Source organism: Hippopotamus amphibius, chromosome 10 (genome assembly GCF_030028045.1).
Source record: "Hippopotamus amphibius kiboko isolate mHipAmp2 chromosome 10, mHipAmp2.hap2, whole genome shotgun sequence".
NCBI lineage: Eukaryota > Metazoa > Chordata > Mammalia > Artiodactyla > Hippopotamidae > Hippopotamus > Hippopotamus amphibius.
The window spans coordinates 105,304,958-105,593,315 of record NC_080195.1 but is presented as its reverse complement, the minus strand read 5'-3'; the positions used below and the strand labels follow the sequence as shown (position 1 = coordinate 105,593,315).

At 40.8% G+C, this 288,358-nt stretch overlaps 4 protein-coding genes across 12 annotated transcripts; all 4 read left to right on the top strand.

The window, feature by feature from the left end:
• Positions 1–106,869: 106,869 nt before the first annotated feature.
• C10H21orf62 (chromosome 10 C21orf62 homolog) lies at positions 106,870–123,304 on the top strand. The gene is made up of 2 exons (XM_057697752.1): positions 106,870–106,919; positions 122,423–123,304. Exon 2 carries the CDS (start codon positions 122,482–122,484, stop codon positions 123,139–123,141), a length of 660 nt encoding a protein of 219 aa, XP_057553735.1. The 5' UTR covers positions 106,870–106,919; positions 122,423–122,481; the 3' UTR covers positions 123,142–123,304.
• Positions 123,305–139,469: 16,165 nt separating this feature from the next.
• PAXBP1 (PAX3 and PAX7 binding protein 1) lies at positions 139,470–170,378 on the top strand. Its single transcript, XM_057696963.1, has 18 exons — positions 139,470–139,939; positions 141,384–141,512; positions 145,749–145,925; positions 147,214–147,435; positions 147,987–148,090; positions 148,966–149,183; positions 149,692–149,881; positions 153,529–153,652; positions 157,038–157,137; positions 157,225–157,340; positions 159,152–159,351; positions 160,447–160,591; positions 161,284–161,405; positions 162,226–162,302; positions 163,071–163,137; positions 165,423–165,569; positions 167,861–168,015; positions 170,130–170,378. Exons 1-18 carry the CDS (start codon positions 139,591–139,593, stop codon positions 170,245–170,247), a joined length of 2,760 nt encoding a protein of 919 aa, XP_057552946.1. The 5' UTR covers positions 139,470–139,590; the 3' UTR covers positions 170,248–170,378.
• Positions 170,379–178,999: 8,621 nt separating this feature from the next.
• On the top strand, positions 179,000–262,617 carry SYNJ1 (synaptojanin 1). Of its 7 annotated transcripts, none has more exons than XM_057696948.1 (31): positions 179,113–179,225; positions 180,165–180,310; positions 180,490–180,567; positions 200,616–200,702; positions 202,205–202,472; positions 205,804–206,029; positions 206,809–206,892; positions 212,105–212,166; positions 213,311–213,407; positions 214,579–214,748; positions 215,506–215,587; positions 217,979–218,131; positions 220,683–220,848; positions 225,371–225,562; positions 227,471–227,555; positions 231,584–231,724; positions 232,843–233,035; positions 233,286–233,444; positions 234,023–234,179; positions 234,953–235,070; positions 235,170–235,385; positions 238,302–238,380; positions 242,039–242,201; positions 245,744–245,953; positions 246,875–247,018; positions 249,333–249,380; positions 250,657–250,695; positions 250,824–250,894; positions 252,565–252,673; positions 252,929–253,146; positions 259,605–262,617. In XM_057696948.1, the coding sequence occupies exons 2-31, from the start codon at positions 180,187–180,189 to the stop codon at positions 260,400–260,402; spliced, it is 4,737 nt and encodes a 1,578-aa protein (XP_057552931.1). In that variant the 5' UTR covers positions 179,113–179,225; positions 180,165–180,186; the 3' UTR covers positions 260,403–262,617. The 7 variants fall into 7 exon arrangements, with proteins under 7 accessions (XP_057552927.1, XP_057552929.1, XP_057552933.1 ...); XM_057696947.1 differs by having other exon boundaries at positions 179,121–179,250; XM_057696949.1 differs by lacking the exon at positions 179,113–179,225 and adding an exon at positions 179,876–179,949.
• Positions 262,618–266,403: 3,786 nt separating this feature from the next.
• On the top strand, positions 266,404–279,755 carry CFAP298 (cilia and flagella associated protein 298). Of its 3 annotated transcripts, none has more exons than XM_057697460.1 (7): positions 266,404–266,850; positions 268,798–268,965; positions 270,472–270,539; positions 275,351–275,509; positions 276,877–277,008; positions 277,743–277,838; positions 278,819–279,755. In XM_057697460.1, the coding sequence occupies exons 1-7, from the start codon at positions 266,712–266,714 to the stop codon at positions 278,822–278,824; spliced, it is 768 nt and encodes a 255-aa protein (XP_057553443.1). In that variant the 5' UTR covers positions 266,404–266,711; the 3' UTR covers positions 278,825–279,755. The 3 variants fall into 3 exon arrangements, with proteins under 3 accessions (XP_057553443.1, XP_057553442.1, XP_057553444.1); XM_057697459.1 differs by lacking the exon at positions 278,819–279,755 and adding an exon at positions 278,134–278,351 and having other exon boundaries at positions 266,422–266,850; XM_057697461.1 differs by lacking the exons at positions 270,472–270,539; positions 278,819–279,755 and adding an exon at positions 278,134–278,351 and having other exon boundaries at positions 266,712–266,850.
• The last annotated feature ends 8,603 nt before the right edge of the window (positions 279,756–288,358 follow it).

Sequence of the window (288,358 nt, the reverse complement as noted above, 5' to 3'; positions counted from 1 at the left end):
AGGGCTGATTACACATCACCCCCACACGCTTTACACACACACATTCACACACACAGACATACGTGCACTCACGTGCAGCCTCCATGCTTGTTCTTTGACATTCTTTCCCCTGTCTCCAAATTAGGGTGTGTGCATCCCCAGGAGGTGCCCAATGTGATCTTCTGACATGTAGAGGGAATATGTTTGGACTTCCGGGTTTTTTTAATCTCATCATTTAAAATTGTCTTGTTCTGCTCTATGTTTTAATATGTTAATAATATATTACTATACTAATAGATGCTTATTTATAAATTAAATACACATATTTGGGCTATACTCTAACTTATTTTTTGTGATGAGAACTCTTAGAATTTACTCTCTTAACAATTTACATATAGACCATACAGCAGTGTTAATTATATTATCACATTGTGCATTATACCCTAGTGCTTATTCATCTTTTTTTTTTCAGACTTCCCTGTGCTATACAGCAGGTTCTCATTAGCTATCTATTTTATATATAGTAGTGTATATGTGTCAATCCCAATCTCCCAATTCATCCCACCCCTCCTTCCTCCCCTTGGTGTCCATACATTTGTTCTCTACATCTGTATCTCTATTTCTGCTTTGCAAATAAGTTCATCTGCACCATTTTCGTTAAAAAACTAAAAATAGAACTACCATATGACCCAGCTACCATATGACCCAGCAATACTACTACTGGGAATGTGCCCTGAGAAAACCATAATTCAAAAAGACAGATGCACCCCAATGTTCATTGCAGCACTATTTACAATAGCCAGGACATGGAAGCAACCTAACATTTTTATTGATAGGAGTGTGTGTGAAAAAAGGCATTGCCTTGGAATACCTCCCGCCCTTCCGCTTTCTGGTCCTGCTCGTGTCTGAAGAGTTAGTGGAACTCCTGCCTCCTGCATCCTCTCGGTTTACTCAGGACCAGCTGATTTGGGGGTAATTGTCATAGAGCCTTACAAACCGCTGGTGTCTTCCATTTTTGAATTCTTCGTGTACCTCCAGGTAACACACTGTACTTTGTTCTTGAATTTGGATTATTTTCAGTTACTAGTTTTGTCTTTCCAAACAAATGGCCAACTCCATGAGCATCTTACAGTTATTTTGTACTGAAGACCCTCTTAGAACAGAAAGGCAGAGAGAACACCCAGTCTAATCCTGTTTCATAAATAAGGGAGATAAATCGAGTCAGGGAGGTAAAGCGATCTGCTTGAGCGACACGCAGGTGAGAGCCTTGCTGGCCCCCATCGTAGACTGGGATCACAGATTTGGGCAGAGGAAATTCAACAAACGCGGAAAGGACTACGTTTCAAGGATCCCTGCTCCGGCTCACACAAGCAAACCTGACAGCTGTGGCTAGGAGTTTCCAGCCTGCCTCAGCTCACCGTCCTTGTCCCCGAGAGGAGCAGCACCTCGTGAGGCCTGAAGAAAGTCTACTCGCAGAGGAGGTGTCAGCTGCTAACTTGACAAAGATAAGAGCCAAGGTCATGACCTTCTAATGGTGAACCAGCCTATTAGTTTAGCAATACGTGTCTCCGGCGTCAGAGTCATGCCTGGCGGAGATTTGATTTTTTATGATTCAGGAAGCCCCTTACTTGAAAATGAGAGAAACCTCTAGCAACCTCTGGAAATCTCTTCTTTTCAAATAATAAGTAGAACCTTCACCTAAGAAACTTGGCTCCATGCTCCTTTACATTCCGCTGTGCCCTTATGCTGGCCGAGGAGAAGAACAGGCAAATGATTCGAACCTGTGGGCTTTAAAAAAAATAAAAAGATGCCAATCAAATGTAAATGATGATCCCATTAAATAATGATTTTCATTCAAACTCGACAATACAAATTTCTCAGACTTTGTGATTAGCTCCGTGTCAAACTTTTGCTCTTTTAAATTTTTTTTTAGCAGCTAATTTGGGATATTCTGCGATAATTTTCAGTTGGGGGGTTGGATTTTTTTTTTTTAAGTACTGACCAAAAAAATCTTGCTGCATTCAGTCTCCTGAGAATGTTGGGTCGAGTTTTTTGATCCCTGTGGCTCATTGATTTGCGGGCTGATGTAGTGCGAGGGGTCCTTATTAGTGGCGTCTGTCCCTGCTGTAATGTTTTTGTTATTTTTCCTCATTTGTTCACTCTGACATCATGTCATTACAGAATGGTGCTGTTCAGGCCCTGCCTGGGCTGTTCGTTAGCCTGTGTTTAATGAGCAGCTTAATTGAGCTGTCTAGTAGGCCACCTGTCGCCCTCCGGACTTATTAACATACTAATGGCCTGACATTGTATTCTCTGACAGGCAACAGGGCTTACTGATTTGATGTCTGGACATGAGGATTTTATGCAGGAATGAGAGCGGGCATTGGGAAGGAGGTTTAAAAAACGCAAATTAACTCTTTGGTATCTCTGTGTTTATGGGTCTCTTGTGAAAAAAAAAAAAAAAAAAGTTTAACCCATCTCAGGCCAGGAAAGCATGTTCTGGGGAGGAAGGCTTGTTCTCTCCTTATAACCCCAGTTGTGGTTCTCCAGGAGAAAATATGTCCCGCCTAAGAAGACCAGGCTTTGTTTCGATGACAGTATTATTGTTGGGAACAACTTCAAAGGAGAAATCTTCCGCAGCCTGGGGGGAACGGTTTGTGACGAGACTTTTCTCGACTGTGGCTAAACAGATGAGAAGCGGCAGTGCTCCACTGGAGGGATTCGAGTGTGGTCTGCTGTCCCCGCCTCTCGAATCCGGCCGAGGACAGGCCTGGGGATGCCGGGCTCCCCGGGAAGGCTCGAAGGGATGGGCAGAGCGCTCATATGCACGTTGGCAAGGGGACACTGGCTTTGTCTGTGGTTTTTGTCTGGGCGTGTGTGGTTGGGTCTTTCCCCCTGGCCTCCCTTGCAGAGGCGGGAGGAAGAACTTCTGGGAAATTGCAGGGGACTGAGTCTGGAGAGTGGGCACAGCGCTCCTGCAGGGGGACTAGACCCTGCTCTTCCGTCCCCTTGGCTTTTCTCCCTAGCTGTCTCCTCCTTCTATGGCTGCACACAAAACTTGCACATAGAGGATCATAAAGAAAAGGCTTCTTGAAGATTTCAGGAACGTGTCGCAGCTAAAGGCTGCACAGCGTGCGCCAGTGCAGCTTGGCGGTGGGTGGGAGCCGTTGGAGAAGAGGACCAGCTGGGGTCTGGGGTGAGCTGCAGCATCCTGCCTGGCCCGAGGTTCCCTCTAGGTCAGCCGAGGAGCTGCAGGAGGCTGGGGGTCTGCAGAGAGACCCAGAAAGCATTCCCGATGCGGCTGCCCGGAAGCGGCATTCCAGAACTTGGCACACAGAACCTGCAGCCGGCAGGCTTTCTTCATGGGAGGTCGCAAGTGGGTGCTGAGCTGGGGGGATGCTGCTGGCCGAGCAGACACACTTCCTCTCCTTGCTAGTGCCCAGCCGTGGGAAAGGCAGGGGGAGGGATGGGAAGAAGAGCCCACCCACCGTCTATCTGCTCACTTCGTGTGAGGATGATAGCCTTCATTTTCATTTCTTAAGTCAAGCCTTTTATAAAGATGATCTCGCTTCAGCTTTCTCTCTTAGGGCTTTTCAACTTCAGCACAACGGACATCTGGCGCCAGGTGACTCTTGGCGGTGGGGGGCTGCCCTGAGCACTGCAGGGTACTGAGCCACATGTCTAGGCTCCACCCACGAGACACCAGTAGCAACCCCAACCCAACTGTGATGGTCAAAAGTGTCTCCAGACATTGCCAAATATCTCCTAGGGGGAAAGCGGTCCCCAGTTCAGAAACACTGCTCTAGAGAGAGATGTGCACCTTCAGTTTGTAGATGAGAAGCAAACACTGAGAGGGTAAAGGGGGAACTCAAACTCTTGCAGCGAGCACTCAGGAGGCAGAGCAGGATTTAGACGCAAGCCCATCAGATCTCATGTCCTGGCTCGTTCCTTGGCATAATCCTCCCTGGTCACGATGAGGGTGGATCTGGCCGCGACCAGATGTGGGTCTGCTGTCCACATCCCCAGTGCTGACCATTGCAGAGCTATTGTAGATTGAGTGTCTTACTAAGGATTTTACATATCACCTTTTAAAATCTTCTCGATACCCCTTTGAGTTAGGTACTATTATTGCTCTCTTGTAAGAGATGAGGAAACTGAGGTTCAGAAGAATTAAGTAACATGCCCAAGGTCACACAGCTAGTGGAGGGAGAGTCTCACCCAGGTCTCTCTAGTTTCAAAGTACATGTGTTTTCTAAAATAGCACCCAGAATCCCAAACATCTGTACCCAGAGATCCCCAATGTTACGGTCCATTCACCTCTCTTTCCAAAAAGAAGGGGCAGTTCCTCCCTTTGTCTCTGGCAGACCAGGGTGCTGTGCCTGGTAAGTTTCCCAAAGGTACATGTGATGGTTCATTTTATAGGTAAACGTGACTGGGCAACAGAATTTTATAGGTGACTGGGCAACAGAATGCCTAGATATTTCATCAAACATTATTCTGGGGGGAAAGAAGTCAGCATTAGAGGAGGAAAAGATGGCAGCGAAGTAGAGAGACGTGGAGTGCATCCCTCCCCACAGATGCATTGGGAATGCATGGAAGGACGCAGTAATTCTCACAGAGAACCAGCTGAACACCAGCAGACGGCCTCGGACACCGGATGGGACTGCGGGGAGCCCGACATAGCCGGTAGGGAGGCATCTACGAGGGCTCAAAGAGGGTGAAGCGGCGGAGCTGTGGCAGACGGGAGGGAGTGAGAAACATTCGGAGGGTCCGCAGCGCAGCTCAGCGTTCCCGGACCAAGACATCGATCCGCGGCTGAACGGAGGGTCCAGGAGCGGGAGTGGGGGAGCAGGAGAGCTGGTTCAGTGTGGGAAACATTGTTGCCGGTAGGGTGATGGACCGAGAGGACAGGAGGGAGGAGGCCCGCGGAGAGGAGTGCCCGTTCCTGAGAGCTGCCCGGCCATGATGGCGGCCGGAGGCTGCAGGCTCACTGGCGGCTGGGAGGAGCCACGCACATAGCCTCTCTCTCTCTTTCGGCGCCTCTGCAACAGGCAGTGGAGAGACGCCCTGCGGGCCACCTAAGGCGCTCAGGGATAACAAGTACCCTCAGGCACTCGGGTGGGGCTAGATTAAAACCCCTTGCAACGCCAGCAGCAGGGAGGCTGCCCAGAGAAAAAAAAAAAAAAAAAGAAAAGAAAAAAAACCCCGAGAGAGGCCCAACTCTAAGACTTTCTGTTTACGCCTGAGCCACCGGCGCCCTCTGCAACAGGCACCTCCAAGCCTGACTGAGACATCAGTGCGCCACTGCTCACTCCCTCCCAGGAGAAGGAGCCACTGTTGTACCCTCTCCCTCCCCACACACCGAGGCTTACAGACGAACAATAAAGGAACCTCTGCTGGTCACAGAATAACGCAAAAAAACCCAAGGACAAGCAACCCCAAAAGTTTGGACAACCATGAGGAAACAAAGAAACACCATGCAGGCAAAGGAGCAAGAAAAAAACCCACAAGACCAAAAAAATGAGGAGGAAATAGGAAAAATGCCTGAAAAGGAATTTAGAGTAATGATAGTAAAAATGATACAAAATCTCGATAACAAAATAGAGAAAGTACAAGAAACAGTTCATAAGAACTCAGAAAAACAAACAGCAATGGATAACAAAATAACTGAAATTAAAAATACTCTAGATGCTATAACCAGCAGAATGACTGAGGCAGAAGAACGAATAAGTGAGTTGGAAGATAGAATGGGGGAAATAACTGCCACAGAGCAGGAAAAAGAAAAAATAATAAAAAGATTAGAAGACAGTCTCAGAGACCTAACTGATAACATTAAGCGTACCAACATTCGAATTATAGGCATCCCAGAAGAAGAAGAAAACAAGAAAGGGTCTGAGAAAATATTTGAAGAGGTTATAGTGGAAAACTTCCCCAACATGGGAAAGGAAATAATGAACCAAGTCCAAGAAGCACAGAGAGTCCCATACAGAATAAACCCAAGGAGAAATACACCGAGACACATATTAATCAAACTAACGACAACTAAACACAAAGAAAAAATATTAAAAGCAGCAAGAGAAAAGCAACAAACAACATATAAGGGAAAACCCATCAGGATAACAGCTGACCTTTCCACAGAAACTCTGCAGGCCAGAAGGGAATGGCAGGATATCCTGAAAGTCCTGAAAGAGAGAAACCTACAGCCAAGAATACTCTACCCAGCAAGAATCTCATTCAGATTTGAGGGAGAAATCAAAAGCTTTCCAGACAAGCAAAAGTGAAGAGAATTCAGCACCACCAAACCAGCCTTACAACAAGTGCTAAAGGAACTTCTCTAAGTAGGAAACACAAGAAAAGGAAAACACCTACAAATACAAACTCAAAACAATTAAGAAAATGGTAATTGGAACACACATGTCAATAATCACCTTAAATGTAAATGGATTAAATGCTCCAACCAAAAGACACAGACTGGCTGAATGCATACAAAAACAAGACCCTTCTATATGCTGCCTACAAGAAACCCACTTCAGACCAAGGGATACATATAGACTGAAAGTAAAGGGATGGGAAAAGATATTCCATGCAAATGGAAGTCAAAAGAAAGCTGGAGTAGCAATACTCATATCAGACAAATTAGACTTGAAAGTAAAGACTATTAAAAGAGACAAGGAAGGACACTACATAATGATCAAGGGATCCATCCAAGAAGAACATATCACAATGGTAAATATCTATGCCCCCAATATAGGAGCACCTCAATACATAAGGCAAATGCTAACAGCTATAAAAGGGGACATCGACAGGAACACAATAATAGTGGGAGACTTGAACACCCCACTTACATCAATGGACAGATCATCCAAACAGAAAATAAATAAAGACACACAAGCTTTAAATGACACATTAGACCATCTCGACTTAATTGATATTTATAGGACATTCCATCCAAAAACGACAGAATACACGTTCTTCTCAAGTGCACACAGAACATTTTCCAGGATAGATAACATCTTGGGTCACAAATCAAACCTCAGCGAATTCAAGAAAATTGAAATCATATCAAGCATCTTCTCAGACCACAACGCCATGAGACTAGATATCAATTACAGGAAAAAAACTGCAAAAAATACAAACACATGGAGGCTAAACAATTCACTCTTAAACAACCAAGGAATCACTACAGAAATCAAAGAGGAAATCAAAAAATATCTAGAAACAAATGACAACGAAAACACAACAACCCAAAACCTATGGGATGCAGCAAAAGCAGTTCTAAGGGGGAAGTTTATAGCAATACAGTCCTACCTTAAGAAACAAGAAAATGATCAAATAAACAACCTAACCTTACACCTAAAACAACTAGAGAAAGAAGAACAAAGAAACCCTAAAGTGAGCAGAAGAAAAGAAATCATAAAGATCAGAGCAGAAATAAATGAAAAAGAAAGGAAAGAAACCATAAGAAAAATAAATAAAACTAAAAGCTGGTTCTTTGAGAAGATTAACAAAATTGATAAACCATTAGCCAGACTCATCAAGAAAAAAAGGGAGAAGATGCAAATCAACAGAATTAGAAATGAAAAAGGAGAAGTAACAACGGACACCTCAGAAATACAAAAGATCATGAGAGACTACTACAAGCAACTATATGCCAATCAATTGGATAACCTGGAAGAAATGGATACATTCTTAGAAAAATACAATCTTCCAAGACTGAACCAGGAAGAAATAGAAACCATGAACAGACCAATCACAAGTACAGAAATTGAGGCAGTGATTAAAAATCTCCCAACACACAAAAGCCCAGGACCAGATGGGTTCACAGGCGAATTCTATCAAACATTTCGAGAAGAGTTAACACCTATCCTTCTCAAACTCTTCCAAAATATTGCAGAAGGCGGAGCACTCCCAAACTCATTCTACGAGGCTACCATCACCCTGATACCAAAACCAGGCAAAGATGTCACAAAAAAAGAAAACTATAGACCAATATCACTGATGAATATAGATGCAAAAATCCTCAACAAAATACTAGCTAACAGACTGCAACAGCGCATTAAAAAAATCATACACCATGATCAAGTGGGGTTTATCCCTGGGATGCAAGGATTCTTCAATATACGCAAATCAATCAATGTGATACATCATATCAACAAATTGAAGGATAAAAACCATATGATCATTTCAATAGATGCAGAAAAAGCTTTTGACAAAGTTCAACACCCATTTATGATAAAAGCTCTCCAGAAAATGGGCATAGAAGGAAATTACCTCAACATAATAAAAGCCATATATGCAAAACCAAAAGCCAACATTGTTCTCAATGGAGAAAAACTGGAAGAATTCCCCCTAAAAACAGGAACAAGACAAGGGTGTCCACTCTCACCACTATTATTCAACATAGTTTTGGAAGTTTTAGCCACAGCAATCAGAGAAGAAAAAGAAATCAAAGGAATCCAAATTGGAAAAGAAGAAGTAAAATTGTCACTCTTTGCAGATGACATGATATTATATATAGAAAACCCTAAAGACTCTACCAGAAAACTGCTAGCACTAATTGATGAGTTTAGTAAAGTAGCAGGATACAAAATTAATGCACAGAAATCTCTTGCATTCCTATACACTAACAACGGAAGAGCAGAAAGAGAAATTAAGGAAACTCTCCCATTCACCATTGCAACCAAAAGAATAAAATACCTAGGAATAAACCTGCCTAAGGAGGCAAAAGATCTGTATGCAGAAAACTTTAAGACATTGATGAAAGAAATCAAAGACGACACAAACAGATGGAGGGACATACCATGTTCCTGGATTGGAAGAATCAACATCGTGAAAATGTCTGTACTACCCAAAGCAATTTACAGATTCAATGCAATCCCGATCAAATTACCAATGGCATTTTTCACAGAACTAGAGCAAGAAATCTTACGATTTGTATGGAAACGCAAAAGACCCCGAATAGCCAAAGCAATCTTGAGAAGGAAAAATGGAGTTGGTGGAATCAGGCTTCCTGACTTCAAACTATACTACAAGGCCATAGTGATCAAGACAGTATGGTACTGGCACAAAAATAGAAAGGAAGATCAATGGAATAGAATAGAGAACTCAGAAGTAAGCCCAAACACATATGGGCACCTTATCTTTGACAAAGGAGGCAAGAATATACAATGGAAAAAAGACAGCCTCTTCCATAAGTGGTGCTGGGAGAACTGGGCAGCAACATGCAAAAGAATGAAATTAGAACACTTCCTAACACCATCCACAAAAATAAACTCCAAATGGATTAAAGACCTACATGTAAGGCCAGACACTATCAAACTCCTAGAGGAAAACATAGGCAGAACACTATATGACATCCATCAAAGCGCCATCCTTTTTGACCCACCTCCTAGAATCATGGAAATAAAATCAAGAATAAATGAATGGGACCTCATGAAACTTAAAAGCTTTTGCACAGCAAAAGAAACCATAAACAAGACTAAAAGGCAACCCTCAGAGTGGGAAAAAATAATTGCCTATGAAACAACGGACAAAGGATTAACCTCCAAAATATACAAGCAGCTCATGAAGCTTAATACCAAAAAAGCAAATAACCCAATCCACAAATGGGCAGAAGACCTAAATAGACATTTCTCCAAAGAAGACATACAGATGGCCAACAAACACATGAAAAGATGCTCCACATCACTCATCATCAGAGAAATGCAAGTCAAAGCCACAATGAGGTATCACCTCACACCAGTCAGAATGGCCATCATCACAAAGTCTGGAAACAACAAATGTTGGAGAGGGTGTGGAGAAAAAGGAACTCTCCAGCACTGTTGGTGGGAATGTAAGTTGGTACAGCCACTATGGAAAACAATTTGGAGGTTCCTTAAAAAACTACACATAGAACTACCATATGATCCAGTAATCCCACTACTGGGCATATACCCAAAGAAAACCATAATCCCAAAAGAAACTTGTACCATTATGTTTATTGCAGCACTATTTACAATAGCCAGGACATGGAAGCAACCTAAATGCCCATCAACAAATGAATGGGTACAGAAGATGTGGCATATATATACAATGGAATATTACTCAGCTATAAAAAGGGATGAGATGGAGCTATATGTCATGAGGTGGATAGAACTACAGTCTGTCATACAGAGTGAAGTAAGTCAGAAAGAGAAGGACAAATATTGTATGCTAACTCACATATACGGAATCTAAAAATGGTACTGTTGGACTCAGTGACCAGAACAAGGATGCAGATACAGAGAATGGACTGGAGAACTCGAGGTATGGGAGGGGGCGGGGGGTGAAGGGGAAACTGAGATGAAGCGAGAGAGTAACACAGACATATATATACTACCAACTGTAAAATAGTCAGTGGGAAGTTGTTGTATAACAAAGGGAGTCCAACTCGAGGATGGAAGATGCCTTTGAGGACTGGGGCGGGGAGGGTGGGGGGGGCTTGGGGGGGGCATCAAGGAAGGGAGGGAAGATGGGGATATGTGTATAAAAACGGATGATTGAACCTGGTGTACCCCCCCAAAAAATAAATAAATAAATAAATAAATAAATAAATAAATAAATAAATAAATAAATAAATAAAACATTATTCTGGGTGTGTCTGCGTGGGTGTTTCTGAAGAGGTTAACATTTGAATCTGTAGACTGAGTAAAGCAGATTGCCCTCCTGAATGTGAGTGGGCCTCACCCAATCAGTTGAAGCTATGACTAAAACTAAAAGCTGAGCCTCCCCCAAGTAAGAAAGAAGTCTTGCAGCCCAATGGCCTTTGAACTGGGACATTGGCTTTTCCCTGTCTTTGGACTCAAACTGAAACATTGGCTCTTCCTGGGTCTCATTTTCAGATTGCACAAACCTTCAGATTGGAACGATGCTGCTGTGTCTCCAGCTTGCCAACCCGGTCTGCAGATCTTGAGACACATCAGCCTCCGTGATCATGTTAGCTCACTCCTTATACTAAATCGCTTTGTACATATATATCCTATTGGTTTTGTTTCTCTGGAGAACCCTGACTTATACAGCAGTTTGCTTAGCTTTTACACACGGTGACTACTTTTTATGTCTCATATTTTCAACATTTCTGCTTCATATTGTCTTAGGATGTGCAACCAATATCTAGCTATTTTTAAAAATGCAGTCTGGGAACGCTGATGTCAAATACTTGCTCGTATTGTGGTCATTTGGATAGCTTATCACTCTGTGTTACAGTCTAGATGAATTCCTCCAGAATGATCTTCCAGTTCATCAATTCTCTCTTCATCCTTCCAATTTAAACTTTAATCAATTCTATCAAGATTTGTAAACTTTAGTGACGAGTTTAGAAATTTTATCTTCATGATTTCTATGTTGTTTTTTTTCATACACATCTGTTCTTTTTTCATCTCCACCTGGTTCAGGTCCTTAGTTGTGTTGTGTTTTGTTTTGTTTTCTTAATCTTCTTTTTCATCTCTGTTACTCCTGCCTTTAACTCTTAGAAGATATTCAGCATAGTAATTTTTAAAATCTTTTTAAGATTGTACAATTATTTTCATTTTCTCTAAAGTAATTTCATCTCCTAATTGCTGCTTTTGTTGATTTGGTGTAAGCTCATCAAGAGTTAGTTTATTTTTGTTTTGTTTCATTTTGGTGTAGTTGCAGTGGCTCTATACTCACCACTCCCTTTCTTGGGGGGGTTGTTGTCTCTATCTGCCCTCTTAGAGTCTCCAGTTCAGAACCACATCTCATAGTGGGTTTCAGACTGTTCATCCTAAGGAGATAACTCAGAATATTGCAGTCCTAGTCACTGAGTCATTTGGTAAGCTGGCCAGATCTTTCTTCGCTGCAAGCATGTTGCTTGCTTTTCCTCACCTTAATCGGTATTATCTTGAGTCGAGGCAGTGGTTGATAGAAGCATTTTTATCCTCTTTATAAGAAGGGAGCTGCACCCCATCCTTGGCTCTGTTCCCTGCCTTGCATGAGCCATTTGTAGTTTCAGCCACTGTGTAGGAAACAAGCCCCCTGCTTCCTCTAACTGCTTCCAGACCCACAGTCCACCAGGCTGGTAGCCTCAATCCTGCTTTCACTTTGGGTTTTCCTGCTAATGGAGATGTTATCTTTTTTTGAGCATGGCAATTTTTTAAATCTATCATTACTCTTTGTTGATGCCGATGGAAGGCTCAAAGCCTGAATCTTGATGGAGTTTAATACTCCCTGTGGTACCCACATCTCATCACCATTCTGCAATATTTTATCAAAAATCTCCCTACAGGAAACAGTTCCTGGTTGTCACCTTGGCTTTACAAAGTGCTGTATTAGTAGTCAAAAAAGTATGGGCTGAATCAGACAACCTGAGTTCAAATCCCAGATCTACAACTTACTAGTTTTGGAAACTTGGGCCAAGCTGTTTAATGCTTTAAGCCTCTTCTGTGAAATACATCAGTAGTCTAACTTCCTAAGGACATTATGAGGATTAAATACAATAATCTGTGTGAAAGCACTTCCCACAGATTCTGGCACATAGTCAGTCCTCAATAAGTGTCTGCTGTTATTACGGTGGTTATTACTCCTTGGTGTGAATCAAATATCCAACTTTAGAGAACTATCATTTTTTGAAAGGCTCCAGTGGTCTGAAAGGCAGAGGAGCTAAACGCCAAGAAACGATTAAATCACTGGGTGTGTCAGGGTGTTTTCCTATCTATTATCCACAGTCCCACGACAAATCTGTGCTTTGTTTTTCCCATTTTATGAATGAGAAAATTGAACCATTGGATCATTGCACATTTTTGACTGAATAGGCCCGTGAATAAAAAGTTACACTCAGTTGATGCTCTGGGGCACCAGCAATGCCATCATTTCTTGAAAAGAGATTAGGAAGCAGCCCTAAGAAAACCCTGGTTCTTTCATGGAAATCATCACTGTCTGTTTCCTAGGTGCTGCAGGACTGTCAATGTAGCTATGCTATTGGTGGTCTTGGGCACCTGAGATTACCCCAGAAGCGTGTACCCCTGCTAGGAAACTGAGAGGGCTTCTGTTTCCTCCTCCAAATCATCTCCCCAGTCACCTCTACTCTGCTCTGGGCTCTGGATATCTGGGGATTACATCCACAGGCTCTCCTGCCCGCTGGGTCCCAGCTGGGTTTGGCCACTGGCAGGGTGACCAACTTTTTTGAAAATCAACCTGGGACATGGCCGTATAAGACTAAAAAAACAACCACCACCACCTCTAGTAATACAGTATGCAATAAATACTCAGATACATGTGTTATTCCTTTAACATGAAAATATGAAAAATATATATTTGTCCGAAATGATATATTATTCTATGTCACTTACTTTTCTGTTACATAAATGCTATTATTTAAACAAAGCAGCACTAGGACTAGTTAACAATGGCAATTAGTAGCACAATCATCCCTTGGTATATACAGGGGATGCCCACCCCCATACCAAAAACCTCAAATGCTCAAACCCCTTATATAAAGTGATGTCGTTTTTATATATAACCTACACGTATTCTCCCATGTACTTTATTTTTATTTTATTTATTTCCTTACTTTTTTGGCCACATCCCAAGGCTTGCAGGATTTTAGTCCCGTGAACAGGGACTGAACCCTGGCCCCAGCAGTGAAAGCACTGAGTCCTAACCACTGGGAACTCTCTCCTCCTGTGTACTTTAAATCGTCTCTAGATTACTTATTATACCTAATACAATGTAAATGCTATGTAAACAGTTGTAAACATGATGTAAATGCTATTTACATAGTTGCCTGAGTGCAGGAAATGCAGGTTGCACTTTTTGAAACTTTCTGGAATTTTTAAAAAAATACTTTCAATCACAGTTGGTTGAATCCATAGACACAGAACCCGCAGGTACGGAGGGCTGACAGTAATTAGTAGAAGCACTAATTAAACAAACGATGTATGTGAGAAAATAAAACAATATTTTGATAATGCTTCTTTCTGTCCTCTGACAGAGCAATGTATTTCAACTTTATGTTGGATATTTAAAGCTTGTAGGCTATATTTAGATATATGAATGTAAAACTTTTGCAGATGTAGAGAGTGGACTTGAAGACAAGGGGTGGGGTGGGGGGAGCAAAGTGGAAGGCGGGACGAAGTGAGAGTAGCATTGACATATATACACTACCAAATGTAAAATAATGGGAAGCTGCTGCATAACACAGGGAGATCAACTCGATGACGGGTGATGACTTAGAGGGCTGGGATAGGGAAGGTGGGAAGGAGTCTCGGGAGGGAGGGGATATGGGGATATATGTATAAATACAGCTGATGCACTTTGTTGTACGGCAGAAACTGGCACAACAATGTAAAGCAATTATATTCCAATAAAGAGCTTTAAAAAAGTAAAACTTTTACAGGAAAACAAACACAATAGGCATAATTAAGTAGCTATTGTCTATATTTAATAAAAGAAGCAGTAATACGTCTCTTCATATCCAGTGATATAATAGGATATTTTTACTCTTTCTGCTTCCTTCTCTAATAACACTTCTCTGAACTGCCTTTTTCTTACGTGTAGTGATACAACGGAACATAGCCCAAAGTAAAATTCACTTTGACTTACAGTTCTCCTCTTACGAAGCTCACGTTATATTGATGGCTGATACCAGTCCAAGGTGATGACGTTGGGCTGAATATCCTCTCAACACAAGTGTTTGAACAAGGAATACTTTTTATTGGCTCTGAAGGGTAATTTTATGTCATCTTGGCTGGGCCATGGTGACCAGTTGTCTGGTGAAACACTGTCTAGAGGTTGCTGTGAAGGTATGTTTTAGATGAGATTAACATTTCAATCAGTTGACTGAGAAAAGTGGGTCGCCTTCCATAACGTGGGTGGGCCTCATCCAATCCGTTGAAGGCCTTAAGAGCAAAGACCGAGGTTTCCTGAGGAAGAAGGAATTCTGCCTTAAGACTGCATGCAGCATAGAAATCCTGCCTAGGTTCTTAGCCAGCTGGCCTGTCCCATGAATTTCGGACTCAAGAGAAACATCAACTCTTATCTGATTCTCCAGCTTGCCCGCCCACCCTAGAAATTCTGGGTGGGCCAGCCTCCACAATCACGAGTCAGTTCCTTAAAATCTCTGTCTCTACTTCTCTGGAGAACCCTGAGTAATACTCTATCAACAGAGCATTTTTAGACTTGCAAGACTTAGTTTCCAGCTCTCCAAAAATACCTATCTGCTCTGTATCTACAGACTTGTTTGGGTTGACCAGCTGTTTCTCAAATAGGTCCTTTGCAACTAGAAATTCATCATATGGGTATCTATGTCCAAAATTAGTAAGGAAATTGCAAAAATTGTATTGCCCTTTTCTGGTGATTTTTTTTTTTTTTTTTTTTTTGGATGGTGGGTTTCATTTTTGTGTGTGTGTGGGTTTTTTGTTTTTGTTTTTCTTTTCTGGTTTTGTTTTGTTTGGTAAATTTTTAGTTTTAAAACAGTCTTACTTTTTAAGTCTTTAAAAAATGAGTTTTTGTCACAACCTCCACATAACATCAAACAACCAAGGTTCATCCTTTACTAGGCTCCTGACAGCCTCTTCAAAGATCATCAAACATCTGGATAAAGAATAGATTAATTCTGCTGTATTGTAACCCTTTTCTCCATCCTTATGCTCAGTGTTCTTTCCAGATTAGAGAAGGACAGTCTTCTTTTCCCAAACTTTGAAAATATGACTTTGTAACAGGTCAACATCCTTTCTGTGGCAGATGATAATGAGACAGCCATCTCCTAGGCACATGGCAAAGGAGGTTATCTCCTTCCATTTCTATAAACACAGAAGTCTCACTAAGTGCTTCTGCAAGTTTTGGGAAAACTATAAGGTGGCCAAAAACTTTCCTTATGAAGCATCAATATCCCAAATAAGCAAATTGCACTCCCCAAATGCAGCATCATTAACAGGTAAGGTCTTTTCATTTTCTTTGGTAAGAAGTTTCTCGTCTGAAAAGAATTTGCTAAAATTTACATTTGCACTGTCAGCCAAATGTGTGGGTAGATTAACAAAGTCTAGGGTTTATTTGGACAAGGTGTCAAGAATCTTTTGTTTTATTTTTTCTGCAAGTTCATTGAACTCTTCGTAGAAATCAAGAAAATGATCTGAAACTCTATTTTTCAAATAGAAGTACCTAAGAGCTAGGGAGAACATTTTTTTCTTGCTACGCATGATTTGATGTTCTGTAGAAATCATGATTATTGGTAATCTAGGATAAAAAATCAGCTCTACCCTGTAAGGGACCAACACATCCCTTATCAAAACGTCGCCTTTTTGTTCACTTCCCATCCCTAGTGTCTTGGACTTGGAGGGTTTGGAGCTGTTGTTAGTGCCCATAATGGTCAGTTTGATGTGTCAAGTTGCCTAGGCTTAGCCCCCAGTTATTCAGTCACACATAAGTCTAAGTGTTGCTGGAAGGTATTCTGTAGATGCGATTAACACCCACACTCAGCTCACTTTGGATAAAGGAGAGACTATCCTTGACAGTCTGGGTGGGCCTGGTCTAATCAGTTGAAAGGCCTTGCGAGCAGAACTGAGGCTTCCCTGTGGAAGAAGAAACTTCTCCTGTGAACTGCAGCTGCAGCTCCTGTCCGAGAGTTCCAGCCTGTCCTTCCTGATGGCCTGCCCTGTGGATTTCAAACTCACTTAGCCAACCTCCACAATCAGGTAAGCTAATGCTTTGCAAAAAATAGTTCATTTTTTCTGATAGAACCCTGACTGATACAGTATCCGGGAGAAAATGACTTGCCCAAGAAGGTGAGTCATGGCTGTTTTGGGGGGGAGCTTCATGTTGCCTAACCCACAGGAGAGGGAGGGATCACTGCCTTGACCAGGGTGGTTGATCACAAAAGCCAAGGGGCGGACTTCCTAGTTGGTGCAGTGGTTAAGAATCCACCTGCCAATGCAGGGGACACGGGTTTGAGCCCTGCTCTGGGAAAATTCCACATGCCACGGAGCAGCTAAGCCCGTGCACCACAACTATTGAGCCTGAGCTCTAGAGCCCATGAGCCACAACTATTGAGCCTGTGTGCTGCAACTATTGAAGCCCACGTGCCTAGAGCCCATGCTCCGCAACAAGAGAAGCCACTGCAACGAGGAGCCCGCGCACCACAATGAAGAGTAGCCCCCACTTACCGCAACTAGAGAAAGCCCGTGTGCAGCAACGAAGACCCAACACAGCTAATAAATTAAATAAAGAAAGAAAGAAATTTATTAAAAAAAGAAAAGCCAAGGGGCAAATGACATGATAAGGAAATGGAGTTCTATGTGTGGACCCAGGAGATTCACTGGGATATATTTATATATTTTTTTAAGCTCTTTATTGGAGTATAATTGCCTTACACTATTGTGCCAGTTTCTGCTGTACAACAAAGTGAATCAGCTGTATTTACACATATATCCTCATATCCCCTTCCTCATGCGGCTCCTTCCCACCCTCCCTAGCCCACCCCTCTAGGTCATCACCCGCCATTGAGTTGATCTCCCTGTATGTAGCAGCTTCCCTCTAGCTATCTATTTTACATTTGGTAGTGTATATATGTCAATGCCACTCTCTCACTTCATCCCAGCTTCCCCTTTGCCCCCCACTGCCCCGTATCCTCAAGTCTGTTCTCTGCATCTGCATCTTTATTCTTGCCGTGGCACTGGGTTCATCGGTACCATTTTTTTAGATTCCATATATATACGTTAGCATACGGTATTTGTTTTTCTCTTTCTGGCTTACTTGGCTTTGTATGATGGATTCTAGGTCCATCACTGGGATACTTCTGAATACTTCCTTGTCCAATCAGCCGGCACAATGGAAAAATGATCTCCAAGGTCTAGATCCTTCCGGAATGAAGGCTCAGGTGATCCCTCTAGGTAAAAAGCTCAGCCTAACCGAGGCTGGCATGAGATAAAGGGGGACACAGGAGGATGATAGAAGGAAGCACTGATTTTTCAGTTTTAAAGGAATTGACTGAATCAATGTCACCCCACAATGATACAGTCACTGACGGGACCTTGTGTGCTCCCCTCAACCCCCCACCCCCACGTCGGGGATGCACATTTTTCAATTGGAGAAAAGACTAGAGGGAAAACTGAGGGGTAGAGGGGTGGCCTGTGCCGGATAACTTCTATGTGCACCCCCAGCTCTGCTCCCCACCCTTCTCTGCAGCTCTGTGCCCAGGAGACTGAGCTGGGAGGATGGCGAGGAAGGGCTCGCAGGCTCCCTGACTTTCCGTGATCCTCAATCAATGGGGCCAGAGACGAGAGGACGCCCGAGATGTGAGGCCAGGCTCTGTGTTCTCCTGATCCCTCTCTGGGGGTTGCTTCAGGCTGGCCGAGTCCCTCCAAAGGCCGTCAGGGTCAGGTGTCCTCACCCCCCGGCCTTCTCTGTCTCAAGCTCCTGTGCTCTTACAGCCGAGGATGGTAACAGCATCCCCCGTGATGTGTTAGTCCAGAAATGCCACACTATTCCTTGTGGTTGCCCTTCTCCCAGCCCACACCTGTGTAAATTGTCCCTTTATTAAACTGTCCTCAGATACCACAATGTGCATGTAACACACTGTCTGCTTCTTGCTTGTGCCCTGAATAATGTAGGACCACTCGGGCTTATTTAAGCTCTCTGAGGATTAAAAAAAAAAAACTGTAGAGCAAAATGAGGAATATATAACGTAAAAAATATATACTATATGGGGAGTTCCCAGGTGGTTCAGTGGTTGGGACTCCACGTTCTCGCTGCTGAGGGCCTGGGTTCGATCCCTGGTCGGGGAACTAAAATTCCACAGGCTGTATGGCACGGCCAAAAACAAAACAAAACAAAACACTACAGGGCAAAAAGAAGAATATGTAACTTTAAATATATATAAACTCTCTGAGGATTTCTCCAGAGGTTCTCAAAGACTCACAGAACTGGGAAGCAGAGTAGATGCTGTTGAGAATTCCTTTCACAAGTGAGACAAACGGAGGCCCATCGTGGTGAAGTGATAGATCCAAGGTCCTTTGGCCAAGCAGAGGCAGGAGAGTGGCCCATCCCAGATATCCTGCCCCTCCTTCCATCTGCCTCTGTCTCTGTGCACAACCCTTGGCTGTACTGGGTGTTGGGAAAGTAACCACAAAGGTGAAATCCAATAACAAGGTGAGAAATTTGGGGGGAAGTATTTGCTTCCCAAGGACCTTCAAACCACACAGGGAATAATACTATATAAATCAGCAATCCATGTCGGGGTGAGGCGGCTTTGGGGGTCCAGTCCCTCAGGCCTACTGGGTTGCACCCCGGGTCTAGGTCAGGCCCAGCCTGGACTGTGAGGGAGCAGAGCTTGTCCATTACCTGTGGCCTCCTCAGTCCTCCTCTTGGTCCCATCCTTCCTCTGTCCCCACCAGCTGTGGCTCAGGTGCCCCATTCTTAGGAACCCTTGTCAGATATCCCTTGGTAACTGAGGAGTTAAAGGATTTTTCTAGCATATTATCACCGCAGTTTACAACGGGTAAGAGAACTCTCAAATCTGGGCTTCTAGAAGTCATTGTGTGACAACTGTGAAGAGACAGTGGCCTCCCTCTGAAACAACCTCTTCACCTTCCCTAACCCTCTGTGCAGATTATCTAAAGGTTAAAGAAGAAAACAAAATGAAGAATTAAAACAACCTCCTTCTCCTGGGCCAGCAGTGGGAAAGAACTTAACTTACAGGACATGATGCAGCTTTATTTCTGGACCCTCCTCACTCCTTTGAATGAATATTCAGTGGTAATAATCTTCCCCTGCCCTTGGCTAAAAGTTCCTGCAGTCCCCAGGAGTTGGACAGTCACCTTAAGCGACATATACTGTCCCACTTCAGACGTTGGAGTGTCCACATCACCTACCGATCACAATTCCAGCTGTGGTGTCAAACCTCGGCCTCACCCACGGCTCAGCCCTGCTTCAGGCAGGACGCCATGGTGGCCGGGTGGACTCAGCTGGTTTCTCTTTTCTTTCTCCACCTTGTGCTTTTAATCCTCTCCATCTCCATCCCCTTCTCGGTATTTAGTTTCTGTCTGGTCCAGAATAGGTGCAGCATGGGAGGGAGGAGGCCATAGGGATGGGAAATGTCTTATGTCTTATAGGCTGTAGGATGCTTGCATAGTTCAACCTATTCTTTTTTTTTTTCATATTGTTTGCTTTGAAATAATTCCAAATTTACAGAAAAGTTGAAAGAATAGTACACAAACTCCAATAGATTGACAAATTTTTAATATTTTGTCATATTCCCTTTATCATTCATTCTTTCTTCCCGCCCCTCGCTCACCTGTCACCTGAGATTCCCTTCCCCACTTTTTTTCCTAAATTATTTGAGATAGTTGCAGACTTTAACCGCTTTACCCGCAAACACTTCAGTGTATATTCCTAAGAACATGGAGATTATTTGACATAAACACAGTAACTATGAAATTTGGCAATTTTAACATTGACATAATACTATGGTCTAATATATCTAAAATGTATTCGAATTTTGCTAAGCATCCTAAAAATGTTCTTAATGTCAAGTTTCCCCCAATCCAGACTTCAATTCCGATCATGTATTGTGCCTGTTAATCTGGAAAATTTCCTCAGTCTTCCTATGGCTTTCATGACATTGATATTCTAGAAGAGTACAGGTCAGTTGCTTTGTAGAATATTCCACGATTTGGGTTTGAGCTGAGTAGGGTCAGGTTCTGCATTTCTGGCAGGAGCACATGAGTGATGTGTGTCCTCTCGGGGCATCACGTCAGGGGACACATGATGTCTGTTTCTCCCATGACTGGTGATGTCAACTTAGATCACCTGGAAGGGTGGTGTCTGCCACATTTCTCCACTGTAATTAATCTGATTCCCATTGTAATTAATAAACAATCTGTAGGGAAATACTTTCAGACTATGTAGTACTTTGTTTCTTTTCAAACTTTCATCCAATAATTTTAGCATCTATCGATAATTCTTGTCAAGCCCCAAATCTGTCATCAGGTCAGTCTTGGGGGAACTCATGTTCCCCAGTGAGGAGTTCTTATGAATTAGAGCTGCCACTCACCCCTGGGGGAAGCGGTAACTTCTCTCCCTTAACACTTGATTCAGGTATGGATACAAGACCCATCCCCTAATCACCCCTAGCAGGACTAAATTGGTACATCTGGGCATCACAGAAGAAATGTGAGATGAATATCTAATGAAGTCATCAGAAGCCACTTTCCACCCATCACCTGGACTGCCTCACCTGCACCACCCTATCTCGACCCTTCAATATTACATTCTCAAGAGGGAGAGAAAAGCTTCCTGATCTGGAAGGACTTCTACATTCCCAGTTCCCACCAGAGATCCCTGCTGTTTTGCAGTGACCCGCAGTGGAGCTTCCACCCCTCTCAGGGGGCTCCCCAGACCCATGGGGTCTGGCCCTAGTCTAGAGTTCACCCCAGGTTTGGAGAGATGGTACCCCAACCCCATGACACTCATGCAATGTGTGTGTGGTGTCCTTGCACTGTGGGTGGGTTGAGAGAGGCTAGGAGAGAAGCCATCTCATATCCAAAATTCAAAATGGGAATTTAATACAAATAGCTGTTAACTAGGAATAAAATTGTTTAAAAAGTCCCTGAAAATTCAGAGAGATGGAGGTAGCAACCACAAGAAGCAGCTGCACTCCGAGGGCTGGTGGGAACAAAGGGAAGAGGTATTTTTTAAACCTAGAATTGAGGGAAACAAGAGCAAAAACTCAGATCTCAGAGGAAGGGGCCCCCGCTCAGCTGATGCTGGTGCCTGTGGGCTTGTAAGGGGAACTTTGTGGGGCTGGAATGTAGATCTTGAAGGAGGGTGTTTCAGCCAACTGCTGCTGGTTCTCAAGGGGGAAGGTGGGGTGGGGGGGTGAAGCTGATTCTGTAACTGTTTGGGAAACTGTACTCTGGATGCAACACCTCCTGTGGGAAGGAACTGCTGCTGCTGGGGGTGCAGAAACATCTTGGGTGGTGTTCCGAGGGGCAGGAAGCGAATGGGAAGGAGCAAGTCCCTTTTATCCACTCCATCCTTTTCAAGTTTCTCTCCAGTCCACCCCATTGGCAGAACCGAACGTGGAGCCGGCAGGGAAAGTAGAAACATGGTTAGCAAAGCTCCGGTCCCCATCCTACAGCATAGAGAAGATTTTAGAAGGGTGAGTATGGAACTGGAAGACAAGAATAACTGGCACACCTCCAAATTTAAAATGATGGGGTCTGTCAAAAGTATACGGCACATGTAGATTTACAGTGGGTGCCCATGGCAAGAGAGATGATCTCTCAAGACGATAATAGTTGGGTTATCTATGCAGCTGTGCTGGACAGTGTGCCCCCTCTGCATGGAGCCCAGGACAACTTTAGACAAGTTGGGCGTGGCCAAGTGTTGCCTAAACTTCTGATTGAGCAGCTTTACAGGAGACTGAAAGGAACTGGGACTGAAGACAGTATAGGTCAGATCAAAAGATAATCACGTGGAAACACCCAAAAGACCATCAACAGATGAAATGGACAAACAAAAGGTGGTATCCATACAATGGGATGTTATCCAGACACTAAAAGGAATGGAGTTCTGATACATGCCTCAACACAGATGAAAACTGAAAACATTACACCAGGTGAGATAAGCCAGAAACAAAAGGACAAATATTGTATGAGTGCATGATTTCACTTACATGTCTAGAAGAGGCAAGTTCCTAGAGACAGAAAGTAAATTCAAGTTTTCCAGGGGCTGGAAGGAGGGGGAGTGGAAAGTTATTGGTTAATGATTACAGAGTGTCTGTTTAGGGTGATGAAAAACACTTGGAACCAGATAGTGGTGGTGGTTGCACATTGTGAATGCAATTAGTGTCACTGAATTGAACACTTAAAAAATGGTTAAAATGGAAGATGTTATGATATATAATTTTTAAAGGTTAATAATGTAATACACCAAAATTATTGTATTTACACTCTAAATGGGTGAATTGTACCATATGTGAATTATATATCAATAAAGCTGTTAAAAAAAAAACCCACAAGCACAGCCCCTCAGTAGCCTTCTCAAACACAGCACAGCCATTATCGGTTATCACAGCCCATGTGGGTCCCTAGAGAGGCTTCTTAAAGCACTTCTTGCTCTTTCTTAAAGCACTTTCATGTCTCTTGACTCAGCAAACAATTTGAGGTGAAACTCCCCCCATTAATTACACCATCTCATTTCACAGAAGAGTGAGATTGGGTGTGTGATGAGTTAGGTGCAAGTTATGGTATAGTTAGCATAGTACAGTACAGTACAGTACAGTAGAGTGTGGTATAGTGTAGTATAGTGTAGTATAGTACTGTATAGCATAGTGTAGTGTGGCATAGTATGGTATGGTACAGTATAGTATAGTACAGTATAGTATAGTGTAGCATACTATGGTATGGTATGGTGTGGTAATGGTATGGCATAGTATAGTATAGTATAGTATAGTATAGTATAGTATAGTGCAGTATAGTATAGTATAGTATGGTACGGTATAGTATAGTATGGTATAGTATAGTGTGGTATAGTATGGTATGGTATGGTATAGTATAGTATAATGTGGTATAGTATAGTATAGTATGGTATGGTATGGTATGGTATGGTACGGTACGGTACGGTACAGTACAGTACAGTACAGTATAGTATAGTATAGTGTGGTGTAGTATAGTTTGCTCTCATGAGGCCACAGAAGCCCTGAGAAGGGTTTGCCTCCAAGTGAACTGGTGATGAGAGAGAAATAGGAACATTTCCCTCTTTAATTTTTCAGACAATTAAATTAGTGTGTTTTCGTTATTTAAAATATAAAATAATGAAAGATATAGCCTCATACCCATTAGGATAGCTATTGTCAAGAAACAAAAATGACCAGTGGTGGCAAGAACATGGAGAGATCAGAAGCCTTGTGCGTTGCTAGCGGGAGTGTAAAATGGTGCAGCTGCTGTGGAAAACAGTATGGCACGTCCTCAAAAAATTAAACTTAGAATCACCATATGACCCAGCAATTGCATTTCTAGGTATATACCCAAAAGAAAGCAGGGACTTGAACAGATATTTATTCACCAATGTTCACAGTAGCACTATTCACAATAAGCAAAAGATGGAAGCAACCCAAATGTCTATCACTGCCCGAATGGATCAAAAAATGCAGTATATATATATATGATAGATAGATATTGCATCAATGCATTATTATTCAGCCTTAAAAAAGAGGAAATTCTGACACACGCTACAACATGGATGAACCTTGAAAACACAATGTGAAATGAAATAAATCAGACACAAAAGGACAAATACTGTATGGTTCCCCTTATATTAGGTACCTAGAACAGTCAAATTCATAGAGATAGAAAGTAGAATAGAGGTAAACAGAGTCTGGAGGGAGTCGAAATGGAGAATTAGTGTTTAGTGGGTACAGAGTTTTTAGTTTAGGAGATGGGTGGTGGTGATATTCTAATGACAATCTGAATGTACTTAATGTCATTGAACTTTACATTTTAAAATGGTTTAAATGGCAAATTTTTGTTATGATGAGTTTACCACAATAAAAAAAAGAAAAAAAATGTAGAAATAAGATAAACCAAAAATTAACCCAAAATTTCTCTATCCAAAGACAGCTGTAATAGCAGCAGTCAGAATCATTGCAAAATAATTCTAGGAATAAGGGTTAGATGGAGCCATGGCTGATAAGAATTGAGTCTTGGCACTTCCCACATGGTCCAGTGGTTAAGACTTCGTGCTTCCAATGCAGGGGGCGTGGGTTCAATCCCTGGCTGGGGAACTAAGATCCCGAATGCCACGCATTGCAGACAATATATAAATAAAGAAATAAAAAGCTATGGGTGGGGGGGGAAACAATTGAGTCCCAAAGGTAAAGGTGTCAAAATTGTACCTGAGGCATTGTTTCAATTTACCCTTTTATTCATTTGTTAATTCTGATTTTAGATGTTAGAGACATAGAAGGTGGATTATGAAGATAAGTGAGATATGGCTTTTGCCCTCAGGAAACTTATAGTCTAATGGAAAATATGAGACTTTAACAAATAACTTGACCACAATGGGGAAAGTAATGATCTTCGTATGCGAGAGGGGTAAAAGGCTAGAGGAAGGGAGCTCCATTATATCACAGTGTGGTGGGAGGCACCATGGAGGAGGCAACATTTGAACTGGTCCTTGGAAAATGAGAAGGGTTGGGGAGACTTCACTGGTGGTACAGTGGTTAAGAATCTGCCTGCCAATGCAGGGGACACGGGGTGCCACAACTGCTTAGCCTGTGCTCTAGAGCCCACGAGCCACAACTACTGAGCCCACAAGCTACAACTACTGAAGCCCACACCCCTAAAGCCAGTGCTCTGCAGCAAGAGAGGCCACCACAATGAGAACGCCGGGCACTGCAACGAAGAGTAGCTCCTGCTTGCCGAGAAAGCCCACATAGAGCAATGAAGACCCAATGCAGCCAAAATAAATAAATAAAATATTTTTTAAAAAAGAAAGGAAAAAAGAAAAGAAGGGGGAAGGATTCTCAGGCAGAAGTCATGTCTTGAGCAAAGGCTAGGATTTAGGAAACTGAAAGCTTGGACCAGAGGACACAGTAAGTGAATAAGAATAATTGGGGATTAAACTAGAAAGGAAGTCATGAATTTAACAGAGTCCCGGAAGAGCTGACACGTGCTTTCGTAAATTTAATCTGACTTCCAAGTATGTGTATGTACTGTGTAAGGAGGGTAGGTTTTAAAATATAGGACTGAGTCTGGATGGGAGGGGAGCATGGGGGAGAATGAATACGTGTATATGTATGGCTGAGTTGCTTTGCTGTGCACTTGAAACTACCACAACATTGTTAACTGGCAACACTCCAATATAAAATAAAATCTTAAAAAGTATGTAGGGCTGAGTAATAGTCTATAATTATTTTGTTAAAAAATTTAAACAAAATTCCTATTTTTAATTTATATTATTATTTACGGTTTAGTTTCTAAAAATCAGTTTAAAATCCATGTTTTATTTCTGAGACCATATGATCTCAGTTCAGAAGATCTGCGCGAGTAGTGTACTACTATCACCACAGGCAGCACCTCTTAACTGAAGGCAACACAAAATAAAATGTGTGTGTGTGTGCGTGCGCGCACGTGTGTGTTGACGGTTGTGTGAAGGGTGAGGAGAAACATTCCAATAGTGAAATTACAAACCAAACACATAACAATAGATTAGTACAAGGGATTTTTATTCTGACAAGAGAAATTAATTGCAATATTATCACAACTGACCTTAATTGCAATATTATCACAACTGACCTTAATTGCAATATTATCACAACTGACCATACGTGGAAACACAGCTTGAGCAGAACATATTACTCCTTAATTACAGAAAGTGTATTTTAACTTTGTGAGGAACAAGAGAGAAAGTGGCACAGGTCCCTTTGTAATGATACACATAGATTTCCCGGGCTAAGGTCACTCCAAATTATACCTGCAAATAATTGAAATAAACATTGGCAAGACACTGTCTTCCCCTGTGCTGGATATTACCTATTGGAAATTGGCACCATTTCCATCCACTATAAGAGACTACCAGCTGTCTTAAAATCCATATTTTTATTGTTTCATCTTAGTAGAGGCACCAGGCACATATTTGTCCAGCTGCACGATGTTTTCCAGCCTCCCTTGCAGGTAAGTGTGGCCACAAGACCACGCTCTTTCTAAGGGGATACAGACAGAAATGATGCTGCCACTCCCACGCCCACCCACAAAAGCCTCTCACACGTGTTCTCCCATGCTCTGTCCCTCTTCTAGCAGGCTGAGAGGATGAACACCCAGGACAGCCTTGGAAGCCCCACGTTTAAGACAGCAAAGCCGTCATAAGCCTGAGTCCCTGAATGACTGCGTGGAAGAGGGATGCCACTGCCCTAACCCCTGCCTTGGACTATTACCTGAGTAATAAACTCTTTATTCTGAAAGATGCTGAATGTGTGGAGTCTATTTTTTACCAAAGTTCAGAGTACCCTGGCTCTTACCCCCTTTTTTGTCTCCTCCTATGTTCTAGAAGCCTTAAACTCCATTTCCCAGACTCTCTCCCAGAAGAGTTCTGGACACAGTTTAGGTTCTGCCAATCGGATACACTTGTGCATCATTTGGAAGTCAGCGTAAGGCAGAGCTGTTCTTCCAGTGAGGGAGGTGTCTGATGGACAGGCTCTGGCAGATGCGAGCATCTCACAGGCCAGATTTCCTGCTCCCCTCTGGCACTGGCTTTGCCAGCCAGGGTGTTCTGATGATGATGGAGAGTTCCACCCCTCTGGACACAGTTGTTGTGATGCGCCCTCAAAGCCCATGAATGCCTTCTGCATCTGCTACTCTGGATCGTCTAACATTTATATAAGCATAATTCCCTAGATTAAATGCCTTTCTGCATGTCAGTGCCTTGCATTGATATTGCTTCCCCATTCCAGTGGGAGAGAGACTTTTCTCATCTTTTAAAATTAGTCTACAATGTTCACCAGTATTCACCTGTTCATTTTGGTTTATTTGCCCTCCTTAGAGGCACATCCCCTTCCTGTGCATCTCCCTGGTTTGAACACTTGTCTCAGCAGCGAGTCAGTATCATTCTCTGAGCCTCAGTTCCTCAACTATAAAATAGGGATAATAATCCCTGACCTGCACAGTTGTTCTGAAGATAAAATGAGACATTACTGGATGCAAAAACCATTCAAGAGATTGATATATGAGGTGTTAAATCCATGAAAAGAGGATTAAGAAGCATACTTCATGTCAGAGAGAGAAAACCAAATACCATATGCTAATGCATATATATGGGATCATAAAAAATGGTACTGATGACCCTAGTGGCAGGGCAAGAATAAAGATGCAGAGGTAGAGAACGGACTTGTGGACACAGTGGGGAAGGGGAGGCTGGGATAAAGTGAGAGAGTAGCATTGACATATATACGCTACCAAATGTAAAATGGATGGCTAGTGGGAAGCTACCGCATAGCACAGGGAGATCAGCTCGATGCTTGGTGACAACCCAGAGGGGTGCGATAGGGATAGTGGGAGGGAGGCTCAAGAGGGAAGGGTTATGGGGATATACGTATACACATAGCCGATTCATTTTGTTGTACAGCAGAAACTAACACAACATTGTAAAGCAGTTATACTCCAATGAAGATGTGGCAAAAAAAAAAAAAAAAAAAGGAAGCATACTTCAGCGAGTCCGTAGGTGAAGAAATTATAGTATTCACCTGCCTTTTGAAAGAAATGTATTTGTATACATATTGACTTAAACACCATACATTTATGTATATATTTCTAAAATGTATGTGCAGTAATACATAAGATGTAAAAATTCTGTGTGCAGGTTGATTGCTTAAATGTGAGGTATAAGTCATAACACAAGATCTACCAAGTGTGCGCATCATAATTTAAAATATCTTAAATCACTCAATACTTATTTTCAAAAAGTAATTCATTTTACCATGACCCCCAAAGTCTTTCACCAACTGAAAAACTTTTCAGATCCGAGGTAAAGTTCCAGTGTCCGAATCCACCCTCTTGATCAGAGCCATCCTCTCATTAACACTTGTGGCCCGCTGATTTTTGCTCTCATTTGCACTGTGTACAAGGCCTCTGCCAGCTTCCTTTCCTCTCTGTTCAAACAAACAATAGCTTTTGGAACAAAGAAGGAAATTTGCAGCAGGTGAAAGTTTAGTTTTAATGATGCAGAGACCAAATTGTTTTTAAACTAGAAATACGTAGAAGACTCCAAGCTCCCTTTAATTTCTCATTGCCCACAATTATCCATTATATAGTTGACCAAATCTCTTACTTTGAATCATAGAATCTTTGAAATAAATTCAGAAACTAACCTTTTGCACATACATAGCTTATTAGCAACAAGAAAAATTACTTTTCTCTTTGACTGTGAGCTTTTTCTCCCTGTGGAACATAAAATAGATACATAAACTTACAGGATGTAGAGGCAGCAACCTGTGACATTTTCGTATTTCCTTAGGAAAAGAAAATCTAGGCAAGAGGGGGTGAAAAAGCCTGAGATTGGTCATTTGTATCCACATGTAGCAAAGAAGCTATTAGGTGCTGATGAGCTGCTCAGATTAGAACAGGCAAGGCTGCTGCCCGCTCCCTTCATGCCCTGCAGTCCTTGAATCAGGACACTTAATTGGTGTATAAAAAGTCACCTTAACAAGGTTCACAGTCACCTTTCCTGAAAATCCTCCTGATGAAGGATTTGTGAAAACTTTTCTAACAAACATCTCTCATTCAGCTATTCCAGAAAAAAATATTAACTTTCACATGCAGTCATCCCTCAGTATCTTCAGGCATTGGTCTCAGGACTTCTCGCAGACACCCAAATCCAAGGATGCTGAAGTCCCTTTATAAAGAGGCATAGTACAGTCGGTTCCCCGTCCATCCACAGATTCCACTTCCACGGATGCAGAACTCACAGATATGGAGGGTCAAATGAACACGGTCATTCCCACTCTTTGAAATCTCTTTCCTGCTAAAATCCAGAGGTAGCACTGAGGATGGAGAGACCAGAGACCAGAGTCCAGATATGAGCAGGTAGGGGATGGTATTAGTCAGGCTAAGTTACACAAGCTGCTTGGCCAAAAGGACATGAATATACATTTGCTATTTTAATAGTATTGCCTGACTGCCCTCTGTAGGGGTTGTACCCACTCACATTTGCACCAGACTTTTTAAAGAATGTCTTGTCTCCCCGCAGCCTGCCTAGCAGAGTATTACCAGATTCATGGATTGTTTTGCCAACCTCCTAAATGAGGAAAGGCGGATACCAAAGTTTCTGAAAATCAAGCGTGTCACTGGGATATTTCCTCCTCCCTTTCTCCCTCTCCCCTCTCACTCCTTCCCCGTCCTCTTCTCTTCTCTCCTCCTCCTCTCCCTCCCCTCCTCCTTCTTCTTCTGGATTTTTTTTTACCGTGCTAAAACACACAACGTAAAATTTACCATTGTAACCACTTTTAAGTATACAGTTCAATAACATCAAGTACATTCACATTATTGTCCAACCGTCCCACCATCCATCTCCAGAACTATGTCATCACCTCAAACTGAAGTACCCATTAAACAGTAACTTCCATTCCTCTGTCCCCGCCGGCCCCTGGCAAGCACCGTTCTACTTCTATGTCTATGAATTTGTCTATTCTAGCTATCTCATGTAAGTGGACTCCTACAGTATTTGTCCTTTTGTGTTGGGCTTCTTTCACTTAGTATGTGTTCAAGGTTCATCCATGTGGTAGCATGTAGCCCAACTTCATTTGTTATTAAGGCTGAATAATATTCCATTGTATGGATAGAACACATTTTGCTCACCATTCATTCATTGATGGACACTGGGTTGCTTCTGCCTTTTGGCTGTTGTGAATGATGCTGCTGTGAACATGGGAGGACAAATATCTGTTCAAGTCCCTGCTTTCAATTCTTTTGAAGTGGAGTTGCTGGATCTTAAGGTTATTCTGTTTTTTTTTTTAATTTATTTATTCTTAAAGAACTTTTATTGAGATATAATTGACATACAATAAACTGCATGTATTAAAGTGTACAATTTGATTTTTTTTCTTGTTAGTAATGTATATATGGCAATCCCAATCTCCCAATTCACCCCACCCCAACCGCCCACCCCCACCCCATCCCCACCGCTTTCCCCACTTGGTGTCCAAATTCTATGTTTAAGTTTTGGAGGAGTCGCCAGGCTGCTTTCCACAGTGGCTGCAGCAATTACATCTTTTTAAATTCAATTAACTGATGTTGATACAATTACTCAGAATTTTCACAGTCATCTTTCTTTTAAAAATCTCATAAAATCCTAATGAAAATACCGCGAGGTGAACGTTACTTCAATACCCATTTGCACATGAGGACATTGCGGTAGGCAGGAAGGTAGGATCATACAGAAATTCTGATGGGGTTCTTAGCAGCAAACAACAGAACCCACTCTGGCTAGCTTAAGCATAGAAGTTGCTCGTCAAAGCGTTCCTGAGGTAGTTCAGAGTCTCTAGGAGGTCCGGAAGATCAGCCCCGGAGCTGGGAAACCCAATCATACCACCAAAAGAAGATCCTACCCCTGGTCCACTGTGCACAGACATGGAGCTTGCCGTAGTGGACACTGGACCCAGGATTGCCATCACTGCTGTGCCCACAGCCAGATGCTTTCGCCCCCCCCCCCTTGCCAGAGACAGCGTTGTCTGCGGTGCCTGTTTCCTTGTACTGCTTTCCTCCAAACTGGGGGCACCCACAAGTGCCCAAGTCCTACCAACAGGAAGGCTGTGAAGGTTGCCTTCTATCTTACGGAGAAAGAAAGTTCCAAGTCATAGCAAGAGACATGGTAAAGGGTGCTGGGAAGCTAGAAAATGTGACAGCTCTCCACAAACACAGCTAGTAAATGCAGGGCTGTGGCTCGAATCCACTTCCTTCTGACTCTGCTTCTAGTCCCTCGGAAAATTTCTGCTGTTTATAGCTACGACTGTGGACGCTGATCCTCTCACCTAAAAACAGAATAGATTGCAATATCGAGAGCTCCAAGGCCCCAATGTATGCTGAAAGAGGAATGATGTATCGGCTGAATGACTGGGGCATGAGATATCATGCAGCCTCTGTCTTTCTCATCACAACATCCCATCATCAGATGCAGACCCAGAGCACTTAATCCAGGCGTATGCACCTGTCACATGAAAATCAAAGTTCAGAATGGGTGCTGTTCCAAAGTGTTAAACAGGAGAGATTTTTCATATGCTTATTTCCACAAGCTGCCAGCAGAAGGACTTAAAGCAGGTGGGGCTCCTGCTATTTCTGAATTCTCTTTAGAGCCAGAGGCACATTGTTTTGTTTACAATCAGTGGTTCCAAATCTGTACTTTAGTTTCCTCATCTGTCAAATGGAGATAATACTCATTTCTACTGAGCATTCTCGAGAGCATTAAATGATGTAAAGTGCTGAGCACAGTGCCTGGCACGTACAAGAGCTTCATAGAAGTCAGCTATTACTATTGTGGTGGTTGAGCTTGGGAAATAAGGTAGGGATCAACCTGAGTCACATTAATTTGGGTCCAAAATGAGACATGATTTAATGAGACATTTCTTTTATAACTCATAAACAGGCTCTGAAGTTTGGGGATCTCCAAAAAAGCCTTGCATAGCAGCAGTGCCAGTGGGGTAAATGCACGTTGAGCTCCGCAGCATGATGGCGGGCAGGAGTTTTTATGTGGAGAAGGATGAGGTGGGCTTGTGCTTTACTCTCACGTATGCTAACCACCTCCTACATGAAGCATGTGAGTGACACCTCCGTCCCTAGTGCTGAGTCCTTGTATATCGTCTCTGGTTACTCCAGAGATAGAGTTTCTGCCACATGGAGGATCCATTACACACTTGCCCTTGCACAGTCAAAAGCAGCTCCCTCTCACTGACCTGCCAGATGACAGTGCCCTGGGCAGTGACCTGACCCTCGGAACAGGTGAAAAGATCATCTCAGAAAGTCCATCTAGATGCCTACTGCTGCTGCTCATCCCCGAAAATCTTTACAGGTCTGTGTGTTAACATATGTACTCTTAACTCAGCCCTTGTTCTGAAAAAGGAACTATGCTTTGCCAGGTAACTCGATGCCCCTCTTCACCCAAGGGTCAAGGCTCAGACCTGGCCAGCTCAGTGAACTCTGTCTGAGGTCATGCCCTTACCCTGCAGGAAGGCTTTCATGAGTGGTCATGATCCGGGCCCCTGGGAGGGAAGCTTTCTCCTTGGCCTCAGCATCACACAGGGGCCTGGTCCCATCTTCAGAGGGACCACTGCGCAGAACAGATGCTGTGACAGGAAGGGCAGATGTCTGATGTTGCCCTCTTATCCACTGTCATCCCATCATAGGACTCGAGATCAGAGAAGCCCACAGTTCTCTTCTACTGTCTTTTACTCTTTTACTATCTCATAGATAGATAGGTAGATATAAGATGATGATGATGATAGATAGATGATAGATAGATAGATAGATAGATAGATAGATAGATAGATAGATGATAGATAGGTGATAGATGATAGATAGATAGATAGATAGATAGATAGATAATAGATAGATAGATAGATAGATAGATAGATAGATAGATAGATAGATAGATAGATGATAGATAGATGATGATAGATAGATAGATGATAGATAGATATGATGTAGTGCAATGCAATAAGTAGTCAAATTTGTGTAATTCTTTACTTCTCTCCCAATATCTTGTAAATCTGTAAAACAATGGGGAGGTCATCAGTAAATAGCTATTATTTTACTGTCATTATCATTTTTACTGTTACATGCTTGCTAGTCTTCTTTCTTTCACCTTTAAGCAAATATTAATTGAGCGCCTAATATGTGCCCAAGGCCCTGTACAGCCTAACCCCTATCCAACCATCCAGATTTCCCTCGTGTATCCTCAGGTACATGTCAGGTACATCAAACCTCATTTCACTGAATTACTCACCAATTCCCCATCTGCTAAAGCACACGACTCTTTCTCACTTCTTGCTACACCCTTTGCCTAAAATAGCCTTTCTTCTTCTGCACCTGGCAAAGCACATTCATCCCTCAGGACCTCTGTCAAATGTCACCTCCTCTTTGAAGCCCATCCTGATTGGTTTCTTTTCTTTTAGTATCTATTCCACAATATCCTAATTATTGGCTTTTATGTGTGATTATCTCCTGAGAGTGTGAGCTCCCTTTAATCATTTTATCATTTCTACCCACCCCAGCTCCCCCTCCAAAAGTCTTTGACGTATATTAGGTCTTCAATTAACATTTGGTGAGTGAATGAGGATGCTATGTGTGTTGGGTGTTGCATTTGCCTTAGTATTACGTGGGCATAAAGGCAAATTGTTCCCTCTTCATGTGGCTATCGACTCTCTTTCACTGGCACCTAATAGCTTGGGGATGGATTGGTCTGGTTAATATTTTTTTTTTTTTTTTTTTTTTGGCACACGGGCTTAGTTGCTCTGTGGCATGTGGGATCTTCCTGGAGCAGGGATCGAACCTGTGTCCCCTGCATTGGCAGGCGGATTCTTAACCACTGCGCCACCTAGGAAGCCCATGGTTAATATTTTAGTTTTCCTCTTTACCGCAATTCCTACTCCCAAGTGGCTGCAGATAAATTTTGTGGCCCAAGTTGGACCACACTGTGTTGGGCCCATGCGTGCTTGACGTTCTTGTTTCCTGCGTGCCGTTCAACCAAGAAATTGAGGCAGCATTCCACTTCTACTGCCAAGGATGGAGAAGAAAAGTGCAGATTTAGAAAGTCTGATGAACACAAACTGCCTCACAACCCACCCTTGACCTTTTTGCTGCAGCGTGTTTGGTACGTGTGGGTTTGTTCCTCTGATCAGACTGTGAAACCCCATGCTTCCCCAGGGACTAACAAGCAAACAGGCTGGGAACAGGCACACAGACAGTTGGCTGCCTGCCCCCACTCGTCCTCCCCTGTGCTGTCACCCTTTTGGCTCATATCTGAGAGCCAGACCTCTGGATGGTTTTGGTGACCTGTCTGCTCTGATCTTGCTGAGAAGCCATTAGTTAAACTTCTGCAAAAAAGAGCAGTCACTTCCTTGTGAGAAGAGCAGGAGTTATTAAAATTTTCTCTCTGAAATGAGAGCAAATGTTGGGTACAGAGATAGAAAAAGTTTTCCTATGAAAGATGCTCATCAAATCCTGGTTCCAAACAAGAAGGAACATTTAAACTTGCAAATGAAAAATACCCGATGTCAACACACCTTCCCAGCATGCCTCAAGCAGCTTTTTTTTTCTGGGAGTGTTGTTAATCAGTCCTGTGTTACTGAACCAAACTTGGGTCTGGTTGCCCACATGTAGTAAAGTCAATCTACCGACACCAGGTCATGGCAAAGGTTCAGTCTTATTGCAAGGCCAAGCAAGGAGTATGGGCAACTCACGCTCAAAAGACCTGAACCCCGTGATGGCTTTCAGGGAAAGGTTTATAAAGACAGGGTGAAGGAGAGGGGTGTGGGGTGTGTGATCAGCTCATGAACATTCTTCTGATTGGTTGGTGGTGAGGTAATCAGGAGTCAACATTGTCAACCTTCTGGTTCCAACTGATCTGGGGTCTACGTGCTTGTGAGCAGCATACAGTTAACTCCTTCCACCTCCTTCCATCTGTAAAACAGCTCAAGGATATTGCTCAGGATATTGTCTTTGGCCCTTGAGGAGGAGTTAAAGGGTCTTGACTTTAACAGCAAAACTCTTGTTATTTTTGTCTTGCTTGACTGTTTCCCTTTGTTTCTGCATTTTCTCGCTTCTCTGGTTAAATTTGCTCTTTGGAACTCAGGGAAGGCCTGGGAGGCTAAAGTTTTTCTACAAACAAGAAGTAGGTGGAGGACAGCAGGGGTAGGGGTGGACGGTTCTGTTCTGGGATGGCCCCATAGGGTCCTGCTCAGTTACAAGTGCTTAAAAGCTGATGCATGCAATTACTGAGCCAGCACATACCCTAGAGACCCTATTAGAACACACTCTGGGAATTTGTAATAATGTATGGATGTTTTATCTCACCCACACACACACACACACCCCCACACACCCCCCCACACACACACCCTGTTTTATAAGCCATTGGGCAAGACAACTATTGCTCAGTCCACCCCAAACTCCCACTTGTCTGGGAACCGCCCTTCACATCTCTGGGAGTCCCATGGGATGTGTTATGTTCCTACCACCTGCTACCTGTCAGCTTCAGATGTCTGTTCTCGATTGGCTCTTGACCCAAGTGGACTGGTGCCTCCCTGCCACAAAATGTGTAGATCCGGGACAGCTCAGCAAGTCTCCACAGTCACAGTTATGAGACGTGAGGCTCAGAAGCCATCAGTGATAGAGTTTCCTACATGAGAGAAGAAAGAAGGAGCAATAAGAAGCAAAAGGAAGTTCTCGGGAGCTGTGGGGTCCCTGGAGGCAGTTGCTCCTGAAGCCAAGCTCTGTCTTTCCTTCCTGTATCTTGGCTGGGCAATGATTCCATAGATTATATGAGCCTTTCCAGGGCCTGCTGCCTAGTTTTGCATGGCCTGCAAGCTAAGAATTTACATCTTTTTAATGGTTGAAAAAAATCAAACAAATAAAATATTTTGTGACATGTGGGAATTATACGAAATCCAAATGAAGTTTTATTGGGACACAGACACACTCCTTTGTGTACAAATTGCTGTAGTTACTTTTGTGCTACAAAGGCAGAATTGAGTAGACAGAGCTCAAAAACTGTCAAGTATTTATTTTCTGGCTCTTTATAGGAAAAAAACGAGTCTATCCTAAAGTCAGTAACAATGGAGCATCCTTTTAAAAACCATGAAGTTAAATCAATTTTAAAAGATGTTACTCGTGGTGCAGTCACTATGGAAAACAGCATAGAAGTTCCTCAAAAAGTTAAAAAGAGAACTACCATGTGATCCAGCAATTCCCCTTCAAGATATACATACAAAGAAAATGACATAACTATCTCAAAGAGATATCTGCACCCTCTGCCCCATGTTCATTGCGGCATTATTTACAACAGCCAATGGAAACAACCTAAATGTCCACTGACAGCTGAATGGATAACGAAAATGTGGAGATAGATATAGATATAGATATAGATATAGATATAGATATAGATATAGATATATAGTTGCCAGAGGTGGGGGGGAGGTGGGGAAATGGGTGAAGGGGAGTCAAAAGGTACAAAGTTCTAGTTATCACATAAATAAATTCTGGGAATGTAATGAACAGCATGGTGACTACGGTTGACAACAGTGTATTGTACAGCTGACCCAAGAACAACGTGAATTTAAACTGTAAGGATCCACTTATATGAAGATTTGTATCAATGAATACATACAGTACTACACCATCCCTGGTTGATTGAATCCATAGATGTGGATACAGAGGGCCAGCTATCAAGTTATACATGGATTTTCGACTTGGAGTGGAGGGGTAGGTACACCTAGTCCCTGCATTGTTCAAAGGTCAACTGTATATTTGAAAGTTGCTAAGAGAGTAGCTCTTAAATGTTTTCATCACAAGAAAAAATATGTGTAAGCATGTGAGATGATAGATGTGAACTAAAAGTATTGTGGTTATTTGATACAGATATCAAATCATTATGTTGTACACCTGAAACTAATGTAATGTTTTATGTCAATTATATCTCAATAAAGCTGGAGGGAAAAAATTTCTAAATGTCACTCATTGCTGCAGAAACTCTAGCAGCTGCATATTTGAAGAGAGGTTTTAACTGCAACCATTTTCCTTTAGGAACAAAAAGAAAAGGTAAAGAAAAGAAAAAAGAAAAGGAAAGGAAAGGAAAGAAAAAGAAGCCACCTTCAGCCTTTATACACAGCCTCAGTCATCCGTATGTATCCAATGAATGAAGAAATGCACTCCCTGCAAGTGGAAGCTCCCACTGCTTGGGAAAAGTCCTGAGCCTTGGGAAGAAGCTGGCCCCACCAGCCCCTGTGTAACAGTGTGCTTGGGACCCTTAGGCATCACACACACCTAGCCTCTCATGAACAAACCCAACTGACCCTCTCACGGTTTCATCCTTCCTGAGATGAGTTCAAAAAAGACCTAAATTTGCAGCTTCCAACATCTCCTGAAAACAGATTCTAATTGAAACAATCTTTAGGACAGAGGTTGTTTATTTGGCAAAATGTCCCAGGCAAATTACCAGGAAAAGAAATAACAGCAACATTCTTTATCAGATATTCCGACTGAAGGACAAAGGAAATAATCCAAATTGAGGTGGGGTGGGTTGAATAGCATCCTCCCAAAATTCTTGTTCACCCAGAACCTCAGAATGGAGTCAAGGATTAAAGATACCATGTTGGATTTAGGTTGGTCCCCTAAATCCAATGACTGTTGTCTTTATAGAAAGGGGAGAGGACACAGAGAAGATGGTCTTGTGAAGATGAAGGGAGAGATTGGAGTTATGCCCCCACAAACTAAGGGATGTCGGGGGTGCCCAGAAGCTGAAAGAGCTGAGCAAGGATTCCCCCGTAGCCTTTGGAGGATGTGGCCCTGCCAACAACTGATCTCAGACTTTTGGCCTCCAGAACTGTAGGACAAGACATTTCTGTTATTTTTAGTCCCTTTTTTTGGCAGCCCCAGAAAACTCACACAAAGGGGGTTTAAGTTTCCATACAGAGAGAGGAATATGGTAGTGGGTTAGGTAAGTTATCCACACTGGATAGAAAAGGCCTCACAGGACACAGAGGGGGAAGGGGAGGCTGGGACGTAGTGAGAGAGTAGCATTGACATAAAAACACCACCAAATGTAAAATGGATGGCTAGTGGGAAGCTGCTGCATAGCACAGGGAGATCAGCTCGGTGCTTTGTTATGACCTAGAGGGGTGGGATAGGGAGGGTGGGAGGGAGGCTCAAGAGGGAGGGGATATGGGGATATATGTATACATATAGCTGATTCACTTTGTTATACAGTAGAAACTAACTACATTGTAAAGTAATTATACTCCAATAAAGATGTATAAAAAAGGAAAAGAAAAAAAGAAAAGGCCTCATAGACCATCTAGACCTCCCATCTAAATGCTTTCCTCCCCTCCCTCTCTGTCCAGTCAAGAAAGAATGTCACGGGGACTTACATACTTCCAGGAACAGGAAACTCACTCCACAACCCTCTTGTGATAGTTAATTAAATGTGTCACCTTGATTGGACAGTAGGATGCTCAGATGTCTGGTTACACACTATTTCTGAGTGTATCTGTGAGAGTGTTTCCAGACAAGATTAGCTTTGGAGTTGATGGACTGAGTAAAGCTGATTGCTCTCGCGTTGTGGATGGGCGTCATCCAACCCTTTGAGGGCCCAAGTAGAACAAAAAGGCTGAGGAAGGTTGAATTCTCTCTCTGCACTTGCCCTGGGACTGGAACTTACACCATCAGCCTTCCTGGTTCTCAGGCCTTTGGATGTGACTGGAATTCACACCGCCAGCTCCCCTGGGTCTCCAACTTGCAAATGGCAATTGTAGGACTTCTTGGCGGCCATAACTGCATAAGCCAACGCCTTAAAATAAGTCTCATTATATAGACAGATATAGATATAGATGATCTAGAAACAGCCTGTTGTTTCTGTTTCTCTGGGGAACCCTAGTATACTCCTTTTTTTTCTGAATACATATATTTTTCATAATTTTTATTGCAGTATAGTTGATTTACAGTGTTGTGTTAGTTTCAGGTGTACAGCAAAGTAAATCAATTATACATATATCCACTCTTTTTGAGATTCTTTTCCCATATAGGCCATTACAGAGTATTGAGTAGAGTTCCCTGTGCTATACCATAGGTCCTTATTAGCTATCTATTTTATATATAGTACTCTAGTAGTGTACTTTAAAAGTAATTTTTTTTGCTACTTCTCTGTTCAAAAGCTTGAAGTCCTCTCTAAAAAATAGGTCACCTATTATTTACATTCTTTGGAAGGTCCTAAAATAGATTTTTTTTTTATGGGGAAGAGGAATAATATTTTTTTTATTCAAGGATAGTTGATATACAATATTGCAGTAAGGAAGAAGAAGAATGTTGATAAGCTCTCCTCCCTGCAAAGTATATATTTATCAAGATTTCTGCTCTTCTTGTAGCATAAGAAGATGTCCCTGGCAGATATCTGAAATTTTCATCCCCTGTGTTCTTAAAGCAGATGAAAAACAAATATTCTCCTTTGGTTGCAAACAGGTCATTAGGCTACAGTCAATGGAGCGTTAGATTAAGGCTGAACCTTCTCTTTCAGAAACTCATTGTGTGTCCTTTGGAAAAAATCACACAACCTGTCTGGTGTTTTGTTTTGCTCTGTTTTGTTTTGTTTAAGGCAGGCTGGATTAAATCATCTCTGAGGTCAGTTTTGGCTCTAAGACTTGACCATGATCACTGTTCTTCCCCTGTTATTCTGTGATACTGTGGATATTGTGGATATTTTAATTGGAATAGGTGTCCAGACAAGGTCTGTGGGTGGAATGTAAAGGCATCATAAGGAGACGTTGAAGTGGTGACACTGGATTCTGTTCTGACCCATTTCAGCAAATGGGTATTTGGCCTCCTCCACTGCAGTATTTGTCTTCATGGTAAAAATCTAGCTCCGAGAAACAACGCTAAATTCACAGATCTCTGGGGCTCGTCAGGGGGACAAAGATGGAGTCATCCAGTACTCATTAATCCATGTGGAAATAAAAAAGATTAAGCAGCACAGACACTGTAACCACTGGGAAAATTACAGAAATAAAGATCATTACGTACATCTGGTTTTCCAAGGGGAAGACATGGAGATAAACCCTTAAGTCTTTAATAAGGCTAGAAATTAAAACTGGGATTAATGACAACAAGAAGCATTTATAAGAAGCTGTACCTGACACTCCTGCCTAAGCCTTGCTGGCCTGATTTGCAAAACATTTTCTATGTTGTTAATATTTATCACCAGCTTCTTCCCTGGTTGAAAAAAATGGTCACTGCACTGCCCACTGGTTTCAGGTCCACTGCCTTCTCTCTTGACATACTTGTCTGCTTCAGACTATACTTCTTTAAAAGCAATAATTCAGCACTGTTTCCATGAGGTTTCTGTAGAGAGGAGGGAGTATGAATCTCTGATTATCAGTGGAGCTTTGAGGTCTGGCCTTGTCCAGTGATACACAGAGAAAATTCCCATGAGAGGTGACTGAGGGATATGAACCCTGGTCTCAGGATGGGGCGGGGAGAACAGACTCCCCAGTATATAGCTCAGATCCTCCTACCACTGAAGATGCAGATGGTTTTGTTAAAATGTAATTGCACCATTCGGCTGACCAACTGTTATGGTTAAATTGTGTCCCTGCAAAAAGATATGTTGAAGTCTTAAACCCCCAGGACTTCACGATGTGACCTTATTTGGAAACAGCATCTTTATAAAGGTAATTAAGTTAAAATGGATTCATTAGGGTGGGCCCTCATCCAATATGACTGATGTCCTTATAAAAAGGGGGTATTTAGACACAAACACACACCCACTCAGAGGGAAGAGACACATGGAAAATGCTGTCTGAAGACAGAGGATTGGAGTGATGGGTCTACAAGTCTAAAAACACCAAAGACTGATGGCAAACCATCAGAATCTGCAAGAGCAGCCTGGAGCAGATCCTTCTCTCAGAGTCCTCAGAAGGAACCAACCCTGCAGACACCTTGATCTCAGACTTTCAGCCTCCAGAAATACGAAAGAATAAATTTCTGTTGTTTAAGTCACCCAGTTCATGGTACTTTGTTATGTTAGCCCTAAGAAATGAATACACCAACACTTCAACTGAGTAGAAAGTATGAGTGCTTTAGCTATTATCACCTGGCAAAGAACAGCATTTTAAAGGCATGGAAAATATGTCAGAGAGAGAAAGCTTGGAAGATCCAGAGGAGGGGGTGGTGCAGGCAAACGGCATATCAGAGGCCGTGTTGCCACAAGGGCTGTGGAAACCCAAGAGCTAACCTAAGGGCACTGAAAACCTTAGCAAGTTGAAGACAGATTCTAAACTGAAGGTCAGGAAGGTGTTGAAGACAAGCTCTCCCTACATCACAGTTTGCTGAGGCTTAAGCCACTAGGTTTTATGCATATTTGAATTTGCAATTAATTATGGAGTTTCAAAATTGATTATACCTAGTAGCACAATCTACTAGATTATCTTAGCCCTCTTTACCCATGACTGTTAACCATGAACAAGAGCCATGAGCACATTTCCTCTTACCTCCATGGTTTGTTCACAGGGCTGAAGTTATCAGGGTTGCCAGGCTGATCAGGTCAATGGATCCAACCTTAGCCGCCAGGATGCTGGGGACATCTTTGCGACAGAGTGCTGGTGGTGTATAAAACATGTGAAGAGCCTGGTAATGGACACGGGTCTGACTCCAGGACAAACCTAAGTAAGCCTGCAGAGAAAGATGAAGCCTAAATCCAGCCCCTTCTTGTTCTTAGCCCATTTCCACATAGACTTCTTATCCTCTTGCCCACAATCCACTCAGACCTGCTCTGCTCCTTGTCAAGTTCAGCACCTTCCAAAATGTAGCCCCAACCCATCACAGCAGATCTCAATAACTAGACTATTTCAGAGTGCAGAAGGTAGGTGCAAATAGTATACTGTACTAATTAGAATTAAGTTCAGCTGTAAGTAACAGAAAAAAACCATGAAATAATAGAAGACTAAACAACATAGGGTGTTTCTGTTGCAAATTGAAGGAGTTTAGGGAAGGACATTTGAAGTAGAATAATGCCTCCGTGTCAGGGACCCTTTCTTCTTTGTTGCTCCACTTTGGATGGCCCCAAAGTCATCCTATTGTTCCACGATGGCTGCCAGAGCTCCAGCCAACACAATCGTATTCCAGCCATGAGGAAGGACAAAAGGAAGGAGAAGAGCATGTTTTCTTTCTTCAAGGACGGCTCCCAGAAGTTGCTACATTAGCCTACGTCTCATTAGCCAGAACTTAGTCACATGATCACATCAAACTACAAGACAGGCTGGGAAATATAGTCTTCAGTGTTGACAATCATGTGACCTAAAAAGCAGGGATTCTGAAAAGATAGAACAGGGCTGTTCAACCTTAGCACAATCACTGGGCCTGGTGAGCCTTAGATACAAGGCTGCCCTATGCACTGTAAGGCATTTAGCAGCATCCCTGGCCTCTACCTTCTAGATGTCAGTAGCAGCCCCCTATGTGTGATGAACAAAAATATCTCTAGCCACTGCCTAATGTTCCTGGGGGCCAAAATTACTCCCAGTTAAGAATCACTGCTCTAGAAGAAGAGAAAGAGAATTAGCTATCTCTGCCACCTCCACTTCACCTTGTATCCTGACCCACTCTCATGCCTCCTCTGACACTGAAGGCCACCTTTTCACTTTATGTTATTCCTTGATTCTGGTACACTCACCCACCACTTCCAACACTCACTCTGCTTCCTAGACAATATTTGGTACAACACCCCTGAATCAATGCTGACCGAGGATCTCTCAGTTTGGGGAGCAGTCCCCTACCCATGCATAGCAGGACATGGACTCAGAATTACAGTGAGAGAAAAGCAACACAGAAAAACAACTTTGTTTGAATTCATTATGGAATATTGAACCCCCTGAAGAAGATGTCAGGGTTGTATATATGTATATATCATAGACAGTAGGGATTATATTTTTTAAAATATTGACATGATTTGTTCCTACTTACTGCATGACCATCTAGTTATTGAAGCTGAAAGAGTCACTTCTTTGTGAAGAGAATGGATACTGCTCAGGAGAGAAGTCATCAATTTGTTGGATGCTTCAAACTAAATTTTTCAAGGTCCTTGGTGAGTAGTTGGGGGAAAGGAAGGCAGGAGACTTGAAAGTCAAGTTTTCAAAAGAGAAAGAAAATGGATTTCTTAGAATTTCAAAGGTTGCATTTTATATATCAAGAACCAAAGCTTAAAAAAAAAAAAAAGAACTAAAGCTTTGAGGACTTCCCTGGCGGTCCAGTGGTTAAGACTCTGCACTTCCAATGCAGGGGGCACAGGTTCGATCCCTGGTCAGGGAAATAAGATGTCACATGCCACTCAGCATGGCCAAAAAATAAATAAAGAAAAAATAAAGGTGCAGAAAAAAAAAGACTAGTTTAAAAAAAAAAAAACAACAAAGAGCTAAAGCTTTGAGGAAAGGCCACAGACTAGGTCACAGTGTATAGGCTATGACATGAGGGGAGCCCACAGTCCATAGGAAGAAGACAGGCCCTTCCAGGGCCCTGGAGAGGAACCTGAAAAGAATTCCAAGAGAATGAGAGAAGGAGCCTCAAGAAGCACTTGGTGCCCATATCCTGCTGAAGTTCTGGGCAGCCAAGGGACAGGCAATGGCAGGATTGCCTGGGCAGACCCAGTGGAACCTGGGTACCTTGGGAGAGAGGAGAGTGTGGGGGCAATATGATTTCTGGGCAGGAGATTAGCAAAGAAGGAGGTGCAAAAGTGAGGACCTAAGCTAATCCTTCACACCCACCCTTGAGTATTGCAAGTGAGGAAGACATTCAGAAACCCCACAAACCCCCCCGGGCTTGCAAAAGTGCTGAGAGTATCTATGGGTAAAAAGAGAGTTGAGACCAGGACAGGGAGGCTTTGGATTGTGGGACTCTTGGAAGCAGGGACTGTCCCAGGGACCACAGAATTTAGCAGCAAGAGCCAACCAGCAGGCACCCACCATGGTAGTAGACACAGCTCTGTAGACTCAGCTGAAATGCCCATGAGCAGGAGGGATGCTCTGGGACTCAGAGAAAGCCAGGAGATAGAAGATGGAGAAAGAGCAGATGCCACCAGTCTTATGCCGTGAGACAGGAAGACATCTCTGACCATCAGGTACCCCTGTGGGAAAGGAGGAAGAAAAGGGAAGTAGAGAGAAATCCTGAAAAACTGATTATTTATCTGAAAGAGACCAAGTAATCAAAGGAAACTGTTTAAACCTGAAATTATCAAGTGATAATTTAAGTAGTGTATTAGCTCAAGCTGCCATAACAAATAACCAGAGACTGGATGGCTTAAATAACAGATATTTATTTCTCATGGTTCTGGAGGCTGGGAAATCCAAGGTGAAGGTACTGGAAAGGTAGGTTTCTGAGGTCTTTTCTCTCGGCTTGTAGATGGCACCATCCTGCTATGTGCTCACATGATCTCTTCTCTGTGCATTTGAGGGGAGAAAGCAGCTCTCTGGTGTCTCTTCTTATAAAGACATCAGTCCAGTCAGATCAGGGTCCCAACCTTATGACTTCACTTAAGCTTAATACTTTCTTACTCCAAATATGGCCACCTTGGAGGTCAAGGCTTTGACACATGAACCGGGGGGTGGGGGTGGGGAGTAGGAATGGGGGGACACAAATATTCAGTCCATAACAGGTAGCAAATTTAACTGTTTTTTTCTACCAAGTTAGATAAGAGGCTCAAGAGCAAGTTTATTGCCATTATAGAGAGGTGAACTAAGTTTCTCTATTCATATCTACGTGTGTGACCTGCAAAAACATGTAAATATCATGTGTATATAATTTCATATATAAACTACTTGAGGATTTATGCAAAATGGTAGCATTGTGTATCATTTTGAAATGGCCTTTTGGGTGATTTGTATTTAATTATTTTTACATATCTATATTTCCATATTTAACCTGCACTTCTTTTAAAATAAGAAAAAAATACACATAACACTAGAAAATAAAGAGTCACTATCATCCAGCTATCAAGATTTGGTACAAAAATCATAAGCATGATAATATTTAATACTGGAAAGATCTGGGGAAATGAGTACTTTCATTCCTTGCTGGTAGAAACATGAATTGTTCCAGTCTTTCTGAAGGCCATGTGTATGAAAATCCTTAAAACGTGCATCTGCTCTGACTTAGCAATTCCATCTCTAGGAATTTATTCTTTAAAGATTTCTTCTAGGGAACATAAGAACATGCATAGAGACTAATACAATGATGTTTGTGACAGCTTTATTTCTATTAGTAAAACCCTAAAAATAATTGGACCCAACTCACCAATTATATGGAACTGATGAAAAGAATTAGGATATTCTATACTGTGGAATATTATGCATCTTTTAAAACTCAAGTTGTAGAAGCATATTTGTGTTTACAGTATATTGTAACTGAAAGATTAGGTTCCAAAACTGTAGGTTTAATATTACTTCATCAGCCACAATATTACTGCAAAACAAAACATCCCACAACTCCGTGACTTACCACACACAGTTACTCTCACGCTCATGGTGGGCAGGTTGTCTGAGGTTTGGCTGATCTGGGCTGGGCTCTGCTGGGTGGCTCTTCTTCAGGCTAGGGCAGTGGGATGGGCTCCAAGCTGCAGGTTGGGTCAGGTCTATTTCCTTTGTCTCTCACTCCAGGACAGCAGCTCCCAGGGGCACATTCTCAGAGTGGGACCAGCCCCACCCACAACCACATTTAAAGCCTCTGTTCATTTACAGCCACCAGCATTCCATGATCTGAGCAAGTCCATGGCCAAGCTTTGTACCAATGAGTTGGGAAAATACTTGGTGCTGCCACAAGTGAGAGGAATGGCCAGGTGGCATAGCAAAAGGCACAGGTACATGGAGGGGGGAAGAATTGCAAACAAGTTTGCCATCTTCCACCTTTGACACTTTTTAAAAAATAAGTAATATGCAATATCTACCTCTCAATTATCTATTTATGAAAGAATCTTTTTCCATAAGAAATGGGTTTTGCATTGAGTGACAGAAATCTTGACTATGCCTTAAAAATGAAAATGTTAATTTTTCTCATGGAACAAAAAGACCAGAGGCAGGCAGACCAACAATATTATCAAAGAGGCAGGCTATTCTGTCACCCTGATCAACCAACCTCAGCATGTGGCCATCATCTTTAAGTCACAAGATGCCTGATGCCCTGCAGGTATGTGTGTGCCTGCTCCCCAACCCTTGAATTTTTCAGAAGTATCAATTTTGTTTACATGGATTAATATGGACTTCGTCTCTACCTTGGTGGGTACAAAGAGCTGCTGAGAATTGCACTTTTCTTTTTTTCCTCTTTGTAAAAGAAATACCAGACTTCCAGGATTAATAATAATAAGAACTGTTGATTGACACATATCCTAGAATCATCCAACATTTTTACCCAAATCAGATGTCAATTTCTCTGAAGAGATTACCCAACCCACATGCTTCCCCTTGTAGCTGCAGCAGCAACTGCAATTTAATACTCTTGGTTATCAGAGGGTTCAGCCATAAGCAGTCCTTCCTTAGAAACAAAACAAAACAAAAGGATACCTCCAATATGTTTGCAATTTTATTCCTTGCTGGGAAGGGCCTAGTAAAATGCCTCTTGTGGCATAGCTGGAACAGAAGAGAAAGCCATCAAAGGCGGGGAGGCCAAGGGGGCCGAGGCCAGACACAATTAACTTCAGCCATTGGGGCTTTCAAGTTAAGGAAGCTGATTGTAGCAAATGTCTCTTTGCAGAACTGCCAACTTATTAGAGACCCACCAGGGACCTGGAGCATGGGGAGGCTGTCCCAAAGGCTGAAAACTCTTGCCTTGACTTGAATTTAGAAATAAGTTCAACAAGTTTCTACCCCAATGAGAATCATTAGTACCTAGTTTACTTTTTAAAAGAAAATTGGGATTGCCATATATACATTACTAATAAGAAAAAAAATCAAATTGTACAATTTAAATATATGCAGCTTATTGTATGTCAATTTTATCTCAATAAAATTTCTTAAAAAAAAAAAAAGAAAGAAAGAAAGTTTAAGCCATCCAGGAACCAAAAGTCATAAGATAGAGACTTCACAGTTTATTTTTAATGTTTATAACCTAAGTGCAAGAAAGGGCTGTTTTCATTTTCTTTGACTTGTTTAATGTAAGAGCCAATTCTCCTGGAATATACTTCTCTCTCTTTCTCTCTTGGCCTCTCTCTCTTTCTTCTCTGCTGGCAGTACTCCTTGATAATGTCAAATGCCCACATCTTAAGTCTACTGCTCTTTGAATTTTGACAAATAAGAACCCATATAACTACCCCCAGTACAAGATAGAGAACCTTTCCATAATTCCAGAAAATTCCTCCATGCCTCTTTCCAGTCACCCAGCACTATTTTAATTTCTATCACCATAAGTTAGTTTTGCCTGTTCTTGACCTTCAGATTAATAGAATCATAAAGCACGTATTCTTTTGTGTTTGGCTTCTTGTGCTCAATATAATGTTTTTGATTCGTCCATGATGTTGCCTGCATCAAGAGTTTGTTCCTTTTGATTGATGAGTAGTGTTCCATTCTAAAAACATACCTAATTTGTCTCAGCAATATTTTATAAATTTCTGCATAGAGGCCTTGCACATCTTTCATTAAACTTAAATTTATTCCTAGTGTTTGATTCTTAGGTTATTTTAAGTAGTGTATTTTAATTTTGTTTTCCCATAACTTGTTGCCTATATAGAGAAATACAATTTAATCTTTATACATTGATCTGTTATCCTGCAACTTCACTAAATTCACTAAAAAATTCTAGTAGTTTGTAGATTCCTTTGGAGCTATATCATGTACACAGTGTTGTCAACTGTGAATAAAGATAATTTTCTTTCTTTCTTTCTTTCTTTCTTTCTTTCTTTCTTTCTTTCTTTCTTTCTTTCTTTCTTTCTTTCTTTCTTCTTTCCTTCTCTCTTTCTTCCTTCCTTTCTTTCTTTCTCATCTTTATGCCTTTGATTTCTTGTTCTTGTCTTATTGCACTGGCTTGCCCCTCTACTGCACTGTAGAATAGAATTGACGAGAGTGAACATCTTTGCTTTGATGGTAGAGGAAAAACATCCAATATTTTACCATTATGGGTGATGTCAGTTCTAAGTGTTTAATAGCTACCCCTTATTAGGGAGGAAGTTTCCTTGATTTTCGCTTTGCTGAGAGCTTTGTGTTTTTGTTGTTATTGTTGCTGTTTTTTAATACAGAATGGGTGTTGAATTTCATCAAATGTTCCCTCTGCATTTATTAGTACTGTCACAAGGTTTTTCTTCTTTACGACATTGATTTTTGAATGTTCAACAAATTTTCCACACCTTGGATAAACCTCACTTTGTCAAGATATATTCTTGTTTTTATATATTGCTGTAGTCTATTTGCTAACATTCCACTTATGATTTTGGTTAATATCATGAACTATTCTAATCTGAACAATAATCTGTCCTCATTGTGAAAAAATGAAGGTCCCCACATTTCCAACTCAATAGCTGTGTTGTTTCTAAACAAGCTTATCATGAATTACTGATTTTTTAAATCCTCTTATTTTTATTCTTCTGTGTGAAAATTTAAAAAGTAAAATTGAATGCAATTTACCATGGTACAAACACAAATGTGTAGATTGTAGATACTTCCTGTGAAATCAGAATCATATAAAAGCTATAACAAAACCCAGTTCTATTTCTGTGAACATAAGAATGCTCTAAAAAATAAATGTTATTAATTTTTAAGAAAAAGGAGAAATGTTAAAAACAAAAGGAAAAGAATTGTATTTGATGTAGAAAAGTAAGAGCAAAACCAAATCCTATAATTGCTGTAACTGAGTGAATATTAAGGAGCCTGGTGCCTTTGCCTGGTTCCATTGTCTATGCCTTGCAATGATGCTGTCTTCATCAATTTATTATCAATGCAAAAATCTTAAAATGAATATTTTAAATTCTGGGATTAAGAATTGTCCTTTTATAACCTGGGAACCAAAATTATCTATGAAATGTGTGGCATGAGTTTGAGGAAAGGAGGAAAGAAGAATCCCTGTCTCACATCACCAGCATCTCATCAACCCCAATTCCCATCTCGATTCCAGCCCCACCCAAGTCCTTTGGTCTCTGAGTTAACACAATGACTGCTGTGTGCAAAGGTAGACTCAGCTCAGGCCTTCTTTCTGCATTAAAGTGGGGTCCCACATCCCATGTCCCACGTCAGGGGACCCCAAATGCACCAGGCCCTAACAACCATCCCCTCAGAGTCTCTTTTCCCAGCATGCCCTTCCCCTAGGTTTGCATCAGGAGGAGAATTAGGTAAAGGTCTCTTCTCACTCAATCCCAAAGTAAACTGTCTCAGGAAACTAACTTTTCAAAACTAACTGTCTGAGCAGCAGATGCTGGGATAGGATGCCTTGGTTCTGCAACCAAAACATCTCCTCTCCTCTGGCCTGGCCTGGAGTGGCACCTGCTCTTAGGTAACCTATGTCCAAAGCCCATTACTCCACACCCAACCAGCCAAACCCTCTGGCGTGCTTGCCTGAAGCCTCTGTGGGTGGAGACGGTGGCCCCTGTGGCTGACCTGTCCCCACTGCTGGTTCTGACAGCCTTTCCTGACCAACGATTCTGAGATATTCCTGATTCCTTCCAATAAACCACCCCCAATGACACACACCCCTTTAATCTTCCTTACAGTCCTTGAGTTGGTTTCAGGCACTTGCAACCAAAAGAACCTTGACTGGGTCAGGGGAAGCCAACATGTATAAAAGTGGGGGAAACAGAAGTGTCACAAGAGCCCTGCATGAAACAGGGCACAGTGAAGCCACACAGGAGGACTTACCAAATTAAACATGGGATGGTGAATCAGGACCTCATGGCCAAGCGGACCCAACCAGAGGTGCAGGGGCAGGGGAAACATCTTCAGAGTGGAGAGCTGGAGAAGGGCACCCTTGAAAACACAGCTTCAAACCTTGCAGTGCAGCTGGTGAGTGCTGGTCCTCTGAATGACGCCTGAAGGGCAGCAAGAAGAGAGATGTGTTTCCAGGTGAATTGGGGCAACAGTAACCAAATAGCAAAGTCCTAGGCACAGTCCTTCCAAATGCAGAGTAAAGAGAGGTTTGTATTATTCCAGCCTGCATGGATGCAAATTCCAGTGGGACCCACCAACTACAGCTTTCACATACAATTATTACCATAGCTGCCTCCATTCATTCTCATGCCAGGAAGAGTCTTTGGTGCTGAAAACCTATCAGTGAATCAAATGAAGGTCCCAGTCCTCAGGGAGTTTGAGTTCTATTTACTGAGCATCTATGGTTGGCTAAGCACTTCACATGTACTCACTCATTCAATTCTCAGTGCAACCCTATGGGATTCCTCCTGAGCAGGAAGCCTGGCTCCAGGGTCCGAGGCCTTGACTTTCACCCAGGTAGAAGTGGCAGTCAAGGTTTCTTCCCCCCTCTCCCTCACATGCACATACTATTAAGCTGGAAGCCCTCCTAGGCACTGGGATACAATGAGAAAGGAACCCTCAGTCTGGTAAGAGATGCAGCCGTGTTTGCTCTTGACAAAGAGAGCTCTAAAGAAGGAAACATTTATGGCCAGGATGTGGGTTCAGGAACAAGCATGCTAGAGAGGAAACCTCAAAGACAGAGGTTGAGAGAGTGGAGAGAGCAGGGCGCCGGAGGGGAAGACAAGCGGTCCAGTGTGGCTCTGAGACCAGTCCCTGGAGGTGATGGAGATGGGGGAGAGGCAGGGGAAGGGGTGATGAGGGCGGTCTGTGAGAAGTGGGTGGGAGGGAGTGTCAGGATGTCCTGTGCCTGGCACCATGTCTGTGACCTCAGAGGAAGGAAGAGATAGAGGAAGGGAGGAAGGGAAGGGGGAAGAAGAGGCTGAAAAACTGAGGTGGTTCAGGTTATGAAAGACTCGCAGGGTTCTAGTAAAAAGTTCAGGCTTTTTGTTGTCAATGCAGAGTCATTAATGATTTAATCAGGGAAGCGATGAGCAGTGCTCGCCCCGAATCTGCGCTTCTGTATTAGATAGATGATAGATGATAGATGATAGATAGATAGATAGATAGATAGATAGATAGATAGATAGATAGATGATAGATAGATGATAGATAGATGATAGATAGGTAGATGTTAGATAGATAGGTAGATAGATAGATGATTGATTGATTGCTTGATAATAGATAATAGTACATAAATACATAGATACATAGATAGTTGATTGATAATAGATAATAGATATATACATTAATTGATAGATAGATAAATAGATACATAGATAGATGATTGATTGAGAATAGATAATAGATACATAAATACATAGATACATAGATGTTTAATAGATAGATATAGATGATAGATAGATTGATGATTGATTGCTTGATAATAGATAATAGTACATAGATACATAGATAGATAGTTGATTGATAATAGATAGATAATAGATATATAGATTGATTAATTGATAGATGATAGATAAATAGATACATAGATAGATGATTGATTGAGAATAGACAGTAGATAGATACATAAATACATAGATACATAGATGTTTAATAGATAGATAGATAGGTAGGTAGGTAGATGACAGGGAGAAAGGCAGAAGTAGAGAAAGATGGAGAAGGAGACTGGATGAGAATGGAGATGGGCTGAATTTGGGATAGGGATGAGAATAGGGATATACTTTTCCCCCTGGGGGCTGGGGGGTATAGAAGGCACTAGGGGTAGACAGAAAGCAGGATTATTTGTTACATTTCTCCTCCCAGTGCTCTGCACAGGCTGGAGACTGGGCGACAGAGGATGCAGGAGGCGAGCCATGGCCTGAAAGAACTGCCACTTCCCTTGACGAATACCCAACACCCAGGCTTAGATCATCGACCAGACTGGCTGAGAACTGGAGCCGCTCATCACTGCTGGGAAAGCCCCTCCCTGAAAAATTAGGGGTTTTGTTTTCGTGTTTTGCCTTCAGCAGCCTTGTCCACACTGGCCTCCGTCTCCAGCCCTCACTGTGACTGCCTGTTGGGTCTAAAGGTTATTAGGAGGGGACAAATCCGTAGGTAGCTGCCACCTTGCCCGCCAGGGCAGCCTTGCAAAACCAGGCTCCCGCTGCGAGGGGCCGAGCCACCCTGGGAGGGAAATGACCAAGGTCAATGTTGGGGACGCAGCATCTGCAGCAAAGCATTTGCCCCATTCTCCTCCTGGGGTCATTGTTACTTTCCACTGACCAGCTGCCTGCAGGCTTCGGGCAGAGACAGAATGGGTAACACAGCCGCCATTCAGTGGAGATTAATGCCTGAAATGAGCCACACCTCTGAACAATTGCTTCCTAGAAGAGGGACAGCGCTGAAAGGCCAGGGAGCCCCATTGATGACTGTTATAAAAGAGGTGAAGGCCGGCATGGGGGGAAAGAAAAGTTCACACCGCCCCTCAAACCCAGCTCCGATTCTTCCCCCTCACCCTTCTTTTCCCCTCTTACTGCCCATTTGGCCCATGTTGCCCTAATCCAGACTCTCTCTTTTATGTCCGGGGACTTGGGCAGCCAGCTGAAAATTCACGGATTTGCTACTGTAAGTCATATCACTGCGGCTGCGTGCTGGTCGCATTAGTACTATTATCTGCGCAACTTTCCGACTTGACAATTAGTTACTATCATTCACACTGTGCAATCAGCTGTTAAATCCTCATTTATGCCCATTTGAATATGAATGTGCTGTTCAGTAACATGTTAGATTGCCATGTTTACAAATATACTCCAGGTATTTAGAAATTTAGATGATGCAAAACATACTGTTTAAGCCGCGCTCCGTGCCAGTTTAAATAACTTAAGCCTATTTATTAGTCACTTAGCAATTCTTCTCACATACTCCTGTTTTCCTGGGTCCTACCCTTCTCAACCAAAACTAAAATATGCTGTCTTTTTTGTTTGTTTGCTTTGTGGCTGTATTAAACTAATAATCTTCAAGATGGGACTTAATTAGCAGTCACCTCTACATGGGTCTTCTTTTCTAATTCCCGCTGATCTAATTCCTGCCTCTTTTAGAGGCAGATGAAACAGTAAATGGGAAAAAGGAAAAAAAAAATGATCTCTACAGCTGCAATGTTAAATATCAAGTCTCCGAAAGCAAATCATTTGTATGTACACAAAGGGGAGGGAAGAGCAACTTTTTGAATGAAGGTAAAACCTAAGAGAATAGATACACCTGATCATAAACTCTTGGAAGAGAAATGGTGTATCCTCAGAGCAGGGCTTCTCAGACTTTAATGTGTATCTGAGGCACCTGGGAATTCCCTAGGACTTGCAGATCTGATTCAGGAAGCAGAGTTGGGGCTAAGATACCTAACCATCTTCCAGGTGCTGTGATGCTGCTACGAGCCCAGGTACCACAGTGGGCAGCAAAGCTCTAAAATATAAATCATATATCCACCTTCAACGATTATCCTTACAATAAAAACACACATTTCCATTAGGAGATTCAAGGACCAAGCTTGACAATTCCACTTCTGGTATATCCAAAAGAATTGAAAGCAGAGTCTTGAAGAAATATATGTACACCCATGTTCACAGTAGCACTATTCACAATAGCGAAGACGTGGAAGCAACCCCGGTGTCCGTCTGAGGATGACTTGATAAATAGAATGTGATATATAACTATAATGGAATGTTATTCAGTCTTAAAAAGGAAGGAAATTCTGGGATAGGTTACAACATGAAAGAACCTTGAGGACATTATGCTAAGTGAAATAAGTCAGACACCAAAGAACACATATTGTATGATTCCACTTATATGAAGTGTCTAGAACAGTCCAACTCATGGAAACAGAAAGAATGGTGGTTGTCAGGAGCTGGAGGGAGGAGGAAATGGGAAGTTGTTCAGTGGACACAGAGTTTCACTTCTGTAATGTGAAAAAGTTCTGGAGGTTGCTTGCATGACAATGAGAACAGACATGACACTACTGAATTACGCACTTAAAAATGATTAAGATGGTAAATTTATGTTATGTGCATTTACCACATTTTTTTAAATGTTTTTAATAAACCGGAGAAAAAAGTCTTGGTTTTAGAAACGTTGTAAAAAATTTTTTTTCTACTGAGAAAGCTGTATTTCAGCTGACTCTTATTCAATTCTTCAGTGGGCTGACCAGCTATCACCAGTCCTGATACCAGCCAGAAAAGAATTAATCAATTTTTCTTCCACACACCCATGTCCTCTGATTAAAACTCTGTTTCAGTAAGTATTGCATTCTGATCAATGTTCAAATTCTGTGTGTGTCTCCACCTCACTCCCTCGAGTGTGAGGTTTTGAAGGCAACGGTTAGCCCTACAGCTATGTGGTAGGTGCTGCTGGAAGCCTAACCCTCAGGCACTTCTCCTCTCCTCCTTCCTGACACAATCCTGATTTTACGCTGGTGTCTCCCCTTCTCCAATTTGTCCACGTGCTTCAGAGGAGGCCGGGCCCCTAGGGCGTGGCCGTGAGAAGTCCGAGCCAACCATGATGGCGCCATTCCCCTTGTCAATGACCAGCTCCAACACAGTCACGGGCCAATTCTGTGGCAAATGAGATACGAGGGGTTCTGCTGAGGAGCTTCAGGAAAAGATTGCCTTGCTTTTAAAAGGAGACACAAGGAAGTAGCATAGACATATATACATTACCAACTGTGAAATAGATAGCTAGCGGGAAGTTGCTGTATAGCAAAGGGAGATCAACTCGATAATGGGTGATGCCTTAAAGGGCCAGGACGGGGAGGGTGGGAGGGAGTCGTGGGAGGGAGGGGATATGGGGATATGTGTATAAATACAGCTGATTCACTTTGGTGTACCTCAAAAACTGGTACAAGAGTGTAAAGCAATTATATTCCAATAAAGAGCTTAAAAAAAAGAAACTACGAACTTTAACATAGCTTTAAACAATTTCCACATTAAAAAAATAAAATAAAATAAAAAATAAAAGGAGACACAAGGAAGAGATTGTTCCTCTGCTTAGGAGGGATGTTGCCTGTCCGGATGAGACACAGGAAATGAAAATCACCATCTTGACACCAGTCTGAGGGTTAAGCCAGCAGAGAAAGGGGCAGAGACAAAGGAAGCCAGAAAGACAGAAAAGGCAGGAGCCACCTGGCCTTTGGATCCCTCACCTTGTAAAATAATAGAGTGCTTCGTGGTTTATGCTGCTTGAGTAGGAGCTCTCTGTTTCTTTCAGCCAAAACAAATTCCAGTACCTTGCAGACAGGAGATACTCTGAAATTTGCTGGATGAATTAAAATAGGAAGATGGGGCTGGTTTACTGCCTTCAAAGGACCCCTCAGGCAGCGTGACTGTCCCCCATGCTAAGCAACCTCATATACGAAAAGATTTTTCCAACTGGAAAGGTACAAGGTGTTTTTGTTTATTTGCATGCTTCCTTTATTAAAGGATTCTCCATGGGCTACTTTTCCTAGAAAACATTTTAAGTGTCTTTTAATTTTACCTTTTGACAGCGTGTGTCTTACAGAGCAAAGTCCAGGAAAAGGGCATCACAATGGCAGACGTTTATTGAGTACTTTTTATATGCCAGACATTAAGCTTCGTTAAGCTACGCGACAGCCCTCGGCTTGATACTGTTATCACCCTCCTTTTTCAAATAAAGACACAGAAAATTTAATTCCCTTGCCCAAGTCTAGCAGCTGGGATTCGAACCTGAACAATTGGCTTCTACATTATGCTATATAGCTACACTTTGGCTAGGCGCACTGTGGCACTCCTTAGTTCAGACATCTGTAATCTCTTCCTTACAGAGTGGTCAGAAAAGTCTTTAAACTATTAAAATCTCCTTAAGGGATTTCCCTGGTGGTGCAGTGGTTAAGAATCCGCCTGCCAATGAAGGGGACACTACTGGTTCGATCCCTGGTCTGGGAAGATCCCACATGCCCCGGAGTAGCTAAGCCCATGCGCCACAACTACTGAGCCTGTGCGCCTAGAGCCTGCGCTCCGCCAAAGAAGTCCCTGCAATGAGAAGACTGCACACTGCAATGAAGAGTAGCCCCCGCTCACGGCAACTAGAGAAAGCCTGCATGCAGCAACGAATACTTAACGCAGCCGATAAATAAATAAATTTATTTTAAAAATAAATAACTAAAATAAAATCTCCTGAAGACTCAAATCATGTTCACCACCACTCCATGGCCTTCCGTGGATTCCCGTGGATGTTCCAGAGAGCATCCAAAATGACTGGCGGCCCACAAGGTTCTGCCTGCGCTGCTCCCCACTCCACGGTCATTTCCAGCCCTGCTCCCATCCTACTGGCCAATCTGGCCACTTTGATTCATCTTTTAGCTCCTCTAACATTCAGCCTTTTTCTTCTCAGGGTCTTTGCATCTGCTCTTCATTCAGCCGGGCTCACACCTTCCCCTCCCCCTCAGAGAGACAGATAGATATGCGGGCGCCCGGGCGCGTGCACGCACCGCCCCCCTCCCTTACTCCTAGATAACTGCAGCTCATCCTTCAAGTCTCAGTGTAAACATACATTTTATTTTCTCAGCAAGTTCTTTGCTGATCCATTCGTCTAAGTTTGTCCCACCGTCATTCCCTCCTGGTCACCTTTGTCACAGCCTTTATCAGAATGGACAATCCCATCAGCTGCGGTGACTTTCTGCCTTGTCTCTGTCCTCCTCAAGGAGAGGCTCAGCTCCACGTGTGACAGATCATGTCTGTGTTGTCACTAAGGTGTCCTCAGTAACAGGCATGTCATAGGCACTGGTGGAGAAATATTCAGGGAAAAGGGGAGAAAGGAAGCTGAGAGGGGAAGAAAAAGTTAGAAGAAAGGAAGGGAGGTGAAACTGGGAGAAGATTGGAAGGAAGGAAGGAACTGTGGGGCTCCTCTAAGTTGCCACGCATTGGAAAGCTTTCATCACCACAACATTCTCCACTCAATAAGCAATGGCCAGCTTGTTTCCTTCCTTCCGTTCTTCCTTCCTTCCTCCCTCCCTCCCTTCTTTCCTTCCTTCCCTCTTCCCTTCCTTCTTTTTATCTTCCTTCCTTCTTCTTTCTATGTCTGGGTTCCTAGTTCCTTATGCCTTTTTTTCTTAAATCGCCATAAAACAAAAGTAAACTATTAAATAGAAACAGCATCAAAACAATAAATTTCCTTAAATTTTAAAGTGAAACATCTGTGTTGGGCCCACAAGACATTTTTATCATTTTTTATGGAGAGTCACAGGGATTTTCCTTCTTCCGCCTTTCTTTTCTTCTCAAGGATGCATCTGTTTGTATTATGTGGATGGGTCTTTACGATCTCCCCTACATTTTGATGCAACATACCAACCGAGCTAATATATTGGAACTTGGCATATAACTAAGATAGGCAACCAGACAAACAGCTGGATCTTTCACTTTATCATGGGGTCAAACATTTTCCTTTAATGAATTAAGAAAGAACTAGTGAGGAAAACATACCATGGAAATATCCAAGCAAACAGAAAACATCTGAAGTTGAGAACCGTTAAAATAGAGAGTACTCCGAAAAGCAATACAATTTCTAGCACTTTAAGCCTTTTAAAACAGACAAAATAAATTCATTCTAGAACATACCCAGCTACCTATGAAATGTGATTACATTCCACATACTGCCTTAAAATTTATTTTTCAGAGCACTGCATTAATAACTTAAGTAAGGGCTTCCCTGGTGGCTCAATGGTTGAGAATCCGTCTGCCAATGCAGGGGACGTGGGTTCAATCCCTGGTCCGGGAAGATCCCACATGCCACGGAGCAACTAAGTCCATGCACCACAACTACTGAGCCTGTGCTCTAGAGCCCGTGAGCCGCAACTATTGAGCCCACGTGCCGCAACTACTGAAGCCCGTGCACCTAGAGCCAGCGCTCCACAACAAGAGAAGCCACCACAATAAGAAGCCTGTGCACCGCGACGAAGAGTAGCCCCTGCTTGCCACAATTAGAGAAAGCCTGCACACAGCAACAAACACCCAACGCAGCCAATTAATTAATTAATTAATTAAAACTATAATAATAATATAAGTAAAATGGTATTGACCAACAAAACTCTACACCATTGACACCATACATTGTTTCCCAGGGTTTGAAAACACAAAGGATCGTACTTTAAGTATGGAAAAACAGGGAAATGCCTTATTTCTTTGTTTGCATCAATTGCAAATTCATTTTATTCAGAGTATCCATCAGTTAAGAGCCTGATGTAGCCATGAGACTGATGAACGGAAAGAAGGAGGGAATCTAGGCATTCAAATTAGTATCATCATTCAAGAGTGTTACCTGGAGATTATGAATTTATTCTTCAGTAACTCCATCCCCAATTATTTTGGGAAAATTTCCATTTGATCTATCTTTTCTGTGGCAGTTCTGCTCGGCAGGAGGTACACAAGTTAGCTCACCACTGATATGTGTATTGTCTGCCATGATAAACGTTTAGGCTTGGAAGGGACTTCGCAGGTTATCAAGTCTTTATTTTATGGATGAGAAAACTGAGATTCAAAAAAATTAAGACACTTGACAAAGTCACAGAGCTTTCATTCACTTAAAAATCAATGAGAGAATGAGAAAAGGGGGTTGAATCACCACTTCATTGAATTATTCAACATATATAATTCTTTTTTATTGGATCTCCTCATTCGTTCATTCCACAAGTATTTACTGAGTGCCTAGTATATGCCTGGCATTGCTAAGGATACAGCAGTAAACAAAATAGGCAAAAAAACTGCACATCTTCATGGAGTTCACATTCCAGGGATTCAATATAATTTAAATTCCTGATTTCATTTTCCATTTGGAGGTTGCTATTTTAACAATTCTCAGGAACCATCTGATTGGAATCAAAGATGTGGATGTACACATTGCTACATTTAGAATGGTTAACCAGCAAGGACCTACTCTATAGCATAGGGAACTCTGCTCAATGCTATGTGGCAGCCTGGATGGGAGGGGAGTTTGTGGGGAGAATGGATACATGTACAAGTGTGGCTGAGTTACTTCGCTGTGCACCTGAAACTATCACAACATTGTTAATCAGCTATACACCAATATAAAATAAAAAGTTAAAAAAAAGAATCAAAGATGCTGAACAAAAGCTCTGCTGACATAATTTGATGAGTGTAGGAATTACAAAAATGAGTCAACTGTATTGAAGACAAAGAGAAAAGAAAGCAGTGTACGTTCAATTTTTTAAAGGAGAAATTAAACCTCGTGAAAAAGCAATGTTCCAACATGACATCCAGATTCACCAGCTACATCTCCTAAACCAGAGGGCAAGACCGTTAGCAATAAAAGAAAACTAAGCGTTTTTAAAGGCTTTCCATGCAGGGTAAGAAAACATGAAACTTTTGGCAAGCATCCTGGCAGCTTGCAGGATGAAACCACTCACTGCCTGCAAGTGTTTATCCCACAGCTGTTGGAAATGAAGGATGTCAAAATACGCAAAAGTAAGATTCCATGAACACACATCAAAAGAAGCAAAGCTCCAGGGCACACCCAGCATCCAAGTGGACAATGGATGGAGCTCATGAGAAGAGGCAGGAATGAGAGGTCCAGGACCACGTAGAAGACCAACCAAGCTTGATGTCATAACCAGAACCTGGCCTGTGTTCATATCTTCTTTGCCATTAAGGAAAACTACCCCAGACATTTGGAAATCCATTTTAATAAGATACAAGGCCTGTGGCTGTTCCTTCATTCTGTACAAGGGGCATTTATTCACTCAATCATGAGATCATGAAAACTTAGGCAGGGCTCCCTTTTTTCTTTTCGTGTTTTACTTTTCTTTTTAAAAGAAATCTCATGTTTACTGCACCAATAGAAATCATTGTTCTTAAAAGCCAAATGCTGATCGTATTGTATAAAGAAAAAACATTTGTATTTTGAGCAGTCAACGTTCTGAAAGTTCATACGTCCCTGTAGTTCTTTGGTTTAAGTGAAAATACCACATTCCAGTCACAGAGGAGCAGCTAAATTCACTAATGGGGCAAAGACTAAGTAACCTTCTAAGAGACAGTTTCACAATTTGGAGAAATGATGATACACTTTGCTTTTCGGTTTTTCAACCTTTATGGAATTTGACCTTAGTTTTACAATTTCAATAAATGTTTACTAAAAATAAAATAGACAGAATCTCTACTATGGCTAGGAGTAAGAGGCACAGGCTAAGGTTCCCCCTTTCACATAAAATGACAAAGGAAGGTGACAAAGTCAGAGAAAGCAATGGAGAGATTATCTGCAGGTCAACTAAGTCATAGAACACGGGATACACAAGGATTATATTTTTTCTCTAACATCACCTATTCAATTCAAATAATTCGAGACTTTTATAAGCAATAGGAAATCAGTCTCTAAAATGTCATATGCTACTTAGGTAAGAAAAAGGAAGAGGGGGAAGGCAGTTGAGCTGCGTTGTAAATCACTCTGATGAGAACCTAGAGAAGACACAGGACAAAACACAGTTCCGAGCTGCAGGCTGCATGAGGCTGAATCAGTAGAGGCAAATATGGCTTCCCCGCCACCGTGTGCTCTGCCCTGAAAAAGTCAGTTGGCAGGGCTTATATCATATAATAATTCCCAGAGGACAGCTTGACTACACATATAAAAAATGTATATCCTTCAACCCAATAAGTTCTCTGTTAAGTCTTTCAGAGCTAATCAAAGAAGTTCATAAAAATGTTTCTATGAAGATGCTAATTTCAGCTTTCTTTATAACATGAGAAAAATGGACTTGCCCTCAGCGTCCACAAAAGGGCCTCATTAGATAATTAAGGAGTATCTATATGAGGGACCCATGCTGCTTTTAAAAAGAAATGCGCAGACATAAAAACAGTGACATGAAAAAAAATTCTCGGACTTCCGTGATGGCTCAGTGATCAGGAATCCGCCTGCCAATGAAGGAGATACAGGTTTGTTCCCTGGGCTGGGAAGATCCCACATGCCATGGAGCAACTAAGCCCGTGTGCCACAACTACTGAAGCCCACATGACACAACTACTGAAGCCTGAGCACCTAGAGCCTGTGCTCCACAGCAAGAGAAGTCACTGCAATGAGAAGCCTGCGCATCGCAACGAAGAGTAGTACCCGCTTGCCGCAACTAGAGGAAGCCTGCGCACAGCAATGAAGACCCAACACAGCCTACATACATACATACATAAATGATAAATCTCACAAATATCTTTTTAAAAAAAGAAAAGAAAAAAATCTCCACAACATATTGTTGAACAAAAACAAGCAGTTTATAAAATGACATGCATGGTATGGTGTCATTTTTTTTTTCTTTTTTCTTTTTTGTGGCATGTGGGATCTTCCTGGAGCAAGGATGGAACCCATTTCCCCTGCACTGGCAGGCAGATTCTTAACCACTGTGCCACCTAGGAAGTCCCAATGGCCTCATTTTTATTTAATGAGATGTACAAATGATAGGGAGACATCATTTGGAATGGTCTCCAGTCCATTGGCAGTGGATATCTCTAGGCGGAGAATTTAGGAAAACGTTTATTTTTTTCCTTATTCTGTCCTGTGTTGCTCGAACCTTCTACAGGAGTGGGTGTGGATTTCTAGTCCTGGAAGGAGGGGGAAAGGACAGCAGCTGGAGCCTGTTGGAAGGTCCTGGGAAACCTCATGATACCAGCCAGTGGAGGCCCTGTGGATGGACTGGAGGGTGGGCAGAAAGGCTTAAATGATGTGGAAGCAAAGAGAGAGCCAAGGCAGTTGATGGCAAGAGAAAGGGTTGTGACGAAGCAGAATTTCCGGGTGAGTAGACTGAATTCTCTGTGAATCTGCACGGGATTGCGTGTCCCCATTATTATTCATAGAATTCCTGCCATCAGAGGACTCAGTGGGCCACTGGAACAGTCTGCTAACTGGAATTTCCTCCATTCGCTTAGGACCTGTACAGGGCAAAGAAATACCAAGTTAACTTTCCCAAGAAATACCACCATCTTTCGAGGTGAAGGAGAAACTGTTCCAGGGAACATACTAAAACATCAAGGTCCATGGGTAGGCTCAAAACTATCTTGAATGGCAGTTGCACTCAGCACTATGAGATCTACTAAGTTTTTCTTTCCTAAAAAAGGATGAAAAAATAGATCAAAGGATATATTTCTTGCTATAACAGGAATCCAGCAGTGATTATGGAATATCCTTGTAACTATTATATTTAGCTTTGAAATCCTCAAAAACCAAAGATGTGAGTAGTTATCTACCAGAGGGCAAAATTTTCTGAGTGGGTAAATCAGAAGCATTTTGAGCCTGGTTACTAGTTTGCCTGATTGAAGATTCCTTATACAATGGGTGGAGCTTGCAACAGAAATTTAAAATGTTCACTTTTCAAAGAATCTTCAATACTTCAATAACACATTTTCCATTACCTAAATTTGAAAAAGGTATCATAAAGATATACCCAAAATACTTTTATTTAAAAGGAAAATATCTCCAAAATTATTACCACAAAGAGTTCCAATTTAAATGTCTGGGAAAATAACATCCTAATTTTCAGAGGGCTTTCCTATTTGATCCTTTTAAAACTTAACTGCCAAAAGAAATAAAAGATAAAACCATAAAGCAAAACCAATTTGCAACAAAGAATCTTCAAACATTTGAGCCTCTTTAAACATTTTAGAACATCTCAAAGTGAAAAGCATCTCCTCTCAAACCTAATTAGAAAACATTTGATGTTACAACGCAGATTTTCTATCATGCACTTTGAGTTAACACAGAGATACGACTTAATACAAGAAGCATGGCTTCTCCCATTGGGATTTCTTAAGACATAAGAAATATAGCATGCTGGCTATTTACTTGGTTTGAATTAATAGCCATGTATTTATAAGATATTATTGAGAACAAGTTATTCCCTGGCTTAAAATTTTCCCATTTAGCAGAATCCATACATGGCTAATGTGAAAAATGAGTTTTTTTTGTAAGACCAAAAAAAAAAAAAAAAAAAGTATTTGATTGTATAATCTTCAAAGTGTTTAATTTGTATTACAGCTAAATCCAGAGGCTCTGAAACCTTAGGGGCTCTCCATGTGGATTTTTGTTCTGGTTCACACACCTTGAGACAAAGGCTCGTAGTCAAGATGTGGAGGAAAAAGACGTTTTTTTGTGTGCGAGATGCGGGGCAAATTTATTCCCGAGGCAGCCTGGAATGGGCTTCAGAAAATGGATAGAGTGTCTTCTTAAAGAAAGGAGCTCTAAGTAAACTCCACTGCCATTCAAAAGATTTGCTCTGACACTTAACAAGTGGTGCGGGAAGAAAGGAAAATCTGTTGTCAGGTTTGGGGTGTTTACCAGCCCCCCTCGAGACACTTGACCTAATGCTTTGGCCCCCCTAATCCGCTGATCTGCATGCCTGTCTCCGCGAGCCTCAGCCCCCAACTGCCGGCCAGATTGTCCGCGACACTTGTCCCAACGTACAGCTCCCTGGGCACATTGTGTGCCGCTCACCTACTCCCCCGCCTCCCCTGCCACCCCCCTCTCGCGGCTCCCCTTAAATTTAATTCTGCTCACAAATTGTGAAATAAGTTGTTTGGGCTGGATTTGTCGAGTGAATGGTCCCACGAATGAAACAGTCTGTTCATTATACAGTTGTAGGACGGAAGATTTAGCGCTCCCATACCCCGGGACCCGGGCAGGTTAAGGTTTTTAGACTGACAGTTGACAAAAGAATGAATAGCTCTCTCCTGTCAAATCAGGCTTACAAACAGCTTGGCATACAAACAGTTACTGCTTGTATGCCTGTGGATTTAGGGTCTCCGGCTGCTAATGCCCCAGATTTGTAAGTACAAATTGGTTAGTCTTCAAACTGTTTGCAAAAGGAATAAAATGACCAAAAATTAGTTTGTTTTAGCCTTTTCCCCTCCCCTCCCCGCTCCTGCAAGTGAAACATTAAAAAAAAAAAAGAGAGAGAGAAGAAAAGGATAAAATAGTGTGTAATGGTCTCATGGAATATTGGTGGGTTTTTGCTCAAGGCATCAAATTAAGCAGGACCATTGTTTGGCAGGAAACATTTTGTTCTGCCTGGGCACCCTGCTTCTCAGAAAGCAGCTGAAAATCTAATGGAATGAATTTCAGATGTGCGATTTTAAAAGATGGTGGGGAGGGGATCAAAAACTTTCACTTCTATTCACTTTAGTACCTGTTGCTTAAAAGTAGTCACAATACCTCCCTTCCTTTTAATCGCCTTGGTCTTTTAAAATGGGTCGTTTCGATTTCTGACCCTTTTTCATAGGCAATTATGTGTAGATTAGATAAAACCCATTTTATTTTTCTATGGCGGTTTCAATTGTTTTGTGAATACATTAAACTAATTTATTGAGGGAGAATGCTTTCCAGGTAATAAGGTGAATATTTTTACCATGTGATTTATCATCAGTTTCGTGATAATTTTTAGTCTGGATTGGGTTAAGTATAACTCTTTGACTTATTATAACTGCAGGAGTATAGCAGATAAAAGTAATGTCACATATTTCTGTCACTTTATAGGAGAAACAAACAAAGGTAACAGACTATGAAATTTTTTCAAATTCAAACTAATCTAACATTTTTGACTTAATAACTCTTTCCTTCTTGATCAGATACAGCACCAGGGAGGCCAAACTCCCTGTAATACTAGAAGTTAGTATTTCGTATTTTAGTAAGTTCATTAATTATCATGTTTCCGTGTACTCTAAGGACAATTTTAAAGAACCAGATCTTTTGGTAACTTTGCATGCAGCAGTTACTAGGTAATTCAAACATCCCTTTAAAACCTTTACCCTTATAAGTGTCTAAATCCTATACTGTTATTTTGCAGCAGTAAGAGTTCTAAACAATACATGTAATCTTAACTCATAAATGTGCAAGGTCAGTGACATTTGGCTGTTGGAAATCTGTAAAAGCAAAAACATTAGGCAGCTAGAGAGTAAGAGGGACAGCCTTCATCCCTGATGTGGTTGAATCATTTTTTATGACGTCAAAGTACTGAATTTACTGCACATGTGAGCTCTGATGCCAACATTGGTCCTTTAAATCTGGGGGCAGGAATAGGAGAGAAAGTTTCAGACTCAGCAACAATGCACTCTACATCATTGCTGCACAAAGACCAGCCCCGGGTGGTCTCTTTCCATCTCTCTCTGCTCCTTCCAAAACTTTGCCAACATTTCCCTGAAACGGCCATTCCTTTTCCAGCACACCTAAGATTTTTTCCTACTTCATCACTACATTTTAGGGCATTTCAAAGATGGAGGCCATGACTTGTGAAGAACTTTGAGCTACGAAAATGCATGTGTTTAGTGAAAGAATATTTTTAGGGAAATATGCTTAGAGAAATGGCATTTCCACGTGAATTTTGCAATGAAATGACTTACCGTGGAAAGCTGTGGGAAAATGCAGGGGCTTCTGTAATCAGTCACCTGTTTGGGACAGGCTTCTCTTTACAATCCACTAAGATTAACAAGAACTCAGAGGTGAGTAAGACCAAAGCTGATCCAAGTGCCAGGCAAAGATGGAAGAAAAATGAATAGATACTTGGGGCTGCCTGTTGCCTTAGCACTGATGAGCACTGATGAGAAACAAGTTACTGGCAGAAGCCGTTTTTTAATAGTAAGTGGTAGACTAAAATACAAAGCCTTTCTGCTCAAAAAAAGAGACCTAGTGCTAAAGAAAGCTGCATAATTATCAGGGTGGGGGATGCACATTGTATGCAGGTCTCTCTGGAAGGAAGTGCCATTGACCTACATGTACAGTTTTCCAGGGTGACAAAGTGACCCCTCTAAGAGCTACCCTGCCCCTGCAATATGGGAAGAATAGTATTTCGTACTGTTGTTGTGATGAATAATTTATGTGTAACACTGTGCCTGGTCACCTGGTCCAGCAATTAGAGATATATATACAGTATCTGGGACTTCCCTGGTGGCACAGTGGTTAAGAATCTGGCTGCCAATGCAGGGGACACAGGTTCGATCCCTGGTTTGGGAAGATCCCACATGCCTCGAAGCAACTAAGCCTGTGCACCACAGATACTGAGCCTGTGCTCTAAAGCCCACAAGCCACAACTACTGAGCATGTGTGCCACAACTACTGAAGTCCTCACACCTAGAGCCTGTGCTCCACGACAAGAGAAACCACCACAATGAGAAGCCCTCACACCGTAACGAAGAGTAGCCCCAGCTCACTGCAACTAGAGAAAGCCCATGCACAGCAACAAAGATCTAAAGCAACCAGCAAATAAATAAATTAATTAATTTAAAAAAATCAGTATCTGTATCTAGGTCTGTATCTACCTTTATGAGGTTTCTGAGCAATCTCAACTGGCTAAAGCAGAAAAGTACTAGTGTCTTCTGAGGCATCCAAAAATCCCAATGGAAAACACAGGGCCATGGTTGTAGCTTAATAAGCCAACCTGATTGGTAACCCCCACTCTGGTGCTGGATTACCAGGTAAGACTTAATTCATGAAATGTCATGTCTGGATGTCTGGATGTCTGCCTCCCTCATTTCACAAATGAGGAAACCGGGGTTCAAATTCACGTGGGGTTAAAACTCAGGTCCTCTAACCGCCAATCTCATAATGTCTTCAGCGCATTCATTTTAAAGGAAATACTACAAATGCTGTAACCTGGTTTATCTTTTGGGGACGTAATTCTAATTTTATTTGTATCAAAAGGGACATTTGGGTGAATTCAGTGCATTTTCTAATTGACAAGGTTTGGCCACTTTTTGCCATCTAGGTGTGTTTGTGGAGCTGTAAGGGCTATTTTTAGAAGTTAATTACAGTGTCTACTTTTTTCCAGGTAAATGCTGAGGTGGTGGTGATTGTTTTGTTACTTGTCAAGTCAAATAAATAAAACTAAACACATCTATTCTTTTTTCTTAACATCTTTTAAAAATGTGACATCGAAAATACATTTTTCGCATAAAAGATGTATTGACTTGAGAAAACGGTACCTAAACCAGAGCCCAAGGGAGAAATGAATTGCAAACAGGAATGGCAATTAAAACAGGTTTTATGAGAAATGTACTCGCTTTACCTTACACAAGTTTTCTAAGATGCCCTCAGGTCCCCTAGAAACTTCTATAAGGTTTTCATTTTCTCTTCTCCATTCCCCTTCTGGAAAGGCTGCCAGACCAGCTTCACTGCAAGCACCAATTCAACAAGAAGGGACAGAAGCTCAAACAGCTACCCCTCAGGGCTCAGCTTAGGATATCAGCAGCTCATCCCTTGGACTATACATTGCCTTGATTCAACAGACTCCTTGTAAAATTCAAGTATTATCAGCACACCAGTTAGGCAGAAATAATCTTTTAGAGAAAGGGATACAGAAAGAGAAAGCTAGAGCCCCCAAGATGAATTTCATCATTTCTTCTATCACCAGCTCACAGAAGATGCACACAACAGCCACCACTCTTTAACTAAAGATGGAGCCTGGATATTCAATCTCGTGTGAGAAGGACTATGCTGTAGGGGTTGAAAACCAAAACAAAAAACAAATAGGCCTTGCAGTCAGAGGACATGGCTTTGAATTTTATTTCAGCTACTCAAAAGCTGTGTGACCTTGGTTCTTTTTTACTGCTTGTGTAGACTTTTTTCTTTTCATTAATTTTTGGTTGAAGTAGAGTTGATTTACAATGTTGTATTAGCTTCCCGTGTACAGCATAGTGATTGAATACTTTTGCAGATAATACTCCATTGCAGGTTATTACAAGATAATGGTTATAATTCCCTGTGCTGTATAGTATATCTTTGTTGCTTATCTATTTTATACATAGTAGATCGTATCTCTTAATCCTATACCCCTAATTTGTCCCTCGCTCCCCCTTTGGTGACCACAAGTTTGTTTTCTGTCTGTGAGTCTGTTTCTATTTTGCATATACACCCATTTGTATTATTTTTTAGATTCCACATATAAGTGATATCATACAATACTTGTCTTCCTCTGTCCAATTTCACTAAACATAATTCTCTTTAGGTCCATGCACGTCGCTGCAAACGGCAAAATTTTATTTTATTTTTTTCATGGCTGAGTAACGTTCCATTGTGTATCTGTAACACATCTTCATAATCCAGTCACCTATTGATAGGTACTTGGGTTGCTTCAGTGTCTTGGCTATTGTACATAGGGCTGCTACGAACATTGGGGTGCATGAATCTTTTCAAATTAGTGTTTTTGTTTTTTCTGGTTATATACCCAGAAATGGAATTGCTGGATCATATGGTACTTCTATTTTTATTTTTTTGAGGAAACTCCATTCTGTTTTCCATAGTGGCTGTACCTTGGTTAAGTTATTTAACTAGGTTGTACATGGTTTCTTCATCTCTAAGGTGGGGGTGATATTGGGTATTCTCAAGATCCTCCACGGTCCTGCTTTTCTAAGTGAGGTCCTTGGACCAGTAGTAACCACATGACCTTGTTAGGAATGCAGGGTCTCAGGCCCCATTCCACCTGCGGAATCAGAATCCGATTTAGTAAGACACTCCAATGTTTCATACACACATTAAAGTCTGAGGAATGCTGGTTTAGAATACACTTCTCTCTACACTTTCAACTCATCCCTTGAGACTTTGGCTGGGTGGTGGATAAATGAAGGCTGGGGTTTTCGACTGGGATCCCCCATACGCTAGAACACTACCCAACAGTAGGGGTTGCCAGGCTGGTGATTTAATGAGTTTTATGATACATTAAATCTTCCAGACCTCAAGGCAATTTGACCATTAAAGAAATAACTTTTTTTAAGGTAGTCCAAAACAAGCCAACTCAAGCGAATAATGGGATTAGTGTGGTGATATTGAAATCAGAGCTGTACCACGTGAGTGTTTTCCATCAATCACCACTGCTGTCCTCACGGCTGATTATGGCACATTGTTTCATCAAATTAAACACCAAAGGGATGTTGTAAAGGCAACATATGGTCTTCTTTCAAAAGCAGTTAGCCTGGCATTGCACAAGCGGCCCCATCGTGGCTCCCCTGAAACCTTCTAAATCAATGCATTGAGGGTATTTGCTCTTGCAAAACAATGTCTCATAAAAGTAGTTGCTTCTAATTGTAGGCTTGCTGTTGTCGGAAGCGCAGCCAGGATGTGAGATGTGAAGGAAAGTAGACGGAATCCGGTTAGGAGGGGGAAATCAGTTGTGCATCTTTTCCTGGGAGACCATCACGGTGGCAGCAATCATGGGAGAAAAGATGTCTGTTCTCAGACCCGCCATGTGGGTGGATGTGGATCTGTCAGAAATCTGTTTTTTGCCCTCTCTATTAGGCATAGCAGACAGGGGCTAGGGTTTAGAATCGAGATACGAATAATAACATGCAGTTAAAAGACTTGCTGAAAGGGAGATTTTCTTTAATGATCAGAAGAGATAGAGGACAGTGTTTTGTGGAAGAGCAAGCCTCAGGGCAGCTTTGTCAGCCTCTGCTGGGTCCAGTAGAAGCTTCAGAGTTTATAAGAGGCGGTTTATATGCTGTGGAAAGGTGAGACCAGCCCAAGGCTGAATTCCAAGAGAAGAGTCATTAGGCAACATTAGAAGCGATGTTTATGAGGAGCAATGTTTGGTTGTTATTTTGCATTTACGTGGCTGGCCTTTCCTCCAAGGAGCATAAGCGCTCACCAAAGTGTAATTAGCAAACAGCAATCCTCGCAGAGCCTCTGTGAGCCCGGCGTGGGATGGTGTCAAAGCTATCTTCCTCTCTTCCAGTTGCAACTGTTTTTCCTGCTCTCCCCTCAAGACGTCCCCAAAATAAGCGGGCTTGACCAACCTGGGTGAGGGATTTAGATTGCCATGGGGTATATGTCAAGTCATTCTGCGGTACACCTTAAATTTATATGGAGCCGTATGTCAATTATATCTCAATAAAACTGGGGAAGAAAAATGATGTTGCCAAGGGGCACCTCCTAACTTCTGGTTTGTATGTAGCCCTTGGCCACATCTTATGGAACAGTTGCCGCCACCCCTAGGGGGCAGCCCTAAGTCCATAGCCCCTTCTGTGTCAACACAGAGACAAACACAGCCAAGCGGGTAGGGAATCTTTGAATCACAGCCTGAAAAAACAAACAAACTATATATATACACACACACACACACACACACACATATGTATACATATATATTGTATTATTGAAAATATATATATTATATTATTGTATATATATCGTATACATAGTATTATTGTATTATTGAAAAGTATATATGTATACATATATATATTGTATTATTGAAAAACAAGATACAACTATTTTCTAAAATTTTTGAAATATACCATAGAAGATAAAATAAAAAGTGAAAATCTTGTCAACTGACCATCCCCCTCTGACCATCTTTCTCCCTTCTGCCCTAGGGTACCACTGTTACTGGTGTGTTATGTATTCTGAAAGGGATCTTAGATGGCATCTGATCAATTTCCCATTGGTTATTGGAATCTCCTCTATGATGCTGAGAAGGAGCCAGAATGCCCCTGTGACCCCACCCTGGTGAGAATATCTCACAAACAACATAGACTTTTACACTGGAAGTTGGGAGATACTGATTTTTTGGTAGGATCTCTGGCAGGATCATAGGGATGCTATTTTACTCTTCATAAAATGGACATGATAAAACCCACCACCTTCCTACCGCAGGTCAAGAAGCAATAAATAACTAGGTATCCAGGACAATAAAGTCCAGGAGAGTGGCCATTTTAGTGACCTCAAAATTCCAAATTTTTTTCCTTAACCAAATGAAACCTTTAAAAATGTAAATAGGCAGAAGTTGAGTAAACAATCATCAAGGTCATTGTCTGCCAAAGAAGCCATTCATAAAGTAAAAGGATGATTTTAATAAGAAATAAAACTCATCTACTGGTCTGATTAAGAAAATTCAGCATGGAGAGATTTCATTATAAATGTGAGGGAAACACTGCATTCCTGCTGGAATAACAGGGGCATGTGTATCTTAGAGTGGAGCCTGGCCCCTCCATTACAAGTCTCAGAACATAACAAAAATCTATGCCCCTGACCACAACAGGGGCAGGACCTAATGACCAGCTTGCTCTTGGGGTGGGATTCATGGGGGCTGGTGTGCATGTAGAGCATTTGTCACTCAACTGAAATAATAGATAGGCTTAACCAATTTAAATGACCTTAATAAACTCGTAGCCCTGGCGTTTTGGCCACTTTGGGATCTGCTGTAGCTGAAGCGTAGCAAACAACCACCCTGCAGGGGGAAGGTGCTACTCAAAACACATCTGTAATGAGTTATTTTTTGGTATCAATTTAAAGCCCAAACACTGATGCAATTTGGCCCTCTTTAGAGCCAGGCTGCATCAGCCCTTCTCCCCATTAATTAGCATGAGCTGTAAGATGTTGCTAATAGCTACACATCTTGTAAACGTGTTGAACGGACCCTGCCCCTGAAGGCTCTCGCTGTTAAGTGATATCTCAGCTGGGGCTGGCAGAGCCGGTGTCCCCTCCAGGGAATAGCAGAAAGGTGTGCAGCCTCCGTGCGGAATCAAAACATCGTGCTCTGAGCACCCCCTTTCTGTTGTGGTTCCCGCAGAGGTGACTGCCTTTTGGTAGTAATGATAATAATGAAAAGGAGAATAAAAATAAAGAAGAGGTGGGGGATCATGAGACGAAACTTGCCTTTACACTCACTAGGGAACATTTCTGATGAGGCCTGGTGGGGTGGTGGGATTCCGGAAATACTGGCTTCTTGCCACCAAGGTAAATGGGGACATCAGCCTTGCAGAGAAGAAAGTCTCTCGGACTGGTCCTTAGCCAGCTGAGATAACTGGTCAGCTGCTTTAAAGCTACTCGCTGCCAAAACTAAAACCACGGCAGAAGATGATGAAAAACAGGATTGCAGACCAACTTTCAGCTAGGAAACTGCTAAGGGAGAAGAAAGGATGAGAGAAGAGGTGGAGAGGCCTCATGGCTGCAGCGTGGTTAGTTTGCTGACTTCACGCTTGAATTCTTTTGTAGGATAATGCTCAATTTTAGGTGTGCAGTGGAATATGGGGAAGGGTGATGGTGGAAGCCAAGGAGAGGGGAAGCCTGAATTTGGGGTGAATGCATCCCTGTTTGCAAGTCTCAGCTGAAACTCTGCCATTTTCATCACTAGAAGTCCAGTGCCCAGGGAAACCTCTCAGTCCCAGACCAGGACCAGGACCAGGTCACCCTGCCTGGAGTCACAGAATTGCATGGTGGAGAGAGACTCCCCAAAGACCATCTCATCCAACTCCCTCACATAAGAGGAAACTGAGGCCCAGTGGGGTCCATGAGCAGCACAGCATGGGGCTCAGGTCTTCTTCATAAATGATGGGTAGATCTATTGTCTTGTCACGTGGGTAAATCACCAGAGATTACTAAATGCAAACATGGCACAAGACAAAGGATTGGCTCCAGAGTGAGGTGGGTTCTAATCCTGCTTCTGCCACTAAATGGGCACCTTGGATAAGATAACTTCCACCTCTCAAGCACACTCCACTGATTATTTCATTAATCTGAATGTCAGTCCTTTGAGGGAGGATGAATCTATCCATTTACCAGATGAGAAATTGGATTCAGAGAAATCAAGTATTGGCCTAATGTCATAGTAAGAGGTGAGATTTGAAGATGGGCTCTTTTGACATCAAAGTAAATATCCTTCCCAGAATGGCGCTTAACTGGTGTGAAACTGTCGGCAAATTCCAACAGCCCATTGCTCCCACCAAATTATTCATCAAATGGGAACAACTGTTGGAAAATAATTTTTGTCTGTTTGTGCACTGCAATCAGAGCAGTAACACAACCATCGCAGAATGCCCAAATGGTTGATAACTGAGGGATAAGTACCTTGCCTTCTTCCAAGAAGGATTTAGCTTAGCAAGATACACATACTGACCTGAGCTTTCATTTCTTTTCTCTTCCTTTCTTTTATTTTATGAGAAACTCAGTATCTGATAGGCTTTAAAATTTTTTTAAGTCCTTGGTTTCTTACCTCTACCAGAATCAGAATATAAACTCAATGAGGACAAGAATTTTGTTCACTGCTATAACCCCAGGGCACATATACCTGGCACATAGTAGGTTTTCAGTACATCTTTCTTGAATGAATGAAAGACAGAAATTCAAAATTAGACACATAGAAATATTAAATAATTTTGCTATACATTTTTATTTTGTAATGTATTCCAAAGTTGATTACAAACTCAATAGAGGAGGAGGAGGTAGAAATTAGGGAAGCAAAGATACATCTGCCAGAAAAATTTTACAAAAAGACTATTGAATGCACTCTTAAATAAATGTATGCATTTTTAATTTTTATAAATTAAATATTTTAGTTATACTAGAGGAGATTGCTGTTTAAAGGAATCTGTTTTTTGTGTGTGGATCCTATAATGAAACAAAGAAATGAAACTTTATGGTAAAGTTAAGCCTCACTTCCCTTTGTTTATGTGGTGATATATACACAGGGAGCACAAAGCTGAATGGTGTTATATTTTATAATTATTTTTGGCTTTTGCGTATTTATCAAGTACCTATTGTCAAAACAATAATAAACAGAATTCTTCAAGCTGATTTTTAAAGTAAATATTTAGGTCTTTTCTAAATGATTAACATTTTTTAAATTAAAAATTTCTACAAACATATACAAGCACCTGTTTTTTCAGTATATATGTTATATATTGGACAATTTCATCCTCTGATACTACGGATGAAGCGGGTGTGCGATATTAGGGTTTGGGATTTATGAATGAAGCCTGATACCACTTACCAAGTTTTTTGGTCCCTAACCAGTTAGCATTTGAACATGATAACACATCTTTGAAATGTATATTTGACAGTGTCGAGTAAATAAGAATAAATCACATAACTTCAAAAATGTTACTAAAATAGCCTCAGCCCTTAAAACACATTGTAGAGGAAAAAATAAACTCTTCTGTAGAGTTAATCATAATAAAGCAATGTCAGGTTTGATGGCAGGAGATCAGAAAGTAAGCTTAAAAGCAGTATATGGTGTTTGGAGTTTCTGTATAAATGTAATGGTCTGAGAAATAACTTTCTGATTGGATTGCAATGCCACTCTGTATTTGATGTGCTATTAAGATACTGATGGAACATCTTCTTTCTTTGTGGCTACAAGAGGTCTAATACCATAAAGAATTGATTAAATCTGTGACCATTTCAAGGCAAACAGTGCATAAAATACCCATACTACAACAAGCAAATATGTCAAAGTCAGGTTAACAGATGCATGAAGCCATATGAACTCTGCTTCTTTTGGCTTAGTCTTTATATCTCCCTAGTACTATGACTAATCCTCTTTATTCAAACAACTTCAAAGACTCTGTTTTAACACACGTGGCACACATGTAACAGACAAACTTAGTTCCTGCCAGCAGGTAATCAGAGGCAACAAAAAGGTGTCTCTTGATGAAGAATTGCTTTGTTGTCCAAGGCACCATTTCAGTTTATCCAACAGAAATTCATCATGTCACAGCCCACTGCTCGGAGGCAGAATGAAGCCTGGTTGCTGAGGCAAAAAATAATACAGCCTATCAGACTTGAAGTGGTCAATTTCATCCCACTGCACTTACTTATAGAAAAACCTATTAATTTTTTGTATAACTGACTTTGTAACCAGGCACTTTAGTTAGTTATCTTGTTTCTAACAGCTTTTCAATTGATTTTTATGAATTTTAGAAATATATAATAATATCATCTGCAAATAATTCCTAACCCCATATGTAAGAAGTCTTTTGTTTGTTTGTTTGTTTCTCTTTTGCCTTCTCTTTTCTTATTGCATTGGCTAGTACTTCCAGAATAATATTAAATAATAGTTTCCATAGTGGTCAATATTGTCTTATCTTTGATAATGGGAAAATGTTTTCTCTCATTGTGTCCAAGATCTATTCCTAATTAAAACTTTTAAAATAAAAATGGCTGTTAAATTTTGGTAAAAAGCTCTTTTGGTCACCAAAAATATAATTATGGGGGTTTTTCCCTATGAGCTATTACTTTAGTAAATTATGATATCAGATTTCATAATGTCAAACTATGCTTGCAGTCTATGATTTTTGCATTTTAATAAACTCCTGAATTCTATATGCTAATATTTTCTTTTAGAATTTTACCTAAGGATATACAATATAAAGAAATAGTGTTCTCTCTCTCCATACTGATGTTTCTATTCTCTTTGGCACTGTAGGAAAGGAGATGTTGTGGATACACCTCTAGAATGTTTTTGCTGAAAGAAAATAATAATAATAATAATCACACTTATATAGCAGGTATTCTGTGACAGGTGCTAATCTGACAGCTTTGCATTAATACCGTCAACCCTCAGAGCAGTCCTATAAAGAAAGTACTGTCATCACCATCATCATCTTTGTTTTTCAGATGAGGAAACTGAGCTTAAGTAACTTATTCAATGTCACACAGGTAGTAAGTGATGAAGTCTAGGCAATTTGTCATGAAAGTTTATGCTTTAATTCCCTAAGTCACTCATTTATTCAATCGTAGCATGTAGTTATGGAGTGCCTCCTATTTGCAAGGCACTGCACATTTTCCTTTAAAGAAGCAAATGAATATTTAGCCCTATGCGATGAATCTAATGTTTATATCCCTTTAGTCCAGGCAGTATTTCATAAATCTTTCTCTCCAACCTTTTAATATTTCTATCCCACCTACTGAGACCCAGCATGTAGACTGAGGGAATATAAAGTTTAGCCCAAGATACTAGCTTAGTCTGATGGCATCCTGGCAGATCCTGTGTGGGTACCCATGGTGACAAGGGAGAACAAAGCACCAAATGTCATCAAATGTCAATTTGATAAAGAGGCTGCAGGTGATGCTGTCAGACACAACATGGCTTGTCTGGAAAAGGTAGAAAACCAGCTAGGCTAAGACGCGCCACAAGACACAGCGTGCTTGGTATGGAGAAGGGTAAAAAACAGGGAGAAAGTATTTCCTCTCATCCATCAGCACAAGAAAATCACTGAGTGCCAACTCCAGGCAAAGCATGAGAGTAGAGCCATGGCCCGGAGATGGCTTTCACACCATATGTTTTTCCCCCACCCCAGAGCCCCTGTGGCATTTTTGAAGTGTGGTCCTTGATACCTTCTATTACCTGGTTTTAATTAACCTCCTGAAGCCCCTTTGTCTGGGTGGCAGTGTCAGCTGTGAGGGAGATGAATAGAAGGCACCCCGTCAGTATTTTTTGGAAGGAGGCTTGTGAATGGGTCTGATGAGCCAGGGTTTGGGGGCAGAGGGGGTGGAAGGAATGCTTCCTCTCTAATCCGGCATTTAATCACTGAAGCTGAGGACAATGGGGGCTCCTCCACCTCCCAGAGCCTGATTCCATTTGGCAAGACCAGCCCTCTTTTGTCAGCCTCACAAGGAGGCCCCACCTCCCTCTGCTCCACACAAGATTCTCTTCACAAGTGTCATTGAGATGAAACAGCCAGTCCATGGGACTTGGGACTGCCAGGCCCAGCCTCTGCAACCAGCCCCAGCCCATCCTTCACAAGCCTTTGCTACTCTCTGGGTCTGTAATTCCCTGAAAAGCTTTATTTTGGTTTCCAGGCACCTTTATATTTAGAGCAAGTACAACCCAGTGGAGTTATTTTCTACATATATTATTTTTCCTACGAAAATTATGATTCCACTGAAGAGTTAAGGGTGCCAGGTGGCTCACAGCTATATGAAATTATAAACACAGTGGCACTAAAATAAAAGGAAACCTCTCAATGATTTTAATCTCTTCCTTTCCCTTCTAAGTCCTCAACTGCTATGGTTCTCTAATTCTATATGATAATCACAGCAAAGATGGGATTTTCACATTTTGGGTTTTTTTAGCCAAGTGTTTTTGAATATTGCTATGTTGCTTTCATAATGATTATTTTAGTGCCTAGGTATTTACTTTATGGTTTGTGTAGTCAATCTCTACCCTACTGCTGGACATACATATATATATATATATGAAGGGATGTTATATAGTAGATGAGACAGCTTCAGCCCTGGCCTGCGTTTTTCCGACAGTGTGACCTGTGTACCTTAACCATTCTGAACAGGAGTTTCTTCAACTGTGAAGTGAGGATAACAGCATTCTACCTCCCAGGGCCACCATAAAATCAAAGGAGATGACATGCATGAAAACCATTTCTGAGCTGCAGAGCCCCTACAAGTGGTAGTTATTATTAGCTGGTTTCCAAATGTTCGATCTTAAAAATAAAGATTATAGTGAACATTTTCAAACACACAGTGTTCAACTTCTTTTGAATTCTTTGCCTAAAAGAGATTCCAAGAAGTCTGATTATTGGATCAAAAAATACGAACATTTTTATTCATGTTGTTAGATCTTAGATCTGAATTGCTGCCTGATTTTCAAATGCTTTGAACCAATTTACATTGTAACTGGCTACGCATGGATGTAGCATTTTGCCATAGGCCTCAGGAACACAGCAGATTTTTACTTTAAAACATGTTGGCTAATTATATAAGTTGCTCCCATTCCCCTTGCTGGACTACTGGTGAAGTCTAAAGGTTTTTCATGTCTTCCTTTATGAAAACATAAGCCCTCTTGTGTGTGACTGCTTATCTGTTTGTCACTAAGTGAGTTTTTATACAGTTTTAAGACCTTTTTTAAAAGAATGCAAATTCCCCAAGGTAACGAGAGAGAGACTATAACATGTAGAGAAGCCCACTTGAGCTTTAAAACATCACTTATGTATAAACATATTTGCAGGGACTTCCCTGGTGGCACAGTGGTTAAGAATCCACCTGCCGATGCAGGGGACACGGGTTCAATTCCTGAGCCAGGAAGATCCCACATGCCTCGGAGCAACCAAGCCCATGTGCCGCGACTACTGAAGCCCCAGCGTCTAAAGCCCGTGCTCTGCAACAAGAGAAGCCACTGCAGTGAGAAGCCCGAGCACCACAACAAAGAGTAGCCCGCACTCACCACAACTAGAGAAAGCCCCCATGCAGCAATGAAGACCCAATGCAGCCAATAAATAAATAATAAAATAAAATTAATTTTTTAAAAAGAATTAAATATTACTAAAATTTTAAATGAATAAATAAATATATTTGCAGGATTCTGTAGTCAATAAGCTCTCAAAAACCAAGATCCCAAGTTTCAGCTTTTTTCTTGAAATGCATCCCTCCACGATGGTTTATCCACATCTGATGCCTGACCCTGAATCTTTGCTCCTTTTCTGCCATGTGGTGTAATTGGATGGTGTTGCCTCTATGCCTCCCAGGAGATCAGGAAACGGGGAGACCATGTAGCCTGGAGTGAACAAAAAGGTGTTGAGAGAGGAGGCAAAACTGCCCAGCCTCAGACCAATGACAACAGAGCACAGATGTGAGGAGCTGGTCCACCTAAAGCATTCAGTGCCCAGCCATGGTGCTCAGCCTGTCCTGTCCATGAGGAACTTCCATTCCATCCAGGAGATGGGTGTTCACAGAGTCAGAGCTTGGAAATAAATTGCAAATCACAAGACAAAGAGGTAACTATAAGAAAGCTCAAATGATAGTATTATAATCACAATATGTGAGTGTAAATATAATGGCATAATATTTGAGTATGGTGTTATAATTACAATATTTGAGTATTAGTATATTGGAATAACATTTGGGTATGACCTTATAATATATGAATATTGGTCCTATAGTATATTCTTTAAGTATGGTATTAATCTTATAACATCTGAATATTAGTATTTGAGTATAATATTAATAATATTTGAGTATAACATTTAAGGACAGCATTATAATTATAATATTTGGGTAGCATCCAAGCTGGATGGCTTCACTTTAACGTACTTGAGTCTCAATTTCCTCATCTGTGGGAATATATATTTTTTCTCAAGCTAATGTGAGAAAAATGTACGTGGAAACATGCATTTGTAACTTTGCTTAACACTTTGCCACTTACAAAGCACTCTCATGCCCCTGTCTTGATTGAGCCTTATGGACTCATTTTACAGATGAAAACCCTGAGGTTCAGAGAAGTCGTGTGAATTGCCTAAGGTCATAGGAGCCAGGTTAAACCCACTTGAAGTGTGGAAATCTACATCAAATGGTATTTTATTTTGTGTCTCCTAAGTATGTGCTAAGCTTATTTTTACTTACATTATCTCACACAACCCTCCAGCCCCTCCAGATGAGCAGGCAGTCCTACTTAGCCCTGGCTCACAGAATAACACTGAGGTTCAGAGAGATATAATCGCCCAGGTAGGGACGTCCCTGGTGGTCCAGTGGGAAAGAATCTGCCTTCCAACGCAGGGGAGGCGGGTTCGATGCCTGGTCAGGGAACTGGGATCCCACATGCTCCAGAGCAACTGAGCCTGCATGCCACAATTACTGAGCTCAAGCACCTCAACTAGAGAGCTTGCATGCGGCAAACTACAGAGCCCATTTGCTCTGGAACCCATACCACAACTACGGCGCCTGCGCCACAACTGGAGAAGAGAAAACCTGTATGCCACAAGTAGAGAGAAGCCCACGCACCACAGCTGAGACCTGACAAAGCCAAAACAAAAAACAAAAAACAAAAAAACCCCACCCGGGTAGTTGATGGCAGAGCAAGGTGAGATGAGGTTGGTCTGACTCCGAAAGCTGTGCTTATTCCATGACACAACCAGCCTCCGCATGAGATGATGGATCCGCATCTTGGTTGGAAGAGAAAGTCAGGAGGATGCAGGACCCACGTGAGGCGGGGCGCTGTGACTCTGCAGAATCGCCAAGTGCGCTGGGGACCGCAGAGACCAACAGCATTTAGCTATAACTTGACCAAGCAACAGTTTGGTTCTGAAATGTGTGTTCCCATCTTCATGGCACAAAAATGAGGGAAAAAAAAAAATCCCACTACTTATTATTTCCTTTGGGGCAGACAACGAACATGAAACGTGACCAAAAAATTCTTTGCCATTTGAGCTAATCGCTGGAAACATTTTTTCTTGTTCAAAGTAACGAATGTTCCTTTTCCTAAACCTTAAGACACACACAAATAAACAATGCACTATCATTATTAGCTTGTCGATAAACAGGTTTAAGGCAAGTTTCTATTTCTTTGATTTTTGCCTTCTGATTATGGTGTACTTTGTAAAACTCTAATAAAGCAAAGTAACAACTAACCAGGTAAAAAGTTTTCGAGTAAAAATGAAAATGTTCTTCTCACTTTATTTAAATAGAGAAATTTTATTCTTCAGGTTTAGGGTTCTGCTTTTTAAAACATATGTTTTTTTGGTTTGGTTTGGTTTGGTTTTTAATTAATTAATTTATTTATTGGCTGCACTAGATCTTCTTCATTGCTGTGTGTGGGCTTTCTCTGGTTGTGGCAAGCGGGGGCTACTCTTTGTTGCAGTGCTCAGGCTTCTCATTGCTGAGAAGCAATGTGGAGCATGGGCTCTAGGCACACGGGCTTCAGTAGTTGTGGCACGTGGGCTTAGTAGTTGTGGCTCTCAGGCTCTAGGACACAGGCTCAGTAGTTGCGACACATGGGCTTAGTTGCTCCGTGGCATGTGGGATCTTCCTGGACCAGGGCTCAAACCTGTGTACCCTGCATTGGCAGGCAGATTCTTAACCACTGCACCACCAGGGAAGTCCAAACGTATGTTTTATTAAGAAGGATTTTTGTAATTTCCTCACACAATTCTGTATTAATTTGCATTCCTCCCTTTTTCAGGAGATGTAACAATATTATGATTGTATTAATTGTCTGAATTAAATACGATATGCTTTGTCATTGATTTTCATTTCATTCCTTAGCATTCAGTACAAATATCAGAAAGGCCATGTTTGAGTGATGATCATTGCAAATGACTCTAGGTAAACATTCAATATTTTAAAAACTCAGAATCTTTTCAAAAGTTTTCATTTTAAAAAAATTACAATTAAACCACTAGTCCTCCCATATTGAAACAGTTGCTATTAAATTGTAATTTTTAGTTACAAAAGGAAATTCAAGTCATTAAATTAATATCATATAGTCAATTAATTTGAAATCTATTTACATGATCAGTTATCATTTTATTTACGAATTGATGGCTTTAAAAAATTACGCATTGCTATACACCTGAAACTAATACAACAATGTGAAGCGACTGTACTTCAATAAAAATTGTTTTTAAAAAATTATTCCATTTCTTCTGGTCTATTATTACCTGAATCGTATGCCAAAAAAAAAAAAAAAAAAAAAAGTCTGTTAAAACCAGAGGTGATTTTGAAATAAATTGAAACAAAAATGTGTTTCATTAATTGTTTCATTAATAGAGCAAGTTACAAAACACAGTTTAACCTTGAACTGTGGATGATTAGCATATGCTGAATGTGGTAGAGAACAACTTACAGACTTAAGTTTGCCCTGAGAATAACATTTTACAGCACGATTTTAAAACAGATTTCTTGCATTTTCAACTGCAAGCAGGAGAGGATTTGCATGAATAGTAGAGGATAGGACTGGAGTCTCTGGAGCTGCAAACTGTGGGCCTTGATAAGTTTTATTTAGCACCCTTGCAAATCCATTGAACAAGCACAGAAATATTTTAATTTTTTGAAACAATTGATTTCTTGAGTTTCAAAATATTTTCCCATATTTCCACAGCTGTGAAATTACAAAGAGAGTGATAATATTCTGCAAAGATGTGTGGTTTTGTATGAGCACATTTAAAAAAAAAAATTTTACAGTTGCAGTTAAGAGGCTGGGCTCAGTTTACGGTGTGAGTGTATGACTGATGGCCATGTTCTGAAGGGAAAATGGGCGTGAGTAATGACTTGTGATTGTTTGCCACTTGTATTCATATTGGCAGCATTGGAGCATAATGTGACAGAAATAAAATACAAGAGAGCTATGCTACCCTCTGGGGAGAAATCAGAGCCCGAGGAAGGGCAACCTGCCCGCCCCAGGTCCCGGCTCTGCTGGGCTCATTAGGACACCTCTGCCTGGAGCCCTTCACCCATCTGCCAAGGGGGACTTGGCTTTGTCCACCTTTCCTGGTTCAGCTTCAGAGCTGAAAACAGCAGGGCTGAAAAACCACATGTAACAGGCAAACAGGGGCGAGTTCCCCTGTTTATCTTGAGTGCCCGTGGCCTCCTCTTTTCTCATCCTTTGTACCCCATGTTTATGCCCTCCTGTCATTTTAAGTAGCCAGGTTGCTGCTTCTATTTAAGCCTGAAACCTTATCTCTTCAATAGATGGAGGGGGTTGAAGCTATAGTTCGTTCATGAAGGTATGAGAATACTGATAGGGCAGCAGAGCCAAGGGCCCTGGTGACCAGGACGGCTAGCTCCCTGGCCTCAAAGCTGCAGGGGCCTCCAGGGGCCATCTGGTTGGGCCTTCAGCTTTCAGCCTTGAGGCAGGTAGGGTGATGGGCCGGGAGACTGCCTACGTTTGGCAGTCCACTGGGGCAGTGGCACCAGGGGAGTAACACCAGGGCAGTGCCAGCACCAACCCCCCACCCCCAGCCCCATCCCCTGGTGGAGTGAGCTCCTTCCTGTAATGAGCTAAACAGCAATCAGTTTCCACGGGTTTTGTGATGTTTCGAACAGCAGCACTGAGAGTAAACAGTAAAATAGCAGGTGATTACACACAGACTGTAATCACACAGGCCTGGCCCACGTGGGCAAAATGAAAAGCCTGGACTAAATGGCTCCTCAGGTCCTTCTGAGCTCTCCAATTCTGAGGATCATAACAGTTAGGGCAAAGAGTGCTGTTTTTACAATTTGAAGTATAGTTGATTTACAATGTTGTGTCAATCTCTGCTGTATAGCAAAGTGACTCAGCTATACACGTATATACATTCTTTGTTTATATTCTTTTCCATTATGGTTTATCCCAGGATATTGAATATAGTTCCCTGTGCTATACAGTAGCACCTTGTTGTTTATCCATTCTAAATGTAATAGTTTGCATCTACCAACCTCAAACCACCACTCCATCCCTCTTCCTCCCATCCTCCCCCTTGGCAACCACAAGTCTGCTTTCAGCCTGCTTTCTTTTCTTTTAAATTTATTTTGGCTGTGTTGGGTCTTCATTGCTTCGCGGGGGCTTTCTCTAGCGGCGAGATCGGGGGCTACTCATCATTGCGGTGCACAGGCTTCTCGTTACGGTGGCTTCTCCTGTTGTGGCACACAGGACCTAGAACACACAGGCTTCAGTAGTTGCTGCGCATGGGCTCAGTAGTTGTGGCTCACGGGCTTAGTTGCTCCACATCATATTGGAGCCTACTGGACCACGGATTGGACCTCTGTCCTCTGCATTGGCAGGCAGATTCTTAACCACTGTGCCACCAGGGAAGTCCCACAAGTCTGCTTTTAAATCAAGAACACAATATAGCTTCCCACCCCCCACACCACCTCCATTCCAATTTCTCAGCTAGAAAATTTTCTGCTTCCCCCCACCCCCACTCCCCTCCATCCTTCATGCCCTTTGTCTCCAAGTCTTATTATTTCCTCCTTCAAATTGTTTCCCATGTCTTTAGCTTCTCCTTCCAGTTATATTCCTTCCACACACATCCTATCTCCTCCCCTACCACCTCAGGGCCACTCTTAGGTGCATTAATATAAGACGAGTTTTGGGGCTTCCCTGGTCACTCAGTGGTTAAGAATCCTCCTGCCAATGAAGGGGACACCGGTTCGACCCCTGTTCCAGGAAGATCCCACATGCCACGGAGCAACTAAGCCTGCACTTTAGAACCCCTCAGCCACAACTATTGAGCCCATGTGTCGCAACTACTGAAGCCCATGTGCCTAGAGCCAGTGTTCCGCAACAAGAGAAGCCATGGCAATGAGGAGCCTGAGCACCACAATGAAGAGGAGGCCCTGCTCACCGCAACTAGAGAAAGCCCGTGTGCAGCAATGAAGACACAACACAGCTAATAAATAAATAAATATATTTAAAAAATAAAAAAATAGAAAAAAGAATCTACCTGCAGGGGACATGGGTTCGATCCCTGAGCAGGGAAGACTCCACATGCCATAGAGCAACTAAGCCATGCGCCACAACTACTGAGCATGTGCTCTACAGCCCATGAGCCACAACTATTGGGCCCACATGCCACAACTACTTAAGCCCGTGCACCTAGAGCCCATGCACCACAGGGAAGAGTAGCTCCTGTTCATCACACCTAGAGAAAGCCCGTGCGCAGCAACAAAGACCCAATGCAGCCAATAAATAAACAAATAAATTTACTTAAAAAAAATATGAGAGGAGCTTTACCTGCCCAAAATGTCACTTCCATCACGTCACTGCTCGGCTCCACAGCCCACCGCCCCTCCCCATGCTCTGGCCCATGTCCCTGCTCACTTGTACTCCTTACTGCCTCCCCAGTGCCAACCAGCTCTCTCCTCCAGTCCGGGCAGCCAGGACTGCACCCCCTAGCTCACTACACCCTGCTCACTCTTGACCAGCTGTTTCTTCACATTGTTTCTTTTCTTGAGACATCTTTCCCCTCCCCCAACCTTTCCAAGTATTATGGGCTTAATTGTGTCCCCTCGAAATTCATGTGCTGAAGTCCTAACCTCACAACCTCAGAATCTGACTCTATTAGGAGATTTTTTTAAAGGGGTAATTAAGTTAAAATGATGTCACATGAGTGGGCCCTAATCTCATATGACTGGTGTCTTCATAGGAAGAGGAGATGAGGACACAGACATGCACAGAGGGAAGACCACGTGAGGACACAGGGAGAAGACGGCCACCTACAAGCCAAGGAGAGAGGACTCAGAAGACTTCCATTTTGCTAATATCTTAATCTTGGGGTTCTAGTCTCCAAAATTGTGAGAAAACACTGTCTGTGGTCGAAGCCCCCCAGTCTCTGGTACTTTGTTACAGCAGCCCAACCCTCACACACCAGTATCCCTCACTCACCGAAGGAACTGTTTGAGTCCCATATTCTCTGACTGCTCTCGTCTGTCCTGTTTTCCCGTTGCTCTGAATATCGTGACGGAACTATTCAAGCTGGGCAAGGACAGACGTGAGGATGTGACAGTGTTAAGAAGTAGTGACAAATTGATAGCAACAATAGGTTACAAGTCCAAGCTGGGTCAAAAATCATGGGAGTTGGCTGTTCCAAAGACAGGCGTTCGTAGTTGGAGACTGGGATGAGCAGGAACGGCAGTTATTGGTCATGACAAGGCGTCACATCCAGTGGTTTGCTCTTCAACTGGCACTTGTTAAGTTGCACTTATGATCAGTCCCTCAGAGGCTAGTTGTCGACAGTTCTCGAATTTTCCCACTTTTTCGGGCATCTCCAAGTTACCTCCTTCACTGTTCAGCACACAGACGCCTCCAGCGGGGCAAGGGAAAGGAGATTTGTCAAAGAGCTCGTCGAGGCAGGACTGCAAGCTGAGGATGAAGGCTGAAAAACAGAAGATTAGGGGGGCACAAGGGGCTAACTTATACCCTTAGACACCGGGATACAGCAGAGAAGCAAACCAATGCCCTCAGTGAGCTTACCTACGAGTGGCGGCTGGAAATGCTACAAGGGCCACTGGCAACAGCACATCCATTCCCACAGGAAAGACAAATAAGGCGTGGTACGTTCCCAGTCCAGCTCATGAAAGTCTATTTTGAAGTTAGAAATGTGTCAAATAAGCCATACATCTTTCACATATAACTCCCTTGCAGTCATAAAAAAAAAAAAAAAAAAGACTGAGGTAGCCCTTTATGTACAGACTTCATAAATGGACTTCAGAAATATTCATAAAGAATCAAGGGACACAACAGTATATATAGTGTGTTTCCATTATGTAAAAATGGGTGAACACACACATACATGCACACATGAACTTGTATCGATATATTAGAATACTTCTAGAATGTTTTACAAGAAATAGGTGGCACTGGTTGACTCTGAAGAGGGGAACTGAAAGACCAGGGTGGGAAGAGAACTTTTTTTCTTTTTGAAGTATAGTTGATTTACAATGTTGCATTAGTTTTGGGTGTAGAGCAAAGTATGTCAGTTATACATGTGTATCTATTCTTCATATTCTTTTCCATTATACTTTATTACAAGATATTGAATATAGTTCCCTGTGCTATACAGTAGGTCCTTGTTGTTTATCTATTTTATATATAAGAGTGTGTATCTGTTAATTCCAAACCCCTAATTTATCACCCACCCCGCTATCCCCTTTGGTAACCATAAGTTTGTTTTCTCTGTCTGTGAGTCCATTTCTGTTTTGCAGATAAGTTCATTTGTATCATATTTTAGACTCCACATGTAAGTGATATCATATTTGTCTTTCTCTGACTTACTTCACTTAGTATGATAATCTCCAGGTCCATCCATGTTGCCACAAATGGCATTATTTCATTCTTTTTAATGGCTGAGTAATATTCCATTGTATATATGTACCACATCTTCTTTATCCATTCCTCTGTCAATGGACATTTAGGTAGCTTCTATGTCTTGGCTCTTGTAATTAGTGCTTGAATGAACATTGGGGTACATGTACCTTTTTGAATTATGATATTCTCTGGATATATGCCCAGGAATGGGGTTGCTAGATCACATGGTAACTCTATTTTAAGATTTTTAAGGAACCTCCTTACTGTTCTCCATAGTAGCTGCACCAATTTACATTCCCAACAGGACTGTAGGAGGAGAACTTACTTTTACTGTGTTTCCTTTTTGACTGTTTGCATTTTTATCGCACACGTGTTACTTTTTTAGAACAAAAACAAAAAACCTAATTAATAAAAAGTAAATAGCCACACTTGTAAGGAATAAAGTCAGTTTAACTTTTCCTCTTCTACTGTATTCAAACCAAGGTCCAGATGGATAAAAATTGTTAAATTTTTAAGAATTACTTATATATAGCAATCATCAATGAAATAATTGATTCAGGCAAGAACTGTCAATGCATAAAAAGAGCTTTTGGATGAAAGTTTGTTAGGCGAACAGGAGAGTCACAGAGTCTCAAAGCTTCACCTCACAGATTAGTTTTTAATTGTGGAAGAAAATTTAACCTGATCTCTGTGTGAGGAAGGATGTTTTCAAGCATAAAATCAAAAGAAGAAAGCCACCCCTGACACAGACAAATTAAACAGGTCTGATTTCACACAAATTCGTCTTTTCTTTCCTTCAAGAAAATTCCATTGTAAGCCTAACAAAAAGTAAACAGCAAATTTCAAAAAATAACTACTATGACTGTGGCAATGAGTTAGTATACATATTATGTTAAAAGCTAACATAAATTGGTTAAAAAAAAATAAGACCACAATAGGAAAATGGACAAAGGGAAAAGATATTTCGCAGAACAGATGATAATATGAAAAAAAAGTCTTACTCCATCATTCATCAAAGTAATGCCAAGTGAAATGAGATTACACTTTTTACTTTTCATATTAGCCAAAATTTGAAATAGGAGAGTATTTAAAGTAACAGGCACTCTCACTGAAGCTGGAGGAAATACAAATCAGTTGAAATTTTCTAAAAAGAATGTAGCCAGAGTACATCAAGAATTAAAAAACAGTTCATGGGACTTCCCTGGTGGTCCGTGGTTAAGATTCCATACTCCCAGTGCAGGGGTCGACAGTTCATATACATCAACCTAATAATTCCAGTTCTATGGCACTAATCTAGATAAATAAGCCAAATACAAACAAAGCTTTATATCTAAAATATTTATCACATCATTGTTTATAATAGCAAAAAAATTGGAAGGCATTCAAATATCCAGCAATAGGGAAATAACTAATTACAATACTTGCATACAATAGATTATCTTGCAGCCAATAAAATCAAGATTTTTTTTGTGAGGTAATATTAAGTCAAATAGCAGCAGACAAAACCGCAGAGTAGGATCCCTATTTGGATTTTCTATTTTTTTTTAGAAAACTGTTAAAAAAGAATTAGAAGATTAACAATGATCACCTCTGTGTAGTGAGACTATACGTGATTTTTATGTTCTTATTTATACTCCTCTGACTTTTCTAAACTCTTTATCATGATTTTGTAACAGGAGAAAAGTTTATGTAATAATGGTGATAACATAAAAGCTAATGTTGGACATTTCTTACGTGCCAGGCATGTTACCTATATTATCTCATACAAAGATAATCCTGCATGGGAGGGAATCTCATTACTTCCACTTTGCAGGTAAAGAGACCAAGCTCAATGTTAGTTGCAGAAATCAAATCAGGCAGTCTCTCTTCCGGAGTCCGCATGTGTGAAGAATTTTAATTGATGAAGGGAAATACTCCTATTAACTAAAAATTATGATGATTTTTTTTGGAATGAACAGAGAAAAATATCGACAAAATGTTCACAGCGGTTATCTCTAGGGATGGAATTTGGAATGATTACAATATTTTTATTTATACATATATTTTTAAAATAATCGTAGATTGCTCTGATAATAAAGGAAAATGATAAAAATATTAAGTATTAATATTATGGGTTAATTAGGAAAACTGACAGCCATAGTAGCAACGTTTCAATTAGAAAGTATATTTTGAGTTCCAAAAATTTGAAAATACAGCCCCTTCATAGATAGGTGGCTGGTTGTGCCATTTTGACAACCCAATATGCTTATACGGCAGGCTAATAGTACTTTTTCAATACCTACCAAGTACTTCTTTGTGTATAGCAAAGTGCTAGCACAATTATTTCTTATTGCTTTCCCTTCTCTCTCTTTTTAAAAAGTATTTAATTTTTTTTATTGAAGTATAGTTGATTTATAATATTATGTTAGTTTCTGGTGTACAGCAAAGTGATTTATATATATATATACACACACACATATATATATATATATACTTTTCCATATTCTGTTCCATTGTAGTTTATTACAGGATATTAAATATAGTTCCCTGGCTAGCACAATATTTTGAACATAGAATTATATTCATAAACGTCTATTGATGAAAAGTGGCAATACTAAAAGAAACATTCTGGAAAACAAATTTTTAATTAGGAGGCACAATGACATAAAGTAAGTATCTTATAAGGTGAATTGATTCCTAGCTGAGTCATATTAAGACCTAAAGCTGCAATGTCTATTATTCAGATTCTTTCCAAGACGATCAGATAAAGAAAGCCCGTGAATATAGAACATCAAAAAGAAGGAAAGCAAGATTCATTCTCAAATCCAAAGTGAGGTCCAAAGATACTTCCTCAGGAAAGCATCTGCCTCCTGCTGTGTTTTCACTGAAGTGTTTGCCGTGATTAAGTATACCCTCTCTTCTTTCCCTCACTCTCTTCCCTTCCCTAGTTCTAACTCAGTCTCGAGCCTCAGGGCACTATCAGTATCGCTCCTTCCTCAGTAAATAGAAGCTTGTACCACTTCTAATCTGACTTCTTGAGTAAGGAAAGCTACTGAGAGAGCTTGGGCACCTCCTAGAGGAAGTTGGCCAGCTTGTCCATCCGGTTTGGTTTGCAGAAAAACATTGCCATCTAGTGCAAGAAAAAGCAATGTTTCCATTCACTTTGTTGAGCTAACAGTGGATAAAATATTTACAGAACCATCTCACTTTTAGGTTGAATCACATTTAAGCTTTCCCAGAAAAATGTTTGAACGTCTTTCTACCTTAAAACGTGTATTTCAGTGAATTGAAAAAGCATGTAATTGGGCACTTCTTTCCTATGGAGATCCCCAGAAACCTGAGCTAGACAGGAAAGGGAATGAGGAGAGAATAAAGGTATCTTTAGTTCATGGTGAATTTGCTGTTTCTCTTATTATTACTGGTACTTTCCCTTGTTTGTGTACATATTATGATTCCTTTGTTAAAAGCTTCACCGAATCCAGTCCCATGGCCTCAGATTACATATGTGTTCATGTTAGCAAAACTTCCTGACGTGACAGACAATCTTGTTTTGGAAATACACTATTAAGAAATGACTTTCCAAAGGGAGATGAACTAACACAACATTGTAAAGCAACTATACTCCAATAAAAATTAATTAAAAAAATAGAGATGAACTGATGATCCAAAACTCAGAGTAAAGACTTAAGATTTATGACAGCCAAATTGGGAATGATAAGCATTACTAGGTGCGACCTATAGGCCTTGGCAAAGCAAACCTTAGAAAGTTTAGAATAAAAATAGAGAATGTGATTGGGATAAAAAAAAAATCCATTACGGAGAAAAATAATAAAAACAAATCTAAATATAACAATAATATTAATATTAATGGTTCAAATTATCACATTAAAACAGTTTAGATTAAAAATTTAGCTATACAGGGATATGTGTATAAAAACAGATGATTGAACTTGGTGTACCCCCGCCAAAAAAAAAAAAAAAAATTTAGCTATAGGGACTTCCCTGGTGGCGCAGTGGTTAAGAATCTGCCTGCCAATGCAGGGAACTCGGGTTCAATCCCTTGTCCAGGAAGATCCCAAATGCCGTGGAGCCACTAAGACCGTGCACCACAACTAGTGAGCCTGCACTCTAGAGCCCTCAAGCCACAAATACTGAAGCCCATGTGCCTAGAGCCCATGCTGTGCAATAGGAGAAGCCACCACAATGAGAAGCCCACACACTGCAACAAAGAGTTGCCCCTGCTCACCACAACTAGAGAAAGCCCATGTGCAGCAATGAAGACCCAACACAGCCAAAAATGATAATAATAAAAATAAAATAATTAACTATATTCTATTGACAAAAGATAAATTTAAAACATTTGGTTAAGAGAATAGTGATGATAAGTAAAGATATGCCAGGCCAAAAAAATCTAAGATAGCCATGCTGATTATAGACAAAATAACAATACAGAGGATAACTAACACTTTGATATAAAATTCAATATACTAAAAGAAAAAAATAGCCAACATTTCATCCTTCTATTGACTGTTCCCCAAGTTATTGTGTCTTTATCAAAAATCACACACATAGTCTTCTTGACTTTGCAAGGGTTAAGGCATTCTCATTACAAAACAACCTCTTGACATTTTTAAATGTCAGACATGACCACCATTTTTTATTTTTCAGGTTGGCTACAAAAGCATTACAAGTAAATGATTAGGTCATAAGCCTTCTTTTTTTTCTTGTTTTTTACTATCTCAAAAGTCTCCCTACTTTACTGGGGGGAAATTCCCACCCTGATCTTATTCTCAGGTCGGGTGTGTACCATTAAAATAAAAATTTGATTTAAAAATTTTTAAAAAATTCAATTTACTAAGAAAACATAATTCTAAACTTGAAGGCATCACATAAAATAGCATCAAAATATGTAAAGCAATCGTTGGAAAACAGGAGATTCTAAAATTTAATGGGAATACAAAAGGCTAAGCAGAGCCAAATAATCTTGAAGAAGAACAAACCAGGACATATTTATAAAAGACCTATTATAAGGCTGTAGTAACTAAGACAGTATGATACTGGCACAAGAATAAACAGGTAAACTGATAGAACAGAATAATGAATCAAGAAAGAGAGCCACCTATATACAGTCATCTAATTTATGAATAGCTAACACTGGGACAGTTGAATTAAAAAAAGTCTTGATCCCTACCTCACATCCAGTATGAATATCAATTCCAGATTGACTGCAGGTTAAATGTGTTTGGTTGAACCACATGAAACTGCCAGTTTTGTAGGTTGACTATTGGTAATTTCATATAATGCAACCCAGTAAAACAATAAAGCTTTTGAAATAGAACATAGGAGAATATTTTCATGATATTGAAGCAGGTAGAGATTTAATAAACTGACACATAAAATGTGATAGTAGTAAAGAAATAAAATAGGTGAATTAGAATTACCTTTTATCTAAGAAATTTGTTTCTGAAAAGACACCATTTAGTGTGAAGAGGTGAGCCACAGAGTGGGAGAATATATTTAAAATATACACACTCAACAAAGGACTTATATGTAGATTAGTAAAGATCTCCTATGAAGCAATTTTTTAAAAGCTAGAAAACCCATTAGAAAAATGGGCAAAATTATGGGCAAGTATTCATTCACAAAGAAGATATTTATCAAATAGTTATCAAAAAAGTTCAACTAAGACCACAGTTCTCTACCACTACACACCCACCAGAATGACTAAAATAAATAAGACACTACCAAGTGTGGACAAAGATAATGAAAGGCTGGAACCTTTACATACTCCTAGTGGGAGTGTAAAATGGTCCAAGTATCTTTGGAAACTGCTTGGCAATACGTACTAAAGCTGAAGAACATGTGTACTCTATGACTTCGCAATTCCACCCCTAAACGTGTATTCAGCAGAGATGTGTACACATGTTCACCAAAAGACATTCTTAAGAATGTTCATGGCCAGGACTTCCCTGGTGGTGCAGTGGTTAAGAATCTGCCTGCCAATGCAGGGGACACAGGTTCGAGCCCTGATCCAGGAAGATCCCACATGCCGAGGAGCACCCATGCCCGTGCACCACAACTACTGAAGCCTGTGCGCCTAGAGCCCGTGCTCCACAACAAGAGAAGCCAGTGCAAGGAGAAACCTCTGTGTTACAAGGAAGAGTAGCCCCGGCTCACCACAACTAGAGAAAGCCTGTGTTGCACAGCAATAAAGACCCAACACAGCCAAAAATAAAAATTAACTAATTAATAATAAAATAAATCTTTAAAAAAAAAGAATATTTGTGACTTTAAAAAAAATGTACAGAAGAAAATATTAAGAAATATCTTTAAAATTTCAGATTAGGGAAGGGCTTTTAGGGATCCCAGCCCTAGGATTCACTAGTTGTGAGAGCCTGGGCAAGTTACCTCCTGTTCTTTAGTTTCCACATCTGAAAAGTAAGGATACTTGTAGCACCCACCACGTAGAGTTGTTGAGAGGTTTCCATAAGGAATATGTATGAAGTGTTGAAAACACTGCCTGACACTTGTTAAGTGGTATATAGGTTCTTGCTCTTATTATTATTATTATTTGTTGTTGTTGAAGTAGCTACACGCTGTTACAAGTGGCAGGCATCCTCAACTTGGCAGATCTGTGCCTAACAAAGTTGAGAAATTTTAGTAATTAAGGGAAGAAAAGGATATTCATTAGTGGAGGGTGGCAAAGAAGAAGAAAAAGCAATAGAAAAACACAATAAAGAAAGGACAAATTAAGGATTCATGATCTACCCCCATCAAGAGTCAAACATATGTAAATGAGTTGAATTACTCTATTCACCATTTCATTTAATCTTTATCTGTGCGCATCCCTGCTATTTACCCCCAAACCGCCCCCACCCAGAATAAGCTCCACGGGTGTATTTTTGTCTTCTTTCTGTCTATTTCCACATTCTGAAATGTGCAGTGCATCATGGAAATCCAATAAAAATCATTTGATCAAGGGGACAGAATCTCCAATCTTGATGGCACAAATGTGGACAGGACGATGTGTTCTTTGTCTATTTGGAGGCACATTTTCTGGTAAGTTGCTGAAGAAATCAGAAACATAGCAAAACAGAATCTTCTTGGAGGTCCAGTAGATTTTGCAGTAAGTCTCTTATGCTCGTCTGTTACAACGAGTAAATATTCATAACTACCTAGATTGTTTTAAATAGTTCTTTAATTTCACAGTATTTTCACTACATATTCATAAAACAGAAAAACTGCAATGTACAGAATTATGATTCACCTGCATATGACATTATGCAGACAAAACATTTTGTGATTTTGCCACAATAAGGGTGTGTTTTTTCCTGCAGTAATTTTACTATTATACCCTGCTTTTTATTAGAAGATTTATTACTGTCATCCTAATTTTATCAGCCAGTTGAACATATTTGCAGCATTTCCTGCTTTTGCAAGGGGCATTTAAAATACTGAAAAATTGATTTTTTAAAAATTCTGTGAACCATAACCCTAAATTTCATTTCTAACTGACCAAATAGCAACATTGCTTTGCCACCCTGCAAAGCCAGTCGGATTCCGTGAGTTTATAAAAACATTATTTGGGGAAAGTCACACAAAGAATAGTTCTATGATCTGAAATATCCAGCGTTTGCTATTTCTTCCACAATAAACTTTAAGGGTTTATAATAGACACCCAAATCACCATTTGAGGGCTGCATATTAAGAGAAACGTATCAATATTAGAATAACGTTGGATAACTAGTGCAGGAGGACTTGCTTCCCATCCTCCTGACTAGATGGCCTTCCCCCTCCTCCCGTCAGCACAAGAAGCAGATTTTTGTTTCTGGTTTCATCATATAACAAAATTCATCTCATTGTTTCACGGATAGCATCTCTAACAGACACTAAGTTTTTGTCAGTAGTTTTGATACCACACCTGGGCACAAAGCCTTTCTGTGTCTCCCATTTCTTTGATTATAGGAAACAGCCTTCATTCAGGCTTCATGACCTTCCCTGAGTTCCAGTGGGCAGATTCAGGCAGTTGTTAATTAGGGAAAGGAGGAGATGCGATACCAAAAGAGAAAGAGTCAAGAGCAGCCTTGGGGCGGGTCCTGTTTCCCCAGCAACAATGTACACACAACAATGTGTTTGAGCAATTTTGCAGATGTCGAAACCCTCTCCAGGTGGGAGAAGCTAATGACTAACGATGGTATGCTGCCCCCAAGCATGTAGACCCCAGACCAGTTGGACTTGAAGCTTGAGGATGCTGACTCCTACTTACTCACCACCAACCCATCAGAAGGATGCAGGACTGTTACTGCCTTGATCCTTATCGCCTACCCCTGACCACGAGTCCCCACTATAAGACCTCTCCCTATTCCCCAGGGAGGGCGGATACAGTTCTCGAGGCGTTAGCCACTGTGTTCCCCCTTTGCCTGGCAAAGTAATAGAGCTATTCCTTTCTACTCCTCCAAAGCTCTGTCTCCGTATTTCTATTTGGCATCGGTGAACAGAGGCTGGGTTTTTTCCAGCAACAGTTTGAAACTTCTAGAAGAAATGAGATCAAGCGTGTAAGCACACCCTTTAACATAGAGTTTGTTAAGGGAAGTGTTGCTGGTAAACCTTCGGGACAGCAGGGTTTGAGGTCTGATTCTTGGAGAATCCAGTGTCAGCAGTAGGTGGCGTACTTGGTCAGAAATCCATAGGCTGTGGGGATGTATGGAGACAGTTAACAGACTCAGCTACAAACACTGGAAGCAGAAACAGATGATATGGTCCAGATAGTTTAGCAAATATCAGGAAGTGGGTATTTAATAAGTGAGGCACAATGCTAATGGTAATTGTAGGATGAAAGTGAAGGATGGCACCACGAAGTCGGAGGAACCCTCCACTTTGAGTGCTGCGGGCACACTCCTTTGGGTGATGGAGACTCAATCTCTGGTCCCCTGGGCCAGGGCTCTCTCCGTCTATCTGTCCATGGATTCCAGCCACCTGCCCTTCAGCAGGCAGCCTGCAGATCCCCAGCTCAGCTGAAGGCACAGGCTTGATGGAAATTCAGGAATTAGGCCCAGCGAGTTCTCTCATCTGGGATACATGAACCTACCCATTCCATCACACTGGTTGTTTAAACACCTGGGCCAGTTGGTCTCCCAGGTCTCCTAAGAGTCCCCTCCCTCATGGATGTGAATTTGACTAGCTGGGCTCTCTGCCCACAGTTAATAAACAAGCTAATAGCTGTCCATTCCCTCCCCCCTACTTCCCCTGCCCCTCATCAGCTGTACCCCACCCCAGACAGTCAAATGCCCACCAGGTTTATACTTCAGTCTCCTAAGACTTTAGGTAGCCTGAGCCAGTTCCTCAGAGCATGATCAGGTCCAAGTTCATTGAAAAAATGGAATTTCTGGTGCCTCAAAATTAGACTACATCCTGAACCATGATGACCTTGTAAATGACCAGCCATCCACTTCTGTGGCATCTCTAACATATCTCTGTATTCACAGCATAAAGCATGTCCTTCCATTATCATATTCCAACTCTGAGTCTGCTTCCTGTAAAAAGAGGTGATACTGGTTTGAATGAATGAGTCTCTGCGATTGGTTCCAACAAAGATGCAACAATTGTGTGTGTGGGCTGCTGACTGTCAATTAATGGATATGCTGTTCCCTGGTTATGTTGCCTTGAAGAAAGGGAAATTCCAAACTAAACCAAATCATGAATATATCCAGAATTTTAAAATACTACAAGCAGGTTTTAAGAGAATGGATGTTGACAAAATAATTCCTGTGGACAAATCATTGAAAGGTAAGTTTCAAGTCTTTTTTAATTTGTTCAGTGGTTCAAGAAAATTTTTATGCAAGTATGAAGGAAAAGACTATGACCCTATTGTAGCTGCTAGACAAGGTCAACATACATCAGGAGGGGCTTCCCTGGTGACGCAGTGGTTAAGAATCTGCCTGCCAATGAAGGAGACATGGGTTCGATCCCTGGGCCAGGAAGATCCCACATGCCTCGGAGAAACTAAGGCTGTGCGCCAGTTACGGAGTCTGCGCTCTAGAGCCCGTGAGCCACAACTACTGAGCCCATGTGCCACAGCTACTGAAGCCCACACGCCTACAGCCCATGATCCCAACAAGAGAAGCCACTGCAATGAGAAGCCCAAGCACCACAACGAAGAAGAGCCCCCCTTGCCACTAGAGAAAGCCCACGTGTAGCAGCAAAGACCCAATGCAGCCAAAAGTAATAAAAAACAAAAAATAAAAAAATAAAATAAAAAGATACATCAGGAGCATGTTCCTTGTTGTTACACTTCAAAAAACCAGCAGTGCAGCTCCTTGGAGGCCCAGTTGGACCCAAATACTAATACAGGTTCTGGCTGGGAGAAAAGATGTTGGCTTAGGCAATGGGTATTTTGATGCAGTGGAATTAATGCCGCGGGTCAATGTATTGAAACAGCTGACAAATAAGAGAAGCAAAGGATTTCTACTTTGGAAAGTTAAGGAATGTTGAATTGGTTTGCCAGGAGAATGAGGAAGAAGGTTGCCCTGAATTGGGAGTGTGGCATCTCTGTGTGGTGGATGAAGCTTTGTGATTCCTAATGGAGGGGCCCCATGGAAAGGAGCAGCAGAGTATTAACAACCTGGACCAGCAAAGCAGCAACGTCTGAGTTCTTCACTCCAAATCACGTACTTAACTGTAAAATACTCTCCTTTCTTATTCTTAGATGGCTCACTGGTTTCTTCCCATAAGCAAAAAGTACCTCTTAAAGTGCCCTTTGCAGAAGTGTTATTTCTTTTCCAATTAGTTTGAGTTGGGATCACTTTTCCTTCCAGCACAGTATTCATATCTAGTGGGTTCACCTCAGAAATGAAGAGGTTGACCTTGGGAGCTCTCTATTGGGTTCCTGGTGAATGATGATGTCTGGGGAGGGTGGAGGCTTCATAAAGAAATGCAAAGACTGAATTGAAGTAAGCTGCGGTGAAATCTGGTTACAGAACATTTTAATGAGTTTTACCACAGTTAATGAGTGAAAAAAAGAAGTACAACGAAAAATGTTCAGTTCTTACCTCATTTGGTCTCTCTGCCCTTTTGAACACCATATACTCCTATCTCATTTGAGAAAAGACTTAGGATAAGGTTAATATTTTTGGAATGTAATAGGTTGATATTTTCTGACTTTTTCAATTACTTTTTTAACAGTTTTATTGAGATATAATTCATATACTATACAACACCCTTGTTTAAAGTGCAGAATTCAGTGGCTTTAGTATATTCGCAGAACTGTGCATCTATCACCATAGTCAATTTTAGAAACTTTTCATCACCCCCAACAGAAACCCACACCCATGAGCAATCACTCCCGACTTAACTCCAACCTCTCACCCCTAGGCAACCACCTATCTACTTTATGTCTCTATAGATTTGTCTACTCTGATATTTTATATAAATGGAATTATACCATAAGCAGTGTTTTTGACTGGCTTCTTTCACTTAGGTAATGTTTTTAAGGTTTATCCATATTGCAGCATGTGTCAGTACTTCACTGCTTTTTTATATATATAAATTTATTTATTTATTCATTTATGTATGTATGTGTGTATTGGCTGCGTTGGGTCTTCATTGCTGCACAAGGGCTTTCTCTAGCTGATGCAAGTGGGGGCTACTCTTCATTGTGGTGCACGGGCTCCTCATTGTAGTGGCTTCTCTTGTTGTGGAGCATGGGCTCTAGGCGTAAGCTTCAATAGTTGTCGCACACAGGTTCAAGAGTTGTGGCGCGCAGGCTTAGTTGCTCCATGGCATGTGGGATCTTCCCAGAGCAGGGCTCAAACCCATGTTCCCTGCAATTGGCAGGCGGATTCTTAACCACTGCACCACCTAGGAAGTCCTTCACTGCTTTTTATTGCCAAATAATATTGCATTGTATAAATATACCACATTTTATATTTCCAATTGTCAGTCGATGGATGAAGACAACGTGGGTTGTCTTCACTTTGGGGGTATTATGAATAATGCTGCTATGAACCTTTGTGTACAAGTTTTTGTGTGAATGCAGTGTTTTCACTTTTCTCGGGTATATACCTAACAGTGAAATTGTTGGGTCATATGGTAACTCTGTAGCTAATCTTTCAAGGAACTTTCAGACTGTTTCCAATGTGGCTGCATCATCAATTATTTCATACCTAAAAAGTTTCTCTGTGTTCCAGAAATTTAATCACATCATTCAATTAATTTTCTTCTTATTTTTCTATGATTTTATATTTTAAATTCACTAATTGCATGTGGACTTCATTCAGTAAGTTTGAAATTTGGATTTTCCTCCAAATTCCTCACCAGTGATTCCAGAATCATTGCTGAGTAATCTTTAATATCCTCATTGACAGGCATTTCCTTCTTTTATGTATCACATTTTTATATTTAATAAACAATCATTGTGAGTTGTTTATGCTGTTCTGTTGATCAGTCTAAGTCAGTACCACATTATTTTAACTGTAACTTTATTTTAATAATGCATATAATTAATCTCTCCTCATCACTCCTCATGTTTGGAATATTTTTTGTTTATTATCTCAGTTGAACTTCAGAAAACTTGTATTTACTCCTTTGAAAAAAAAAATCCAATGGGGTTTTATCACTGTTGCATTAGCTGTATAAGTTACTTTGAGTTATTATTTTTACAATACTTGAGTCTTCTACTTTGAAATACACAATTTCTGCAGGAGAAATTTCAAAACAAGTTTGCATACTTAATGACTTGTTTCCTCTATAAGCTAAAGGAAAAGGAAGAATCAAAAATGTTTCTGATATTTGGGGTCTGAGTGATGAAGAGGAACTTATAAGCTGACAGAGTATTGCTAAAAGCTATCAAAAAGGAGAGGGAAATTTTTTCAATGTTACTTTGGAGGACAGAAAAACAGTCAATGTCTCAAAATTACGAGGAGATAGATTTGGCCATACACAGTAAACAATTCAGTACTCTCCAAAAGTGAAAAAAATCTGCTGGGTAAGAAGATAAACCCTTCATTTCCAGAGGCACTCAAATGAGGATGGGTTGCCAAGTATCAAGATGACAGCCCTCATTTCTAATAGTCTGTGCCGACTACTTGTTCTCCTAACGTGCTTAGTATAATTTAAACTAGGGACTGGAATTCATGAAGAAGAAATGTAAAAGAAGATCAAAGTCAAAGATGGGCTTTGGGTAGTGCTCAAAGAAAGGAGAAAGAGGAGCCAAAAGAAGAGAAAGAGATGATTTGAATGATGAAGTAAACACCAGAAAAAAATCACAGATCCACAGATGATAATGGAGGACCCAGGAAAGGCTGGCTAATAGTCAAGTGGACCAGAGGGGGTAAGTAAGAGTAAAGCTTAGAAAGAGTCACTAGATTTGAAAACAAATTCATAGGATGACCTGGAGAGTGAAGATCCAGCAGATCTATTTGACAGTAGTCATAGTTGAGTGACACTATAAAGTCAAGTGAAGGTTTATTTTTTCAGGTTGTACATATCCAAAGTTCAAATTCCGGACAGTAGAGACTTAGAGATAGAAAGTACAATAGATGCTGGCATTTGTAACTTTGATATTTGTGGTTCTGACTGTTTGTCAATGACCCCACGACCCAAGGCAGGTAGTAATTTTTGAATGTTGCTAAAGCACACACTGGAATCATGGCTGCTGTGAAAGTGCTGTGCAGGAGTGAGTCACTGATTTGGAGAGCAAGCCTAGCCAGCTGCCCAACATCTGTCTCATATTGTGGCTTTGTTATTCTCTACTAATCTCTGTGGAGGCTGTAACTGTCACGAAGCGGTAGGAACTCTACGTCTTCGTAGATCCAGCCAAGCTCGTGGATAATGTTGCTATTACGGTGATGTACTGTGACAAACTACTTTCGTCCAGTTGACCCTTGAACGATGCGGGGTTTAGGGGCGCCGACCCCTCTCGAAGTAGAAAATCCTAATGTAATTTAAGTGGACCCTCGGTATCCATGGTTCCTGCATATCTGCAATTCCCCACCCACAGATTCCACCAACCATGAATCGTGTAGTGCTGTAGTATTTACTGATATTTACCGATGAAAAAAATCCACATGTAAGTGGACCCACGCGGTTCAAACCATGTTGTTTAAGGATCAACTGTACTTTACAAAACCAATGAAGTGTTGAAGACATCACCATAATGTTTTGGATATTCTCTCTGTTTTCTGGAGGTAATCAAACATGAGAGATACTCAAAACAGTGTGATTTTTGAAGCTCCCAGGACACATTTCTTAAAATTATTAAGATTCTACTTACTGGAAGAAATGAGGATATCACTATAGAAGAAGGTTCTCTCAGGAAACAGGAAGGGCCGGTTTTTAGTTCAGAGAAGGAAGAATTTGGAAAGAAGAATAAAGGATGTGTCTCAGACCAATTTCCCCAGAGAGCAGACATCAGAAAAATTGTATCTGCCTGTACTTTATTGGGAACTGTGACCTCAAGAAGAAGTAACAGAGAATGAAGCAATGAGAAGCTGCACAAGGTATGTTATTCAGTTGCTTGATCCCATGGACCCCTTGAGAAGCCACATGATGTGTGTCTCTGGACTGCCAGTCTGGGATGAGAAGGGAGGAAGCATGTACCCATCAGCTCGCATCTCCCACTTGTCAAAGACCCTCCAGGAGGCATTAACTCTCCAGCACTTCTGGGTTGTACTTATGAGGATGCCAAGGGGTGCCTGCAGGTTCCCAAGCCACAGTGAAAACAGGTAAGTCCTAGGATGGGAGGCAGGAGGTACTGGTGGAATGCCTCCATGTGCAGCTGGTTGGACCCATGGAAGAACGGGTCACCATGGTGGTGACTGGAACAATAGACAAGCTTGGCCAAAAGGGTCTGAAGTGGTGCATGAGAGGTGCCTGATACAGGATGTTTGTGGTTTAGGAAGATGTGTGTTGGTGTGAGCAGGATGATAAGAAAACTTAGACCAGGTCCTGGCTGCCCTCAGGGAAAAAAAGATGCTAGGCGCTCTTACAGAAATGAGGATGCTGCGTTAGGAATGAGTATTCGATATATGTAGACAAGAGTTGTCAAAACCACTGGGAAGAGTAGACTGAAAGGATGGTGGGATAGTGGTAGAGGTCCATCTGAAGCCAAGCATTGTGAATTTGTCATTCTTCACATTTTCTCTATGAGTGCCTTCACCCTAGGAGTAGGAACTGAGAAAGCAGACTATTTGGGTAATCCACGGGTGGGCTGGTATGGGGCATCGAGCAGAGATTGGGTGGGAAGGTCATCAGAGTGGTGGGGAGGGCAGCATGGAAGCAGCTGATCAGAGAATCAAGAGTAATAAAACAGATGAAGTAAAACCGAGGCACTGATGTATAGAGGTTTCTGTGGGAGTAGGAGCAGAGCAGGAGCATGGGAGAAAGAATAAAAAAGGAAGCAGTGACATCTTGAAGGTGGAACAGAGCCGTATACCAAAAATAAAATCTAGGGTATACTCAGCGCTACCAGGTGAAGAGATGAGTGTCTGTATCCTGCAGTGAATTGAGTAATACAGTTGTTGACATCACCAAGAAGGAGCTGAGAAGGAAAGGAGGAAACTGGCATGGCTCCTGAAGTTAGCCAGGACAGAATGGATGGTATTAGATGACATTGGTAATGATTTGGAGGTAGTTAAGCCAGTGGTAGTGGAGACTTCAGATGATAATAGATAGAGAAAGTCTGTTGGAAGCAGTGGAGTTTGAGACCTCATCGTAAAAGAGTTTAAGGAGCCAAAAGAGGGGGGAAAAAAAGAGTTTAAGCAGCCAGCATGTTAATGAACAGTCAAAGCCACTGCTGAAGTTTAAAGACAAAGCAAGATTTGCTTCAATGAAGACTTACACAAGCACTGTTTCTTCAGGATGTGTTGGAGAAGTAGGTGTAGATTTTCATTCTTACTTAATACACTGGGTGTTACTTGAATGTGCTAGGAGGAGCCTGCATAGCTCTTGTGATGAAAAAGAATGAAAGAAACAAAATTAGTCAAGGACAAAAGTAGAATTCAAGCCCACCGGGGGCAAACACTTGTTTGCCACCCCCTTGACTCTGCAGCTGAACAGAACAGGCTGTGGAATGGTTTCTTTACTCTTCCCAACACTCATCTTTGCTAAATCAACTTAAACCATGTGAACCCCATTAACACAAAGCAAATTGAAGTGAGTGTTTCAGAAAGATGCGGAGACATAGAGCCTGTGGTAAATGTTTAACATGCCACACACAGAGATCCAGCCATATTTCATGGGCAACTGCTTTCTTTCTTTTTTCTTTTTCTTTTTTTTTTTTTTTGCCTTCAAGTTACCAGGCAGGAACCCAGCCCCATACTCTCCATGCCTTGATCTCAGTCCCTCACTCATCAAGAGGTCCTGGAAGGCATCCATGTCATAGAGAAGGTGACAAAGAGTAATGATTAGAATAGCTACCATGATTGAATGCCTCCTTTGTGCATAGTTTAGGCTCAATAGTCTATGTAGTTTATCCTAGTTAGTTATTAAAATAACTGCGAGCAGGTGATATTAACTCTGTCTTGAAGACCAAGTGGTACACAGCTGCTGCAGAGATTCAGCAATGTCCTCAGGGTACCAGCCTCCTTCATGTTCCTGCTCTGGCCTCAGTGATAGGAATTACTCCCCCAATCTGTGCCTGTGTTCAAGCAGGAAGAAGTAGCAGAAAGCAAACTTTCACTTACCTTGTATTGGCCAGAACTGGTGTGCCATTCAGGGATCATGTCAATTACAGACAACAGGGTGCACTTTAGCTGGTTTAAACAGCAAGGAGTTCCTTAAGATATACAGAAAGTTCTTAAAGCATTGGGGAGGGCTGAAAAGACTTTAGCTGAATTCAGAAAGCCACCATAGAATTGGGCCATCAAGGGAGCTGCTGCCTCTTCCATAATCAGTCAGATGCTGAATTAAGAAGCCACCTTCTCCTACAGGAAGTCAGTGCCACAGTCATCAGCTACAAGGCATCTGCCACAACCAGGAAGCAAGTCAATCAGAAAACACCCCCACAGCACTGGCTCCCAGGCTAGGCCAGTTCTGCTGAGATCCAGGCCAGCAACAGAGAAGCTCACTACCCTTCTCTTGCTCCCCATTGAACTCAATTCCCAAACAAATGCTCACGGTCATCTCTCCATGCGTCTCAGTCCCAACTCAAGGATAAATGATCAATAAAACTTAAATCACGTGTGGAGCCCCAGCTGCCATGGTAGCTGAGGATTCTGCAAACTGAGTATTTTGTCTTTCCAATCTCTGTAGCGGAGGCAAGCAAGAGAGAAAAGTGTTGGCACAGATGTTGAATACACAAGCCATTGTATTAGCTTCAATTGTTCCGAAAAGTGGGGAAAGCTGGTGTTTGGACACTCATTCTTCCCTTCTTCCATACTAGGCGTCCTGGCCACATATATCATCTCATTTAATCCTCACCTCAACCTTCCTTCCTTCCTTCCTTCCTTCCTTCCTTCCTTCCTTCACTTTCTTTCTTCTTTCTTTCTTTCTTTCTTTTTCTTTCTTTCTTTCTTTCTTTCTTTCTTTCTTTCTTTCTTTCTTTCTTTCTTTCTTTCTTTCTTTCTTTTAGATCTTTATTGGAGTATATTTGCTTTACAATGCTGTGTTAGTTTCTGCTATACAACAAAGTGAATCAGCTGTATTTATACATATATCCCCACATCCCCTCCCTCTTGAGCCTCCCTCCCATCCTATCCCACCCCCCTATCCTCCTTATCCCCCCCTCTATGTCATCACCAAGCACCGAGTTGATCTCCCTGTGCTTCACCTCAAACTTTCAATGAAATATTGCTGTCCCCTCTATATAGATAAGGAAACAGAGGATCATAAAGTTTAAATAATAATGTTCAATATCCTTTCCTAACCTACAATGGAATATAATCTACAAAAAAATAATAACTGAATCACTACATCATATACCTGAAACTAATGCAATATTGTAAATCAACTAACGACAATAAATAAAAAATTTAAAAGTAATAATGTTCCAGAAGGTAGCAGAATAGAGATTTGAACCAAAGTCTGTGTTCCACTGTCCTCATGGGGTAGAATTTGTATGTTCGCTTTGCTGAAACTAAACACCAACAATAATGGCTTCTCTCTATTCTTAATTCCCTATGAATCACTGGCTTTCAAAGAGCTCTCCCAGGTGCTCTCCCATCTCGAAACCTTTGCTCCAGCAATTTTCTTAATTGCTTGTGTTGTTGCTTGATCCCGTGAACCACCTGAGAAGCTAGATGATGCGTGTGTCAGGACCGCATGAGGTGAGAAAGGAGGAAACATTTATCCATCAGCTCACATCCTCCATCAGCCAAAGAATCATCCCATGAAGCATCATTGCCCTTTTCTCTCATATCCGACTACTCACATCCAGCCATTCTTTCAGGCCCAGATCAAGCACCTCTCCAGAGACTTCTCCAGCTTCCCTGCCAAAATGTAGTCATACGTTTTCTGGATCTCCTACATATTTTCTTTGTATCTCCCTTCAAACATTTCCCACCCCTTTCATATTATAACTTCCTTGAAGACAAGAATGATGACCTTTATCTCTCTTGTTGCTTAAAGCTTCTGGCACAATGCAGGAGTGGAGAAAGGCTTCACTAGATGAATAATAAACCAATGAATACATTTTCCTAGGGAGGTGCTCTCTTTAATATATTGGATAATCTGTACCTGGGTAATTATAAATCAAATGCTCTAGCTTTCTAATGTTTTTAAGTAGCAAAACTTTTCTCCCTCACCACCATCCATCTGATTTCTCCCGTAGTGAGCCCATATCAGTTCATGTAACAGAATGTTTTTTATATATTTATTTGCTTTTAACATTTGAAAAAAAATGAACTAGGACTTCCCTGGTGGCACAGTGGTTAAAAATCTGCCTGCCAGTTGGGAGTGGGATTGTCATATATACATTACTAACAAGAAAAAAAATATCAAATTGTACACTTTAAATATATGCAGTTTATTGTATGTCAATTGTATCTCAATACAATTTCTTAAAATAAATAAATAAATAAATGCAGGCAGCAGCTTTACCTGCTTTCCTGAGTGACAAATCAAAACAAACAAAAAAAAGAATCTGCCTGCCAAAGCAGGGGACACCGGTTCAAGCCCTGGTCCAAGAGGATCCCACATGCCATGGAGCAGCTAAGCCCGTGCACCACAATTACTGAGCCCACGTGCTGCAACTACTGAAGTCTGTGCACCTAGAGCCCATGCTCCACAATGAAAGAAGCCTGTGCACCACAACGAGGAGTAGTCCCCGTTCGCCACAACCAGAGAGAAAGCCTGCGTGCATCAATGAAGACCCATCGCAGCCTAAATAAACAAATAAATAAATAAAATTTAAAGATGAACTAAAAAAGAGAAAACAGGAGTACATCTTTGGGTTTTTTTATTGACGTATAGTTGATTTACCATGTTGTGTTAGTTTCTGGTGTACAACAAAGTGATTCAGTTTTATATATATATATATACACACACACATATATACATTCTTTTTCATATTCTTTTCCCTTGTAGGTTATTACAAGATATTGAGTATAGCTCCCTGTGTTATACAGTAAGACCTTGCTGTTTATCTGTTTTGCATATAGGAGTTTATATCTGTTAATCACAACCTCCTAATTTATTTCCCCCTCCCCTTTCCCCTTTGGTAACCATACGTTTGTATGATGTTACTTGGGGGGGCGGGGGCCTGCCGCATGGCATGGGGGATCTTAGTTCCCTGACCAGGGATCGAATGCACACCCCCTGCATTGGAAGCATGGAGTCTTAATCACTGGACTGCCAGGGAAGTCCCTGGTAACCGTAAGTTTGTTTTCTATGTGTGTGAGTCTGTTTCTGTTTTGTAAATAAGTTCGTTTGTATCATATTTTAGTGCTGCCTTTGGCGGCACATATACTAAGATTGGATCATATTTTAGATTCCACAGATAAGTGGTATCATATGATCTTTGTCTTTCTCTGTCTGACTTACTTCACACAGTATAATAGTCTCTAGGCAGGACTACATCTTTGGAGTTGAAATGAGCTCACTTTCTCTTTGGAACAACCACTATAGGACAATTTTTATACTAATTCAGGCATTTGCCATAAGTAACAATTCATTGGGCCAAAATGAGTGGAACAAATCACGATAGTAAAAGCTTCAAGGAGTCTCCAAGCTCTACACTTAATCCATTCAATTTCCTGCTAAAGTAGAATTTCTTGCATTACTGTCAGCCCTTCAGGTCAGCATAGAGCAGCAGTCTCCTTCATTTCGTCTGGGAACTTTCCACTTTGGAAGCCCCAAAACAACAGCCAGCAGTCACCAAGGCAGGTTCTCTCCCGCTGTGTGGTTCATGAAATTGGTAGGCCGTCAGCTTCCTTCTGGTTACCATGGAAATGACCAGGGCCCCTGGCCCTCTGAAAACGGAAAAGAACAGCAAGTGCAAGAACAGGCATTCCACCCGTCCTGCCTTGCAGATTAAACCAGCTGTCAAGCCAGAGTGAAGGATCAGGCAGAGATCCGGGGAGTGGAGGAGCCAGCCTCGCAGTGGAACTCTGAGATGTAAGTCATTTCACTGTTCTTCTTTTTTGAAAAGCATTACACTGTCTAGCTTAACAGTATTAAAAAGTATTAAAAAGTGTCTAGCTTTTTAATACCTTTTTAATTTCTGCTACATGGCAGGAAAGTTCTGTGATGGCTGCAAGAGCCACCATCGGCGCCACCTTCTTCTTGCAGTGTTTGCGTTTCCTGAATATCACGCACACTTATGAGTCACTTTCACCGTGAAATACTCCTTTGAGCTTCCAGGCGTATGAATTGCTCTTTACTGAGATTCTGCCTTTAAAAGGAAATGTTTTCAGTCCATTAAGCAAAGAATGAAATGGTCTTCTCGTTAGTCCCTCAATAGATAAACTCACTTAGGTTAATATTATATAACAGATATCTCCGTGGAATCTGGGCTTCCTGTTTCTATTTTTAAAATCTGGCTAAAATAAAGTAAAAAAAGAAAACAAACAGAAAAATCCGGCTATATTTTCCTGTTGGTCTTTAATGTTAAATAACAACTGTTAAATGAAATGAGATGTGTGTCATATATCTTTTCCTTATCGTGAACGCAAGCAAAACTAGGAACTCTCAGAACATTGGCTTTTATTGTTTCTTCTCTCTGTTTTTATCTGATGGTATTATTTTTACTGTTTATTTGCACACGATTCATTAGAAAACATAGGCAGACAAGAAGAAACCAAATTTAGATGACCATCAACGTTTGGGTTGGTTAACTTTTTTAAAAAACTCATCCTTATATTCAAAAGTGAAACAGACACGATAAATGCTGGAGGAACAGGCAACGTGATGGGAATGTTCTGGTCAAAACCAATAATCCTTACACAGTTCTGTATATATTTCATTGTTTAATAAATATATTTTGGGGCAGTTTCTTAACAGTAAGTGTGTTGGTGTATATTGAGGAAAGGAAATGTTTCAAAAGAATTATGCATAATATTTATAAAAACCTGTCCTTAAAAACTACCAAAAATATCAGACCTCGTTCGCTTGAAATTTTTTTTAATGAAAAGGATGACCTTTTCGAAGTTTTTTACTGTTATTTTTATACCAAATAATTCAATGTAATGCATTATTTAAAAATAATGTTTGAAAGGAAAAAAGTATTTCTCATCATGTTTTTGACAGAAATTGGGCAATTTTCTGAAAATAATAGATTCAACACAGTATCTATGGAAATGAATACTTTTCGACAGTTGACTTAGAGCTCCCAATTTTCTTTTTCACATCAATATTTTTATTGCTCGAACCTAGTATATGATCCACTTTTAAAATCCAAGGTCCACAGAATTCCATGGTGGTCCAGTGGTTAGGACTCAGTGCTCTCATTGCCAAGGGCCTGGGTTCGATCCCTGGTCAGGGAACTAAGATCCCATAAGCTGTGTGGCGCGACCGAAAAAAAACTAAAAAATTCAGGGTCCAGTGGATCGGGTCTCTGTGTGAATGGAGAGAAAAGATAAACCATACAGTTCCGTGGGTATGTGATCAAGAGGCCAGACATGCTGAGATGGGGTTGGAGCACCAAAGATCTAATTGGCTGAGTATATGCCAAGCCATTCACAGGAAAGGCTTGAGGGGTTTGCAACCACTGCTTAACTAACTCTCCCAAGAACCTCTGTTGACTAGATAGGTGCAGTAGCTACACATTTTAGTTGAGACCTCCCACCAGCTTGCTCTCTGAGAGTCCTTGTCCCCCATTCCACGACTATGTTAACAGAAGCAGCATTCAACCAATGTTGTCCTTATGTAAAAATCTAATTTACAAGTATTTATTTTTAGTGTTCTGATGCTTGTGCATGACAGAACTCACTTCATCCCTTTTGTTTCCCGTTCGTCTAGCTTGAGGGTTCTATCCACACTTGAGGTTAAGGCCACAGAGTCTTGTAATAGAATCCGAGGCATGAAACGTCACGTGAGTAGGAACTTGACCCTGGGGTGGACAGTAACACTGTAATTTCCACTGTGAATCCCTAGAGTATACTTGGCTGTTTGGGTTCAAATCTCGGTTGTTTCCTTCTGGCTCTGTGACCTGACCATGCTGTTTAACCTCTCTGTGTCTCCATTTTCTGATATGAAAGGGGGACCGTGATATCTACCTTAAGATTGTTGCAGGGATTAAATGATACAAAACCTGTAAAACTCTTTGAACAGTACCTGGTACAAAAGGAGCACTTATGAAATATTATTATTAACCATTAAAAAGCACGTGTAATTCCTAATTTCAGTCATTTTTCAACACATATGTAACTCCCACATTTCCTATTTCAAAGTACATTGCCTCTCATTGATGACCATTTTCTATGTTTAGCTAGTTTAGCCCTGGGAACACAGGGCTGAGGGGCAGTAAAGGTTTGTGTAGTAAGATGTTAATACAATAACATCTGTTCTTTATCTAGTAGTATGAATTCTCTGGGGAGTCGATAGTTGAATATTCGACAAGTTAAGTTTGAGGTGTCTGTTGGATATTCAGGTAGATCTGTCAAGTAAGATGCTGGATAATATTGAAATCCAGGGCTTAGCATGCAATTCCCAAGGGAGTCAACATAGGTAGAGAAGAGAGCCAGGCTCTGAGTGAGGGGCGTGCAACACTGTCAGGGAAGAAGAGAGGATGCCAGCCAGATATTGAGAAGGACTGGCCATTGAGGTAGCAAGAAAAACAGGGGCATGTGGTGCCAAGGAAGAACAGAAAGGTCTTTGCTCAGGAAGGAGGGAGGAGGTAACCATGTCAAATGCTGGTGAGAACTCAAGCAAAATGAGATGAGGAAATTAACCATTGGCTTTGGCATGCTGGGGGACGGGAGTCATTAGGAACCTGACGACAATCGTTCAGTGGAGTAACCCAAGGGACAGCCTGATCAAAGTGGCTTAAAAATCTAACATAAACAGGCACTGGGCTCTCTGTATGATTATAGATTTGCTTGCAGAAGCTTGGGTTTTAATTTCTTTTATGGCTAGCTGATGTGGACCTATAAGAGGTTTGAGGCAGGCAAGAACTGTCATCCACGAACCTAGCTTCCTAAAGATTTGTGAAAGATGTGAAGACAGTTTAAGAGATGAGGGTGGTTTCTTAGCAGATGAGAAATAGAAGACACTCCTGACATAGCGGGCAACATACACACACGCACAAAAGAAGACAATATACATACATACACACACACCCCCACACACACACCCCCACACACCCATCAGGACTTGCTCTAACAATATTCCCTGATGCTCCTCCTTTCCAGTTTTGATCCATTTCCCATAAAAGGAGCACTTCTCATTTGCATCTCTGAATTGCCTAGTCTCCAAGGTCCTTAAGGAAGCCCGGGTCTTCTCTGTGGCCAAGAGCTTCACAGGATTCCTTTGGAGTCGTGCCTGGTCACCACTGCGTGGATACGCAGTTTAGCCCAAATCGTGTTACCCAGATTATCCACTGGAGCTCTGCTCTGTCACAGAAATAATCTTCAATGAGTCATCATGAGGTCAGAAGGCATTCTTTTCAAATAAAGTTCTTATTTTAGAATATTTTAGACTTACAAAAAATCAGTGAAGTTAGCACAGAGAGTTCCCATATACCCTGCACCCCGTCTCTAATATTATTAACATCTTACATTACTAATCTGTCACAATTAATGAACCAATATTGATACATTATTATTATTAACTAATATCCATCTTTTATTCAGATTTTCTTAGATACCTAATGTTCTTTTTTCTGTTCCAGGATCCCATATTACCTTTCATTGTAGGCATGTAAAAACCCTTAAAAATCTTCCAAGGATGTAACAAGGTTCAAATTGCCTTTGGTTCCAATATTTGTAACTAAAACCACTAAAGGAAAAATTTAACTCTTACCTTTCTAAAATCTAATCGTTGAATACAGATGAAAGGAAAAAGCTTAAGGCTTACATCTTAAGGAAATAGTTTAAGGTATTTTATGGGCTGTGATAGTGTACAACTGTAAGTGGAAAACCTGAGTCCCTTTTTATTGTTCTGGAAGCAGGTAATTAAAATATTTAAGGTCTGCCAGCATTTTTTTTTCTCATCTCCTAGCAAAGGGATTACTCTGACTTATTTTCCTTGGCAACCTCACACTCATATAATAGAGGCCCAGTAATTTGAGCAAAGCTCTCCCCAAGTTAGTTTTACAAGACTGGGTGCTTAAATGTTAGACTGTGGGAAAGTCTGCATCAGGGGTTATTACAATCCCTCAACCGAGAGCAATTAGGGCGATGGTTTCTGATGCCCACAAATATCTGTGAGATCAATATATACTAACTCTGCTCATGTTTCCCTTAAGCCTGGGGAAGTGAGGAGTGTGGAGTTAGGTTGAAGGACAGTGATCTGGGGCCCTGACTTGGGGCTCATGATCCCCATTCTAGGTGAGTGTGTTTCACCCTGTGTCCCCATCGGATTCACAGAAAAGTTCCAAGGCAACTGCAGACTTAGATGATGCTCACTGGTAAAGTCATGAGAGGTTGAGGATGCCTCATGGGACTTTTGCCAGATGTCATTTGATGACCTTCAAGGAGACTCACAGCAAGGCATAGGATATTGAGTTTAGTTGCCCACCATCTCACTAATAAAGAAAATCTCCCTTCACTTCCTCTGTCACGGCTGAGCCATATGCTGAAATTCCTGCTGAAGAAGAAAAAGATGGATTTTGCTTGCTGATCTGACCATGTGATACACTCCATAATTCTAGGAGATAGATAAAAGGTAAAAGAGGAAGTAAAGGATTAATAACACACATCTCTGACTTAGCTAATAAAGGGGTTCACTTGGATAATACAAATATTTACTGAGTGCCTGTATGTGTCAGGCACTAAGGACTGGAAAAACCACAGTCAACGAGAAGACCTGGACTTTGTCACATCAGAAACCTGACTTACACAACATACCAACAGCAATGGGTCCAGCATCCAACAGGCAAACTCGTGAGTGAAATCAACATTCAATCAAGCTCCATGGTTTCAAAACATAAAATGTCTGCTTTTCAGTTAGTTCTTAATTATCTTAGTCTAGACGCACACTTTTGAGCACTTTAGTTCATTTCTATCATTAACTACATTTAATCTGAAAGCAGTAATCCAATTGATACTTGAAGAGATCCTGGCTCCACCAACCAGTGGGCACAAATGAGGCTAAACTGACACTAATTGCTTGCATTTGGTTGGCTTGTGCTCCCACCTACCTGACACAGGTCCTTGCCTCCTTCCCACTGCAGTGTCTACACAAGAGAGTCTCCTCTAATCACTTTTTGGGGTCCCCGGGAGTGCCTTACCTGTATTCACAAATGGTCCTTTCATGTGCCTCTGTTCCCAGTTGCCACTGGATGTTGACCGCCCACCCCCATACCACTTCCATGGGGCTCCCTGTTGATGTGCTGCCCGGAGAGCAATGTCCAGGGACATCCCAGTCTGTCCTCCAGGAGGGGCTAAGTGATGCTGCCTGCCCCTCATCCCTCACTATGCCAGAGCTGGGCTGCCCCCAGTGCAGAAGTGGGGAGAATGACTCTGTCCCCGGCTCAGTGCCATATTTTCTTACCTGGGCAGGGGCCGCTGTGCCCCACATCTCAGAGTTCTTGAGAGCCACCCATGCAGTATCTGCCTACAACTCCACTGGACTCAGCTCAAGGCTCTGGGTTAAGAAGAGACAAGTGCTATTCCGTCCCTCCACTCATCCCTGCCCCCAGACTCTCACACATCATCTTTACTCTTCCTTCGTTTTTGCTCAATAATTCCACATATGCAAATAACCACCTAGATACAGGCATCCCCTGAACTCATGAGATATGTCCAGATGCATCTCTTTAGGCTGAGCTGGGTCCAATACAGGGTGACTACTCTATGACAGCTCTGAGCTTGGTACTACAGGAGAATAGAAAGGAGCTTAGCACATAGTTTCCCTAAGAGCTCACGGTCCAGTCTAGTGAGGATAATAAGACCCATGAAACAAGTAGTGAACACTGTGGGGCTGTGAATAAACAGGGGCTAGTGTGTTTGGTCCAAAAGCAGTTTAATGTGGGTGGTTTTGTTTCCCCATAATTTCTGTATTTCTTTGCTATCACTCTAACAAATTCCCACAAACACAGTGGCTGAAAACAACACAAATTTATTCTCTTGCGTTTCTGGAGGTCAGAAGTCCAAAATCAGTCTAGACTGGCCTAAATTCAATCTTTCTGGAGACTTCAGGGAAGAATCCATTCCTTGTCTCTTCCAGCTTCTGGTGACTCCAGGCATTCCTCGGCTGACGGCTGCACCACTCCAGTCTCTGCTTCTGTTGTCACTTTCTCTTCTCTGTCTCCTCCTGCGTCCCTCTTAGACGGACCTTTGTGATTACGTTGGGTCTACCCAAATAATCCCCGATAATTCCCCATCTCAAGATCTTGAACTTAATCACGCCTGTAAAATCCGCCTTGCTTTGTAAGGTAACATTCACAGGTTCTAGGGATGAGGCTGTGGACCTCTTTATTCTGCCCAGCACAATATCCAGCAAGCACAGTAGGAGACCAGAAACAAAGTGTTCTCATCATAGCCCACACTCCTGCTGTCCTGTAAACATTTTACACACACACACATTTAGATTAGTGGAAATGGGAATTGGACAGTTATTTCCTTTTTTCAGACTTGCTCACTAATAATTTCAAGGCCTCCCATTCTCCAGAATTCACAGGAGGACATTTTGTAAATGAGATTCAAGGAAAAAATGATACAAAAATGTCTTTTTGTTTTATGCTGAGCCTGTCTCCATGCAAATTTTCAGTGCAAGCAGTGCATTAAATGAACCATTACTTTAGATTTTGGGGGAGGTAGCTTTTGGGATGCCCTGATATCCCAAATATTCCTGTTATCACTATAATTCCGACATTACAAAATATCATGGTTTATGAATAGTACTATAGTACTCTCGGTATTATCATTGCTTATGAGTAGTGATAATAGTACTTATGAACAGGACTAATAGACTATATGTTACAACATGCATCTTGCTTTACTCTTATAAACCTTGTCTGGTAGGTATTATCATCCTCATGCCAGACCGAGAGAAATGACTCAGAAAAGCTCTTTGACCCAAAAATATCCAGTGAGTGTAACAATCACAAAAACTCTTCAGGTGTTCCCTGAAGACCTGAATTGCATGCTTGAAATTAATTTTGCCTAAATTCCAACTTACGGAGACAGGAACTTGTGCTTCCTCTTTTCCTAGATGAGGAAATCTATCAGACAATAGCAAATAGTTTAGGTCTTACTATATAAATCAGATCAGAAACTGATCCCATCAGAATCGCAGTGAACCCAGTCTCCTGCCTCTCACCATGAACTATGTGAACCTCCACGAGAGGGAAGTGAATTTCATCAACAGAGACTACAAAGCGGTGACTTCAGAATCACTTGGAAGGGCGTGTGAAAATTCAGCGGCTCGTACCAGGGACGGGAGTGTGACGTTGTGGAATGTGAAGAGGAGAGAAAAGACAACACTTGTCCCAGGAAGAAAACACAGGGAAGAAACACAAATTAACTTCACTTTCAACATTATAAGCTTTGAAATTTTAAACAACGACTATCATTTCTCTTCTCCGTATCATCTTACGTAATGTTTATCTCTGACCTGCCTCCCACAGTGCACTTGCGGAACAAAGCCAAGGAAAAGGAAAAAGCTAAAAATCCTTTTTTTCAAAAAATCCTTCACAAGGTCCTCTGCCTAAAGCCTTCATCCAGCATCTCCGAGAGCATCTCATCCACATAATACAGAGTAGCCAATGTTCCCTCCCTGGCCTCCACGGGAAGCGTGATTGCACAGCCACAAAACAAGTGGGAACTGGCCTGAGAACAGGTGACCGTGCAATTCTGGGTTCCAGAAAGGAGTCTCCACCCTACGCTTCTCCCTTACTTCTATTTAACCCTCGCTATCGCTCCAGCAAGGGGCAAGGTAGGGATAAGGCTTAAAGTGCAATCCCCTTGGGCAAGAATGCGTTTATTTAAATCTGTATTAAGGCTTAACCAAATGGTATTGGATCCCTATATGAGAGTGGGGGGTTGTTTTTGTTTTTATTTTTGGCTGCATTGTGTATTCGTTGCTGCCCGCGGGCTTTCTCTATTTGTGGCGAGCGGGAGCTACTCTGTTGCAGTGCAGGGGCTCGGTGGCTTCTCTTGTTGAGGAGCAGGGGCTCTAGGCACATGGGCTTCAGTAGTTGTGGCACGCAGACTGCGTATTTGTGGTGCATGGATTTAGTTGCTCTGCAGCATGTGGGATCTTCCTGGACCAGGGCTGGAACCCGTGTCCCCCCCATTGACAGGCGGATTCTTAACCACTGCACCACCAGGGAAGTCCGAGAGTGGGTTTTTAACACCGGGCATCTGGAAAGAGTGGATGAGGGGATGGTCAAGGAATTAAGGTGAAGGCACAGCAAGGGGACAGCAGGGCAGGGTCCTCGACCTCATTCCCATCTCCTCAGTCCCTCTCTCTTATCCCCTCTACCCTCTTGAGGATTCCAGATATTGAAATACATTTATGTGGAGAGCCTGGAGTTAGAAGGAGTCAGCAAATGGAGAGAGAGAAACCTTCAAAGAAAGTACCAAAGAAAAGTGTTTTGTTACTTAGAACTCATTGTCGTTTGGTCTCTGCTCCTCTCATTCAATCTCCACCCGGCACCTCCATGAACTTCCTTAAGCACAGATCTACAGGGATCTCCCCACTTACAAACCTTCAGCACCTCAATTTTGCCTCTTGCGAGGACCTCCAAAGGGAGGGTGTATGTCAAAGGGAGTACACAGTTCAGTGGGGTAGAGCTGAAAATACTCAAGCTTCCATTTTCACTTTTTGTCTGAAATATTTAACATTCTACTCTTTGTGTATTGTTTACAATGTAGATAATATGTGTGGTATTTCTAATACCTTTATCAATTAAAAATTATACCTATTGGGGAGGGGTTTTACTGATGGGATGAAGATCAGACAAGTTTGGAGACCAAAATGCTTAGCTTGGCTGGCACAGTCCCTGCCTCGTTCCCAGCCTCATGGCCCCGAGACACACCAAGTACTCTAGTCTGAGATTTTGCTCAAGTGACTCTTCTATCTGCAGCACCTCACCTTTCCTCACCCCAATCCCTCTCTTCTCAGTCCAGAGAGCACCCTCTTTGGGGGAATCTTTCCCATTCTTCCTGCCCAACACTTGATCTGTGGCTTTAATAAGCACTCACCATTCAGATCACCTTACAGTCAGCTGCCCAGCTGTTTGTTCCTAGAGTACATGCGATGTTCCTTGGGCAACCCATTAGGCCCCTGGGGTGAGCCAAGCCATCTTACTGCTGTCCGTATCATCAGGCAGTGGGCTCCCTTTTGATAAAATACATTCCAAGAGTGTGGGTACATATCTTACTTTGTGGGATGCTCCCAAGATTCCAAATTGTCTCCTTTTCTGAAATTCCTCTCATTTTCATCACCTCCAAATCTTCAAGGGTCTTTGCATGGACACACTCTGGGAATTGCCTTGCTCCCCAAGTCCTTCTTCCAAGTGTGTTTCTTGGGATGCCCAGACACTGGATGTTTTCTGCCTTTCTTCCCCATGCTGCCCTTCAGATTTATATTTCAGACTGTCTGCTTCCTGCTGGAGCATCTCATCAGTGTCTGGTCTCTTACTTCTCCAGTTTCTTCAATTGAGTCTTTTCCTTAATTGTCTTTGCACTTTAAAAAAAAATCACTTCTAATTTCAAATTAAACTTACATCTGAATTAAAATTTGAAATCACTCTTGATTTTTAGTTTCTGTGAGGATTTGGAGAGGGTCACTCTATTTTCTCACAATCATATATCTTGTCTTTTGTGTTAAGACTATAGAATTCAAAACATCATTCTTCATGACATTTCAAATCTGTTTCAGGCCAATGGTCCAAAAGCTGTCCTCCCACTGACACACTATCTCCTTACTAGTAATATCTTCTTATAAACAAAACTAGTCCAGTTTGAAACATTCCTTTTGGAGCCAAGTATAAACATTATCTAAATTTTGGGTGTAATCCTAGATTGAGAAGGAATCTGTGTGGAATTTGTTTTGAAGTAACTGATGTCTGTATCTGCTCAATTCAGAAGTCTTTGCTTTCATGCAGCTAGCTGCTAGTATTAATTGCTCTTAGGATTTCTCCAACTGCAATATAAAAATAATATTTGAACAGAGTCTGAATAGGAGCTCTGGTTTCTAAAAATGTTCAGTGATTCAACGATCAAAGATTTAATGGTGATACATTATTTTCAGCATCTTGCCTGAAAAGTGTAGGTGGACTGACACCAGCTGAGCTTTTGTCACGGTTGCATAAAGCCATTCATTGTATCTTACAACCTAAGTATGTCAGAAATTTCTAGTGTCTACCAATACCCACGTTCTCCTCTCCTCTCCTGGCACAGTGCTGGCCTTCATTTATAAGCTGCTTGCAGTCAGGTGGTACCATGTGACTGATTTCTGGCCCATGAAATGTGGGCAGAAAATACTGTGGAGGGGACTTCCCTGGTGGTCCAGTGGTTAAGACTCCACCTGCCAATGCAGGGGACACGGGTTCGGAGCAATTAAACCCGTGCACCACAACTACACCTGTGCACCACAACTACCGAGCCTGTGTGCTGCAACTACAGAAGCCCGTGTGCCTAGAGCCCATGATCCACAAGAGAAGCCACCACACTGAGAAGCCCGTGCACCACAACAAAGAGTAGCCCCCGCTCTTCACAACTAGAGAAAGCCTGTGCACAGCAATGAAGACCCAACATAGCCAAAAATAAATTTAAAAAAAAAAAAAAAGAGAAAGAGAGAGAAAAAAGACTCTCTGCTTCCACTTCAGGGGGCGCAGTTTCAATCCCTGGTCGAGAACTAAGATCCTGCATGCTGCGAGGTGGCACTAAAAAAAAAAAATTACCGTGGAGGACCTGAGAGCCTTAGAAGTTGGCATAAAAATAAATAACTAAATAAATAAAGCCTGAGTCCCTGAATGACTGTGTGGATCAGAGCACACCCTCCCTACCTCCACCCCCTTTAATGGCATTAGACTGTAATGTAAGGGAGGAATTAACATTTACCCTAGTTTCACTGTGCATTTGTTTATTTGTGGGCAGATTCCAGCATGGCATAAGGAGAAAGGGCACAAATACATCCCACGTCCCCTGCCCTTCCCTACGGCGCTGCCCCTAGGGGTGTGGAGGGGGCTCATATGAGGACACAGCAGGCAAATCTCAATGATGGAGCACACAAAAAGCTGGGCTGCTGAGGAAATAAATCAGAGCAAGTCAGAGGGTTCCAGCCCCACAGGACCCCTCCACTGCCCCTTTCCACTGCCACTCCTGCCAACTTCATATCCTGTCAGTCTCTCTATCCTACTTTTGGATTTTTAAAATTCTGGTCACTCTATGCTAATTACATAGGTAATTTTCCTTTCATTTTTCCCACTCAAGAAATAGTCCTCTAAGCAGATATTACCTCCTCTGTGAACTTAGCCACTCCCAGGCAGTCCTAGGTGCAGACTTAATATCCCATACAAATTGTTATTGTAATTTTACCACATTACTCTGTGATCGTTGGTTCCAGTGTGTTTTGACTGGGGTATAACCCCTTGATGGAGCTCCTGTTAGCTTTATTTCCTCCACCTTTAGCACAGTGCCAGCACAAAGCAAGCACTCAACAAATGTGTATTGAGTGAATGAAAAAAGCATAGTTTACCAAATGTCAAAGTACCAAGACACTTTTAACTGCTTGTTATAGAAATCCTAATTCAGATTGGCATGAGTAGGGAAAAGAACTTGGCTCATATATTTTTAAAAAATCAAGGAAGAATGGCAGGCATGGCTTGATCTGGGTGCTGGAAAAAAGATTGTTAGGAATGTCTCTCCATTTCTTGTCTCTGTTTTCCTCTGTGCTGGCTTCATTCTCAAGCTCACCCCTTCTGGACACGAGGCAGTTACCAATAGATCCATATTTCCCTTTTGCAAGCTGAGGAACCCCCAGAGAAAAAAGTCTTTTCCCAACAGTGCCACCCCTACCATGGGCAGAGGCAGATCAAGGGGCAGGGGCAAGGTGATGTATTCATTGCCCACAAATGAATAGATACGTAGTGAAAGTAGGGTGAAGGAGAGCCTTAAAAAACTAAAAATAGATCTACCATACAATCCAGCCATCCCACTCCTAGGCATACATGTGGAGAAAACCATAATTTTAAGAGATACATGCACCCCAATGTTCATTGCAGCACTATTTGCAATAGCCAAGACATGGAAGCAACCTAAATGTTCATCAACAGAGGAATGGATAAAGAAGGTGTGGTATATATATACAATGGAATATTACTCAGCCATAAAAAAGAACAAGTAATGCCATTTGCAGGAACATGGATGGACCTAGAGATTGTCATACTGAGCGAAGTATGTCAGAGAAAGACAAATATCATATGATATTGCTTATATGTGGAATCTAAAAAACAGGTACAAATGAATTTATTTATAAAACAGAAGTAGAGTCACAGATGTAGAAAACAAACTTACGGTTACCAGGGGTAAGGAGGAGGGAGGGATAAAGTGGGAGATTGGGATTGACATATACACACTACTCTATATAAAATAGATAACTAATAAGGCCCTATTGTATAGCACAAGGAACACTACTCAATACTCTGTAATGGTCTATACAGGAAAAGAATCTAAAAAAAGAGTGGATATATGTATATGTATAACTGATTCACTTTGCTGTACACCTGAAACTAACACACCACTGTAAATCAACTACACTCCAATAAAAATTAAAAAAATATAAAAAGGAGAAAAATGTTCCAACTAGCATCTCTGTGGAAACCCCATCAACTGGTTACCAGGGATACTTGTCCCACCCTGTACCCTTTCATGAGGCTTCATGCATCTGGCCTCCTTGTTCTGGCCTTCAAGGTCCTTGATGTCCAGAAGGCAGAGGCCCCCCTGAGGTCCAGCCAGGGCCTTGACTTCTGGGAAGTTGCTCACAAATTCCTTTGAGGTCTCCAGTTCCACTCCTTCCAGGAAATCCATGTCCTTTTCCATTCTAACCCCATGTCTTCTTCCATGCGTGCCTCTGAATGGTATCAGCACCTAACAGAGAGGTAGACACTTTTGTCACCAGCTTCCAGCTGATGTAGAGATGCCCTTCCTCCCTGAGATCAGGGCAGGCCATTGGTACTAGTTCTGGGATGACAGGGTTACTGGGACATGAAGTCCTAGAAACCTCCAGTGGAATCTGGGACAGGTGAACATCTAAAATTATCTTGTAATTAATAAATTATGCACTGTTTCTTACTAAGTGGGGTACTTATCACCACATTCTAACGCAATTTAAAACTCTTAAGCCTCTCATTCAAGGAGAATTCTGGCTCTCTGTGTTTCTCAAAGCTCTTCCTTTTACTGCAAAACGAACTAATGAATAAAGCCTTTGAGAAAACCCTGTGCCAACTTCAAAATAAACACAAAACGCTATCAAACGGCTTATCCAGTCTCCCGAATGGACTTTAGCCTACCTCTCTGCTATGATCCTGCACCTGTATGTACATTCAGGAGAGCCTTTCTCAGTCAGCCTTACTTCCTGCTCTTCCTCTTTTGCATATGAGCCCTGGGGCAGGGTCCAGGTCTTGTTCATTGTTGTTTCTTCAGCTTGGCCTTACCTGACTCCTGCCTTTGTCCCCTTCTCCCTCCCCACTCTCGGAGCCCCTGGTCCTCATACGCAGGCCTGACCCACCTTTGACTCTGGAAGCAGAATCAAGTCCCAATGAATATAAGCTCACTCTTATTCTGGGCTGTATCCCCCCGGGCTAGCAAAGTGCCTTCCCAACGAGTATGTGTTGAATGAATGAATAACATTATGATTGCTATGAACCAATGTCTCACCTTCTGTTCAAGTCTACTTGGCTAAGCTGATTTTTAATCTCCCAGCACTCACTCCAGCCACCTGCTGATGGACTTATGCTGCCCACCTGTGCACCCGACCCCAGCAATTTTAGCTCTGCCCCCCTTGGAGTTCACATTGACTTACTCTGCCATCTTGTAGCCTCATCTTACTCCCTAAGGGGTGCAGGTGTGCCAGGCATCTTTCCTGCTGTCACCGTCTTCTTTAAACACGTTTCACTCCCTGGACTGACCTTCCAACCATCCCTCCTCACCACTCTTCCTGCAGGGGCCATCACGAGCTCTGAACTCTTCTATCCAGAGGTCTCACTCGCAGTATCTTGCCATGCCCACCACCACTGAACTGTATCGTTTGGTCTGTCTCTTCAGTCATCAGCCGACTCAGGGGAAATTTACTTATTTTTGCAAAACTGAAATCTGGTGCTCTATTTCATAATGTGTCTCAGTCCAATCACACCGTAAAAGAAAACCACACATCTATTACACACCACGCACTATAGGGAATTTTCCCCCAGACTGGACACCAGTGTTGCTCTTTTTTATTTTCTTTAAGAACTTTTATTGAGATACAATTGACATACAATAAACTGCATATATTGAAAGTGTACAATTTGATATTTTTTTTCTTATTAGTAATGTGTATATGGCAATCCTGATCTCCCAATTCATCCCCCCCACCCCCGCTTTCCCCACTTGGTGTCCATATGTTTGTTCTCTACATCTGTGTCTCTATTTCTGCCTTGCAAACCGGTTGATTTGTACCATTTTTCTATATTCTGCATAGTGTTGCTCTTTAAGCATGCATTCCTACCTTATTTAGGTCATTTAACAGTGCTTATACATTGCTTCATTTTGGAGCCCTATAGTAAGTTATTTAATAAAATCAGATCATAAAATTTGTTCTGGGAAAGGAGATAAATCAGGATCATTGTGATTAATTGGTGTGTGATTAATCTTTTCATTATCTAGTAATACAGTTAAAATGGATTCTAATACTGGTCTAGGAGACCAGGAAAAGTATGAGTTGTCCTATACACAGATTAATATGATCGAGGGGAGCATGTTTGTCTAGTTAGAAATTGAAGTTTACCATTAATTAAATGTTTCACCAGTATTCATGCTGGGTTAACAGGTAGCACTTGGGTAGCTGATTCCAACAAGGAACTGTTTGTCTCCTGAATTCCAGGAAGTCAGATATTGAGGGGGAGGAGAGAACATGCCTGTTTAGGGGGTAGACAGGTACTCATTACCCGTAACGGGAAGCTTGGAGGATGGGATGTGCACACTAAAATCATTCCAAATCCCTGCCCACAGACAGGCTGCAGTAGGTCTCCTCTCCGGCATCTGCTCTTGCTTACTTGTTGGCGTGTTAGTCTTACTACCAGCAGACATCACCGGGAGTTTTACAGCTCAGGTGAGCAGAGTTCAGGGGGTTGGCTGCTGCCTCCCGGGAGGCTCTAAGAGCATCCCCTGCCCTTGGGCTCCTAGCGTGGTCTGCCTCTGTTAGCATTGCAGGAGAGAAAAGTTTACGAGCGGTTATTTAGGGGGCTCCTTCCGGAAGCTGCACGGTTCCAATGAGAGGCTGTGATTACAAAGCTGCATATTTTCTTTCAGGCGCGCGCCAGTGCATCGGCTCCTGAAAGGGAAACCCGCGGGTCCACGCTGAGGCGAGAATGCCACCGCCTTCTGGCCGCAGCCTCCTTCTGATCGGCGCGCTGGGCATCTTTGCGCTCGACTGCTTCACGAGAGCTCAGAAGAACAGCACGCTGATTTTCACCAAGGAAAACACCATTCGGAAGTGCAGCTGCTCTGCAGACATCCGGGACTGTGACTACAGTTTGGCCAACCTGATGTGCAGCTGTAAAACCGTCCTGCCTTTCGCAGTCGAGCAAACCAGCTACAGTGACCATCTGACTATCTGGTTCACAGACGCATCTGCACTGGGGCTCCTGTTGAACTTCACGCGGGTCCAGGACCTGAAGCTTTCTCTGTGCAGTACCAACGCTCTCCCCACCGAGTACCTGGCTATCTGCGGTCTGAAGAGGCTTCGAGTCAGCACCGAGGCCAGGCATCCCTCCCCAGAACAGAGTTTACTCATCCACGACGGTGGGGAGAGCGAACCCAGCGAGAAGCCCATGTTGTTACACCAAGGCTGGCAAACCTGTATGTACATCTCCTTCCTAGATATGGCGCTTTTCAACAGGGAGTCATCCTTAAAATCGTATAGTGTTGCGAACTCTGCCAGCGTCGCCAACAACTTCCCCTACTTTTCCTACTTTGAAACCTTCCCAATTCTAAGCGACCAAAGCTATGTCGTCACATTCATTTACTAACACTGTAGCTGCGTCCAGCCTCCGGGAACTCTGGCGCCTTATGGATCGTTTGGACAAGGAGTCTGTGAACAAGGTCATGGGTATTCCTACCCTCAACTTCGCTTCACCCCCCCGGCCCGCATTCTGCCATTCTGCCAGCCCTCTCTGCTCCGCCCTTGCCCAACCATGGGAAAACAAAATAAAAAGAATTAAAAAACCTGCTTGATTCAGTCCAGAAACATGTGTTGAGGGCCAGCTAAAGGTTAGCTAGGTCCTTGCTACTGGGGGCGGGCAGAGAAATGTCAGATCAGAAATGGAAAGAGAAGCACACCCCAGGGACTGCTTAGCAGAGCTCCTCAGAGAGGATGACCCCCAAGAAAGGCATCTTCCTTCAAAACAATGCCTTACATTTTTTTTTTCTTCATTGTGTTTGATGGGCTGGAATCCCCCTAAGTAGAGAATGATAGACTTCAGCGGTTTCAGATCTGTGAGCCCCCACAAAATGATTAGGTTCTCTTAGACTGGTTAATTTCCAAACATCTTGTTAAGAACATTCACATTGAGAAGGGGGAGTCTCGTGAGGGATACAGAAATAAGAACTGGAAGTCACAAAAACCAAGTGCCTTGGGTTTTTTGCTTACCACAAGGCCAAAACCCAGGGAAAGTTTTCCTCTTCCAGCCCTCCTTTTCACTTCCTTCTCTTGCCTTGCATCCTTCTGTCTTTCGCCCTCCTGTATCACTTCCCCATTTCTCCTCCTACTGTCTTCATCTCCCCCCTCCTCCTTCTCCTGCTCCAGAAATCGGAACTTAGATTAATGCCATTAGAACTATGTGTGACTACATTAGGGGCTAGGCTGGGAGTGTAATAATCCCTTAAAACATTACTGCCGTGAGTAAATATGCCCAGATTACTAATAGATAGTTAATGAAAGAACTTTTAGGGCTCGGTCCATTTGGAAGTTTAAGACTGGAAAGTCAAGACACTTTGTATGACAGGATTAACACAAAATGGTTTTATATGCATTGATACAAGGAACTAACACAACATATTTCTATTTTAGTTAAACTGACTTGGGAATTTCCTGGCGGTCCAGTAGTTAGGAGTCCACGCTGTCACAGCTGAGGGCCCGGGTTCAATCCCTGGCCGGGGAAGTAGGATCCCATAAGCCGTGCAGTGTGGCCAAAAAAAAATTAATTAATTTTAAAATTAATTAAATAATTAATTAAGCTGACTCATCATTGTACAAAGAAAATGTTCTCTCCCAGAGACCCAGCTTACCATTAACATGGAATATAAAGAATCTGTGGTAATTATGGTATAAAAGTCTAAATTCAGAGTGCAAAGAAGTTGAAACATTACTGAATTTATGATACCATAATAAGAAATAGTTCTATTATGAGATGACAGGCTGTCTTGGAACTGATGACTTTAGATCACATTCATCACATTTTTCTCTTAACCTGAACACTGAAATAACTTGAAATGTCTACATTTGCTTAATTGGTGGGGGATTTGGCCATTTGGGCTAATTAGCATGCATCTATAATGTCAGTGTTTAAATTAGGCCAAAACTAAGACCAAAATACGAATTTCAATAGAAAAATGTAATGACCTCATTACTGACATTGTATTTGAGAGGTAAGATTAAAGTGATAGAAAAAAAACAAAGAAGAAAAAAAGGGAGAGAAAGAATGGCAAGAAGGATATAAATGAAAAGATTAATAACAAATATATTTACTGTCATTAGTTACTGAAAAGTAACAAAATGAATTTTAATAGGTTTTTATTAATAGAGTATAAAATTAACTGATGTTAGACGTTGTTTTCCATTTGGTGGCTTTTAATAGTTTCAGAGCCCTTTCACATATGTTTTAAGTGATTCTTATAAGAAATAATTGTGGGTCAATGGGACTTAAATCAATAGAAGAGGAAAGCTAATTAAGTTATAAATCAAGCCTGAGGTTGCCAGATTTCTAGACTGAGATGCAGTTCATGTTGTGCTGACAGAGGACAAATAAGGAGCAGAGAAAAATCTACAACATATACATGGAGAAACACGGCATGCGGTGCTCAGCCACAGGGTTGGGAGGACAATAGGGAGTGGTGGGGACTGTGGCAAAACTGAGTGTGCACATCCCACCTGAAGGGTCCACAGCAGCGCAATCTGGCTGAGTGTTGTTGCCATGGGAGAATACAACCGGGCCACATCTGATCCTTCACGAGAATTAGGAACTCCGGGAAATTTGTAAACATTGTCACACTATTCTGCTTTTTTTGTTTGTTGCTTTAAATAACTTTAAATAACGAACTATGTCAGTGGTCCCCACGGAGCCTGGGACTAGCCATTTGTCACCACTGATCAGTGGTCTACCAGTAAAAGTTTAACCACCAGCTCTCCCCTAAAAAGTATATGTGTAGGTATAAATGTGCATAAGTTTACTATAAATTTTACTGATGGAACGGCTAGTAGCACACAGTTTACAGATGATAATAAAACATGTAGTGCTCTTTATTATAAACTCTGTATACAATTAATTCTCGAAGAATGCTTTAGTTGATTTTTGCCAAACTCTTGGACCTGAAGCCAACCTAGGGTGGCAGTTGATGAGCAGGTATAATTCTGGAGTAAGTATTGGTTGATATTTTCACTTACCTTAGGAGTAAGAGGAACGTTAAACAATAAAGATGTATGTGGGGATGTCACTTGTTGGTCAATGATGTAAGCAACTTCTTTGCTGAATCAGACAGTAGTTTTCAAATACTGGAGGAAATGTTCTCCGTTCGGGGGACTAGTCACAATGTAAGGGCTATAGACATGATATATTTTTAAGTTTAGGCTGCATTGTTATCATTTTTCCCATCACACGCAACAAAACAGTTAAAACCCTGATACGCAGCGTTTTAAAAGACACTTTAAAGACAGATATTTCTTAGCTTTATCCACTGAGAGGGCCAAGAAGCAATGATGCTCCTGTAGCAAAGAGCATACCAATACCTACATTCTGGTTCCTCAAAATCATTCCCCATGAAAGCAAATAAAAAACAACAACAAAGAAAATAGGGCCTCGAAGCAATGACTGATTCCATAGGGCTAGGGTAGCAAAAATTTCAGGTGAACCTGGAACATCTTAATGTGACAGAAAGTAAGAAAAGCTCAATAAATTGATGGGGACGTATGAAAAAATATAGGAGTCAGCTTAAAGGATTCCACTGGTCACAAAGGGACCATCTGAGCATCAATAGGGTCAATTACAGGAGTAGATTATAGCATATTGACTTGAAAAAAGTTCCATGAGTTGGTTCTGGACAAAGGAAGGAAGGAAGGAAGGGAGGGAGGGAGGGAGGGAGGGAGGGGTGGAATGAGGGAGGGAAGGAGGAAGCGGGAGGAAGGGAGGGAGGAAGGAAGGAAGGGAAGAGAGCGGAAGGGAGAAAAAGAAAGAAGTGGGAATGGGGAAGAGAAACTACTGCTTTACAGAAGGATGGCAACTAATACATAGAGAAGGAATAATAGAAATACAAATCACCATATTGCAAACACCGCAGTAATAATGAATTCCGAAAAGAATCATTAATGGATGCTAAAAGGACTGGATGAAATATTGTTTAAAAGTATCATCATCCTGAAGATTACTTATTAACTACAAATGGTACTTTTATGATGGAGAAAGTTCCCTAAATGAATGATTGAACTTAATGGGACAAACTGGCATCATGGACTGCCTATTGTGATACAATGAGAAGGACACAATTCCTATGTAATATTCTTGCACAAAATGTTAAACCTGCATCTAATCCAAATCCAAATTGAGGGACATCCTGCAAAAACAACAAATAAGCAAACCAAAAAAACTGGCCTGGACTTTTCACAATGTCATGAAAGTTTTAAAAAAGGGATGGGCTGTTCTAGAATGAAAGAGACTAACTAGCCATGACAACTAAACGTAATGTGCAATTTTCATTGGATCCTGAATTGGGGAAAAACCAACAGCTGTAAAAGGCAGGAGAATGGGACTTCCCTGGCGGTCTGATGGTTAAGACTCTCTTGTTTCTTCTACTGCAGGGGGCACGGGTTCCATCCCTGGTCTGGGAACTAAGATCCCACATGCTGCGCAGAGTAGACGAAAAGAAAAGTCGGGCAGAAGACAGATGTCTCAGCTCAAGCAAAGAGAGTAAATGCTCTCTTTCTCTGCCTTTTGGTTCTATTCAGGCCCTCAAAGGATTGGATGATGCCCATCTGCACTGGTGAGGGTGATCTTATCTCTACTGGAAACACCCACAGACGCACCCAAAAATAATGTTTTATCAGCTATCCAGGCACCCTTAGCCCAGTCAAGTTGATACATTAAAATCAACTGTCCCAGACAGGAAAAGGTAGATGCACAGAAAAGGCAACCATTTTATCTATGAGAACAAACTGCTGTCCTTCATGTTGGGAAGGGTCTAGCGTAACGAAACTGGCTGGTCCTCCCAGGGCATGTTCCATATTGGTGGATCAACACTGGTCTCTGCCATTGACAGGCTGGGTGATAAACAGACCAGAAGTTCATGCTGAATCCATACAGAACCTTCATCCCTGACACCACAGCTGCTGTGGCCATGAGCCCATGCTGTCAGCACTGGAATAGCTAGGGAAAGAGGTAGACTGGTATCTATAGAACGAGTCATCTCACCCACATGATTATTTGGAGCATCCTTTTTGGTGGGGGCACTTTGAAGTATTCACATAGACACAAACATCCTTTTACCTGTGCCTGATCTGAGTCTATCCATACAGCTCTTCCCCGCATCTCCCTGTCTTATTCCTTCCAAGTCCCTGAACATTCACCCCAGCCTTTCTCACTCTGGGTTTCGTGAGAGAAGTAAACCATATAGAAAATAATTTGAGTGACCAGTCTCTCAATTCTCCCAAGATGGAACACACCTAGATGCATACAAGATAATTTTTTATGTAAAATGGATACAATGGGGCATTACAGCTAATTCTCTTTAGGAATCCCAGTTGCAAAGTGATGATCCAGCCAAGCCATTTGTTACTATTTATGGGTCAGAATAATAGATCTGTATGTCTAGCCATGTTCTTCCCAGACAAAGCAGACAACCAGATGAACTGCTTGGCGTTCTGCTGCTGGGAAGGTTTCCCTTCACTGCTTCCCTCGTGCCTACTCCTGACTGGGGCTGTAACGCTACAGAGCCCACCTTAAATGATGCCAGCACATCATGCGGAACCATATGTGTTCTAGACTTGAATTTTTTTCTTCCTTAATCCATTGGTCATAGGATCAAGGGACACATAGCAATGCACCAAGAGTAAGAGCAACACAGCACAGGGAGCAGGTAGGTGCCCTTCCAACTTGCTTGTGTCTTTGAGATCACTCGCATCCAATCACACATCTACGACTTCCACTCATTTATAGAGGGCTGTTTTGCATGCCCAACACTATATATTTTTTAATTAATTAATTTATTTATTTATTTTTGGCTGCATTGGGTCTTCATTGCTGCATGTGGGCTTTCTCTAGTTGTGGCAAGCGGGGGCTACTCCTCGTTGCATTGTGCGGGCTTCTCATAGCGGTGGTTTCTCTTATTGCAGAGCACGGGCTGTAGGCTATGGGCTTCGGTATTTGTGGCACACAGGCTCAGTAATTGTGGCTCATGGGCCCAGTTGCTCCACAGTATGTGGCCCTCCCAGGCCAGGGCTTGAACCCATGTCCCCTGCACTGGCAGGTGGACTCCCAACATCTGCGCCACCAGGGAAGCCCTATATTTTTATAGAAGATCAGATAACTTCAGTTTACTTGGGGCAGCTGAGATCATACAGTCACTTGGTGTCCCATGGTTAGATATTCAGTCTCCATTAGGTCTTACATCAAGCCAGGAGCAATTTCTCAAAAGAAGACCACTTATTTGCCATTTAATTGAATTCAACTTCAGCTTTACTACCTGACCTATATTGGTCACAGGCCTAAGAGTACCCTTATTGTAAGCGTATTTAAAGCCACAGGACTTAGTTTGGTGCCCTAACAAGAGAGTGAAAAAGAGGGCCCAGGATCAAACAATAAAGCACCTGAATACGTAGGGATCCCTTAGAGGAGAGCCAGTAAAGGGTTGATAAGTTTAGTGAGAAGGAAATAACATGAGACTGGGGTGTTTTTGAAGCCATGGTGCCCTGGTAAATGTTTAATAAGCAGCTCTCCAAGAAAAAGAGAGCCAATTTGAGGCATTTGCTGCTTTCCACGTGTAAATACTTCTACCATGGCCAATTTCAAGCTACAATGTGGCATCACCGAACTTGAAGTTGAGACCGGATGTGCAGCATCAGTTCTTATAAGCCAAAGGAGCCAGCTCCAGCACACCATTGAGAAGACAGTGTTTCCAGTAGGAGAGTGGGGTCAGTTGGGCTGAAGGCCCTTGATGGGTCAGATAAGGTGAGCATAGAAGGGTCCTCTGGATTTGCAAGAGGTTAGTCGTTGGTGACCTCAATAATGGGAGTGTTAGTAACACTGTGAGGACAGAAGTCAGATTGGAGAGGTTTGAGGAATGAATGGGACACGAGGAGGGGCTGGAGTGAGTGAAGACAAATGTGTGAAGAAGTCTGGCTGTGAAGGAGACCAGAGAAAAGGAGCAGCGGTTGGAAAGAGAAGTCAAAAGAAGTTTTAGGATGGACATACTAACGTGGGCATGCATGCTGATGGGAATGACACAGTACAAAATGCTGGTGAGGCAGAAAATGGGAGGGCCAAAAGAGTGAAGTCCTTAAGGGAATAGATACTGAATTCATCTTTAATAGGAAAAGGGCCACTTTTTTCATTTTCACGGATGGAGGCGAGGAAGAGGAGTACAGATGCAAGTAGGTTCGTAGATGTTGTTCCCTCTGATAGTTCTCTCTTTTCAGTAAAGAATTATGTAGGTATTAGTTGGGGATAGCATGAAGGGTTTGAGAAGAGGTACATAATAATCTCATGGTATGGGAAAGCAAGTGTTACCAAGCGAACATTAAAAATACTAAGTAGATAAATTTGTTGAAATCCCTAAGGTGCAGATAGATGGCTCTCTCATGATCTCTTCATTGCCATATGTTTACACATTTTAAGCCGTTGCCATTGTTTCATTGGAGTGATGGGAGAAGGAAATGATAAAAACATATGGTTATCCCCACATCTTTAACTCAAAGTCGATTTACCTCTTACTTAAAAATCTTTCCTGCTTCTTCTTTGCTTACTGGCTTGTTAAGCGCTATCAGGCTCTTCTTGAGTCAGTTGTGAAATTTGTATTTTGCTAGAATCCACATTTTCTGTAGAATTTCAAATGTATTGTTACTGGGTTCCATATCACATTTTCCCATAATTAATTTGGCTCTTCCTCATGTCTGATTATATCGAAATTTGTAGGGGGTGTGTATATATGTGTGTTTTGTAGTCTTCCTTAATTAAGTTTGGGTTTTTCTTTGTAATTCCTATGCTTTGGGGTTTATTTTATTATTTTCTAATTTATTAATTACTGTTTTCTTTGAATATTCCTACTCCACATGTTCTTTGAATTGTTTTGCTTGTTTTTTCTTTATCTTTGTCATTTCAGAGGCTGAATACTTTATTTTTGTTTTCACTTCTGTAATTATAAACTTAAAGTTACCCATTAGTCTCTGTGTACCTCTTTAGCTATGTACCATATATTTTTATAGGGAAATAACATTTTTATAAATTTCTAGAGTTTTTAGATAATGTATATTTTATTTCCTCTCATTCACAGATTTAGATGACTGTTTATTAATTCCAAAGTAGTTAAGGACCTTTTTTTTTTTTTTCCTTTTTCTTTTTTAGGAAGGGTCACTCAGCTACTTGAATTTGGTTTGTCATTTAACTTTTTCTCTGGTTGGAAAACATGCCCTGTAAAAATCTGTATTTTAAAGAATTTGTTCAGTTTTGTTGTTGTTGTTGTCTATTTGTTTGTTTTAGCCAGGTTAATGATTGATATTTGTAAATGTTTCACAGATGACACAGGTGATTAAATAGTCTCTGTTTGGAGAATGCAAAATTCTATCTATCATTTTGAGCTCACTGATTATATTATTAAAATCCCACATAAACTTACACATTATTTGACTACTTCATCTGCGGGATTCAGACTGAGAAGCATATTCAAATAATGTATTACAAAGAAATACATTATTACAAAGAAAAATAATGTATTTAGTGTCCATTTGAAGTCTGTAGTTAATTTAAAAGAAAATTAGGAAAGTTAGCTAATCAGGGACAGATACAGAGAAGGCCATACTCTGGCTCAACTATGGCTAGGGTTTTGCAGGGTGAGTACAAGAAAGCAGGAGGGGGGAAGGGAGTTGAAGTTGTTGCAAGGGAGTGACTATAATCTTGTCCCCATGAAATCCAATCTGGATAAAGAGGGAAACAAAGGCAGGAGAAAGAGGACGGGCAGTGAAAAGTGATGAGTTTATTGGACTGGATGTAGAGTAAGCAAAGCAGAAGGATGGAAGTGAAGCTTTTACTGGGGAAGACTCCCAGTAACTCCCTAGTAATTTGGAGGAGGTCCAACACACAATGATTATGATAGGAGGATTAAAGTGAGGAGGTTAGAGAACTAACTCCAAGTAGATGTTGCACTGGAATGTTAAAGCTACTAAGAATGAATGAGTGAATGTTCATAAAACAATTCTGGAAAGAAATGCACCAAAAATTAACTGTTAAGATTATGTGATTCTTCCACCTGTCAATGCAGGGAACATGGGTTTGATCCCTGGTCCAGAAAGATCCCACATGCCACAGAGCAATTAAGCCCATGCGCCACAACTACTAAAGCCTGAGTGATGCAACTACTGAAGCCTGCATGCCTGGAGCCCATGCTCTGCAACAAGAAAAGCCACCACAATGAGAAGCCTGAGCACCGCAACGAAGAGTAGCCACTGCTCGCCTCAACTAGAGAAAGCCTGCTCACAGCAATGGAGACCCAATGCAGCCAAAAAAAAACCCCAAAACAAAAAACAAACAAAAAAAAGATTATAAGTGATTCTTATTTTCTTCTTTGCATTGATCCACGTCTTCTAAATTTCTAAAATGTAGTAACACAGGTAGTACTTTTATAATTAGATAAAGGTTATTTTTTTTTATAAATTTATTTATTGGCTACATTGGGTCTTCATTGCTGCACATGGGCTTTCTCTAGTTGTGGCGAGCAGGGCTACCTCTTCGTTGCAGTGAGGGCTTCTCATTGCGGTGGCTTCTCTTGTGTGGAGCATGGGCTCTAGGCATGTGGGCTTCAGTAGTTGCAGCACGTGGGCTCAATAGTTGTGGCTCATGGGCTCTAGAGCACAGGCTCAATAGTTGTGGCACATGGGCTTAGTTGCTCAGCAGTATGTGGTATCTCCCTGGGCAGAGATCAAACCGTATTCCCTGCAGTGGCAGGAGGATTCTTATCAATTGCACCACCTAGGAAGTCCGATAAAGGTTATTTTTTAAAGTCCACTTAGTTTTTTCCAAAATTCAAAGCTTGTTTCCATGCTTCCTTCTGCAATCATACTATAACATTACTGTGTATTTATTGCACAGTTTTGCTGCCCTAGAGTAAAACTAAATAACACAGAAAAAGGAAACATTCTTTTGTCTTTATACCGAGAAAAGATACTTATAACTTTGTTGTCTTTTCTTTGTTTGTTTCTTTTGTTTGTTTATTTTGGCTGTGCCAGGTCTTAGTTGGAGCATGCATTTGGAATCTAGCTCCCCTACCAGGGATCCAACCCCTGCCCCCTGCATTGGGAGCACAGACTCTTACTCACTGGACCATCAGGGAAGTCCCCAACTCTGTTGTCTTTCATCACATATCTGCTTTTGACTTTTTCCCCAAGAAGGAAAGACAATAATGTGCAAATTATACTGAGCTAATAGAGATAAGTGAGTTCTCTCAGAAAGGATGCACTGCTATTTTTGCTTTTGCATTGGTTGTATAGTTCTTAGATATATTCATAAAGTGTCCATTGTAAATGTAATATAAATATCATACGAGTGCTATGATAATGAATTATACTCTTTTACATAGTAACACTAGAAGATATAAAATACTAGACCAGATAAAATGATTTCAGCTGCTCCTCATTTTGCATGAAATATTCATAAGTTTACTAAAAGAGACAACCTGGAGCTATTAATCGTAGTCATCTTGAAGGAAAATGTGCTACACAATCCCAGAAATCTTTCCACATTCACTAATGATAAAGATATTTATTTTTTATAAATTTTTTAAAGACAATAAATATCTTTTTTTATTATACATTTATTTATTTTATTTTGGGCTGTGTTGGGTCTTCGTGGCTGTGCGTGAGTTTTTTCTCTAGTTGTGGGGAGCAGGGGCTACTCTTCGTTGCTGTGCACAGGCTTCTCATTGCGGTGGCTTCTCTCGTTGCAGAGCACAGGCTCTAGGTGTGCGGGTTTCAGTAGTTGTGGCTCGCAGACTTAGCTGCTCCACAGCATGTGGGATCTTCCTGGCCCAGGGATTGAACCCGTATTCCCTGCGTTGGCAGGCATATTCTTAACCACTGCACCAAGTCCCTGATAAAGATATTTAAATGGCCATTGGCACATAGGAAAAAAACAAATCAAACTGAAATTTATGATTTTATGTCTGTGGTTTTTGCATTATAGTATCCTATTGATTTCTTCATAATATTAACTGCAGGGCTCCCTAGGTGGCACAGTGGTTGAGAATCTGCCTGCCAATGCAGGGGACATGGGTTCAAGCCCTGCTCCAGGGAGATCCCACATGCCGCGGAGCAACTAGCCCCGTGTGCCACAGCTATTGAGCCTGCACTTTAGAGCCTGTGAGCCTCAACTGTTGAGCCCATGTGCCACAACTGCTGGGGCCCATGCACCTAGAGCCTGTGCTCCGCAACAAGAGAAGCCACCACAACAAGGAGCCTGCACACCACAGTGAGGAGTGGCCCCCACTCTCTGCAGCTAGAGAGAGCACGCATGCAGCAACGAAGACCCAACACAGCCAATAAATAAATAAATTTATAAAAAAAAATATTAACTGCAATTAGTAATTAATTTTTGGCTTTATACAAAAGCCTGACTAAAGATCTAGAAGGAGAAAGAACACACCTTTCTTGTTCATTATAAGAACACATCTGGGGGCTTTCCTGGTGGTGCAGTGGTTAAGAATCCACCTGCCAATTCAGGGGACACGGGTTTGAGCCCTGGTCCAGGAAGATCCCACATGCCTCGGAGCTACTAAGCCCATGCGCTGCAACTATTGAGCCTGCACTCTAGAGCCCTCGAGCCACAACTATTGAGCCCACGCACCTAAAGCCTGTGCTCTGCAACAAGAGAAGCCACCACACTGAGAAGCTTTTGCACCACAATGAAGAGTAGCCCGTTCTCCACAACTAGAGAAAGCCCGAGCAGCAACAAAGATCCAATGCAGACAATAAATTAATTAATTACAAAAAAACCCAAAAACCACATCTGCCTTGTTCATATTGTATTCCTATTGCCTGCACAGGGCCCAGACCATAGCAGATGCTCAATAAACTTTGTTGAGTAAATGGATAATAATAGAATTACCTGGTCTAAGTAGCAGACGTATTTTAAAAACACTGAATAAGCTCAGTATTTCCATGGAAGGAAATAAAACAGTTTACTTTTACATTACTCTAAGTTTGGATGAAGAGAAATTCCACCAACTTTCTTTTTGTTGAAGAAACTGTCATTTCAAAAAAATGTAAGGAATAGCCATTATAGTTGAATTGCCAATACATTCATAAAAGTTGAGTGACTCTCCACTGGGGACACTAATATGGCAAACAAAATAAAACAAAACAAAACAATTTAAAAAAAAATTTTTTAAAGTCTGACTCTTTTAAATCTGGATCCCATCAATAATAATGGTTTGATAGAAAAGATAACCTTACTGAATTAGATACCATGGCTAAATGCAGTTTGAGACAAAGAATTTAGAAATTTTCTACCACTTTTAAGAGGACCATTTACATACTCTGGATGGAGAGACCTGTCTGTCTTTACTTGCAATAACTATATACTTGCAAGGTAAAGAGCTTTCCTCAGTCTAACCCACAGCTTAAATGCCAGTGAGTATATAATGAATATCTTAAATAAAGAAAAAAAGGAAGAAAGAATAGCTCCTCTCTGAACAAAACCTATAACTGAAGAGTTATTATGCTGGATAAAATTACCATTACTACAAAATTAAAATAACTCTTGTTTATCTTGTTAGAACTCTTTGGTCCTAGTGTTCTTAGCTTCTAATTAAACTTGAAATCCTTTAAGCAAAAACACACGCAAACAAAACATCATAAACAACAAAACAAAAAAACCCATTTATTCTAAGGGTTTGCAGGGTATCTAAGGGGACCCACAGACAGGAGTGCAGTCTTGCTTTAAGAAGAGTCGAGAATAGGAACCAGGAAAGGCACAAGAATCCCATATGTTATTCTTTTTGTCCTCTTCTGCTTTCTAGCACATCTGAGTCACCCTCCTCTCCTGCTACACAGATTAGCTTTCTCAGCTCCTGAATTGGCATGGTAATTTATGGCTTTCCTACAGCTTCTGAGTTCACTACAACTCCAGCCACAAGCAGGGACTCATTGTCTCTGTTTCAAGTGCAAAACCTTGGGAGAACCTGATTGGCCTCCCTTGGATCAGGGCCTACCTTGCCCATTCTTTGCCTAGTCAGTACACTGTAACCAGGCTTCCAGCATTCACTGGGTGGGGTGTCTTTCTCCCAAAGGATGCGGTTCCCAAAGGCAGAGGAGGGGGGTATCTATTACTACTTTAAGAACTAATCTACCCAGTAATTTATAACAAATGTCTTGGGATCTTATTTTAAGAATAAAGGGATGTAAGCTGTAGAAAATGTTGGTTTATATCAACATAGGGTAAAACATTTGTCACTAATTAAATACACAGATAACATCCAGTACCATTCAGTCAACAGATGGTTATTGCCTGTTCTGTGCCAGGCACTGTGGTTGGTACTGTGAGCTAGCAGTGAACAAAACATAAAGTCTCCTCCCCCATGAAGCTTACATTTTACTTTAAGTCAATGCAGAGGTGTCTTCAGCAAGTCAAGGGCTAAATAATTAAATGATTTCTTCAGCTTTTTTTTTTTTCCAGAATAGAATTATTGAGTCATAGTTTTAGGAAGAAAAGAAAAAATTGTTGATCAAGAATTCCTAGACTATTAGATTTTGCCTGCCAAATAAAATTTTTAGATAAAATAAACAATTTGAGAGGACTCATAGCTTTCACTACTTTTTAGTTTGCCAGACAAGGGTGTGAAAACAAGCAAACACACTACCGTATACTATCATCATTATTTCATATAAGGAAGGAGATTTCAGTATCTTAACATGGAAAGAGAAAGACAGTCTCAGAATAAAGGACCATTCCCCCCCCCCCCTCCAAGAAAGGACATCTGGCTGCTCTACATGAACAGAGTGTTCTTTCTCTTCTCATTTGGCAGCTGATGAGGGAAAACTTCACAAGTTCATAGATCTGCATTTGGTAACCACTGTTCCAGACTAGAGTCTAACACTGAGTTAGCAAACAAAACAAACAAAAGTGGTTTGCCTATTTTGTCTGAATTTACGGGTCAGTTAATCTATGTAAAATCACAATTTGGCGGGACTTCCTTGGTGGTCCAGTGGTTAAGACTTCTCCTTCCAATGCAGGGGGTGTAGGTTCGATCCCTCGTTGGGGAGCTAAGATCCCACATGCCTCATGGCCAAAAAATCAAAACATAAAACAGAAGCAATATTGTAACAAATTAAATAAAGACTTTAAAAGTGGTCCACATCACACACACATACAAAAATAAAATAAAATCACAATTTGGTGAAAAAAAACTAATCAGAATTATTGTTTGGAAAGATAACTTTAAAAGTATGAGCTAATTGATTGATTCAAACAAAATGATGAATGTAAGCTTTCTAAGGAAGCAGTCTTTGTCTTCCCAGAATACTAAAAACACTTCAACATTCAATAGTGATGACATACTGCATTCAATAAACAAATTAGTCAGTTTAATACTCAAAGCACAGAGCATTTTATAAAATAATTAGTTTTGGATAATATACTGGCTGACAGGCAATTAAAACAGTTATTCAAATTTCCACAAGGTCTATAACCTCTACAAGGACCTTTGGCTTGCTTTGGCAGCAAGATAACTTCTGAGTGTTTAACTTTGCCCTTCAATTATCTGAATAGGTAGATTGTCAAAGTTATAAATACGTATTGTCTTTTAATTTGTTGGCTTGTTCTAAAATGACCAGTGTTCTCCGCTCTATCCATATTCAATCACCAGTTTTACAATGGCAGATTTTTTTGAAGGTTTAGGCCAACATATTAACATAGACTGCTCTGGACCTTATCTTTGTTACCTCTACCCTAATCATGTTACTGCAAATCTGTCTCTTGGCTCTGGAGTTGGTGGCTAGAGGCTGACCAGGCAAAATTTGAATCTTTTGTGATGGGAACTGGAGTTCAATTTCACCAATGAAACAGTCTGTTGGAATCAAAACTTAAATCAATGCTGAACAGCCAGAATATAAGAACTTAGAGTAATGTGAGTAGAATGGAAGCCAGATGTTATTAACCTTCCCTATTAAATGGAAGAAAATGTTACAGAGGACACTCTCAGCCTAGATCATCTTTCCAGTTTCCAAAAGTGAGTCATGGGTGGCCAGATCTCAAATTCAATCAAAGAAAACCAGAGAAAGGAGTCAGATGCGCGTGACACAGAAATTCTTGAGCTTGGGATCTTTTGCTTCAACTTGGAACTTAAATCTCAAGTGAAATTTTGACAGGATGGTGTAGGCAAGTAGGCACTCTGGTAGGAGTACAAATTGACACATCTGCTATAACAAGCAACTGAGAATTAGCAAAATTACAAATGCACATCTCTGCATCTAGCAATTCCAATGTTAGTTCATCCTACAAGTGACCATTTTTCAAAGCTTTTCATTGCAGCATTGATTATTATAGCAAGACTGGAAATAACATTAATACTAATTTTTATGGGACTGGTTAAATAAATTATGGTACTTTTTTTTTTTTTTTTCTTTTTACACCGTGAGGCATGCAGGATCTTAGTTCCCTGACCAGGGATTAAACGCTTGCCCCTTGCAGTGAAAAGGAGGCGTCCTAACTACTGGACCCCTGGAGAAGTCCCTAAATAAAGGTACATTCTAACAATGGATCACTATGCAGCTGAATAGAAGAGATAATGTTTTACAACAGATATGAACTGATCTTCAATTTATGTTAGGCTAAAAATGCACTGTTTGCACATTGCATAAGAAAGGTAATTAATAAAATATACGTCTTTGCTTTTATGCTCATAGAATATCTCTGGAAGATCATAAGAAACTTGTAACATTGTTGCTGAACTGGAAGACTTCTAGAGATGGATGCGATTTCTTCACCGTATGAATTCCCCTTGTTACCTTTTGAATTTTCAGACAAGTAAATTCGCATATATGCACATACGTGAACGTGCATATTCGCACACATGCACATACCGTGTCTCACGGGACACGATGAGAAAGCATGTGGGTTCAACTTCAAACACCAGGTTCCGCCCTTACCAGTTACGACTGCTACCTCTGTGACCCAAGTCTGAAACGTATCACAACCATCCCCACACCTCAAGTCGATTTCTCCTTCCGTTTGTTTCTGAAATCAGCCCGGTTTCGGAACTGCTAGCAAACCTGGCATTCTTTCGAAAACACCAGAAAACACTTTCTCTTTCGTCGTAAGAGAGGGAAGGGGACTAAAATCTCAGGCCAAGTAACATTTTACCCTAAATGAAATTCAGTGTTTTTGAAAGTGCTCTGTAGCCATAAAGCTGCAGAAATACAAAGTATTACTCCATAAAGTCAGTCATAATTACCATATCACACCTTAATTCACAGGCTCCAGAATAATACCCACCCTACGGATTCCACGTCCCCTCGCCAAACCTGCCTTCCTCTTCTGGCTCCTCCCCAATCCCGCCCCTCCTCCCGCCCCTCCTCCTTCCCCTCCGCCTCCTTCTCTATTTGCCCCTCCCAGCGCTTGGCGGGAGGTTTCCTCGCGTGACTACTCTACGTAAGTGCGGAAGACGCACTGCAGCACCCTTGGCTGAGGGACGACGGAGTTTACTCTTTCCTCTCGTCTCTGTGATCCTCTTTGTGACCCGTCGGAGCGCACCAGAGTCCCAGAGTTCCGTGCCAATAGTCCTCCCCGCCGACAGAGGACAGTACAAAAAGCTGACGTTCTCGCGAGAGGCGCGGAATTCTCTCCAAGTATTGAGTGCGAGAGCGCAAGCGCGCTCCGTGGTCCGCGGTAGCTGGAGGGAAGACGCGACCCGGCTGGAGCTCTGGCGAGCGCGCGTGCGCGGTCGCGAGCTCGGCGCTGCCGGGGCCGCGTTGTGGGAGCAAGTGTGAGACCACCGTGCGGGCCGCGGGAATGTTCCGAAAGGCCAGGCGAGTGAACGTGCGCAAGCGGAATGACTCGGAGGAGGAGGATCGAGAGCGCGATGAGGAGCAGGAGCCGCCGCCGTTGCTCCCGCCGCCGGGCACCGGCGACGAGCCGGGCCCCGGCGGCGGCGGCGGCGACAGGGCCCCTGGCGGGGAGTCGCTGTTGGGCCCGGGGCTGCCGCCGCCTTCCGCCCTGACCTCGGGCCCCGGGACTGAGGCCGGGGGCTGCTTCCCGGGAGGCGCGGAGCCCGGCAACGGGCTGAAGCAGCGCAAGAGGCCGCGAGAGAACAAAGAGGTACCTCGGGCCAGTCTGCTCAGCTTCCAGGACGAGGACGAAGGTAACCGCCGCGCTTCGACCCCCCCAGGCCCCGACATCCCTACCTCGGGCCCCCTCCTCGGGTCTCTCATTCCCATGACTCCCAGCCTCGGCCCCCGGGAACGGAGCCCCTTCCCGCCCGACCCGCTGCACACTTTGCCTGCCTCCGGCCTTCTGCTCTGGCAGGGGACGTGTTCCCGCGCCATCACCAGCCTTTTCTTAACTACCGCCTCCTGATCGTCCTCGCGTGCATCTCCTATTCTGAGAGGCCGGATCTCAGATCAGTCATTATGAGTTTTGCAAGTGGAAATTCAGTGTCCTCTAACCTGCCTCTTTTCCTGGCGGGTGTGTTTTAGGGAGAACTCGAGTCGGGTCCCCAGACTGCTCTTGGCACCTTCTCTGAGTCCTCTGTAGGTCACCGTGCCCAGGCCTCTTGTCATCCTCATCCTGGTCAGACATCCTTGACCAGGAAGGCCGGGTGTGCAAAGAGGAGAACTAGGTCTGGAAACAGAAGCCCGGAGTTGAAGCTCTGGTTCTGAGTCACCTTGGGCCAGTCCCTTGCGATCGCGGAGTCTCAGTTTCCCCATAGAAGTAAATAGGGGTACAGATGTGCGGTCTTCCTCGCATTGACATTTGGACAATGAAGAGAGACAATGTAATGGTATTTCAAGGCAGTTTATCCCCGTCTAGTGTGAGGGGTCAGGCTGTAGTGGATTTAGATTTCTGATCCAAAACATTTTACTTCCCGAATTGTTGAGTGTGTGTTTATATAACCCAATTAAGTTCATGTTATGAAAAAAGAAATTTAGGCTTTTGGAAATCTCACTTGCATCTTGATTCAGGTTGCTTTCTTGTTTCCAGTATAGGCAGTTACTCTTTTGCTTTCCTGTCATTTTTTATCTTAGATTTGAGAGGAGTACAGTCACATTTTTGTTTTTGATGATACAGAGACAATTTGGTGAAGTGTTTGTGTTCGACTTTTAAAGTTTTCACTTCAAAGATGATGGATATGTCATCAAAACTTAGTTTTGAAAAATGGTTAGCCCTCAGCTTAGTCTTGAAATAACAGTATGTCAGCTTGTGATGGATACAGAGTTACTCAGACTTGACAGGTCTGTAAACTAGCACCTTTTGATTTGTGGACACTTTGTTTCAGATAGTGTAATTTGATAATCAGGTGCTTTTTTTTCCCTCCTGAAATAGATGATTTAAGGAAGACAGTAGGACACAGGAAAATTTTGTGTGGTTACATGTATTATGCCTTTTAAAGTCTCAAATTAGCATTATTCCAGATTAATTTATGAAATTGACTCAGTTTTTGAGAGCCTGTGACAAGTTTGAAATAATTTAAAATTATGTAATGATTTGGAGTGTATGAGTATATATTTGGAAGAATTTGAAAGTTAGAATGGAAAATATTGTCTGGAAACCGTTACTACAGACTTCATTTAATTTCTTTTTTTAAGAAAATGAAGAAGTTTTCAAGGTGAAGAAATCAAGTTATAGTAAAAAGATAGTAAAATTGCTTAAGAAAGAATATAAAGAAGATCTTGAAAAATCGAAGATTAAGACAGAACTCAATTCATCAGCCGACAGTAAGTACCAAACTAATACAATTCTTTTGAAATGACGAAATGAAACTCTTTCTCACAGGGATTGAATGGATTTGGTGTATATAGTGAACTTGTTAAGTTGACTCTGTCATTGTCAAGGGTCCAGATTGAATAAGTATACAGTTCTTTTATTTAATTCTAACACAATTGCATTGTAAATGCATTTTTTAAAAAGACAGAACCATTGCCTCTGGAATGTTTCTGCTGCAATGATTAAATTATCTCCTAGTTTTCTTACTAGTGTTCCAATTGCTGTTGAACAGAGAAAGGTGGTTTCCCACTTAAACCTGAGACGCAGGTTTATTGCTGTGCAAATTCCCGCACTTGTGTTTTGTAGAGACAAGTTTTTGGTTCCTTTGATGATATTTACACAGTCGGTTTAATTCTTAGAGAACTTTTAGGAATGCCCTAAGTCTACTGTTGATAATAGGCCCTTTCAGCAGCCTTATCAGATACATGGATGAAGGCTTTTCGGTGTGTGGCAGCTGCCCATATTGTACGGACATCTCTTGTGTTCTCTCACAACCTAAGTTAAAATTTTTAAGCAGTTATTTGTCCTTAGGAAAGTGATTCTATTATAATATGCTATGGTCTGAGTTATTCTCATTCAAATGCTTTAGGGAAACCTTTTTATTTTATGGAATTAAAGATAGAATTATTTCCCAGTTCTCCACTATAGGCCTAATGTGGGAAAATATGTCATTATATCTCAAATTTGCAATCTGATTTTGGAGACAACATCACTTAAATGTATAACTGGACCCAGTATTTGGCAAAATGTCCAGTGAGTGATTTAAAGGTTAACTGCACGTTTCTTGTTTTTTTGTTTTTTTTAGAGGTGGGTGAAGGAATGCTTCATAGATAAAGTGGAATTTGAAGCTGGATCTTTGACAATTTAAATACCAAAGGATAGGGGAGTTATGGGGGTATTATCAAAGATTAACATGACTTAAGCTGTTTTGGAAAAGAGCAAGTACGCCTGACAGACCAAGTAGATGATTTGTGGAGGAAGCAGAGGTTTAGGGTGAAAGGTACGTTGTTGACAGATTGTGAAGGATGTTTAGTATCTAGTAAGGGGTTTAGAGTTGCTGTCTCAGTGGCCTGCCAAGATGGTGACATGATAAATGCCTTTTGAAATCTTAACCTAGTATTAGCATGCAGCATGGATTGGCACAAGAAGAGATTGGAGGCCTAAAGCAGTTTAAATGCAAGGGCGGGCTTTGATCCCATTAATAGTGGGTTTAAAAAGGTCTCAGTTGAGCAAGACTGAGGCTTTTCGTGACTCAGTGGGAAATTGTGGATGAGTTAAAAACGTTTGCTGTGGGAGTGGGAAAAGAAATAGAAAAAGATTATTTGAGAAGTATTCTAAGGGAAGAATTGGTAGACCTAATGTATGCTTCAGCTATTGGATATGAAAGAAATAGTCAGATTTGAGCTTTTGTGCCAGGTGACTGGGAGAATAATTATGTATGATATACAGAAATAGGGAATGCAGGAGGGGGGAGGAGTATTTTTAGGGAAAATGATTATTTTGGACTCTAGGAAGCTGCTTCATTTTTTCCAGATCTCTTGAGGACCAACTGTGTACAATGAAATCAAGCAAGAAGAAAGGTCAGGAAAAGTGAGAACTGAGAAAGGACCATTTACTGTTGGGTTTAGAAATTGAAGCAAGTACAAGGTTTATGAGGCCACCTTCTGTGACCTCCTCTATCTTCAACTTTCATATAATGATTTCCTGCTCACCCAGTAATTCAATTAATGTCCGCGAGGTGGAGCCTCTGTGTTGTGGGTTGTCATCCCTGAAGAGATGCTGCTCTGTAGCTCTTTTCATTAATCAACTCACAATCGCAAGTTTTTCCTACCCCAATCCTCCTTAGGTAGGCAGAGGTGCATTAATTTGAACACAAGGGTAGTGTCAACTTAGAAAACCTACTTTTGTGGTATTCCTAAAATAATGAGTTTACCTTTAAACTTGAATTTGAGTGGAAATAGCCAGTGCATGGCTGGAGATGTAGATTTAGGTATGGTGCTCACTGAGGTGATAATTAAAACCAAAAGTAAATGGAATTGACGAGGGAGCAGCATAAAGGAAAAATTCCTGAGGACCAAAGACTTCTATTGTAATAAGGATACAGACAGAGAAGAGGGTTTACTGAAGAGATAAAAAGAATCATAAAGTCCAAAGGAGAACAGATAGGAAAGTTTCCAGATGGTGATTGTCAGTTGTGTGAAATAGTATCAGAAAGGTCAGGAAAAGTAAGGGCTGAGGAAGGGCTATTGGCAGGGTTGCCATGTTTTTTTCTGGAGAAGGGCATCTGGCAAAAGAGACCAGTTTATTTGCCAAGCGCTGTGCCTGTTTGGAGGAGGGAACATCTTTTACTAAATTGCTCAATGATACTGTATGAATTAGCTATGGCTGCAGCCTTTGGGTTAGTTGGTGAGCTTGGAGTAAGAGAAATCAAAGGCTATTTGCCAGGGTTGAGGCACGAAAATTGGTGAGGAAGTGGGAGGTAGCAAGGTCCACACTGCGGCTTTGGGAAGTTTGGCGGAGAGAGAAGTAGAGCACAATAGCTAGAGAAACAGTTGGGATCAAGTAGAAGTTATTTTGCTGAAGAGAAGCCTGTGTTTCTTTGTAGACAGCAGAGAGGAGAGGGAGAGCCTGACCACATTCAAAGTGGAGAGAATATTTGTGACAGCAGGTTTCCTGAAGTAGTAGTCAAAGAAATCGAGGCACAGGAGGAGCCTAGGAAAAGGTTATCTAGCATCTCTTTCTGTGAAGCTGTCTGGAAGGTTAATACATGACCACTGACAAAAATTCAGCTGTGAGCCATGTTTTGGGCTTGTATTTGCTCAATCACAAGCAAATACTTATGAACTTATTTAAATACTGAATCTTTTAAAGTCTGCAGAAGTCATTATCTGGGCATATGTGATCTGGTAAACCTTTCTGTAGTTCTGTTTTGTCTATTAAAAGCCATTGATTTAGTGTAGATTGAGAGCAGAAGGAAATGGGTAGTTCTTGACTCCATTTATTTTATGCATCTGATAAAGTGCAAAGCCTCAGAAGGCACATCAGAGGGAGTCTGTGGCTAATGAGGTAGGATGGTAAATTTCAAAAATTAAAGAGCCTAAAAACAGAATGACCTAAGTCTTCTCAGTAAAATTGGGGTGGGGGGGGTGGTCATTATCCTCAGGACTCTTTTTTAGGGGAGTAGAATGTGATTTGAGAAGAATTAAGAAGTTTTGAAGCAGCTTTGGGGAGGGGAACATGCTAGGGAAACAACAGAAGTATATCTTTCGTGTTTTGAATGAACTTTTGTTTTACTCTTTCATTATGTTCATGGTGCCTCTTGTATGCATTGCCAGGTTCAGTGCTTCAAGATGAAAAACACTGATTTTCTGAGTTTTGCCTGGGATGGAAGGTGTAATAGGGCTATTTAGTTTTAAGTAAAGTAAACCATTTCGTGTAAAGTAAACCACTGTAACAGTGGTGCCTCCTGGAATCCTGTGGCAGGAACGTAGTCTTGAAACTGGCAGGCCTGAGAACTAGAGACCCCTCTCCTCTGTCCACATGGCAGAGTATGGCTACTGCAAAGCTCCCTTTCTGTTTTGTATGTGGTGGTTTTTAGTGCTGTGTCCCAGTTCCAGATTGCCAGAAAAATCAGGGTTAGTCACAGATGACTCTTAAACGTTTGATCATGGCAGTAGGGCCAGGAGTTTACACGGTGTAAATGTGACTTTTGGGTCTCAGCCCTTCAGATGATGGGTGACAAATGGTTGTGAACTAAGGTGATATCCTGTAAAATAGTCATTACAGAGAGATTTATCTGGTCTATAATCTTTGCTTTGATAGAAAGCTGCCTCAAGTGGGCTTAGAGTTTAATGAAATACTGATGTGTAAAGTGAAATAATGCTTCCAAGAGGTTTGAGAATTTAGAGGAAGAAAGAGTTTTGATAAACTAGTAAAATTTTGATAAAATTAACTAAAGGTGGAGATTGGGCAGGGCCTCATGCATCCCTGCATCCCCTGTATTATTTTTACCTCCCAATGATGTCTGTTGTGATCGTTCATTTTTACACATCAGTGGTTTGAGTTTTTTATAAACAATTAAAATAGTTCAAGCTTTAATGAATTGAGCCCATAATTGCATTAAAAGTGCCTCCTTAATTTATGGATCTTGTTTTAGATATATTTTATTACTTTTTTCAAAAATGTAGACGAACCACCTTTGGACAAAACAGGTCACATTAAGGATACCGGTCAAGAAGATGGAGTTATCATCAGTGAACACGGGGAGGATGAAATGGATATGGAAAGCGAGAAGGAGGAAGAAAAGCCAAAGGCTGGTGGAGCCTTTTCAAATGCTTTATCTTCCTTGAATGTTCTCCGTCCAGGTGTGTACTCGCAAATTCTCCTCAGAACTGAAGGAAGCCTCAGGAATGAGCCTTCTGTAAAGATGGTTGTTAAGGAAGGAGTTAGCTAAGTGGTGTTTCTTATGACATCCCTGTATGAAGCCAGGTTGTTTCCTTTTGTGAGTACAGAAAGTAAGAGAACTGGAAACTTCCCAACTTTCCAAGTTCATTCTCAGACAGGCAAGTTTTATTATCAAAGCAAATGTAGGGCTTTAAGTAAATGGTACTAAAGTCCTTTTCTTATGTATTTCAGATTAAGATTTTAACTTTTTTAAGAACTGCTATCAAAAGCAAAATTACTGCTTGTTTTATGTTCACACTTTTTTTTTTTTTAACTTTTTATGGAAATAATTTGCAGGTCTATTCACTAGCTAATCAGCTTTTGAACAAATAAATGCTTAGTAGCCAAATTTAAATTATGAAGAGTAGCCATTTAACTCATTATGAAATTTAAAAATGCTTACTCTGCGGGAATCCCCTAGCCCTTTCACTGCTGCGCGCCCAGGTTCCATCCCTGGTCCGGGAACTAAGACTCCACAAGCCGCGCAGCATGGCCGAAGAATGAATAATAAAATAAAATGCTTACTCCGAGTTTGTAAAGTTGTGAAAAATTATATACGTAGATCTAGTGGCATTCTAGTTGGTACAGTTTTTTTTTTATTTTTTGGGCTGCATCGGGTCTTAATTGTGGCACACAGGATCTTCATTGCTTCTTGTGGAACCTTTCATTGGGGCATGCAGGCTTCTGTCTAGTTGTGGTGTGTGGGCTCAGTAGTTGCAGCATGCAGGTTCTCTAGCTGTGGCGTGTGGGCTTACTTGCCCCGTGGCATGTGGGATCTTCATTCCCTGACCAGGGATCAAACCCGCCTCCCCTGCATTGGAAGGCGATTCTTAACCACTGGACCACCAGGGAAGTCCCAAAATGATTTTATTAATTTTGTTTATTTCTTAAAAATGAAAAAAATCTGCATCAAGATAAAACTGCTTTGGTGGATTTTCTCCTCCCTGCCTTCCTGTACATATTACCATTATATATGTATTTTTAGTTCCCTGGTGACTTTTAGTTTTCATTTAAACTTAATTAAAAATAAATCAGTTGTATTGCAGGCACAGTTTGGGAAGGGTGGCAGGGATGCCAGCAGGTAATATTAGAATATCACTAGGACAAGGCTGTCTTGGTGAGAGTCTTTTATCTTTCATATTTTCAAGAAAATAGAAACTTTACTCCCTAGTACTGGTGTAGTTTATAATCCTTGCCATTTGTTTCCAGGAGAAATTCCAGATGCAGCTTTCATACATGCTGCAAGGAAAAAGCGTCAGATGGCCCGGGAATTGGGAGATTTCACTCCTCATGATAATGAGCCAGGTAAAGGCCGCCTTGTTAGGGAAGATGAGAATGATGCCAGCGATGATGAAGATGATGATGAGAAACGCCGGATAGTTTTTTCTGTGAAAGAAAAATCACAGAGACAGAAAATTGCGGAGGAAATAGGTAACTTGACTTAATGGGACAGTAAGCCTGTTATAATGGTACTAAATATAATATGATACTACAGTCAAATAAAAAGTACCTATATTTATTTAACTAATGTTAGAGAACTGTTCTTGCTTGGGTATAAGGGTCTTATTGGAATTTTTTGAAAAGTGTCACATTATTTTATAGCTCATGTTGATTGAGCACTGTGTGACCAGTATTGTGCTAAGCACCTAACATACATAAATATATGTAATTGGCTCTTCATTCTGAGGAGGCATTAGATTTCGTTCTTCCCATTGTTGAATTGACCTCAAGCTCACAGAGGTTAGGAAATCTCTCTAAAGTTTTAATTGTTACATTGATTCTGCCTTTTGCTTAAGGGATACTGTGTATTAAACAAGCAAAAGCAGAAGTTTCAAATGTGAGCGAGATCATAATAGACATTTTAATTTTAGTAAGATTGAGTTAATGCCAGTAGTTTTGCTTGATTTTTGTGAAATATCAGGGTCACATCTCTTCCCTCACTGCTTTTTTGGAATTATTTACCTTGCTGCTTATGGCTGTAGGTATTGAGGGGAGTGATGATGATGCTTTAGTAACTGGAGAACAAGATGAAGAGCTCAGCCGATGGGAACAGGAGCAGATAAGAAAAGGAATTAATATCCCTCAGGTGAGAACCAAAGAATTAAACTTCAAAAATTAAAAATGTAAATTAAAAACTTTTAGCTTATTTTGTTGAAGTAAAAACATATTGCACACTGAATTGATCCTTTGTCATTTCATTCAAGTAGCATAATGAGGAAAACTATATAAAGTTATGTCTCCAATAAGCTATTAGAAGAAACTGTATTTTGCTTTTTACCATCAAAATGATGGAAGAATTTCTAGTTTCTTAGATAAGTGTTTATCAAAGTGATCCTCCAGCCAGCAGCATCAGCAGCACCTGGAAGCTTGTTAGAAATGCAAATTCTCACCCTCCTGAGTGAGACACTGCGGGTGCAGCCCCACCATCTGTTTAAGAAGTCCTCTGGCTGATTCTGATGCTCCTAAAGTTTGGGAACCACTGTGTAAAGTGTTTCTTTCCTGTATAGCTTATTTTTTTCTGACTTTAAAAATTATTTTGTAGAAGATGGATTTCTCAATAATGCAAAAATCCTCTTTAGATGAAAAATATCTTCCTAAATAGTTGTAACAACTTACTTTATAGAAGTAGTACAGTGGAAACATCACGTAAAATTTTTTTTGTTACTAGTGTTTTGACGTAATTTAATGTCCCTTCTAACTCTAAACTTCTTTTAATTGTTTTCCTGAAAATTATTAGAAATGAATCCAGTAATCCCAAAAGAGTTAGAAATTTCATCCAGCCCTACTTTTGTTTGATTTTGAGGAGCTCTGCAATTACTTATTTTAATTACATACTGTTTGGAAAATGGGTATAATTTTTATTGTTAGTTTTTGGGGTTTTTTTTTAACCCTAAAGGCATGGGATTATTCTTTTCATAGTTTCAGCTACTAGTTTTGATATATATTCCATTTCCTTTCTAGGTGCAAGCAAGTCAGCCCACTGAAGTGAACATGTACTACCAGAACACTTACCAGACAATGCCTTATGGTTCATCCTATGGCATTCCTTATAGCTATACAGCCTACGGATCATCCGATGCCAAATCTCAAAAAACAGATAATACAGCCCCTTTCAAAACTCCCAGTAATGAGATGACTCCCGTTACTATTGATTTGGTAAAGAAACAGCTTAAAGACAGGTAGGGCAGATCAACTTCTTAAAGACCTGTCCTCTAGCTTTCCGTTCCCTCAGGCAACACATAGTCTGGGGTAGCAGATGCAGGATGTCGGCAAAGAAGATTCACTGGCCTATCTTCAAAAGCTAAACAGAAGATGACTTCATACTTTGTTCTGCTCCCTTCTTGGATTACTTCTGTGGAAGCCTCGAAAAGTTTTTAAAAATACCACTCCATGATCTTGTTGAAGACAGTTCTGAGCTTGCACCTCTTGGACTCTGAAAAAGTGTAGTCAAGATATGGGGGGAAAAGCAAAACAGTGAGATTTTGGTTAGCCCACCAAATAACTTTATGTGACGTCTATAAACTGCCATTTTTTGAGGAAAAAAGCAGTACAGATGAAAAGATCCGCTCCAAGCACTTTTATATTATAATAGTGGAACTAAATGCATTATTATAAATATTGCAAGAGTCCTGACAGCATAGACTTTCGGATGTAAATGTGTTATATTTATCCTTTTCTGTTCTTAAGGTTGGACTCCATGAAAGAACTGCACAAAACAAATCGACAGCAGCATGAGAAACACCTGCAAAGCCGAGTGGACTCCACCAGGGCTATTGAAAGATTAGAAGGGTCTTCTGGGGGTATTGGTGAACGGTATAAATTTTTGCAAGAAATGCGAGGGTATGTCCAAGACTTGCTTGAGTGTTTCAGTGAAAAGGTAAGAATGCAAAAATATTAATCTCTTTGAATAAGGCAAAATTAGGGAGGTCTAGATTTCTATATTTCTCAGAAAATAGCCACTGAATTCAGCTTTAGAAGTGATGAAAAGTCATGCTTCATTTTCTCCACTTCATTAACAACATTCTGTCTTGGGGGGAAATCTCTAGTGCCTTGTTGAAAACAAAAAAAGATAATTCAGAGCATATTTAAATAAGACTTTGACAAGTCCTGCCTTAATTTAATGGTAGATTATTGGCCTGTCCTGAATTATTAGAAGATAAGGGACTCACCTGATGAAGTTTATTTTTTATGGTTCAGATCTAAACTTATCTTTAAACCATTTGTACAAGTAATTCCAAATATGCATAAAGTTGCAAAATTTTATTAGCTTTTATTTTTTCCCTGAGGTAAAGTTAATTGCCATTGCTGCTAATGGTTTTCATCCAAATAAGCCTGTGCTTTACCCATTTCAGAAACCATGTATTGGCCATAGTTTCTTTTAAGGTCTCATTTCTTCCGAGTTCATTGTTTTTTTAGTATGACAGTGAGTTGGCAGAATTGTTTGCATTCTGTTGTACCATTCGTTTGCCTTTTTTGTTAGCTGCATGCAGAATCCTTGTCTCAAACAACCTTTTAATTGATTTTTCTTTAAGATAAATGTATTGTTTGATGCATTGGTTTTTAGGCATTTGTGGACTTCACAGCATTTTCTTTAAAAACAATTAAAATCATGGTGCTTTTGAATATCCTGTCTCTAAACTTTCAAGTGATATAGGATTAGAAGGCACGTTTTCTCTTACTCTTGGCCATATGAATTAGCATAGAATCTGTAAGCATATAGTATTTTAAATGGGTATTTTAACTTTTTATTATCTCTGTTGATTACTTCACTATCTTAAGGCCAAAGGCTGACTAAAGAACAGTGCCAAACTGCCTTCCTAATGAGTCTTAATGGTTCTGTTCAAATCCACCAAGTCTTCTCTGAAGGATTCATGTTCTTGGCCTTATCACCTGATTTCCGGAGAAGCAGCTACATTCTGAGCTATGGTATCCCTTGTGGCAGATCTGTGGCTTAGGGTGACAAGTTTGACTCTGTGCGGAGGGACTAGAGTCAAGAGGGGAAGTGGACATAAATGTCAGAGCTGGCAGTAATGTCCTTCCTACTAATAAAGCCCTTTTGAGCCAGAGGGCATGGTGGTGGGAGCAGGTTTAATAACCTTTTGTGACTAGAGAAAGGATCTTTGTCTTAAACCATACTCTTTGTGAGATTTGTCCCTGTGGAGCTTTTCCTTGAAGTATCTGGGTCTTTGCTTTGGAACTGATTACTTGAGTAAACTTACGTGCTTGTAATTGCAAACTGAACTCTTAAAAAATATTGACAGTAATATGATTAACTAGATTGTACCATTCTTGAGTTAAAGAGACTAGTAGAATATCTAGTTCATATAGTTTTCAGTTGCTTACTATTTTAAAAACATTTAGTAGTGTCCTTTATCTCTCCTTGATTACCCTGTTCCTAGGGAAGTATCCCTCAGACTGTACAAAGTCACTTAGATAAATGTTTTTGGAGCAGATCTTAAACCATATCTATTGTGTAGTGGCCACAGTTTAATTAAAAGCAGATAATTCCCTTTTAAAGATGAGTGTTTTATTTCATTTTGACATTTTGGTGTGCATTTGATTTTATTGAGACTGCTGCTGAGTTAATGTCATAAGTTGTCATTTTGGAAATACTGAGGAATAATTGGATAGATTTGAATATTCATTTCAGTTATACTATAAAAATATTGTTTCAGGGTAAGACCATAAAAAGATAAGCATTCTTTTGTTTTTTTTTTCTCTTGTTATAAAAGTTTAAGTAGTTTTGAACTTAGCTTTTTAATTATTTTGCAGATTATTTTAACTTTCCATTGCTTTGTTTTCCTGTAGTCATCTTCCTTGTGTTCTTTGTCTTAAATTTGGTCAACAACAGTTTTGAGTTTGGAGAGGGTAAAGAAATTGTCATGGTGCACTCTTGTGCACTCTTGAGATAAATCGGTATTGTTAAGAAACATGAACGAGAGCTGAAAAAATGTGTTTTAGGGCTTTTATTCTCAGTAGAATTTTCTCTGGGCTTTGTTAAAAGACATTCTAATTACCTAAACAGAAAAATTACATTATCAGAATTTTAACTATAAGCTGAATTAAGGTTCTGTCTGATGCGACCTCAGGCGTGTGGCTCTTACGGTAGAGGAGTGCTGTTAATCTCCAGGACTAAAGGAATGCATTGGAGGTCCATAGGTTCATTTGTCTTTAGTCCTGCACGGTTTGAAAAAGGGTGGGTAGGTGTAAAATCACAATTATATGACAGTAGCTGCTTTAAAAATTGATTATAGTTAGTTTTAAAGTTAAAGTCTATGGGCTCAGCTGATACCACCAAGATAATCAGTGCAGATTTGGGGACATTGTTGCCCATGGTGTGGCATATTAAAGAATAAGATAACTCCATCAGTTTGACCTTTCTGTAAACATTTGTTGCTTTTGCAATGGAATCATGCAAGTGTATAAAATTGCTTTTATTATAGACATATTTGTATTCCACCTGCCTTTTTTTTATTTTCCGTTTACAGTCTGTTCAGTTCAGGAAGCTGCTATAACACTTGGTGCCACTGTTCCCAAACTCTAAATAATGTGTTTTTTCATTTGCACTAACCATCAGGAAACTAGAATTTCTGGTTTCCTCAGGTATGTGTAGTGGTTGTTTGTGTTTTGTGAAAGTTTCATAGCATTTGGTTATAGCATAAGGTATTTATAAAGAGAACGTTTTCTGGTTTTTCCTTTTAAGTTAGGTCTCATTCCATAAGCTTTTTGTATTCCATATGAATCAAGTGAATGCTTAGCTCTGGCTGCTAACCTGAGAATTTGTTGTCTTTGTAAACTGACAATTCATGCAAAGAATTTTATTTTATTTAAAAATTGGGAAAATTTAAATATTTGATAGGTAGGGAAGAACTGTCTAAATTTTAAATAGATTGATTATAGACAGGTTAGTAATAGCTAGAAATTTTATTCACCTTATTAATGTAAATGAATGCAGTTCACATTTTCAGTGTGTAATAAAGCCACAAAGTAGTATAACATTACTGTAAGGTACTTGGTATATATGAATGGCAGAGCAATTTAAGTGTCCAAAATTGGGCAGTTAGCAGACTTCTTACCTTCTCAGAGCCATTGCATTTTTTGGTATTACACAGCAATAATGGTTTATTTTAAACTATAAAAATTGCAAGGCAGATCATATTGCTAGAAGGTTAAAATTGTACTTTTAAAAAAGGACTTTCAAGTACTTTATTCTAAAAGAAAAGCACTAAAATTTCTGACATTTCTTTACTCACTCTCTTTACTAATGTTAAAGTGTTTAAGTTTCCTAACCAAACTTTTGCTCCAATAACTAGGCACTGGACATTATAGCTCCGTTTACGGAATAAAAGAAGAAGTGGTGTTTTCCAGACATCATAAAACTGAGTTATTATTTGTGTTTCATTGGGAATTCATGATTATTCTGTCCAGAGGGTACTTTTTCAGAAATCCGGAAATAATACGGAACCCTCAAATAAATAAGCAGCTGAAGAGTTTGGTGTTACGGAGTGTGTTGTATTTTTACAGGTGCCAGTGATTAATGAACTTGAATCAGCAATACATCAGCTGTACAAACAGCGAGCTTCCCGCCTTGTCCAAAGACGACAAGATGATATTAAAGATGAATCTTCGGAGTTTTCAAGCCATTCAAGTCAGTCCATCTTGAAGGTTTTTATTATTCATTAAACAACCTTGTTTACTTAGTGCATCCTAATTGAAAATTAGACGTCTCAGAGCATTTTTTTTTAAAGCAACGAATTTCCTTGCTCTTGTGTCAGGTAGATCTAAACTTAGCATGTGCTTGCATTGTGTTTAGGAAAATATAGCTTTGCAAAGGAGCTCAAGTCGTACTAATGTTCTATCAATCTTATTCTTCTTTGGGCATATTCTTTCATTCTTTGGAGTATAGTAAAGACATCAGTATTTTATCTTAAAACCAGTATCTCCTTGGCCCTAATTGACATTCCCCCCCCCCCCCCCCCCAATTTTAACACCGATACAAATGCTGTTGTTGATCACAAAGGTTTTGAGTTAGGGCCTGGCAAATTTTGGTTGGGAGAGGGGGCTTTATTGCATAGCAAATGCTACATTTCCAAGATTAGGGAAGTTTTGAGCTTCACCCCTTAGATAAAGCAAGATTTTTTGCATTTAAAATTTTTTTGTATTTTCTAGTTTACCTTATATACTGGGTTTTTTAGTAAGTCATTTGATACCTGTACTTTTTTAGTGTAAAAATTTGGAAATTTATATTCCTTTCATTATCATGTGTGTTATGGAAAACCAAAATTAGTTGGAAACTTCTTATTTAATAGTTTAGCTGAAATTCTTTAACCAGACTTTTTAAACATTTTAATTCCGCCTTTTCATTGCCCTCTATATTCTTGGGTGCTGTGATAGGAATTTTCCTACACTGGATTTCTCATGGCTTCTTTTGTCATCTCTTTGGTCCCTATATCAGCAGTTCTTAAATGGAAGTGTACATCAGAATTACCCGTGGTATTAATTTAAAATGCAGGTTTCTTGGTCCTGTCCCCAGAGATTCTTGCCAGATCTTGGATGGTGTCCAGTAATCTGCATGTTAAACAACCATGCCAGGTGTTCCAAGTGCAAAGGCCCTGTTGTTATTCTTTCTGGAAACAATGCTTTGTCCTGTAAGTTAGAGAGTCGTTGAATCCCTGAGAAAGCATTCTCCTGTGTGCCCATGGGTTTTGGAGCATCATAAAAAGGTTGTAACATGGCCCTCAGATGAGTCAGATTCAGATGTAAGCCATGTGAATGGCTTTGACCTTCTATTTTTGCCATACACGTTTAAATTGGATTAGTGCCATTTTGGGCACCTAAATAACTAACGCATCCCTCCCAAATCACTTTTGATCCAGACAGAACCAGATTTCTGGGGCAGATTACAGGTAATCGTTATACCTATGGCAGGAAGTAATTTTCTTTTAAGTTAAATGGTTGTGTGAGCTGTGCATTTCATCAAATACCTTTGCCTGCCTATAATCTGTTATTTATAATTTGGAGGTATTTACTTATATGGTATTCAAAGTAAGGGTTGAATGATGGATGTTAATTAGCTTGACAGTTGGAAAGAAGTAAAAGGTAATGAGAACGTGAAAAGTATTATCCTAGAGGGAGTATTCATTAATTGCCAAAGATTTGAGAAAAAAATTGCATGGGGTACTGAAGTATCAATTCTTTTTCTGATCTTTTTTTAAAGAAACAGAAATACAGCCAAGAATTCATTTGTTTAGATTTCTAAACACTTATCACAGTTACTGCATATAGTTCTTACAGAAATGAAGGAGACTTATCACTTGAGTCATCTTCTCTCTTATATCTCCCTCAATATATATTTTACAATGACTATAAATATAATAACATTTTAAATATTTACTATAGTAGGGAATTTTCTTTAAAATATTTCTTTAATGAAGGCTACTTCTTAAGAGGCAGGAATCATTTCTGTAGTTTGGGACTTTTTAGCCAATTCATCTATGGTGTGTAGTGGAGTCCCAGTTGAGGTAGAGCTGGGGCACCTTGTTTACTAATATTTTTTTTATAATTTGAACTCTGGAACCTACTTCCTAATATCCAAGCTTTTTTGAAATATGAATAAAAATTCAGTGAAAGAGTTAACTTTTAAAAGTAGTAGGATCTAGGGTAGTTAGGATACACTGAGGTAGATACCAGCTCATTTTTCGTTTTATTTTTCCTGTTGCTGCTGTTGGTGAAACATCTTTGATATCAGGAAAAAAACTATGCAGAAGCCTTAAATTGATGTCTTTCATTTTGCATATGATCTCCCCTGCTGCCACCACCCTTTGGGTTTTTTGCTTCTTGTTATTATCCCACGTAATACAGAATATCTCCGTAGTGTAGAACTTGAATTAGAAATGAGAAAGTATCACAGACAGATGTTTCCCCACTCTTCCATCTACCCTAGGCAAGAGATTCAGGGATTCTTCTCTGGAGAAAGAGAGTGGGTCCAGAGCAAAGACCACAAGACACTAACATCTGGGGGCCCCAACAGAAAGTTGACTTTTACCCAGGAGTCTGATGGAGATGCCTCTGTTAGACAGCTCCCACCTACATCCACGAAATTTCCAGTCTCATTCTTATATAGGAGGTAGTTGATGATCATCGGAGAGCAACGCAAGCAATAGAACCAAAGGGACTGAGGAAACAAAGTCAATGCATGTGGCAGGAGAAAATTTAAAACATCACTGCCATCCTCAAGGAGATGATGGAAGGGATCCTACAGCACAAGTAGAGGATGCTATAGAAAAGGAGTGTTCTGAGAAGAACAGCCATAGCTTAGAAACTAGAAATATGTAACTGAAATATAAATTTAAATAGGAAGGTTGAAAGCTAAAGCTAGAAAATTGCCCTAGAAGTTAAAAAAGAGAGATGGAAAATGGGAGAAAGGAAATAAGGGAATTGTGCTTTGAAAGTAGTGTGTAACAAAGCACAACTTGGTCCTATTCAGATGTGATTTTCAGTGTATATGTTGATTCTGCCCTTGTTCTTAAAATAGTAACAGAAAATAAATTTCTACCAAAAAAAATTAGAATGAAATAGAATAAATTATTAAACTCTTGGAACAAAGCTGTTTTTTCATCCTTCCTACTTGTCTCTTTGCTGTTATTTCATACCATTCAACATGTGATGCCTAAGTTCATCCTTAAAAAAGTAATCTATTATTTTTCCCTTCTCACAAATACTTTAGATTTTTAATTTATTTGGTCATCACGATAGCATAAACTAGTTTTGTTACTTAGACATAGAACAGGGATTAAGCCCATTTGCATTTGTGTAGTGTTGAACTCTCCATTTATTTTTCCACTCCTTTTTGCGAGAACGCAGATTGACTTTGAAATTTACTCTAAACTAGAAAACTATCTGGTTTATCAGTTACTGCAGAATCCTGCTGTTGAGATTAGAAAGCAGTCTATCATTATGGCTTATTCTGTGCAAACTCTTTCCTCAAGATTGTGGAAGGAAGGCTTCTAATTTTAACCATTGTTGTTTTACAGATAAAGCTCTGATGGCACCAAATCTTGATTCCTTTGGACGAGATCGGGCACTGTATCAAGAGCATGCAAAACGTCGGATTGCAGAACGGGAGGCCAGGAGGTAATTCTACAAACTCCTGCTGTTGGTTTGTTTGTGAAGGGAGGAGTCTTTTTTATCTGGTGTGGGAACTTGATATTTGTTATTTAGGACTCGTCGTAGACAAGCCAGAGAGCAGACCGGTAAGATGGCAGATCACCTTGAAGGCCTTTCCAGTGATGATGAGGAAACTTCTACAGATATTACCAATTTCAATCTGGAAAAAGGTTAGACATTTACTTGGAAATGAGATTCATTGTCAGCGCCCTTTTTGTTTGGCTGTGGTTTTTACCGTGAAATAATTTGAAGTTTTGTGGTCTCTGCTTTAGAACCAGGCACTTTTTGCTTAATTGTAAAAACTTGCACCCATTTTTTAATTGATGAGTTCTCAAAATTAGCAGTAACACTTTGTTGTGGGGTTCACTTAGTACTTGCATTGTAAGTGTTATTACTGTTCAGAATCATAGAATTTTAAAAGTGACAGGAAAATGTTTCAGATCCCAGGGGCAGCCCTAATGTAGCCTGGCTGGTCTAGGAAGGTAAAGGATGGTGGTAGGGCATTCAGCCCTAAGAGACTTTCCTGATTTGGGGAGTCCTGAATAATTCAGCCAAGAGGAATAGTTAGTAATGTTACGTGAAGGCATTTCCAGAAAGATCCCCAAGTCTTTTTTCCCCACCATTGGCTAGAATTATTTGGAATTATCTTTTTTTCCTCCCACTTTTTTATAGTGAGTGTTTCCAAACATAGAGAAAATTGGAAAGAATAGCACAGTGATCACCCATATACCTGCCACCCGAATGCAGCAGCTCTTGCCATCATTTAGGCAGGTTTGCTTTGGAGGTGTGTGTGTTTTGCTGAAACATTTGAAATTAACTTGCAGACATCATGGCACTTCCTGCTAAAAAACTTCAACATTTTTAATGTCTCATTAAAGAAAGGATGCTTTTCTACCTCATTGCAACACTATTATTACACCTAAGAACAGTAACTAAAAGTTTTTAGTGTCATGTCTGTATTCAGTTTTACTCAGTAACAGCCCCCACTCCCCCCCCCTCCCCCAAATTCTTAGGACTGAATTAGTTATTCTGTATTTTCCAAACCTGGATCCACACAAGGCTCCTGCATTGCATTTGGTTGTTACATCTTTAAATTAATGAATACCATGAGCACCTTATACATACACACACCCCTACTATTTATTTAAGGCATTAATTTTCTGAAGAGACCAGGCCACTTGTCTTGTAAAACGTCCTACATTCTAAATTTGTCTCTTTCTTCATGTCACTGTATTTCTTGTAAACTGGAATTTAGGTCTGAAGTATTGATTAGATTCAAGAGAAACCTTTTTTGTCAATAATACTTCATACAAGATGCTGTTTGTTATTGCGTAATACCAGATGGCAAATGTTAGGTTGCCCACTATTAGTGGTGTTAAGATGGATCTTGAGAAGTAGATTGTCACAACTAGATCTCTTCATTATGAGGAGTCCACTGTTCCAAGTCATGTGAAGCATTAAATAACCTTTCACTTAAAGATCCCAGCATCCATTGCTGATTCTTGTCTATGTCAGTTATTGCAATCACCAACAGACTTTGAAAGAAGAGATGTGATTGGTCACTGATCATGATACATATCTGTTGTTTACATGGTGATTTGTGGGCTAAAGAGGTAGATACAGAGTTTGTACTTTATGCACTTACTCACAGTTGCTACTCCACAGTACCTGAAATTTGAACTGAGTTTTGGGGGATAGGTGTTATTTAGACCATGGTGACAGATAGTGGTACATATTGGAACTATGCAAAACAGAGACTGCCTGCACTATGGTTTGCATGATAGACAGTTGGAACCTAAACTTATCTCTGGTTCCTTTCTTTTAAGTTGCAGTTAACAGTTATTCCTTTTTTAATGAGCCTATCTTATTGATACTCAAGATACAAAGAAAATGCTGAAAATATTTAACTGTTTTTCCTACTGTATATGCTAAGTTTTGATTCTCTGTGGGATGTTTTTTTTGTTGTTGTTGTTGTTTTTAGATCGAATTTCAAAAGAGTCCAGCAAGGTTTTTGAAGATGTCCTTGAAAGTTTCTATTCAATTGATTGTATTAAATCCCAGTTTGAAGCATGGCGTTCAAAATATTACACGTCCTACAAGGATGCTTACATCGGCCTTTGCTTGCCAAAGTTGTTCAATCCTCTCATAAGGCTGCAGCTTCTCACTTGGACTCCTCTTGAGGTGAGTGGCTTCTGTCACTGTTGGAAAGCAATTATATCATGATGCCTTGGGTAGTTTTAATCTCAAAGCTAGAAATGTAAGCCTGAGCAAAGTGTTTTTCAAGGGAGATAGGTCACACACAGGGCTATAATTGATATCGGTTATCGCTGGGTATAGTCTTATGATCTTTCCTTTCATACTGTGTCCCTTCTCAAGAGAACTGTCTATTGCTTTTCAATTCGTATACAGTATCTTTCTCAGTCAGCTAAAATTACATGTAGTGATACTAAGATATGACCATGAATGAATAAGAACTTGGTTCTTTGATCCCAGAAAAATGTAGAACGTCGTGGCAAAGCTCAGTGAGGAAGATGTGGAATGGGACCCTGAACTAAGTCAGTGGTGATGGAAACCAGGGGGATGAGATAAACTGACAGATTTAAGAGATGGAATCAATAGCACCTGTTTGCCTGTTACATAAGGGAGGAAACTGGAATTGTCTGTACACACCTAGTGATCATGTTTAAGATATAGTTTTGGAAGTTACCAATGTACGAATGAAGCCATGAATGTGAATGAGATGGGCTGGGTTGGATATGTAAACTATAACAGAAAGAAGGCTGAGGTTGAAGCCCTGGAAACAGGGAAAAAATGTGAGCTCTGGGAACCATCCCTGGTTGCTCTTTGCTAGACTTTGTGGAGTCCCACTCTGTGTATGTGTGTCTAGGTATCCAGCAGAGGCTCAGGGGGACACTTGTGTGCATCTGGGAGCTCTCCTTCTGTGTAGCTTCTTCCTCTGCTGCACAGCTGCCAGCATCTTAGCCTCCCTGAACTTCAGTTTCTGTCTCCTAACTCAGCAAGACTGCCCTGCTTGCAGTTGCCTACCATGCTCTGCTCTTCTGACCAGGAGCTCACCTCATTTGATCTCCTTCTTTCAGGGGTCATAGTCCTATACTGCTTGCGGTCTGTTGTCTGAAAATAGATGTTTCATATATTTTGTCCAGTTTTTAGTTTATGACTGAAGGATAAATCCAGTTTCCTGTTACCCTTTTCATGCCTAGAAGCAGAATTTGCCACTATTTTAAATGTTTGGGTAACCTTTTAAATATTTTCTAGGCAAAATGTCGTGACTTCGAGAATATGCTTTGGTTTGAATCTTTGCTGTTTTATGGTTGTGAAGAGCGAGAGCAAGAAAAAGATGATGTAGATGTTGCACTGTTACCTACCATTGTGGAAAAGGTGATTCTTCCAAAACTAACAGGTAGAGATTACTGAATTGAACATTCAAACACATTGGGCTTTTCAAATCTATTTTTAGGAGTTTTTAATCAGAGCATATTTTCTCATAGAAATTACATTATTAATAATAATAAAGTTACTACCAGACCCAGAGATGGCTAAAGGGTATCTATCTCTTAACTTGGGACTTGAAGACCACTTTTGGGGAGGTCCTGAAGTTGGGGGTAGTAATTGATCCTCAGGCACAGTTCAGGCTCTTAAGGACTGCCTAAAGCAAAACTGAATACATAATTTTGGGGGGATATGCATTTTTCTGGGGAGCAGCTTCATTACTTTCATCAATTTTTTGCAAAAGATTAGGAATCATTGACATAGAGACCTATTTAAAATATTGATATTAAAAATGAAGGTCAAGTTCAGTTAGAATTTCTTGATGCTGGGACATCTCCTCGGGTGTAGAAATCCTGCTTTCCCCAATCTTTATTTTCACCAAGAATTAGAAAATAATAGCAGTCTGTTTTCTCTCCACATTTGCCTAATCTTGAACATTTCCACAGTTAATAGGACAAAGAAGACTGAAGCTTACACTCTAGAGCAGGAGCAAACAAATCACGATTGGCATTTCTAAGTTGAGGACTGCTAGACATCAGATTTAAGTCAGTTGTAATTTACTTCTGTATCTCAGTACATTCTACTTTTTTTTTTCCTTAATAGTGATAGCTGAAAATATGTGGGACCCCTTTTCTACAACACAGACTTCAAGGATGGTTGGAATTACTCTAAAATTAATAAATGGATATCCTTCAGTAGTGAATGCAGAAAACAAAAATACGCAGGTAATTTAATTATTATCTATGAAAGGTTTTTTATATTTTTAAAAATTTATTATTTTATTTTCCCCTCTCCCTTTGAAAATGAGCAAGAGTTAAGAGGCTGAGTGGTTTATATCCTGAGCCAACGAGAAAATCTCATTCTCCCACTTGAGGCATCTGGTCCTTTATAGCCCGAAATATACAAAATTTGAGATAGTAGTCTTTAGTTTTAAAATATCTATTGGAAAGAATGATATAATTAGTCTGGATAGCCTCTCATTTGTACTGTTTTCACCCTTGTCACCACCCCACCCCCATTCTCAGTTGGACTGAAGAGCTATATTTTTTTGGGGAAAAGAAAAACTACTGGAATGGGATAATTGATAATTTAAACATTTAAATAGCATGTAAAATGACTAGGTATTGTTTTATAACTCGTTTCCAAACTTCAGATTGCTGCTGCCCCCACTGAACATTCTTACGAGTTCTTTAGACATGGGAAAATACTCTTATCATTTTACCATTGTTTATTTTCACTGACCTCATTTTGAGAAGAACCACATTATAGGTCTGATCTTAAATCTTTATATCGTAGATTAAGGGCTTGGAAGATTTCTAAGTGGCTTTTATTGCTTGGTAATTGAGGGGTAAACTAAGAGTAAGTAGTAAATATTAAAGACCTTAGGACCATCAGTGGGGAAAGTAAAAAATTTGAGATGCTGTTCACTCAAAATTGAAAACTCAATTATAACTATGATTTGGAATACGGCTTATTTTTACTTCCTAAAATTTAACTTTTATCATAACCTTTATTAAAATGCATGATCTATTTTTAACTCTTTAGGTGTACCTAAAAGCACTTCTATTGAGAATGAGGAGAACTTTGGATGATGATGTATTCATGCCATTGTATCCCAAAAAGTAAGTAACTCCTAAGAATCTTAAAGATGATAATATTTTACATTATCTTTCAGAGAAGGTTTCTTAAATTCTGGAAAACTAAGCATAGCTTGAAATACAAACTTTATCTAAGTAGTGTGTAAACCTGTAGTCCAAAGAGAGTGGCTCAGTGGGGAAATTGCCCCTTTAAGTAGAATAATACAAATAGTGCTCCCTTAGTATCTCAGAATAAATCATTATTACCTTTTTTTTTTAAGTATAGTTTTTTGGGGATTTTTTTTTTTTAAATAAATAATTTATTTATTGGTTGCGTTGGGTCTTCATTGCTGCACATGGGCTTTCTCTAGCTGTGGCGAGCAGGAACTATTCATTGTAGTGGACAGGCTCCTCATTGTGGTGGCTTCTCTTGTTACGGAGCACGGGCTTTAGGCATGCAGGCATCAGTAGTTGTGACACACGGGCTCAATAGTTGTGGCTCACGGGCTCTAGAGCACAGGCTCAATAGTTGTGGCGCACGGGCTTAATTGCTCTGCGGCATGTGGGATCTTCCTGGAGCAGGGATCAAACCCATCCCCTGCGTTGGCAGGAGGATTCTTAACCACTGCGCCACCAGGGAAGTCATGCCATTACCTTTTAAAATTACTCGTATTATCTTCTGGAATACAGTTGTTTGAAAATTTGAAAAATTAGTTACTTCTTTTCTTCACCTCTTTTACTTACAGAAATCTTCTAGGAATCAGATTGCACTTAACAGCTTTTGATCATGATGTGTTTTTCTTTTTTTCTTAGTGTCTTGGAAAATAAAAATTCTGGGCCTTACTTGTTTTTTCAACGACAGTTTTGGTCTTCAGTTAAGGTACATGTCCGCAGGCTATCTAAAAGACTGCAGATTTGACTTTCATACAAACTATTTTTATTCCAAAAGTTTATTCAGGTATTGATGTTTCCAGAGGAGAAAATGTATTCTGAGTTCCATTAAGGTCCAAATTAGCCAACAAAATGCCTTACTAAACTGCTGTTAATTTATTCAGCGAATAGAGTACCAGGTACTCTTCTAAGTTGGGGGAATATAGTGCTGAATAAGATAGAAGTAGAGCCTTCATGGCATTTACAACCCAGCACAATTGACAGTAGTGAATAAGTGATCTCAGGTGTGATGAATTTTGAAAAGAGAAATTGAGAGTTGTATGGGAGCACATGACAACGGGCACGGATACCTGATGGCTGAGTCACAGAAGATTCTCTTCCACCCCGAGGAAGTGATGTTTAGGTTATTAGTGGCCCTGAGGTAAGGGAGAGCTGGTATACTAAGGCCAGGATGGCTAGAGTTAGGGAAGAGATGAGCAGTTCAGATGATATGGGAGCTATAATTTACATGTAACCACTCCCTAAATCAAGATGTATAACACTTCCATCATTTCCCCCAAATTCCCCACGCCCCTTTGTAGTATAGGATTTGTAGTTAATTTTTATATAGGGCATGAGGCCTGGAATGAAGTTCATTTGTCCCATCACAGTTTGTTGAAAAGACTATCCTTTTTAAAATTAAATTGCTGTTGTACCTCTGTTGAAAATCAGTTGCTCTTATATGGGTCATGGAAGGGTTTTTAGTAGGGAAGTGACATGAAAAAAATTGCCATTTTTAAGATATTCTGGCTGCTGTGTGCAGATAATGGATTGAAGTAGGTAAAGATAGTAATGATGAAGATGGAAATTAGTACTTCTCTTACATATTTACTGTGTGCCAAGCACTGTACCACACCCTTCATATAGATCATCTTGTCAGGTTCTCACAGCAGCCCTATGAGCTTGACTACTGACGGGACTGTGAGGCACAGAATAACCTGCGCAGGCACGTTCCTTTGTTAGGTGGTAGAGATGGGAGCCTGACCGAGGCCAGTCTAACTCTTGAGCAGCTCTTCTCAGCTGGGGCTCTGTGGAAGAATTAATACCTGATGCCCTGAGGCCTCCATCGTGTCTATAGAATGGTACTAGCTTGTACTACCCTTGGGAATATTAAGTAAGGAGTCACTCAAGTCATTTTCTGTAGGTTTTAGTTCTCTCACAGAACCCTGCTGGAGAAAAACTCTACCAGGGCTGCTGCTCGTAGTCATTGAGTAACTGCAGGGTCTGCAAAGAGATGTTGACAGCTTCAATTAGGGGCATGGCAGCGGGGACTGAGAGAAAGGTGCAGGGTGGGTGGAGGTGGGGCTAGACCGCTTGAGGGAGAGAGGTCAAGAATGACATGCAGGCTCTGGCCTGATTGACTGGTTGGATAGTGTTGCCATTTCCTAAAATGGGAAATACTAGGAACTTAGAAATTTTTATGGTGGAATGGGCGGTGGCTTCCATTTTATATATATTGAGTTTAAGTAGCTTCCAGTGTCCAGGTTCATGAAGTCTGGTGAACATGCAGTGTGGTAATCAGAGAGAAAATTGCCATCTTTTCGCAGCGTCATAGTACTGATTTAGGCATGATTTTCAAGGGAAGACTTTTATCTAAGAATCATCACTTGCTCTCCAGTACTTTCTGTTACAGTGGAAAATGTTCTGTATCTGTACTGTCCACTATAGTAACCGCTGGCTCCATGTGGCTATTTAAATTTTAGTTAATCTCAGTTATTCTAGGAAATATTCAGACCCTTCAAAACTTCTTATTAGTGCTTTGGCAAGACATGGTCCAGAGTATTTCATAAAGTGTTTTACTGTGTAAGTAATTTACTTTGTACTTAATTGCTTTACATTGCCTCTCAATTTTTTTTTTTCCTTCTCAAAAAACCAAACTTAAGTAACAGAGATTGGATTTGTGGTTGCCACAGGTGGGGAGTTGTGGGGGGATGGGGAGATTGGGTAAAGGGGATGGAAAGGTATGAACTTCCAGTTTTAAGATAAAATAAGTTCTGGGGATGTAATGTACAACATGATGACTATAATTAACGATAGTGTGTTGTGTATTTGAAAGTTGCTAAGAGAATAGAAAAAGGATTTGTAACTGAGGGGAAGAATGTTAAAGAAACTTATGGTGATTATTTCACAATATATATTTAAATCATTACCTTGTATGCCTTAAACTTATGCAGTGTTACATGTCAATTATATCTCAGTAAAACTGGGGGAAAATAATTTTTTTCTTCTTTCTAGCTCTTAGGGAATTTTCTTCAATGGTATGGCATTTTCTCAAACAAAACTCTTCAGGAATTATCAATAGACGGTTTATTAAACAGATACATTCTCATGGCTTTTCAGAATTCAGAATATGGAGATGACAGCATCAAAAAAGCCCAAAATGTGAGTTAAATGACACATACTGTAGTTTTTAAAGCATGTAAGTTAAGATGAATTAAGTTTTCTTTGTTTGAAGAGATTTGAGAATTTTCTGAAAACACCTTTGATTATTGAACTTGGTGTAATGTTGGCAGTCAGCTTGCCTCCCAGGTAGTTCCAAATCCCCTTAGCATTTTTTACATAAAACTTTGTACTGTTATATATGTGTATATTTATCCTTCTATCCATCTGTCTATATCAATATTTACTTTTGTAGGTACTAATAAAAGTTTTAATTAGGGGATAACTTTTTAACAGTTGAGTGGATACTATTTTAAGTATTACTAAAGAAATGGTCTCTTGTTTAAGAAATAATTTTAGTTTTTTTTTTTTTTTTTACTTTATATACATGAGTTACACAGTTTTGATAATTGTTTAAGCTGTTTTTTAAACAATCACATGATTAAAGATTTGCAAGTACAGTACAGTTCTTTGACTTAAACCATGTCAAGAGTAATTATCTGACATGATACTCCCTCACCCTCAGATATTTTTGTCTATTTCCTATAAAACATGAATTTTCTTTTTTTTTAATTTTATTTATTTATTTATTTATTGGCTGTGTTGGGTCTTTGTTGCTGTACACAGGCTTTGTCTAGTTGCAGCGAGCAGTGGCTACTCTTTGTTGTGGTGAGCGGGCTCCTCATTGCCGTGGCTTCTCTTGCTGTGGAGCACGGGCTCTAAGCATGTGGGCTTCAGTAGTTGTGGCTCACGGGCTCTAAAGCACAGGCTCAATAGTTGTGGTACACGGGCTTAGTTGCTCCACGGCATGTGAGATTTTCCCGGAGCAGGGATCGAACCCGTGTCCCCTGCATTGGCAGGCAGATTCTTAACCACTACGCCACCTAGGAAGTCCCAAACGGTTTTTCTTGTACATGGTTATAATATGACCAACATCAGGATATTATCATTTGTGTATTACTGTCACCTAATCCTTAGGCCCGTTTTCACATTTTATCAGCTGTCTCAATAATATCCAAATAAATAGGCAAAAGAAATTCCTGGATCATCCTTTGCATTTAGTTGTCATATCTCTTTAGTCTTCTTTAATCTGGAAGAGTGCTTCATTCCTTGGCCTTCATACCTTGACAGTTTTGAAGATGGTAGGCCAATTATTTTGTAGAATGTCCCTCAGTTTGGGTTTGTCTGATATTCTCTCATGATTAGATTTGGATTTTTCATCTTTGGCAGGAATTGTCCTAGACTTCATTAGTGGGAGTCCCTTCAAGTTGACTTCTGTGGCCTTGTGACATGTCCTCTAATTTGGGGGGAGCACAGCCTTGCTTTCTGGCACACGATGTTCCAGGCTGATCTTGTACTTGCTTGGCCCAGCTCTGAAATCAGTTGTTTCTCAAAGCATCCCTAGACTCTTGGATGGGGAGCCTTCTCTACCCACTGGCTGCTTTCTCCCAGGTGGGAACCAGCCTCCCCTTGCTCAGGTTTTGGTACCACATGCCAGGTCGCCACCATGCCTTGTTCACCCTGCTTATTAGGCTTTTGCCCTAGGCTGCCTCTCCAGTGTGATGCTCTCTTAAATACCCCATTGTGGGCCAGCATGGCTCCCACTGCCATCAAGGAAGCCTGCTGACTGAACTGTTTGGCATGGGGAGGGGCTGCAGTTTGGTGCTTATACTATACATATTTTTTTGTCAAAAGCTGCTGATTAAAGGGCAGTTGAGTCCATTTAGTGCTTTCTGGAAGACTGGAAAATGAAGTATTTGGTTGTCAATTTTATGTCCCTAATTTACTTAAATATTGGCAAAATTTTTTATCTTTTGCTTTGAGTATCTATCTGTTGAAGTTTAAAATTAGTGTATATCCAGGTGTATTTGTATAGTTTATGTAGAATATCAGGTTTAAAAGAATATCCCTTCTAAGTAATTAGTTATATGTAGCTTTTGGTTAGATACATTGTACTCATTACCTAGACTCAGCTTTTAGATGCTTTATTTTTTTTTCCAAAAAATTATGTATTGTCAAAGATAATTATTAGTCATGTATATATAGCAATCCCAATCTCCCAATTCACCCCGCCCCCCCAGCTCCCCCTGCGTTCCCCACTTGGTGTCCATATGTTTGTTCTCTACATCTGTGTCTCTATTTCTGCCTTGCAAACCGGTTGATTTGTACCATTTTTCTATATTCTGCATATATATGTTAATATACGATATTTGTTTTTCTCTTTCTGACTCCACTCTGTATGATATAGTTGCTTTATTTTTGTTTTAACTGTTTTACATCTTTCTTCTTCATAGGTAATCAGTTGTTTCCCCAAGCAGTGGTTCACAAATCTGAAAGGAGAAAGAACTATTTCTCAGTTAGAAAATTTCTGTCGATACCTTGTACACTTAGCAGATACAATTTACAGAAACAGTATCGGATGCTCTGATGTGGAAAAAAGAAATGCAAGGTAACTGTCTGTAATTATTAAATGAAACAGTGATCTAGAGTCTTTAGATGTTAGGTTTAGTATTATTAAAATGTTTTCAGTAGACATGTTTATATTTTACTTTAAATTGTACATTGACTTAGTATTGATAAACCTACTAAAAAATACATTATGTTTTCATTTTTGCAACTTTTACCTAATCTTTTTTCAATATGTTATTTTTGAAGATGTTGAGGGAAGACTTCTGTTAAGCCCCAGCTGTAAGGGGGATGAATGAATCATTGCTTCCTCTGTCTCTTCCCCTGAAGAACTGGGGAAATCTCAGGATCTTAGAATGCCAGGGATCTTGCTGTTTGGAGGTTCATTTTACAGATAGAAACCCTTGAAAAGCTAGCCGCTGAAACCCAAAGTATATTGAGAGTTATGTCCCAGTTTGGGGATGCTTGTGCTCTCTATTGAGTTTTTCTGTATCCACATCATGGACTAAGTCATCACTCATGATTTATGTTGAGCAGTTTATACATATTTTTATCAAGGATTTCAAGGAAGGAATGAATACACAAACCATTATCCACTTTTTGGTACATTGTTTGGGATGTTCATGTAATTTGGGGATAGATCGCTAGCATAAAAAGTAATAGTAATAATAACGACTGGTGCCATTTGGAAGAATTTTTATTTCGGGGGTTTTGTTTCTGTTTTATTTTAGTTTTTGGCTTGCGGGATCTTAGTTCCCCAACCAGGGATTGAATCCAGGCCCACGGCAGTGAAAACACAGTCCTACCACTGGACCACCAGGGAGTTCCCAAAGAAGAATTTTATTTTTAAAAGTTTCATTTCATATATTCTTCTCATGTCAGAGTTTCATTTTCATTTTGGTTACACCATTAGTCATACCCTTATAACAAAATCTTTTTCTTTTCCCTGTTCCCCTCCCGTGAAAAAGAACCTTATTTTCTTGAGAGAAAATTTGCTGTCTTTTATAATCAAATTAAAAGCAAAGTAGATAGTAAATAAATACTTCAGTGGTAAAACATCTTTGTGGCAGGTGATTTTGGGTTTTTGTGTGTTTCTTTGGTTTTGTTTTGTTTTTGTTTTTTGGCCGCACTGTGTGGCTTGTAGGACTTTTAGTTCCCTGACCACCATCCCAGGCCCTTGGCAGTGAGAGCTTGGAGTCCTAACTACTGGACCACCAGGGAATTCCCTGGTTTATATTTTTATTTCATCCTTAATGTGTCATTTTGGTGTTGGTTGTTATTTATTGGCACTAATATTTATTCTTAATGTGTTTTTTTACTAGGTAAATCCTATTCACTTCACTTTTTTTAAACTTTGATTTGATTTATAAATCAAAGTTTTGTTTGGGAGTAAATATCAACAAACAGTATTTACTTTTCTATAGAAAATAATTTTTGCAGCTATTTAAGCACCTGCTGTGTCCAATGCACATAAAGCAGGGTCCACGTGGATCACAAAATCTTACAAATTATAATTCTTCCCTAAAAGGTGCTTACTACAATTTTGTAGAGAGGAGACAACTCATAATGTCCATTGTGTGTTGTTTCTCACAAGTGGTTCAAAGTAGTTCCTGGACCAGCAGCAGCATCACCTGGGAGCTTTGTTAGAAATGCAGATTCTCAGGCCCCACCCCAGACCTACTGAACAGAATTCTGAAGGTGGGGTCTGGTGATTTGTATTTCAGCCCTCCTCCAGGTACTTCTGATGTATGCTAAAATTTGAGAATTACTGAGAATGACTTCTAGCTGGGTGATAAAGGAAGCCAGGTTATACCAAATTAGTGGATTTTGGAGAAGTGGAAATTACTCTGACTCTTGATGGATCGGTAGTGAATACCCACAAATGTAATTTTTGTTCCAAGTATATTCTAGAAGAGCTAGGATTCTGGCTTGGGAAGGAATGGGAGGCAGGGCTCTGAAGTTGTTAGGCAATAGATTGTTTTCTTTCCTTTCTAGGTATTAATGAAAATCATGGATCTGAGATTTTGGGGTGTTTTTAGTTTTGAAAATGGGTCCTCTGTTTGTGGGCATTTAAACAAAAGACAAGTTTTTAATATGGATAATATTTTTTTTACATGCTGTAACCTGCTTATCTCTGTTTCCTTTTTTCTCTTTTAGGGAAAACATAAAACAGATAGTAAAACTCCTTGCAAGTGTTCGAGCTCTGGATCACGCTATGTCTGTTGCAAGTGACCACAATGTAAAAGAATTTAAGTCTTTGATTGAAGGAAAATAGATCTATGAGACTGAAGAAAAGCCTATTTGCCCTAATACCATTCCCAATGTAAAAATTTTGTATATATGTAAAGTTTCTTAAACTGTAAAATATTGACTGGTTTTAATACAAAGAACATTATTAATATTCAATACTGTGTCCTTAAATGCGATTTCTTCGGAATGAAAGGAATTCAGATTATTTCGAGGCAATCTATGAATGGTTTCCTTACTTCCTGTCATACTTTGTTTACAGAAGTATTTTATATGGTCATTTAAATTAACCCTCTCAGTTAATTGTCCTCTGTAAACGATGTGTGCAGTGTATATTGTATAATTATGCATATATATATATATTTATACTACCATGGCGTTACTTTCACACTGGAAATTTGTGGTGTTTTTCTACAGAGTAAGCCTTTTAACAGAAAAATATTCAGTAGCAAATTGTCTTAGGGAAACTGCTACACTGTTGCAACAAAAGGGCTGGCAAGTGACTAAGTATTCATCACCTTTTGGTTAGCAGTTGCTATCACTGTAGCTGTGCTGCCTTAAAATTAAGTTGAGTGTGGACTTAGTCCTCGGAGAATGGTGAGCTTTCCTTCCTTGAATTAGCATTATAGTCAACTGTACATTTAATGTGAGCTCTAAATAATATATGCAACATAGGTTTTTGAAAAGAACATAGAAGTTTCATTTTTGGAAATAATAGACCCACAACCTAATGCATGGTTTGGGGCTGACTATCCGTCTCATTCATGATTTTACTCCCTGACCAGCTTAAAAAAATACGTGCATTTGAATTTTAGTAATCTAGCATCATGTTTAAAATCCCACATATGTGAGTTATATATGCAATAAAGAACACGCCTTGCTGATTAGCCACACCCAAGCAGTTTAATATCCATGGTCTTCTATAATGTTTATACCATGTTGTAAATATTCAGAGAACTTGTTTTAAAGTTTATGCTTTCTGATTCTGTGATTTTCAAGAGGAACTTTTTGGAAATTAAGGACTATTGTTTGATAATTATGTATGTAATTAAGCTTTAGCCAAGCATTAAATTAATTTTTAACTAGAACCTTTGTTGTATTTGGTTGGCAACTAGTTTTAGTTAGAGCGTTTCCAGTAACTAATACAGTGAGGCTATTAGCATGTGTACCCTTGGTCGAGTCAAATAATATTTAGAGTAGTGTCATGCACTCGAACTGCTCTGTCGATTTTATCTTTATTGTAGGAACATTGCTTATCCCTACAGATTCGTTCTAGATGAATTTTTTACTATAACTCAGTGGTCTACTAAAATAGAATTAAAATAGAACATTTATTCTCAACTTGTGGACTAAAACATGTAAACATGTATATATATATATAATAGAAATAATAGACCCACAACCTAATGCATGGTTTTGGGCTGACCTGTCTCATTCATGATTTTATTCCCTGAACATATATATATGTGACATGCACATCATTTGTGCCTTAAATTTGTGTTTCCAAACCCATTGGACTGATTACTTTCCTATACCTGCTTTTAAGGACTCTTGAAGTAAACTCAGATTTTTCATCCTGTGAAATCCATCAGGCTGTTTTACCTTCAGGAATGAGTTTGAACACCACACTAGGCCCTTGATATAAGGTGAATTTAGCATAAAACAAGTAGTTCTCATATCGCAACCATAAGTATTTTATTCCTGAAATAGCTAAAGGACATTCTTTCTTAGGAAGGAAATTGTCAAACGATAAATTCAGAGGGTGACATTTTAATAAAGCTGAGATTTTGTCTTTTCATTTTTTTTCTTTTGGCACAGTCTTCAAAAATACTTCCAAAATAGATGAGGAAGGTTTTTAAAAAGGTGAGTTATTTTATTGAGACAATATAAACCATAGCCATAAAGACCAATAACTACTATTGTACCAGATGATGCTGGTGACCCGTATCCTTATTGATGCCATGGTGTCCAGCAAACTCCTGCAGCTCTGCCTGAGGGCTTTCTCTTGGCCTGTGCTACAGGCTGGAGTGTCCACCACCTAATGTCCCTGGGAGCAACCCTCAGCCAAAGTAAGGAGTGGGGGATAAATCCCCCAGTGTGTTAGTTCAGGTCCTCTAGGGAGCAGTCACTGAGATGGCATTAGATATACAAGAGATTTGGGGGGGGGGGGGGATGACAAATGAGAGGCAAAGGAGAAGGGAGGGGGAGGAGGCTGGGAAAGCCTTAGAGCTGAGAGGTCCTGAGGCGGGTGTGACCTCTGAAGGAGAGAAGGAAAGAATTAAAGAAGGTGTCAGACATCAGTGCAGTTCTAAGAAAGTTTCAGCAAGGCTGATGCAGTCCTCAATACAGAGTCATGATTCTGAGGCGTTTCATGTCTCCAGGAACTGGCCAGCGTTTGTATCCCCATCATGCTCAGAAATTGGTGGAGCGTTTCTTGGGGAGCATGGCATGTACAACCAGATTCTCCTTGTTGAAGATCTAAGAGGCACAATTTCACATCTACCACACCAGCTTCCTAATCTCATAGGAAAACGGGTATGTTTGACATTATCTCCCAGAGGGCTTCAGTCTATTTGAACCATAGGTGTCTGCAGGGTAACCTCATAACCCAGAACTGGCCAAGAATTTCACAAGTCTTAAAGCAAGTACCTTCCTCATGAGAATATACTAAGATGTAAAGTTCCCTAATTGTTTTAACTTTTTTTTTTTGTTCTGATTTCTTTGTGATTTCCATTTTGACCCGTTGGTGGTTTTGTTTTGTTTTGTTTCTTTTTTGCTGCATTGGGTCTTCGTTGCTGCACACAGACTTTCTCTAGTTGTGGCAAGGGGGGGCTACTCTTCGTTGCAGTGCATGGGCTTCTCATTGTGGTGGCTTCTCATGTTGCGGAGCCTGGGCTGTAGGCACTTGGGCTTCAGTAGTTGCAGTATACAGGGTCAGTAGTTGTGCCTCATGGGCTTAGTTGCTCTGTGGCATGTGGCATCTTCCGGGACCAGGGATTGAACCTGTGTCCCCTGCATTGGCAGGCAGATTCTTAACCACTGTGCCACCAGGGAAGTCCCCCTAATTGTTTTAAAGACAGGTTTACTGAGGTATGATTTATAAACTGTAAAGTTTACCCTCTATAAACATGTATAGTTCAGTGAGTGTAGATAAATGTCTAATTCTGTTTTAAATGCTAATTTCCCTTGAAATTATGAAATGCTCCTACAATGACTTCTCATTTCTAACATTGTAATATCCATATAGCAAAGGGAGTGTTGCCATTCCCTGATTATGACAACACTTTGGTCTCTTGTTTCAAGTAAATGAAAATGAGAACAAGTAAACTGTCTATGGGTGTTAGATTCACAGCTGCTAAGAGTGACTGCAGGTTGCCCAGCAAAGGCAGACAGGCGAAAAATTGTTGTATGCAGTTGGTATAAATAGGTGGTATTGTCTGGCCCCTGGCCTGCTTCTGGACCTCTGGGTCCCGATAATTTGTGCTGACTTTTCCTCCCAGCCCTGTCAGCCCTAACTCTAGCAGAGGCTCAGAGGGTAGAATCATCCAGTACAATGAGAGCGCCTAGCGCCTAGCACAGCATTTCTCAGAATGTATACTGTGTTCCACCAGTTCACAGGCTCTTACTTTAAAAGATCTCTAGGAAAATGAAACTTAAATATAAGACATGACCCCATAAAACTCCTAGAAGAGAACATAGGCAAAACATTCTCTGATATAAATCGTACCAATGTTTTCTGAGGTCAATCTCCCAAGTCAATAGAAATAAAAGCAAAAATAAACAAATGGGACCTAATCAAACTTACAAGTTTTTGTATAGCAGAGGAAACCTTAAAACGAGAAGACAACCTACAAATCGGGAGAAAATATTTGCAAATGATGTAACTGACAAGGGCTTAATTTCCAAAATATACAAACAGCTCATAGAACTCAACAACAACAAAAAACAAACAACCCAACTGAAAAATGGACAGACCTAAATGGACATTTCTCCAAAGAAGACATACAAGTGGCCAACAGGCACACGAATAGATGCTTAACATCGCTAATTATTAGAGAAATGCAAATCAAAACTACAATGAGGTGCCACCTCACACTGGTCAGAATGGCCATCGTTAAAAAAATCTACACATAACAAATTCTGGAGAAGGTGTGCAGGCAAGGGAACCCATCTACACTGTTGGTGGGAATGTAAATTGGTGCAGTCACTATGGAGAACAGTATGGAGGTTCCTCAAAAAACTAAAAATAGAGTTGACATATGATCCAGCCATCCCACTCTTGGGCATATATCTGGACAAAACTATCATTCAAAAAGATACATGCTCCCCAATGTTCATAGCAGTGAAGTCAGGAAGAGAAAGACAAACACCATGTGATATCACTTATACGTGGAGTCTAAAATACAACACAAACAAACTTATCTATGAAACAGAAACAGAGTCACAGACAGAGAACCACAGACCTGTGGTTGCCAAGGTTGGCGGGTGGGGTGGATTAGAAGTTTGAGATTAGCAAATGTAAACTATCATACATAGAATGGATCAACAGCAAGGTCCTACTCTATACCACAGGGAACTATACCCCGTATCCTGTGATAAACCATAATGGAAAAAACATGAAAAAAAAATATGTGTATAACTGAATTACTTTGTTGCACAGCAGAAATTAACACAACGTAACTCAACTATACTGCAATAAAATAAATTTTAAGAAGTATCTTTAGGAAAATGTACCTTATACTCTGTGCTTGATAATTCAAAATACATGGTAAATGATAAAAAGTTTGACAAATCCTGTAGAAACCATTTTAAGCTACTTTACAAAATCACTTTGACCATGAAAGCTTACCTTTTACATGTACCTTCAGATGTTGAAATTCCAGACGTGCCCGCTGTTAAGGGACCAAGAGCCAAGTTGAAGAGTGAACATCCTACAGCTCTGATCTCAGAAAGGCCAAGCTCTGTTATGGCTCTCATTCTTTGATTTCCACAAAAATCCTTGTGTGTCGTTAAAACAAAGCACTTGAGCTCTCTTGACTTGGTCTCTTTTTCTAAATGAAAACTATTTTTGTCACATACAAGTTCGCTGTTTGCTCCAGTTGCACTTTCCTTAACTCTGGAATGTGTGTGCGATTTTTCAGTCTTTGAAGTTTTATTCTTACAATGATTCTCCTCTCAAACTTACTATATTTTCAACTGACAAAATTTCTATTTTTCCAATTTAAAAACTTATGCTTCATTAAATACTGTGAACTTACTCAAAGCAAATAACTAATGCTATTTGTAACCTACTGTTCTGTTGCCTCTCAGGACCATCTTTTTCTCCTTAACAAGGAGGCATCCCTGCCTATATAATAGATCACTGCAGATCCTGATATGAAGGTTAGCTCTAGTTTGTGTAACCTGAAAAGAAGCTATTAAAGATAACTGAATCAGGCTGTTAACATTCCCCAAATTTACAAAATCCTTTCTAGTATTTTTGATAAGGACATCCAGGAAAAGTAGGCCCTACTACTAATTTACATGGTGAATCTGTCAAAATTCATAGCCTTGTAACATATGGTATATTTTTTGTCATTGGGATAATCATTTCTAAATTAATAAATCCCATCATTTACTGGGTACATAAGTGTTTTTGACCTCAAGAAATGGCAAATACATGTTTCAATCTGATACAGGGAATTGTCCATAGGAGAAATAATTTGGTCAAAACCCAACATTTAAAAATCATGGTGTGACTTCCCTGGTGGTGCAGTGGTTAAGAACCCACCTGCCAATGCAGGGCATGTGGGTTCAATCCCTGGTCTGGGAAAATCCCACATGCCGAGGAGCAACTAAGCCCTTGTGCCACAACTACTGAGACTGCCTGCTGCAACTAATGAAGCCTGTGCACCTAGAGCCCATGCTCTGCAACAGGAGAAGATGTGTGTGTGTGTGTGTGTGTGTGTATACACCAAAAAAAAAAAAAAAAATCATGTTTTTTTTGTTTTTTTGGCATGCAGGATCTTAGTTCCCCGACCAGGGCTGACCAGGGATCGAACTGTGCTCCCTGCAGTGTTAGCATAGAGTCTTAACCACTGGACTGCCAGGGAAGTCCCTAAAAATCATGGTGTTTGCCTTTAATTCATCGAAGCTATTGGAGCTGTTATCTGAAACACCTATCGGACTGTTTTACTGATTGTCTGTGGCTGCTGTAACAAATTATCACAAACTGGGTAGTTTAAAACAGCAGAAATTCATTTCCTCACAGTTCTGGAGTCCAGAGGTTTGAAATGAAGGTATTGGCAGAACCATGCTACCTTCTAAGGCTCTAAGGAAGAATTCTTCCTGCCGTCTTCCAGCTTCTGGTGGTTGCTGACATCCCTTGGCTAGTGGCCACATTGCTGCAGTCTCTACCTGTCTTCACACTGCCTCTGTGTGTGTGTGTGTGTGTGTGAGAGAGAGAGAGAGAGAGAGAGAGAGAGAGATCTCCCTCTGCTGTCTCCTTATAAGGATATTTGTGATTACAGTTAGGGCCTACCCAGATAATCCATCTCAAAATCTTTAACTCATATCCACAGAGACTTCTTTTCCCTGTAAATTAATATTCACATGTTCCAGGGATTAGGATGTACATATCTTTTGGAGGTGGTGTTTTTCATCCTGCCACAGGCCTCATTGCTCATTTTCAAGGGTCAAGATAGGGTCAGCCTATCTCCATAGGCCCTTAGGACCTCACTAAGAAGTCTGTGTGTGCCACTTAACCTGTATTTTAAGTCAGCCCACCCCAAAGACACTCTTCAAATTTGGTAACAATTTGTCCAGCTATTTTCCAGTGTTGTAATATAAAAAGAAGTATAAATAGGAAAGAGGGACAAGAAAAAAATAGTTTTTAAAAGTCACTAATAAAATGGCCTTTATGTTTTTAAACCCTGGGCATGTGCTTAATTCATGACTACAATGATCTGTTTTGAAAGGGGTTGGTAAATCTGTGGCCTTCCACTGACAACGCTAGGAAGAAGAATCCAGTTTAATTTGAAGAAAGAAGCAGCAATTCAGACCCAGAACCAAGAAACGTTAACCTAAATATCCTTAGTTCAAAAATCCAAAGACACCAGGAATAGGCAGAACAGCTGCTTCTAAAAGAGCCTAGTGCCGATATTTCCCACTTGGAGAAAAGAGGGGTTCCTAGAGCAGCCACACACAGACACAGGTGCACTGGAAGTCTGGCGGAGGGCAACCTTGGTTTGTGGTCCCTGAGTAATTTTTTAACAAGTTCATTTTTCTGGGTCTCAGTTGTCATAAAAAGCAACTTCCAAGCAACATAATAACATCAATACATTTTCTGGAACCAGAACCTTCGATATGTTTTTCTGGTGCCCATCTGTCTGATATTCCTTCAGGGCTATACAAGTATTATACCTGAAAAGGCAAATAAGAAAAAAATCCATTCTCATCCACTCCCATTTCATTTTTCTCTGTCCAATGCAACCTCCAATTGAAATGGATTCTTCTGGAGGCGGGGCGGGGGGGGTGAGAAAAGCAAGCATGGACGAGTAGAGTATCTTAGTGCGTTTAATTCTGCTGTTAGTAACCACTACGGAGAGCAAAACAGTTTTTCTAAGGAGATAGTACATTCTCAATGAGAGAAAGCCCCTCCAGTTCTCAGAACTAAACCTAAGTGTTTTTGCATATCTCATTCTATAAAAGAAGTGGTTTGTTTTCTAATGCACTATAGCTACTTTGGTATCCTGAAACCAGGGTGGGTCCAGCTTCTCTAAAATGGATGAAAAAATGTTAAATCAAGCCACATGGCAGGGACCGGAGGGGGAAACGATCTTGTGCAATACACTGAGTTTAAATTCTGCTTTTGCTGTTAATGAAAGCAAGAAGGGGAAGAGGTAAAGAAAGAGCAAAGGCAAGAGGAAACAGTTTCCCAGAGTGCTGAGTTCTTCAAATTTTCGATTCCTTGTGACCCTGTGGGTTTTGACTTCATTCCCTACATTTTAGGTCAAGTGGAAATGGAATGAGAAGTCCGTGGGACTCACGGATATGAACCAGGAAGCATGACTTGCTGGAAAATGAGGCTAGGATGAAAGGATAAGATGCCTTTAGTTATGAAATTACACAGTGGGCAAGAGCGATTCGCCATTCAGCTGCCTCGGCCTCAGTACGGCCGTGCTGGAGTCCTGAGATCCTGGCCTGTGACTTTCCACTCTCCACTGTACACACAACTGAGCCCCAGGACACACCCGAAGAAAAGGCAGCGAACAGAGCTGTTCCAAAGCAGACCTTAGTTTTCCTTCCTGCTGCCGACCCAGACGCTCAGAAAAAGAACTCGGCGCTGTTCGCTGTGAGACACCATGGACAGCTCTTCAGGCGCTGCCCAGCCAGCTCCGCGCGCGGACTGTCCCGAGGCCTCCCCCGAGCCCGTGAGGCCGGTGTGGGGGCGGCCGGGGCTGGTCCTGACACCCTTCCTGGGCACGTGTCAATACCCGGCCCCCAAAGCTTTTCCCCAGAGCCCCTCCCCGGCGCCCACGGGGAGGGTTGGTAAGCTCTGAAGAGCCCACGCGAGGGGGGCCGGGGAGGCCGCGTCCTCCCTCTCCCGGCATCCTCAGCGCCGGGACCTGCAGCTGCAGCCTGGGGAACACGCCACCCGAGGCGAAGGTCGCTGCGCGAGGAGGCGGCTGGCAGCTCCCGGCTACCGGGCCTGCAGGGCGCCCCGGAGTGGGCGGGCCCTCCCCCCGACGCCCCGCCCCTTCCCCGCGAGGGGCGGGCCTTCCGTCACCGGCCGCGGCGCAATGCGGAAGAGATGGGCCTGCTGGAGCGGAAGTGACGCTTCGGGCGGCTGTGGCGGCGGCGGCGGCGGCGGCTGCGGAAGAAGGAGGAGGAGGAGCCGGAGGAAGAGGTGAGCCAGCCGGCGGGGGGGGGCGGGGAGCGGCGGCGGCCAGACCCACCACCGGCTGCGGGGCGCGCTGGCCGGCGCTTCCTGAAGCAGCCTCCGCCCCCACAGCCTGGGCGGGAGCGGTGAGCGGCGACGGCGGGCAGCCGGGTACGGGAGGGCAGGCGGGGAGGCTGGGAGACCACCGGGTGTGCCGGGCGCCGCGGCGGGCAGGGAGCTGAGGTGACAGCGGCTGTCAGGCTGTCCGCGGGAAAGGCACCGAGTAGCTTCGGGCGCCGGGTCGTCTCTTCTGGCGTATGATGGAGGGGTCGCGCTGCTCCGCGCTTCCGTCCCCCTGGGAGGGAAGGAGCCGTTTTCCGGGCCGTCTGCCGCCTGGGACCCCCGAGGAGCCCCGATCCGGTCGGTGCCCCGACCCGTGACTCCTCCCGGGTGGCCATTCATCTTTACTGGCTGCCGCCTGCGGACACCTCAGCCGGCGGTGTCCTGGGGCTGTGCTGGAGGCGGCGGTAACCTGTGCCGCTTCCTCGTCCTTCACCGCCGCCCCCGGGAGAGCCTGTTGTGCTGGATAATCCTCTCCTTTCTCTCGCCCCCTAAGGAGCTTTGACTCGGCCTTGTTAACCTTCCTTCCCACCTACCTCTCCTTGCCCGCTAGAGGGTCGGCTTGAAGTTTCCGAATCCTTTCTCTTTCAACGTCGTGACAAATTCTGAAGCAGGAAGCTGATAAACAACTCTGAGCAAAACACGCTCAAAATTTTTCCTTTTGGCAAACATAAAGGGGAAACTCATCTTAACCAAACCGTTCGTGGACTTGGAGTGATAAAACCCTGTCTTGCCTTGCTGTGAGACTTGGTAGGCTTTTCCTCTTGCTTTTCGGTAATATTAAGTGACGACTTATCTTTTGGAATGAACCATTCTCTCCCCGAGCTCCTTGTTTTTTTTTTCTTCTTTTTTTTCACCCCACCCCCCATCAAAACCTGGTAGGGAGGGACTTCTGGATGTCTTGCAGTCCTTGCTGCAGAAAGAAACATTGGCTTCATTGGCTTCGCTTTGCTTGGTTTTCACAGGGCTGCCTCCGAAGAAAGGAGAATGGCGTTCAGCAAAGGATTTCGGATCTATCACAAATTGGATCCTCCACCTTTCAGCCTCATAGTGGAAACTAGGCATAAGGAAGAATGTCTCATGTTCGAGTCTGGGGCTGTAGCCGTGCTCTGTAAGTCATCTCTCACAGCCCAGCTGATCAGGGTCTGTTTTGCTTGAAATAATTACATTCAACCATTTTTAAAGGAAGACCCTGATAACCCCCTCATTGTATTTCGCCTCACACGTCATGCTTTTGTTTTCTTTTAACTAGACCTTATTTTCTTTTAAACTTTTCTTCCTCCGCTGCAGGTTTTTGTTGGGGGCAGGGAGATTTGCAGGTTTTGGTACAGATTTTTGCTTTCTTGGGTTCTTCTGCTGTTTCTAAAAGTAAGTCTTTCTTTCCAAAAAATATGGTTGCAGTGTAGAGCATATCACATAAACCTGTAAAATGGCTTGCTTGACCTTTTTGCTGTAATAAACAGAATTTCTTATAGGTCAGTTATAGTAATGGATTACAAGAGTATTTAATCTAATATTATTGGAGTATCTTATGGTGAGGCTCTTATATTTTCATTAAGAAAATTGTAAATCTTTAAAATTTCACGTAAGGTAGGTGATTGGTTTCATATTGTTTAAGAAATTATTTTGATAGTTTATTTTAAAGACAAGGACTACTGCAGCCCAAGAAAAATAATAGATTAGTAAGGTTTGGGTTATTTTGTGGGCAGATGGATGAAATTAAAAATAAAAAGATTGATTTGAATATTATATTTCTTAACATAAGATTTTGGCAGATAACTTCAGTTTGGGATTATTTCAAATGTCATTGTGTTGTTAGAGGCTTTCTAGTGATAACTACTTGCTCTACATTATGTTTTTGCCATGTAGGATCGGTTTAGTTATTGGTCATATTTTTAAAAATTAAAAATACCATTTGAAAGGCATTCTTACAACCGTAAGCCCCTAAATGTTTTAATCTGTTAAACTTTCTCCTGATTCAGTAGTGAAGAGCAGAAGACCCTAATCTCTGCACACAGAATATTAACATACAGGATATTAATATCGGTTAAACCTGATCTTAATACTCTAAAACAGTAAAATTTTATCCTGATTGGGGAAAAAGATAGTGATGTAATGAAAAGTCTTAAGCAAAGAACAGTGTATAAGCAATACCTGCTTTTTGGTACGTATAATAATGTGGTTTGAGTGAGCAGGAAGAGGCTATGTGTGTTCTGAGAAACAAGAATTTCGTAATTTGGGTTATATTCAGTCAGACTTAATTCATTTACATTGTTGTTTATACTTAAATTAACCAAAATATCACTTGCTACAATATTAATTTGCAAAACATATTTCTTCATACTACAATATCATTTTTATTTATCTAGATAGATGAATTCTACCTAGACAAAACAATCTGTGGGAAAAAGCTTTGTTTTAGTATGGGAAATATTTTTCAGCTGATTGTGTTTTTTGGTGACGTGATTTCCTAATTTGTCTGAATTCTAAATGTTTCTTTAATTGTGATTACTGGTAATTATCAGAAGTCAAAGCTTCAGCTACAAAGTATGCATTACCTATGGTTATTAGGGTTATTGCTATACTTTACTCCAAGGCCAGGAAGCCTAAGGAAGCCTAAAGCCCTCCAGCAGTCCTGTTTTATACCAAATAATGGTTTAAAAAAAACAAAAAACAAACAACTCCCCAAACTGTCCATTTTGGCATTAACATTCATTTTAAGAGAAAGAATATTAAAAACATTGTCTTAACTGTTTATTAACTCCCTTTACTTTCATTAGATTTAGACTATATAAGTAATTCTCAGGAGAAAACAACTTTGAATGTTGCCTCTCTCCATAAAGCTAGCCTAAATGGATATGTAACCTCTTGGGTATGTTGTTAGCTTTTCTGCTATAAACTTTAATATTTAAAATATTAATATCTAAGAGCTAGTAGACCTTTTTATAAATCATTTGACTCATAAAATTAATTTGACATTCAGGTCAGAATGATACCAAGGTGTGTATTGTGCTATAGAATGTTCATTTTCAAAACCTTCACGTTTTTTCAGTGCCTGTTGAATTCAGGGAACTGTGCTTAGAAAATACTGAGGTGTTCTGTTTACTTTCACCAATCTCAGCCCTTTGAATTTCAGTGCATCTTGCATGTTAATCTACCAGAAGAATCTTCTAAAATCATTTTTGATATTAAACCAAAGTATAATCCCATTTTTCAGCAAGATTAAGTTCAAACTCCTCAGCCTGTCAGTCAAGGCCGTCCATCATTTGGTCCTACCCACCCTGTTGATTCAGTGTTGATCTCCCTTAAGGGAGACTGGTGTTTCCTCAGCACTTTCCCAAAGTACCGTGCTTTTTCCAGCCCTCATCATGCCTCCCTCTTCCTCCAAGACTACTAGAATGCTTTTTTCTGCCTTTCCAGTGGAAGCCTGTCAGTTCCAGCTCGAGTCTTCTTCCTTCATGAGAATCTGCCCCACCCACCCCCTCCAGCTCACTCTTGTCTCTTCCTTCCCTTCATTTTGTGGAACTTAGTCTCTATCACAAGATGAATGCTTTTTATATGCTACTTTTGTTGATTTCTCCATGCTTGTAAGCAGGTATTTTTCTTGAACATGGTGAAAGTGACCCTAGCAGGTCTCAGTCCTCGTGTACCCAAAGTTTATGATTTCTGCAGGCTCCATTTGCCCGGCTTTAAAGCTTAAACAATTTAAACATCGTAGGCAATGCATATCGCTCAGGCTTGGCAATCACTGAATTTTCTTGGCTTAGGCCAGAAGTGCCGTGAGACACCCAACATGAAGTGTCATCTTCCCTGTTATTAGCATATATTAAAAAATAGGGTGCAAGTGAAAATAATTTCAGCTCATGGATTCCCTTAGGGCCCGAGTATCCACTAATCAGGCCAGCCTTAGAATTCTGTTAAATCAGTCATGATGCTGTGACTTAATCAATCAATGAACCAGTGGTTTTCAGCCCTGGGTCCACATTATATAATTACCTGGGGAGGTTTTTACAAATACTGTTAGCTGGGCTCCAGTCCCCTAGAGATTCTGATGTAATTAGATTGGGATGACCATTTCTGAGCATGGCTTATATAGACCTTTCTATGAGAGATTATGGCATAACATTTTTGGCTTGCAAATTTTATCCAAAATAACCATGTTTCCAGAATTTTAATGCTATTATTGTCGACTATGGGGTCATTAGTGAGTTTTCTTGAAATCCTCAGCCTGAACCAAGTACTGATGTTCCCATTGCACTTTCAGTCTAGTGCTCTCATAGAACGTGGAACTGTGTGCTGGTTTCTGTGTCCGGATGCTGCACTCCTTGAGGAAAAGGCCGAGGTCTCAGTAATCTTTGTATCCCTAGCACTTAGTTCAGTGTCTTACTCATATTGCAGAGTGAATGATTATTAAGTAAGTGGCATGGGGGAAGGACTAACCTAAACTATGTTACAGTGTTCTATGTTTGTAGTACAGTATTCTGTGTTTGAAAGTGTGTTAGGTACCTTTTCGTAAAAAATTTATTTTCTTTTAAAAAATTGCTCTTTTGACTAAACTGCTGATATAAAACACATATATTACACATTGTTTGGATTTGTTACCGAAAAATTCTATTGGAAATAACTATTAAGCACATCATTAAGGTTTTTCTGAAATGCCAATTAAAATGTGTGTGATGAATGTTGTTTATAACTTCTATAAGTACTATTAACAATTTGTTCTAAGATTACTTTTCTTTAGATGGAAAATAATTCTATTGATTTTTCGTTGCATTTATTTATTGCATTTATTCCCTAGCGGCCCAGGGGTTAAGACTCTGTGCTTCCACTGCAGGGGGCTCAGGTTTGATCCCTGGTTGGGGAACTAAGATCCTGCCTGCTTCAAGGCATGGCCAAAAATAAAAAAAATAATAATAAAAAAATAAAATTAAAATTAAGAAACCTCTGAAACGTTCTTAGATAATAGTTAACGTTTTTCAGTTGCGTGCCCATTTTTAGTGTTACTCACTTGTAAAAATTACAAATCATCCAGAAAAATGTTCAGTTGAGCTGAAAATTTGATGTCTATGGAGCAGTGACTCAGTGTAGCAAGTGTACTCTCTGTGACTGGTCCACTGTGTCTGAAGCAGCACAAGCAGCACATGTGATGGTCAGCAAGTTGTAACACTACATATTTCTTCTTGGAAACTAATTTATTAAGAGATAAAGGAAGACATCTATCAGTTTTAAAGGAAGACATCTATCAGTTTTGTGTCGAGTTCAGTTTTCCTCTTCTTTTTACAGTTAGGCACATGAAAAGACCGTCACAAGGGAAGGACAAGTAGCCACTCATACAGATATGTGCATTAAATTCACAAGCGATCTCATTTTTTTACAGCCCACCTCATGCTTTAGTAAAGGTAAATAATTTGCTTCATAATGTGTATCCTAAATAGAAGACAAAGTAAAGACAAGGTCAACACGTGGGAAATAAAGGATGATGCTAAAAACAGAAGTTAAGGATCACCCATTTAAAAGATGGGGATGTGAGGCATTGATGTAAATTCCTAACTCTTAAAATGAGAGCTTTTGTTCTTTTTGGCATCACATGCTGGTATGGTAGGAAGGATTAAAGGCTTTTATCTGTCTAGCGGTAAGATTATTTTCAGGCTTTAACTCTGGACCTAGTTTTACCCCAGTCATCCATCTAAGTTTCTTTGTTTACCTAATTTTTTTTCTCTTATCATGGAAACCCAGGCCATAAAACTGAAGGATGGTATTCTGGAGCTCTTTGTCACAGAACGTGGAGTGTCTTGCCTTTCCTATGCGACTGCACACTGTAAAGGAGTCATAATTGTCATTTACTGGAAGTTACTCTGCTGGTCACAACATTAAGCCAGAGGTTCCTAAACTTTCTTATTTCATGGCGTCCTTGGGGTCTCATTAAGTTTTTAACAGCACCCCAAGCCACCATTCTGTTCATTAAATAGTTAGGTCCAAGCAATAAATATTTATGTCCTAACAACTTTAGTAGCTGTTTGGAAAAAAATAAGGCAAAGAAGTTGAAAATCATTTACCTCCTTCATAAATAACCACAGTTCTTTATTTACGATGCCTGTTGAGCACCGAACAGCTCATCAAACCTTGGCGCCAGATGTAACAGCACCACCCTCATTGCCTGTTCCATATTAATTTTGGAGCAGTACTTGTTTTTTGTTTTAATCACAGCAACCACTGAAAAGCCAGCTTCACAAAGATGATGTCACGAAGGAATGTACTGCAATCAAATGTTAAGACTCTGAAGTACCCCCAGCTGATAGTTTTGCAGTGTGTAGCATGTGTTGAGTATCTCCATGTTTCCTTCCATTTAAAATATCCCTCGTCTCTCCTGGGAGCTTGCTGAAGTGTCCCAGAGCATCTCAGCATACAGTTTAGACTGTGGCATTAGAGGTGCTTTATTTCATATAATTCTGTGGGTTGTACTTTTATCCCCATTTCGCAGATGTGGAAACTGAGGCTTGGAGAGATGAAATAACTTCTCCAGTGCCATAGTCTTACCATTAGCTTTTTCGCTGTAATTACTATTTGTGCTGTTGTTAGGGTGGTGGTGGTTATCTGGGGAGTTGAGAAATGAAGAGCAAAAAGAAAGGAATGCCAGTAGGCTTTAAAGTTGAGTGAAATGGGCAGCATTTTCTAATGAGGGAAGTGTTAAGCTGGCTCTGTTTTTGCCTACAAACTATTAATATCTAAAGAGAGAAACATGGTTTGATTTAGCATTAGGTCATTAAAAACATAAAGTCTTTTTGCCGGGCAAAGTTAAATGTCAGGTTTTAGACTTTTGGATGAGAAGTGTAGTAGGTGGTAATGACAAGCAGTGTGCATAGTTTTTTGTTTTTGTTTTTTTTTTAATTGCCAGATGCTACCAGTCAGCATGCTTGCCCTTTAGATAAGCTGCAGTATCTTATCTCTTTTTTAAAAAAAAATTTCAAGTCGAGGGAAGAAGTGACTTTTTTATGGTTGACTTTTTCTGCACAGAAAAATGACATGTTTAGACTTGTTATATATCACTTTATGTTAGGGTCACAAAAATTCATTTTCTTTTTGTAAATAATTTTTTGAAATGTTCATATTTAATAGAAAAGAAAGTAAATAGCAACTTAAATGTCAACACTTAAAACACAAAAAAATCAACCTTGGTCCTCTACCCTGGGCAGCAGGGTTAGCCTGCTAACGTAGGGCCAGTAGTAGTTCCTAAATGCTTTCATTTCTTTACCACTGAAGTTTGCTGTGAGGAAATAAAAGTTGAGGGCAAAATTTCTGTCTCACTGAACAGTAAAACCTTGTTATGTGACTTCTTTTTTTTTTTTTTTTTAATATTTATTTATTTGGTTGCGCTGGGTCTTAGTTGCGGCACGTAGGCTCCTTTGTTGTGGCATTCAAACTCTCAGTTGCGGGATGCATGTGGGATCTAGTTCCCTGACCAGGGATGCGACCTGGGCCCCCTCCATTGGGAGCTCAGAGTCTTAACTACTGTACCACCAGGGAAGCCCCTTGACTTATTATATGATTCAGGTCTCTCAGATGTTCTAAATTGTCCTTAAAATATAACTAGGCCAGGAATGTAACAGGATATGTGCTTCTGAGCATGATGGTGTAAGAGGATCTGTATTTGCCCTCCCACCTTAAATAACAATAACAACAACAACAAAATGAACAACAACAAAGAAAGTGAAACAATTTTCAGCCCCTGAACAATAGGCAGCACAAGACACCGATCCCTGAGAGAAGGGAAACAGATGAGGTGAGCCACGCGATCGCTGCCTTGAGAGCTTCCAGGCTACAGCAGCAGCAGGATGAACCCAGACAAAGCCTGGCAGTCTCCCTGAGTGGAGGAGACAGAGTAGGGGCTTTGGGGAAACCTGGGCATCTAGAATTCTCAGGACTGAGTACCAGAAAAGGGATAACTGCACAGAGCTCTTGAGACATCAGCTGCGTTCTGATTGGTGCCAGTGTATGAGGAAGCCACCAAGGCAGGAAAGAACCACTAAAGAGGAACAGGCAGAAAAATTCCTGGAGCCCACCCAGGGCTGGGAATAGTTCATGCTCCCAACAGCCAGAATGGAGAAAGCTGGTAATACTCGGGGGAATGGGTTGAACACTCGGAGAAGGGTATAGGAGAAGGGTATATTGCTTCAGTGGTGGGGCTGAGTAGCTCTAGACCACATGCTGCTCTGGTCCTGCCTGACAGAGTTTCAAAGCAAGACCCAAAGGGATCAAACTGTTTCCAAATAATTTCCAAATAACTCAACTGTATCCCAGAACAAAGTTTAAGACTGTTTATAGGAATACAAACTGTATATACATATATCCAGCATTCAGCCCTCTCAATTTCATGATGTCTGGCATTCAATTAAAAATTACCGTGCATAAAAAGAAGCAGGAAAATATACCCCGTAACGAGGAGAAAAGTCAATCTGTAGAAACAGACGCTCAAATTAATAAGAACATTAAAGTAGCTATTATAAATATACTCCATATGTTCAGGAACACAGGAAAGGGTGAGCATGTTAAGGAAAGATATGAAAAATGGGAAAAAATCAAAATCAGACTTCCAGAATTGAAAACAACAATGTCTGAAATGAAAAAAATACACTGATGGGGATTAATAGACTAGACTCTTCAGGGTGAATGAGTGGCGAATTTGAAGACAAAAAGAATAGAAACAACCCAAAATGAAACGCAGAAAAAAAGACCAAAGTAGATAAACAGAGCATCAAAGGACTGTGGGACAACTTCATATGGCCCCATATGTATGTATTGTTGGAATCCTAGAAGGGAGGGGGCAGAGCAGGAAAATATTTGAAGAAATAATGGCTGACAATTTTGCAGAGTTGATGAAAACTAAATCCACAGATCCAAGAAGCTAAATGAACCCCAAGCAGAAGAACCATGAAGAGAAGGAACTACACCCAAATACGTGATCAAATTGCTTAAAACCAGTAGAGAAAAATCCTAAAAACAGCCGGGGGGGGGGGGTGGGGGGGTGGGGTGGGGGGAAAGAGACGTAAGTGTAAAAGAAGACAGATATGAATCATGATAGACTTTTCTTCAGAAACAATCCAAGCCAGACGAGAAAGAGCTAGATCTTTAATGTACTGAAATGGAAAACAAACAAACCAAAACTGTCCCTCTAGAATTCTGTACCCAGTCACAAACAAAGATGATATAAAGTCTTTATCAGACATTCAAAAGCTAAAAAAATGAGCCAGTTATGTGAGTAGCAATTTAAATAGTATTTCTTTTCTTTGTACCTAGTGCCAGTACATTCAGAAATTTTGAAGTTGTAAAGTCTGAAAAAGTGACATTTTGTTACTTAGTTATGTTTAAGCTTGAAAGAGATAGAGTGAAGTGGACTAGTGCAGTTGGGGTTAGTCTTGTAAGTAGAGTGCCATAAGGAGGTATATCTTTAAAAACTGCCTGTGGGGGACTTCCTCAGTAGTGCAGTGGTTAAGAGTCCACCTGCAAATGCAGGGGATGTGGGTTCGAGCCCTGCCCCAGGAAGATCCCACCAAAAAAAAACAAAAACAAAAAACTGTGTGTGGAAATTTTACTGGTAACAGTTTAAATTTGCTTGAGTTTTTCAGTGGTTGTTAATAAGAATTTGTGTTTTATCTTTTTCCATTAAAATAGATTTTGCAAGTGTAAGCCATTTTTATTCCTCTGTAATGTTATGCAGTATAAGCAATGCATTCACACTGGAGTGAATTTCATAGCTACTGAACTAATCAAATTACTGAGAGTACATTTGGCATTTGGAGAGATGCATTAACTCTTCTTGGTCAGCTGGACACCTCTGTAATTACTCCCTCAGTTCAGGCTGAAAGAATTTATGGGCTCTTTACACTCCTGGATGATTTTGAGATAGCTAAGTCACTTAAAAGAAAAAAGAAAAAACAAAATACTTCTTATTAAATTATTGGCTAAAACATTCCAACATATTGAATGTTATTAAAGTACTCTCTTCTTCCATTTTATTATAGTCTTCTTACATAACTTTATAACATGTGTTTGCTTATATAAACTAGGTCTTAGCAATAAATATGTATTATGGGTTATGTTTCATTTTGTTCACTAATGGACCATCAGATTGCTGTGGTCTGTTGAGTACCTTACTGAAACATAGTTAAAGTCTTCTAATATCCTGTGGACCATGTTCGCAGTATAGGCAGGATGAATCTTATTTATTTATTTTTTTAATTAAAAAATATTTTTTGAATTTATTTGGCAGCTCTGGATCTTAGTTGTGGCATATGGGATCTTCTTTTCGGCACGTGGATCTTTTAGTTGCGGCATGCATGTGGGATCTAGTTCCCTGACCAGGGATTGAACCTGGGCCTCCTGCATTAGGAGCCCAGAGTCTTAACTGCTGGACTACCAGGGAAGTCCTGAATCTTATTATTAAGTAAATTCCTAGCTGGTTATACATTAGTGCTCGTCAGTGGTCTGTCTTGGTCAACAATGGGGATATGACTTTGGCCTATCTTGTCAATTTCATCATTCACTTGGAGAATGGGGTAGAAAGGTCATTATCAGATTCGTAGCTGTTGCAAAGCTGTGTGGGGTTGATACAGAGCTGGGTAGAATAATTACTTATTTTGGATGGCACAGTTGAGATCCAGTTTTTTTCAAACTGAGAAAATGGGTTAGAACCTACAAAGTGAAAATGCATTCCCCCTTGTTTGAGTTTTGTGTCCATTCCTACTACTGTGTCCTGCCAACTACTGTGGCTACAGGGATGTCAGGTGCTACTTGGGTCGGGCAGGTGGTGCTTGGCAAAAGAAGGTAGAAATGTCTGTGACTGAGTTCCCATGATACCCCTACCTGTATGTACCATGGCTACATAGTGAGGAAGGAAGGGTTGGCATAGGTGCTGGGTTGATGGTCACCTTGACCATGGTATTCCTTCAAACCTGCTCTTCCTTCGCTCTCCAGTGTTCCTAAATACACAGTTTAGATCTTATTCTCCTGTTTAATACCCTTCAGTGGTTGGTCACTGAAGTTAAAATCCAAACTCTTTAAAATGACCTGCAATAAAATCGAGTCCCTGCCTCCCTCTTCAGTCTTACACTGTATTCATGACTTATTACAGAGTGAACCTATTCATGTTACCACTACCAGGTTGAGAATAGGACATTCATTATTGCTGGCTCTCCAGAAGATTCTCTCGCGTTCCTTTCCAATTATTCTCTCCATCATGATCTGCAAAGATAATCACTGTCCTGACTACTTGCATCATAGATGAGTTGTATCTGGTTTTCAGCTTAACGTAAATGAAATCGTTCAGTATGTATTCTCTCGTACCCAGCTTCTTTCATTCAGTGTTGAATGTGGGAGCTCATGCATGCTGTAGCGCATAGCAGCAGTGTAGCCGTTTTTGTTGCCGTGTAGTATTCCATTGTATGAATATTCCAGTATTCTGTTGACATTTGCTTTATTTCCAGTTTTTCCTATTATAAATGACTCTAGTATGGACATCCTTTTACATGTCTTTTGGTGCACATACATACACATATTTCTGTTGGATATTTTCTTAGGAATGGAATTTCTGCTAGCAGAGTAGGTAGATGTTGCCTGGAACACTTTTACCTCTGCTCTTAATTTGGCTAACTTCCTGTTCACAGGTTTCAACTTAAAGGTCACTTCCAAAGGCAGGCAGGCAGGCCTATTGTAACCACCGCCTTCCCCAACGAACAATCTTAAATTAGGTCTTCCTTTTGCAGTCTGTTGGAATGCCATCATTGTACTTAGTATAATTTATAATTTTGCTGTTGTATGATTATGTAACGCCTGTCTTCCCAGCGGAAGATATTGGGGCACTGACTTGTTTATTCTTCGAACTTTGCCAGTCTCCTGGTATATGGTAGGCATTCAGTAAATACTTGTTGCACAAATGAGTGAAACATGGTTATTTTTATTTTGAAATGTTGCCAAGATTGGGATGTGTAATTTACATAGAACACTAAGTTGGATATTTGAGTATCTTTCAGCTGGAATTTTAGTTATTTAATAATACAAAGAAAACGTTTTTCCTTTAAAATCATTTTCTCTTTATGTGTGATGAAATGGAAAGAGGCTTTAGCGCCAGCTGGTTATATGATCTTGGATGAATCACTTAACCTCTAGTCTTGTTCTTCTGCACATGAGTAGCTTGGACTGCATGGTCTCGAGGATCCTCTGACTAGAGGCTCTCTGCTTCTACACTAGAGTAGTACCTGCATGCAAATAAGCCAACCACAAACTGTGGTGCATGCAACCACAGGCAAATTGTGTTTCCAGGAAGGTTGTGCTAATTTGTAATGTTGTTTTCATATTCTTACTGGCTTTCTTCAGCTCGGTCTTCTGTATCAGCTAAGGAAAGATAGTCGGTTCCCACCTGGAAGGTTTGAGCCACAGCAAAATGTTGACATTGGATGGCAGGACCTTCACTGGATATTTAGTTTGAAATATTGTTAATTCATCAGAAGTTAGAGAAAGCGACATTTAAATTTAATCTTCAAAATACCATTTAAGTTTTTAAAGAGATGACTTTTTAATTATCTGATGATCTTAGATAAGTGAATTTTATCTGTTTGCATTCAGATGGTGGCATTAGCAATGCACGTGTAACCACTGTGTCACAATTATCCTATGCTTAATAAGCCTCTATTTTAGAGTCACAACTCATGAAAATCAAGAAATAGGTATATAATTATGTTTTCATCTGAATTTCTATAGCCGGATCGTATGTTTCTTATCTTATTTGCCTGAAAATCTCATTTGAGACGGAAGAGTATCATCAGCAATGCTGAGTAATGCTAGCTACGTCATATGACACAAGCCCGTCCAGCAAAAATAGGTGTTGAATAATGTGACGGAGAACAATTGGTGTGTTAAATTTGAGTGTTTTCTGTAGTCTATAAATAGATCATCTCTATAGCTTCTATTTTCATTACTTTCTGGTAGCTTAACTAGGAAATGGAGGTTGGGCTTGCCTTCAGTCATGAATTTGTTCAGTCAAAAAATTTTGAAACATGCACAGAGCTAAAATAATGAATATGTTATCTCTATTAAGTTGTAGGATATCAGTAGCTCATGGCTTTATGCAGTTTTAAATACTTCCTTTTGTTTATTTACTTATTTAGTTAGTTTTTAGTTATTTGGCTGTGCCGGCTCTTAGTTGTGGCATGCAGGATCTAGTTCCCTGACCAGAGATGGGCCCCCTGAATTGGGAGTACAGAGTATTTTTTTTTTAAGATTTATTTATTATTTTATTTATTTATTTTAAAGTTTTTTTGGGCTGCATTGGGTCTTTGTTGCTGCGCGTGGGCTTTCTCTAATGGCGGTGAGCAGGGGCTACTGTTCATTGCGGTGTGTGGGCTCTAGGCACACGAGCTTCAGTAGTTGTGGCACATGGGCTCCAGTAGTTGTGGCACATGGGCTCAGTAGTTGTAGTTCACGGGCTCTAGAACGCAGGCTCAGTAGTTGTGGCTTAGTTGCTCCACAGCATGTGGGATCTTCCCGGACCAGGGCTCGAACCTGTGTGCCCTGCATTGGCAGACGGATTCTTAACCACTGGGGAACGCAGAGTCTTAACCACTGGACCACCGGGTAAGTCCCTTAAATACTTCTTAACTACTTCTGGGATCATAGATAAAGGCAAGCTTGTGATTCTGGAACTATAACTTTGACAGAGGAGGATATTAAAGCTAATTTGTTTTGGATGACTGTAAGGAAAACATTTATGACAGAGCAATAACAATATTTACCCTTCCTGCGATCTCCATTCTGTAATTGCTGAGTCGCCTTCTTTCCCAATTTGTTATATATTTATAATTTGATGAATAGATGATAACCTTGGGAACAGCAGACCATGGGGCCATTCTCAAGGTTGTAGAACTTATTGCCCTCTTTCAAGTTTATGAAAGTCCTAGTGCCTATTGAACTTTTGATTAATTGGAGGAAAATACCTCTTGGATCACTTAGAATCCCAATAGCCTGTCCTCTCCCACTGACTGGCCAGGGTTATCTTGTCTTCTCTCCTCTCTGAATTTATCCAGAATACCAAAGATTGTTGTCAGAATAAATTTTATCTGGGGAAGTATCAAACATACTTCAGAGAAGAGAGAACAGTGTCATTGATTCCCATGTATCTGCCAGCCAACCTCAGAGATTATCACAGGCACTTGTGTTTATCTGTTGAGTTGGCCAGAAAGCTCATTCGTGTTTTTCTGTAACATCTTATGGAAAAACCCAAATGAACTTTTTGACGAACCCAATATATCCCTTATCCACTATCTCCCCCCTCCGCCATCCTCGTTTATTTTGAAATAAACCCTGGACATCATTTAATTTCATCCATATATATTTTCATGAGAATAAATATTTATGGTGCATATTTTATTTTGCTTTAAATTCTTTTCTGTGACCTGATTCATATTCATATATTCACTAGAGTAGAATCAGAGGGCCTTTGGATGATCAGTTCTAAAGATATGAGGGTATGTTTACAAATATAGCTATAATTATATATTTATGCTTAAAATAGCTCTGTGTTCTCAGGAAATGCACATTTGCACTAGACTGAAGACTAAGATTTAAAGCATAAATGAAAGGTAGTGTTGAATGTGACATGGGAAGAAAAGTTTTTCCTTTTTAAATAAGGAAAATAAGGAGGGAGTTAGGTACTGTTGATGCCTGAGGTGTCACAGCAGTTAACTTCAGAAGCCAGGCTCTTCTGTGCTTAACACGTGAGCTGAAGAGGTGTGGCCCGCTTTGCCTCAGCCGAACTGCTCAAGATCTTGATGGGCTCAGAGTGACTCCTAAAACAATGGGTTTCTTGGCCATTCCTACATACTGGTGGTTAGAAATCAGTCACTTATAAAAAGAAAGGTTTATTTGTCCTAGCACTTTGTTTAATAACAACATGAAAAGGAGGGGGAAAATAACACCTCTCTTACAGAAAGCAAAAAAAACTCCTCTTAGGAAAGCAGTCTGTTTCCCTCATGGAAAGCACAGATGGCACTAGCAAGAGAGTGAGTGGCCTGAACTTCGTATCACCAGATTTCCTGAACTTTCATTTCTGCTCATTCTTTCACTTTGTTTCCTCTGAGCTCTCAACACCCTCTGCCACTTTATACACGTCACCAGCTTAAACCCTGGGTAGCAGTCATCTAACAATGCCCAGCTTTCCCACCCTCACCTTCACGCCCCACCAGAGACATCACATTTGAAAATTTCCCGACATCACTATGAGGAATTGTTAAACTTCAATAGTGAAGGCATTCAAATACTATATCAATGGGAGGATAAAATGTTTATCTTTTTATGTATTATTTTTTAAAAGTTTTTTTATTTAAAAAAATTATTATTTTTTTTGGCCATGCTGCATGGCTTGTGGGATCCTAGTTCCCGGACCAGAGATTGAATCCTAGCCCTTGGCAGTGAAAGCACTGAGTCCTAACCGCTGGACTGCCAGGGAATTCCCTTTGTGTATTATTTTAAAACCAGCAAAACGTTCCCTTTTGTGTCAAAACCTGTCCATTTATTTTTTTCTATTAGATGAATACTTAACAGCTGCAGTATTTAGAGTCTGTGTGTTAGGTGGGTATCGTGTTGAGATATAAAGAAATAAGAGGTGTTTAGAGTCTCTGTGTTAGGTGGGTATCGTGTTGAGATATAAAGAAATAAGACCTAGTTTCTATTGCTATTAGTAGACAATTGTCTGTAGTATAGAGAAGAAAGAGATTTCCTTCCAGCCAGAGTAATCAGAGAAAACTTCAGGAAGAAAGTGACATTTTTTTGTTAGGTATTGAAAGGTAGGTAATATTTGGAAGCACAAAGATGGCTTACAAGTATTCAGAATGGAAAGAACGCTGTGAACAACGAAAGAGAGAAGGGAGGAAAGAACATGGAGACTGTAGGGGGAGAACACATTACACGTTTTGGCTGAAGCCTGGGATGTGAGGGGAGAGTAATAAGGGAAAAAGAAAGATGGGGATGGATTGAGTAAAGTTGTTACAAATGCTGTGTTTTACCTAAATGTTATACACATTTTTAAAAAAATTTTTTTTAAATTTTTGGTTGCGTTGGATCTTCGTTTCTGTGTGCAGGCTTTCTCTAGTTGTGGCAAGGGGAGTTACTCTTGCTTTCAATGCACGGGCTTCTCAGTGCAGTGGCTTCTCTTGTTGCAGAGCACAGGCTCCAGAGCACAGGCTCAGTAGTTGTGGTGCACGGGCTTAGTTGCTCCTAGGCGTATGGAATCTTCCCTGACCAGGGCTGGAACCCATGTCCCCTGCATTGGCAGGCGGATTTTTAACCACTGCGCCACCTGGGAAGTCCTGTCACATGATTTTAAAGTATTATGGCTTCCTTACTTTAAGTAATCTCTTTATAGTGGAGAGTCTCAAATTATTTTCTAAAATTAAATTACCAGAGAAGTGGGACAATAATTTAATTAGGTCCATTCTAGTCATGTTTCTCGTATTTCATGGAGTTTCATAAAATAAGGGAATCTTTTTTCCCCCAATTAAAAAAAATATACATATGGGGAGGGAATAACATAGTATTATAAGAGTTTATCTTAATGTCATTTAGAGATAAAAGCTTCTTAATTTAGGAATATGCATGTGTATTTTTAAAAGTCATTTTTGCTGGTTACATTAAAAATTTTCATTTTTAAATAATTTCAAATGTATAGAAATGTTGAAGTTCAGTACAAAGAACTTTTTTTCTAAACTATCTGAGACTGCTAAGTTGCTGACAGGTTACCCTGTCACCCCCAGATACGTCATTACATATTTCCTAGAAAGGTATTCACCTGCACAACCACAATATAACCATCAATAGAGTCTAATCCTCAGACTGCATTTAAGTTCATCAGTTGTCCCAAGAATGTCTTTCATAGCAAAAAAGATCCAGTTGAATTTTGTACGTTTTATTTAGTTATCATGTCTCTTTAGTCTCCTTAAATTGGAAAAGTTTCTCAGTCTTTGATGTTTATGACTGTAAAACTTTTGAAGATGAAGGCCAGTTGTTTTGTAGAAAGTCCCTCACTCTGAGTTTGTCTGATGGTTCTTTATGCTCAGATTGAGATTATCATGGCAGGAATATTACAGAAGTGCTGCTGTGTCCTTTTCATTGTATCCTGTCAGTTGACACAGTTTTAACTTGTCTCATGACTGTTGGTGTTCACTTTGATTCCTTGGGTTAGGTGGTGTCTGCCAGGTGTCTCTAGCCGGCTCTTTTTTCCTTTGTAATTAATACGTGTTTGGAGGTGAGGTACTTTGAGACTATGTACGATCCGATTGCTCTCCGAACTGTCCATTTATGGGTTTATTCAGTGGGTTATAATCTGTTACTCTTACATAATTTATTTTGATGCTCAAATTGTCCCAGATGTAGCCAGTAGAAGAAGCCCCTTTAAGCCAGCTTCTGCATTCTTGTGACGTGCCTCCATATTTCTTTGAACACTCCCTTACTTTCTGGCACAGAAACATGTTATAGGCTCATCTTGTCCCTGCCCTTCTCCTGGAATCAGCCATTTCTTCGAGGAGTCCTAGTTCCTTTTAGTGAAGAATGGTATTAAAAGGCAAGGTCCGGGTGCTAGGAGTGCAGTTTGTTATTGGAGTGTTGCTGGTCACAGGTCCTGTCAATGGCCAGAACTAAGGAGAATACATAAGTGTGTATGTCTATGCATACATAGCTGTACCCACCCATTTATATCTCTGTCTGTCTTGTCTCTCTAGAAAACCGCGAGTTCATTATTGGTAACTCCAGTTTCGAACAACACTGCAGTGTCCTTTCTAGTTTTCTCTCTTTCCATGTTTGCAGTTCCCTTCTCTGACAGTGAGAAACTTGCTTCTGTGGTCTTTGATCATTCCCCTTTGTGTAACCACTCTCCTGTTGACCCTTTGCAGCCTCCTCCACCACGTGGGTGCCTTCTTCACCCCACCGGGGCTCCAGCACCCTGCCTGGGGCTCCCTCCAGTGCACCCTGCCCTCTCCACCCCTCTCAAGCTCCAATATCCCGTGCCAGGCCACTCCTACCATCCCTGGATGGACACCATCCTCCTCACTCCATTCAGACTTCAGCATCTCCTGCCGTGCTGCCCCTCCCCCCAAGTGGATGTTTCTTTTCCCCACCTCTGGCTTCAACTGCATGAACAGGGCCACCCTTCTTACTCTACCTGGCCTCCCACAGCCTTCAAAAGACCTCCTTCCATTCCACCCCAAACCTTTGATGCATAAATGGAAAAATAGGTAATCATCTGCAGTCCTTTAGATTAAAAATATTTAAGAAGAAAACACTTGGTTTTCTTTTATGAAATTGGAAGTGTCTAGAGTTAAAAATTCGTATGGCTCTAAAATCGCATTCACCAGTGCATCGAACATAAGTTACTGAACTCCTCCTGGGTGCCTGGCGCTGAGCTAGGCCACTGGGGCTAGGGTGGTGAACTAAACAAAGCCCCATCCCTCATGAAGCTGTGTTTTCTGACTCTGTTTAAGCTTAGACGGGTTAGTAGCAAATTAGTAACTTCTCTAAGCCTGTTTCCTCTTGTCAAATGGAAATAGTCGTAATTCTGCTCATGCGGTGCTTGTGAAAATGGAATAACGCGTGAAAAATACCTAGCCTCGTAACTAGTTAGCTACTGTCATAATCATCACAGAAACAACATACAAGTATCTCAGCTAAAACAATATTCGTCACTCTAAAAAATCATTTAAAATTTTCATTTAATATTTTTAGGGGAAGTCAAAATAATTCCTGGCAGGGATAATGGCATCTCATCTATTCTTTGAGTCATTTTTCTTTCTTTTATCATACTTTCATCTAAGAATATGCACTTTGATTTAAATTGTGTGTGTATGTGTACTGTTTCTTGAGTCTCAGAATATAATACAAAAGCACAAATAACTAAGCAGCATGGCATTTGTTTGCATGTTTGAATCAGGTGACAGTCTAATAGACGGGTCTTCTTTGGGCCTGAAAGACATGGTAGATTCATATATTTGGAGCACAGTTAATGAAAATGTAATTATTATGCATTATTAGAGGAAACATTTTGTTGCATGGTAACATTATAAAATGACTTTCTCTTTTCTAAGAGAAGGTGATGCCTTAATATTAAAAACGTATTTTCTTTTTAACCCTTAGTAGCTGTTGGTATGTGAACCCAAATAGTTGCTGCTAAAACTGATAGATACATCTAATAATTTCTATATTACTGTACTGGTGATAGTATCTGAAATGCATAGAGCATGTAACCTGTAAAACTCTAGAATAGTATTTGCCCTGGAAGCCATGCCTTCTATCATCAGAGATATAACAAGCTTCTCTAAGGTTTGTTTTTGTACATGTGGTACTCTTAACAAGGCAGTATTTAGGGGAAGGAGTTCCTGTTTTACTTTATAAAACGTTAAAATGTATGTTGTGATGTTTTCTAGCTGTGTTTCTTGTCATTGAATGTTAGGAGTAACTGTTCTCTCTATATATAGTATAATAACAGGAACTCTAGGAATATGCAGAATCAAAATCAAATCCCCATAACTTTAGTGACTTGGGGAAATCTTCCTCACTCCCTAACTGCGTACTGGTGGTTTCATAAAGATAAACCCCTAATAATGAACACCCACCCTTAATAACGAACATACTAGAGAATTGTGACAGTATCAGCTGATTGAGTGATAGAGTCATTCAGTCTTAGCCTGTGCTGCCAGCTAGCAGAGTGCAGCTCATTCAAAGGCAGAAGTGGGATAAGTAGGAGGAAGTATAAGAGTGGATGGTCTGAAAAGAGGTGAGGTAGGCAGGGAAAGTGAGCTGGTCTGGAGAACCCCAGAGAAGAGCTTCGAGACAGAGGAAAAAAGCTCTATTGCAGAGTGCTGTGGGATATTAGGAAAGCAGTGGACTGAGAAGACAGCCATTTTTTGGGCAGTAAAGATAGAGAAGGCCGTGAGACTCTGCTTACATGCTTTCTAAGGTGGAACACACAAGTATTGTCAAAATGTACTATAATGCTGTATCAGAATGCAATTTATTAGAATATTTATTAGAATTTATAACATACTGTATAGTTCATGTACAGATCTAGAGGAATGAGGAAAGGGAAAAGGGGTTACTGCAAGAGATAAGAGGTAAACAAGGAGCAGACCAGTCAGCTAAGAGGTGACTCGAGGGGTGCAGGGTGGAGAATAGAGAAGGGAGAGCAGTGACGTAGGAAAAAACCAGAAGGGAAAGGACAGAATGAGAAAGAGGCTCATACCTTTTCCAGATTTGTAGACCTTAGAGTGTAGTATTTGTTCGTTGAGATACTAGCTGTGGTTTATGTTTCTTTGGTTCTGTGTCCAGTTTTTAGTAAGTGTATTTGCTAACCTTTGAAGCTTCAGGATTTGTTTTTGTTTTTTGTTTTTTTCTCAGTAGAACAACCACAGCAGCCCGTCCTAGGGAAATTATCCTGTGGGTTGTATTCATTAGCAGATAACATTAACTTTACAGCAGAAGAAATAAATCCAGACAAAGGCCAGACTGACGATTTCCCCATCCCCATGCTAGACTCTGTGGTCAAGTATTGCCATCAGCTTTCATTATTTAAATGTTAGTAGTCTTCTGTGTGTCAGCACTGTTCTAAGTGTCGGGGATGAAAGGATGAATAGGACAGAGCTCCTGTCTTCAAGGAGCAGGCTAGCTAATGAGAAAGACATGTGATGAGTATATTTTGGCAATGTGAAGAGGGAGCTCTTTGAAAGACCTGTGCCTGGAGGAGTAAAGAAAGGTTTCTGGAAAGTGACTTTGTGCCTGTGTTTCTATAAGGTTTTTATAGAATTTTGCCAAGAAGCAAAGTTTGGGTAGATTCTTGTGAGCAGAAAGCCAGGTCGCTGTGCGAAGGTACAGAAATGTAAAAGACCGTGTTTGGGCAATAGTAAGAGTTTAATGTGATGGGAGCATAAGATGCAGGAGGTAGAAAGGAGAGGAGAGTAATGAAAAATGAAACAGAAGGGTCTTTTGAGGCTAGGTTCTGGAAGATTCTTTGTTAAGGAGTTAGGTGGTGTCCTATAGGAGGTATACCACACTGCATTCCTGGTATTAACAGTAGGTGAACAGATCAGTGGGACAGAGAAGAAAATTCAAAAGCAGCCTCCAAAACATGAATATTGTTAAAGGCAGTACGTTAGACCTTTAGGGGAGGATGGATTAGTGAAGAGATGGGGCTGGAGCAACTTGTTAATTCTTTGGGAAAAACTGTTAAGTTACTGGTTTGAAAAAATATTTTATGCAGTGCATTTATGTTCAGAATATCAGATTTAGATTTAGACACTTTTGGTTGAAACTCTGGCTTTATAGCTAAATAGAATCTGATGTTTCAGGTCCTTTTTCTCACCCTAAAACTTTTTTTTTTTTAATAGCATCAGCAGAAAAAGAGGCAATCAAGAGTACATACTCCAAAGTTCTAGATGCCTATGGACTTTTAGGTGTCTTACGATTAAATCTTGGTAAGTAGTCAATATAATTAATCTGTTTTTTCATTTCTGTTTTTATAATTCTAAGGATTTGAGAGAAACTATTTCAGACTCTATATTTGAGCTATAACTGTGGTAGCATCTCTTGAACCTTAATTAAGCTAATCTTGAGATAATGCTGATTGCCTGAAAAGGCATGCTATATGCTCTTGTGACTTTAAGTTCCAGAGACAGCATCCTATTTGAACACTTTAAGAGATTGATATCAGTTGTCAAAAGAGAAAATCAGGGCATTGCCCTTTTTCTTTGCTTCAGTGCATTTAGGAAAAGATGTCTTAGTGGGAACCACACTCTGATTTCCCTGGTTTATAGTGGAAAAGACATCTGCTTTGTCTTCAGAACGTCTCAGCTTGAGCCTGTCTCTGCTACTTGGTGTCATGACGGGCTGCAAAGTAACCTTTGTGATTCTGTAGTGTGACTTGGAGTGTGGCCCAAGGACTGGTTACATTCCATGAACTGTTTTGTTATCTGTCTGGATGATATAAAGAGGCCAGCACCATCATGCAAATCAACATGTGGCTTCCTTCATTGAGAAAGTCTTACTATGGAGAAAAAAAGAAGTGAGCTAGACCTAATGGTGAACTTAGTGATGTCGTTTTCTGTTCTGGAACAGGCTCCTTTTCTCACCGTGAACTGGTAACTGTGCACTGGTCCACGGACCATACTTTGAGGAGCTCCTGTCTATCAAATGGAGATGTGCCATTTGTTGTGAATCTATCACATGTAAAGCACTGTGCCTAGCGCTTAACTAATACTGTCTTGGGTCATCCTCAGAGTCCAATGAGATTCGTTTCCATCTTATTTTCTAAGGGCAGGTATCTCAGGTTGGTTATGTTAACTCAGTGAAGTTGGTCTAGAGAATAAAGAGTGGAGGAGCCAAGATGCAGGGCACACATTCAAAGTACACCACTGCTTCATTCCGCCTTCTTACTCATTGCACAGGATTTTTGTCAAAATTAGATGAAAAAATCTCTATGAGTTTTTGTAAGCCAAATTGCTTTATATATTGTGACCAAGGACTTTTTTTCTGCATATCAGCAGCGGCAGCAGCTCATGTTTATGTTCCATTTTTTCAACCTTACTGTTTACAAAGAACTCGCACATTCATTGTCTTGTCTGAACTTCCTAACAATCATAAAGGAAAGGTAGGGAAGATAACACGTATATTTTTTAAATTTGATAAATCTTGCATATTCTTAGATTAAGTAGAGGAACAATCTCATAAAGATTATGAGATTATTCTTAGGGTTTAAATGCTTCATTTTACTAAATGTATTTAAACAAGGATTTTTCCCCAAGTTTTTTTTTTTCCCCCAACTTCTTAGTTATGGACTTAAACATGTCTATGATAAATTTAAAATAACCACAATGTCAGATTTTAAAAGGTGGAGACAAGAGAAGAAAGTTGGAAGAAACTTTGAGTAGTTTGGAAAACATTGGGACTTTTCATCCAATTAAGTCTTTGGTTTTTGCAGGTGATATTATGTTACATTATCTGGTCCTAGTCACTGGATGTATGTCCGTTGGAAAAATTCAAGAATCTGAAGTTTTCCGAGTTACTTCCACTGAATTTATATCGCTACGAATTGATTCTTCAGATGAGGATCGTATTTCAGAAGTGCGAAAAGTTTTAAATTCAGGAAACTTTTATTTTGCATGGTCTGCATCTGGAGTCAGTTTGGATCTGAGTCTTAATGCCCATCGTAGCATGCAGGAACAGACAACCGATAATAGATTTTTCTGGTGAGTTCGTATTACATTTTCCCCTTGATAGCCACGTGCTGTGCAGCAGCTTGGTGTTCTGGGGCCTAGCAGATCCAGAGAGAACGGCAGTGGGCATTACCAGTTGAGCACACCACCCTTTCCTGCTGCAGGATCCCTACCGTCACTTTAGTAAAGTTGTCATGTGGTGTGAAACCCATGGACTCTCCCTGATCTAGACTGACCTTCCATTTCAGACATATATTTAAAATATTACTTTGAAATTTGGAATGAATTAATTGTAACAGAATCGTGTTACTCATATTTACTATTCTTAGTTTGAGATCTTTTCTCTGGCAGCATTGCTTCCTTCCCTCCCTCCCTCTCTCCCTCCCTCTTTCCTTCCTTCCTTTTCATTGCCTTTCTAGACCCACATTCCCTTATTGTTTTTAATTTTAAGGTTGTAAGTAGATGATCTTGATTTAAGAGCACCCGACTATGAGGAAATAGTACACTGGAATAAAGTTTAGTACTGTAATAAAAAGGACTTAATAAAACTTAACTGTAATAAAATATGTAACTGTGACATATTTCACGATTATGCATAAATGTGCTGTATTGTAAATATGCACTAATGAGGAGCAGAGTCCACATGACTGTAATTAGTATCGCTTTATTGGAGCAGATCAGATTTCTAGTATAGCTGTTCTCTTGTCCACAGTCTGCATCAGTGTTGACTTTTTTCGTTAACACAATGGACAAATTGTATTTCATTTGTTTACTTATAAGGCCAAAGTCCCCGGAGTCTGCTCTGGGCCTCCCTCAGTAGTTCAGACTCAAGGTGTTCCCTCCACTGCATACTTTCCCTCCCACTTTCACCATCTGCCTGTAGGGTCCTAGGGAAGGCTCTGGGTGTCAAAACAGTCAAAGTCAACGACATGGAACTTCCCTTGTGGTGCAGTGGTTAAGAATCTGCCTGCCAATGCAGGGGACACGGGTTTGAGCCCTGGTCCGGGAAGATCCAACATGCCGTGGAGCAGCTAAGCCTGTGCACCACAACTACTGAGCCTGTGCTGTGGAGCCTGTGAGCCACAGCTACTGAGCCTGAGTGCCACAACTTCTGAAGCCCACGTGCCTAGAGCCCATGCTCTGCAACAAAAGAAACCACTGCACTGAGAAGCCCGCACACCGCAACGAAGAGTAGCCCCCGCTCACCACAGCTAGAAAAAGCCCACGTGCAGCACCAAAAACCCAACACAGCCAATAATTAATTAATTAATTAATTAATTAATTTAAAAAGAAGTCAACAACGTTAGGATAGGAACCTAACCTTAGAGCAACAGCTTGGTCACGTTGTAGCTCACGTGGAGGTGTCTTGGCCCAGAGGAGTGGCACAGAGAGGGCAGAGTGAACAGGAGCTCTGGAGGACTATAGTCAGAGACTTGGAGCCTAGCAGAGGAGGAGACGATGGGGGTGGTGGGAGGGGGGGTCATTAGGACAGATGAATGGACGGAGTCCTGTCTGCTCAGGTGGCCCTACACTTTTCCGATGGGAGAGACATTGAAGTTTCTGAAAAAGGTATCGGTGTTGCAGCTGAGGTAAGGGCAGCTGTCCTTACCTTTTTGCCTCCTGCTCATTCTTACCCCAGATTTCTTAGATTGAGAGAGAAGAGTTTTCCTGCCATGATTAGAAGTCCAGGAAGGCGCGTATGCATTGGCTAAATGGTCAGCAATTTTGCTGCTGAGTTTTGCTCATTTTCTACAGTTTTGCTAAGGACTGGAGCTTTGAACTTCACTTAGCACAGAAAAATAAAAGCTTTTAGAATTCATGGTACAATACCCTTGCAGCTTCATAGAACTGTTTTCCAGGATACGACCAAGTAAGTTTTGTAGCCAGAGAGTAGTGAATACGTATCACAAAAACCCAGGTGGTGTTACCCCATTGGAGATTTGAGGCTGCTGCTAGTTGAGAGTTGGCTGTAAATTTAAATAGAATTAACACAGCAAGGCATTGACTGCAAAGAAAAATGAAACCTGATGGCAGAGGGAGAAACTCTACCTAAACAAATGCATTGATCCCGCTTCTAGTTAAATGGGGGACAGTAAGTCTCTCATGCCTCTGCTAGGACATGGGCCTCAGCTGTGGCGTCTGGACAAACTGGGTCACAGTCAGTTTGAGCTTCACCTCAGATCAATGTAGATAATAGTAATTCGTGGAAGCTTAAGTCGTATTTTTAAGTTAATAGTGGTCATCAGATTTAACGTTATCCCAGGAGTAATCCTACTACTCACTGACACTCCAGTATGCTTTCCCGAGTGGATGAGAGGGGCTGGGGTTGTATCTGGTTTACCAGGACCGCACGTGGCCACCACCTGTTTTCTGTCTCCTGCACCTGTAGCCTGAGGGGGAGGGAGCTGGGGACTACTGCTCCAGCAGCATTCCTGTTTATTCTTGGCATTAGTGACCCTAAGGCTTCAAGAAGATGCTGTTACATTGTTTTTTTTTTACCTGCAAGTCAACAAGATAGTGCAAAGCACTTAAGAAAGATTTCCACTTAAATTGGTAGTTTTAAAACTTAGAGAACCAAGCTCCAGTGTTCTAGAAAATTCACTTTCATAAGGCACCTTTTTATCTAAAAGTACCAGATAGAAAGTTTTTCTGCACAACGGTGCCTTTTCCTTGGTGGTAGGCTGGTGACGCGCTTCATTCACACGTGTGCTTTGGAGGACTAAGGTTCGGCAGAGCCCCTGCGACGATGAGCAGGGTGAGAACATGGCCAGTGTGGCAGGACCCCAGCCCCCCAGCCCTGCTTTAGCCATAGCAACTCTGCTTGTATGTTTCCTAATCTTCAGGCTTTTACGTTTCCTTTGAACAAAGCTCATTGCCCTGAAAAAGTTTGGAATCGAGGCCCCATCTATTATCTGGGGTGTAAAAGTATTTAGAGCAATGGAAAACTCTAGACATGCATTAATACTGTAACCACTAGCCCATCTGGCTATTTAAATTTAAGTTAATTAAGATGGAGCCTTATAAAAGTCAGGTCTTAAGTAGAGCCTTCTAAAGTAGGGTGGGGATGTGTGTATGAAACCTTTTTTGGAACACGTGATAAATAGATTATGAATAAAGACATAACAGAAATGGGGTCCAGATTCTCAAAACGTAAAATGATTACTTCTTTTCTGTGGACTACAGATCACATGTCCAAGGATCTCCTTTTACAGCTCTCTCGTCCAGTCCCTGGCATAGTAAATGTAAATGAATTGATTTATTTTTGGTGCCTTTTAATGTGAATGTTCCGGGAGCACCATTTTAAAATGAATGCTGTGTTGTCCAATGCTCATTGCGCTAATGCAGTTATTTCTATTTCTGTTAGGAATCAGTCTTTGCACTTGCATCTCAAGCACTATGGTGTGAATTGTGATGACTGGTTATTACGCCTCATGTGTGGGGGAGTAGAAATCAGAACCATTTATGCTGCTCACAAACAGGCAAAGGCTTGCCTCATTTCCAGACTAAGCTGTGAACGAGCTGGGACCAGGTTTAATGTCCGGGGAACAAATGATGACGGTCATGTCGCCAATTTTGTAGAAACAGAACAGGTATACAGTGTTTATATTGCTTGATTCATGTATTGGGGAGAGGCACAGAGAATAATCAAATAACAGATTTTTATTTGATTCTGAACTCACTTTGACATCTGTAATGTTGTTTTATGGTTGTTCTTGGCTGCTTATTAACTTTAAGAAAGAATTCCAAAAACAAACTTATTTAGGCATGGCTCTTCAAGTCAGTAACAAAATTTTTTACTAATCAGCATGGCATTGCAAGTGCCGTATGTTTTAGTATTGAATTTAAAATCCTCAATTATAGAGCGAGACAACTTAAGAAAAGTGGGTTGTGATGAAATTAAGTCAAACCCAACTCTTAAAGCTAGGTATAGTACCATCTAGAATTAAAAGTTATAATATTTTTGGCTATGAAACTATGTAATTGTAAATTCAGGCCATGCCCCCAGTCCAATTCAGATCTTCAAATCAGTTTTTGAAAAATAGAAAAAGCTAAAGAAAAAAAATTAAATGAATTATAAAGATATATGTATGAAATATTGAAATTCAGAAGGAATTCCTTTTTTAAAGTTATAATTCTTATGCTTATATGTTCACTTTATTCTTGGTTAATGTATATAGAACTATCACTAGTTGAGAAAAAAATCCAACTTATTTAGTGGCCTGTTTGGATATTTTGTTAGGATAATTTATATATGAGGGATTGGTCATAAGATGTAACTGGTGTTGTGCACTAGATGTTAGTAAATTTGTCTTTTGATGTAGAGGTAACTACTTTGTGGAAATATTTTACCCATTACTTTTCTCTGTAGGTTGTGTATTTAGATGACTCTGTTTCTTCCTTCATACAAATCCGGGGATCTGTCCCATTGTTCTGGGAGCAACCAGGGTTGCAGGTATGTGTTTTGACATTCAGTTTTTTTTTCTCTTGAGAACTTTCCATATTTTCTAAACACTCAGGATAGTGTATTAGTTCATAGGATAGTTCTGTTACTTAGTCTAATAATAATAGTTAGATTCATAAATGAGAATCCAAGTATAGAGGTCCTGGAATTGTTCTAGTTATTTTTTCCTTTAATGTTCTTTTCAATACCTATAGAAATTCAGCTCCCATATTTAATATTAAAATTTTGATGTTTTCATGGCACATTGATTTTTCAGAGTGTTTCTATATTTACTATCTCAGTATCTTAGTGTATAACAATTTAGTCTCTGTAGGCAGAAAAATGTAGTAGTTAAAGCTTCTGAAACCAGACTTCTCAATTTGCATCCTTCCTCACCACTACTAGCTCTGTGATCTTGGGCAAGTGATTTAACCCCTTTGTGTCTCAGTTTTCTTATCTGTAACATGGAAATAATATTAGTAGTTCCTATTTCTTAGGGTTCTTGTAAGGGTGAAATGAGACGTGCTTAGAGTAGTAACTGGCACGCAGCACTAGGTGAGGGTTAGCTGTTGTTAATGTTAAGAATATATCTGTTACTGAAATTTTACTTGGCAATTTGTAAATTGTGACTTGTCATCTTGAATATGTTGTCTGTTTTACATTCTAATCTATTTTTTCTAAACTTTCCTTTGTTGATTAAATGTCTAATCTTTAAAACGTAAGATTTTTTTTCACCTAAGATAATATTGGATTGCCCATAATACTGTGATTTTGCATTTTATTTTTATTCAAACATGTTTAGTCCCTAAGGTATGTTATATTCATTTTAGGCTTCTGGTATATACTGTCTAGTAAATTTTGTGCCTCGGTCTGTAGTATCAAGAAAATGGACAGGAAGAAATCTTGCCTTCATTTAGTTTACAGCTGGATCTCTCTTACATTCTAGGATGGTTATTGTGGAGAAAAATTGCAGACCACTTGACCCTTTTCAATAAGGTAGTTTATTCTAAAAACAGGCTAGGAATGAATAAGGATTAATACTTGTACTGCTTTGCTAAAATTCTTTAGTTCTTATCAAGGCCAGTTTGACTTATAGGGGGTTTCTCTCTGGCATGTAGGCATGACTTAAATAGATGCATTTCGTCCCAGTCTCTCTTGGGAAAGAATACCAACCCTACCCTACTTCTCCTAAGTTTTTGTGACCAGAGAACGGTGTTTGGAATATTTGCTTTAAGAAATTTCTAAAACGCTGCTTTGATGCAAGGTAAATGCTTTTGCTTTAGAGACAGGCTGGTGTAAGAGATTGTAACAGCCTATTTATAGGCCCTCTGTTTTACTGCTTTCTGTGTTATCTTCTTAAGAAGTTCAGAATTATAGTGTTTGGTTATGTAGTAAGATTGGATCCTGAGTAGTTGCATTGAGCGATCCTCCTTGGGTGGGACTTCCTTCTGACTTCCTTCTGTGTTCTATGGCCTGTCCACACAGCTTGGCTATATAACATCATTTAATTATGGGCTGAAAACTACAGATTTTAAAATTGTGCCTTTCTTGATATAGTAATTTTTGAGACATCAAGACTGTCCAGCAGTTCCGCCAAATCGCCACCAAGCTGCCCCGTTGTCTCCGGTTGGCTTGAGGATTGGGTCAGTAGTTCCCTGTTATTTAGCTTAGTAGTTTTTAAAGCTAGCCTTTCTTTGAACAGGGATGGATTCATTTCACGAGTATCTTTTATCATTTCCCCCCCATTCTAACAGAGGAATGAAAATAATAGATACTGATTTTAAAAAACAAAAAGCCCAAGGCCCCAAGTTCATTTTTTTCATAGAAGACAAACAAGGACTTTTGACTTGATTTAGAGTGGCTGTAAATGGTCGTTAAGTGTCCTGTGTGTTCTCCAGACTGGAATTTTATTTTCGGGGATCCTTGAAGTTAGTGTTGCTTAGTGAGAGGTCCCACTTCAGAGGTCACAGACAGGCAGCTGTCCTTTGTTCTACCTCTTTTCCTCTATGAATAATTTATCTCAGGTTCTTTAAATATTTTAAAGGAATCTGTGGAAGTGATTTTATTTTGTTTTGTTTTATTTTATTTTTATTGAGTAAAATTGAATTGTTAACAATCTAGTACGCTGACAAAATGTGTACAATTTTCTTATTAGTTATCTATTTTATACATATTAGTGTATATATGTCAATCCCAATCCCCCAATTCACCACCACCCCACCTCCACCCCTGCTTTCCCCACCTTGGTGTCCATACATTTGTTTTCTACATCTGTGTGTCTGTTTCTGCCTTGCAAGCTGGTTCATCTGTACCATTTTGGAAGTGATTTTAAAATGCAGATTCATGGCCTCAACTTCACATCAACTGGAATAGAATCTCTTGGAATGGGGCCAGGAATCTGCGTTTTAAGCAAGTTCCCTTGCTTAAACGGTACAACACATTAGAGAACTCGTACCGGATGCTACTCTGCTGCCCTTGCAACATATCCAGCCCCGCCTGCTCCAGTGGCCAGTGTTGAGCCAGCAGAGGCAGCCCTGTGACCCCTCGCCCCAGCTTTCTCCTAGGTCTTAGGATTTTCTCTTTGTTCTCATTCCCACTCCTGTCATCTCAGTTAAGGTCTTCATAATTTCTTCTCGCCTGAAAGATTCTCCAGTTTTCTAACGGGTCACCTCCCAGCTTTCTGGCCGTTCTTACCACTTTTGATCTATTACGTTCATCAGATCTAGGCACCCGTTTCTTCATGTTCTGGCTTCCTCTGCCTATCCAACGTCATGCCTGGCTGTTTCCTTCCTTCCTTCCTTCCTTCCTTTCTTTCTTTCTTTTAAAAATAAATTTATTATTTATTTATTCATTGGCTGTGTTGGGTCTTTGTTGCTGTGCATGGGCTTTCTCTAGTTGTGGAGAGCAGGGCTACTCTTCGTTGCAGTGCGCAGGCTTCTTATTGTGGTGGCTTCTCTTGTTGTGGAACATGGGCTCTAGGTGTGCATGCTTCTGTAGTTGTGGCACTCAGGCTCAGTAGTTGTGGCTCGTGGGCTATTGAGCGCAATGCCTGGTTATTTTCTAACAGGAATCCTCTGCTCCCCAAATGAAGGTTTGTTGTCCTTCAGTAGCCGACTCAGATCTCATGGAATGGGTGCCAGTCACCCTTCCACACTGATTTGTTCATTAAATCCTTGGGTTCTTCTAAATGTGTATGATTCTGTACACATTAGATGTATATAGTTTTGTATCCGATGAGAAATTCAAAGACTATAGTGATGCTTCAGAGAGAGCTTGCAGTCTGTTTGGGGAGACAGGCCTTTTATGGAAAAGGTAAATATCAGTATCAATTACTTTGAGGCATCGTAAGAGTTATTGTAAGGTGCTACGCAGGTAAGGGTGATATATCAAGTGCTGGCAACTCTTTCATTTTACTTATGATTTCCTTTTTTGGAAGTTATTTAGCATTTATAGTTTGTGATGTTCCTCTGATACTATATCATTGCATTACATTATAGGTTATATTAGTCTTAAAAGATGGTCAGCATCACGAGATTTATGCCTGGCCATGGTGTGGCACATTGAATTTTTGGTTGAGTTGAAGGTTCCGAAAAAGGTGAACACAAAGCAGTAATATTGTCAGAAGATGTTGTTCCATACCACTCAGTGAAATGGTTTTCTAAAAAAATTATAGATTTTTTAAAAAATTGGGTAAATTTATGGTTATTGAAAGCCTTAAAACTTTTATTACCATTGACATAACTTTTTATTACAGAATTTTTTTTTAACGTTAAGTAATAAAACCTAGTCTAGTCTAACCAACACGTTGCTATAAGGGTTAAGATATGTAGCTAATTGTGTGTATGTGTTGGGGAGCAGATAGTAGGGAACAACCACAGCCATTACCTAAAAACATGAGAAAAATTGTATTTTTTTCACCTTCTTGACAGTTGAGAGTTAAATGTTAATCAATAAACCAAATGGTAAGTCTTGAACTTTTATAGAGTTCGAGGCAATTACCTGAGATGAGTCCAAAGATAAAGTACTGACTTCTGCTGTTTTCTGCTGCCTAAAATGCTTAAAATCCTGGAGCACACATCTTTCAGAGTTTAAGATTTTATACAGCCTATTAAGCACTAGAAAATGAAATGGAACATAGATGTGACATTTGGCTAATCAATTTCTTATTAAGAAGAAAAAGCCCTGAAGAGAGAATCCACTGATTTCTCAGGACAGTCATTCAGTTGTCTCGTCAGATCAGGAGGGGGACTGCTGAGTGAACGATAATACTGTTAGTTTTGAACTTGGATGAGCGTGTTAGTGCTTATCTTCCAGTTTTATTTGTCCGACTGCATGGCAGCCTTCTCCCACACCCCCTTTAAAGTCGCCTTGTTCACAGATTAGCAAGAGTGAGTTCTGGGGAACTTTGATCCCAAAGTCTCAGGGAAATGTTTAAAAGTCAGGGAAAGAATCTGGTGGTTCTCAATTCTGCCTCATCTCTCTGTCACTTTCCTATATGAGAAAAGAAAAACTGTAACAAAACACAATAGGTGGTTATTTTCCATTTTGTTTAATTCTCTTAACCCAGATTTTCTGATTCTGCGAAATGTGCTGTTACTGTAGTTGTGTGCCTGAGAGATTTCCTTGGAAAGTCTGTTTTTCCAGGAACAGTATTTTTAATTTGTGGGATCTTTGGATGAAGGAGGAGTGAATAGAGTATTCAACATAACAGAGAAAAAAAATGTGTAGACATTGTACTTGTCTACAAGTACAGCCTGGAAGAGTAGGAATTTTGGTCAGGAGGCCTGCATTGTCATGTGAATCTTTTTTGGAGTGAATGCTGTTGCCTTAAGAGGACAGCTTTATTTGTTTGGCTGTATTTGGTTTTTTATTGCTCAAATGGCAATGTCGGTTGACTTACAAAGGGCATGTAGTTTGAGCTTAAAACAAGGTAATGTATATGGAAGCACTCTTAAAAATATCTTACGTAAATAAAAATTCTTGTTAGTTTACAAGTGTTTCATAATGAACTTGTAGTTCTTTTTTTTATGAGGTTGTATTTTAAAAAATAAAAGGGAGGAGAACCTCTTAGAACTTTTTTTTTTTTAAGAATATCACGAATGGCAGTCACTCAACTTACTGTTGTGTGTTTAGCAACTGAATTGTTACATGCTGTAAACAGTGGTATTTCTTTTGTCCACATGCTGGTTTTTGCTATGATTAAGCACATTTTTTCTTATCTTAGGTGGGATCTCATCGTGTTCGTATGTCAAGGGGGTTTGAAGCCAACGCACCTGCTTTTGACAGGTAAGACTGATTATTTTTACATAGTGCTGTAGGGTTTGATATTGCTAAGCAGTGAGACTAGTTGCAGTTGTATTTACTGATTCATTTCAGTTTTTTTGGCTCTAAGGAAAATTTCTTCTTGACTCCTAATTTAACTGGAAGACAGTGACGTTTACTGTTATGAATTCTAGGGGTGGTAGCACTAAGCATGTTGGTCTCGTTGTCTGGGCCTTAAAACTGTCTCTAACCAGCGCGCTGTCCAGTACGGTAGCTACTAGCCGCATGTAGCTCTTGAGCATTTGAAATTGGCTAGTCCAGATTGAGATGTGTTGTAAGTATATAATATATACTGGATCTGAGACTTAGTGCAAAAAAATGCAAAATGTGTTATTAATATTTGTTTTATATATCTGCTACATGTAGAAATGATATTTTAGCTGTATTGGGTTAAATAAAATATACGTAAATTAATTTCATGTTTTGATTTTTACTTTTTTCATGTGCCTTCTAGAAAATTTTAAATTATATCTGTGGCTCATATTATATTTCCTTTGGACAGCGTTGCTCTGTAGCCTCTGGAATGGTTAGAAGCTGGCGCAAAAAAAGCTTATATTTGGGGTCTATTTTTCTTAAGGCTAACGCTATTAAGGAGGTCTCTCTGAATTCTCATGGAGTGTGGGATGTCCGCACGTGTAAGGTGCAGCCTTGCGCCCTCTGCGCTCGCTGCCTTCCCAGCCAAGCTGGGTGGCTCGTGTTTTCCATGCCTGTCTAGCTTCAGCCTCAGAATGCCAGGGAGCTGGATGATTCCAACAGCTCTAGCGTAGGTGGGAGTTTAAGTCAGAGAGGAAATTGCATCAACTGAGTTTTTATAAATTCAGAGTTTTGAGACCATGTGGAATGGATTTCTATCCAGTTTTGCCAATTCTACGAGTTTAGGGACTTCCCTGGCTGTCCAGTGGTTAAGACTTGTCGCTTCCAAAGCAGGGGGCGTGAGTTCCATCCCTGATCAGGGAACTAAGATCCCACATGCCACAAGGTGTGGCTGAAAAAGAAAAAAAAAGAATAAAATACTGTCATGTGGGTCCTATTTAATAATGGGTGCCTAATTTATTGCAAAAATTCTTGACTTATCATTTGACATATGTTTATTTCCTTTCTTTAATAGACATTTTAGAACACTTAAGAATTTATATGGTAAACAAATAATAGTAAATTTGCTTGGATCTAAGGAAGGTGAACATATGCTAAGTAAGGCTTTTCAGGTAAGTATGATCCTTTTTCTCTTCTGTTCTGCCCCATGGACACGTAAAATGGTATTTTTAAAATAATGTAATGTAATAATCAAATTCTTCCAGGAAGTAAAATACTTCCTAGAAAAAGATTGGGTACTTGTTGGAACCATTAACTCTTTGGGGCAATTAGGCAACAGTTTAGGGTAATCTTGCTGAAATTGGGATTATGGAAAGCTTTCAAGGCAATTGACCCTGTTTTCTAATCTGCTTATTTATGTGTAGAGAAGAAAAGAATACTCTCCCCCTAAAAAATTTTCATCTGTCGCTGGCAGAAAGATACCAGGCAGTTTCCTCCTTCATCTGTTCATTGCCTTGCCTACCTCCTAGAAACCATAGTCACTGTTTTAAACCGGTGAAATGTTGAATAATGCATTTGTATACACGCAAGACTTCCTGTACTGATGAGAGAAAATTTGAGAATTTTAATTAGTTAAGAACCTAAAGAAATGTCTGACTTCTAAAGAAAAAATATTTTTCATAAATGTTTATTGGATCAATAACAAATTGATATAAATTATAGTGTTACATAACATTATAAGCTTAAGTTAAACAAAATGATTAGAAGACATTTTCTAAAGTTTAAGCTAATGAAGTCCAAAATTAACTTATTTATTTGGCTATTTTGTTTTTAATATTGTTAATAAACAATATTAAATACTTTAGAGAATATTATACTTTAGGTAATGACTTTCTATGGTAAACTTTTAAAACATTTTTATTTATTGAATGAAGGTATAAAAAATTTTTGATGGGCTTTGTCTTAAAAATAAACTTTTATTTTGAGATTCTGTAACAGACATAAACAGTCATATTTTTATGGTAAAAAATGAAAAGCTGATGGTTGGAAATCATTTTTCATTTTCTAAACCAGATGAGAATGTTATTTAAGTTCCCTGATATTAATGACATCATAACCTAATCTCTTAGGGATAATGTATGAGGTTTTAGGAAAAAGATGCCATAAGATATCAGCAAGTAATTTGCCATTTTACTGCCAGTGCAACGAAAGCTTTGTGAGATGAGTAAGATTTCAAGGACCTGCTGAGATTTTCATTTAAAATGTAAAGTTCCACTTATAACATTGTATTGATAAGATCGTTTTTAGTTAACATTTAAATGAATATTTGCATTTTATTTTCAGAGTCATTTGAAAGCTTCTGAACATGCAGCTGATATCCAGATGGTGAATTTTGACTATCATCAAATGGTTAAAGGAGGAAAGGCAGAAAAATTACATAGTGTTCTTAAACCTCAAGTACAAAAGTTTCTGGATTATGGATTTTTTTATTTCGATGGAAGTGAAGTTCAAAGGTTTGACTGCTCTGTTTCTCTTTTCTTTAAATTGGAACTTTGCTATAATTTTATTTAATTAAATAAAACATCTTCCTTTATTATACTTGATTTGAAGCTTGTTTTTCTTTCTTTCTAATAATAGCTTACATTACTGGGCACGTACTGTGGGTCAGGCAATGCACTTAGTCTTTACAAGTATTAATAACAATCGTAGGAATCGGTTCTATTATTACCTTCATTCACATTGAGGAGGTGGTAACGTAAAGCTGTCATCTGCCCCAAGTCACATAACTGGGAAGTGTTAGAGCTCGGATTTACCTGGCCCTGGATCTCATGCTGCTATCTCTGAGGCTATTCCATTTCTCTCGTAAAATTAATGTCTTAATGTTTCTTGCCTCAGTAAGGATTGTTAAATGCAGATAAAAATGAAGGACATGGGTTATTGTCTGCTCTGATACAGAACTATGGGGTTGTAAATCTGAATGTGTGTTCAGCTCCTAACTAGTGGCATAATTAAAAATAAGTAGATGTGGTTGAATAGAGAGATATGTAATAAAAAATGTGTGGCAGAATGTTAACAGTTGTGGAATCTGGGTAGTGGGTATATGGGTGTTCACTGTAGAAGTCTTTTTGTATATTTGAGAATTGTTATACTAGAAAGTTGGGGGGAGAAAGTGGATGCTACATTTTAATCAGCTTAATTTTTCTCAGTTTGTTTTAGCTTTGTTATTTTTTGTTTTAAACTACCTGTTTAATTTCACTGAATTTGCTACAGATGCCAGAGTGGTACAGTTCGAACAAACTGCTTGGATTGTCTTGATAGAACAAATAGTGTGCAGGCATTCCTTGGCTTAGAGGTAAAAAAAATAAATTAAAATATGTGTACGCAACTTGTATCAAATGCCTTCTGCAGTGCTTTTGTAATATTTATGTTTCTCATTAATTACTTTTCACGAAATGAAGTTACGCTAAAGGCATTCTTTACTTCTCTTCTAGTCTTTTTGCCAACATCGCTCTTCATTTAAATGTTTCTTTTATCTGTTCTAAATACTTTCTTTAGGTAGCTTCTGTTTCCCTTTATTGTTCCCTAAATTTCCCTTAAAAAAAAACCCTGCTCTTTACACTATTCCAGTAATTGCCTCTTCTGTCTTTTGGATAAAGAAAAAAAAAATTTGGATATATTTGGCCTTCATTCTCAGTGTTGTCTTTTAAAAGTCTTTTTGGAATTGGGGAGGGAGGATCTGTTTCCACATGTACAACCCTATAGGTTTATATTTTCAACAGAGTCTGATCCAGGGTAGTTTACGTGGCATTTTTCAAATCAGCAGCTACAAAAAACAAAGTGAGATGAAAATGTCATTGTTAGAATAAAAGCAAATGAGAGCCAAATTCTCTACCAAAGTCTCTGTTTAAAAGTTTTTTCCTTTACTGCTTATCTATCAAATTCAGTCTAATTTAGACATAATCTCAACCATTTGACAAACTGTGTAGCAGTGCTGAGATCTCTAAGTCTTGCCTGTTATGCAACAGTTAGATTCATAAAGCTATTGTGGGTCTTCAGTTAGTTCCATAGAAACTCAGCATAGTTCTCAAATACTATGAAAAACAGGAATAGGAAGTAATCGGTTCTTATTTCCTCTAACAGATGATCTTAAATTTGGCCAGAATAGTGGTGCAGTTACTCTGCAACTGAGCAGAGTCTTTCTGTCTCAAAATGAAAGTACAGTGTATAGAATTCTCTACTACAAAAAAGTATTTTTCATGTAACTATGTAAGTTTTACTGCTTTGCCTTTTTTGAAATCTGTCGTTGAGGTTTACTTAGAAAATACAACAGACAAGAAAAGTAAAAGCAGGCATTTGGTCATAGGGATGGAGTTTATCATATGGCTCAGGTTTGTTTTGAGTTCTGTTCTTAAGTGGCTAAAGCCATTCAGTTAAATTCTGAGAGTAAGCTTAGTGAAATACTTGAACATCTTCATTAAAAGTAGAACAAGTGTTAGTTTTCAGAATCTGACTTAGCTGACTACCCACTGTTTGTTATTATGTGTGAGAATACTCCCTAGTATGGCAATTGATTGACTGGTTACAAAATATACTGCTAATAAAGGCAAAACCAAACTACTTGTAGTGAAGACCAGTTTTGCCCAAGTCCTTGAAAGAGGTGCAAATGAGAAAGGAGTTGCTGGAGGCTTATTTTTATTCTCCATGCCGGCAAAGAACAGCTCTGGTATAAGTCTCTAGGTAATGAGATAAACCCAGGATAGGGTTTTTTATGTTATTTTAGTTTTTGGTCCCTCTGTAATTATTAATAATCTCCACTTATAGACAAGAGAAAAGAAAACACAAATGGGAAGGAGTTAAGTAAAAATGCAAGGCATAGACTAGATTCCAAGTAAGAGAAATAGACTGGATAAAGATTATACGCTGCTTTCACTTTGCCAGACTCTATGGCTAAGAGTCCTTCAGAGTAAAGACCAATAACCTTTCTGAACACTTCTACTGTGAAAGAACTGTGGTGGCCCAAAGATGCTATGTTCCCCCTAGTTCTCCCTTATATGCTTTGCTGATACAAATTTCATACATTGAAAGCTGTCGTGACTTTATTCAGAGATATGACTTATTTTTAAATTTTGATAACAGTTCAAGAGCAGCTCTCCTTTTCTCATAATCTCCTGACTTAATTACCCAAACATGTAGAACCAAATCCAAAAATTAAATAAACTTAGTTATTTCTATATATATTTAAATAAACTAGGTAAATGCATTTCTCTGCTCCAGTGCATGCTGTTACATATTGTTCTTTTAGGTGAATAAGATAAACTAGTCTGATTCATAGGGTCATTTTTTTCCTTCTTCTTTTGGCTGTGTGACTTGTGGGAACTTAATTTGCCAACCAGGGATTGAACCTGGGCCCTCGGCAGTGAAAGCGGGGAGTCCTAATCACTGGACTACCAGAGAATTCCCTACAGGACTTTTTAATAAGCTTAATGTCATTTAACCATAAAGAAGTTTTTATTACTACCAGGGAATACTGAGTTATTTGTAGGTTTCATTGATGTGATATTTACTTTAGAAATTGACGTGGTGGGAAATAACACAATTAGCCTAGTAAACTTGGGTTTTCAGAATCCACACTGATGAAGTCCTGTAACTGTAAATTTTTGGTTTGATTCTGGTAGTTCTTAAGAAGTCACATCGTAATGAATGTATTAGTATACTTACAAAAGTTTCTCTTTTGCTATTTTAGATGCTAACTAAACAGTTGGAAGCCCTCGGCTTAGCTGAAAAGCCTCAGTTGGTGACTCGCTTTCAGGAAGTTTTTCGATCAATGTGGTCTGTGAATGGTGATTCAATCAGTAAGATTTATGCAGGAACTGGAGCTCTTGAAGGAAAGGCTAAGGTAAATCTAAATCTATTGTAACATTATAAAAGATCCTCTTTTTCCTTCTTTAGTAAAGCTTTAAATGGACTCTTTTTAATTAATAGTTTGGTTCTTTTAAGGTATCTGTTTTAGAATTCTGTTTTACCATGCTTTTATGTCCTCTTTAACCCTTCCTTCTATAGTGGATACTAATGATTGAATGACTAGTTATTTCCTTAGGTTCGAGGGGTATGTATATGTGACACATTTAGTTGTTTAGTGATAATCCACTAGGCTTGCATATGTATTGCTTACATTTTTTTTAATGATTTTCACTTGCATATCTGTTTTACTTTTCATATTATTTTGATTAAAAATGTATTTTTTTTAAAGCTTTGCTTGTTTGTTTTTGTTTTTGTTTTTGTTTTTTGAGGCTGTGCAGCGCAGCATGCAGGATCTTAGTTCCCTGGTTCAGGTATCGAACCTGGGCCCCCTGTAGTGGAAGCGTGGAGTCCTAACCACTGGACCGCTAGGGAATTCCCCCAAATATGTTTTTCTTTAAAAAAAAAGTCAGGGACTTCCCTGGCGGTCTAGTGGTTAAGATTCAGCACTTCCAAGGCAGGGGGCACAGGTTCAACCCCTGGTTGGGGAACTGAGATACCACATGCCAATGTGGCACGGCCAAAAATTAAAAAAAAATCTTTTTTTAAAGTAAGAAACAAAAGTCCCCCCTCCTCCCAATAAAGAGCTTTATCTCATTTGACTTCGTGTCCCCAGCACTTGACATAGTGTGTATTGCTGGATGGACAAATAAATCAGTGGGCAGTTTATGCAGCACCCACTATGAACCCAGTGCTATTAGGGCTCAAGTTTTTATTCTTTTTCTTATCTTACCTTGAAAAGGAGGCTATCAAAATGTGCAAAAGAAGTGTGAAATATGGGCTTAATTATAAAGTCTGTGCCTCACCATTACTTTTTAATTGCTAGTATTATCTATAGACTGCTTTCTGCTTTAGTGTTTGGCCCTTAATGAGGGACTTTGGGTGCATACTTGAGATATTTTTCATTATTTTATGTACTTAAATATTGACCTTTTATGGCTCCTGGCCTCAGTTGAATTGATTAATATTCTAAATCCCTACAGTTTCTCAAATTATTCCAGGAGTAAAAACAGGGACATTTACCACTTTTATAGTTTCTTATTTAGCCTCTTCAATATAGCAGCTGAAGTTCATCATCTCCAAGTCTTCTTTTAATTTCGAAATCCTCCTCCTCTTCTGTGTCTTGTAAAATGTCACTTCTCTGTTCAGAGGTATTAGCCTTACCTGCAAAGTTCCTTTTGTTCAACACATAGAAATAATTTGTATTGATATTTACAAATATTTACTTCCTAAAAGGTCCCTATTTTTGAAAACCTGAGATTGTTAAACTTTCATTTATTCTTTTTAAATAAAGAACATAATTCTTACTTTTAAACCTGACTCTCTACAACTATTGCTTAAAATATTCTTTTATGCTTTGCCTTTTTGTTTCTGCAGTTGACTAAGACCATCTGTGTACAGAGGTTACATGCATTTTCAGTGGTGTTTTATTTCTAACAAAACAGATATGAAATTTTATGTATTAAATATACTAGTCTGAACTGAACTAAAATCTAACATCTGAACTGCTCTTTCTTTTCCTTTCTCTGGATTCCTTTTGATTAATTGCCTGATAATGTGAATGGTGAGTCTCTTTTCAAATAATGTCATTTGCATATGTTTTATGGAAGGAAATAACATTTTAAGCCTCAAATTCCTGTTATTTCTTTAAGGAATAAAAATTAGATGTTGCAAACTAAAGTTTTTTTTCTAAAAGACAGGAGTTTTTTTTTTTTTTAAACAATCATCAAAATCTGTAAGATTAAAATATCTTTATGGTAACTAAGGTGCCTAGGTAAAATATATGTTCATTAGAAGTTATAATCAGCTCTCTCACTATAGGAATTGGCATATGTTTATTATTTTTATTATTTATATTTACATAGGCAATAAAATAACCTAAAATATACAAACTGTAGTTTACATGTTATAGTCTAGACCTTCATTCTCATATTCAATTTTAGTTTTAACTAACATAAGTTATTTGGGAGCAATTTCAATTTTATTTTCCTGCTATTAGAGTGCTTGAAGTTTTCTGAGAACACGTAAGTTCAGGGTGGCCTCCTTTATCTCCCCGGCTTCTCCCCACCCAGCCCATCCATCCCCAAGTCTAAAAGTTACGATATAAGAATTAATTTCCTTGTCTTGAGTGAGTACATTTCAGTTTATTTTCTTTACAGTAAATTTAAGCTTTTACTGCTCTAAATATCTCTAGTGGATGGAGTTGTGGCACTGAGCTGCTTCTGTCTCTTTGTGCAGAGCTGCTATCCAAAACAGGAAAAGGAATAGTGACATCTTGAGGCATTTTAATGTGATGCTTTGATGCTCAAAATAGAGTGATTAGGTCCTTTTTATTACAGTAAGGTCTTATAAAACTTATTTAAAGTTTCAGAATACCTATTGAATGAAAACAACATAAGATGAAAGTCCGTGCTTTTTTCCCCCAACAGGCTGGAAAGTTAAAAGATGGTGCTCGTTCTGTTAGTAGAACAATTCAGAATAACTTCTTTGACAGCTCCAAGCAAGAGGCCATTGATGTTTTGCTACTGGGAAATACTCTAAATAGTGATTTAGCTGACAAAGCTCGAGCCCTTTTAACTACTGGAAGTTTGCGTGGTATGCGTTCTTACTTTATATTTTACTTTATGTTGTTTATATTCCTTCTAAAAGTCCAAGAGGTAAATGTAAACTTATTTACATAAATGCTTTTTAGATTGAGTTGATTAAAATAGTTTTGAAAGGAATTTCTATCAATGAAACTTTCTAAAATGGCATTCTCCAAAGGGAGTTTATCTCTCCTAAAATGTTTATATCATTAGTGAAATTATTAAGCTATAAACCAAGGCCCATGCATGTTTTCTTTTATAGATCATGGTTGAGGGAGGGAAATGGTTTAAGTATTGCTAACTTTATATAAGGCAGGATTTCACGAAATATTCAGCTAGTACTTTCAGTAGAGTATTCAGTAACCTAATTATGTAGAAAACATTGCTTTATTGAAAAAACCAGTACCTATGTTGGTTATTTTGTTAATCACCACCCCAAAATTTTCTATAACTTGGTCTTATCTTTTAAGTGCTATTGTTTGAATAAGCATTAAATCATATTAATAATTTTAAAATGTTGCTTATTATTGAATACTATCATTCCCAATTTTAATATTTGACATAAATATATATGGCTTTCAGAATGGCTGTTGCTCTTTTACTGTCTTTCATTAAAATCAGAAGAATTTGAGCCCATATCAGTGAGCATGTATTAAACAGTATGATGGGAAGACTCAGTATACATTGTGGAATTTAATAAATTAGCCTTCAATTTCATATTTTTTTCTATTTTATCTTTCCAGCACTCTGAACGCTTTCATTTCTTCTGTTACCTCCCAAACCAAACCTTTCAGTTTTCCCTGTGCCAGTAGGAGAAATTGTTCCTCATCAAATAATGTCCTCGTGGGTTATGACTTGGTTAAATATGTTATCATGGATTCTTTCAGCATTATGCATGGTGCTGAAGGTAGTTAATTACAGTCAGTGCCTCAGGGATCTGTGCCTAGTCTGGGGGACTGAAATCTACTAAAGCCCTGAAAACCAGAATCTGATCTTAGCTACTGCTTTTAACTTCAGGCTTTCTTCCTGGCTTCCAGCAGTAGACACTGACTGATTTCCGTCTTATCACCTGTTTCCACCTGTGCCTACTTTGATATGGAGGCATTAGTCAGCAACAGCTGAAAGTAAGCCATTGAAGGAAAGAGAAGTGAGGGAGCTGAGTAATGCCCAGACTTGATCATTAGTATTTTAGTTTCCTGCACATTTTACTATATGAAAAATGTACCCTTAAAAAAGTACAGTCAGTTTTGCTATAACACTTATGCTGAGGATGGGAATTTGTTCCAGCGTGGATGCTATATCAGAGAACACTTTGAGTATAATGCCAATTCAGCAGACGTTTATGCATGATTTCACTGGTAATAACACTAGGGAAATGCAGAAAGCTGCACCCAGCAGAACTGAGGTGGGTAGAAATATACGATATACATATACATGTGTGTGTATACCTCAGACATCTCTCTCCCTCCATTCACCAGACGTGTGGTGAGCCCCATCCGTCCATACCTAGTGTTACAACTTACCGTGCAAACCCTCTGCACCTAAGAAAAATCCTACGGGGACTCGGTGATGTTCAGAGTTTCACAGTCAGAAGGTTGTAGGCCTGCTTTCCAGGCTGTTGCTGTATGTATGTCTTACGTGTGTGCGTGTGCACATACTTGTGAGGGAGAATGTGAATCTGAAAACCTGGAGGACCTTGAAATATGGGCAATACGGCCCTAACCCACACCTCGCAGTGGTCTCTCCGGGACTCAGCAGCTGATAAGTACAGTCAGCTCACTTACAGCAAAGCATACGCACTGCGACTGTCATTTATTTTTGTCTTTGGTGTCCTATAGCCGTCAGAAAAAGATTCAGTTATCAAACTAAATCAAAAGAAAAAAGTGAGGCGGTCTGAGAATGTTTTGTTATAACACTCTAGATTTCAACTGTAACTTGCTGTTTTACTAACGTTTCTTTGTTTTCTTCTTGATGCACCCATAGTTTCTGAACAGACATTACAGTCAGGTACAGTATAGAAAATCAATCTATAAATAAAAGCAACTTTATTTTTTTTAAAGTTGATGTATATAAAACTGCAAAGAAATGGAAACTTTCCTTTATTTTGCCCTCCAAATCTAGCAGGATAAATTGATACATTGTTTTAATCCGAGAAAAAATTTTAAGTTTGAGAAAACTATTTCATTTGGAAGGAAGTATGCAATGCTCTTTGTATTCCTGTAGCAAATGCTTAATTCCAATTATAATATAGGTCATCTAGTTTCAATTTTACTTTTATATTTCATTGAACAAACACTGTTAGGGTTATATCTTACTCTTTATAGGCTCCTGGAAGAAAACAGCTGTGACTCTTCTGGATTAATGTCCAAGTACTACCTGTGATATTTACGACTACTCAACAGTGCTTCTCACACATAACACTTTAAAAGGCATTGACTCATTTTCTCATACTGTAGGTGAAATATTTTCTGTAACTGTAAGACCTGTACTAAAATACGAGCTGAAATCCTTTAAAAAGCATTAAGATTGCTAACAAACTTAGAAGAGTTAAGTGTGTAAGACCTAAAGGGCATTATTTTTCTTGCCTTTTCTATTCTTAGGAATCTCATGCCTTCATTCTCTGGACAAGATTTATGATCTTGTCTTTAAACTTGAATCCCTGGTGAAAGGAACAAAAGCTAAGCTCTTGTCAGATATTTAGCTGAAAAAGACATCTTTTCTTCCCTTCACTTAAGATTTGGTTTCGCTTGGTTATTGTTCTGAGTGTTTTGAGAAACTATGGGTGATTTTTTTTGAGGATAGAGGAGGGGATCAGTTGGATATATTTTTGAGTTACGTTGTGAAATCCATTTTCTGAAATGGTATGGTATTTAGGGGTGGACATCTGTTTGAACATAGACTCATTTCTTTCTGCACATTAAGGTGCCAACCAGTTAAGAATAAGGAATTTTTTTAAACCTTTCATTCCATTTGTAAACAGACTTCAGTAGCTCACCCAACGTGGCAACGTGTTTTTGTTCACACCATTCATTATTTGTCTTGCTGGATATTTTAAACTGTTAAATCATTATAGTACTTGCATTTTGATGTAGAAAGGACTGTAGAAGCTGTTTTCGTAGCGGTAGCAATGGCAGTGACTTCAATTAGAAAGAGCAGTGAGAATCCGTAGTAATAGAGTGATTCTTTATCCAGGTTCAGTAGGCTTTCAGTTAACCATACCAACAGGCTGGAACAAATAATCCGCGTTCATTACTCCCAGACACCTCTATGCAAGTAATCAAATCAAATAACAAGAGGGCTAGAAATGCGCACGTCTGCCCCTGGGGACAGTGGGGATGTGCTTGTCATCTAAATCATCAGTCCTTTCATGGGATTCACAGGTCAAACTATTTTCATTCCAATCCGAAAATGTTATTTGCCGTTTTCACTCATTCTCTCACAAGGCTGCTCGCTGTATGTACCTTCGTATCCAACAATAATAATGAATATCGTAATAAAATAAGGTCATGTGGTGAAAGGTGAGAATCATTTTGATTTCCCTTTCCTCTTAGTTAACCACCCATTAAGGGCATAGTTTCTGTCTTTAGATTGAAGTCCTATTAAGGTTCTAGTCACTGTAAGTACCAAGGATTTGACTTAACCTAAGTGAAATGTGGTTTAGAAGGAAGAAAGATAGGTGGAAGCCAAAAAAAAAGTAGGCAGGAAAAGGGTTGAGGATGCAAAATATATTGAATATTTATTCATATAACCATTATTTACTGAGTGCCTACTATGTACCAGGCACTCTTCTAGTCACTAGGGATTTTGGAGCAAATAAAATAGACCCACATTTCTGCCCTCATTGGAGCTTGCATTCTTGCAAGGGTCCAGTGGCTGAGCAGTGAGTGAACAGGAATGGGGTGGCAGGTGAGGGCAGAAAGGCAGGGCAAGTTGTTTGGGGCCTTGTAGAACATTGGTAAGGACTTGGTGTCTCCTCTGAGCTGGGAGGCTTCATTCTCCAGCATCTCATTATTGTCCATAATTGGTGTTTTTGTCAGGGAGCCATTATTCATCAAACCACCTGTCAGTAGCTAGAATCCTAAATGTAATCAATCGTTCTTGAATGTTTTTGTTTTGAGGAGAAATAACATATTTTTACTAGCCTCCGAATGAAAGTTATATGAAAGTCAGTTGCTGTATTCCTAAAAGTGTGCAGTCTCTGATTTTGTATATCATACAATAATGTGCCATTTCATGGAAACAGAACTGTTTGTTCTGCATGTTTTTTGTTGCTGCATTAATTTTGTAATAGTTTTTTTTTTACTTGGGTTATTGTAAATGTAGTTGATTTTTTAAAAATTGTGTTAGTTAATTGCATTGTGCTGGGCTCTGTGTTCACGGCTGATCTTTTCTGTGCCTGTGCATGTACCTGATGCTTGTTTGTGGTGATGATGGTAATTGTCCATTCCAGCCATCATTTCTCAGTTAGGAAAATCAATTTTTGTGAATGGTTTAATGCAGCCAAAATTCTGTTGTATTTTGTTTTCAATTAGCCTCTTCTAAAGTTCTAAAGAGCATGTGTGAGAATTTCTACAAGTATTCAAAGCCCAAGAAAATTCGAGTATGTGTGGGCACCTGGAACGTGAATGGTGGGAAGCAGTTTCGCAGCATAGCTTTTAAGAATCAGACCCTCACTGACTGGCTTCTCGATGCACCCAAGTTAGCTGGCATCCAGGAGTTTCAAGGTTGGCATTATTTTATAATACGAATTTAATTAATTAACCTTGACTGTGATTTATTAAACTAGAAAACAAATGTGGCACTTCACAATATGCATTACTTTAATAAAAGAAACTAGGATTTACACATTTGAAGACCAACATTCTCATAGATCAAAGCTGTTCAAATCTTAGGTCTTTTGTATTCCTAGACCTTTATCTACTACTTAATAGGAAAACATGGTAAAATAAAACATCATTTTCTTTGTTATTTGATTCTCAGAAAATGGGATCCGTACATAAATAGATATCTTTAAGGTAACCACACATTTAATAAAAACTAGTCCTGTTTTCAATTCTTTTAACTGATACAAAGCAAGCTTATTTTATGACTGATAATTTTTCAAATCTACTATGTTCCATTTTTCAAATATAATCCTTTATTTGCTAAGATAAGAAATACTGTGGATCATGAGCAGTTTTACAAAACTCGTTTTGACATTTGTTGGCCCTTTAAAGAGTCCTGATTCATCCTTGTAAAATACTTGTCATTCGGTTTGGATACTCTGCCACCAAGCTCTTGATAGCCAGAACCAAGCATTAAGCTGAGGATGCTTATATTAAGATTTTAACTAGAATCATGAATTTGAGGTCTTATTTAAGTCAACTTTAGTTCCTTTTTAAAATGGTACACATTTACCAAGTGTTATTTATGAAGGTGATGTACATAGGAAATACTGTGAGATACAGATTTTCCTTTCTTAGTTACTTTTTATCAGTCATACTTTAAACCCTGGGAATTTCCCTAAGCATTTATTAAAATGCCCCTTTTCATTTACATTGAACCTCACTTAAAATTGTAGTTGTAGTAGTAATAATAACAGTGATAAAATAACAGCTAACACTACAAGTCTAAGTGCTTTACTTCTATTTATTTAATCCTTATAACAGACCTAATGCACAGTCACTATTATTATTCCAATTTCACTGATGAGGAAACTGAGACACAATAAGAGAAGTCACCTGCCCAGGGTCATGCAGCTAGTAGTGACAAACCCAGGATTAGAACTCAGGCAGTTTGGTTCTAGAGTTGTGCGATTGCATTTTGTGAAGTTGGGCAAGTTGCTTAGGTTCTCCAAAGCCTCAGTTTCCTGTCTGTAAATAAAAGGCAAATATAATCTGTCACATAAGGTGTGTAGTAAATGAGAAGATTTGTATATAACAAATAAGCTTTGCGCATAATAGCAGTCAATAAATATTTTTATTTTTTTATTTCTAAGTATTCATCATTTGTAAGCTTTTTCTCTAACTGTTTGTCCCCATTTCTGAATGCTTGGTCCACCCACAGTACCCTGGGGTGCCTTATCTAAAGCAGCTCTGTTCTGTTTTGGTCTCATCAGCCATTAGAGAGCTAATGGCTAGAACAGAGGGGTTGGTCTGAATCCCTGACTCTTCTCATTTTCCTAGATTGCTGCCATCTAGGAATTTTCAAATTTAAGTGTAAAAATCCTTCTCAGCTGTTTTCTCTAGTTTGAGTTAGTTACTGAACCACTTTATTGTTTGTTCCCTTTCTGAAAAATTTCTTTACTTCTCCATTTTGAGGCACTTTAGCCTTTGAGAAGTGGCTTGTTTCCCTTCTGTCCATGGTACAAACTTTAGCAAGAGTTCTTGCAAAATTATTTCTGAAAGGACTTAAGGATCTTCAAGAATAACAGCCTTGAAGAAGCAAACTTAGGTCACCTAAATAGAAAGTGAATTGAAAGTAATTTTGTTCCCCTCATGGGTTTTTGCCTTTACTTTGAATTTGGTTAAACTTGAAACACAAAAATGGACTTTTATGAGATCTGATGTTGATCTTAGTTGTTTTGGGGGTAGGAGAGTTGCCATTTGACCAAGGACATATTTTAAAAGCCTTTCTTGGATGCTTAATTGTAGATAAAAGAAGTAAACCAACTGATATATTTGCAATTGGTTTTGAGGAAATGGTAGAGTTGAATGCTGGAAACATTGTAAATGCAAGGTAAGCCAGCCAGGTAACACACAGGGAAACTTTCTAGTTGACAGACTGGGGGGGGGCACAGGTAACTAAGTGCTTGTTACAAGGATAAATTGAGATAATATATGTAAAGATGCTTTTTAAATCGTAAAATTGCGGTTCTCAAACTTTTTGATTTCATGTCTTTCTACACTCTTAAAAATATTGAAAATCTTAACGAACTTATTTTTGTGAGTTTTCTCTCTTGATATGTATCACATAAGAAATTAAAAATGAAAATTTTAAAGCAGTTAATCATTTAAAAATAATAATAAATTCATTACGAGTTAACATAAGGAACACTTTTTTTCCTGAGAAGTAACAATTTTCCAAAACAAAAATTTACTGAGAAGGATGGCATTGATTGATAGTTTTGCAAATCTCTTTAGAATCTGGCTTGAGACAGCTGGATTCTCACATCTACTTCTGCATTAGTCTGTTGCAATATGTTGTTTTGATTGAAATATATGAAGAAAATCACGTAATTATGTAGTTGGAAACTGAAATATCTTAATAGCCTTTTCACATCATCTCTTCTCTGATACTGCTAAACAGTTTCTTAAAGGTTGGTTGCAGTGTGGAATCTGAAACCATAGCAATGAACTTTTTGTGCTCAATTGTATTAAAACATTGGTCTGTCTTTTACCCTTGCATGATTTTGAAACATCATGTGTTGGTTATTTGGAACATATTAGTTCACTGAATTATGTAGATCTTCCAAATTTTGACACATTTCATTATACAATACTAAACATCATATTGTTAATTTCGTCACTGATCTCATCTGCAAATTCTTCAAGTATGTGGAAGCTGTCAAGATCAGAATAGCAAGCAGATACATGTTTATCAAGATTCTCATTTTTGCTTGAAAACATCAATTTTATCATTGGAAATAAATACTATTTTTTTTTCCTTGAAAACACAGACTTGGTTGAAAAAATGTTTGCCAAATAATCTAAATCTGAATAGCCATAGTTTCTCACTAGTTCTTTCTAGTATTCTGTGAAAAAAGTGGCATTTCAGCTCTGAACTCAAACTATCAGGTGCTTTTCTCTGAAACAGCCATGGTGTAAGCCTTCAATATGCAGCGGAAGTGCTTGATGTGTCTCTCCCATTCATTACACAGAATACTAAAAAGATGGGACTCAAGGATTGAGCTTTGACAAAGTTATCAGTAATAATGTTTACTGCTTCATCAGGATATTCTTAGGTGAAATGGCATTTTTTTTTAACTGCAAGCGCTATAGTTTTAAACTAAACTATAGTCACATAGTTTAACTATATAACTTATCTTTAACTGTAAAGATTAAAAGGAGTACTAGTACAGTTTGGTGCCTGCATTCCTGCTAAGACATCAGCTCTTTTACTTACTGTTTTTGCACCATCATGTATGTCAATACAGTGATAAAGGCAAAACAATCTCTTAGCGATTTTAGGGAGACAGTTTCAACGTCATGGGTTTTAGGGACCTTCCCCCCAGGGATGTTCCCAGAGCACAGCAGAGAACAGATGTTCTGAAGTGTTATTACAAATACAGATTATTTTAGTGAACTTTACAGCTTAAGTGTTTTATTTTAAAGAATGATGCTTGCTTTAAAAGTTGAGTAGTTGCCCATCTTTTGTGACTTTTTAAAAAAGGTTTTCAGAATAAAATTATGGGCTAAAATAGTATGGTATAATCATCAGTCTTGCAAATGACAATTTTCTTCTTAGCCAAAGTGGATAACAATTTATATAGGAAAGTAGAAAAGAAACCCAACTTCATTCACTTTACTGTTTGATTCTTTCCTGAAAATACATATTCAGGGAGCTTCCTAGGTGGCACAGTGGTTAAGAATCCGCCTGCCAATGCAGGGGACACGGGTTCAATCCCTGCTCCAGGAAGATCCCACATGCCATGGAGCAACTAAGCCCGTGTGCCACAACTGTTGAGCCCATGTGCTGCAACTACTGAAGCCCATGCGCCTAGAGCCCGTGCTCCGCAACAAGAGACGCCACGGCAATGAGGAGCCCACACACCACAACGAAGAGTAGCCCCCACTCACCGCAACTAAAAGAAAGCCCGTGTACAGCAAAAAAGATCCAACACAGCCAATAAAATTAATTAATTAATTAATTTAAAAAAAAAAGAAAAAGAGAAAGAAATAACCTAATCCTATTAAAAAAAATACATATTCAGGTCTTAAAATTGAGCATAGTCTTAGGGCTTCCAGTACCAAACGCATTGTTCAGTTGTTGGTGCAAGTAGAGATTAATCAAATTATTCTTTAATAAAAGCAGTGATTATTCATTCATACATTTAACCAATATCTACTGAGCAAGCAGTGTGGCATAGTGTTAAGTAGATTAGATGGATGGATGTGAGGTCATATTCCAGCTTACCATTTATTGTTTGTATGACCTGGACTTACAAGAAGACTGTTTTTGCTCACCATTGGAGATTCTTGGGCACAAACTTATTACTCTGAAAACGTATAAAGAGAAGGACTCAAGCATTTTTGCTACCTTCTTTGTACAAACTGTGTTTCAGAATAACTGGAGTCAATAAGAGAAAAGTTGTTTATAGAAGAATTCCAACTTATTACAAATGCCCATGAAATTATGAAATCAATATGTTGTAACCCCTAATGAAATAATAGATCTAGGCAGTGATCATTGGTCAATGTTAAAACCTTAGAAGAAGGATCAGTGGAGGAACTTTTTATTATAAAGAGTCAATTGTCATGGTCTGAACAGCCTATCAGGTGTAATATCACAGAGATTACTTCCTGCTGTAATGTAAGGGTGACTATACCACCCATGAGGTTATTTTTGCCAAAACAAATCAATAAAATTGAATGTTTCTTAATCAAGATTCTGTAGTAACCAGTTTAAAACAAATCGGACAGAGGGACAAGATACCATGAAGACATATCAGACAAATCCAGACTGTTAAACATTTTACAGACAAATAGCCCAGCTTCTGCTGAGAGACTGTTAAAGATTAAGAGAGATTCAAGAGACAGCAAGCATATGCAATGTGTGGATCTTATTTGGACCCTGTTTTAAATAAACCAACTGCAAGAAGACATTTTCTTAGATAATCAGGGAAATGTAAATATGAATTGAGTATTAGATGATGTTTAGAAAGTGTTGATGTTTAAGTGTGATAATTGTGATTTCACAAAAATAAAAATCTGTTGCATTAGAGGTACATGCTAAAGTGTTTCTGGGTGAAATGAACAGTTTTTCTCAGATATGGTTTAAAATATTTCAGGCTTAAAAAAAAATGGAGGGACTTCCCTGGTGGCATAGTGGATAAGACTCCACGCTCCCAATGCAGGGGGCCTGGGTTCCATCCCTGGTCAGGGAACTAGCTCCCACGTGCATGCCGCAACTAAGGAGCTTGAGTGCCGCAACTAAGACCCAGGCGCAACCAAATAAATAATAAATATTAAAAAAAATAATAAAAACTAAAAATAAAAAAAAGGTGAGGGGAGCTACAGAAGAAGAAAGATTGGCAAAATGTTGATAATCATTGAAGCTGGGTAGCAGGTATAGGGTGGTTTATTTTATGATTATCTCTTTTTTCTGTATGTTTGAAATTTTCCCTAATAAGTTTTTTTTTAAGATTTTTTGATCCATAAAAATAACGAAAGGGGAGGAAATATATCTGGAAGCATGTTCTTCTCTGTTATCCTAACGAGTACTCAGGAAAAAATAAAGTGTGCAAGCTTGGAATTACTCACATGGTGAGCAGTCATTTAATAAGTAAGCTCATATTTTCTTTGTAAGGGAGTAATATATGAGACTTTGAAGTGTGGTGTTCTTTTGGCTAAATTTTAGGTTTTCCTTTTTAAAGGAAAAAAAAAAACCCTGCCTGCATAAAGATTTCACTGTAGGTGTGGATTTTGTGACGTTGGTGTTTTATTATATTTGGGCATATAAAGGTATAGTTGACAACTGGTCTTATAAAATAGGCTCTATTACTGTCACTGTGTTTTTGAAGATTCCCTTTTTAATACTTCTGGTAGCACGACGAATCAGAAGCTCTGGGCCGTGGAACTTCAGAAGACCATTTCCAGAGACAACAAGTACGTGCTGCTGGCCTCGGAGCAGTTGGTGGGCGTCTGTCTGTTTGTTTTTATCAGACCACAGCATGCCTCATTCATCAGGTCAGTAAACAGATCGCTCTCCTTGGGCTGCTTCCTAACATGAGATAATGAAAAGGCCTGGCATGTTTGTGGCTTCAAAGAAACTCTGGTTCATAGTTCTTGTTTTTAAGTGTGCTTTTTTTGGTTCTTTTAAATTGAAGTATAGTTGATTTACAATGTTGTGTTAGTTTCAAAGTGTATAGCAAAGTGATTCAGGTATATATTTGTATATGTATCTATTCTTTTACAGATTCTTTTCCCTAATAGGTTGTTACAAAATATGAGTATAGTTTCCTGTGCTGTACAGTAGGTCCTTGTTGGTTATCTGTTTTCTTTATTTATTTTAAAAAAATTTTTATTAGGGTATAATTTGCAATGTTGTGTTAGTTTCAGGTGTATAGCAAAGTGAATCTGTTATACATATATGTATCTCCATTCTTTTTTAGCTTCTTTTCCCATACAGGTCATTATAGAGTATTGAGTAGCACTCCCTGTGCTATATAGCAGGTCCTTATTAGTTATCTATTTTATATATACTAGGGTGTATATGTTAATCCCAAACTCTTAATTTATCCCCTCCCCGCCATGTTCTATGTCTGTGTGTCTATTTCTGTTTTGTAAATAAGTTCATTTGTATCACTTTTTAAGATATTTTTTATGTGATACGATATTTGTCTTTCTCTGACTTATTTCACTTAGTGTGATAATCTCTAGGTCCATCCATGTTGCTGCAAATGTCATTATTTCATTCCTTTTTGTGGCTGAGAAGTATTCCATTGTATATATATGTACCACATCTTCTTTATCCACTCCTCTGTCGATGGACATTTAGGTGGCTTCCATGTCTTGGCTCTTGTAAATAGTGCTGCAGTGAACATTGGGGTACATGTGTCTTTTCAAATTATTGTTTTCTCTGGATATATGCTCAGGAATGGGATCCCTGGATCATTGGTAACTCTATTTAAATGTGTTCTTAATTAAAGAATCACCAATAGTTTCACTGCACTATTTCACAGGCTTGCCCGCAAAGTGCCCCACTCTGTGTAGTGTTATAATTTTGTAATGGACATTCCTAATTTCTTATGCACACAGAACTGTTGGAATTTCTGATCTTTGATTTAGAATTCCTCCTTTTAAAGGGATGTTGCAGTTGATACGGTGAAGACTGGAATGGGGGGTGCAACTGGAAATAAGGGAGCAGTCGCAATACGGATGCTGTTCCACACCACGAGCCTCTGCTTTGTCTGCAGCCACTTTGCTGCAGGACAATCACAAGTCAGAGAACGAAATGAAGATTTCATAGAAATAGCGCGGAAGTTGAGTTTTCCAATGGTAAACTCTTGCTGCTTGTTTGTGAAGAGGAAGCTGTGAAACATATTTCAGTTTACCCCAAATTCTGTGTCAGTTTTTGAAAATTTAAGATAGTTCCTGGAAATGTGAGCAGTGTTCACCTAAATATTAGATACTTCATGCATAATTACTGTGGGGTTAAATAGATCGGGCCTGGCAGGGGTGAGGCAAAGAAAAAGTTATAAAGCACTTTTTAAATTGATTGTTTAAAATTTTGTCTCTTTGCTTCCAGGGAAGGATGCTGTTCTCTCATGACTACGTATTTTGGTGTGGTGATTTCAACTACCGAATCGATCTCCCTAATGAAGAAGTGAAAGAGCTCATAAGACAGCAAAATTGGGATTCTCTTATAGCAGGAGATCAGCTAATCAATCAGAAAAATGCTGGACAGGTAGATACATACTTAAGATACTTGCATTGGGAAGAAGGGGATCTTCGGTTATGAAAATATGTTTTCCTTAAAGTGTTGCTTTTCTTTTTTAACCTCTTGGAGTCTCTTTATACTTAGTAAATACATATGTCTGTAGTTTAACAGAAAATTGCAGGAAGGGGTGATTGAGGCCACTTGATAGGGTATCTTTCTGGTCATCAGACTTAAATTTTGATGGATACCATGTAACCTTTCTTAGACCCCAATTCCTCTTGGGAATAAGATATCAGACTCTGCGATTTCCAAAAATCCCGTACAGTTCTAAATGTCTCATATAGCTCAAAAGTCTGGTGGAATTCCATTGTTCACGTTTTTGTGCTTTGTTTACTCAAATGTCAAACAAGTGGCATGATAAAGCCCATGTCGTAGGTTATTTTTTCTTAAGCTCTGTTCCATTCAGCTAGAAGTGTTCATCAGAGGCACATAAATTTCATATGAGTCTCCAGCACATAACAGACACTTAATGCTTGGCTGTCTGAATGAAAACAGAATGTTTTTGCCTTTTCAAATAACTTTTACTTTATGCACGTTTATTTTAGATTTTTAGAGGATTTTTAGAAGGAAAAGTAACCTTTGCTCCAACGTATAAATACGATTTGTTTTCTGATGACTACGACACCAGTGAAAAGTGCCGCACCCCTGCATGGACAGACCGTGTCCTCTGGAGAAGACGGAAGTGGCCTTTTGATAGATCAGGTTGGGAAATGGACTTCTTCATTTAAATGAGTCAGTGCAAATTTTACAGGGAAGAAGGGAATGATATAAATATCAAGGCGAGGAGGACTACTTTTTTTTTTTTTTTTTAGGTTTTTTTCTTTTTTTTGGCCACGCTCTGTGGCATGTGGGCTCTTAGTTCCCCGACCAGGGATCGAACCCTCACCCACTGCATTGGAAGTGCGGAGTCTTAACCACTGGACTACCAGGGAAGTCACAGAGGACTGCCTTTTTTTTTTTTACTCAGCACAGATTATCTAGAGTAAAATAAATAAAATTTAAATATAAAACTTAAAAAAAAATTCTCAGACCTGCTTATAAATACTCTGATTTTTCGGTCTGTCTTCTTTCAGTGACATAGTGTCATAAAGAGAAGCAAGGCAACATTTTTATGGAATTGTCAAGTGAATACTAATTAAGATTTCTAACTGGAATAACTCAAGTGTTTTGCAAATATTTTGAACTGCTGCTTGTCTGTTCAGTTATTTCTGAAATACTATTTGGTCACAGGCCTTTAAGTAGTCTCAGAAGTAAAGGCTCATCTTAATTTTAACTAAGTAAAGCATAACATGATAACCTCACCAAGAAACCTTTTTAACTTAATGGTGCCTAGACTTCCTGCCTGTTAGCAAGCGTGTCTGGTGTCCCAGCCTCAGGCAACTGAAGCTAGTGAAATGAAGGAGATAGCTCCTTGCTCCACGTGATCTGTCATGCTCAGGTGGCTTCTCCTGTGTTTCTCTCTATTCTGACTGCAGCTGAAGATTTAGATCTCCTAAATGCTAGTTTTCAAGATGGAAGCAAAATCCTCTACACATGGACTCCTGGCACTTTGCTGCACTATGGAAGGGCCGAGCTGAAGACTTCTGACCACAGGTTTAAACAGTCTCCATATTTCTAATTGTGCTTGAAATTTATTTGAAGTACATCCCTTCTTAAACGTTCCTAACACATCTCCCTTCCTTTATGCCTAAGGCCTGTCGTTGCCCTGATCGATATCGATATATTTGAAGTTGAAGCTGAAGAGAGGCAAAACATTTATAAACAAGTGATTGCCATTCAGGGTCCACCAGATGGTACGGTGTTGGTCTCAATCAAAAGTTTTTTACCAGAAAATAATTTTTTTGACGATGGTTTGATTGATGAGCTTCTGCAGCAGTTTACAGATTTTGGTGAAGTTATACTCATAAGGTAAGTAAAATATTTATCATCCAAAAGCAGATCATGATTCATAAATAATATTTTCTGTGTTGGAAATCACCTTATTTAGTATTTGAATAGTGTATGAGTGTTTGTATTACCAAACTAAAGGAGAATCATACTATAGAAATATTACTCAAAGAGCTCAGGTTTTAAAACTGGACTTGCTACTTAGAAAGTTTAAAGTTGAGTAGTAAAACTTTATATGAACAATTGATGACAAAGTAGGTGCACATTTAGATATGTTCTCTCAAGATTCCGATATGAAATAACGTTAGCCCTGTATGGAAAAATGAACGTGTGATTGCTATTTTATTTTTTTTAAGGAGTGGTAGGAGTAAAGTGGAGTGACTTTTCTGCCCTAGCTTTAAGAAATTTGATGCTTTCAGTTATTTTAAGTCATGTAATTTCCATCTGATGGAGGAGCAGCACTGCCCGATTGAACAGTCAGGAGTCATTCTTCCTCATCTTGGTTTCCGTCATTAACTTAACCATCTGCCTTTTTCAGAACCAGATGCCTCTTGTGTTGTTTAAAAAAATGTTCTCTTCTAAGTGTCCAGCAGTTTTGAGCGATTGAATAACATGTGTGTGTTTGAATTCGATAGGGCAGAGGTACTATTAAATTCCTTTCTGTGCTGTTCATCTGTTTGTTTAGGGATGTTTTCTAGCTGTTTGCTGGGCAAATCCCTATGTTAGGTGCTGTGGCAGAGCGGGGGAGAAGTTGAAGACCCAATTCCTGGTTGGAATCTAGGGAAGATCAGCATGTGTGTAATAGCTTCCCTAGATGCTTAACAAAATAGTCCACAGGATGAAGATGGGATGGTTTCTTGTAGCGTGAGAAGCACGCCTGAGAAAATTTACTCTCCTTTCTGAGAGTAAATGGGCAAATAGAGAGAAAATTGTATTTAGACCTCACCTCAAATCATTTGACAAAGATCTACCCCAAAGGTTTAAAATAAAGCAAAAAGTGTCTAGAGATCCTAAGGCTGTAGCAAGTACATAGTGAAACCTCCAGATGACAGTAAGCTTCGCCAAGTACAGAAATGCCAGATCACCAGGAGCATCACATGGGCTGTGTGAGTGGGCAGCACAGTAGCAGATGTGTCCTTTTGAGCAAGTGTAAAATATTGCACTGAGCTAGAGAGAACCCAAAGTGTACGTAAGGGATGAAAGACTGATGCAGGAAAAGGACCTGTCTGCCTTTATTCTAGTCTCTAAAGAACTGGGTGTTAAATTAGAGCTGAAAACTTTCCCCCAGATGCGTGTTATCATTGGAAAAGGTATTGATAACAAAACAAGGCATTATCCTAACATTATAAAACCTCCTCACCTATTCTGGTTGTTATACCTTAAGACAACCAAATTAGAATAGAAAAAGCAGACAATGTAAGTAAACAAGGGAAGGACTCCTGTCACCAATAGGCTAACCTGATCATCGCCATAGTCTAGACTACGCCAGCCATTACAGAGTGACTGAAGTCTTTATATGTAAGTAAGCCATCCCCTGGAAATGTTGATGGGGCAAATTTAGGTACTTATGTTAATTGGGGGACACATCTAGAAGTGTTTATCCTAGTGAGTGAGAAAAGGAAGAAAATACAGCTTCTGAAAGGTCCTACATAAATCCATGGATATCAGAATCAGAATCTCTTGTTAAAGTTCAAAATGTATAGGGGGCACATTGCCGAGTGAGGATAGGACCAAGAAATTAGCCCTGCCATATGGCCACAAACGCTTTGGTATGACTGTCAACGAGCAAATAGGATTTGGGGTGAGGGGGACTGGTGCAGCATCAGTGCAGCCTTTTGATGCTGATTATAAGCGTTGGAGGACGGATCTGGTCCATTGCCAACAATTTGAAAAGATCCCCTTCACAGTCTTTAGGAAGAACGATGTCTCTGTGTTTTTCAAATGATAGCATCCTGCAGTTTAGTAACTTTATGCCAAAGAAATTGAGTCTCTTACCTGTGTTTTGTGTGTGTGTGTGTGTGTGTGTGTGTGTGTGTGTGTGTGTGTGTGTGTGTGTGTGTGTGTTGGGGGTGGTGGTGTATATGTTTTACTGTCTGTCATCTGAAAAATGTGCAGGGATTTCTGAACTTGAGTTATACAGCTGAAAGTAGTTCAACTGGTAAATTGTTTCTGTAAATAAGACTGATAATGTCATAATTTGTTGTATTCTTTTTTCTTGATAACAGTATTACATATCAGTGACCATCTCCTTCAGAGCTTTTTCTGGTGTCCTTTTTACTTTTCCTTTGAGGGGTTTCTTATTTCAAAACTATAAACTTAGAATTATAGCATAGGCCTTTGAAGTCTCAAGAGAGTAAATGGTTATCCTTGAATAAAAACAAGGATCTTAACCTGAGGTTCCTTGGGGCCAGTCTCATCAGTCAATTGATTGATAATCAATTTTTCTTTTCTTTTTCGTGACAACTCCCTGTCTTCTTTCTTGGTCACAGGAAATTTGCTTCAGGAAAATCATGGAGACAGTGAAAATACATAGTACTGGACTACAGGGTCAGGAGACTTGGGTCCTAGCTCTGTAACTTATTCTCCTTGTAGGGTCACTTTGAACAAGCCACTTCCCCTCTGCCTCTTTTTCTCCTTGTCAGTGAATTGAAGGATTGGATTAGGAAGGGATCACAATTGGAGGTCTACCAGCCCATTTCTTTTGGCAGGCTGCTTTATTAACATAGTATTTGAAAGAAATTTGGATTTGAACGCTCTTAGGGAAAGAGTGCCCTCTCCAGGTCACCGCTAGCCATGCTGCTCTCCCTCTTAGATTTTTTTTCTTCCTGGCCTCTGTAAGCCCTTGTTAACCAATAATCATTGGACTAGTCATTGGGCTAATTATACCTTAGGTAATAATTAAGTTTTCTTTATTGTTTGTTTCTCTCTTTCTTAAAGATTTGTAGAAGATAAAATGTGGGTTACATTTTTGGAGGGAAGCTCTGCCTTGAATGTTCTGAGCCTGAACGGTAAAGAGGTAAGGTAGCATTTGTTGAGTCTAAACAAATGTGATTAAGTGTCTGAAGGTTGTATTTTTAGGGACATGTAGCAAATCTAAATGTATTTCCAGTTCAGGAGGATAAAAGACCTAGTGGTGTGCTTTAATATTTGTTATTTAGACTAGGTTTCACACTATTTTAGGATTATTTTCGTCCCTCCTTAGAGATACTAATCATTGATATAGACTAAGAAGAAAACATGTTTATGAAATTTTATCTTATTATATTTTCTTATATAAAATTTTAAATTTTATTCTATTTTCTTATATAAAACTTTAAAAATTTTAATTGGAATAGATATTCTGGCTCGTCTATATAGTAGAAAAGATTTCTAGCAAATGGAAGAAAATGCTTTATTTACAAGAAAATAAGGGAGAAAGGTGCTCATTATTCTGAGGAACTTGTTTTATTGGCTTGGATTATGGTACTCAGGTCTCTTTTTCAAGCATAGATAACAAATCCATCCCACTGAGGCGTTTTAGAAATTTGTAATTAGTGGAGATGTTCCTAACCTGTGATTTGAAATGTCACTGATGGGGGAAATTTATATCAATGGCCTGAAATTGTTTTCCTTCTGTAAAGTGCTATGTGTATTAGTTTTTTCTGATGCGTTTAGACAGATCCTAAATATGTAAGTATATGTTCCCTAGATGGGATGGACTGAAATCCAGGCCTAATTTCTCCAGTGGCAGGCAACTCTGTAAGAATTTCCCTGAGCTTCCTCTTCTGTTGAATAACTTCCACTTCCTCGGAGAGAAAGATTCCCATGTGTATATTGCTTTTGAAACAGATTTTGTAGGGTTTTGTTTGTTTTTCCTGAATGAACTAGTAATACAGTCATGCAAAAGTAAATCAAGAAACACAGAAAAATATAAAGAAATAATACAGTCCATTCTCTGCATCTGCATCCAGAAAATGGACTGGAGGACATGGGGTTGGGGGGGGCGGGGGACGAAGGGGAAGCTGGGACAAAGTGAGAGAGTAGCATAGACATGTATACACTACCAACTGTAAAAGAGATAGCTAATGGGAAGTTGCTGTATAACAAAGGGAGATCAATTTGATGATGGGTGATGCCTTAGAGGGCCAGGACAGGGAGAGCGGGAGGGGGTTGCAGGAGGGAGGGGATATGGGGATATATGTATAAATACAGCTGATTCACTTTGGTGTACCTCAAAAGCTGGTACAAGAGTGTAAAGCAATTATTTTTTTTTTAAAGAAAAAAGAAAGAAATAATACAGACCAGTTGTAGTCCTACCATTACAAAATAATTTTTCTTAACCTTCATATGCATATGCATTAAACCAAATGGTATTATATATACATGTGCATATAAACATAAATGAGATACACGTATCATGGACATCTTTCTATATGAACAAATATGTCAATTTTAATGACTGCATTAATTTCATTATGTGAATAAATATATAAATTTTTTTAACCGAACGCCTATTAATAGACATATAGATTGTTTCCAACTTTTAATTATTAAAACTGACATTCCAGGGAACCCCTGTGTACACTCTAACTTTGCACGCTTATCCTATTCCTAAAGATAAATCCTTAGATGTAAATTTGCTATGACAGAATATAGGCATATTAAATTTTGGTAGTTGGCTAATTGCTCTTCAGAAAGAATGTATCTAGTTGTATTATGCCTCGAATTACTTAATATCCAACATTCTAATCAGTATTGGATGACAGTCTGAAAAACTAGAAGTAGCATGTCACTTCTGTGTTAAGATTTTGATTGCTAGTTTTTAAATTTATTGGTGATTTTGTACTTGTCTGATGAGCTGTTTATGACCTTAGCTCCTTTTTCCCCTGGGGTTTTCATCTTTTGAAGCTCCCTTGATGTTAATCCCTTTTCATAATGTGCTGCAGATATTCTTCCCAGTTTGCCTTGTGACTTTGTTGTGTCTTCACCATATGGAAATTATTGATTTTTAAATTTAATTCTACCTTTGATACCTTAAAAAGCCCTTCCCTCTCCCATGGTGCCATAAGTATTTAAGAGCAGCTCTCAACTTATCAGCTCCTCTTCCCTTTCTGAATATTTCTTTTGTCTTTCTCCTGATAATTTTCCTTGTTTGGTTTTTTTCTCCCTTCTTCTCAGTTCTGTTCCTCACCCTCAAGTTTAGTCATCTGTGTTATGCTCTTAGAAAGGACCCACCCTTAGCTCCCTTAAAAGATTTTCAAAATTCTGAAAAAATAATGCTTATGGAAAATACGTAATAATGTTTGATTTATCCTTTTGGAAAGTTAGACATTTCCAAGCCTCTAGTCTATCTTTGTTAGTACCGTTGCTTCAGCCCAAAATCTTCTAGATGCAAGTAGATCAGTAGGAACAGTTCCTTTTCAGGGGAGAATCTGGAAAAAGTCTGTAGTATAAGCAGGACAAACCTAAAGGATGAGCTTCTTGAGCATTTTCTTTTCTGTCATCTAAATTTCTTTCTTTTCGTTTGGCTTCGATCTCTGCCAAGTGGATATTCTTGATGAAGTGCATCTTAAATGACCTTTATAGTGACTGAGGCTTAAGAATACTTATTAGTATTCTTTGGTGAATATATAAAGAATGCTGTTTACTTTAAAAAGTAACAAATGGCCTATGAAGCCTGTTGTCAAGTTCTGAAATTTAATCGATTTCATCTAATAAATGAGTAAAGAATTATTCATTCTTAGGACTCTGATTTCAAAGCTCAGTGTGGACGCTAAATTTCTATTAAACATGGCTGTGCTGTTCAGGCCAGCAGCTGTCAACCTCTCCAGCCTATGCCTCCAAAGAATTCTAATGTCAATAGCACGTAAGAAAAGTTTCTTTTTTTTTTTAATACATCGATAGGACAGTGTAATTTGCTTATAATATGTTGGTTGTTTCAGATTATACTTTTGTCTAAAAGCTTCTCAAATTTATAGGAAAGGCAGGGTGAATATTTAGCTTTTGTTGAAGATTTAAAATGGTCTTAAATTCTCTCAGTATTCTTCTGACATTTGAAATGCTGAAACTACTTTGACAGCATAGCAGCTTTCAAGACCATTATACCAGCTAGGAAAGTCCAAATGAACAGGGAAGGTATTTTAAGGATTTTCTACCATCCTTTCCTTAGTTCCTAGTCTCTTGTGGGAACAGTTATTTCATCTGTGGATCAAAATCATAGGAAGTATAAAATTATGTAGCAGAGTTGTCAGTGAATTTATATCTGGCCAGGGAAAGATACTGCAGCAAAGGAAGCTTAAATCTGTGTGCACCCTAGGAAAGAAGATCTGGATTTAGCAGCACAGGCTTTTAAAAGGAGGATTGGGGACATGTGACACTAATTAAGGGAATTCCCAGGTTAGGACTTGACACTTCCATTGCAGGCGGTCCAGCTCGATCCCTGGTCAGGGAATCAAGATCCCACAAATGGCACGGTTCGGCCAAAAAAATCCCCCCAAACCAAAAACCAAAACCAAACCAAACCAAAACAAATAACTAGTTAAAAATACAGTATATGTGAAATGGTTGTGTTGAATTGAGTCTGGCTGAATTAAGCCTATCCCGTTGTTATAGTATAACTAAGGCAGGCACTTTATTCCAAGATAGTTAATTTTCATGCAATGAATTTTTATTTTATATCTCTTTTACTCAACTAGTTGTTGGGTCGAACTGTAACTATTACTCTAAAAAGTCCAGACTGGATCAAAACTTTGGAAGAAGAAATGAGTTTAGAGAAAATCAGCGTCCCCTTGCCATCCTCAACAAGCTCCACCCTGCTGGGTGAAGACGCGGAGGTCGCGGCCGACTTCGATATGGAAGGTCAGCTTGTTGAACTTGTTTACTGCTGTCCTTCACGGTGTTTCTTTCCCAACAGTGAAGGCTCAGTCTCCAAGTTTATCCTTCTCGTCCTTGTAACACTGAGAGCAATATTAATAAGATTTTGTTTTGCATAGTATTATGTGTATTTTGGTTGTACCCAGACTTAAATGTGTTTACCGTTCTGCCATGCAAAGGTCAAGACCTTTACAAATGTTAGTTTATGTCGTTGTGTGAAAAGAGCACAAAGTGGTATTTTTGGTGTGTGTTTTGGTCCCACTAACTGTAGTTAAGATAGAAAAACAGAAGCTCAGTGTGCAGAAATGAGTTAACGATAATTACTACAGAAGAAGATATATTTCTTTTTTTAAAAATTTATTGAAGTGTAGTTGACTTACAATGTTGTGTTAATTTCAACCATACAGCAAAGTGACTCAGTTATACATATATGTACATTCTTTTTCATATTCTTTTCCATTAGGGTTTATCACAATATTGAATATAGTTCCCTGTGCTTTACAGTAGGACCTTGTTGTTTATCCCTTCTACATATAATAGTTTGCATCTGCTAGTCCTAAACTCCCAATCCGTCTTTCCCTCACCCCTTCTCCCCCTTGACAACCACAAGTCTTGTTCAAAAGCGGATATATTTCAAAGTAATTCTCAAAGTGGCTAGGAACACATGCATTTGAAACTGAACCCAGCCATATAAATGTAATCATTTCAAGTGTGGAGTTTGGGAGGGATTATCTCAATATAGTAATTTCCTTAAATGTGATTAAGAAATGCATTTGCTTTTTAATGCTGTATCTGCTATATTTTATTATTTTTTTTTATATTTTCTGTTAAAATGCATACCTTAGTTTGTAAAGTGACAGTAATCATGTGGTGATACCCTGTACATCTAGATAATGCATTTAAGAGTTGAATACCGTAGAAGATCATCTCGTTTTCACATTTCTCTATTCATTTGTTTACTTGGTCCACACGTTTATGTAGTACCTTTCATGTGCCACGTACATACTAGGTGCTAGAAATTTGACAGATGTCATTCTTGCTCTCCCCAGACTCACAGCTGAGTGGGTGTTACAGACAAGTAAGCAGGCAGTTATAATCACGTGACATCAGTGCACTGGTGAACGATGCTGCAGTAGTTCTTGGGACAGCTGTCTGACCTACAGTTGGGAAGTTGGGAGAGTTTTCCCAGAGAAATTGAAATTGAGAATCTGAAGACTGGGTGAGAATTAGATTAAAGAGGATAGACATGAACCAGGAAGAAGGGATGTGCAGAGACCTAAGGGGGAGAAAAGGACCTAAGTAGATGATGCAAATATGCTTGTGTAGGAGTAAGTGAAGGAAAAAGACTGCAGGACGAGGAGTGGGTGAGGATGGAAGGTGAATTTGGTTTTGAACATGTCGAATTTGAGGTGTCTGTGGGGCCCATCAGGCCCAGATGTAGGCTGTGGGTATGTGGGCCTGGTGCTCAGCAGGGAGCTCTGGGCCCAGCAGGCAGCTCTGATGATGGTTAAGGACATGCGTTTTTATTAGCTTGGCCAGGAGGATGAGACAGAGACTGGAGAGGACTGGTCCTGGGATAGAACAGAAACGCAGACTTCAAGGAGAGGCAGAAGAAGCCTGCCTGTAAAAGGAAGATGAGAAGAAAGAACCAGAAATGTCAAAGAGCCAGGAGAATATAACGGCTTAAAAATCAAGGAAAGAAAAGACAACAAGGGAGAGCGGTCTGTGGCAAGAAGGAGAAGTGAGCACCGCAGCTTGCCCTTTGGGTTTAGTACCAGGGGAGGAAGCTGTTGGTGACATTCAGGAGAAGGATTTCAGTGGAGTGAAGAAGCCAGATGGTGGTAAATCGGGGTGTGGATGGAAGGCGAAGAAGTGCAGAGAGTGTCTGTAGAGAGCTCTTTACAGAAGTTTGGCTGAGGCGGGGGAAAGAGAGAGGAAGGCAGTTGCTCCAGGAAGTGTTATTTTGAAATGGAGACACTTGAGAATGCTTAGCGATGATGGAAAGGGCTGATGCCGTTGGGGAGGGGCAGGGCAGAGTGAGCAGAAGAGCACGGTGCCCGGGAAAATGGGGGTGGGCAGAACCCCACTCTTTCCATCCACAAACACGTGAGTGCCAACCTCATGATTAGGCTCCAGCTAGGGGCCAGTGTGTTGAAGAGAGGGGTTCCCATCTTAAAACTTTCCCTTTTCTCTGCAAAGTTTAAGGAGTGGGACAACCCAGGGTTTCAGGAGAATTGAGAATGTTCAAAGTAAAGCTCCTGAGAAGGGGTCAGAGGGAGAGCCAGCCAGGAAAGCGTGGAATTGCCAGGCAGCCGTGGGAGTCCAGATGAGGCTGAAAACCACCGAGCTGACGTGGCTGCAGTCATCGGGACCACGTGGTTGTCTCTGGCTGCAGTGCCCAGCAGCCCAGGTGCAGTTATGGAGAGATTAGACAGCGGAATTGATGCAGGTATGATGGAAGAATAGTGCAGGAGGGAAACGGACGAAGCGAGGAATCAGAGGATGTGAAGACAGACTCAGAGACGCAAGGTCGAAGGCCAGGTTCCCAGTGAGGTCAAAAGAGGAAAGAGTAACCGAGTGTGGGACTGAAAGGCTGGGAGGTGGTGGTCAGAGTGAAGTGTTCTGAGTTCCTTGTTTCCGAGGTCCTGCAGTTCCAAGGGGCCTATGTGTTTGCAACGGAGGAGAGTGTCAGCAGGGAAAAGACATCAGGGTGTTGATGCGTTGTCCACATGGACTTCGATGTCACCCGGAAAGGTGGTGGGACCCAACTTAGCATCTTGCTCTCTCCACCGTCCTCTGTGAATGGGTTCACGGGACCGGAAGGGTGGAGGCTGAGGTGATGGCAGCGAGTCGGGATGGAGGGTGTTACATAAATTCCTGACACAGCCTCAGAGAAGTAGGCCTCTTTGTTCAGGGTTGGAAGATTGACGTTCTGGAATTGGGGTTGGGTTGCAAGGAGGGCACCGTGACCCGACTTTCCAACTCCAAGGAAAGAGGAGGTGAGGAGACCTCAGGGGAGAACCAGCTCCCCCCGGTGTGCATATGTCAGGTTGGGGGAGTACAGGGGACGGAGTCATGAGGCGCCTTCTGGGGAAGGGTGTGTGGCTGCGTGAGAGCCTGTCTTCTGCAAGGGCAGGCCCCGAGCTGCAGGCACGGAGGAGTGGGCGGTGCCATGGGCGAGAAGGGAAAGTTCGCAGGGAGAGCAGCAAGCTTCCGAGTCAGCCAGCACTGAGACAGCTGCTCAGTGGAATACTGCAGCTGCGGAGTCAGCCCAGCGCCAGGTGTTAGTCACCACTGGCCTGCTGTTGCTCTGAGACAAGAGACTGTCTTCAGTTACATTTTCTATAAGAGCGTTTACACTAATTCTAGTTTTATATGTAAAAAATTGTTATATATGCCCACATGCTTCACCTGTACATGATGTCAGTGTGTTTCTTTTATGTATTTAACTCCTTAAAGCCTAGATTGGGAACAAATCTCTGAGAAAGTTAACATGGCGGTAACTTGGCGACCTTGCATTTTCTCAGGCGACGTTGATGACTATAGTGCTGAGGTGGAGGAAATCCTTCCTCAGCATCTCCAGCCATCCTCTAGTTCTGGCCTTGGCACTTCCCCAAGTTCTTCACCCCGGACCAGTCCCTGCCAGTCACCTACCATATCGGAGGGGCCGGTGCCTTCCCTTCCCGTGAGACCAAGTCGAGCTCCATCAAGAATGCCTGGGCACCCAACTTCACAAAGTGTGTATTTTACTTAAAGTTATGTATGACTTTCCCTGGCTGATACATTTGATTTTAGGTGGTTAAACCTCTGATGCCTTTGCATCTCTTTCGGAGAGCCCTTTTTGTTTAACTTTCATATCCATAGGCTAAAGTGTACCATGTTTTCTGTGCATATAGGAGCCCTAAATGGAAAGGAAACTCATCACTGTCACTGGATGAGATTTTTTTTTCTTAGTCCTTTTCCTCGGTGGCCAGCCTTGTCCATGTCTTATCATTGATGATTTTCTATCATTATGGTCAGAGCCCATAACTGTTTGGGCTTAACTGTCTACCTGTACATTACCTAAATGATAATATGAAGCAAAAAGAGACAAAACAAATTTTTTGAATTCAACTTGATAGTCATGACTCCTCCAAAGTCCAAAGATTTGTCTCTGAAAGTTGTTACATTACGTGATTCAGTCACTGTTCCATGCTAATCAGTGTCTTCCGAAAATACCTTCCATTTCGTACACTTCTCTAGCTCCCCCATGTTACTCTTAGAGGACTGGCTTCATTCAGTAAATGCAATATAAGGCAAGGTACAGAGAGAAGAGACACCCTTTTTCTCTTTCTTCTCTCTACTGGCCAGCAGACTGCAAATGACTTAACTCACACAATACCTCATGCTGTCTTAATAGGGCGGCTCGATCAGTCCCCTTCAGCACCTGCGGCCTGGGTAGTAAGTCCACAGAGAGCTAGCCTTACTGCTCCCATGGTGCCAGAGGGTAATGTAATAGCAGAAGTGCTTATGTGAGTGATACCAAAAATGTGTGTCATTACACTGTAGTACAAATTTAGAAAATTAGCAAAATAATTTATCATATGCAGTTAGGAAGTACCTTGGTGCTCATACCCACTTGGAACCTGATCCTTTTACCTGACGTACTTTTCTGGTAGGTTCTCCTGTTGACACTCTGCCAGCAACACAGCTGCAGCAGAAAGAGTCTTCCCAGCCCCTGGAACCCAAGCGGCCTCCCCCTCCCCGCCCGGTTGCGCCTCCTGCGCGTCCAGCTCCCCCACAAAGACCACCTCCGCCTTCAGGTAACAAACCATTTTATTTCCTCTTTTGTGAGATTTAAAATCCCCCTCCACTCTATTTAAAAACGTTTTGCGTGTTTTCAAGCCTCTGTCATCTACATTTTATCGTTTCCCATCACTGGTGCTACTTCCTCAGCTTTTCTCTAAAAAACGTGGTAGGTGTGACAGAACAGGGAGAAAGACTGTTTCCCAATTAGATTCCCGTAACGTTTTCAGATCTGACTTCTTACAAGTGTGCAAGAAGCATTTGTTTTGTTTTAGCTAATGTGATGTGGTTGTGCTAATTTCTGTAAAATGCATGATGAGAAACTGAAGAACATATATATACTTGTTTACATAAAGTTTTATGTATTTGTTTAAATGTTCTTTTAAAATAAGTATAATGTTTCTGTTAGGAGCATTTACATTACATAATAGCTTTTTTATAGCACCAAGATATGAATATGTAGTTTCTACATGATATTTGACGTCATGAATACTATAGTAAATGACATTTCGATTGTTCATTTACTGTCATTTCCTTTCTGCTGCACATCCCCTCCTGAACTATAAGGGGCTAGGAGTCCTGCACCTGCTAGAAAAGAACTTGGAGGTAACCACTTATATTCCTTATAACGTATGGATCCTGGTTCATTAATCTTTTTGGAGTTTGATTCCTATAACTGGGAGACATTTTAGGTTTGTTTGGTAAAAGTCAAAATGAATGACATTTTTATGTCAAGTTAAAAATAGCTCCAAAATTCCATTATACTCCTGTTAAGTAGAAGATTAGAACTTGGTTTTATGAGTGAATAGAATTAACAGGAGCTGCCATTTCCCAGATGGAGTTGAATTACTCATCAAGGCCTAATATACTTTTTCTTAATAAATACAGTCAATTTGGTTACAAAGATTTAATTCCCCAAAATCATACTATTTTGAAAAGTGATTCAGGCACAATGAATATGGAACGTTTCCCAAGTATTTGATTATATTAGATTGTATTAGTGCTCTAGTACATTCCCTTGTTCGTGGCCTGTGGATTAGCAAAATGTCCTAGGAATGCAATTTAAAGTTAAAATAATTATCTGAAATACAGCTTTCACTTTGCATGGCTTTATCACAATTTGTCATAACATTCATGCCTCATTTTTAAAATGTAAGAACAATTTTCTTTTATATAGCTCAGTAAAGAAATTCTTATTAACACTTGGGTCACTTTTTGTGCAAAGTGTAGCTTACTTGGTTTACATGAAAACTCTCACAAAGCTTAGTTGGAGGTATACGTTTGACAAGTTTATTTAATCTAATTCTCAGGAAAGGCTGAGGCAGGATATCTCAGTCCCACAGAAGAGCTTTTACAAATCCAGTTTTAATATCATTAAGTCTCACTATACACATGCAGTCAGTCTCTTTCTAGTCTAGCTGCCTAAGGACATTGGGGACTGACTCGTGTTGTCATAGATTGACTTTGCTGTGTGTAGATTTTAACGACTTTGTATAATAAGGGTAGCAAAGTTATTTCAGCACTGTGGCTTCTGCAAGATACTGCTGGAGGATAACTTTTCCATTGACTTACAGAAAACATTAATTTTTCCCATTTCATACTTGTGCTTTTATTTATAGTTTCACAATAGACTTCTATTTATTATATCCTTTAATTAGGAAAACAATCTGTAGGAAAATAAATTTTTAAATAAATTTGTGAAAAGTTATACATATTAGCAACTCAGTGGCTTACTTAGAAATCTGATTTAATTTTTTCAAATTGCTTCCCTTCACGATTTTTTTATAGGCAATGTTCACAATGTATTTTTTTAACCCTGTAAACCAATAACTGCTTGAAGGCAATAAGCTGAGAGAAAGTAATTATAGTACTTTTAGAGGTTTCTTTTTTAAAATAATGCATTGAAAACTAACTTCTAAGAGTCTCAGAGAGATTAAAAATAAAATTGGAGCTTTAAGATTTTTTTTCCTTTTTGACCAGCAACTGTTGGAGCTTTTATTACTGATTTAACTCTGAATATGAAGAATGAGATTATCATAAAGCAAAGGCTTCATTACACATATTTTTAAATTTGCAACTGCCAGTAATGTCAGATATAAAAGGCAAACTGTCCTCCCCTATCTTCTCTAACTGAGGAAAGGGCCAGACTCAGGTCTGGGCCAGACATCTAGAGTCACTTTGGTTTGTGTTGATATCTTTGAAGAAATTTAAAGCAGTGAAAGAACTTTTTTTGCGAAAGTAAATCTAACTCAAAAATTGCTTTGTGTACCTGCCTTTCATTCTGTGCTACGGGCCCTGAACAATATACAGCTCTGTTCTTTCTCTGAAAAGGTATTGGAGGCCCTCCCAGTCCTGGGGTAGCTAGGCGAGAGATGGAAGGTAACAAGACTTTTGTATCATAGAAATGGATCTCTCGTTTTATTTCTAAATGTCAGCCCCTCCAGTGTTTAAAGGCATACCAAATCTTCTCTTGGTCCAACTGTAAACTCCCCCTCCCATCCTTATGTTTACTTTGTAACTTAGTATTTTTTCTCTTTCCATTCTGTGTTGTGTATAGTTTCTGGCAGCTGTCCATTTAATTTCCCCGCAATTCTAATGTTGTTTTGCACTGTGTTTTGTACATATTTCATATATCCTTACGATGTGAAGTTATTGTACAATGTTATTTTAGGAAGAATGCCTTCAAAGTTCTTTTCAGAATAAGTCAAATGTTTAAAAATGTAGTATACTAACTCTGGAGTTTTAAAAATTAATAATTATAATTAAACCTTATTAATTCACGTCCAAGAATATAGTATTTTTGGATCATTTCAGGTAACAGAAATATTTTTATATATAATGATGCTGAACTAAATTTGCTTAAAAGGCTATTAAAGCTAGAAGCCATTCTTTAAGATTATAGTTGCTAAAAGGCTGATGGATTACATAAAACAATTACACTTGAATTTTCTTTCAAAAAGAAGAAATCTGAGATGCTGCCTTCAATAGTCTCCCCTACTCCTTTTGGCCCCAAAAGTAGTTCATTTCATTTCATCGTTTTACTACCTTTCTAATGAGTTTGAACCATAGTTTAACATTGTCTTGCGTAAGTCAGTTACTTAGTAATAAGATGCGCCTATCTTCTACCTTCATCATAGGATTTTGCTATAGAAATCCACAAGATCTCATCATGAGATTCCTTTATCCATAATGACATCTACAATGTGAAGCCCATTTAAACGTTGTCAGTAGGTGTCTCTTTGTGACTCGGCAAGTGTATTTCTGTTTGCTCTGGCGCAGTTTGCCCGCCAAGCTCTGGGAAGTGATGGGCCACATCTTGTGACCATCCCCATAAGCTGACCATGTGTTTTCAACGTTTATAGGAAAGGACTCTGTTGGGAAAGTCACCTTAAAAGTGACCTTCTGAATGAGGCATCAGACCAAGTGCTAACCTGTCTCCCATAAGTGTCACTCTAAGTATTCTAATTTTTCTCTTTTGGGGGATATTTCCTTCAGAGCTGATAATACCCTTTATCATTATCCAAAGCAAAGTTCTTTTGTTCCCATCTCATGCCCCCATTTCTGCTGGTAACGAAATAGAACAGCCAGCGAATGTTGTGCAATATGGCTTGATTGTTTACCTATGACTAATTTTTTTTTCCTTCCTGCTTCAAAGCACCCAAAAGCCCTGGAACGACGCGGAAAGATAATATAGGTAAAAACACTTCAGTTCAGCTTATAAAACTGGACCATGAATAGACACTTGGGATATAAGTACACAGTTTCTTGTTTCTTTCTTTTAAAAAAAAACCTGAAATACATGGTGCGATGTCTTTGTTCCAGGACGCAACCAGCCTTCACCTCAGACAGGACTCATAGGCCCAGGACCTGCTGGATACAGTGCAGCCAGACCGGTAGGCAGCACCTCACCTCGGAGCCGGGAGTCTAGGTTCTAGGTCCCAACTTGCTGCTAATCAGATGTTATCTTGAAGAAATTATGGGGCACATCAAGGTCCCAGTTTCCATAACTCTGTAATGGGGGAATTGCACTCGACACTCTCCAACGTACCTTTTAACACTAAGAGTCTTCTAACATCCTCTTCAAAAGTAACTAAACATACTTCATTATTTGAATAAAAGTGATCTAGTTAAGTAATTACAGTCACTAAATAAGTACCTTAGAATCTCTGAGTATATGGGGAAGTGATGTATTGGGGCAACTTTTTATGATAGTGTCTGAATAATTAATGAGGTAAAGTCATTCTTCAATCAGAAGGATTCTAAAATTAAATTTCAGAAAGCCCATTTATAATAGTTGGTCAACTACAACTGGTTCTAAAGGTATTATTAAAAGCAGGCGAGCAGATGGTATTGCAGGGCTCTCCCTACGTTATGAATCTATGGTTTTATTTGTGTTTATTAGTGTTCTCTTATACACAGAATATATCCTTTTATTCACCCAAGTGAAAATTTTCTCTGGGATAGAACAAGTAATTTAAAGGGGGGAAAAAAAGAAAGAGAACAGAAACCAGTGTCAGCCTAGTGGAGCCTGAACCTTTGGGAGGCCTCCAGCTGAACAGTAGGAACTGGGAACTGTGACCGGAACCGGAAATTAAGAAACTTCTGCTAATGAAACTACTTCTAATTCCTAAGAAATTCTCATAAGATTTCTAAGATAGAAATACTTTGTTTTTTCTCTTGTAGCTTTCTATTTAACATCCAACCTAAAGGCCATTTTCTGTATATAACATTTTACTCCAGAGTAAAACGTCTGTGGAATATACCTAAAGATGGCCATTACCCACCCTCCTTTGTTTCAAAAAAAGGGGGAATTGCTGTGCATTGACTCCACCACTTCCCACAAAGTACTTTCTTTATTTAGTACTGTGAGAATAAGGAAGGAAAGTCAGGATTTTGTGAGATTACCTCCATAACTTTTGCTTAAAATAAGTATTGGGGGCTTAAAGCCTTTAGCAAACGTGTGAAAATAGGAGAGACATTTTTCACCAGTGTGTCTTCCAGTGTATTTATTTTAGCCTGTTGAGTTAGCCACTCAAGAGTTTTTACCTCTGTGTTTTTAAAAAAAAGACCTCAGTGTGGTTTTCCATAAGCCTCTTAGTTACACAGTGTATGTCCCTCACCACGTCCTCATGACCTGTAGTACCATCCCCGTCGCCCGTGAAGGCAGCATTGCGCAGAGTGAAGAGCTTGGGCCCTGCAGCCGGTCAGACCTGAGTTTGGCTCCTGACTCTACTTTCTAGCTCTGTGGCTCTGGGAAAGTTGTAGACGTGTCTTCATCTTCATTTAAAATAGAGATGATGAAAGAATACCTACCTCTGAGGGCCATTTGGACGATGAAACAGAAATGCCTACCCAGTGCTTAATTAACACAGTGCCTGGCCAGAGTAAACAGTGACAAATAAAAAGGAAGATTTTTAAAACTTACAACGATGTGGCTATAAATAGAGAGCCATTAAAATGACAAGAGGCTGAGGAAGTAAAACGAGATGCAGAAGGAAATATTTTCACCAAATCTTATCTGTTGAAAATAAGTGAATGTCTCGGTTACGTTTCCCCTTTTTAGATTATTCCACCCCGTGCTGGAGTGATCAGCGCCCCCCAGAGCCATGCTCGGGTGTCTGCTGGGAGACTGACTCCTGAAAGCCAAAGCAAACCATCAGAAGTACTGAAAGGTAGACCCTGTATTAGAAACAGCAGTGCTGTTCTATATTCTTCCCTTTCACTTTTTCTTTTCCTTTTCCTTTCTGCAGTCTCTCTCTTTATACAACTTACTCAAATTGGGATAGCCTTCTGTCTTTCTTTATGCCACAAGAAATGAGGCTGCTTGTGGGCAGGACAGGGACTGGAACCTCCTACCATTTCACTAAAGGAAGGATAAAATGTGGTTTTCTAGAAAACAGCTAACATCTGGAAATGACTTTTTTTAGGGCCAGCTCTTCTTCCTGAACCACTGAAGCCTCAGGCTGCCCTTCCTGTGCAGCCTTCTCTGCCCCCACCGGTTCAAAAGATGCAGGAGCCTCTTGTCCCGGTGGCCGCACCCATGCCTCAGTCTGCCCCTCAGCCCAGCCTGGAAGCCCCCCCACAGCCACCCCCTCGGAGCAGGTCGTCCCACAGCTTGCCTTCTGAACCTTCCACGCAACCACAGGTAAGTCCCGCCGGCCGACAAAGGACCATCTGGATTCTTCTGTCAGGGTTTTTCTTTATTTTTTGTTTCGTTTTGTTTTTCTGTTTTTCTTTCTTTATTGAGGTATATTTGATGCCTTTGGTATATAGCCTTTGAACATATTTATTTTAATCATTAGCTTAAGAAATAAAAAAATATGAGATTCAATTCAAGTTTTTGTCTTATGGTTGTAATCGCATGTTAAGATATGACTTCAACAAGTGAATGTCATTTGATGTCTCAGACTACTCACACAACAAACTCATGGTTTGGCTGTTTGAGGATCTGGGTTTTTTGTTTGTTTGTCTAACCTGTTGCCTGGATCAAGGGTTTTTAGAGAGTGACCCTAGGTTAGGGACTCTTTAGGGAATTTCCAAGCAGCTCCCAGGCTGTTTTATCTTGTTAGTGTTTAAAGTGTTGGTGACTTTTGGGGTTATTTTTGCATAATTTACTTTAGATAGTTAATGAAATAGGATGGACAATAATATTGGGCTGGCCAAAAAGTTCGTTCAGGTTTTTTCTGTAAGCTGTTATGGAACGAACTTTTTGGCCAACCCAATAATTTATTTTTTTTATTGTTCACAGCTGATAAATTAATTTTGACTTTTACTTCCTGGAGAGAGAGGCAGTCAGATCAACCCCTGGCCATTGGGAGCAGAGTTAATTTCCAATAATCCCCTTATTCCTCCTGATGCTGCACAGTTAGCTCTTTTCTGTGGCGGGGTCGGCACTGGCTTTCCTCGGGACCTCTAGCAGTTTCAGACACTGTTGGACCAGTTTAGATGTTTTGGGTGTGCAGCAGCAGGCTTACTCACCAACATAAGAACCAGCAAAATAATGTCAATGTCATCTCATGAGTATCACACAGAAAACAGTGCCATTGCCTTGGTGGGTGGAAATCATAGGACCACAGGGACTCTTGTTATGCCCGAGCGATCACACATTGGAGAGACTTCTGGTATGTATGTACAGAGTTGTTGTAACACAGGAGTATTCATGCAGGTTAAATTGTTTTAGTTGAATGCTGTTTTATTTAGTTTTTATTATATACATTTCAGTAAAATCATTAAAATAAGGTTTGTCTTTAGGTGCATTTTTGTTGTCTAGCCTCACATTTAATTTTATCCTAAAGTTTTAACTTGAAAATGGCCATCAAGGCCAAAGAAATGTGTGAACTTTTAAGTCTGCTTTTAAAATTTGGAAAGATATAAAATACGGAAATGTTAACATTTGGCAGTGTCCCTAAAACATGTTTATAAATAATAGTTCATGTGTATTTTTACAGATATCTGAGTATGTCCAGCTAGTTGGCAGAAGTTGTTTCTTGTGCTTCTACATAGTGAAAAACAGATATTACAGTAAATATGAATCTTTAAACAATATTATTGTTAACAATTAGCACTTACTCATTAGATTGTCACATTTTTTAAAAAGCGAAGAAGGATATATAATTGAGAATGATAAACTGTTCTCTTAAGCTAATTAACACCAAAAAGTATTCTGTACTTTTTAGTTCAGAAAAGTGAGGATGCTGAAGAGATATAATAATTGTAGAAATCCTTTAAACAATGAATGTCCATTATTTTCTTTCTGCCAGTCCACTTCTTAGTGCATCATGAATTTTTCTTCTCATTTTCTTGTAAGGTGTACTATTGTATTTTTTTTTTTAATGTAATTGGAGGGCAGGAAACTTTCAGAGTATCCATCTTAAGGCTTTATGTTACTGTTTTGGGACAGAAAATGATCATGAATTTCATAGTTAAAGTGAACCCTAATTCCTAAAACTCTATAAATGTTTTCAGTATTGAAAGTAGGTTATGGTTCTCTGAACAACTTCAGAAAGAACACACTGTCAAGAAAGTGCAATTTTCAACAGAAAGTCATCTAATGACACAGAAATACTAGAGGACGAATATTCCAGTGATTGCCATGTGTCACTTGCTTAGGCCATTTCCCCTTGTTTGCTGATTTTCATTGGAATGGGTGTGGTAATTTGGTGACAGACAAGCCCGTGGTTTATGTGGCTTAGTAGATTGTGTTCTTGACTTGTATTCTGTTCATCAAATCTATGAACGATGTTTGTTTTACACCTTCTTTCAGCCTCAGTCATGATATCAAATTCCTCTGCACATTATATACACAGACACACTTTTCTTTTTTGGGTGAGGGGTGAGGGGTCTTGTTCCTGTGTAGACTCTCTTTGTGAAGGATCACGAAGTGGTTAGTTTCCTCCTGGAAGCTTACAACGCTGAGGGGCCAGAAGGAAAGGGAAGTATTTTACCTTTTGAATTTTGAACCATAAGAATAATGCCTATTCAAAAAATAACACATTTAAAATTTTTAAAATCTTCTGTAGTGGCTATAACTCGAAAAGGATGAGATAGTAAAATATGACATTTGGTATTTTCGTAATAATATGAAATAGTCTTAGAATTGAACCACTTAGTCTTTATCAGTTCTGCCAAAAATCTACAAGGTATTTAAAACATAAAAACACACATGGCCCGGCTTTACTTTTTATTACTATTTAAGTGTTCTTTGATTCTATAAATCTGTATAGGAAAGATTATTTTAATTCAAATGATTACATAATAAAATGTTATGTATCCTTTACAAAATATAAAAATGCCTCACTTATATGACTTCCAACATCTTAGTCATCTGATTACCAGCTAAAAACCAGAAGTCAGGAATCCAGTGGGAAGTAAAGTTATAGCATCCTGGCTGTGCTGTTGATGTGATAGATAGCTGACAGTGAGGGAAGAGACCAAGTAGAAAATCTTAGCATTCTGGATCAATTTCATACCATCCCTGTGGATCTTAGTATAAACCCACTCCTATTTCCTGTCCAGTGCCAAAGCTGATTGATACATCAGAGTCATCAAGAAAGTATTAAATTCAGGAGTCTCATGTTTCATAGGCAGGAAACTCTAATAATACTTAATATATTTTAGAAATGGTGTCTCTCTAAATTGGTAAAGTGAGTTTTGGTATTTTAAAATAAGGTAAGCTTTAAATATTGGGAAAGATTTGCTCAAACTGTTTCTTGAGAATGCTGTAATTTTTTAAAGTACTGCTGTATTATAAAATGATGGTTTCATTTTTAAACAACAGAAAGAGGATCCAGTTTCTTACTTTGTTGTACCTTCCAGCTAATGTTATGAAGTGAATTAATGATAGTATCTCCCTTCAGAAAACTTGAGTAATATAGAACAAGCCTGGATTCTGACCATTTGTTAAAATAAATACCAGGACTTCCCTAGTGGTCCAGTTGGCTGAGACTCCGAGGTCCCAATGCAGGGGACCTGGGTTCCATCCCTGGTCAGGGAACTAGATCCCACATGCCACAACTAAGAGTTTGCAAGCCACAACTAAAGATCCCACCCGTGGCAGCAAAGATCCCGCATGCTGCAACTAAGACCTGGCGCAGCCAAATAAATAAATACCATTTTTCACTTTTTTGCGAAATGATGCCATTTTGTACATTTTCTCTAATGATGATAAACCCTTAGGCTGTCTTAAGGCTTTGTCCTTGGGCTGGCATAATAAAATGCCATAATCTGGGTGGCTCAAACAGTGGAAATTTGTTTTCTCACAGTTCTGGAGGCTGGAAGTCCGATACCAGGATGCCAGCGTGGTTGGGTTCTGGGCTCTTCTCCTGGCTTGCAGACAGCTGCCTTCTCGCTGTGTGCTCACAGGGCCTTTCCTCCATGCTTGCATGAGGAGAAGAGCAAGCCCTCTGGTGTGTCTCCGTGTGAGGGCCCCACTCTCATGACCTCATCTATCCCCGGTTACCTCCCAAAGGCCTCACCTCCAAAGACCATCACTTTGGGGGTTAGGGCTTCAGCATATGAATTTGAGGGGCGGGGGGGACACAAGCATTTCATCCGTAGCAGGCTGCTTAAAATACTTTAGAGCTTCAGAAATCTATTTGGAATATTATGTTTGGAATAACCTCTTTGAACTAGTTAGTAATCAACCTCAAAGTTTGGACACTAATTCAACAGTACATTTTTCATTCAAAATGACATAAGAAATTAGAGTTGTCTTTTGATCTTATGCTACGACCTGCAGATATCACTGTTCTTGGATTTTGTATATAAAATAGAACTAAATGTATTTTGAAGACTGAATTGTTAGGGTTGCTGGTTGGTCACAGATCGTCCTCCTAACTCTCTCCTTTGATGTCTGTGTTCCCTTTCTCAAAGCAGGAGCAACCGTCAGGGTAACAGGTATCGGATTATTTTTCAATCTTACATGTGCTTTTCATCTGTCTTAGCACATTAGATGTATGAATCTTTTGCTTCATACATCTACATTTTCACCCATTTTAAAAACCACCTGTCCACATTAATAAATTCCCTTATCATACCATAAAATCTGCTTTTTTCCTTAGTATTTTGAATTCGTAGGAACCATTTTAGTTCTTGCTAATGCTTTCCCATTTTTTTGCTTCGTTTTTTACAAAAATTAACAAGACTAAAAAGTGTAACTTTAGGAAGGTAAGCTTTAGGTATATGAAAGTCTGGCAAAACCAAATTGATTCTTGGTTTTAACAATGGCATGAATACATAAATACAAAATTCAGTTTTTTGTCTTAGATTTCTTTTGGGAAATTAAAAAAATGATTTTAGTAGCACCATTCTTTTTCGTAAGGAAGAATCGATGATTTACAAAGATGAAAGTTAACATTATGTAGGATTGTTTAAGCACCTTTCCAACACCCTTCTCTGTAAAAATACCATCGTCATTAATGTCATCATCACAGATTCTGCTTCGATATATAGAAATTAATTCCAATGTAATGAATGATGGTGTGGCTCTCATTATGATTTCAAGTCTGATTGGGCAAAATGATCCTGTTCCTATCAAATTACATTTAACTTATTTTGAAAGAAAAATTTTTAATATATGAAAATAAAGATATTTAAATCTGTAGCATTTATTTGGCAAGGGCCTCCTATTCTAAGCTGTGCAAAGCATAAACTTTTTATCTATAGGGTCTATGTTGGACTCTGCTATCTACTATGGGAGGATTGGGGTCCAGGCCTAATCAAGTACTGTTTTGTTATATGAACCATAAATAATCCAGACGTTATCGGTAACGTAGAGTTAATTGTAATTTTACAATGTCTCTGATAAATTTGTCTCTCAAGTACTGTAGTACGCTTAGAATACAGTTTAGAATCTGTGACGTTTACTCTTTAATTTTGTACAAATTGTCACATTAAGTTTTAAGAGAAGCGTACTTGTTTACTCTATTATAAAGTATGTTCTAGATCAGTTGAAGAAAACTGATCCTAGAGAGTAATTCACTTAGGAAGTTATCCACATTTTCCTTTTGCAGATGAACAGCCTTTGCTATTCTTAAGTGCCAAGTTACTGTTTCATAAGATGCAATTACATTTTATGGGGACTGCTGCTCTTTTCGCAACATACTTCATGAATGTTTACTTGTTTGCTTTAGCAATGATCTAAATTCATTTTACGGCCAGCCTCCCAGTCCCACAGCTGTGCTCCACTCTAGCCGGCTTCTTCGTGAAGTAGGCACACAGGGCGGATTTCTCATGACTGTGAAGTAATTCCGACCCCCCCCCCCCCCCGCCCCCGCTACAGCCAACTCTGTCACGTAGAGAGGACTGTGCACCCTCTAGGCACGGCTTCATTTTGGTTTAAGAATTAATATACCAAATAGAAAACGGGACTCCCCCCAACCGCCCTGTTTTAAACCATCATTGCATTTGGTTGTTAATAAACATATCTGTTATGGAACATTTTTACAAAGTGAAGGAAGGTCAATTAAGGAATATTGTCACGTTATTCACAGAGTTTATCCTGTGAAGGAGAATTTACATTAGAAAGCAAAGTATGCTTTGAAAATTTATTTATCCAAGTAGAAAAGGAAAAGATACGTTGTTTTCAGCTTAGGAATACAAATATACTAATAAAACTAATTTTCATCCATAAAGTTGAATTTCCATAGTTAAATCTCTATGAAAATATATTTTAAAAAAAGAACAATGAAACCACATCATCATCATAGATGGGTGTTGGAAGTTTATTTACAGGGATTTTGCATAAGTTCTGAAGATGGATTTCTTAAGTTCTTGAGAACATCTGATAGAACTGGACATGAACAAAACTCATCTGCTAATTCTGTACAGTCCTCCATTTTCCCATATCAATACTTGCATGGATGAAATAAGCTCTATTTAATAAAAGGACTTATTTAGTAGGGAGTTTTTAAAAAATAATATTTTAGCTGTTTTATCTTAAACCACCGAAGTAACAGACCACACAAAGCTGCTTTTATTTTCTAAATTTGTATACTTGCCCCCCCCCCAAAAAAAATGAAGAATAATTGAGACAGGAAGCATAGGGGGTGTTCAAAGTAAATATATTGCTTTTTGTTTGATTATTTAGTGCTCTCTCTTTTCCAGGTAAAAATAAATGGAGTCTCCGCCGTCAGACTGGACTCGCCATTAAAGAGTGACGCATTTGAAGACCTGTCATTGAACCTGCTTGCTGTATCAAAGGCTCAGCCATCTGTTGAAACCCCAAACCCAAAGGGGTTGATTCCGTTGCCTTCTGCAACCCCAAGTAACATGAATACTTTGAGTTCTGTAAGCTGCATGCCAACAATGCCTCCAATCCCAGCCCGGAGTAAATCCCAGGAAAACATGCGATGTTCTCCAAACCCATCCATTACGAGCTCAAGCAGCACAAACCCTTTCACTGACAGGACTGCAGCTCCCAGAAACCCCTTTAGAGCTGGGTCTCAAGAATCAGAGGCCACCTCGTGGTTCTCCAAAGAAGAGCCTGTTGCTCAGAGTCCTTTCCCTTCTCTGAAGCCTCTCGGACAGAACAGTAGCAGGCCTTCACCTTCGCTGGATGACTTTGAGGACAGTTTCGATCCTCAGGGCCTGCCTACGCTAAAAAGCAGCAACCCAAAAGGATGGGTAACCTTTGATGAAGAAGAGGACTTTGGTGTGATAGGGAAGTCAAGGTCCACTTGTCCATACTTACTGGGTAATCAGCTGAGTTCATCTTCTGGCTCCAAGGCGACCTTTGGTGATGAGTGGAATAAAGGTACCAGTGTCTCTTTCTGTGTGTTCCCAGCAAGAAGACCACCTCCACCTCCTGTCCCTGTGCTCCCACCTGGCACCACCCCTCCAGCAGACCCTTGCACAGCCTTGGCCTCTAAGGCATCACCCACGCTGGACTTTACAGAAAGATAATGCTATACAGTAGAAAGCAGTTGTTTTTTTAGTTTTGGCAGGGTAGAGCCAAAAGAATTGGGCATTTGTTATTCATTATGTGCAATAAGTAATTGTTAAGTGCACTGATGTTGTCATGAAATACCACTATTTAATGTGTGTACAAAGTTGGAATATGTGTATATTGGAAATAAGGAAAAAATCTTTCTCATTATTAACTGGAATTTTGGTGTTTTTCTGTTTGGATAAATAAGAGAGAGTAGAAGCCATAAAAAGTGCTCAAAACTACTTTAGAAAATAGTCCTTATTCAGAAATTCTTTGCCAGTCTCCTTTAAAGAATCTCAAAAAGCCCAGACAACGTCCAGCTGACGTTGCCACCAGCCCCTTTTGTGTTTGTTAACAGTTAGCGTTTATAAGTATTTGCCAAAGAGCTGTCAGAGTTATACTGAAGCAGAATTTAGAAAGACATTGCTAGAAGAAAAAAAAATGTGTATACACACATACACAAATATATATACACTTACATATTTGTGAAACACATAATTTAAATTCTAAGTCAGACCAAATTTTTACCTAAAGTTCTAACATAGTTCTTTTTTCAATATTTCATTATCAAAAGGATGGCTGAAAGTGAAATTTGGACATTTCATTGCTTTTCTTTCTAAAAGGAGAATGATCTCACTACAGAACCAGAATTTGCCGTTGCCCCACACCCACCCCTTTTGACATTCACACCACGCACACCCTTGTTACTTTCCACTCCAGCACTTCCGTGTGCTTTTCTGGGGAAGGAGCTTCTTGCAGCAGGAAGTGGCATATTGTATGGTCACGGTTGGTTGTGTGGACAGACATTCCAGCCCTTTCAAAAAAGCACGCTGGCCAAAACTGGGGAAGGCATGTGCCACCAAGTTCAGTGAAAAGTATGAGAGTTAAAGGTACATGAAGTGTCCGCTGCCCACAGCCCTCCCTCGCTTCTCTTGCTTCTTGGGCTCTGGAAGTCTGTGAGTGGGCAGCAGCCGCCCCGGGGGGTGGGGGGTGGGGAAGGGAGGGGGGCTGAACTGGGATCTACTCAGTGTGTGTTCTCTCTCCTCTCACGCGGCTGTACGACGCATCTGTGATGCTGCTTTATGTTTGTAGAGGCCACACCTCAAATTAGCTGTGGATTTTGTCTCCTGCACTGCCAATATGCAGCTGATTCTGCTTTAATTTTATGAAGATTTATACAGAATGTAGTATTTTGATATCATTGAGTAATCCCAATCAGAGAACTCCTTGATCAGTAGTTGTTTTGTCAGTTTAAGTTAAAATCACCTTTACCCATTATAGTCATGTTCCTTTTATACACGGAGTTGTATGTGTCCACGTAAATTCTGTTGTCCTCATTTAACCTTGAAAGATGTGCATTGGGGGAATATCAGAAAATAGAGTTCCTGGTTAAGAATATCTAAAACATAAAAGCACAGCAAGCTGCATTGCACTTAACCGCATAAAGCAAATCTGTTAGGAAAAAAGCACTTTTCTAAATGCTCAAATGTTATCAGAATACTATATTTATAAAAGTAATCCTCTCTCTATTAGCAGCCAGGGTTTGCTGTTAGAAATAACTCTCTTAAATGAGTTTTATGTTGTGCTTTTTGGGGGGTTCTAATCATTTCAGCAGTAGTATATTTTAAACAGCACTGTTACTATGAGCAGTCTGCTTCAGAATGTGAATTAACTGGCTGAAACTGTGGCTTTAACATCTATGTGATTAGTGTATACGGTCTTTAATAGTTGCTCTCCATTAGCAAAATAATTCATTATAAACGTACCTAGTGCAGATTGCAGTTCTGTGAGCAGTGGTTCCTATTGCATATAAACTACTGTCTAAAATATACATATCACGCAGCAGCTCGGCCTTTATCAGGAAATTCTACTTGGCAAGTTGCTGAAAAAGTGCACAAAGTTATGAAAGTTAAAGGTATGCTGCAGATAACTAGCCACTATTCTGTGTATTATGAAAAGACTTACCAGTTCTGTTAAAAGCAGAGCAGAAACTAGACACTAAGGATCTCTTTGTGAATTCTTTGTTCTCTATAGTAGATTGCTGTTTATATGTAAGAATTTTATTGCTTAGGTGGCATACAATATTTATAACTATATACTTTACAGAGGTACAGTATTCAAGTCTGTGGTGTATAAACACTCTGTACATATCCCGTGAAACGTGCTCTCAAGTGAAATAAATACACCTGTCTTTACCATATTGCCTACTTTGCTCAAAAGGGAAGCATTTTTCTCAGCCATTCTCCTTTAACTTTACATATACGGGTGACATTTGGGAATTAATTCTTATTGTCCAATTGGGTATATTAATTCAAAATCTTCGTTTCATCTATTTCACTTCTCTGTTTAATACCTTGGCTAAAAGTAAGAAGAAAGCTATCATGAGATGGCTAATCATCAGTAACAAGGCAGGCACTTATGCTGTAAGGAAGGCCCTCAGGTGCAATCTTGTTGGCTTGAAAATACCACATGAAGCATGAAGGATGATTTTCTAACCCACAGCAAGAGAAACAGCTGGGAGGGTGGGGGGCAGGGGAGGCGCAGAAGGGAAACAGGAACACGATTAGCCAGACAAAGAAGAGACTGCCTTAAAAGACCCAAAGTAAGAGACCGAGGCCAGTAGTTCCTGTGAATATTGTCTTTTTCCGGATTGCCATTTAAAACAATAACCTTGATTCTTAAATACTTCAGTTATGTTCATTAACCTCTGATTAAGAAGTTAGATACAGAATAATAGGCTTCGTAAAAACTTTATTTTAAGGTAATTGGAAATTTGTGTGCAGTTACAAGAAATTAATACAGAGAGATCCCAGGTACCCTTCACCGTTTCCTTCAGTGGAAACATTTTGCAAAACTATAGTACGATACTACAACCAGGACGTTAACACTCACACAAGACATTCCTATCACCACAAAGATCCTTTATGTTGCCCTTTTGCCACTTCTGTCCCATTCCATGCCCCTCTTCTGCGTCCTTAACTTCTGGCAACCACTAATCTATTCTCCATTTCTACAGTTTTGCCACTTCAAGAGTGTTACATAAAATGGAATCATATGTAACCTTTTGGGATTGACTTTTTTTTTTTACTCAGCATAATTCATTAGTTTATTCCTAAGTCATAGTTTATTCCTTCCTACTGCTATGTATCAATAGTATTGCATGGTATGGATGTACCACAGTTGGTTTAACCATTGAAGGACATCTGCATTGTTCCAGCTTGGGGCTGTTATAAATGAAGCTGCTATGAACATCATCTCACGTTTTTATGTGAACATAAGTTTTCATTTTTCTGGGATAAATGCCCAGGAGTACAATTGCTGGGTCAGGGTGGTTGCATGCTTAGATTTTTTAAAACTGCCAAATTGTCTTCTAGAATGACTGTACCATTTAACATTCCCATCTGCAACTTAGGAGTGATCCAGTCTCTCCGCATCCTTGCCTGCATTTGCTGTTCTATTTTTTATTTTAGCCATTTTAGTAGTAAATACTTCATTGTGGCTTTGTGTTTTCCTAATAGCTAATGATAGTGAACATATTTTCATGGATATTTGCCATCTGACGTCTCCTTTAGTGAAATGTCTATTTGTGTCTTTTGCCCATTTTCTAAATAGATTGTTTTCTCACTATCGTGTTTTGAGGGTTCTTTATATGTTCTAGATAGTCCACCTCTGTTGGCTATGTGGTGTGCAAATATATCCCCCTGAGTGTAGCTTATCTTTTCAGCCTCTCCACATGCACCACAGCCAGATCCTGAGCCCTGAAGGTCCACATTTATAGCATGAGTGATTGACACAGGAGAACCAAACTCACAAACTCATGTGTAAATCAACATGCCAATTTGTTAATGTTAGAAAAGTAAGTCTGACCACATCAAGATTTAGTGAATATGTGGGAAAATGGGAACTCATATACACTGTTGGTGAGAGGGCAAACTGGCACATCAATTCTAGAGAGCAATTTAACAATGTCCAGTAAAGTTCATACAACAAATCTGACTTGGAGAGAAACTAAGACATGTGGAGGAAGATGTGCATTGCTTGTAATGGTAAAAACTAGAAAGAAACTAACCATCAAAAGGGGAAAGGAGTGATGTATTCATGGTGGAATACTATACAGTGGTGAAAAATAAGTGAATAAAATATTAGTAAATCTCATTATGGAGCCATAAAGCAACATACAAAATAATACAGTATGACACTAGTTATATAAAATTTAAAACATGCAAAACAATATTCTCTGTTCTTTAAGGATACATGTGTGTGTTAATGGTATTTAAAAAAATTTTTTTTCCAATACAGTAAAAAATTTGCTCTTTTCCTCCCTGGCTGCCTGATATCTAGCAGCCATCATGAATGGCCCATTAATTATCTGTACCAGAGTGTTCACCACTAATGCAGTGCTTCAGCAAATACCAATGGTCATAAGATGCCCTTCACCCAAAAAGGCACCAGTACCTAATATCTTTAGAGACAATAAGCCTACCTAAAGAGAACACTGAAAGGAATGCAACAAAATAAAGTTAAGAGAACTACAAAGGCAAATATCAGTGCTGACAAAGATTAAAGATGGTGCAAGGGCTCAATTTGTGACAATCTGGCAGATTTTTCCACCAGATATGTAGTTAATTGCTACATATTTAAACAAAACCGGATGACCAGTACAAACATGGGTTTTCTATACTCTTCATTCATTTTATATTATTAAAAATTATACCCAGAGACCCCGTAATACATTAGTGGATAAACGGTTCTCATTACCTAGAAGGCTATACTATAAACCAAGTTTTAAGCAGGAGTCGGCTTGATGGACACGCAGTTGGATTCAGGAGAAATAGGAGGATGATGTTACAGCCAGCAGTCAGGAGCTAAGTGAACACACAGGCCCCTGTCTCTCTCTGGGAAAGATAGATATTTGCCAGTCTGACCAGTACTGCATGTTCCAGGGCTTCAGTGATCCCTGCCCCAACAGTTCTAGAGATGAAAACACATCTCTCCCTGGGCGCCATATCCCTTCTATCCAGCATCAGTCTAAGGATCTTCACATGCGGCTCTGGATTGGCTTTGGGCATTTCCAGGCCTACAGTCACACACTTCCTCCACTCTGCCGGGTGACTTCAGGGATACAGTTTCAATGGAGGGAGCCAAAGTTTCAGGTATAAAGAGTGGCGGGTGCTTGCAATATTCATTTCGCATTCGGCAATGGCCCTTCCAAAGCCCCTGCATCATTTTAGCTTTGCCAGAGTCTTGTTATCAAGGACTCAGTGCAAATGTTACCCAACCCTTTAAGGCATTCCTTGACCATGCAATCCAAAAAGCCAATCACCTGTTTCATTTTTATACCTCTACTTGAATTTGCCTCATCGTTTATTTTTGTCTTTTCTTTGTCACTTACACTGAATACAAGCTCCATGAGAGCATTGACCCTGGCGCCCAACCCGATTGCCTTTCATAAGAATTTGTTGGGCAGCGAGTGACTGGGTAGTTTGGGGAGGAGTCGCTCTGGCAGCAGCCCCTCGAGCCGCTCTAAATTGCGAATCCGAATTCGCCCGAACGAGAAGTGCGCACGCTTTCCCTGACCCCTGAGTGCTGAGAACCGGAGCAGAGGCAGCGGACACCAGGGACCAGCGATCCGAGAGAGCCTCTCCAAAGCGCCCCAGACCCGAGGCCGCCGAAGGCGTCTCCGGAAGTGGAGGCTGAGGGCGTCGGACACGCTGCTGAGGCTGGAGCAGCGGTGGGGAAGCGGGGCTCAGCGCCTGTGGGTTCCCACCACCCCATCCATTCCCGGCCTAGCAACCTCCCTCCCACCCACCCATCTATCTCCCCGGATGGAATCTCGGGCCCGAGGCGAGCAGCCTGGGCGGCCCGCGCTCCCCGCCGCCGGCGGCTCTGTTTGAGGGTTGCCCCGACGACAGCCACTTCCGGGAGCGGGGCTCGGCGAATCCCGCTCGGCCGCTGCGGGCGGGCCCCGGAGGCCCTCCCGGACTGTGTGGGTCGTTGCTCAGCAGCGCCCGCTCCCGGGAGCGCAGGGCCGGGTCTCCGAGCGCCGTAGCCTCCCCAGCCTCGGGGTCTGACCTCGAGCGGCCCCTCAGAGTGCGTTTCGTTGTTGCTCCCGGCAACAGCCACTTCCGGGAGCGAGTGCCGTTCCCCCAGCACCGCGAGCTCCGGAGCTCCGGGTTCCGGCCTCCCGGCAGCCGTGCGTCAGTCGTCGCTGTTCGCTCGGCGGGTGACCGCGGGCCGCTCACCCCGGACCCTGTCGCCGCCTCGGCGGAGCCTCCGGGGCCACCATGGTTCTGCTGCACGTGAAGCGGGGCGACGAGAGCCAGTTCCTGCTGCAGGCGCCGGGGAGCACGGAGCTGGAGGAGCTCACGGTGCAGGCGGCCCGGGTCTACAACGCGCGGCTCAAGGTGCAGCGCGTCTGCTCAGGTGCGGCCCGGCGGCGGGCTGGGGGCCTGGGTGGGTGGCGGGGAGAAGGCACCGGGCCATCTGGGGACGGGGAAAGTCGGGCGGGACCCACGTGGCCTTCTCGGGCAGGCTGGGGGCGAGGGTCAGTTTGTGAAGGTCTGCAAAGCTGTGCGGCCGCCGGGCTTGAAATGGGACGGCGGGGTTCGCCAGAGATGCTCCCGCCTGGGCCCAGCAGCAGGTGTAGTGGATGTCAACAAGTGTGAGAGGTGGCGCGACCTTTGGGCCGTTTTTTCAAAGTGAATTTCCTATTGTGAGACGTTTGAGGTAGGGCAGTTTCCGGTGGTGGACCACCCAGCTTTGGGATGGCCTTCAAGGGTGAGAAGCAGGGAGCGAAGCTAGGCCCTCCTGCCTGCCTTGGCGTTCGCGTCTCCGGGAAGCACAGCCTGGTTCTCCTGTTACAGTGTTTTGGTCACCGTGTTCTCGACACGCTAGAGCAGCGCGGTCCAGCGGAGCTCTCCACCGCGACGGACGTGTTCTCAGGCTGTACTGTTCGAAGAGGTACCCACTGACCACAGGTGGCCGTTGAGCACCACGAAGAAACTGCATTTTTAATTTCACTTCCTTTAAATTTAAATTCAAGGAGCCCTGTGCAGCTGGTACCTACCGCATTAGACAGCACAGTACTTGACAGGCTGATACTCCAGGTGTGGTCTAGGATGTGGTTTTTATCTGTAATTATACCGTGTGATTTTTGTACCATGGAGAACTCCTGAAGGGTCATGGTTTCTACCTTTATGGGCCATACTTATAGTTTCTTAGTAAAACTTACCGACTCCGAAACAAGCTCAATTAAGTGTTATTTTCAAATTAAAGCATTTGGGGAGAAAAGGGCCTCAACTTCTTTTTCTGTGAAATTATCGATTGAAATGCGGTTTTGATTGTTCAGAGTCGTGTTAGTGGACTTAAAACCCATCCATTTAATCTACAGCCATTATTATCAACCATGGTTCAGGCAGGCCCCAGTGCTTTGCCCACCGAAGTCGAGGATGAATGAGACCAGCTCCCTGCCCCTCAGATACTTATGGTCTTGTGGGGAGAGAGACAATAGGTCTCCCATAAATAGCCCATTAAGTTCCACCATTTGTTCCACAGTATTGTATTACTTACAGGCCACCTGGTGTCTTCACACAGTGCTGTGGGAAGACTTAGCTGCACGTACCTCTTTCATGTGAAAGAAAGAAAGAGAGAGAGAAGGAAAGAGAAGAAAGAAAGGCAGTTTTGCAAGGTTGAAATGTGGATTCGTTTTGGGGTGAATATATATGGAATAGGAAAAATATAAAGCCTGCGTTTGAATAGTGAACATGACACTAGAAAATCAAGGTCTTTTCCTGTCTCTGCCACTGTGGAAGGGTGTGAGCTGCCTTACGTCCTCCCCAGTGATTGCATGTACATAAATCCTGTATAAAGTATTTGTATAAAGTTTTATATACAGTCGTAGTAGTGTGACCTGAGCAAGCCTCAGGTGACACAATTAGGGAGGATGGGGATGTTGAGAACTGTCTGGTCTACCTCACAAGGTTAAACTAAATGGATAAGCTGTGTGAACACACTTGGAAAACCATAACGCCCTATGTGGATATGTATTCAGACTGTCAGTGAATTTGAATTTGTGCCTCCAGAGTGCCAGGAAGTAGAACATAGCAGAGAGGGTTAGAGCACAGAATCTGCAGCCTGTGAACGGTGGGTAAGCTCCCAGACTCTCTGCTTCTGTTGACCTAGGACGAATGGGTGAGCATTTGTCAGAGGTCAAGGACAGGTCTGGGACATAGCAAGTGGCATCTAAGTGTTTGTTAAATAAACTAGCCAACGGGCAAGACCCCCAACCGCTAGGGAGCTTACATTCCAGTGAGGTGTAAGGTGTTATGATGACCGTGATACGTATTGTCTTACTTTCTCTTGTGTTTTAAGAAATGGAAGAATTAGCAGAACATGGCGTATTTCTCCCTCCCAATATGCAAGGACTGACTGATGACCAGATTGAAGAATTGAAATTAAAGGATGAATGGGGTGAAAAGTGTATCCCCAGTGGGGGTTCAGTATTTAAAAAGGATGATATTGGACGAAGGAATGGACAAGGTAATCCAGCATTTTTCTTCTCTGTGCATGCAAGAATATAGCAGGAAGTATGAAAGCCGGTCTTTAAGTTAAAAAATTGACCTCAATATTTATATACAAACTTATAAAACACTGCACCATATAACTACTTGTAGTAAACCGCTAATCCAGAATGAATTAGGTGGAAAAGGAGGCATCTGTCTTCTTGCTCTTACTAAGTTGCCACCAGCTTTTAAATGTAATAGATGAACCATAAGAAATTACTATTTTTGTAGGCAACAAGTGATTAAAAATTGGCATTTTCATATGATTCAACCTAGTAGTTTGAGGGGATAATCACTGACAGTGTATCGAAGGGTGTGTTTTGTTACAGTTTACAGATCAGGGTTCATTTAGAGATTCTGTGTGGACGGAGGAAATAAATGTCAGCCCAACGGTCTCCACTCAAGTTGAGGACATGCCTCTCTTTTGTACAGAGCAGCTTAGGACACTCCAGAACACTGAAGAAAGTGCTCTCCTTTTAGTATATGGTTGTTTGTGTGGAATTGGAAGGATAAAGGGATGATAACCCATTTTGATAGCTTCTTATCCCTTTTAACCTGCACGAAAAGCTCCATTTAGAAGACTATAATGGGGGCTTTCCTGGTGGTGCAGTGGTTAAGAATCCACCTGCCAATGCAGGGGACATGGGTTCAAGCCCTGGTCCAGGAAGACCCCACATGCCGCAGAGCAACTAAGCCCGTGCGCCACAGCTACTGAAGCCCTCACGCCTAGAGCCCATGCTCTGCAACAAGAGAAGCCACTGCAGTGAGGAGCCTGCACACCACATCGAAGAGTAACCCCCACTCGCCGCAACTAGAGAAAGCCCACGCACAACAACGAAGACCTAATGCAGTCAATAAATAAATACATTTATAAAAGACTATAATTGATCACTTAGCAAACACCTAAGTATTTACTATGTCCTTAAAACACTATTAGGAGCAAAAGAAAGAAAGTGTCCCTATAAGGCCTTTGCATGCTCAGAAAAAAAATTTTTTAATATTGAAGATAATAGTAATTTCTAGCATTATTTCTTTTGAATCTTAGCCTAGAAAATGGTTGGTTGTCTTCCACATCTTTTTATACCTAAACCCATTCTCAATTTAGAGAGATTTTTTGCTTTTTAGAAGGAATTGCATCAATGAAAAAAATAATGGTACTCGTGAGAACAGGTAACAGTTTATTATTACAGTTTATTATTCATCTTTTAACCAAGATTGTCTTAATCACTTCTATTTTAATACAGTTTTATATTTCTAGTACTTTCCATGGCTAAGTACTGTTGTTATTTATTAAGAATATGAAGTTTGAGAGATTTTTACCTAACTTCTTACAGCCAGCTTTCCTGTATCCCTCACCTGAATTCCATTCTTGTACTTTCTCTCATCTCACTTCCTCCCTGACTCGGACAGAAGGGATTAGGCTGTTTAAGAGAAGTCTTACAGATGGCTGTCTCTCTCCTCCTTCCCCTTTTTATTTTTATAGCTCCAAATGAAAAGATGAAGCAAGTTTTAAAGAAGACTATAGAAGAAGCCAAAGCAATAATATCTAAGGTTAGCTTTTTAAATGATTCTCTAAAGCTTGTCTTTTGAGATAGAAACTCCAGTTGTAGTTTCCAGAGTTATCTGCCAACCAGCTTTATTTCTTCCTTTCTCCCTTTTTCTTTCTTCTCTTCCCTTTCCTTCCCTTTCCTTCCCTTTCCTTTCCTTTTCTTCTTTTCTTTCTAACCCCCTTCCTTCCTCCCTCCATCCTTCCCTCCCTCCCTCCCTCCCTTCCTTCCTTCCTTCCGTCCTTCCAGAGGCAAGGGAAACAAGCATGTTTGGGGTGGGCCCTAGCTTTCTTTTTTTCACAATTGTGACAATTGTCCTCAATCCTCCCAGTGTCTGCAGGTCAGACAAAAACAGTTACTGGCTTGTGTAAATGTGGTTCAGATATGAATTGATGCATATATGATTTTGTTTCCTTAACCTTTTTTTTTTAGTTGAAGTATAGTTGATTTACAATACTGTGTTAGTGTCAGGTGTACCACATAGTGATGCAGGTGTGGTTTTTTTCTGATTATATTCTATTGTAGGTTATTACAAGATATTGAATATAAGTCCTCGTGCTATACAGTAAATCCTTGTTTATCTATTTTATGTGTCATCGTTTATATCCATTAAGAACTAAAGAAAGCCGAATAGAGGAGAGGAGAACGTTGTGGCCACACGCTGCATCTACAGATACTTGACTGACACAGCATGTGTTTATTATGAATTCGTTTTTTTGTAATCGTCTTAAAAATTTACACAAAAACTATTTCATTGAAGGAGAAACATAAGTCAGACCACTGACGTGCATATACTGTGAGTCTGGAGGAAACGAATTTAAGGATTTTTCAAGAATCGAATGTTGTTATCCGTTGCTTTTATTTACGTGCTGCTGCTGTTAGTTGCTCCCACCCTGCACCGCAGGCCTTCTCGCTTGGTAACTGCTTTTTCTTCTGTCCCTCCCGATGCACTAGGCAGAACTGTGATTTCTAAACTAACATTTCCCCAATTCTTCAGGCTCTTAACTAATCCTTTAAGTGCTTCAGGAAAGACTGCCCTTCTGCCTGGTAGCGTAGGAAGGCCTATAAGGAAGCCTTCTGTTCCATGTTTGCCAAATACATTTGACTGCAGAACCTTTTTTGAAAGGGGAGATAATGACGAGTCACGCCTAGCCCAGCGGGCGCATCTCAGGACACGCTAGGACGGCACCGCGGGTGCTGCTCTGCCCCGTCACTCCCCACCCTCCTTCCGTGGAAATCCTTCCTCTGTTTGTGTCACTTCTTCCCTTTGCCTGTGTGTATTTTTATATAATCATTTCATAGTTGAGAGAGGGAGGTTTCACACGGGTTGCAGTCAGTTTGCAGCAGCGGTTTGCCCGAAGTTGCAGAGCTCCTGGGCGGCCAGGCCTCACTTCTCACCCCGGGGCCCTTCCACGCAGCCTCCAAAATGCAGCCGGCGTGGCTCTCGCCTCCCCAGACCCTGCCACGTGGGGGGCCGTTAGCCCTGTGGGTCGGAACCCACCGGGCAAGCAGGTGAGAGTTCAGGTCCCAGCAGCCCCACTGACCAGTTCCTGGGCCCTGGACCTCAGATTCCACCTCCATGGCTCAGGTTCCTCAGGGGCAGAGTGGAAGATGGTGGGATGTCCGAACTCGGGCTCCTTGGGGGGGGGGGGGGGGGGGGGGGGGGTGATGGCGTCTACACAGCCCCTCTTCCTGGGACCCACCCTCTGCTGAGAGTGGGAGACCAGGGCAGCGGGGCATCTGTCGTCCTGAGGTTCTCTGTCACCCGACCGTGGCATCTGGTGGGGAGTCACTGCCCTTGGCCCTGGTGGAGCTTTTGTAGAAAATGACCCCCTGGCGCTCCCTCTCTGGGTGTATTGATGGTGGCAGGTGGCGCCCTCTCACCCAGAAGACTTCACAGGGACTGAGGGCCCGCTGGGCATCCCCTCAGCCTGTCTCAAGCCCCGCCTCTCCTTGGACTCCTGCCCTCTCACCTTCTCCGTGGGCAGCTTTGCCTCCTGCTTCGGCAGTGAGGTCAAGGCCCTCAGGAATAAGCCCTCGGTTTTCTGGCTCCCCTGCAAACTCTCTCTTCCTGCATCTCTCTTGTTCTTCCCTCGAAACTCTGACCAATGTCTCTGGCCCTGGGCTCTCCCACTTCCACTGCTGCTCCCACTCCGGCGTGTCTGCATCCCCCCTTCTGGAAACCCAGGAGAGGTAATTCCTTTAGTCTCTCCGTCCTATGGTGACATCGACTCTGTGAGCGCACTCTGGCCTCTTTCCTTAGGCTTGAAGTCAGTGCTCTGCAGCTCAACCTTCCACACGCCCCCCCCCCAGCGCTCACCTCCCCCACCCGCCTGTCCCCAGCAGCCTTCCCGAAGGAGAGGCTCCCAGATCCCGGTTCAGATCCTCCTGGGTTTCTCAGAACCTGGCCTCTGTTTTCTTCCCCCACAGAAGTGGCTGCCTGAGGGCCACCAGTGACCCCCGACCAGCAAATCCAGGGGCTTTTCGCCTCTGACTCCTGGACCCCTCTCTGTCTTTCGACCGCATCCACGAGCCCCCTCTGTCCTGGTTCCCTTCTGGCTCCCTGGTCGCTGTTTTTTCAGGCTCTTGCCTCTTAAATTTGGTGTTTCTCAAAGTACTTTTTCCTTTGCTCTCTTTTCTTTCTGCTGTTTCTTCCCCGGAGTGTTATCTTCTCTGCCGAATACAGGCTCCACTCTCCGCAGATAACTCTCAAATCTCTGTCCTCTCCCCCAGCACCTTCCTATACTTGCAGCCCGAGTTTCCAGCTGGTTTCCGGACGGTTCTACCTGAAAGTCCAGCCAGCACTTCAAACTCAAGTTTTCTAGACCTGAACTCATTGATTCCTCTGCCCTGTGTTCTGTACCCAAGAGGAAGCACTTCCTGCAGACTTCCCATTTCTACTAACAGAGCCACGGGTGTCTCAGTTTTCCAGGCTGTGATCCTCTGTCACTTCGCCACTTCCTCTCCGTCACCCATAGGCCTTAAGTCTGCGCCTATACTGCCCACTCCCACGACGCATCTTAAACCCAACTCCTGTCATTTCCATGGTCACCACTTTATTTAAGGCCACCTGATAGCCTTTGTGTTCAGACGCCAGCTGGGGGCCCTTGCAGTTCCACTCAGCTCTGGCACTGCCTACCCAGAGCTGGCGCGGACCCCACAGGCTAGAGGCTGAGGTCCCCAGCCAGACGTCCTTCCTTCAGGCACCAGGTGACCGACACTCTGACTTGGCTGCAGATCTGGAGGTTCCCACAACCCCCTTCAGAGTCAGTAACTCGCTTGAATGACTCACGGAACACACGGCAAGTGCTGTGCTTACTATTGTGGTTTTTTTTATAACGGATACAACTCAGAAACCGCCAATGGAAGAAATCCATAGGGCAAAGTTAGGGCGGGGGGTGGGGCGGGGACGGGGGAGCATAGGCTCCGTGCCCTCCCCTCCTCTGTGGACCCGGGCACCCACCTTCCCAAACATCAGTGTGTTCTCCAGCCAGGAGCTCCCTGAGCTTCAGTGTCCAGGATCTTTATTGGGGTTTCATTGTGTGGATCTGATCGGTTAAATCATTGGCCATATGACTTAGCTCATCTCCAGTCCCCTTTCCCTTCCTTCTCCAGAGGTGGTGATGGCGGGGCAGTGGGGGGACACGTCTGAAAAATCCAACTCTCTAACCCCAGCTTGGAGTTCCTGAGGAGGCCACCCCTCCCCAAACTAAGGGTTCACACGGGTTACCGGGCTTGATCAGAGGGGGCTCTTGATGAATAACAAGCCACTCCTATCACTCAGGAAATGCCAAAGGTTTTTGAAGTTCTGTGCCAGGCACAAGGGACAAAGACCAGATACACTTTTTTTTTCATTTATTTTTTATTTATTGGCTGCGTTGGGTCTTCGTTGCTGCGTGCGGGCTTTTTCTAGTTGCGGAGAGTGGGGGCTACTCTTTGTTGCAGCGCACAGGCTTCTTATTGCGGTGGCTTCTCTTGTTGCGGAGCATGGACTCTAGGCGCACAGGCTTCAGTAGTTGCAGCACATGGGCTCAGTAGCTGTGGCTCGAGGGCTCTAGAGCGTAGACTCAGTAGCTGTGGCGCACAGGCTTAGTTGCTCCGAGGCATGTGGGATCTTCCCGGACCAGGGATCGAACCTGTGTCCCCTGCATTGGCAGGCGGCCTCTTAACCACTGCACCACCAGGGAAGCCCAAAAACCAGATACACTCTTGATTATATCACACCTCTGCACTCTTAAGAGCCTGCCATGTGGTCTCCCCCTGCCAGGGTCCATTCTACACCCTCTGCAAGATGAGTCTCCCAGTGTCACCACTTCTTCCCAGAAAAGCCACTGCCGCCCATCACCTCACTGTCACTACTAACTCCTCAGCCCAACGTTCACAGCCGTCTCCAAAACAGGCTCCGTCCTGCCTGGCCAGCAGTGTCTTCTCTTCCCCCAGCTGCCTGAGCTGCTGGCTGTTACCTGCTCTTTTTTGCTGCTGTTTGTCCTGAAGCACTTTGTTCCCTGAGAGGCCGTCCCCTCTGCCCTGTTTCCTGATCCCCTCTCCCATTTGTACTGCTGGACCAGGATTCTTCCCCTGGGAGGGTCCTCTGCGCTTCACCCATCTTGGCGCTGCTCATATTCTGCTTTATAACCCGGACCGTGGTGGCCATGACTCAGGCCCAGGAATAGATTGTAGTCACTTCAGTAACAAGCACCATCTGATTCTTTGTTGCTCTGGCAGTGTCTGGCACGGAGCTTGTACAAGAACTTGATTGATGTTGTTGCATTGAGTAGCCACATCATAGATAACAATGCCTGTAACCACTTTCAGAAACACGTGGAAGCCAATGTCTGCGTTACCATGGAGATGGTGAACGATGCCTTGGACCAGCTTCGAGGTGCAGTGATGATTGTTTATCCCATGGGGCTGCCGCCGTACGATCCCATCCGGATGGAATTTGAAAACAAAGAAGATCTGTCGGGGACTCAGGTTTGTGGCTCTTGGGGCTTCTGGGAGTTCATGCCCCCCCCCTCCAAAGAGCAGAAGCCCCACAGGTTTGACCTTCTTCTGGTGTAGTTTTTCGCCTCTTCACAGCTTTCCATCTTGCTAGGCTAGGCTTCAGAGCAGAGTGGTGGATTCAGCGGATTCAGGGTGTGCTCCTGGCTGAGGGCTTGGCCCACACAGGGGGGTGGGAGAGAAGGAAGTAACTGAAAACATTCCTATTTTCTTTGACCAGTGGGAAGCCAGAAACCTACTTTGTGCCTATTTCTACCCAAACATATTGGTCCCCTTGCATGGAATCTTATGTTCTAGCCTTACCTCTTGCTGCTTATTGTTTTCTTATCTTTATGTTCCACTTTCCTTTGTTTTTCTCATTTATTCTTTATCCTATGGGACAGTATCTTTTTCTCTGAGCCATCTTAAATAAGCAGAATATGCAGAAGCAAACGAACAGCCCCGTTATACCTACGTAGATCTTCCTCGCCTTATAACAGGGTTATATCCCAGCAAACCCAGCGCAAATTGAAAATATTAGAAGTTGAAAATGCATTTAATACACTTAACCTACCGAATATCAGAGCTTAGCCTCGCCTACCTGAAACGTGCTCAGAACACTTATGTTAGCCGACAGCTGGGCAAACTCATCTAACACAAAGCCCGTTCTGCCCTTCTGCCTGTTAATGTAGGAAGGCCTATGAGGAAGGCTTCTGTTCGTCGCGGTGATAATAACGTGATTTAGTGAGTACTGTACTGAAAGTGAGAAACAGAGCTGTTGTCTGGCACAGAATGGTTGTGTTGGTTGATTACTCCGGGGATCACCAGCTCACTGCCGCTGCCCGGCGTCAGGAGAACGTCTGGTACTCTACATGACTAGGCCGAGAAGAGATTAAAATTCAAACTTTGAAGTAGGGTTTCTACTGGCTGCGTGTCACTTTCACACCATCATATAGTCAGAAAGTCATAAATCGAACCGTCATAAATCAGGGGCTTTTGTATTTAAACACCCAGCAGGATCCCCGTATCCTTCCCTGGCAGTAACCTAAAAATCCGTCTAAGAGGGACTGTGTATCGTGGATGAGGGTGCACATGAGATAAGATACCCCTCACTTCCCAGAGCAAGAAGTTCCCTGAGTCAGGGCATGAGCTGAAACTAATAGGGAAGGTGCTGAAATGAGCGAGGGCTTTGAGGAGGTGGGGGAGTTAGTGCTTCCCGTGGGGGTTGGGGAGGGTAGGGTGCAGGAAGCCTGGCCTGCTGCTCACGCTGGGAGGGGCACGGAGCCTGGCCAGGGGCCGGGCCACACCCTTGGCAGTGTCCTGACGACCTGAAAGCGGGTTCTCCGTTCCCGTGGCCCCAGGCAGCGCTCAGTGTCATCGCAGAGTCCGAGGCACAGCTGTGGTGGGCAGCGAAGGAGCTAAGACGAACAAAGAAGCTGTCGGACTACGTGGGGAAGAACGAGAAAACCAAAATCATCGTCAAGATTCAGCAGGTAAGTACTTTGACTTTAACATGTCCCTATCATTTACTTACTTGCAAACTGACAAAAATTTACAATAACCCTGAAAGCTTTCGGCTCCTCGTGCAGACACTGCGGTCCCGCTGGTCCAGGCTGAGGGTGAAGCTGCCTCTTTATGGAGCCGCAAAAACCGCAAGGAAACGGTCCATGGACAGTATCTGGAGTTGGTTTAACTGGGGGGAAAGGAGCGATGCCATGTTCATTTCAGCTTTAAAAATGGGGCTTTTAGTTACTTGTGAGTAACTAAAAGTGTTCCTTGAAATGAAAAATACAGCCCAGAGCACTGATCTCGAGTTTTTCTAAGTGCTGATAGTCTGTGAACAAGGCGGAGGGCTGGAGACCGGTAGGGACTCCATGTGGAGCTGTGTACCTGCAGGCTGCTTTGTTATGTGCGTTCTCCTAAATCATTTCTCTACAGTTTGGGGGAAACAGGGTCCCCCTACGATTATCTCTACCCCTTCCCCACTGGACCTGCACTGGCTGGCTTGGGAATGGCTGTGACCACTACGGCACCAGCCAGCCTCCACCGTGAGGGCCCAGAGCCAGAGCGAGACGCCCCTGTTGATTTGCTTTGGATGGTCAGAAACACACAACCTGCTTATCTTTAGCAGTCAGCAAAGGCGATTGTAAGACATGAGCCGTCACTTCCTGGGTCATCCTTATAAGAACGCCTTAATCCGCAATTTGCTGTCTCCTCCTCTTTTTAGAGAGGGCAAGGAGCTCCAGCACGAGAGCCCGTCATCAGCAGTGAGGATCAGAAGCAGCTGATGCTCTATTATCACAGAAGACAAGAGGAACTCAAGGTACCGCGTGACTGATGGATTCTCAACAGAGCTGGCGCCCGGGGCCTCCCCTCACCCCCGGGCCTTACCCCGGGCACTGGGGGCAGCTGGGGGGTGGTGGGTTCTGCAGGACGTGGTGGGGGGACCTTCCGAGCTTCAGCCTCATCAGGGCTGTGAGGGCCCTGCCGGGTGTCCACCTGCATTAGAGTCTGGAGGTGTCCTGCCTCTGGGGAGGCAGGGAATGGGAAGGTTGGTCATGGGTTCTGTAAAACACGTTCCTGAGATGCCTTCCTGAGCAAAACACATTTATTTCCAGAAATTGGAAGAAAATGACGACGATTCCTGTTTAAATTCTCCATGGGCAGATAACACTGCTTTGAAAAGACATTTTCATGGAGTAAAAGACATAAAGTGGAGACCAAGATGAAGTTCACCAGTGGATGAAGCTTTCCAGAATATTAGCTCACCTTTCTTTAGGTAGAATAGTAATAATAACTAAAAAGGATACCCACAACCCTCTGTGAAAGTTGTTGAAATTTCTAGTTTTCCTAGTTTTTCTTTCAGTTTGAATTTTTAAAAAAGTTACTCAAGGTTTTAGAACTTAATAAATACATCCTCAAAAGAATCTGCCTGAATTATTTTTGTTTCAGGACAGCTATCTACTGTTTGAGGTTTTTGTTTGGCAAGATAATGAAGATGTAGTTTCAGACATTTTTCCTTCCTGATTGCTTTATTTCATATTCTCATGACAGCTGTTGTATTGCAGGAAATTGAAAGTACCTTTCCTCCCAGGGATCTGTGATCTGTGAAACTTGGCCGTCAGTGGCCACTAGAGGCCGCCCGTCCCTTCCTTGTCCCGCACTTTTCCTGGACCCTCCCTCCTGGGCCCAATTCTCAATCCTGCTTCAGAGCCTGACAGGGTGTAACAGTAGCCTGGCGTCTCCCAGCTTCAAAGGTGAAGTTCACCCCCTGGTTGATACCTGCCTGGCCTTGTCTTCCAGGTGTAAAGGCTGCACCTGCGATGGAAGCTGGGTGGCCAAACTAGGCTCACCTTGAAACTGAACAGATTCTTGTGTGCTTTCTGGGCTTTTCCTGACAACAGATGCAGATCCTGGTGGTTCTCCCCATGGGCTCACCCTGCAGCTCTTGGTGTGCTGAGGTTGACACCAAGGCTGATGGATGAAAACCTTGTTGGATTGCTGACCATCCAGCCACAGGACACACTGGCTCACCTGTCATCATGACCGGTTTACTAGGACACCTTTGATTTTAAATTCTCCAGCTCATCAACTCCACACATCCTCATGCTTCCACAGCTCAAGTGCATCTCTCAGACTGTGCAGCCAGAAGCGGCCTAGACGTCTTGTGCTGCTGCATTTGGCCTGTAGAAGACTCTTCCCCTAGTGGGAGGACATACATCCTGCTCACTCTGAGGAGAAGCGAAGGGACAAGGACGCTCCCTGCCCTGGTCTCCCTGTGCCGCCTGCTCCTCCGTCCCCCCTCCAACAGCCACAAGGACAGAGCCAGGGGAGCGAGTGGTGACTGCCTTCCTGGGGGCAGGACCGGGACCCTGGGCTCCCAGACCTGGCCCCGTTGTGGGGGGTGGGGAACATCCATGTCTCCCTTGTTTCACGCGCCAGCAACATCCACTGACTCTGCCCGCACCTCGAGGGGAGGCCTTGGCTCCTGGCAGAGGAAAGTCTGCATGGAGAGCACCCTACACAGGTGCTCCCTTCTAGAACCTTCTGCCACCTGTCCTCACCTCCACCATCTCCAGGTTACTTAGGGCAGCTGCCCGTGAGCTGATCGCCTACTAGCATTCCTGCTGTTCTCGAAACAGCATTTTCTAAAGTGGCTGGTAACTGACTCTACGTCTTGACTGTACCTTGCTCTGTCGCTTGTCAAATTCTGTAAAATCAAGTTTGCATCCGTTTTCTTGTTGGCTTTCGTTATTTTACTAATTCAATGAAGTATAGTTGAGTTACAACATTGCTTTCAGGTGTAACTTTCATTACAATTTTAAATATCTCCGTGGAAAGCTTTTGTCCTTGGAAGATAAAGTTTGCAATAAGATCCTGTGGTTTTATTCGAGGAGCACCCGCTCTTGTCAGTGGAGCGTTTATGTGCATTAAAGCCACGCTCGACTTGCAAAAAACGTTAATCAAGTCATGTGATCACAGTAGCTCTTAAGAATCACTATTTCCATATCATTAGGAATTCTTTTTGACTCAGTAGGATATAAATGCTTTATGTGGCCATGATGGTTACTTTATCGCTTCACCTAATCACCAAAGGGCCACTCACTTTTGAGTACAGAAGTCACCATGTGACCAACATCACCCTACACTCCTTTACGGAATACTCACGTAAAACGAACAGTCCTCCCCGCCTCATAAGCCCTGAGCTCTCTCGGTTCTGAAGTAGCCGCTCGTTAGAACAGAAGTACGGGAGCTGCCCCTTCACAGCCGTCCGTCTGTGAGAAGGGGCTGGGCTGTCCTGGGCCCCGCTCTGCACTTAAATGTGTGTTGATTCACTTCGCAACCACCCCTGAGGACGGTGGTGGTGACCTCAGATGGGTGACCTGACTCACCCGTGGTCACACCGCTAGTGAAGGTAGAGCCAAGGGCCACGCCCAGGACTTCCCAAGGAAATCAACTTATCAGCAAAAGCCATCTTGCCAAACGCTAGGCCATGGATCAGCTTAAGTATGGGGGCCCGGGCTTGGCGTGACTGTGTTTTTTAACCCCATACATCCGTGGATCAATATCAAGCAAGCACAGTGCCTCCTGCGTGCCAGGCTGGGTCTGCGGCTTTGTCCTACGTGACTTGTCCTCTCACACGATTGTTTCAGGGAGACCAGGAATGCTCGTGATAAGATTTGACATCACCCCAAACCCTTTCGACCGGCAAACCGGCGAACTGAAACCCCGGCCGGTATTTCTGTCACAGGATTACTCTGTTCCTTGGCAACTGCTCTGCAAAGAACGTGCCATCAAGCCTGAAATCAGCCGCCACAACCTTAGGGCACAGCGGCCTCGGGCAGTTCTCCGGGAAGCCTCAGCAACCACCCCCACCCCCACACGCCCTTCCTCACAAGATCCCAGGGGTCGTCACTCTGTTCTTCCAAGTCCCACTGGCCCCAGAGAGAGTTCCAGGGGAGATGTCACTGGTTCCCAAGAAAATGTCAAAACTGGATGTCAAGAGTACGGAGCTATTTCCCAGCTACCATTGTACTAAGCACTTTACACCTCCTTTACACCTCACAACAGCCAAATCAGGAAGAAACTAGTATTGTCATTTCACAAAGAAACCAAAGCCCAGAAAGGTTCTTTGGCCCAAGGTGAAGCATCCAAAAGCCCACCTGCTTGTCCCAGAATCTGCCATGAACCTTCCGTATTTTCCATGTATACCTAGTACAGATGCCAAACCACTCACTAGTGAACAATGGGGAGGGAACGTCCACAGGACACACCTCTGTGAAGGAGCCCAAGAAGGGCGGATGGCAGCCTTTGATATTAATGTCTGAGGCCCAAAGTGATGGGACTACAGGCCCTAAGACTGCTTTCAGTAGTTCACCAACTACTGAAAAGGGGGAAAGATACATGAGCCCACCCTTGAGATGCTTTAAGCAAATAGACACTTGGCTCAGCTTGGAAGCCACCGCCCCAAGGGATTAAAGAAGAGTCTGGGGTTGTGTTGCAGCTGGAGGAGGGACCCCAACCTGCTCTCAGGCCCGGCACACACACGTCATAGGACTCTTTGCCCATAGGCTTCTGGGCCACACTAGCGTGGCTTCAGGTTTGCGGATGAACAAATTCCCACAGGCGAAGTCCCGGTCTGTCATTCCTCTGTAGATTGAACTCTCTGCATTCAGGCCAATAAAACAACAGCCACATCTGTCTTGCTATTCCAGCCCCAAGGCAGGATTCCAAAAGACCCTGTGAGCCGGCATCGTCATGAACCGCAGAATGCGAAGCACCGAAAACCCCGTCTGCAGTTGTGTCCCCTAAATCCCTGATCCTGCAACCGACTGTGTTGAGTGGCAGCTCTGCTCAGCAGCCCCATGTCCACAGCTGTGTCCCTGACTCTCCCGCCCCGCCCCCCCGACCCCTCCCAGTGCACTTGACACACCTGCCCAAGGTACCTAACGCGTCCTATTGTTTTTCCTTGGCTCGTTAAGAGAGGCCATCGTACTCCAGGTACCCAGGCAGCCTCAGCACAGGGCGGTACCCAAGCCTTCATTCTGCCCCTTTATCTGTCACATTGTTTCAAAACAAGACAAACCCCGCGTATGAGTGGGTGACAGGACGACGGTGCAATAAGTGTCCACGGGCCTCCTCTGTCCTCCCCACGTCCTCTGTCCCCCCCGGCCTGCTTACTGTCATCTTCCCCCCACCCCCGTCCCCCAAACAAAGTAGGCAGATATACTAGCAGCAGCATCCGTGAGTTCTCACTTCTCTCATCCTATTTGCACCGTGCGGGACTGGGTCCCACAGGCTCAGAGCAACTGTATGTTTCAGCGGTAAATCAGCAAACTACAAAATGCTCTCACAGCTCCTGCTGGGAATTCCCTGGTGGCCTGGTGGTTAGGACTACCCTGGTTCGGGAACTAGGATCCCTCAAGCCTTGCCGGCATGGTGGGGGGGGAGGGGAGGGGGAGGGGGCAGTGGCTCCTGCTATCAGAATCCTCTGTTGTAACTAAATTACTTATGACTGTAAAATAAAAGAGATGGAGGTAGCACTATTAGGAGTATTAATATGCAAATCAGAACCCCCAAACTGCGAGCTGCTCTGAGTTTAACTGTTAGACCTTCACAAAATGAACTCGGCTCACGTGAACAGATGTCCACTTTTTCTTGCAACTATTTCCAGGTCTGAAAATGCTTGGCATTTCTGGAGGTAACTTAACGTTGAACTGAGGAGACAGTTTTCGAGCGGCACAGCTGTTGATTTTTCCTTGGGAGGTAAATCTGATTTAAGTTATTGAACATAGGATTTTATTAGCGTTATGCTAAAGGAAGTCAAGAACGGGTGAACGTGTCTGAAAAATAAATGGCACAAATTGACTGTTAGCAAATATAATTTAACCTACTAAAGTTTAACTGAAGCTGTCTGTATTGGAAAATTCACCCTGAGCTGAGACGGAGGAAAAGGAAATATTACCTGGCCTAAAATAGCAATTTGTTAAAGAGAGAGAGAGAGTATGTCGGAGTGTGTGAACATCCCATGCTTGTTGAAACAAGTAAGACCAAAGAGTCAGGCATTCTGTTTTTCAAAGCAATACATTTCCAATAATGCTTCAGAGCGTAGTACCATAGTTAGAATATACCCCTCCGAGCTGCTTGTAACTCAGTTTTTATTTACATCTGTCTCCCAGAACAGACTGTGAGCTCTTGGAGGCAGAGACACTGTTTTACTAGATTTTTTAAAAATTAATTAATTTATTTATTGGCTGCTTTGGGTCTTTGTTGCTGTGCACAGGCTTTCTGTAGTTGTGGTGAATGGGGGCTACTCTTTGTTGTGGTGCGCGGGCTTCTGCACAGGCTTCTCATTGCTGTGGCTTCTCGTTGCAGAGCACAGGCTCTAGGCGTACTGGCTTCAGTAATTGTGGCATGTGAGCTCAATAGTTGTGGCTCACAGGCTGTAGAGTGCAGGCTCAGTAGTTGTGGCACATGGGCTTAGTTGCTCTGCGGCATGTGGAATCTTCCTGGAGCAGGGATCGAACCCGTGTCCCCTGCATTGGCAGGCGGATTCTTAACCACTGCTCCACCTAGGAAGTGCCTGTTTTACTAGATTTTAGCTCTTTCCCAAAAAAGTAAGTGTTTTGACACTTGCCCCAACCTTTCTGAAGAAGGTGAGGCAGACGTCGAGTGAATGGACAGAGCTCCTATCTTTAAGCACTGCGTTGCCTTTTTGCTTATCGATTATCGAAAGTGGGGATGGGGCCAGAGTTGGGAAACGGGATGTTCATTCTTTGCAAGTCCGTGCCCCAGGATCAGACATAAGGTTCCACAGTCACCGCCAGGCAGGTGCCTGGTTTTGCCTGGAAGATACTCCCGCTCCCACACACTGTGGCTGGATGTGGAGTTTCCTGGTACAGGAGGAAGTCTGGGGGAAACGCTCAGTGCATAACTGAGTGCTGGGTTTATGATCTACTATCACACCCAATTTTCAGCCTGCGGAAAGTCCTCCTTGAAAGTCAGCCTTACAGCTTTTGTGATTGGGGAAGCAATGACAGGATCAGACTTTCATTTTTAGGAGAGGAATCTTCAGCAGAGCTCGGGAAGGTCTGTTACTACACAGAGCGCACCGTGCATAATAGATCATCGACTTTTTTTTAAGAAAACCTTTTAGGGACAAACATTTATAATGGATCATTCCACCCAGCACAGTCGAAATGGGGCATGTAGGTTCTTTCTGTTCTTGGAGGACTCCCTCCAGTCCTGTGTTTCTCAAGTAGAAAATCTACCAAACCTTTGTAGGACATTTTCAAATAGAAGAGAAATATCCCTGGGAAGCTTCCTACTGTGCACGTGGAGCTGAGATGTGTAGACACCCACCCTATCCGCACCCCAGGGATGTATCTTCCAAATGGGGAATGGGACACCCTTCCCCCGAGAAGTTTTGGGGACCTGGACCCTCCTTTGACCCAGCAGTGTCAGATGTGCTGAGGGTAATCGTTCCTTCAGAGCTTTCCTCGCTTCAGCTGAAATCTGGTCCTGTCTTGCCAAGGCCACCTCACCCACCTCACATCTCTGCTCTTAGATATTCTTCCAAAATGTGACAAAGGTAGGGTTCCCAGGTGGTGTTCTGGAGACCCCTCTCCCTGGGGAGGCTGAGTGTGGAGGATGAGGTGGAGAAGTTGAGGTCAGACAAGGAAGCATGGTCGACCTGCAAGCAGTTGAGGCGGTCCAAGGTCAAGGTGCTGGCAGGTTTGGTGTCTCCTGAGGCCTCTGTGCTTGGCTTGCACTATGGCCACCTTCTCTCTGTGTCCTCGGGGTCTTTCCGCCGTGTGTGCACATCCCTGGTGTCTCTTTCTCTTCTTTTAAGGACACCAGCCTTATTGGATTAGGGCCCCACCGTTATGACTGTGGTGTAAGCCCTGAAAACTAGGTTTTCTCTTTTTTGTAATGCAAGTGCCAGATTTAAGCTTTGATTGAATAAACACATTGCCAGCCACAGGGCTAGATAAAGAGCCAGGCCACCTTGCCCCACTGAGCCGCCTTTGTTTTACTGATCTTGGTTGATTTCAGTAACTGACCATTTGGGCTGCTTGTTGTTTCCCTTCCTTTCCTTTAAATTCCCAGTCTTATGTTCTGAACTCAGCAATTATGGGCCCATGAAACCCTAGGCCCTCACTCTTGACCCTAATAGAAGCAGAACCCTGGGCCTGTGCTCACACTCTCTCCACGCGTGACCTCACTGTGTGGCCCCAGGAATGCCGTGTAATTTCCGGGTCCTGTAAGTAATAAATCTTTTTTTTTGAAGTTTCCTGATGGTTATTGCAGAAGTGTGTTTTGCAATCATAGTAACCACAAGGGCCAGTCCAGCCACAACGCTGGCTATTAGCAGGCTGAGACTGGCATAAACAATGACCTCATTTAATCTTGTCTCCAAATGCAGTCACATTGTAAGATGCTGAGTGTTAGGGCTTCACCATATGAGTTTTGGGAGGACGCAGTTCAGTCCATAGAGCCTCTGTCATTTAAGAGCCACCAGGCCTTGGATAATTTTATTAACGTTATAGGCTGCAGTCTCTTCCTCTATAGAAAGGAATAATAACATTGCCTATTTCATCCATTAGGACTACATTTGACTGCATGTACAGAGACATAATCACAGTAACTTAACCAAATAGAGGTTACGTTTTGCTCATCTAACAGGAAGTTGAAGTCAGACAGCTCAAGCCTGGTGCAGCTGAGGACCTAGGCTCCTTCTGTCTTGCTGCTCCATCATCCATGGCTTGAAGCTTTTTTCTTCATGCTTGGAATTTGGCTCTCATGCTTCTTAAGCACCCAGCTTGTATATCAGGCAGGAGGACAGGGTGGGGCAAAACGCAAGAGGCCATAACATGGATGCCACTTGTGTCTTCTCCCTCCTGAAAAGCTCCTAGGACCTCTTTCCTGTGTATCCCATTGACTAGAATCGGTTGTGTCATCCATGTTAGCTATTAGGGAGTATGGAGTGGTCAGTGTTTTAGCCGGGTGCATTGCTATCTTGAGCAAAATTGGAGTTCTGCTGGTAAGGAAGAGAGGGAGAATAGATATTAGACAGTTAATTACTCATATCTGCTGTCCCTAACCTCGGGGTGGTTGAAAGATTAATTGAGATAATTTGTTTGAAGCAAGACAAATGAATAGCGGTGGGGATGTAAAACTTAGCCACTAATTCAACACATGAGGTCCAAAAGCATCAAATGTATAAAATGCAGAACTGCATTATTGCAAGACCAATGAAAGGAAAAGGACGAAGCTGGCCAGCATGTCAGGGTCCAGCGACTTGCTCCAAACCTGTCCCGGTCAAAATTGACATCTGCCACCTCCATGTGTTTCTGATGCTTTGATTTAGGGCCTTTGCTGGCCCTGGAGGGACTGCCCCTCCAGGGGCAAACAGCTCACCTGGGACTACACCTTTTGTGTACAAACCAACCAATCCAGAGCCCACCCCAATCACCTCCTTTACTGAGCTCTCACAGGGCTCTCACACGCCAGACCACTTAACCCCCTACCCTAAACACCCAGGGCCAGGTACCAGACAACGAGGGACAGTTCTACGCTCCAGAACTTGCTGGAATTATTCAAACTAGCCAGTCCCAAGCCTGCTAACCCTGCTTCTCCCATTGCTTCTGGTGAAACCACAGTAAAGGCTCTGTTCACGTTTCCCCCTCACTCCTTCCATCTCCTGACCGAGCCCGGTGCTTCCCCGTGTGGCCCTGCGTGAGACGGTGTGCCCCCTCCTCTTGGAAACTGTGAGTAACAAGCTGTCTTTTCAGTGGCAGTTGTCTGCTAATCTGCTGGCTTCACTGCCCCCAAATAATAATAAAACCCATGTTTTAACACAAGAGGATAACACAAAAATATAGTTTAGAGAACGGCTGATGCCTGGGGGCTTGGCTGAGATCCTGATGTGCAGTTTGGTCTCAGGTGGGCTACCTGTCTCTGCCCAGCTCTGAAAGCACAGCTTCTCTCATCAAGACAGGATGCGTGGGGAGCAGACAGACGCCTGCCCCCGCCTCCGGGGGTGGCCCTTCTTGGCAGCTCTCCCCTCTATCACTATCTGACCCCTGCCCCACTGCCCAGCCCCCAGCCACCCCACCCCCGTCACGAGAGTGGGTGGGGTGCCGTGACTAGACCTTTGGCTTCCCAGAGTACAGGCTCTATCTAAACCCATATTTGGGGAACGGAGAGGGGAAAAGCTGCTAAGTTTAGAATCTCAAAGAAGTGTTCACAGCCTGTGAACCCAGATGCGTTCTGGGCTGTTTCAGTAAAAGGAAGTTTACATAAAGCTGTGGGAAATGTAGCACTTCCTTGGATACAATTACAGCCCAATTACATATGAGCTCAAGATTCTGCCATCGTGAGAAACAGTTTCAATAGCTGGAGACCAAGAGGACTCCCAACAAGAATGTGTGGTGGCCAAGTGAAGTGAGAGGGATGGGTCCTTGGCTTCGGGGAACCAAGTGGACCCCAGGGTGATGGAGCTGGGCTGGGTGTGGGGAGGTCATCACAAAGCAGACCCACGAGGATAACTGAAGCTGCCAGGTATCGCATGGGATGGAATCTCCAAAAGTCACAGCTCCACCTTCTCTGCGGAGCCAGTTGTTTGTCACCTCTGAAGCAAGATGCTCTGAGAGCCTGGCCAGCTGCCCTGAGAATCGTGAGGTTTTCCAGGCACTTCTACCCCTTGTTAAGCTCGGGATGCTGTTCCTCCTAGTCCTTTCCTGTGATTTTTTTACTCTCTGGCCTCGGGTGGTTGCCTCACAAGCACACGTGATGACCTCTCAGTCGCTTTCTGGTGGGGCGTCTGCTCACCTCCGAGTTCTCTCTCCCCGTGCACGGCCCTCATCCCCGACGCTCTTTCTCGGGGGCTCTGGCCACCTTGGTCTCCCTGGATGCTCAGCTCCATGTCTTCAACTCAGGTCATCCACTGCCCCCGCCCCTCCCCACGCTGCTCCTAAGGTAGTGAGTGGGGCGAGTGCTGCCCCACCATGCCTGAAGTCCAATGTCTTAAAGACGTGTTACACAAACTTTTTAAAGTTTTTGATTGTTTCAGTTGGGAGGGTAAATCTGGTCTCTGTTCTCCATTTTGGCCAGAAGCAGAATCTCGGGATATTCTCTTTAATCAAATATTATGCTTACTATAGATCTACTGTCATTAAAATACCAATGTTTAAAGAATTATAACAAAATAAAATAAAGCACATCAATCACTGAAAACTATCCTAAATATGACTTGGCTTTGGGTGATCGAGAAGGTGACTGGGGACATAGAGTGTTTTACGGTCTCTGAATTGGACCATGGCCTCTAATCTGTCTCTGCTC

Excerpts from the sequence above, each read along its gene's own strand:
- PAXBP1 (XM_057696963.1), top strand. The coding sequence starts at position 139,591 with ATGTTCCGAAAGGCCAGGCGAGTGAACGTGCGCAAGCGGAATGACTCG. Across the intron at positions 141,513-145,748 it reads ACTCAATTCATCAGCCGACA|ACGAACCACCTTTGGACAAA; the intron begins GTAAGTACCAAA and ends TCAAAAATGTAG. Across the intron at positions 161,406-162,225 it reads CAGAAAACAAAAATACGCAG|GTGTACCTAAAAGCACTTCT; the intron begins GTAATTTAATTA and ends TTAACTCTTTAG.
- C10H21orf62 (XM_057697752.1), top strand. The coding sequence starts at position 122,482 with ATGCCACCGCCTTCTGGCCGCAGCCTCCTTCTGATCGGCGCGCTGGGC.
- SYNJ1 (XM_057696944.1), top strand. The coding sequence starts at position 179,000 with ATGCGGAAGAGATGGGCCTGCTGGAGCGGAAGTGACGCTTCGGGCGGC. Across the intron at positions 215,588-217,978 it reads AGGCATTCCTTGGCTTAGAG|ATGCTAACTAAACAGTTGGA; the intron begins GTAAAAAAAATA and ends TTGCTATTTTAG. Across the intron at positions 245,954-246,874 it reads TGGGCACCCAACTTCACAAA|GTTCTCCTGTTGACACTCTG; the intron begins GTGTGTATTTTA and ends CTTTTCTGGTAG.
- CFAP298 (XM_057697459.1), top strand. The coding sequence starts at position 266,712 with ATGGTTCTGCTGCACGTGAAGCGGGGCGACGAGAGCCAGTTCCTGCTG. Across the intron at positions 277,009-277,742 it reads TCATCGTCAAGATTCAGCAG|AGAGGGCAAGGAGCTCCAGC; the intron begins GTAAGTACTTTG and ends TCCTCTTTTTAG. Across the intron at positions 277,839-278,133 it reads GAAGACAAGAGGAACTCAAG|AAATTGGAAGAAAATGACGA; the intron begins GTACCGCGTGAC and ends ATTTATTTCCAG.